Source organism: Anastrepha ludens, chromosome X (genome assembly GCF_028408465.1).
Source record: "Anastrepha ludens isolate Willacy chromosome X, idAnaLude1.1, whole genome shotgun sequence".
Lineage (NCBI taxonomy): Eukaryota > Metazoa > Arthropoda > Insecta > Diptera > Tephritidae > Anastrepha > Anastrepha ludens.
Window position 1 is genome coordinate 2,928,260 of NC_071503.1, and position 279,001 is coordinate 3,207,260.

General features: G+C 40.0%; 5 protein-coding genes and 1 long non-coding RNA gene across 12 annotated transcripts; 2 read left to right on the forward strand and 4 right to left on the reverse strand.

Moving 5' to 3' along the window:
- Positions 1 to 8,842: 8,842 nt before the first annotated feature.
- Positions 8,843 to 158,576, forward strand: LOC128869257 (adapter molecule Crk). Of its 7 annotated transcripts, XM_054111791.1 has the most exons (9): positions 8,843 to 9,101; positions 68,956 to 69,034; positions 69,086 to 69,475; positions 97,598 to 97,671; positions 156,531 to 156,653; positions 156,958 to 157,174; positions 157,236 to 157,364; positions 157,460 to 157,657; positions 157,726 to 158,576. In XM_054111791.1, exons 4-9 carry the CDS (start codon positions 97,640 to 97,642, stop codon positions 157,993 to 157,995), a joined length of 969 nt encoding a protein of 322 aa, XP_053967766.1. In that variant the 5' UTR covers positions 8,843 to 9,101; positions 68,956 to 69,034; positions 69,086 to 69,475; positions 97,598 to 97,639; the 3' UTR covers positions 157,996 to 158,576. The 7 variants fall into 7 exon arrangements, with proteins under 7 accessions (XP_053967766.1, XP_053967768.1, XP_053967765.1 ...); XM_054111793.1 differs by lacking the exons at positions 68,956 to 69,034; positions 69,086 to 69,475 and adding an exon at positions 67,461 to 67,617; XM_054111790.1 differs by lacking the exons at positions 68,956 to 69,034; positions 69,086 to 69,475.
- LOC128869255 (uncharacterized) lies at positions 74,849 to 76,954 on the forward strand. The gene is made up of 2 exons (XM_054111789.1): positions 74,849 to 76,374; positions 76,479 to 76,954. Exons 1-2 carry the CDS (start codon positions 75,242 to 75,244, stop codon positions 76,513 to 76,515), a joined length of 1,170 nt encoding a protein of 389 aa, XP_053967764.1. The 5' UTR covers positions 74,849 to 75,241; the 3' UTR covers positions 76,516 to 76,954.
- Positions 83,038 to 86,450, reverse strand: LOC128869407 (uncharacterized protein K02A2.6-like). Its single transcript, XM_054111958.1, has 3 exons — positions 85,814 to 86,450; positions 83,715 to 85,707; positions 83,038 to 83,623 (listed from the first exon to the last, which is right to left on the reverse strand). The coding sequence occupies exons 1-3, from the start codon at positions 86,448 to 86,450 to the stop codon at positions 83,038 to 83,040; spliced, it is 3,216 nt and encodes a 1,071-aa protein (XP_053967933.1).
- Positions 158,577 to 173,549: 14,973 nt separating the features above from the next.
- On the reverse strand, positions 173,550 to 176,439 carry LOC128869409 (uncharacterized protein K02A2.6-like). Its single transcript, XM_054111959.1, has 2 exons — positions 174,227 to 176,439; positions 173,550 to 174,135 (listed from the first exon to the last, which is right to left on the reverse strand). Exons 1-2 carry the CDS (start codon positions 176,437 to 176,439, stop codon positions 173,550 to 173,552), a joined length of 2,799 nt encoding a protein of 932 aa, XP_053967934.1.
- A 5,603-nt stretch (positions 176,440 to 182,042) lies between these two features.
- LOC128869261 (uncharacterized) lies at positions 182,043 to 183,366 on the reverse strand. Its single transcript, XR_008455247.1, has 4 exons — positions 183,278 to 183,366; positions 183,156 to 183,223; positions 182,447 to 183,095; positions 182,043 to 182,383 (listed from the first exon to the last, which is right to left on the reverse strand). It is a non-coding gene; the product is annotated as an uncharacterized LOC128869261 (long non-coding RNA).
- An 89,486-nt stretch (positions 183,367 to 272,852) lies between these two features.
- LOC128869412 (uncharacterized) lies at positions 272,853 to 273,569 on the reverse strand. Its single transcript, XM_054111963.1, has one exon. The coding sequence runs from the start codon at positions 273,567 to 273,569 to the stop codon at positions 272,853 to 272,855; it is 717 nt and encodes a 238-aa protein (XP_053967938.1).
- Positions 273,570 to 279,001: the final 5,432 nt, after the last annotated feature.

The following is a 279,001-nucleotide window of genomic DNA, read 5'->3' on the forward strand; positions in this document are numbered from 1 at the left end:
CGCTTTTCACTGCCCTTTTCCTGAAGCAGAATCATCGCCTCCGTGTGTATGTGCTTTATGTCTAAGCCTATATTTTTGATGGCGTGGTGCACGTTCAGCTTATCATTCCAGAAAGGTGGTACGTCGAAGGTTTGGCTATGTCAAAAATGCCCATTGAGCTTGCTAGCGCTGCTGCTTTATTCGCTCGACGCTGAGATGCTGCGCTGCTTCGTGGCGTCATTAGCCCTCGATGTATTTTCGGGTGATCGAGTGAGCGTGTTCCCTACCAATAGGTTGCTGATAACCCTTTCTGCTCCATCTCTTGTTATTTTTATTGTTGCTGCTGTAGGTGTTGTTGTTTTCGTTGTATTCATTTTTGCTGTTAGGTCCCCCCTCAGGACCGCTATCTTCATCAATTTTGTGCAGTTACCTATTAGCCACGTGGTTATCTATGCAAAGCAAGGAGGCCACGCTAGGGTTGATGCAGTACCTTATGAGTACACGCATTCAGAGCCAGACCGGTGTTAATCGGGACAAAGTCAACTGAACCTGCACGGTCCGATTAGTAGCGATGAGTGTCGAAAGTATCTTGAGGCTCTGCCAGAGTTTTATCAGGACAGAGGCAACTAAGATGCCAACGAGATGTCACTCTCGCTTACTAAGGTAGCAAAATATCACAGTTGTCAGCCCGGAATCATCATTTCCAAAACATTATATTTGTCGTCGTTTTTTTTCATCACCATAGAATTCAGCCCGTCCCATCCAGAACCGCTAAGCTTGCAATCGCAGACGATTGCATCCTCCCAATTCATGTTGGAAGTCGGTTCCCCCTCGGTCACTGCCTTTATCGTCGATTCCGCCCCTTAAGACCGCCCCTTAAGACTTCGACCCTTGTTGCTGTCTCCCCCGGGGCAGAATTTTGTGAGAAGACGATTTCGCTCTTCCTGCCTTAAGAGTGGTGGTCTTGGGGCTCGGTTCCGAATTCCCGCTGCCACCTGAAATTTTTTGTGTTGTGTGTATTTTTTCTATTTTGTTGTTGTTGTTATTCAGTTTAGTTATGTAGAATAGGGTCCCCACTCGGAGCCGTTATCAAAGACCGGTAAAGTGTAGTCGTTCCTCGAAGGTCCCATGGTTGTCTATGCCGTGGCAGGGAGGCCATGCGAAGGTTGAAACATGCCTACTTATGAGACATGCATTCAGAGCCCGACCGGACACAAACACGGGAGGTATCTCAACCGCACCTACATCTCCAACCCATTGACGACCGGCTTGGAACGTACACCGAGACCTGCCAGGGTTTTAACGGGATGGAAGTAGCCACGGCATTAGCCCACCTACCATTTCTGCTAAGTTTCACCTCAACACACCCAGATGGCAGAATACTGCAACCACCAGCTCAGGGATCAGAAATCCAATCATTAGGTGAAAGAGTTAATCCAAATTCGATAACAAGGGTACCGTTCAGGTTTCTATAGAGAAGGCCGTTGAGGCTGCAGATCATTTAGTGCTAGCCGGAGTGCACCGCGCGGAGGCGATCTGCCTACGCCCCAAGAGCGGACAGTACTATCCAGCTACAAACAAGCAAGTGGTGTGCGCAGGAGGGGTCTTATCACCTAGTCGCTGACGACCTGATTCACTTGCTGACAAACACCTGAATCCGATGTCAGGAATACTCAAATGACATTGTGATTATAGCGCTAGACAAGTTCGAGAACACTCTTTGCGACATACTGCAAAGACCTTATTCTTAATTGGCGCGAAAACCCCTTACGCGATTTGTGCCGAGTTTAACAAAGCCAATCTTTCTTTCTCCTGCTAACCGGCACCAATTGGACTCAGCAAGTGAAGTAAAGTCCTTCTCCACCTGATCTTTCCAACGCGGAGGAGCCCTTCTTCTTCCTCTGCTACCACCAGCTTGTAGCGTTTGTATCCATTCGGACGACATGACCCAGCCAACGTAGCCGCAGGATCTTCATTCGCTGCGCTATGTCCATGTCGTCGTAAAGCACATACTGCTCATTGTTACATCGTATCCGCTTCCGCGCCATATGCTAGGACGGGCATGATGAGAGCCTTGTAGGGTGTTAGTTTTATTCGTCGAGAAAGGAGTTTACTTCTCAGTTGCCTACTTAATATAAAGTAGTACTTGTTGGCAAGAGAGACTCTACGTTGGATTTCAAGACTCGCACTGTAATCGGTGTTAATGCTGGTTCCTAAATATATGAAGTCTTTTACAACCTCGAAATCATAACTGTCAACACTGACGTGGATGCCGAAACGCGAGTGCGACGACTGTTTGATTGGTGACAGGACTGTTTGATTGTTCTCGTTCACCACCAGACTCATTCGATTTGCCTATTTATCCAGTTTGGAAAAGACAGAACTCACGGTTGTTAAGGCCGATGATATAAATGTCATCGGCGTACGCCAACAATTGTACGCTCTTATAAAAAACTGTGCCTGAGCGATTAAGTTCTGTGGATCACACGATCTTTTCCAACATCAGGTTAAAGAAATCACACGACAGCGAGTAACCTTGTCTGGAACCTCGCGGTGTATCAAATGGCTCGGAGAGGTCGTTCCCAATTCTGGCGGCGCTGCTGGTATTGAGCAATGTCATCTTGCAAATTCAGACATCGCGGCATAGGTAACTCCTTTTCGTATTGTCGAATGCAGCTTTGAAGTCGACGAAAAGATGGTGTGTGTCGATTCTCCTCTCATGGGTCTTTTAAAAGATTTGGCGTTTTGTGAATATTTGGTCGATGGTAGACTTTCCAGGTCTAAAACCACACTGATAAGGTCCAATCATTTGGTTGATGGTGGGCTTGTCTGTTCTGATTGCAAGTTTCGATGTCGAACATTCTTTGCGTAGGTAGCTGTACGTTTTTTGCTGCACCGAGGCATGTGCGCAGTTTGGCTTCAACAAGGTAGTGATCCAAGTCGATGTTGGGTCCTCAGATCGTACTTACATCTAATACACTAGAAACGTGTCTTCCACCTATCGCAACATGATCGATTTGGTTTAGCGTTTTTCGATCAGGAGACAGTCAGGTAGCTTGGCGTATCTTCTTATGCTGGAATCTGGTGCTGCAGAGTACCATGTTTCGAGCCCCGGCGAAGTCGATCAGCCTCTGTCCGTTAACAAATGTTTCGTGGTGCTGGTTTACCGAATATGCACTACTTTACATGACAGCTGTTGTAGACGTCGCAAAGTCCTATGTTTTTCTTGCCTTGCCTCGTCCATCGCATCTCTTGAATTGCAGTGATGTCAGCCTTTACCCCACGAGGACATCACCCAGCCGGGCAGAGGCACCTTCCCCATTAAGAGATCGGACACTCCAGGTAAATGCCTTCAAATCATAGCCCTTAGCTCGTTTGCTGGGGTCGTCATCAGTATAGGAGGTTCTCATCAGAGGTTGTGTTCGTGTTTTCATTAGGGGGACTTATACGGGGCGGGGCCCAAACCTAGCGCACAACCAGCTATCCTAAGATGCTTCGCCTTCTCACGTTGGCTCACTCCCGAACGGGTGTTCAGAAGCTACCCAGAGGATACTTGGGCGAATCCCTGAAGTTGTGTGCTGCTTGAACCATATATAGAAGAATCGTCCTGGCCAATCCCAAGTGAATGGCGATCATCAAATTTCTCCACTTTCGTGGACTTCTACACATGGAACCATCCTCAAAAGAGCTTTAAGTCTGACTAAAAGATTGTATGCCGGGGTGTGTCTGGATATAAACCCGTCCAAAACAGCTATCATTCCTTCCACCAGGAAAAGAGTTTTACCAGGAATGAAGTATCTTGGCCTTGTCCTGGATGCCCAGCTTCACTTGTCTTTGTCGCAACCTTGTCCAAAGCAACGAAGACTCTCATTATCTGCAAACGTCTAGCAGGAAAAGCTTGGGGCTGTAGCCCAAGAACCCTGAGACGGATATACATCATGATAATAAAATCAGTGATAACATATGGAGCGGTCGCTTGGGCATCGAAAGTCCCTCTCTCGATAGTTCGGGCAGCGCTAACAAAGCACTCACCCAGCTACACAGAATACATTCGAAAAGAGGTTCAGAATTAAACTGGACGATTAGTTAAACTGGAGTAAACCTGCATTTGAAAGGAAACTCTAGGAGTGTACTCTGCGCTGGTACGAAGATGGCTAGAAGACCCCAGAAGGCATAGGCGCTGAAAGTTACGGCCCCAGAACCCAGGGCTCTGTGCCGATGGGCAGTTTTTCAAGCGGAAATGTATGCCATTTGTCTATGTGCAGAGATGAACTTAGACAGGAATGTCCGAAATGAACGAATTGCCATTCTGAGTGACAGTCTGGCCCTATCGTCCTGCGAGATTTAGTCCTTACTGGTGTTTGGGTACATCGAGAAACTGAATCTACTAGGAACGCAAAATCGCATTCAACTAAATTGGGTCCCAAGATACAGGGATATAACTGAGAACGAAGAAGCGGATGCACTGCCGAGAGAGGTGCACCCACCATACACGACTACCACAAATTCTATTAAAACCCTCTTTCGCTCCAATAATTTTTTTTTTTCTGCCGGTACTATTTTACGCATTTCTTCGTTTTGGTGGACTAACAGTCGCTGGATATGCCTAGTGCTACATTTTGTGATTGTTTCTTGGATAGTGTCTATGTTTAAGTCACGATGTATGGCTTCATTGGAAATAAACCAACCAGCTTTTGTTATACTTCGTAATATTTTGGATCGTGTTCGCTGTATGAGCTGAAGATTTGTGTTTTTAGGCACTCCCCATATTTCTATTCCGTATTTTCAGATAGGAGTAATAATTGTTTTGTATATAGTCAACTTATTATAAAGTGATAGTTTTGATGCTCGTCCGATTAGCCAATTTAACCCTGCAGTAGTCGCGCGGTCTACATATGTAATCCACCATTGTTAAATTTTAAATTTCTTGAAAATCTTGCATCGATTTCATCGGAGATTTTTGCTACTTGTAACTAACAAATAGAGAGTCACTCTCAGTGTTCCGCTGTTAATTGTCGAATGCAGTTTTATCGCTAGAGGTTCGTGAAATTCATGGTCTACGTATGTATGCCGCGCGACCGATTACGTAAGTATTTTAAATTAGGTTTTATGCTAATAGCTAGTTATACTTTGTAAAGAAAAGTGGACTTTTGGCATACTTTTTCATTTTACAATTTTGTGGAACTTTTCTGATAATATTTGCATATGTATGCTACTCTGCTGAAATGACTTTGGACGAACAACTCTTGTCCTTCAGAGGGTGTTGTTCTTTTCGGCAGTATATTCCAAATAAACCTGCTAAGTATGGACTGAAAGTTTTTGCACTTGTAGATGTTCATTACCCCTACACCTATAACTTAGAAATTTACGCCGGCCAACAACCCGAAGGTCCATTTCGGTTAAGCAACGAGAGATTTGATATCGTGATGAGAATGGTGCAACCTATTTCGAATAGACATATCAATATTACTATGGACAATTGGTTTTCCTCTCTGAAAATAGCAAAGCAATGATTTGATAATGGAATTACAATGGTTGCTACCGTTCGAAAAGATAAAAGCGAAGTTCACCGAGAATTCATAGCTAGAGGCAATCCAATATGCTCCTCAAAATTTGGATTCCACTCTCCATATACTCTGGTTTCTTATGTACTAAAAGCCAAGAAAGTGGTAATAGCCATGTCTACAATGCTCAACGATACAGCGATTGATTCTGACAACGGAGATCAACGAAAGCCGGAAATAATAGCATACTATAATCGCACTAAAAATGGCGTTGATCTGGTTGACAATGTGTGTTCTCTTTATGACGTATCTAGGAATTCGAGAAGGTGGCCGCTGACTAAGTTCTATAATCTTGTAAACCTCAGTGCTCTCAACGCATTATGCATTTACACTGCAAACAGTAACTATGAATCTGTCAAAAGGCGTGATTTTCTCATAGACTTAGCCTTGTCTTGGATGAAACCACTGGCTCACCAAAGATTAACACTTACCACGCTACCTAGAACACTAAAAATTTAAAATAAAAGACTTCCTGGATCTTCCACAAGTTGTAACTCATCAAGGTCCAACGCACAATGACTACGTCGGCCGTTGCCACGATTGTGGAAGGGCCCGTAATAAAAGCACCCGTAAAGTGTGTAACGCTTGCAATAAACGCATTTGCCCTGATCATTCCAAGACTGTATGTTTGTCATGTTTCAAAAACAATTAAAATATCTCAATTATCTTCTGGTTATTTCATATATATTTTATACTTTTGTGAAGTATCTTAATTTTTTGTTAAAAAATGATGTTTTGGTTTTTATTTATTTTATGCAAGAACTGAAAGTTTATTTATGTTATTTTTGATTAATATTAATAAATTAAACAATAAGAAGAATATTTAAAACAAAAGCAATGGAAGGATTAAATATTTATCTTTTGTATTTTTAATTTTAAAATGGATTACATATGTAGACCGCGCGACCAATTACGTCAGTTTCAGGGGCGCGACTACTGTAGGGTTAATTGCCGGTACTTATTCTTAATTTGATTTCTTTTGTTAATGATAAGCTGTTTACATGTTAGTTTTTCGTCAATAGTTATTCCAAGATATTTTTCTGCTGGGCAGACTTTTATTTTGTGGTTTTTGTAAGGTATAGTTTCGTCTTTATTAACTTCTATACCCCGTTCATCAAACCGATTTACTGTATTGTTTATTAATTTTTGAAGTGTAAAGGTCGCCAGTTTTTCGTCATTGTTTGATGCCATTAATACAGTATCATCCGCGAAGATTGCTATCATTGCATTATCTGTTGTCGGAGTTGGCACATCTGCGGTGTATATTAGATATAAAAGAGGACCTAATACACTGCCTTGCGGTACTCCAGCTGCCATTGGTAGAATATCGGAATACTCGTCTTCACATCTTATATAAAATTTTCAATCAGTTATGTAGCTCTTCAAAATTTCGAAGTAGTTTTGGGGAAAGATTCGTTTGAGCTTATGCAAAAGTCTTTATGCCAAACTTTATCAAAGGATTTTGCAATGTCTAAGTATACAGCTACACAATATTTTTTGTCATTCATATCGTTAAGTATTTTGTTAGCAACCCTGTGGATTTGTTGGACTGTTGAGTGTTGCCGTCTAAATCCGAATTGATGGCTTGGTATCACTTTTTTTGATGTCAAAATTGGTTCTAGTCGGTCGAACAATATTTTTTCAAACACCTTTGAAAGTATTAGCTGATGGGTCGATATGAGGCAGTTTTGGTGGCATCTTTTCCTGGTTTGGGTATGGCGGTAATTTGAGTAATTTTCCATAGTCGTGAGAAGTATTTAGTTTCTAACACGCAATTAAATGTATTTCTTATGAATTGAAATGCTATTTCAGGAGCTTTTTTATCGTTTAGCTGTCTTATTTGATTTTTAATTTCGCTTATGGTGGTCTTTCTTGTTTTGATTTGCGGAACGTTTATTATGTTATCAGATTTAATGTTAATGTTTTGATTATCCATTTCACTTGTTAATGTGTCTAAGAAGTGTTTGGCTAGGGTGTCGGCTTTTTTTTGCTTGTTGTTGCCCATGAGCCGGCTTCTGTTTTGATGGGAGGTTTATGTATTACAGCGCCATTGATGTGTTGGTTTTATCTGCTGGATGTCTGGTGGTTTGCCATGTTTTGCGGAGCTTTCTTTTTTCGCCGATTTTCTCTTTAATGTAAGTTGGGACATTTTCTATATTTGTCATTTTCGGTGTTGGTGTAGAGGAAGCAACTGCTTGTATTACGCTATCATTGAAATATACAATAGCGGAGACAATTTCATCTTGAGTTCAGTGATATATTTATTTTGAGTTTTTGTTCTAATATTTGACAAGCATTAGTCCAATTCGTTCTAGAACTATATAGACCCCGAGATAGTTTTATTTCAATAGGTCCAAGTAAGGTTATAATTAATGGTGAATGGTCTGAGGATAGCTCTAAACATGATTTTATTGTCAGACTTTCATACGACATGCACACTAGCATTGCATCCAGTTTTTCTCGTTCTGTTCGTTAAATCGTTATTTTTCATTCACAATAGATATTGTAGCGAATGGGAAACTCCGCGAACCGACTGATAACAATAGCGAGCGAATGAAATGCCAAAACAAAAACATGTGGTTCCCACGACAGTCGGTTCTACGTAACCGGGACGACCCGGATTTATATCCGACCAAGGACTGTCACTTCAGAAGTAATCCTCGTATAAGCACGGGGAATGTTTACGCTGCTACAACAACAACAACACAAAAACATGAATTCGGCTTGATGGCGACAGCAGATGGCGGGACAGACCTCGCTAAAGCTGTCAGATCTTGAAATTACAATAGTTATTAAGCACAGATATATAAGCAAAGGTGCATGGACACAGGGTAGTCAATCGTAAGTAAAGCGTGTAAGCGAGTAAACGATAAGTAATTCAGACGTGACGTGAAAGTATAGATGTAAAGTAAAACTGTTCAGTGTTCAAAAGTTTTGTTGTAGCAAGTGGTGTTGCTTTTAACTTATGATTTTTATTTCGCAAGTCAATGATCGAATTCAGAAGAATTATTGTGAGATACATATATAGATTTTAACATAAGAATATTCGTAACAGTATTAACTGTTAGTTTTCGGCAATGTTGCCTTCGGAAATTCCCGTAACCAGCATAAATTATGAGAATTAAGTCTAGTTGTCAATCCACATTAATTGCATTTAATTCCTGAGATTATTCCGAATTAAGTCGTTGATTCCGATTAACTCCTCCGTCTGTCAAGACTAAAACAATACCAATAATAGTAATCACATAATATAAGAGTGTACCAAATTAACTTAATGAGTACTCGCCATTTATAAGTTCGATATCACTAGAAGAGTTATACAGAATCATCAACAAAAAGTTCTTTTGCAATAATAAATTTTTTGAAAGAAATTGTTACAGTTTTAACTACATATGTAAATTTGTATTAGCGTTACAACTTGAAAGTCTGTCAAATAATTATAATTTTTTTTATTGAAATCTAAGGAGTAATATTAAACAAATAAACAATATATAAGTGTAAAGAAGGTGCAGTGAAAATTTGACAGCTTAGATACATATGTAAATGCTTTTATTTAAGGTAAATATCCACCGATAAAAATCTATTCGTGGTACTAATAATTTGGTATTTATGAGTTCGGGGAAACTTGTCTAAAACTTCTTAAAAGTCACGTAGTTCTAATTCTAAACGTAAAAGTTATTTGTAAAATACCATTTTTTACATAAATTTTTACGAAATGAATCCCATAAATGGTTGACTTGTTATTAAAACAGTAATCTATAACTATATGTGGGAAGATTAACGTGCTCAGTTATGTTTTCGATGCAACTTGGCATTACAAAGGTGGAGGACAATAGCTTTTGCTACTCTATTTGAACATACCAACAAAGTAAACTACAATTGGAAACTAATAATTTGGTGATTATTGAAATGAAGAAGGAGTGTCCAGATCTGGGGAAAATACCCATTTGGTCCCCCGCCTCTTTTAAAAAAAGGGGTATAAGGGGGGGTAGAGGGGGCATTCTACTTTCTAAAAGTGAAAACCTCACCCCCAGGCGGCTTGTAGTTTTTCAGTTATTTGAGTTTAAAAATTGTAAAATTGACCAAGAATCCTCCTATTTTGGTTACTACAACCAGCCGAAGAGCTGCCAGACATCGTATAAATAAACAATTTTAGAAGATAATAAATGAATAGAAATACAAAATTTTACAAATTATTTCTATATTATATACGTCTATTCATATATATATATATATATATAGGTATATTTATGGATATATGTATATATATATTTATATACATATATATATTAATGCTTGATTTTCAGTAACGTATGTTTGATTGTATGCATTTTGAATATATGATATATATATATGATATATATTATATATTTTTAATTCCAAATTTTCACTATATTATGAATATATGATATATATATATACATATATATATTTAAAAAAAAAGACAAAAATAAGCGCCGCAGGCGAAAATTCCAAATTTTCCCTATATTATGAATATATGATATATATATATACATATATATATTTAAAAAAAAAGAAAAAAAAAAAGCGCCGCTGGCGAAAATTTGGAACAAAAAATCGCGCGATTTTTTATTCCAAATTTTCACTATATTATTGTATGAATATATGGTATATATATATACATATATATATTTAAAAAAAAAAAGAAAAAAAAAGCGCCGCAGCCGAAAATTTGGAATAAAAAATCGTCTATGCTGTCCACAGTATTTTTGCGTAAAACTTTCTTCTGCGTAGGCGGCCTTCGGCCGCACTTCAAAAAAATAACCCTCATCAGTCGAACTCCGGCTACGCAATCCACAGTATTTTTGCGTAGTACTCCTTTTCGCGTAGGAATTTTACGTGAAGCTGAACTGTATTTCGAAAATCATATCGATATTGTATTTATATATATTTATGAACTCAATATATACACCTTAGAGGTTGTAAACCCCCATTCCCTCATTCCCTCATTATTCTAACAAAAAAGAGTGTGTGGAAATTATGTTTCTATGTTGCTTCGTTTTCAATCGCATTCTATTTTTTTTATTATTTTTTGCTTCTGGCAGCACTCCATTCAGCCATGCTTTTCAGTTATTGTAAATTTAGCTGGCGCGTCAAGTGTTTGCAAGTTATAAATGCAATTTAAATTGTTAATTTATGGTATATATCAATAAAAAGAGTTAAAAACGTGTGTGTATGTTAATGTAGTTTGAATATTTATTAAAATAAATGTGATAAGTGCACTTATTGGGGAAAATACCCATGACCTGCCCCATGAGTTTTATATATAAAATAAAGTCAACTTGTTGTGTGTGTCCGCTAACCGGCCGTGTCTTTTCACCGAATTAAACCAAACTTACACACACTGTTAAGTAGGTATTGAAGATGGTTTGCGTATAGTTTGGATACCTATTGGTGGATAGGGTCTCGAGATATAGGTCAAAACGTGGACCCGGGTAACCTTTGGATGTGTATGTACAATATGGGTATCAAATGGAAGCTGTTGGTGAATGCTTTAGTTCAGAGTATTTTTCATGCCGCTCCATGACAAGGGTTTCGAGATAGAGACCAAAACGTGGACCCGGGTAACCCTAGAATGTGTTTGTACAATATGGATGTCAAATGGAAGCTGTTGGTGAATGCTTTAGTACAGAGTATTTTTTATGGCTGGAATTTAGAACAAACTATATTGTTGTTTTTAATGAATTTTTGGCAAACTATTAAAGGAGTTCTATGTAAAAATACTGTGGATTGCGTAGCCGGAGTTGGACTGATGAGGGTTATTTTTTTGAAGCGCCGCCGAAGGCCGCCCACGAGAAAAAAAGTACAATACTACGCAAAAATAAGGTGGATTGCGTAGACGGAGTTGGACTGATGAGGGTTATTGTTTTGAAGCGCGGCCAAAGGCCGCCCACGCGATAAGGAGTTCTACGCAAAAATACTGTGTTAATTAATTTAATTTAATTGTAATTACTTTACTATTTTTTGTGATACGCTTAATATCATTGTTTTTAAGTTTAAATGAGTTGTATGTTTTTATTTTCAAAATTATTTCTCAACTTTAAATTACAGCAAAAAATACTGCAGTTTTACAATGAACCTTCTACTGAACATCCCTGCGTGCGAACTTCGTTTTCATTTCAGGTGTATGGCAATACCAACTTTTCGCTAAATTAGAGAACTTTAACATTAAATTACTTAAAAACTATAAGCCTCCGGCATGTTCTGTTTTCAGTTTTAAGATGGGGATACACCCCTCTATCACCCCCTTTTAACCGTTTTTTTAAAGCGATATACATTATACTAAAGTTTTCCCTTTTTTATGCCGCTCCGTGACTGGGGTCTCGAGTTATAGGTCAAAACGTGGACCCGGGTAACCTTTGGTTGTGTATGAACAATATGGGTATCAAATGAAAGCTGTTCATAAGTGCTTTAATACGGGGTAACTTTCATACCTATTTATGACTAGGGTCTCGAAATATATGCCAAAACGTGGACCCGCCGTGTCTTTGCACCGAATTAAACCAAACTTACACACATTGTTAAGTAAGTATTGAAAATGGGTTTCGTAAAGTTTGGTTGTAATTCGGACACAGCCATAATGTCGTTTCCTTTTTTAACGCTTGGGGCGGAACTGAACTGTCAAATTGACAGTGTGAGCTACAATGTGTCAATATTTCTTTCTGATTTGGACGCCATAAGGAGAAGACGTAATTGCAAAGTGTAAAAATTGTTTGTGAATTTTTTTGGAGTGGATTTTGAAACAGTGAATATTTATTATTATTATGTATTATTATTATTATTTAGTGACTGGTATGAATACCAGTACTAAAATTATGTTTGAGCATTGGCTGCAGAGGCCATCAGCTCTGTGTCGTCTGTGGGTGTCTGGATTATTTGTTATATTGTCAGTCAATAATTTCTTACGAAATTTGAGAATGTTCAAATGAAATTATGTGTTCGTAGAAAAAAACATTTTTGTTTTCGTTTTTTTTTTTTTTTTTCAAAAATATAAATGGATAATGGTTATTAAAGCTCCAATGCTTAAAAAAACATTGAAATTGAAACGAAAAATTCATGGATGATCAGGAAAAAAGAAGATTGTTTTTAAATTTCAAATCAAAGCAAATGAATAACTAACAAAAGAAAAAATAAATTTTTCCCGAACACTTAGTGAGTACATGTTTGGTTATTTTTTCAATTGACAATCGCCCACGTGCTTTTGGTTATGTTCAATATGTTCAAGTGTTATCAATATATTTTTCTTATACATTTAGGAATTTTCACGTGGTAAATTGGAATTAATTAATGTAAGTTTTCATCAAATTTAGTGGATTTATTTTTTCGGTTCATATGCGATAAGATAAGATACACCATGAATGAAAAAAATGGTAAAAAAAATGAAAAAACAAAAGAAATTGTTAAAGGATTCAAAAAAAGATCACGAAAAATACCTAACTTTGATGAAAAAATTAATAGTCTTATCATGCAAATTGTCAACAATTTTCAGAAGAAAAGAGATGATTTAAGAAAACCACAACAAAATAAAATAATCCTGACCATGTGGACTTGGGCTTTTAAACACATATGCATCGAAAATATAATCCAAAAATTGCAATCATACCAAGTTGTGTCAACGCTTTATTAGCAATTGACAAACACAGATCCTCTACCAAGAGTAGCACTTCATTGTACATATTTGATATACAATCCAAATTGTGATTTCCAGTTGCAATACGCATTCGGTATAATATATCTTCCGTCATGCTGTTCTTATGGTTATTCCACAACTCACCAGGACTTGCTGGAAAACATGTTGATATGATTATTGCAAATAACGTACGGTTTTTGGAATGGTGTGGATGATGCAGCTGCATCTGTTAAAGTATCGTTCCAATGTGCGCCATCCTCAAGCAAATGCAATTTCATACATGCTTCGCGAAATGTAGTGCAGATTTGACAATTTACTGTACGTATGTTTTGAAATGATGTTGGGCCACGGACATTAATCAATAGTAATCGCAAATAAAAGCATTCTTCATTAGTTGGATGAATTGTATAAATACGGCCTATTGCATCGCTGGCAAAAACATTGTGATGAGTTTCAACCGGTGTTCCTTGCTTCCGTCTTTGAAAACTTTTCGATGCGTGATTCCAAGTGTAGTATCCTGGAGCTTCAGAATATAACAAAGTTCTCGCAAAATCATCTGACCGACATAAATTGAAAAAAGCAGTTAACGTTGTTGCAGGTGGTTGAGTCGATCTTTGCGCTGCATTATTTTCCGTGAAATAAAGGCCATTTTCAAGATGAACGGACAAATGTAAAACCGTTTGGTATCTGTCGTGAATAGGAAATGAAAAAATTCGCTACGCTGCTTCATTGCTACTTATATAGGGTTTTTCAGTAAGAGCGCTTCAACTTTTTTGATTAAAACACAAACGGTTTGACTTTTTTAACTAATTTTTTTTTTATTATCGAGTTTGAACATATGTATACATTTAAGTATGAAATTCGATTTCTTTTGCATGACCACCGCGTGCACGTTTTACGAAGTCCAATCGTTGAACCCAATTTTCGACCACTCTTTTGCATAAATCGGCCGAAATTCCAGCAATTTCGCGTTCAATATTGGCTCTGAGCTCACAAATCGTCGCCGGCTTGTTACTGTAGACCAATGACTTCACATAACCCCAAAACGGGACGGCTTGTTAAATGGACCGTAAAATGGCCGTAATGTTCTTAAAGTAGCAGCAGCATAACGATTATTTTCATAAAAAATTCGCACGATTTGCAATCGTTGCTCAAGTGTGTAGCGTTCCATGAGGAAATGTATACTAATGAAGTTTACAAATGACAAGCGAAAAATAAAAAAATATTGCGTCGTTCGCCCTTCCTATCGGGAAAAAGTTGAAGCGCACCTATTGAATAACCCTATATACATACCTGCCCATTTGGTATTTATGAATATACTATGAAGTACATATTTATGAATGTACTTGCAAATATATTTGATCGATTTAACGGAATTACAATATTCAACGTTTATGTGGGCTTTATAAGTTTTCGGTAATATAGGCGAATAAGGCACGATCCATCCGTTGTCAATTTCGATTTCTTCACCTCTAAGTCTGAGCTTTGTTGTAAATCCGTTATCATCTTTTGAACGTCGTCGGTACAATGGATTTCCGTCATTGCCTGTTATCGTTTCAGCAGTCAAATTCCTTGGATAACTTTTGGAGCATTTACCATCAATCATGCATGGTGCGGCAGTATTCAAATTGCCACATGGCCCATGTATCATATTCTTTATTACAATTTGTGATAATTTCGGATCAACTCTTGGGTCAGGTAATTCTGCCGAAATTATATCATCGATTTGGTTACTTCTTATCTTTTCTTCTAACCATATTAATATGTGCGCATGTGGCAGCCCTCGCTTCTGCCACTCAATCGAATACATCCAACAACGTACTGCACCGAAAATTTTATGTTTCGCAATAAAATCCAAAATTATTTCAGTTTTTGCCGAAACACACGTGCTGTTATATCATGACGATCGTGTGATGATCATTCCACTGCGGATTACATGTAAATGTAATGAAGAAATCGGGACGACCATAACGGCGCATATATGTCATTCCATCTTGTGCATATTCATGCGTGTGTCTCGGGCTACCTATATAAGACGAAGGTAATATAACCGCTTGTCCAACGTTATTAGCGCTACCATCATTTTGAATGGCATCACGCAGATGAATGTATTCTTCAGAACGCAATTTACTTTGATTGAATCTGAAATAATTTAATCGTTCTGTCTCGATTTTGGCATACATGTCTACCAAGTACTGATGTAATAGTTGTCGACATTTCAAAATCGTATTCTCATCGTCGTCACGGACCATTAAACGATACGAATAAAAACTCATTGCGATGACTTTTTTAGTTGTTTCTTGACCTGTTAAACGAACGAAATATGTAATATTAGCTAAAGTCAATGAAAAAAATATTAAAATCGCTCGCCAGTTGATGGATTTAACATTCTGTAGTTGAAATGATAACCGTCATCACCATATGGGAACATTAATGGGTATTGTAAAGCATCATACGATCTATGGGTTTCAGAAACTGATTGCAATTGATTGTTTCTTCGATGAAGAATGATATCACGCGGTTGAGTCCGATCGCCAACAATGATTACAGCTACTTCATCGATGGTAGGTGCATTATATCTTCTTTGATGTTGACCTGTAGGTGTTTTGTCCGCTTGAATTTTTATTATATGATTGTCGCTAGACATACGTTCGATTGCAGTCGTAAATAATTGAATTAATGCATTATTTTGGTGCAACATCAGTTCTAACTCCCAAACCAAATTCCGATTCAAACTTCTTTCGCCAGCTACAGATATTCGGTGCTCAGCAGTATCACCACCCATAAAATATATTTGCAAAAATTGACATTTATCATCATTGAATGGTATTAGAGAGCCAATTTTATGGTAAACTTGGCCTTGTATCTGTTTGGTAAAAAGTCATCAAAATGATTGTCATTGATCAAAAAGTCATTGATATCAAATGATGAATTTACCTTAAAAGTTGGCATAAAATTATCTCTAATAATCTTCGTTGCCCCAAATGAAGTCATATGGAAACATGTATTTCCTAAGTTTTTTCAGGAAATGTTGAGATTGTGCTGTTTTTCCCGATAATAATGTAAACAATGGCTCAGGTGGTACATTTAACGCTCGCAATTTTACTTTGCCGCTCAAACAATACATTCCAACAGTTTCGTTTTTAAATTTCTTAGCATGGCAATGTTGACACATTTGATTCATTGGACCAATTTGAACAAAGTTATGGTCAATGTAGTTAACTGTGTGATCGTATGCAAAAGCAGCTCTGTTCAAATTGATGTATCTTGGTCGATTTGATCTGGACCGTGCCATTCGTTGCCGATTTGCTTCATTTTGGTCTTGACGTTCTTCTGATGTCGCGTTATTCAGAGCATTTCTCATGCGCCTATTATTATTTGTCGAACGACCAATATGATTACGTGATTGTCTTGGCATTTGTACTGTACTAAACATGACTGTAATTATGATATTCTGAGATTTTAAAACATGTTTCTTTTAAATTTTGTGGATTATATTTTCGATGCATATGTGTTTAAAAGCCCAAGTCCACATGGTCAGGATTATTTTATTTTGTTGTGATTTTCTTAAATCATCTCTTTTCTTTTGAAAATTGTTGGCAATTTGCATGATAATACTATTAATTTTTTCATCAAAGTTAGGCATTTTTCGTGCTCTTCTTTTGCATCTTTTAACAATTTCTTTTGCTTTTTCATTTTTTTTCCATTTTTTTTCACTCATGGTGTATCGCAGCTTATTGCATATGAACCGAAAAAATAAATCCACTAAATTTGATGAAAACTTACATTAATTAATTCCAATTTACTACGTGAAAGTGCCTAAATGTATAAGAAAAATATATTGATAACACTTGAACATATTGAACATAACCAAAAGCACGTGGGCGATTGTCAATTGAAAAAATAACCAAACATGTATTCACTAAGTGTTCGGGAAAAATTTCTTTTTTCTTTCTTTTTTGAAAAATATAAATGGATAAAGGTTATAAAAGCTCCAATGCTTAATAAAACATTGAAAATGAAACGAAAAATTCATGGATGATCAGGAAAAAAAAGGTTGTTTTTAAATTTCAATTCAACGCAAATGAATAACTAAGAAACAATCGTCTTTTTTCCTGATCATCCATGAATTTTTATTTATATTTATATTATTTTTATTTCAAAAAATTCTGTATAAGTATCAATACTAGTGCCGTAATCAATATAATCACTTATATTCCATAAACATTCAAAAGTATCTTTTTTATAATGACAGCATTTAATAATCTTTGTTTCATTTTGCATTTCTTTGTAATTGTTGACTAGAATACTAATAGTTTCGTGATCAGATGTCTTATTATCTTTATCTACTTCCACAAAATTATTTAGTAGTCCTTGTATATTCAAGTATTTGCACCGGATGAAGGGGGCTGGTTGCTAATATAATTTCTCTTTTTCAATATTGATCTTTCTTTTAAAGAGTTCACAACTATGGTCAAAAGCGCTATGATTTTCACTTAAATTTAAGCCGTATTTTTGGTTGGCCGAGGAACAGTTGATGCATTTCGGTATATCATTCAATTTCGAACACCCGCTGGATTTATGCTTGAAGTTGAAGCCCAAGCAATTGTAGCATCTTCTTACAAAGAATGATTCTAGTACTTTATATTTTCCCCAATCAACTCTTAATGTACCCAATTCCAATATTTTTTTATATGCGTTTACTTGCACTTCAAAAATTGCATTGTATTTCACTATCTTATTTTTATCTTTAGTTTCGTATATCACCTTAAAAGAAATTACCTCATTTTCTAAAAAGCTATTCTTATCTTTTATTTTTTGCATTAAGCTTTCGCCACTGAGTTTTTTTGGTAGACCAAAAATTTTGAGTCTAAAATTTCTCTCTTTGTGAAGTTGAACTTCATATTTTTCACTAATTTCTCTTTCTATATTGGCTTTTAATTTCGACACCGATGCATTATCTTCACAAGCTACCACAACACAACCGTTTCTCTGCATTTTAATTTTCGAAACTTGTATCCCTTCCGGGTTGATCTTTTCTATCATTTCATTCTTAGTTATTAAAGCATCCTGCCCTTTTTTTGGTTTTAAGATTATCTTCGGTTCTGCCTTTTTAATTTCCTTTAATTTTTCTGCAAAAGTTGGCATACGCTCTTTTATCAAATTATGCACACATCTATTTTGTTCTTTTTTTGTGCCTATCTGCTCTAACACTTCTTTAATTTCATTAATTGTTGCACTTTGGACTTTTAATTCCATATCCATTCCTTTCACACTTTCTCTAACTGTCTTTATATTTTCATTTAACGACTTGAGTGCATTTTTACATTCTCCACATAACACACACACAAGCTCGTTAGTCTCAATAGATTTGAGTAGATAATCCGCACCAATACATTTTGGATGATACAAACTCCCGCAAGATCCACTGCAAGCAACTGTACCACCAACTCTAACAGATTTATTGCGCTTTTTGCAATCAAAATTCATTTTAAATACTTTTAATTTATTTATTTTTTACGACAGCGTCTGTTGCACTTCAATATTTACAAAATTCAATTCTCCACACTTTTTTTTTTTTTTTTTTTTTTTTTTTGTGCTTATTTGTGCTTTATTTAAGTTTTATTTATTTACGAGCACTTAAACACGAACCAACGTCCGTACACGCGCACGGTTAAAGCAATATATGTTAATGTAATATAGTTTGAATAATTATTAAAATAAATGTGATAAGGGCACTTATTGTATTAAAATTTGGTGAAGCTAATAGACAAATTTTATTAACAAATAACTTAAAAACTATTATTAACTGTTGGGGCTAGTTTTCGGAAAATAAGCACGAAATCAACATCTCCTGTGAATTTCATTGGAAAATTCGTAATATTTCTCTCAAAACAAGTGAGGGGGCAGTGCAGGGAGTCCTAGCCTACTTTCACATGCCGGACATGTGTTTGGTATGTCGGGGTCGATTTTGGATATGTAGGAGTTTAACCTGCTACAGTATCCAGAACGTAGTTGTGCGAGTTTTACACGAGTCTCACGGGGAAGCTGGAGCTCTTCGTCCGCAATAGGTGGTGGTTGGACTCCGATTACGGCATTCGCAGAGCGGGAGTTCATGAAGGTGGTGACGGTCTCCCGGTGGATGTCGTTTATTGACTGTCTAAATACTGTCCGGTCCAGTAAGTTGCGGTCAGTTTTGTCCTGGATTTCTCCTGGGCTCAAGCGGGTGTCTGCAGGGGTGAAACCTGCGGTAACATCCAAGCAGGAACTGCTTGCTGAGCAGTTTGTTGTGCTCCACTACTGGGAGCATTTCTTCCTCGTTATGTAGGTGTTGAATGGGAGACATCAGGAGGCACCCGGTCGCTGTGCGAATGGCGGTATTTTGACATGACTGTAGCTTTGTCCACTGCGTATCACTAGTTCCAGGCGACCAGACAGGCGCAGCATAGTTTAGAATCGGCCGACCAATTGCCTTAAATGTCGAAAGCAACAGTTCTTTGACTTTGCCCCAAGTGCTGCCGGCCAGCGATGTGAGGACCTTGTTGCGATTTTGGATTTTAGTCGCAATTGCGGTTGTGTGCGCAGAGAAGGAGAGCAAGATGTCAAAGGTTACACTAAAAATTGTGGGGTTATTTATCGTCGGAATTGGTGTGTCGTCGACTTTTACCTTAAGGGGTTATACGCATTTATGACTTTCAAAAAAATCGATTTTCTTTTATTGCATTTTTGTAATGTACATATATTCAAAAGTATACGCACGAAATTTGAAGTAGATCTAAGCAATATTTTCGGAGTTATACCTAAATATGTAGAGATGCCTCGGCCCGTTTTAACCCTTTCGGTACATCTTTTTATTGCGCCATCCAAAAAATCCAAATTTTTGTCTGAGTATTTATTTTAGGACCAATAACAATACAAATAATTTTTTTTTTTTTTGTTAAGTGATTTTTTTTTAATGTTGTCATATGGCAACAAATGTTGTGTATTCGTTTCAATCGCAAATAAACTTCTGCAATATAATGCAAGTTAACACCTTACGAGAAATTTGTTGCCATATGGCAACAAGCTTAGTTTTAAAAATTAGCACAGCTTTTAAAGCTGCTAGCAAAAAAATATTTATATGCCAAATGACAGATTGAACATTTTTCTATATACTTTATTCAAAAATTGTTGAAAACATTTGCCCAAAATGCCTCAAAACTCTAAAAATGCAAAATACAAATTTCAGAGTGAAGTGCTATATGCCAGAAGGCTTTCTTTAAAAATGTTGTATTACCGATATATAATGGGCGGTTATTATTTATTTTATTTCTGTTTAACCATTAAACTTCAATTTTTGAAAATATGTAACAAAAAAGTTGATATTTTTTACAAGAGAGTGTTGACGGCCTTTTAAAGTTTACTGTTGCCATATGGCAACAATATCGCGAAAGGGTTAAGGTAGGTATTGAAACTTTAAACGTGTTTTTTTCAAAACGGCATTTTTCAAGTCGGTGTACACGATATCTCGAAAACGGCTTGTTTGATCGGTCAACCGTTTTAACTCAATCTTTAAAGATACATTTTCTAGTAATTAATCGTTCCTTTTGTAAATCTGATACTTATTTTCCACTTGTTTGATCGGTCAACCGTTTTAACTCAATCTTTAAAGATACATTTTCTAGTAATTAATCGTTCCTTTTGTAAATCTGATACTTATTTTCCATTTTATAATCAATTTACGGCCAAATTTTAACGTAAAAATCGATATCATTTCTTTTAAAAGCTGCCATTTTGTGAAAATTCACTATTTTGATTAGCCGAACGATTAATTACTAGATAATCTAATATATTAACAAAATTTGTTTGGTTTTTTGATTTCAGATAATCCAATCCTGAGTTACGATGTACACCGTAAATCGTCTTTTTTTAAAGGAGGTTCCAGAAATCGCCTGCAGCGCGCTCTATAATCAACATTTTCATAAATAAAAAATTTTGTTACGTTCTTGAAGGATGCTTTTATAACCGCCAAAAATTTTCAAATTAAAATATTCTGAAGTTTCTTCAGGATAAATCCTTGACAACCCGTCTTTTATTTGCTTCATAACTGCGTATAACCCCTTAAGGGACAGCTTGACCTCCTTTGTCCAGGTGGTAAAGAGGGTCGCCGTGGACTTGGTGGGGGAAAGTTGGAGATTCCTCGCAGTGAAAAAGCGAGAAAGGTCGGTGAGGTAGTTGTTCACTTTGGAATTATATTTTGTGGGGCTATGTTAAAGCTCATGGTCTATTCAGACAAGATTGGAAGACAACATTAAAGCATTTATATGTGAAATACCGGCCGAAACATTGGAAAGAGTATGCCAAAATTGGACTAAGCGGATGGACCATTTGAAGCGCAGTCGTGGTGAACATTTGCATGAAATAATCTTTAAACATTAAATTATATGGACTGTACTATCGATTTAAATAAAAATTTCATACATTTTTCTGAATTTTGCGTGTGTTTTTCTGAAAAACTTTCCTATAGCTCTTGAAAAATCACCCTATAGTATAATGCAGCACGTTTTGAAAAAAAGGATGTAAACGAAGGCATAGAAGTGTGCATCCCCGTCTTAAAACTAAAAACCGCAGCCTCCGGAGGCTTATAGTTTTTAAATAATTGATTGGGTCGTACTTGTATTCAAAATATTTATTTATTTATTATTAAAGTCAAAAACATACAACCATAGTTTATTTTTACAATGATTGACCTTAAGAATAGTTTACATAAAAGATTAACAGTAAAATCAAAATTAAAATTAAAATTACAGATAGTAGTAAAGAAGTATAAGTTGGAGAAAGTATTAAAAGGAAAGTAAGGTAAAAATAGTAGTAGTAGGAGTAGGGATTAATAGGAAGATATTTAAAGTACATTCAGCAATTTTCGGCAAGATAGCGAAGCAATTTATTTTTGAAACACGGGCTTTCTTTTATACGTTTAATTTTGTAAGGTAAGGTATTCCAAAGACGGACAGAGAACACAAAGTATTGACGTTCAGTCACCAAACAACTGTATTTCATCGGGACTAAGTTTAACGAACGGCAGGACTTTGAAGGCATAAGTCGATCTTTGAGGTATCTGGGTTTCTAAGTGTTAATGATCTTGTGGAGTAAAACTAAACATTTAAACCTAAGCAAGTCGTAAAAGGATACGGAAGCAATGTTTTTCGCAAACACTGAAATATGGTCATAACGTTTTTTACAGTACACGTATCTTGCAATGTTGTTATTCAAAACATTAAGCTTACTACGACACACACTATCACAAGGAGTATATAACTCACAACCATACAGTAACGTTGGTAACAAATACGTTTTAGCTAGTAGCAGTCGAGTGTTTACTGGTGTAAAATATTGAGTTGTCCATAAATTTCGGAGCATACCATAAACTTTGCTTATGACAGTAAAGATGTGGTTGCTCCATGTCAAAGTTCTATTAAATGTTACCCCTAGATTTTTAACATTGTCCACATATTTAATCACAGCGCCATTTTGTTTGACTTGTGTATAGCCATCGAGCTTGATATATTTTTTGTAAATAACGATGCATTGGGACTTATCAGGATTAAGAATTAACCCATTTTCAGAAGCCCACTTGCTTGTGAGGCTCAAGTCAGAATTCATATTACTTATGCAAATATCAATGCAGCTAATGGGACAACTAACATATAATTGAACGTCATCAGCATATACATGGACATCACTATATTTAATCACACCGAACAAATGTACAAGACAAATAAAAGAGGGCCAAGGATAGAGCCTTGAGGTACACCTCTGGTTACAGGAAGAAAGTTTGACATGGTATTATCACTACATACGGCTTGTAATCGGTCACTAAGATACGTTTCTATAAGAGTCAAGGCCGACGTTGAAAAGCTAAATAAGTTTTTAAGCTTCAGAATTAAGAGCTTATGGTCTACGGAGTCAAATGCCTTTGAATGGTCAAGTAGAGTTACAAAGGGCACATGCTTTTTGTCAATGTTGAGCGTTATGTCATCAGACACTTTTAGGAGTGCTGTGGTGCAGCTCCTACTACATCTAAACCCCGGCTGCAATGTGTTCACCAAAGCGTTGCTATTCAGAAACGTGTTTATTTGGCGATGCATAACACGCTCAAGAAATTTATATAAGAACGGCAGTATTGTAATCGGGCGGTAGTCTCCATTCGCTTTCTTAATAGGTATGATTTTGGCTTTCTTCCAAGAGTTGGGAAAGATTGACGTGGTTAAGACGGTATTCAGAGCATAGGTAAGATATTTTAAGATCTTTGGCAACAGGCATTTTATAAATTTTGGATGAATTCCATCCAGACCGGCCGCATTCGACTTGACACTAAGTATGGACTGTACTACCTCACAATCATCGACACATTCAAAACAAAAACTGGACATCACAACGTTAAGATTAGAATTGTAATTGTCATAACATATATTATTAACAGAGCCGGGCACGCACACAAAATTCTCATTTAGTACATTTACATTAACGTCACATAAATCTAGCATAGGTTGATTTTTGTTCCCAATCCCGATCGCACGAATTTTGTTCCACGTCTGCTTCGAACCCACAGCAGTACTAAACTGCTGCTCATAGTATTTTAGTTTACTCAATCTAATTGATTTGTTAACATCTCGTCTGCAAGCCTTAAAGATGTTATACGTTTCCGAGGTTCTGAAGCTCTTCCATTTGCGATACGCTTTGTTGCGTTTGCAAACCAAGTGTTTAATATGGTTGCTGAACCATGGCCGGTTTTTATCAATTACTGGTTTGTGTACAAATGGTACAAAGCGGTGAAAGAGCGAGCTACTGTTTTCTTCAATGAAGCTAATTTGCTCATTACTAGATATTAAGTTATGAATACATTCCCAGTCAATTTCCTCCACAGCCCCTTCAAGAAGCTCATAATCTATGCGTAGAAAATCACGGTATGAATAGTATTTAGTGTCATGGGTCAGTTGGAAATTAAATGTCATGAAAATTAGATCGTGGTTAGAAAAACCTGGCACAGAAAGCTGGTCAAATAGGAGAATTTTTGCGGTATCGTTAACAAAAAATATATCTAGCAAAGAGCGTGAAATGTGTAGGCATAGAGCCGTTAACGAGGAACAAACCCAAGCTCCGCATGGCTAACACGAACTCATTTTCACATAGCAGGTCGCTGTTAAAATCTCCTGCTACAACGATATTATTATAATTAAGAGACAAATTTTCGATGAAATCAACAAATGATGCGTAGGCGATGTATTTGTTAGGTCTATATACACAGCCAATGAGGAGTTTGTCATACTTAGTTTTAATTTCAAGGAAAATATATTCTATTAGGTTCGTATTTTCCGAGATGCACTTGAGGGAGCAATACAGACTATTTTTAACAAACACTGCAACACCGCCACCACGCTTGGCTCTATCTAAACGGAAAGATTTATAGCCATTAACACAAAACGAATCGTCATTATGCCACGTAGAGAACCATGTTTCAGATACACACACAACATCTACATCAAATGACTCAAAAATATATCGAAATTCATCAATTTTAGATGGCAAACTCTGAGCGTTGAGATGACATATTTTCAGTCCAGACTTTAGCCTACTTAGTACGCGAATCATATTAAAAGTGGTATCTCTGCCCGTGTGAAACCTATCATTGGCGAGGGAAGTAAAGAAGAGAAACATGCATATAAGACCCTTTGAAACCCGAATATTACCGAATATGACAGGAAGTATAGTTAAAACAGGAGTTAGGAGAAAGTTTAAGTAGCGGAAATAGAGAATATGAGAGGAAGAGATAAATAAAAGGAGAAGGACACAATTTATTTTTATTGAACTAAGTAATAAGATGTTATTATAAGAACTGCACAGTTGCTTTGGTTGCTAATAGCTAATATTCTTTCGCCTTATTTCAACTTTGTTGAGGTATACCGGGCATCTCTTGCCTGAGTTGGATGATTTACGTCTACGCCAAGATGTAACTTCTCATTAGCTCGTATGCAGTTTATACATTTCTGAATACTAGCTTTATTACAATCCTTTGATCTGTGTTGCTCGAGGCACTTATAACATACTTCTTTGTTTTTGCAATCGACAGCTTTATGGTTATACCCCTGACATTTAAAGCATCTCAAGATTTCTACGCCATCAAATACCTTACAGCGCTCCCATCCAATATTAACTTTTTCGTAGTTTAAAACATAGGGGAAAGTCTCGGGATCAATTTCCAAAATAGCGTTGTAAAGAAGTCTACTCTCCTTTCTAACTTCATATATTTTTACTAATTTGATTTCACTATTTTCTAGAACTTTGTTTTGCTTCTTTAGATTCTCTACTAATGACTTTTCATCATGCTTATACCCCATTAGTGATACCATAAATCTTGGTCTTACTGATTTCGGTATTTGAATATCGTAGCTTTCACCAATGTTTTCTTCAATCGTTTTTTAATTTTTTCCCTTTCGTTTGCATTTTCAGCTCCAATCACTATAACTCCGTTTCATCTGGATTCAATATTTGAGATTTTCAAGTTTCCTGGATCAACTTTTGCAGTCAAGTCTAATTTTGTTTTTTCACTTTTTTTGCTTCGATTTCGGTTTAATCACTAATAGTGCATCTTTCTTTAAGTCTGGCATCACTGTTTTGAGAGCAATGTTGTTTTTAACACTGCTGCATACGGTACTTGGCCGTTATCATTTGCTATGTTTGCCTTTTTCGATTCTTTGATTTCGTTGTATATCTTCGAATTTTCCTCTCTGGTTTTCTGCAGTTCCTTGCATATTTTTCCACTTTGTTCATTGAAGCTTGCAGTTATTTCGCGAATTTTATGCATTTCACGCACACCTCGTTCGCATACTTCTTGCGCTTTTTGCATACCACTTATTCTTTCGCTGAACTTTTCCTCTATAACCTCAAGTAAGCTTTTTATTTCTTTTTCGTGAGTTTTAAGTGCACTTTCAAATTCATACTTGTAATCAAGCAATCGGGAACCGTTCTTCTCGACTACATTCTGAACCTCCTTAATTGCAAGGTCAACATTGCTGATATACACCACACATTCATCACACATGTAGCGAAGTTTGGGAAATTCGTCTAATTTTCCTAATGTATATTGGTCTATTCCCGAGCATTTCGATTGCGAATGATACGTTTTGCCACATACACCCGCACACCTTATTCCCGTCTCTCCACGTATTTGTAGTTTGCACCTTTTGCAATCCATGGATTGCGTATATTGTTTGGATACAGTTAATATTTAAAACTTTTATTTTAACTCTTCCTTATGGAAAATGGGAGAGAAAAAGGCAGAAAACTTCAAAAATCCACTTCACCACTGACATAGAGTCACTGTCTCAATACGAACATCAATTGTGTCCTGATTTGAATTTTTGAAAACAATTTTTGAAGAGCGTTCCAAAACACGTCCGCTACGCTTGCCAATTTACCACTAAAGATATATATTTCTATGAAAATTAAATGCAAATGCATTTATCAATATCATCACTTTCCAATTTTAAACGAGAATAAAAATTCATTTGAACTAACAACACTATTGTGTTGACGGACGCCTGCAAATTAAAATAAAAATGTGAACAAAAATGTTGTTGTTGTAGCCGTATACTTAACCCTGTTAATGTAGTATAGATCACCGGTCGTATACGTCTAGTTCATCTAAGGGAGACCCAGGAAACTTGCAGCTTTGACAGGTTTGGTCCAAATGGAGAGGGGGGTTAGATAAGTGGGTTTGAATGGGAATGTGAAAGCGTGTAGTGTGCGTGCTGTCTTCACGTGCTGCAAATATGTTCAGTATGTCGAGGTCAATTCTGGATAAGTAGGAGTTTAACGTGCTACAATATTCAGAACGTAGTTGTGCCAAGTTACGCGGGTCTCTTGAGGTAGCTAGAACTGTTGTTGTTGTTGTTGTAGCAGTATCTTCGCCTTGTCAGTGTAGTATAATTACCGGTCGTCTTCGTCTAGCTCATCTCACGGTAGGCCCAGGAAACTGGCTGTTTCGACGGGTTGGGTCCAGAGGGAGAGGGGTGTTAGATGAGTGGGTTTGTTGGGGCATGTGAAAAGGTGGTTAGTGTCGTGCGGGGTGCCTTCACATGCTGGACATATGTTTAGTATGTCGGGGTCGATTCTGGATAGGTAGGAGTTTAACCTGCTACAGTATCCAGAACGTTATTGTGCCAAGATTACGCGGGACTCTCGGGGAAGCTGGAGCTCTTCGTCTGCGATGGGTGGTGGTTGGACTCCGATAACGCCATTCGGGGGTCGGGAGCTTAAGAAGGTAGTAAGGGTCTCCCGATGGATGTCGTTAATGGCCTGTCTGTATACTGTCTGATCCTGGAGTGGTCTGTCTGTTTTGTCCAGGATCTCGTCCACGTAGTTGAGGAAGTGTCTCCTGATGTGCCTGGGAGGTGGCTCGGGCTCGAGCAGGTGTCTGCATGGGTGAGGCCTACGGTGACACCCTAGCAGAAACTGCTTGCCGAGCATTTTGTTGTGCTCCTTAACAGGGAGCATGTTAGCCTCGTCGTGTAAGTGTTGAATTGGGGACATCAGGAGACCTCCTGTCGCGGTCCTAATGGCAGTATTCTGGCAGGTCTGGAGCTTCGTCCACTGCGTATCACTGGTTCCAGGCGACCAGACAGGCGCGGCATAGTTTAGAACCGGTCGGCCTATTGCTTTGAAAGTCGACAGGAACATCTCTTTGTCTGTGCCCCAAGTGCTGCCGGCGAGCGACTTTAGGACCTTGTTGCGATTCTGTACTCTCGTTGCAATAGCGGTTGTGTGCGCTGAGAAGGAGAGCAAGCTGTCAAAGGTGACTCCCAAAATTCTGGGGTTATTAACCGTCGGTATTGGGGTATCATCTGAAGTTGCAGCTTGACCTCCTTTGTCCAGGTGGTAAAAAGTGTCGCCGTGGATTTAGTGGAAGAAAGTTTTAAGTTTCTCGCAGTGAAGAAGCGAGAAAGGCGGGCGAGGTAGTCGTTTACCTTGGAGCATAGGCCACCAATGTCATTGCCCGACGCCATTATCGTGCAGTCGTCGGCGAATGAGACCAGTGAGACTCCCTCTGGTGGCTGGGGGAGTTTCGAAATATAGAAATTAAAAAGCAAGGGTGAAAGGACACCACCCTGCGGTACTCCTTGCTTTATTTTTCTCTGTTTGGAGGTTTGGTCTCGAAATATCACCGGCGAGTGACGACCACTCAGATAGTTCGCGGTCCACCTCTTCAGCCCTGGCGGGAGTGTCGACTGTAAAATGTCATCTAGTAGCGTGGCGTGGCTGAATGTATCGAAAGTCTTTTGTAAGTCCAACGCTACTAGGACAGTCCTCTCGCAGGGGCGGTTTTGGTTTAGTCCGCGGTTTACCTGGGTGTTTATGACGGTGAGTGCCATGGTGGTGCTGTGCACTCTACGGAAACCATGCTGGTGTGGGGCTGGAGTCAGGTGTTGTGTGAGGAGTGGGAGTAGAAGGGCTTCAAGTGTCTTCACTACTGGGGAAAGGAGAGTTATCGGACGATAAGACTCCCCTTGGTTGGCGGGTTTCCCAGGTTTCAGTAGTGGGACCACTCTCCCTAATTTCCACTTATCAGGAATGATGAGAGTGGCTATGGACAGGTTGAAGACCTTAGTGAGGAATTCTACTCCCAATGGACCCAGTTTTTTCAACATCGGCATGTTTAGTCCGTCGGGGCCAATGGCTTTTGATGGTTTCATATGTTTTATGGCCCCCTGAACCTCGTCGCTGGTGAAAGTAAGCCGTGCAACCGTCTGGTGGCACAACGTTTGGATCTGTCGACCGGAGGATGCAGTATAAATTGCCGGCTAAAATAGCTCGCGCATCTCTTCGGGTCCGACGAAGTACGACCGTTGAAGGTGATATCCACCTTGTCGTTGTGCCTCTTCGAGTTCGACAGGGACCTTACGGTGGACCAGAGCTTGCTCACACCAGAGGTGAAGTTACAGGACTTCAGATGCTCTACCCATTTGGTCCGCTTATGTTGGGTGACCAGTTGCCGGATCTCCGAATTGAAATCCTTTATTCGAGGGTCCCCGGGATCGGCCTGGCGTAGACGGTCACGCTCGTTTGCCATAACGGCTGCTTCGGCTGGGAAATTGGGACGTAATTCCCGGATCCGTCCAGCAGGTCTGACGCGAGCCGCGGCGACTGTGATCGCCTTGCGGAATGCGCGCTCGCCTGCGCGCACATCGGTGGGAGTGGGTAGGGCTGCGAAGATGTCCTCAGTAAATTCCGCGAATCTGGTCCCATCAGCTTTGTTAAAGTTGACGTATGACCGGTGATCCGCGGAAACGAAGTCGGCAAGTCTCTCGATCGAGATGATAATGGGCAAGTGGTCTGATGCAAGCGATAGCATAGGTCGCCAGGTTATGATATTTATCAGACCAGCGCTAGCAATTGTTATGTCAGGCGAGCTGCTGCAATTGCCCACTACCCTAGTGGGGGCGTCGTCGTTTACAGTGCTGAACGTCGAATCGTCTATCTGCTCTGTCAATAGCTGTCCCCTACGATCATTTGGCAGGCTTGAATGCCAAAGATCGTGATGCGCGTTAAAGTCACCTACTACCAATTGGGTTTCTCCCCTGATGGGCGCACCAATATCGGGGAGATATCCTGCTGGGCAGCAGGTGACAGGGGGTATGTAAATATTGAAAATTTCGAGCTCGGCATCGCCTGACCGGACTGCTATACCTTGACGTTCTAAAGTGCTGTCCCTGCGGTCGATGCCTTCATCAATAAGACGATACTGCACTGAATGGTGTACTATGAACGCTAGGCCACCACCGTTGTCTCGCTCGCGGTCCTTTCGGTGCACATTGTAGCCGTCCCTGGTAATCAAGGGGGAGCTAGCGTGCAGTTTTGTCTCCTGGACCGCAGCTATCTTGATTCCGAACCGACTCATTAAGTCGACTCTCGTCAGTCTTGCTCGTGAGTCCGCTGCAGTTTAGTTGCAAAAGTTTGAAGCTTCGCGGGAGTGTCGTCGTAATTCGGGGGGTGAGGGATGCGTGATGTTGTCTGCGTTGGTCCTGCTGTGCGTTCCGCAAAATAGGTAGTGGCCTGATGTTATCTGATGGCCGCGCCACTGGGGCCGGTTGCGGGTGCAGAGCTCTGCAGCAGGGGGCAACGTAGTCGCGTGTCCACTCACGGGTGGTGTGCAGGCCCGAGCACCTCCGAAAATGGCACCAGCCACTGCAGGAATTGCATTGGACAGTTGTCAAGTTCCGAGGAACTACGGTCTGACACACGGAGCAGACTGTGCGGGGGACCAAGAGCTGCTGGTTTGTCCCCGCACTGGGGTAGGAGCAGGAGGGTTGTGGGTTGGTGAGGGAGTTGTGTTGCTCTTGGGGGCTCCTTACCGTTGAGGTGTTGTTGGTGGCGGCAGTGTGATGTGCCGGCACTGAGGGCAGTGTAGCCGTAGAGGCGGGGGCCGCCTGTGAGCGGGAGCAACACGTGGCCACATACCTTGTGGACCACTCCCTGTGTGTCTTAAGGCCTGAGCAGGTCTTAAGATGGCACCACCCGTTGCACTGGTTACACCTAACCGAGGTGGAGTTCGGGTGGAGCCGTTTGTGGCAGATGCAGCAGTAGAATACTTCAGGTCCGGGGTTGGGTTCGACGCCAGCCCGGAAGAGTAATGTTTGGAGCAAACTGGCTGCAATGAGTTGCTCCTGTGACGAAATATTTGGTGTAAAATACGGTACACTAGACAGGGCTAGTATACTGGGGCGGCAACCCTTGGTCGGGAAAGAAAACCCGAGTCATTCCGGTAACGTAGAACCGGCTGCCATGGAAATGTGTAGCTAGAACTCTTCATCTGCTGTGGGTGGTGGTTGGACTCCGATTACGGCATCGGGGGTCGGGACCTTAAGAAGGTGGTAAGGCTCTCCGATGAATGTCGTTTATTGTCTGTCCAAACACTCTCCGGTCCAGTAGTTGTCGATTCGTTTTGTGCTGGTTCTCGTTGGCTTAGTTGAAGAGGTGCCTTCTGACGTGCCTGGCAGCCAGTTCTACGTTACCGAAATGACTCGGGGTTTTTCCCGACCAAGGGCTGCCGCCCCAGTAAACTAGCCCAGTAAAGTAGCCCTGTAAACAGTATATCACCCCACTCCTTATGTGACAGGAGCAACTCCTCGCAGCAACCTTGCTCCAAATACTTCTCCTCAGGGCTGGAGTTGAATACACCGGCATCACCCAGAAGCTTTAAGCTTCTTCAATTTAACTGTAACGGACTCACGAGCAAGGTCGACGAGATAGTTGACTTCATGAGCCGGCACAGTATGAAGATAGCTGCGGTCCAGGAAACCAAGCTGCACGCTAGGTCCTCTGATCGCGAGCGAGACAATGGTGGTGGCCTAGCGTTTATAGTCCACCACACAGTGCAGTAGCGTCTCATTGGTGAAGGAATCGACCGCAGGGACAGCACCTTAGAATGGCAAGGCATAGCTGTCCGGACAGGCGATTCCGAGCTCGAAATTTTTAACATTTACATACTCCCTGTCACCTGCTGCCCGGCAGGATATCACCCTGATATAGGTGCGCTCATCAGAGGTGAAAACCGATTGGTTGTAGGTGACTTTAATGCGCATCACGATCTTTGGCATTCAAGATTGCCAAATTATCGTAGGGGACAGCAATTGGTAGAGCAAATAGACGATTCGACATTAACACTGTGAACGACGACGCCCCCACCAGGGTAGTGGGCAATTGCAGCAGCTCGCCTGACATAACAATTGCTAGCGCTGGTCTGATAAATATCATAACCTGGCGACCTATGCTATCGCTTGCATCAGACCACTTGCCCATTATCATCTCGATCGAGAGACCTGCCGACTTTGTTGCCGCGAACCACCGTTCCTATTTTAACTTTAAAAAAGCTAATTGGCCCGGCTTCACGGAATTTACTGAGGACACCTTCGCCGCTCTTTCCATCCCCACCGTTGTGCGCGCAGGCGAACGCGCATTCCGGAGGTGCTCACAACTGCTGCGGCTCGCTTCATTCCAGCTGGAAGTTTTAAGGGCATCCGTCCTCATTTCCCAGCCGAAGCAGCCAACTTGACAAACGAGCGTGACCACCTACTCCAAGCCGATCCCGGGGATCCCCGCATAGGGGATTTCAATTTGGAGATCCAGCAACTGGTAGACCAACAGAAGCGGACTAAATGGTTTGAGCACTTGACGACGTGTAACCTCACCTCTGGTGTGAGTAAGCTCTGGTCCACCGTTAGGTCCCTGTCGAACCCGGCGAAGCACAACGACAAGGTGGCCATCACCTTCAACGGTTGTACTTCGTCGGACCCGAAGAGATGCGCGAGCTATTTTAGCCGGCTTTTTATACTGCATGCATCCTCCTCCAACTGACGAACGACAGTGCGCCACTTACTTTCTCCGTTGATGAGGGTCAGGGGGCCATCAACAAATCGAAAATATCCAAACCCATTGGCCCTGACGGTGATCTGTGCCTCGTTATGTAAGTGTTGTAGAGGGGACATCAAGAGGCAACCCGTCGCTGTCCGAATAGCAGTGTTATGGCATGTCTGCAGCTTTGTCCACTGCGTGTCACTAGTTCCAGGCAACCAGACAGGCGCAGCGTAATTTAGAACTGGCTGGCCAATTGACTTAAATGCCGACAGCAACATTTCTTTGTCTTTGCCTCAAGTACTGCCGGCTAGCGATTTGAGAACCTTGTTGCGATTTTGGACTTAAATGGCAATTGTAGTTGTGCGCGCAGAGAAGGAGCGCAAACTTTCGAAGGTAACTCCCAATATTTTGGGGTTGTTAACAGTCGGCATTGGTGTGCCGTCGAGTTTAAGTAGCAGTTTGATCTCCTTGGTCCAGGTGGAGAAGAGGGTCGCCGTGGACTTCCTGTGGAAAATTTGTAGGTTCATCGTAGTGAAGAAGCGAGAAAGGCAGGTTAAGTAATTGTTGTTGTAGTTGTAGCAGTAAATTTCCCCTGTCAGTGTAGTGTAATCACCGGTCGTCTTCTTCTGGCTAATCTAACGGTAGGCCCAGGAAACTAACGGTTTCGGCGGTTTGGGGCCAGAAGGAAAGGGGTGTTGGATGCGTGGGTTTGATGGGGCATGTGAAACGTTGGTTAGTGTTGTTGTTGTAGCAGTACCTTTGCCCTGTCAGTGTAGCATAATCACCGGTCGTCTTCGTCTAGCTCATCTAAGGGTAGGCCCAGGAAACTAGCTGTTTCGACGGGTTGGGTCCAGAGGGAGAGGGGTGTTAAATGAGTGGGTTTAATGGGGCATGTGAAAAGGTGGTTAGTGTCGTACGGGGTGCCTTCACATGCTGGACATATGTTGAATATGTCGGGGTGGATTCTGGATAAGGAGGAGTTTAATCTGCTACAAAATAGAACGTAATTGTGCCTGCGATAACACCCTAGCAGAAACTGCTTACTGAGCAATTTGTAATGCTCTTTAATATGCAGCATAAGGGACTCATCATGTAGATGTTGTATAGATGACATCAAAAGCTTGGAAGCTTCGTCCACTGCGAATCATTGGTTCCAGGCGACTAGACAGGCGCAGCATAGTTTAGAACCGGTCGGCCAATTGCTTTTAAAGTCGACAGGAACATTACCTTGTCTTTGCCCTAGCTGCTGCCGGCGAGCGACTTGAGAACCTTGTTGCGATTCTGTACTTTAGTTGCAATAGCGGTTGTATGCGCTGGGAAGGAGAGCAAGCTGTCAAAGGTGACTCCCAAAATTCTGGGGTTGTTAACCGTCGGAATTTGTGTATCATCGACTTTCACCTTAAGTTGTAGCTTGACCTCTTTTGTCCAGGTGGGGAAAAGGGTCGCCGTGGACTTAGTGGGGGAGAGTTGTAAACTCCTCGCAGTGAAGAAGCGAGAAGGCTGGCGAGGTAGTCGTTTACCTTGGAGCATAGGCCATCAACGTCATTGACCGACGCCATTATCGTGCAGTCGTAGGCGTATGAGACCAGGGACACTCCCTCTGGTGGCCGGGGGAGTTTCGAGATATAGAAGTTGAAAAGCAAGGGTGAAAGGACACCACCCTACGATACGCCTTGCTTTATTTTCCTCTGTTTAGATGTTTGGTCTCGAAATATCACCGACGAATGACAACCACTCAGGTAGTTCGCGGTCCACCTCTTCAGCCCTGGCGGGAGTGTCCACTGTAAAATGTCATCTAGTAGTGTGTCGTGGCTGACTGTGTCGAAAGCCTTATTTAGACCCAACGCTACTAGGACAGTCCTCTCGCAGGGGCGGTTTTGGTTGAGGCCGCGGTACACCTGGGTGTTAATGACGGTGAGTGCTTTTCAACATCAGCATGTTTAGTCCCTTTGGGCCAATGGCTTTGGATGGTTTCATGTGTTTGATGGCCCCCTGAACCTCATCGCTGGAGAAAGCAAGTGGCGCACTGTTGTATGTCAGTTTGTGCAGCTGTCTGGGGGCACTACGTTTTGATCTGTCGGCCGGAGGATGCAGAATAAATTGCCGGCTAAAATAGCACGCGCATCTCTTCGGATCCGACGAAACACGACAGTTGAAGGTGATATCCACCTTGTCATTGTGCTTCATTGGGCTCGAGAGGGACCTTACGATGGACCAGAGCTTGCTCACACCAGAGGTAAAGTTAGAGGCCTTCAAATGCTCTTCGCATTTGTTCCGTTTGTGTTGAGTTACCAGTTGCCGTATCTCGGAATTGAGGTCCTTTATCCGGGGATCCCCTGGATCGGCCTGGCGTAGGCGATCACGCTCGTTTGCCAGAACAGCTGCTTCAGCTGGGAAATTGGGACGTATGTCCCTGATCCTTCCAGTGGGTATGAAGCGAGCAGCGGCAGCTGTGATCGCCTTGCGGATTGCGCGTTCGCCTGCCCGCACAGCGGTGGGAATGGGGAGAACGGCGAAGATGTCTTCAGTAAATTCCGCGAATCTGGTCCAATCAGCTTTGTTGAAGTTGATGTATGGCCGGTGATCCGCGGATACAAAGTCGCCAGGTTTCTCGATCGAGATGATAATGGGCAAGTGGTTTGATGCAAGCGATAGCATAGGTCGCCAGGTTATGCTATTTATCAGACCAGCGCTAGCAATTGTTATGTCAGGCGAGCTGCTGCAATTGCCCACTACCCTAGTGGGGGCGTCGTCGTTTGCAGTGCTGAACGTCGAATCGTCTATCTGCTCTGTCAATAGCTGTCCCCTACGATCATTTGGTAGGCTTGAGGGCCAAAGATCGTGATGCGTATCAAAGTCACCTATTACTAATCGGTTTTCACCTCTGATGAGCGCACAAATATCAGGGTGATATCCTCCCGGGCAGCAAGTGACAGGGGTTATGTATATATTATAAATTTCGAGCTTGGCATCGCCTGACCGGAAAGCTATCCCTTGACATTCTAAGGTGCTGTCCCTGCGGTCGATTCCTTCATTAATGAGACGATACTGCACTGTATGGTGGACTATGAACGCTAAGCCTCCACCGTTGTCTCGCTCGCGATCCTTTCTGTGCACATTGTAGCCGTCCCTGGTGATCAGGGGGAGCTAGCGTGCAGTTTTGTCTCTTGGACCGCAGCTATCTTGATTCCATGTCAGCTCATAAAGTCGACTATCTCGTCAATTTTACTCGTAAGTTCGTTGCAGTTCAGTTGTAAGAGTTTAAAACTCCTCGGAAATGTGGTCGTAGCTCGGGGGTGAGGGACGCGTGGACGGTTATATCCAATTTGGAACAATAGACAAATCTCGCAGAAAACTCAAACAAGAGTATTGAACTCATGCGTAAAATCCACACTTTTATATGGCAGTGAAACGAAGCTGGGGTCGAGAAGCATTACGCAGAATCTACAAAGCTGCACAAATAAACTTTTTTTTTTTATTGGCGCGTACACCCTTCTTTCTGCGTGTTTGGCCGATCTCCTCCTCCTATTTGTGGTTTGCGTCTTGATGTTGTTCCACAAATGGAGGGACCTACAGTTTCAAGCCGACTCCGAAAGGCAGATATGAGGAGGCAGATTTTATGAGGAGCTTTTCCATGTCTGAGGCCTCCAGACTTCGTAAGATTTTAGCGGGAAGCCCTCAAAATTGGGAACTGCTACAGAAAAGTGTTGGTACTTTCACTACAACCAGTAAAGAGTCTCTAGAACTTTTACTCGACACTCATTTTCCAGGCTGCTCAGACATTACTGGGCATGACATGGAAGATACAGCACACTGTCGTGAAGTCAGAATAGATGCTATATCTGAGGATCGGCTCTTATGGGCGATTGAAAGTTTTAAATCACCGGGCCCAGATGGCATATACCCGGTGGAACTGCACAAGGCCGCCGGATATCTAGCACACGGGCTACTAGCAATCTTCAAAGGTTGCTTTCTCTACGGTCATATACCTCTTAAGTGGAGACAAGTCAAAATTGTTTTCATTCCAAAAGCTGGTAGAAACTCACATACCCATCCAAAAGACTTAAGACCGATATCTCTCTCCTCCTTCCTATTGAAAACTTTGGAGAGGTTGATAGAATTTCACTTAAGCCTAACTATAGATAGAAATCTTATCTCTACGTCACAACATGCCTACACGAAAGGGAAATCGGTAGAGACAGCTCTACATAACCTTATTTACACGGCAGAGAGTTCACTGCACAAACAGGAATTTACTTTAGCCGCTTTCCTTGATATTGAAGGGGCCTTTAACAATGTTGAAGGGGGGAGCAATTACTGCAGCACTCACTGATCTTAGGGTAGAACCGGGCTTGGTAGGCTTCATTGGCAAAGTGCTAAATAGCAGAATCATTGAAGCGGAACTAGGAGAATCGGTACTCAGGAGATTGGTAAGTAGAGGTACACCGCAAGGTGGAGTCCTCTCACCGTTTTTATGGAACGCAGTTGTAAATAAACTTCTGTTAATACTGGAATCGGTGGGCTGTAAGGTGATAGCTTACGCCGGCGATGTTGTTATTGCTGTCTCTGGTAAATTTGTATCTACATTAAGAGACCTAATACAAAATGCTCTAGATATACTTTCTAGGTGGGCAGGAAAGTGTGGTTTAGGAGTCAACCCAGACAAAACACAACTCATATTGTTCACTAGGAAACACAGAATCCCTCAGCTAAGTCCAATTACGCTCAAAGGGGAAGCTCTTGTGATTTCGGAAGAAACCAAGTACTTGGGACTAAACATAGATAGGAAACTGACTTGGAAGTCAAACACCTTAGAAAGGGTCAGGAAAGCGAACCTACCTTTTTATGCCTGTAAGAGAGCTTTAGGGAAGACCTGGGGAATTAAACTTAAGGTTGCTCATTGGCTCTACACTGCTGTCGTCAGACCCATTCTTCTATATGGAAATGTTGTCTGGTGGTGTGCTATGCAGAAAAAAACCTATTCTAATTTATTGAATAAGGTGCAGAGATCAGCGGAACTAGCAATATGTGGCGCCATGAAAACCACGCCATCCATGGCTTTGGACATCATGCTACATCTGCCACCCCTAGATCTCTTCTGCAAATACTCGGCGGCCTGCGCCGCTTTAAGGCTCAAAGCGAGCTCACAATGGAGAACTGTCACACATGGACATTCAACCATTTTAGACTCCTACACGGATATACCCAGTGACTGTGATTATCACCCTCCCATTCTTTGCTTCGAAAGGAATTTCCTAATGAAAATCCCTTCTAGACTGGAATGGCTTCAAGAAGATCCAACACCCAACACACCCGTTAAGATTTACACGGACGGATCCAAAATGGACACCGGTGTAGGATCAGGGTTATTTTGCGAAGAGCTTTCTATTAGTGAATCCTTTAAATTACCGGATCACTGTAGCGTTTTTCAAGCGGAAATAAACGCTATTCATGAAGCCTTAAAATGGTTAAAGATAAACAGAATATCATCATTAAAATCCTACTTCTTAACGAATATAGATATCAACAACCTTTTACGCTTTGTCAAAAGCTCAGGATGGTTCAATATGGAAAGGGAAATGTAGCCCAGCCCCCGCGGCTCACAACGGACCCATTCCGTGGTCTAAGTGGCATCGTTGTCTCTATGTACGATGCGGCTGCCAAACCTACCTACCTTTTCAAGGGCAGAAATACAGTCGGAGGTTTGCCATTGCCTGCCGAGGGGCGACAGCTATTAGAAAAACTTTTTCTTAATTTTTGATCTTTCACCGAGATTCGAACCGACGATCTCTCTCTGAATTCCGAATGGTAGTCACGCACCAACCCATTCGGCCACGGCGGCCGCACAAATAAAAGCCTTCGGATAATACGTAAAGTTTTTCGGCCGCACACTATCCGAAATACGGACTTATGGCAGATCACAGAGCAAAATCCAATCCAAAAGGTGATAAGTGGTCGTAAATGTCGATGGATCGGGCACACTCTCAGAGAGGACAGGGAAAGCATTTGCAGAACAGCATTGGAATGGAACCCACAAAGACACAGACGACCCGTCGACGAAATACTTGGAGGCGTTCTAACCTTCACAGTTAACCAAACGTGGGATGTCGTAAAGAAATAAATACTAACAGAATAAGATTTAAATGTTTTGTTGAATAATAGAGGAATAAAAAAAGGTAATTATCTAGTTTACAGCTCTGGTGCCAAAATTTATCAAAAATAGTCAATATATAGTTTTGAGTCCAATATTGATATTCCAAGAACGGAGCGTAATTTTTTAAGCCGTCAAAAGTTTTCAACAAAAAAAAATTCCGTAAAATTGATTGTTGCTGTTGTAATGCTGCGAAGTGACAGTCCTTGGTCGGATATAAATTCGGGTCGTTCTGGTAATGTGGAACCGAATGCCGTGGGAACGCCAGACATTATGTGCCAAAATTTATTTTCGAACCTCATTTTGTGCTTACATATTCGTTACTGAAAAATTAGCAGTATTTAGTCAAATACACTTCACACAAAAATAAAGGGAGCAGTAAAATTTCCTAAATATCTTAGTGATTTTTGAAAAGCTGTATCTCGGTGAAAAATGGGCGCACGGAGTTGCGACAAAAGTCATTTAGAAGCTTGAAACTTCTAGTTTTAAGATCTTTAAGCTAATTTTTTTTTTTATTTAACGGTTATTTTGTATAGGGCGACGAAAAATTTTTTGAAGTTTTTTCCTTTTTTTTTTGATTGCACGGGGTTGGTCAAATTTGTCCGACTAAAACTAGCCATACAGTCAACTAGCTTGATTATTTAGCTTCAATTTGCTTTTCTTTGAATTCTCGATACGATCATTTCTCTCTGAGATATCCGTATTTTACGAAAAGAGACAATTTTATCTTTGATCGTGGATACCTCAACAACTAATAACCCCACAATAAATCAAACAATAGTTTTGGAAAGTGGAATAAATTTCCTGTTAGATCCTAATTTAATTTTTTGAGAAAAAATTTTTTTTTACCCTTAACGTTGGTTTGAAGTGAACACAAAAAAACGCCTTTTAAGGGTTTTTCAGAAAATCTATCGCTCACTTACAAATATTAATGCGGGAACTCATGTTTCCAGGGATTTTTACAGTTTAATATTCCACTAATAACCCTGTCATTTTTTAAATCGATCCATCAAGCCGTTTTCCGGACCGATTGATCAAAATTTTACAAAAGGATTATAGGAACAACGGCATTGTTTTTAAACATTAGCTAAACATTATTACATAATTTTCAAATTTTCAAATGTTTTTTGAAAAATGTTCAAATTTTTTTTTTTTTAATTTGCAAAAAAAATTGTGTTCACTTATTGAGACTATTTAACCGCTGCGTACCCTAATTTTACTAATGTTTATTTTTTTCAATTGATACCCCCAAGACATTATTCCGTACTCGATCTACGGAATTCGTGCAATAAATTTACATATTAAATTTTCTACTGACTGAATATACGTCCAAGCAACGGTTTTTTTCAAAACTAATCTTTTATCAAGATAAAATTATTCAAAATTTTTGTTTTTGTTTTTTTTTGTATTATTTAATAAGATACTAATGCAAAAAAGCGAAAAAAGTTGAAAAAAAATTTTTTTTTCAATTTTATGTAATAATGTTTAGCCAATGTTTAAAATCAATGCCGTTGTTCCTATAATCCTTTTGTAAAATTTCGATCAATCGGTCCGGAAAAACGGCTTGATGGATCGATGACTCCATTGTAGCTGTCCAGAGACCAAACCACTTGAAGGCGGTGCGAAGGCAATTTAATAAAGCCGAACCCACCGGGACGAATACGCTACCCTTCTAAACGCATATAGTAGAGAAATTAGAAAAGCAAAAAGAAGTAATTTCAGAAAGTTCTGCAAGGAAATCGCCTCAACCCCACTTGCAGCTAGGCTCCATAAAGCTATGGTTAAGGAGAGAGTGGATATCAAACTAGGTATTAAAAAAAAAGATGGAACATATACATGCGATGAGGTTGAAAGAGAAAGCGTCTAGCTGGCTACACATTTTCTGGGAACCGTAACTCAGACCCTATACGTTGTTTTCGCGGCCGGCCCCTTTCGGACTGGAAACTGGCCAAACAAATGTTTACCTCATGCTGCTCCCGCCACCAGGCGTCTCATGCCTCAACGGCGACCAAATCCCCTGATAGGCTGGCACTACCAACCGTCACCACAAACAATACCTCTACCGTAAAGAGCTTATCGGCGCAACACAACTCCCCCCCAATAGCCCATCCCCATGCCTCTTGCTCCAGCCCCAGTGCGGGGACAAACCAGCAGCTCTTGGTCCTCCGCACATTCTGTTCCGAACGTCAGACCAGAATACCTCTGAACCTGGCATCGGTCAAATGCAATTTTTGCAATGGCTGATGCCACTTTCGGAGATGCGCACCGCCGTGAGTGGACAATTAACTACGTTACCCCATGCTGCAGAGCTCTTCACCCGCAACCGCCCCCTGTGGCGCGGCCACCCACCACCATCAAGCCGCAACTACAACAGCGGACCCAACGTACACAACCACACGCGTCCCTAAACCCCGAGTTACAGCAGTCCCACCAAAAAGCTTCAAGCTTCTGTAATTCAACTGTAACGGACTAACGAGCAAGATAGATGAGATCGTCGACTTTATGAGCCGACACGGAATCCCAATAGCTGCGGTACAAGAAACCAAGCAGCACGTTGGCTCTTCCCTGATAACCAGGGATGGCTAAAACGTGCACAGAGAAGATCGCGAGTGAGACAACGGTGGTGTGGTGGCATAGCGTTCATAGTCCACCCCACAGTGTAGTATCGTCTGATCGTCGAAGGCACCAACCGCAGGGACAGCACCTTAGAATGTCAAAGGATAGGTGTCCAGTCAGGCGTTGCCGAGCTCGAAATTATTAAAATATACATACTTCTTGTCACCCGCTGCCCGGCTGGATATCACCCTGATATTTGTGCGCTCATCAGAGGTGAAAACCGGTTAGTAATAGGTGACTTTGATACGCATCACTATCTTTGGCACTCAAGCCTACCAAACGATCGTAGGGGACATCAGTTGGCAGAGCAGATAGACGATTCGACATTCAGCACAGTGAATTTCGGAGCCCTCACCAGGGTAGTGGGCAATTGTAGCAGCTAGCCTGACAACAATTGCTAGCGCTGGTCTGATAAAAAGCATAACCTGGCGACCTATGCTATCGCTTGCCTTAGACCACTTGCCCATTACCGTCTCGATTGAGAGCACTGCCGACTTTTTGTTTCCGCGAATCCCCGGTCATATATTAAGTTCAACAATTCACTGAGGAAACCTTCGCCGCTCTTCCCATCCCCACCGACGAACGCGCTTTCCGCAAGGTGCTCAAAGTTGCTGCGGCTCGCTTCACTCCTGCTAGAATGATCCGGGACGTACATCTGAATTTCCCAACTGAAGCTTTAGCAAACGAGAGGGACCACCTACGCCAGGTCGCTCCCGGAGATCCTCGCATAAAGGACCTAAATTTAGGCTGTAAGCGGTGTGAGTAAGCTCAGGTCCACCGTTAGGTCCCTGTCGAACACGACGAAGCACAACGTCAAGATGGCAATCAGCTTCAACGGTTGTACTTCGGCGGCCCCGAAGAGCGGCGCGAGCTACTTGAGTCGGCAATTCATATTGCATCCTTCGCCCGACAGATTCATGCGTCATGCCACCAGACGGTGCACAAACTTCCGCGCAACAGTGCACCGCTGGCTTTCACCAATAATGAGTTTCAAGGGGCCATCAACAAAATGGAAACCATTTGCCCTGTAGGACTTAACATGCTGATGCTGCAAAACCTGGGTTCATTGGGAGTAGCGTACCTCACAACGGTTCTCAATATGTCCATAGCCACTCTTATAATTCCTGACAAGTGGAAAACAGGTAGAGTGGTCCAACTACCGAAACCTGGGAAACCCGCCAAACAAGGGATATCGTATGAGCCGATAACTTTCCTTTCGCCAGCAGTGAAGACTCTTGAAGCCCTCCTACTCCCACTCTACACGAAACATCTGTCCTCAGCCCCATGCCAGTATGGCTTTCGAAGAGTCCACAGTACCCCCACAGCACTTACCGTCAGAAATACCCAATACCGCCTCGCGAGAGGACAGTCCTAGTAGCGCTGGACCTAAAGAAGGCTTTCGACACTGTTAGCCACTCCACGCTACTAGATGACATTTTACAGTCGAAAGTCCCACCAGGGCTGGTGAGGTTGTTTGCAAACTATCTGAGTGGTCGACATTCGCCGGTGATATTTCGAGACCAAATCTATAAACAGCGGAAGATAAAGCAAGGTGCTCGGCAGGGTGGTGTCCTTTCATCCTTGCTGTTCAACTTCCACATCTCGAAACTGCCCTAGCCACCAGAGGGAGTCTCACTGGTCTCCTACGCCGACGACTCTTTGATAATGGCGCCGGGCAATGACATTAATGCCCTGTGCGCTAAAGTATCGACTACCTTACCGATCTTTCTCGCTTATTCACTGGGAGGAACCTATTTTTCCCCAATGAGTCCTCGGCGACCCTCTTTACCACCTGGACGCAGGTCAAACTGTAGTTCAAGGTGAAACTTGACGATATCCCTCCTACTCCTACTCTACACGAAACATCTGGCCCCAGCCCCACATCAGTATGGTTTCCGACGAGTGCACAGTATCACCACAGCGCTCACAAAAACCGCCCCTGCGAGAGGGCGGTCCTAATAGCAGTCAGCCGTTCCACGCTACTAGATATATTATACAGTCGACACTCCCATCAGGGCGGAACTGGTGGTCAGTAATCATTCAAGACTAAGTCTCTAAACAGGAATATAAAGTAAGGTGTTTCGCAGGGTGGTGTCCTTTAACCTTTTCTTTCCAACGTTTATATAGCGAAGCTGCGCCATCCACTAGAGGGAGTCTCTCTGGTCTCCTACGCTGACGACTGTATGGTAATGGCGTCGGGCAATGACATTAATGGCCTGTGCGCCAAAGTAAACAATTACATCACCAACCTTTATCGCTTTTTCACTACGAGGTATCTATAACTTTCCCCCACTAAGTCCACGGCGACCCTCTTTACCACCTGGACAAAGGTCAAACTGCAGCTCAACTAGACTGTAAACAACCCCAAAATTTTGGGAGTTACCTTTGACAGTTTGCTCTTCTTCTCTGCGCACATAACCGCAATTGCCACTAAAGTCCAAAATCGCAACCAGATCCTCAAATCACTGGCCGGCAGTACTTGGAGCAAAGACAATGAAATGTTGCTATCTACATTTACGGTAAATGGCTGACCGGAGACACTTGCAAGAGCCAGAGCCGTCTCCCAGGCACGTCAGGAGACTCCTCTTCAGCTAAGCCAACGAGTACCAGGACAAAACTAACCGACAACTACAGGACACAATTTAGACAAACAACAACGACATTCATCGGAAGACCGTCACCACCTTCCTAAGCTCCCGACCACCGAATGTGGTAATCGGAGTCCAACCACCACCCACATCAGATAAAGAGCTCCAGCTACCCCGTGAGACCAGCGTAGTCTTGGCACAATTACGTTCTGGATATTACAGCAGAACTGACCCCGACATACCAAACATATGCGCATCATGGGAAGGCACCCCGCCCGATACTAACCACTCTTTCACATGCCCCATCAAACCCACTCATCTAACACCCCTCGCCCGTGGACCCAACCCGTCGAAACAGCATGTTTCCAGGGCCCACCATTAGATGAGTTAAACGATGACGATCGGTTTGGCTACACCGCACTGGCAGGGCTTAATGAATTATTATAACAATAACAAGGACCTTGCAGAATGCGCGTTCGCCTACGCGCACAGCGGTGGGAACGGTTAGAACGCCGACGTTTCCACGACAGTCGGTTCTACGTTACCGAAACGACCCGGATTGTTATCCGGCCAAGGACTGTCACTCCAGCAGCATTCCCCGTATGTAGGTAGGGGGAATGTTTATGCTCCTACAACAACAACAGAACGCCGAAGGTATCCTCAGTGAATTTCGTGAAGCCTACTCAATAACATTTTTTAAATTTAATAGTAGTAGTAGTATTCTTTTATTCATATAGAAGATTTCGGCATTTCTCCAATGTCGAATGCGACATTCGTACGCATTCAAAATGAAAAAAAACATATACCAAAACATTATTTTATTTTGACAAAAGGCGAAAGGCACTTGATTAGCACTATGATTGGTGCTAAGGTTGATTTTGGGAAATTGTTCGTTTTCGAGATAATTACAAAAAATCAAGCCATTCGCATGCGACAAAAACAGAAGTCGCTTTCAAAGCAAAAAAATCAAACACTTTTTTCAGCGAAACCTGAAGAAATATATTAATGCGACTAATTTTTAAATGTTATGCATTGATGTATCTTAATAATGCTTTTTATTTTATTCAAAAGCATTAAGTAGTCTATCTTTTATTTAATTTTAATCACTGTCGCACGCGACATGTCGCTTGTCGCATTTTATTCCATCATACTTTTTATGTTTATTTTTTTACTTTTTATGTAATTAGACATGCAAAAGATGATTATAAATGATTTTTAATATATTCAATATATTTATTTTCACAACCAAAATTATAAACTTAGCAAAATATCTTCAATAAAGAAAAACAAAAATAAGTATATAAATCTTATATACTATGTAAAAACAAAGAACGGAAACTAACTTAACAGAGAATAGTATTACTAATGTCAAATAAAGTTCTTTTAATGGAATATGCAGTCCTAGCTGCTTCTAACTGTTGGCCATCGCAACAAAACGAATGCAACTGGGATATACCTGGAATATTTTTCACTTCCTTCCATTTTTCGTCCAACTTATAATGAAGAGACAAATTTTCAATTTGAGCAGATGGCATAAAATACATTTTAATTCCATTTGTGTTGTTTTGTGCACATTGATAAAACGATAGTGCATCTGGTAAAACAACGTTTTTAGATTTTGTTATTTGCCACACTTTTCTTTTAATGACGGCTCCAACTCCATCAACGGCTCCCTTTCCGTGAGAACTGGCATTACTAGTCATTAACATAAAGCGCTTAGCTACTAATTTGTCTTCAATTATAATGGCGTCTTTCTTTCCCGAAGCTTGCACACTAATATTATCATTCTGATAAAAAGCATTGATGGCATTAATTAGGCTTTCTGGCACGATTCTGCTGGATTGGTTAACATTTTTCTTTTCTTCAAACTGCTTATATTTTTTTACCAGGACTTCAAGAACTTTTAGCCTTCTGTGCATGGCTTTTGGCATCGCTTTCTTGAATTATATCTTCTTTGCCTTCAGTCAGTGCTCTCCACGTCTTCTTAATTTATAGTTTTGTAATTTTGTTTCATCATCCTTTAACCTTTCTCTCCACCGTTTACAGTTCGTCTTATTTTTCTCGCCGCCGTTTTTACTCATCTACATTCAAAAATTTTATATTTTGTATTTACATATACTAATAAAGATATTTTCGAACGAAAATTTATTTTGAATCTGTACATTTTACACTTACGATGTCGCACGCTACAAGCTTTAAATAAGTAAAAAGAGCAAAGTGCTGATTATTTTCCAGCAAAGTTTTGTTTATTTAATTAGCAATAAAAATATCTATTTGTTACTAATATTTGATGCAAATTGTACAAATACCTTCGACTCACTGATAACAAATGTTCTTTTTCAATGTCGCACGCGACATTGAGTTATACGGTAAATCAAAGAAAAAATTTACAGTAATTGGCAATCGCATCGTTCCTTTTAGATTTTTCTTACATTCTTTACATATAAACCGAGATTTAAAAAAGCAAATGTCACGGCATAATATATCTCATCAAGATCATTAATCAAAACAAAACATGCAACAGAAATGTTTAAAACGGAACTTTTGCACTGGTTCGACTTTGCATTCGAATATTTCAAAATGTGGTTTGTACAAATGTAAAATTTGTTTACATTAGTTACATTTGATAGATTCCCTATAAAAATATGTTAAAACAACATAATTTTATAGACTTTGAATTTTTTGGCTTCGGTTGACATTTCTGTGGAAATGCCCATATAAAAAAAATAACATTTCGAAAAAATAAAGATACAAAGAGTTTTCCATTATCAACTATACAAAAAATTTTCGACAATTATAATCTTGACATTCTTTAAAAATTAAATTCTACAATGAGTAATTTCATTTTCCCCCGGGCCCGGAGTTTTCAGAGGGGCCCGGACTCGAGGCTCACTATAACATAATACGCATTTTGATAAATAAAAAAAATTTGAAGGGGCCTGCATCTCTCAAGTTTCCCCCGGGGCCCGAATACTCTCTCCACGGCCCTGCATATGTGCGCCGTTATGGCCGTCCCGATTGCTGCTGAAACGATAACAGGCAATGACGGATATCCATTGTACCGACGACGTTCAAAAGATGATAACGGATTTACAACAAAGCTCAGACTTAGAGGTGAAGAAATCGAAATTGACAACCGATGGATCGTGCCTTATTCGCCTATATTATCGAAAACTTATAAAGCCCACATAAACGTTTAATATTGTAATTCCGTTAAATCGATCAAATATATTTGCAAGTGCATTCATATGGCAGTTTTTGGAGCGGTAGCTGAAAACAGTAATGATGAAATTACACAATACGTTGTTGGATGTATTCGATTGAGTGGCAGAAACGAGGGCTGCCACATGCGGAGCGGTAGCTGAAAACAGCAATGATGAAATTACACAATAACAAATGGGCAGGTATATAAGTAGCAATGAAGCAGCATTTCCTATTCACGACAGATACCAAACGGTTTTACATTTGTCCGTTCATCTTGAAAATGGCCAACGCGTTTATTTCACAGAAAATAATGCAGCGCAAAGAGCGACTCAACCACCTGCAACAACGTTAACTGCTTTTTTCAATTTATGTCTGTCGGATGATTTTGCGAGAACTTTGTTATATTCTGAAGCTCCAAAATACTACACTTGGAATCACGCATCGAAAAGTTTTCAAAGACGGAAGCAAGGAACACCGGTTGAAACTCATCACAATGTTTTTGCCAGCGATGCAATAGGCCGTATTTATACAATTCATCCAACTAATGAAGAATGCTTTTATTTGCGATTACTATTGATTAATGTCCGTGGCCCAACATCATTTCAAAACATACGTACAGTAAATGGTCAAATCTGCACTACATTTCGCGAAGCATGTATGAAATTGCATTTGCTTGAGGATGACACACATTGGAATGATACCTTAACAGATGCAGCTGCATCATCCACACCATTCCAAATTCGTACGATATTTGCAATAATCATATCAACATGTTTTCCAGCAAGTCCTGGTGAGTTGTGGAATAACCATAAGAACAGCATGACGGAAGATATATTATACCGAATGCGTATTGCAACTGGAAATCATAATTTGGATTATACATCAAATATGTACAATGAAGTGCTAATCTTGGTAGAGGATCTTTGTTTGTCAATTGCTAATATAGCGTTGACACAACTTGGTATGATTGCACCAAATCGAAATATTCACGACATTTTCCACATAGAGTTGGAACGAGAACAACAATACGACAGAAATGCATTGAGCGCATCCTACAAGCAAATGAACCATTTTTAAATACTGAACAAAAGCGTGTATACGACACAATCATGCATGCCGTTAACACTGGAAGTGGTGGCTTTTATTTTCTTGATGCTCCCGGTGGAACTGGCAAGACATTTGTTATGTCATTGAATTTGGCCAATATACGAGCAAACGGATTTATTGCATTAGCCATTGCTTCATCAGGTATTGCAGCTATATTACATTATTAGAAGGTGGACGTACCGCACATTCCGCGCTCAAATTACCGTTAAACTAACAAGTTAATGAAGAACCAACATGCAATATTTCCAAAAGAATTGGAATGGCAAGGGTACTCCAACAATGTAAAATCATCATTTGGGATGAGTGTACAATGGCGCACAAAAAATCGTTAGAGGCACTTAATTGTACATTGAAAGACTTGCGCGAAAATCAACGTTTATTTGGAAATGCATTGATTTTATTAACTGGTGATTTTAGACAAACGTTACCCGTTATTCCGCGATCAACCCCAGCTGATGAATTGAATGCGTGCTTGAAAGCATCTAATTTGTGGCGATATGTGGGGAAATTAACACTAAACACAAATGTTAGCGTTCAACTCCAAAATGATTCAAGTGCTGAAGTTTTTTCAGAGCAATTGTTACAAATTGGCAATGGACGAATTCCTATTGATAATAATGGCTTATTTAAATTTCCAGATCATTTTTGTCAAATAGCAGAATCGAAGGCCGATTTGGTGCAAAAGGTTTTTCCCCGACATAACACAAAATTACAAGAATCACAATTGGCTAAGTGAACGAGCTATATTAGCTGGTACGAATAAATATGTTAACGAGATAAATGCAGATATCTTGGATAAAATACCTGGTGATACTGTTGTATACCGGTCTGTTGACACAATTATCGACCAAGATCAAGTAGTTAACTATCCAACCGAATTTTTGAATTTGCAATTAAAAGTTGGTGCAACCATTATTATGCTTCGGAATATTAATCATCCAAAATTATGTAACGGAACTACACTTGTAGTCAAACGATTGATGAATAATGTTATCGAAGCAACTATTTTAATTGGCAAATTCAAGAATGAAGACGTTCTAATACAGAAAATTCCAATTATTCCACCTGAATTGCCATTTGAATTCAAGCGTTTGCAACTGCCCATTCGTTTAGCATTTGCAATAACTATCAATAAATCACAAGGGCACACTTTAGAAATATGCGGAATGAATTTAGAAGAACCAGTATTCACCCATGGTCAACTATACGTTGGCTGTTCACGTGTTGGGAAGCCAACAACATTATGTATTTACTCAAAAACAAATAGAAAAACAAAAAATATTGTTTATGCCAAAGCGCTTGAATAAAGAATAAAGAAATAAATAATATGAAAACCATATCTTTTCTGCTCTAAACCATATCTATTCTATTTTAGTGTGCCCAGCGAAGCGGGCCGGGTTTGCTAGTTTGTTTATAAAAAAATGTAATTTTTTGGTTTTCACTTCATATTTTCATTTTTCTTTTTTTTTCATTAAAAATAAGGAAATGCAAAGCGAAATACCATAACTTATTTTAAAGAAAAATTGTTTTTTGGTTGATTTCAGTTGATTACAAGAGGCTGTACATTTCACGGCGCAAATTAAAGGAGCCACGTGTGAGCAGCTGTAGCGCCGCCATTTTTTTTTTTTTTTTTTTTTTTTTTTTTTTTTTTTTCAAAAATGTTTGTACATTAATTTAAGCATGAGTACTAGTATGTAATTTATTTTAAGATAATAAATACCATCAGTTTTTCGCAAAAATGATTGAAAAACTCGTTGCCTGGAGCACCTTCCTTAAAGTTTCTCGGAATGCGGGTCGCTTTTTGGGGTGTGAGAGACGCGTGAGGTTGTCTGTTTCGGCTCTGATGTACATGCCGTTGCTGTTGTTCTAGCCTGATGGTGGAAGGCAGCCAAGCCAAACAGGATGATATTGATTTTAATGAGTTGGCCGTTTTACATTTTTTGTTGCTTTCCATAGAGAATTGTCAGTGGCAGAGGTTTTATCAAGTTTGCTGAGATAGCTCTGAAGCTGAGAGTGTGCCCTTTTTTAAGGAGCTGTTTGAGTTCATGAGTAAGTGAGTTAAGTTTTTTTTTGTCCTTGAAAACCAAGCTCCCAAGATTGTTAACAGAGAAAATCAAACAGGGTATATTCGTCGGTTCACAGATAAAGAAATTGTTTACGGACACAGAATTTCAACAATGCCTTGACAGTCCGAAGCTAAAGCTTGGAAAGCTTTCCAAAAAGTTGTTCATGGATTCTTGGAAAACAACAGGAGCAACAACGACCGTCAATTGATTCATACAATGATGAAATACTTTAAAACTATTGGTTAGTATTGTAAAACGTACTCCAAAATATATAATATTTATCATATAAAGTGATTGGAAAATTTACAATTAACTTTGTTTTTGTTAACATGTGCTCGCATGTCGTTAAAAATGCACCTACTTCACAGTCATTTGGATTTTTTTCCTCCGAATTTGGGGGCTGAAAGTGATGAACAAGGCGAGCGATTTCCTCAAGATATTGCTGCGATTGAAAAGCGTTATGAGGGCTTTTGGGGTCAAGGAATGATGAGCGACTACTGCTGGATGCAACTTCGTGAAGATTCCGTGCAACATAAAAGAAGAAGTTTGAGAGTAAAAGTGTATTTTTGACCTCAAACATAGCCAAGTCAATAGCTGCAAAATCCCACGTGTTGACTTTATGGATCATAACTTCTACAATTTTTCGTCGATTCAGACAAATTTAGCCCTAAAATGTAGGTGACAAAATTGTCTTTCAGAAAACTAGTCCTATGTCGATGTAAAAAATTTTTTGTTCCAGAAAAAAGTTAATAAACTTTGATAATTTAGTAAAAAACGTCAAAAATGCCTTTTTTTATAACTTTCAACAGCTGTTTTGCGAAAACTACGACTTTCATTGACACGAATTATGTATTGCCATGTAGGTTATATGTGTGCCTTTCGAAATTTATGCACTTCAAAGAAAAGGCGCGCACTGTTTTCGAGATTGCAGGTAATAACTGCACTATTGCCCAAAAAACAGGTTTTTTGAGAATATCTCGGAAACCGTTCTTTGAAAAAAAAAAAAATAAAATTAATTTTTGGTTTCAGCGACCTCAAATTAGTTTAAAAAACGCCTTTTGGTCGAGGACCAGTTTTGGTGTAAACTAGTGTAATACCACACTGCTAAGCAGCTTCCTAGAAGCCTGCTTAGGTCCTCTCGTATTCATCATAATATATGCCAATGCAGTTACTGCTTTCGCTGCTTAATGCTGGCGTATGTTAGAGGCCGTTTAAAACTCAACCTTTGGTCAATAACTACTCCGAGATATTTGATGTACAGCTTCGACTCGAGTGCGTGGTCACCTGAGATTTGCTGTCTCAACTATTTTCCTGCTACTGATGAGAACTGCGTCGGCCGCCGTAGTGAGTGGGTTGGTCCGTGATTACCATTCGGAATTCACACAGAGAACGTTGGTTCAAATCTCGGTGAAAGCAAAATTAATAAAAACATTTTTCTAATAGCGGTCGCCCCTCGGCAGGCAATGGCAAACCTCCGAGTGTATTTCTGCCATGAAAAAGCTCCTCATAAAAATATCTGCCGTTCGGAGTCGGCTTGAAAAGGGTGCCGCGCCAATTATATATATATATATATATATATATATATATATATATACATATATGATAACTGCTTCTGTTTTATGGTTTGCAAGGCTTAAACCACTATTGCGCAGCCAATCTTTGGTGATTTCGATCGCCTGGTTGCAGGACGCTTCAGCCTGATTAAGGAATTTTGCAACGACTACGATTGCAATGTCATCAGCAAATCCTATGATTTGGGATCCTGGAGGTATTTTGAGACGCAAGATTACATCGTACGTTATATTCCAGAGAAGTGGGCCCAGCACTGAGCCTGTTACTCTGTACCTTTTGATTCCTTAATCGGTTTTATATTGCAGCACTGTATTAGATAAGTAGCTTGCAAATATTTTCCGAATGTAAACTGGGGCTCGGAATGTCTCCAGCGCATTAAAGATTTTGTCTCAGTTAGCTGTATTAAATGCATTTTTTACGTCCAACGCTGTGACTAGGCAATACTCTTTATTTCCGTAGAGCCAGCGAGATCCTTCGATCGCTTTGTGAGCGATGCGCTTAACCGCTATAACAGTATCTATAGTAGAGCGTGTTTTACGGAAACCATATTGGTGCGGCGGTAACCCTCCGGCACTATCGATAGCAGATTTCAGGCTATGCACAATTAACCTTTCTTATATTTTGCCTGCCGTGACTTGCTGGTCACTTGCTTAGTCGACGGTAGAATGAGGGATCTTCCACCGGCTTAGACCCTTTGGGTATTAGCACTAGTTTTTGCAGTATAACCGGATACATCGTGAAAAGCGGTTGGAAGGCTTTTGTTTTTCTCATCACTAGCTGGTATTCAAATCCCCTCGGACTCCTGTCAGCATCCGCACGTAGTTTTTGAAAGCACCGGCGTTTTCTACTCTCAATTGCATTTTTTAATGTTTTCCTTTTTTATTTCAAGAGGAGTCTGTCTGTTCCTTTCAAAACTGGTCCTACCTCTCGACCGCTGATATGTTCGTCTTGCTCTATTGCATTCTTCGCGTGCTGCAGAGATTTCTTCCGTCCACCAGTAAACGGGCTCTCTGTGCTTTTTATTACGCCTTGTTTTACTCATAGCTGCGTCACATGCTTTAGTCCTGTGCTTGTGTGTCATTCAGTACTTGTGTTTTGCTGTGACTGTGAAATAATAGAGAACTCATCTGCTTCAGTGAATATTCTTTTGAAGCCCAACCCAAACAAGGCCGTATTGACCGAGTCAAAGGGGTATAACCTTGACAGCACTTTAAGCTAAGATGTTGAGGTACCCGTGCCGAGAGCTGCATGACTAGTAGTGCGTAAATAACGGCCCCCTCCGATGCCAGTCAAGATCGGTTGTAGCAAGTGTCTTACCGCGGTATGTTGGCTCTGCCGCGGCGGACTATTTCCTTCCGAGAATACTCGTGGGACCAAAATTAGATATGGAAAACAAAACAAAAACCAAAAAGAAAATAAAGAAACTGAGAGTGTGCTGGGCACACGCGATCAAAACTGGCGATCTCCACTCACACGAAATCCCTCGGGAGCAGTCAGGGGCTTAGAGTAACCGATCACAAGATGTGAGCGGGCGTGCTGCTAAGAAAATAAAATTTCTCGACTCAAGGCGATGAGGGCCCTACAACAAATGCGGTGGTTGTGGTTGCGAGGATTGCTCATAGTGAGGTGGCCAGGGATCACCTCCAAGTTGCCCTCGTAGACGGCAAATCCCATAGAGAGAGAGAGGGGCAGGCCCTTTGGGGTGCAATTGAGGGACGGCAGTCAGAAATGATAGTCGAATACCTCATGGCAAACAAGGGACAGGCACCTCTTTTCTACTCGAGAGATATCTGCCGCGAATGTAGGGTGATCAAGTGTACCGATGAGTTCACCAAGAGTTTTCTGGAAAAGTGCGTTGCTAAGGTCAGCTATACCTGAAAGGAGCTCTCCCTTAAGCTCATCTCTGCCTCGGAGATCCCTAGGAGACCCAGAGCCCTCATTTGGCTACCGAAGGCAAAGCTGGAGGGTCCGAAGATCCTCCACTGACTCAAGCTTCAAAACACTGAGGTTGCTATGGACAACTGATATGTGATCAAGTTGAAGGAGCCTAAGAAAAACAGCTCCACTGCACTGCTGCTTATTTCTGAAGAGTCCCTGAAGATACTCGAGGAAAAGAAGCGCAAACTCCGTTTTGGCCTCAGGATGACCAAAGTTAAAAAAAAGCTATTAAATATGCGAAACGCAACTCCTGCAAGGAGTCTTGCGAGTCCATTGAATCCGTGAAGGATTCTGTCAGACTAAGCAAAATCCTTTCGAGGAACTACTCCTGCAGAGCTCTTGTAAAAAGGGGAGATGCGGATTGAGCTGAATCTGCCGAAAATCGTTGACTATTAGGGTAAGAAATTATTTTCCTCAAAATTATTTTATCCCACGTGACACTGTCGACAAGAGTCAACAGGTAGGGCTACTCGATGTTTCCCTGAAATCTATCCTGTCGGCTGACAGAGTCACGTGGGCAATCAATAGTTTCTCTCCCTTAAAATCTCCTGGCTTTGATGATATTTTGCCTGTTATGCTTCAGAAAACAGGTACCTGGTCTCTGCCCTGCAACAAATTTACATTAAAAGCGATAATCCCGTCCCTGATAACTGGTAGAAAACGAGGGTTGTTTTCATATTCAAGACAGGGAGGACGGCTCACTTCTCGGCCAAGGCCTTCAGGTCAATAAGTCTTGCCTCATTTAATCTAAAGATGTTTGAAAGATTGATTGATTATCATATGCGAGAGCACATTGTATCCAGCTCAACATGTTTACGTGAAACGGAAATCCACGGAATCAGCCTTGAACCAGGTGATAGGTACAGTAGAAAAAACTTTGGAGGGCAAAAAATTCACTTTGCCGGCCTTCATAGATACAGAGAGTTAATAATAATAATTCATAGATACAGAGAGTTTTTAATAACATTCGGATGGAGTCAATTGTTACGTTTCCCTCGGTCATGTCTGAGATTTTAGAATGATCTCTGGCTGTACTCAGTCGCTGAGCTGCCAGTTGCGGCCTCCGAGTCAACTTTGACAAAACGGAGCTAGTGCTCTGTAAGAGAAAATATAAACCTTCACCCTTTATATATATGTATATATATATACATAATTGGCGCGTACACCCTATTTGGGTGTTTGGCCGAGCTCCTCTTCCTATTTGTTGGACCTACAGTTTCAAGCCGACTCCGAACGGCAGATATTTTTATGAGGAGCTTTTTCATGGCACAAATACACTTGGAGGTTTGCCATTGCCTGCCGAGGGGTGACTGCTTTTAGAAAAATGTTTTTCTTAATTTTGGTGTTTCACCGAGATTCGAACCTATGTTCTCTCTGTGAATTCCGAATGGTAGTCACGCATCAACCCATTCGGCTACGGCGGTGACCTCCACCCTTTACACTTCCTAAATTAAACAAGCACGTTCTCCCACTTTCATGGGAAGTTAGGTATCTTCAAGTGATACTTGACTCCAAACTCCATTGGAAGCTACACATTGAAAATCGGTTAAAGAAGGCCAGTATAGCCTTGCAAATTTATGTCCGGTATAAAATAGGGGCTCAAGTCACAGGTCGTGCTGTGGTTGTACAACGTACTGGTTCTTCCAATCTTATCTTATGGATGCCTGGCTTGGTGGGAACCTCTTCGGAACGGCTATTATATCACTAAACTGAGGTGGGTGCAAAGGACTGCATGTATTGGCATCACCGGAGCATGTAAATCATGCCCCAGTACTTGAATGTCGTTTTGCACTTACTTCCAATCGACTTTTACGTTCTTTCCAACGCAGCTCAACGTCCAATGAGGTTAAAGGAGGAGACAATATGGAGACAATCTCTCAAAGGACATGGTAGCATTTTTGCCAACCGTTTTCACCAAATTTGGCCTCCTGCGACTTTTTCCTGTTCCCAAGATTAAAGAGACCCATGAAAGGACGGCGTTTTGCCACGATTGAGGAGATAAAAATCGAATCGCTGAGAGAGCTCAAGGACATACCAAACAGAGCAATGCAGAACTGCATCGAGGATTGGAAAACACTCTGGCACAATTGTATTATATCTGAGGGGGACTACTTTGAAGGATATAAAATAGAAATTGATGAATAAATAAATATTTTTTGAGAAAAATTCACCTTATTCTTTGAGCACACCTTGTACACTCCCCTCGCTTTTAACACTATTTTGAAATAACACGGTTACCTAATAATTTTTGTTGCAATCATTTTTCGTTCTTCCACAAATTTAAAAACAAGAAAGGGTTTTCTAAACAAAGCGTAATTCCTAACAAAAAGAGAATGGCTTATTAACTCCAAATTTACGTATATATGTATACATATTTTTCTTCTAAAATGGTGAAATAAGTAACTTTTAGAAATAAATAATTCGCGCCTTAAAATTTACGCGTGATCCTAAACCAGCGTATAGCTGGATAGCAAGAATTTTTCAATTTCGCGCAAAATTAACCAAGGGCAAAAACCTGCTTATTTGCCATATTTTTCTTGCTCGTCGTCTTCATTTCAATTTTTCTTTTACCTCTCTTGCTTTGTGAGACAGGCTGTTCAGTTCGATACTGCATGTTGGACACAATTATTTAAATGCTTACCAGTATTTTTAATGTCTTCATTGCTTTTGGGTGGGTGTTTTAAGTTAATGGTTGAAGTATCAAGGGTTCGGAAATAATATACATTCAGTCGGTTTTACTGTTGTGGAGACAGCAGTCTGCAAGTGATTCAGCTGAATCTTTTTTAATGTGAAAAACACAGGGGAGTGATCGGAGGACAGTTCGTAACATGAACTTTAGCTTATTTCACTAGCCGGAACACCTTTTTGCTACACAAAAGTAGATGAGATCTGGTATTTTATTTGTGTCAGTGGGCCAATACGTTGGAGAGCCTGAGGAGGCTGTGGTGAGGTTAAATTTCGCGATGGTTGCCAATAGTTGGCAACCTTTTGAAGTGGAGAGACGGGATCCACAATGAGTATGTTTGGCGTTATGTTGTTGTTGGTGTTGTAGCAGTGTACCTAAGCTTGTCAGTGTAGTGTTGATCACCGGCCGTCTTGCGTAGTTCATCTGACGGGTTGCCTAGGAAACTTACTGTTTCGACAGGTTGGGTGCAGAGATAGAGGGGTTTTAGATGAGTGGGTTTGATGGGGCATGTGAAAAGGTGGTTAGTCGGGGTCAATTCTGTATTAGTAGGAGTTAAACATGCTACAATACCCAGCTAGGTTTTTAAAAAATTTTTCACACTCCTCTCCTTTGATAGCATGCTTGGGAGGGGTATACATTGGATATTCGAACTCTTCGCAACTATACTGGTGGCTTGAATAGCTTCTGTGAAAAAATAGTTCATTCTGTAATGCTTCATATTATTTTATGAGAATAGCAGAGCCAGCATATTTATTTTTTCGGGGTCCATTGTGTGATATAGCTTGTAATATGGAATTCGAAAGTAGCCTTTATTGGTAAAGTGAGTTTCAGAGGGAGTAACGAGCAGATTTGTCAACAAATATTGGTGGAAGCTTGGGTTTTTTTCTTGGGGCTTAGAGTAGGCTTGGGGCTCTTTTTCGTGAACTTCCAAAGAGAAAAATCTGTGTTGAGAGGGCTCAGCGCTCACTAACGTGAGACGCGATAACGCCAAACAAGAGATAAATCGGCTTCGTCAACTTTCGGTATACACACCTATATTTTTGACGTAAACGGCATACTGGGGCAAGTTTCACCCCGATCCATAAACCTTTTCCACAAAAAGAGTTAAAGGTTTATTCATCAGATAAAATAATATCAAGTTAGCAGATAATATTATCAGGTCAGTCCATAAGTTCGTGCGTTTTTTAAGGGTGGTTTTAAAATTAATAAAAAAGATGTTTAAAGTATTTATTAATTAATAAGATATTTTCCTTCATTATTTATAAAGTATTCCCAACTTTTTAATTCCCTGCTCAAAAAATGGTTTTCCTTGGAGCCAAAATACGCTTCGATATCCCTTTTTATAGCTTCTTTTGAGGAGTATTTCTTGTTACTCATATGGGACGGAAAAGGTGATTTGTTATTGTGCAATATCCGGAGAGTATGGTGGGTGCGGCATTAGCTCCCATCCGCGCTTGTTCAGCTTGCCTAATGTTTGCCTTGCGTTATGAGGTCTTCCATTGTCGTGGTGAATCAAAACTTTCCGACTATTCACTAAAGACGGTCAATTTTTTTTAAGTGCTTCATTCAGGTTTGATAGCTGATGGGAATAATAATCAGCAGTTATCGTCTGGTTTGGATCCAGAAGTTCATAATAAACAATACCGGCCATATGCCACCAAGAAGAATATTCTTGGGGTGAAGGCCATCTCTAGGGGTCGGTTGTGGTGTTTCATCTTTATCTAACCATTGGCGTTTGCGAACAAGATTATTGTAAAGTACCTATTTTTTATCACCAGTAACGATACGGTTCAAAAAACTTTAATTTTCAAGTCGTTGCAGCAGCTGAGAACACACATTCACTCTCTGCTGAAGGTTGGCGACGGAAAGTCTATGCGGAACCCATTTTCCCAGCTTTGAAACCTTTCCCAACTGAACCAGGTGCCTGTAAACTGTTCCATGCAAAGAATTTAACCTCTGAGCTATCATATCGACTGTCAAATTTGGCTCAGCTTCCACGAGTTCGAGCAAGGCGTCGGAGTTGAAGACTTCAAGACGACCAGCGCGCGGGGCATCCTCCACGTCCCAGTTACCACTTCGGAATTTTGAAAACCACTTTTGCGCAGTCCTTACACTCACGGTATCCTCTCCGTGAACAGTGTTTATTTCTGCAGTAGCAGTTGTTGCATTTTTACCACCTTTTCATTTTATTTTTTAACAACACGTGCTTCTATCCGCTATTAAAATCACTTGTTGAATGCACAATGTATCAAAGGAAATTAAAATAGTTCCGTAATGTTCCGCCAATAATTTTTTGTATGCAAAAATCGTACAAAAAAGAAATTATAAGTAAAATACGGACGAACTTATGGACTGATCTCATATAACATTTTTTTTTTTTTTTTGTTTTTATTATTCCTACTTTAATCATACATCTGTCATACTGACATCTATATTATATATATTTCATCATGGCCAGTGCCAAGACGAATACAGCTATTACTTTTTAGGAAAAGAATTACATTTTATATATACAGTTATTTTAGTATACGAGAATTAATATTTAATTTAATAGGTCAATTGGTCGGTTTCTCTTCAGACGTCGTAAAGTTCTTCTTTCAAGTTGTGAGAGTGTATTGACTTCTCTATTTTTGTGCTGGTTTATTTCGTTGAAGTACCTTGTTGATACCGCTTTTATTTCTTCGTCGATTAATGGTATATTGAACGTAGTATGGATGTCATCATTTTTTGTGTACCTGTCGGACATAGTTATTATACGTAAGATTTTTGATTGTTGTCGCTGTACTTTGTTTATGTGAGTTCTTTTTGCAGTTCAACACACTTGAAGTCCGTAGGTCCAGATTGGTTTAATGACCGCCTTGTATACTAAAAGTTTGTTGGAAATATTGAGCTTAGAATTTCTGCCTATTAGCCAATGCAATTGTCGAAGTTTTTCCTTTATTTGTTTTATTTTCTTTTTGATATGATCTTTCCAATTTAGTTTTGAGTCCAGATGGATTCCAAGATATTTTGCAGATGTTTCAATTTGTATATTTTTATTGTTGAGCTTAATCGGCATAGCAGCAATCTCTGTTCTTGTCGTAAATATTACTTGTACAGATTTGTCCTCATTTACTTTTAAACTCCATTTGTCAAACCACTTCTTTACATTGTTGGTGTACATCTGTAATTTTGTTGTTGCGGTTGAGAGGTTTTTGTCAGATGACAATAAAATAGTGTCGTCTGCGAATGTTGCTATAGTAGAATTAGTTTCGTCTGGTAGTGGTATGTCAGAGGTGAATAATACATATAACAGTGGTCCTAGAACGCTGCCTTGGGGAACTCCTGCTGTTATTGGATGTATATGTGAGTATTTGTCATTGTATTTAATGTACAAGCATCGGTCAGTAAGGTAGCTCTTGATAATTAAATAATAGTCGAGTGGTAATATTCTCCTAATTTTATGCAAGAGGCCTTTGTGCCAAACTTTGTTAAAAGCTTTTGCGACGTCCAAAAATACAGCAACGCAGTATCGTTTATTTTCCATGTATGTAATTATTTTTTGTGTAACTCGATGTATTTGTTGGATAGTTGAGTGTTTTTTTCGAAAACCGAATTGATGATTTGGAATGATGTTTTTCGTGTCAAGTATTGGGGTAATTCTGTCATGTAAAAGTTTTTCTGCAATTTTAGATATAGTCGGAAGTAGGCTTATAGGTCGATAGGAAGTTTAAGCTGTTGGGTTTTTACCCGGCTTTGGTAGCGCAATGATTTCTGCGACTTTCCATACTTTTGGGAAGTATTGTAAGCGAAACATTGCATTAAATACGTTTCTAAGAAATAGGTAAGCCTCAATTGGTAGTTCCGTAAGTGCTTTGCCTGTCAGCATATCATATCCGGGTGCTTTTTTATGTTTAATTCGAGTTTTGATGCATACTATCATTTCTTGTGTGCTTGTTTTTCTTATTTTTGTGATGGTATCAGTATTAACATTACTAATCGTGACAATTTGTTTATGTTCATCGTTCGATAGGACATTTTCAAAATAATTTCCCAATGTCGCTGCTTTTTCATCATTTGTAAAAGCCCATGTGTTGTCATCTTTTCTTAGTGGGGGTTGATGCTTTATCTGGTTTTTGAGTTTTTTTTGTACACTTCCACAAGGAATAATTTGTGTCAAGTGTAGGAGTTAAATTTTTTAGATATTTTTCAATTTCCTTATTTTGTATGTCACATAAACAAGCCTTCAAATTTTTGGTAGCTAAGTTTAACCTCTGTTTGTCTGCAGGAGATCTGGTTGTTTGCCATCTTTTTCTCAATTTTCTTTTTTCCTTGATTTGCTTCTTAATAGAAATGTCATTTGAAGTGTTTTGTGCGCTATATTTTTGCTGCGGTGTGAATCTGTATCCTGCGTCAATAACTATGTCATTAAAATGTATGATGCTACGCTCAATGTCAAGTTGTGTTTTCAAAGGTGTACTTGGAATGAGTTGTTGGGAGATGTGTTTTCGATACTCATCCCAGTCAGTCCTCTTTGTAAATATTTGGGATGTTATCTCTATAGGGTCAATTTTTGATGTATAGTTAAGTATTATCGGCGAGTGGTCAGAAGATAGTTCATAACTTGGTTCAAGCTTCAGTTGGTTATGGTTAATATTTTTTGTTATACAGAAGTCAATTAAATCTGGAATTTTTTTAACATCCGTAGGCCAGTAAGTTGGTTCATCCGTACTTATAAACCTGCAATTTTTTTTATGGATTGCGTTAATTAAATATATACCTTTTTTATTAGTCAACCTTGAACCCCAGTCAGTATGCTTTGCGTTTAAGTCTCCTCCAGCAATGAATCTGTTGTCTAATGTCCTAAAATAATCATCATATTGATCCGTCTTTATCAAGTGTCGTGGTGGACAGTAGATAGAAGATATTGATATGGGTCCATTGTTGTCAACAATTTGTATAGACGTTGCTTGGATGTGAGGTGACACATAGGGCAGTCGTTCAGTATGCTTTATGTTTGTTTTGATGATAATGGCTGTTCCTCCATGAGCTTTTCCGTCGGGATGATTAGTTGCATATAATTTATATCCGGGAAATGTTAAATAACTTTTGTCTGTGAAATGTGTTTCTGCAATTAACGCAATATCAATTTTTCTGTCAATTAAAAACCGCTTCAGCTCTAAATATTGCCGAGTTAGTCCATTTGCATTCCAGATAAGAATTTTTGTGTTATCACTTTCGTCCATTCGAGTTATTTATTAACATTGTAATTGTGTTCATCATATTAGTCATTTGGGTGATTAAAGTTTTTATCATGTCTTTGAGTTCATCAATATCTTTGTTGTTTTGAGGTTTAATAGTTAGTTCTGGTTCTATTACCTGTGGATTTGATGAGGCTATTGCATCAGCATAACTTATACCTGGTATTACTGTTGATTTTGTGATGTTTGTGTTTTGGTTTGTTATGACTTCCTTTTTGCGTAAAGGTGGGAATCGTTGAATTTTTATGGCTTTATATATTTCGCAGCCTTTGTAATTGGCGGTATGATTACCTTCACATAGTGCGCATTTCACTTGAATGGTTGGATTGTTGCATTCGCTTGTTAAATGTTTTCCTGCACATTTTACACATACTGAGTCTCTTGTGCATTAATTCTTTGTATGCCCATACTTCTGACATTTCGTGCATTGTGCAATTATCCGTTTATGATGTGGCGCCTCAAACGATACGATGCAGTGCATTGTCTTTGTTATTAGTATTTGTTTCCAGTTCAATAAAAAATAGTGGTAATGGTTTTTTTGTTGTTCTTTGTGTTATATTAAATATATTTGTGACTTTATGACCTTTTTCTCTTAATTCACTCTTTATTTCTTCCTGGTCCACAGAAGGATGCATGTTGCGTAATACTACTTTAAACCCCCTCTCGTTTTTTGGTTTGAAAGTATGCAGTTTTGTTCCTTTTTGTTTTAGCATTTGATGTATTTGAGTATACGTCCCTAAGTCATTTGCTTGTACTCGTACTTCATTATTCCTTAGGATTTTTAGGACAAAATTGCTATTTGCTATTGCACTTAGAGCATTTTTTAGTGTCTTGATGCATTCCACACCTTGCACATATATTGGTGGTGGTTTATTATTAATATTTTTATTTTTATCACTATTTAAATTTTGAGCATTAGTAACAGAGTTCTGCCCACTGTTCGCTTGTGTATTTGTTTCGTTGTTTTCATTTTCGTCCTCAATAGCAAGAGATGCAAATTTGTTTGTGGACTTTGTATCGCCGCTTAGCCAGTAGTTTGGCAATTTGCTTTGGCTTAAGTTCGTTGTTATTTTTTGTTTTTTGTTGGTGGTTGACAAAGTTGAGGACTTTATAGGTGAGTTTCGTGATCTCTTTATGGGAGGCTGCTCATTTAAAGCGTGAGGTTGTACATAAGAAGGTGGGGAGATGGCAAGCAATGGTTTGTTTGATACGGTTGTTGTTGCAGTACTAGTGTACATAATTGATGTCGTTGTTGATGATGAGTTGGTTGTGGTTGTTGTTGGCATTCCGTTTGTGCTCACGCACGTTGTTAAACTGCCATTAAGGGGTTATACGCAGTTTTGAAGCAAATAAAAGACGGGTTGTCAAGGATTTATCCTGAAGAAACTTCAGAATACTTTAATGTGAAAATTTTTGGCGGTTATAAAAGCATCCTTCAAGAACGTAACAAAATTTTTTATTTATGAAAATGTTGATTATAGAGCGCGCTGCAGGCGATTTCTGGAACCTCCTTTAAAAAAAGACGATTTACGGTGTACATCGTAACTCAGGATTGGATTATCTGAAATCAAAAAACCAAACAAATTTTGTTAATATATTAGATTATCTAGTAATTAATCGTTCGGCTAATCAAAATAGTGAATTTTCACAAAATGGCAGCTTTTAAAAGAAATGATTTCGTATCAGAGTATCAGATTTACAAAAGGAACGATTAATTACTAGAAAATGTATATTTAAAGCTTGAGTTAAAACGGTTGACCGATCAAACAAGTGGAAAATAAGTATCAAATTTACAAAAGGAACGATTAATTACTAGAAAATGTATCTTTAAAGATTGAGATAAAACGGTTGACCGATCAAACAAGCCGTTTTCGAGATATCGTGTACACCGACCTGAAAAATGCCGTTTTGAAAAAAACACGTTTAAAGTTTCAATACCTACCTTAAAACGTGCCGAGGCATCTCTACATATTTAGGTATAACTCCGAAAGTATTGCTTAGATCTACTTCAAATTTCGTGCGTATACTTTTGAATATATGTACATTACAAAAATGCAATAAAAAAAATCGATTTTTTTGAAAGTCATAACTGCGTATAACCCCTTAAACGGCTGAGCTTGAAGGTTGACGCTCCCTACGCTTTGCGGTAATCCTGCAGAGTTAATAGAGAGGGCTGTCTCTATTTCGTTTGTTTTCTTTTGCATTGAGTTCGCGCGCGTAATTGCCGGAGTACTCACAGTATCAAAAGTTATTGTTTTTATTACAGGCTCACTCGCGGGTTGCTTTCCTCTCCGAGTGGGAGAGTGCCGCACACTCATCTTGCCTTCTGATAATTTGCTTGTACACTTTGTTTTTTTTTTTTTTTTTTTTATTTCTTAGTTTGTTTGTAGAAAGAAATTGTTTGTAGTTATGTTTGTAACACTTGCAATTGCTATGGGTGAGTCTCTGTCTCTTTTAAGCAGTATTGCATACAAAACACAGTAGAAAAGCTATTATTAATACGGATCGAAATTAAAACACTTCCGAATCAACGCACAGCACATTTTTTTATTTCATATAACATGGCTGGATTTTATTCACATAAAGAAAACAATTTATTAAAAAAAAGTAATTAATAAATAGTCAAAACTTATCAATATATGGTGTATCCTTTCCTTTGACGCCGACACTATGTGCGTACATAAGTATATTTAGCTTAGTTTTATCAAAGGTGCATTTGTATCTATTTTAATTCCTATATAAGAAGTAATTTTCTTTTAGAGCAATAATGGCATGGTGGTGGAATAAAGCGAGGTGGAATTTGTTTGTATCTGATTTGGATGATGAAATAATTGATCTTGATAACAATGATAGTTTTTTAGACTTGTTCTCTACTAAGGACTTGCTGCACGAATTCGAAGAATAAAATCGGAAACTAGAAACAAACAAACCACAACCCATCAAACATTTTGTGGGGTGACTCACACTCCAGTGTGTCTACCGAAGGTTAAGATGACTTGTCAAACATTTCACCCTACTTCCTCGGTTTAGTGGTAGTAGAAACATGTTAAGCAATTATTTCTGCATTAAAGCCATTCTCTGGTTTTTTCCGCTCGTTTTTTAGACACTCAATTAACTGCACTATTAAATTCTGGCTCAAGCTCATTTTTTTCCGCCGATGTGCGTTTTTGTTTTCAATGTAGTTTTTGCGCGAGCAGCTCGTTGAAAGTCAAAAAAATTGGCTAGCTGATTGTAAATTATGCTGCGCCTGTCTGGTTGGCGGCACCAGTGATACGCAGCGAAAAAAGCTACAGACCTGTCAAAATACTGCAATGAGGACAGCCACAGGGTGCCTCTTGATGCCCCCCTTGCAACACCTTCACAATGCTCCCATGCTCCCGATTAAAGAGCACAGCAAAATGCTCAGCAAGCAATTTCTACTCTGATGCTACTGAAGGTATCACCCCTGCAGATATTTGCTAGAGCCTGAGCCACCTCCCAGGCATGTCAGGAGGCATCTTTGCAAATACACTGGCGAGATCCAGGACAAAACACAACTGCAACTACTGGAGCGGATAGTATATATATGTATATATAATTGGCGCTTACACCCTTTTTGGGTGTTTTGGGTCTCCTCAAATTTATGGTGTGCGTCTTGATATTTTTCCATAACTGAAGGGACCTACAGTTTTAAGCTGACTCCGGATGGCAGATATTTTTTATGAGGAGCTTTTTCAAGGCAGGAATACACTCGGAGGTTTGCCATTGTTTGCCGAAGAGTGGCAGCTATTGGGGAAAAAACTTTTCCTTCATTTTGGCGTTTCACAGAGATTCGAACTAACGTTCTCCGAATTCCGAATGGTAGTCACGCACCCGGCTATTCGGCTACGGCGGCCGCGGACAGTATATAGGCAGACATTAAACAACATCCATCGGGAGACTCTTACCACCTTCTTAAGCTCCCGACCCCCGAATGGCGTAGTCGGAGTCCAAACACCACCCACAGCAGATGAAGAGCTCCTGCTACCCTGAGAGACCCGCTTAACCTTTGCTCAATTACGTTCTGGACATTGCAGTAGGGTTAACTCCTACTTATCCAGAATCGGCCCCGATATACTCAATATATGTCCCGCATGTGAAGGCTCATCGCACGGCCCTCTCAAACCTACTCACTGATCACTCCTTTTCGTGTAGCCCCAACCTGTCGAAACAGCACGTTCCTTGGGCCTACCGATATTGAGTTAGACAGTGACGATCGGTGACCACACCGCACTGGCAAGACTTGGTAAATTACTACAACAACAACAATAAAAGAGCTTCATTCCTTCTAGCTAGGCTGGTGTCTAAAAAAGCTTCAGAACCAGTACGAAAAATCGAAGCAGGCAGCCCAATTATGGGCCCAATACAGTACCGTACAGCAGGTTTTGCTGGGATGCTGCTACGGGAAGTGTAGCAGGTTCAACTTCTACTTATCTAGAATTGAATTTGACACACCCAACGAATGTCCGCCATGTGACGGTACTCGGAATGATACCAACCACCCCGTCACATGTTTTCCTAAACTTGCTCATTTAACACCCTTCTCTCTTGTTTCCTCGGCTTACCGATAGTTGATATAGACGATGATAGGTAATGGTTTCGTTACTAATCTAAACAGGTATTTGTGAGCTGCTAACATCATTGGGTGAATATCAAGCACATTCTTTCTTACTTTTTCTTACTTTCATCTGAAACCTTAATAAGCGCTGTAGTGCAGCACTGACTCACCAAAGTTTTTTTTTTTTGGCTAGAAAAGTAATATTGCGATAGATGTACAATATAATCTCCATTTAATTTCTTAATTGGAATAACCTTAGCCACCTTCCAGCAATTGGGAAAGATAAATGTGGTCAAAATGGTATTTAAAGTATATACATTTCAGGAATTTAGGATGAATGCCATCCATACCCGTAGCATTAGATTTCACATTGAGTATGGACTTAACAATTTTACAATCAGTACAACACTGGTCAAAAACGGTAGTTGAATGCCACATATTATTATGCGAAGTATCGGAATATTTTAAAATAAATTTGATCTGGGTGCAACGCCATAGAAATATTGCAAACCAGATGCGCTTGAAGAAAAGGTACAACACGAAATATTCACACAGATATTGTACTAATACCGATTCCTTTATCATAGACATTATTTCTAGGTTGACCAATAAGATTTACGGTTTGATAAGGAAAACACAATTTTATGGTTTGAAATATAATTTACTATTCAGTATAGTCTCTCTGAACATCAGTACACTTGTTCCAACAAGATTGCAATTTATGAATTCCATCCCTGAAGTGAGAATCTCGAAGGTCTACAAAATACGCTTCCACAGCTGTTATGACCTCATCACTTGATGAAAAACGCATTTCACGCATTATTTTTTAGGTCTGGAAACAGATGGTAGTCGCTAAGAGCCAAATCTGATGAATACGGTGGGTGTTTTAACAATTCGAACTTTAATTTTCGGATTTTAGCCATTGTCAAAATGCTCTTTGCTTTTAAACCTTTCAAAAATAAAAACTCAATCACTGCAAGATACTTGAATTTTTCCATTGTAGAAAATACTGTGACGTCGATACTAAATGGCTTGTAAAGAAAAAATGAATATAAGCTAGTAGTAATATCGAATAATATAGTATGTACTCAATAGAATTTGTATGATCCGAGGTACATTTAATTTTACAGACAAACACGAGACTAACATTGCAACACCGCCACCATGCCCCATTCTATCCCAACGATAGACCGTACATCCATCAACACAAAACAACGTATCATTTTACTACGCAGAGAACAAAGTATCAGATACACACACAACATCAATACCAGAAGATTCAAAAAGGTATCTAAACTCGTCTATTACAGCTGGAAGATTTTACGCGTTCAGATGGCATATTTTTAAACCAACCCCTTGCTTACCTATTATGCGTATCATGTTATACGTGCCGTCATTATCTTTGAAGCGAAAGTGGCGCTTAAAATTCATAACAATAATAATAATGAATACACCGCACTTTAACAGAATAAAACAAAATAATTAGTGGTTTCCACATTGCAATAAAAGCAGGAAAAGATAAAATAATAATGGAGAAAAAAGACAGATTGGTTGAATGGGAAAATAAGAAAACCAGGTACGAATACATGTTGAAAACAAGGTATAAAGGCATGGGACATTACCCGCACTTTGGCAAGCTCTCAAGCATGTATATGTTACCATAGCCGGGAAAATGAATATCGGAAAGTGCGAGCAATCCCTTACGGGATTTGCAGTAGGCGCATCCTCTTGTTTGTTTTGCTTTTGCCAATCGAAACGTATCACGTAGTGTTTCGTGCTACGCTGCATACCTTTTTGAAAATGTCAAGGAAGTTTTCGTCGATCGCTTGGGAGATATCGTTGATTATGACGTCGGTATTGACAATATAAATATCATCGGCATACGCCAACAATTGTCCGCTCTTATAAAACATTATGATATCAAACGGCTCGGAGAGTTTTTTCCCAATTCTGTCGACGCTACTGGTATTGAGCAACGTCATACTGTTCACTGGACAGGGCTAGTTTACTGGGGTTACAGCCCTTGGTCAGGAAAACTCCGAGTCATTTCGATAACGTAGAACCGGCTACCTCCTGAATTTTGGAACAGAGCAACGTCATCTTTCATAGCTGTCATCAGACATCGCGGCATATGGGTAACTTTTCGTACTGTCGAATGCAGCTTTGAAGTCGACGAAAAGATGGTGTGTGTCTGATTCTCCTGTCATGGGTATTTTCTAAGATTTGGCGTATTGTGAATATCTTGGTCGATGGTGGATTTTCCAATCAGGCTCAATCAGTTGGTTGATAGTGGGCTTCAGACTTTCACACAATACGCTCGCTAGAACCTTATAGGCGATATTTAGAAGACTAATCCTGCGATAATTGGCACAGAATACAGGATCATCCTTCTTATGGATTGGGCAGAGCATACTTAAATTCCAATCGGCAGCCATGAATTCATCCGATCATATTTTGCATAGAAGCTGATGCATGCACCTTACTAGCTCCTCGCCGCATTGTTTGAATAGCTCAGCCGGCAGTACGTAGGTTCCCGCGGCTTTGTTTTTCTCTAGTTGTTATCCGCACAATGACGTTTACATTCATTCTACTTATGATATTATTAATTATGCCTTGTTTTTGCAGGTTTATGGTTAGGATGATCGCAACAAAGCCAATTGATTGCAACTACGTTAATTGCAATGGATTTTTCTACTTACACTGAGTAAATGTTTCTTTAGTTGATTTAGATTTTCTGTAACCAATTTTCTAACAGCACTTTTTCTAAAAACTGTGCGGCTATTCATCGAAAGCCCATCGCCCCCCGTCGACCAGTGGGATGGAGAGCTCAGCTAGTTTGCCTAATCCATCCACACTGAGTGAAAATCCCTCGACGTCTCTCATTTCACAATGGTGTGACGTTGGCCATACATTTTGGATTTTCTCCATCGTGCTTCGACTAACGACTTACAAGTTATACTTGAAGCAATTAAAACGCCCAAGTCGGAGCATGTTCGTCCCATTGCCCTGAAAAACTACATTCAAGCGAATAAACAGTTGCTCATAACCAAAATTTAATAAATGCAATGTGAATTGAAGCAAAATGAAGATAAAGCAGGAATGCTTGCGGTTTCTACAACAAACTCAACCGATCAGTAACCAATGAGTAAGTAATAACATAGAGTCACAATCTTGAACAAAATTTGTGTTTGGAGTGGCAGTATTTATTGATGTATTTTGATAAAAAATGTTTCCTTAGTGGGCTAGACTAAGCTAAGTCCTTGATATTTGGGTTTGTTTTTTTGATTGTTCATAGTTTTTATATTTTCGATGAAATTAAGTCTAAAATGACGGTTAAATTTTTTTCCCGTAGCATTTCAATAAGCCAAATACGTTTATATTTCGGAGAACAAATTTTTTTATTTGTACCTAGTGAAAAGACACTGTGCAACGCAATCAAGCAAGTTCCCTAAAAATGCTCTAATTCCTTGTTATAAGCAAAATGATAGATACATTAGCAAAAAAAAAGCGTAATCTGGTGTCAAAGTAAATTTCTAACTTCACGGCTAAATTACTTATTTCGTACATTTTTTTATTAATTGGATAATCCCATACGTGAAGATATCATTTTAATCACGAATTTATCTTCTAGAAGAGAACAAAAAGGAATGGATTTGAAATTTGCAGTAGTGCGAAATGTCGAAGGCATATCATTTTTTTAAGCTAATAGCAGCTTTTGCTTACATCATTAGTGTATGCTTCTGCGGGCACTTGACAGACAGCAGCTCAAACAATCACCATTCGCTTCGACATTCCCATGGCAGCCGGTTCTACGTTACCGGAATGACTCGGGTTTTTCCCGACCAAGGGCTGCCGCCCCAGTAAACTAGCCCTGTCTAGTGTACCGTATCCTACCCCCAATCTTTCGTCACAGGAGCAACTCATTGCAGCTAGTTTGCTCCAAATACTTCTCTTCCCGGCTGGCTTCGAACCCAACCCCGGACCAGAGGTATTCTACTGCTGCATTTGCCACAAACGGCTCCACCCGAACTCCACACAGGGAGTGGTCCACAAGGTTGTGGCCACGTGTTGCTCCCGCTTACAGGCGGCCCCTACCTCTACGGCTGCACTGCCCTCAGTGCCGGCACATCACACTGCCGCCACCAACAACACCTCAACGGTAAGGAGCCCCCACGAGCAACACAACTCCCTCTCTAACCCACAACCCTCCTGCTCCTACCCCAGTGCGGGGACAAACCAGCAGCTCTTGGTCCCCCGCACAGTCTGCTCCGTGTGTCAGACCGTAGTTCCTCGGAACTTGACAACTGTCCAATGCAATTCCTGCAGTGGCTGGTGCCATTTTCGGAGGTGCTCTGGCCAGCACACCACCCGTGAGTGGACACGCGACTACGTTGCTGCCCCCTGCTGCAGAGCTCTGCACCCGCAACCGCCCCCAGTGGCGCGGCCATCAGTCAACATTGCAGGCCAAAACCCATTTTGCGGAACGCACAGCAGGACCAACGCAGACAACATCACGCATCCCTCACCTCCCGAGTTACGACAATACTCCCGCGAAGCTTCAAGCTTTTACAACTAAACTGCAACGGACTCACGAGCAAGATTGACGAAATAGTCGACTTCATGAGCCGGCTTGGAATCAAGATAGCTGCGGTCCAGGAGACAAAACTGCACGCTAGCTCCGCCTGATTACCAGGGACGGCTACAAAGTGCACAGAAAGGACCGCGAGCGAGACAACGGTGGTGGCCTAGCGTTCATAGTATACCATTCAGTGCAGTATCGTCTTATCGATGAAGCCATCAACCGCAGGGACAGTACCTTAGAATGTGAAGGTATAGCTATCCGGTCAGGCGATGCCGAGCTCGAAATATTTAATATTTACATACCCCCTGTCACCTGCTGCCCGGCAGGATATCTCCCTGATGTTGGTGCGCTCATCAGGGGAGAAACCGATTGGTAGTAGGTGACTTTAACGCGCATCACCATCTTTGGCATTCAAGCCTGCCAAATGATCGTAGGGGACAGCTATTGACAGAGCAGATAGACGATTCGACGTTCAGCACTGTAAACGACGACGCCCCCACTAGGGTAGTGGGCAATTGCAGCAGCTCGCCTGACATAACAATTGCTAGCGCTGGTCTGATAAATAGCATAACCTGGCGACCTATGCTATCGCTTGCATCAGACCACTTGCCCATTATCATCTCGATCGAGAAACTTGCCGACTTCGTTTCCGCGGATCACCGGTCATACGTCAACTTTAACAAAGCTGATGGGACCAGATTCGCGGAATTTACTGAGGACATCTTCGCAGCCCTACCCACTCCCACCGATGTGCGCGCAGGCGAACGCTCATTCCGCAAGGCGATCACAGTCGCCGCGGCTCGCTTCAGACCTGCTGGACGGATCCGGGAATTACGTCCCGATTTCCCAGCCGAAGCAGCCGTTATGGCAAACGAGCGTGACCGTCTACGCCAGGCCGATCCCGGGAACCCTCGAATAAAGGATCTCAATTCGGAGATCCGGCAACTGGTCACCCAACATAAGCGGACCAAATGGGTAGAGCATCTGAAGTCCTGTAACTTCACCTCTGGTGTGAGCAAGCTCTGGTCCACCGTAAGGTGCCTGTCGAACCCGACGAAGCACAACGACAAGGTGGATATCACCTTCAACGGTCGTACTTCGTCGGACCCGAAGAGATGCGCGAGCTATTTTAGCCGGCAATTTATACTGCATCCCCCGGTCGACAGATCCAAACGTTGTGCCACCAGACGGTTGCACAAACTGCCCTACAACAGTGCACCGCTTACTTTCACCAGCGACGAGGTTCAGGGGGCCATCAAACACATGAAACCATCAAAAGCCATTGGCCCCGACGGACTAAACATGCCGATGTTGAAAAAACTGGGTCCATTGTGAGTAGAATTCCTCACTAAGGTCTTCAACCTGTCCATGGCCACTCTCATCATTCCTGATAAGTGGAAATTAGGGAGAGTGGTCCCACTACTGAAGCCTGGGAAACCCGCCAACCAAGGGGAGTCTTATCGTCCGATAACTCTCCTTTCCCCAGTAGTGAAGACTCTTGAAGTCTTTCTACTCCCACTCCTCACAGAACACTTGACTCCAGCCCCACGCCAGCATGGTTTCCGTAGAGTGCACAGCACCACCATGGCACTCACCGTCATGAACACCCAGGTAAACCGCGGACTAAACCAAAACCGCCCCTGCAAGAGGACTGTCCTAGTAGCGTTGGACCTACAAAAGGCTTTCGATACATTCAGCCATTCCACGCTACTAGATGACATTTTACAGTCGACACTCCCGCCAGGGCTGAAGAGGTGGACCGCGAACTACCTGAGTGGTCTTCACTCGTCGGTGATATTTCGAGACCAAACTTCAGAACAGAGAAAAATAAAGCAAGGAGTACCGCAGGGTGGTGTCCTTTCACCCTTGCTTTTTAATTTCTATATTTCGAAACTCCCCCAGCCACCAGAGGGAGTCTCACTGGTCTCATACGCCGACGACTGCACGATAATGGCGTCAGGCAATGACATTGATGGCCTATGTACCAAAGTAAACGACTACCTCGCCCGCCTTTCTCGCTTCTTCACTACGAGAAACTTAAAACTTTTTCCCACTAAATCCACGGCGACCCTTTTTACCACCTGGACAAAAGAGGTCAAGCTGCAACTTCAGGTGCACGTCTATGATACCCCAATACCGACGGTAAATAACCCCAGAATTTTGGGAGTCACCTTTGACAGCTAGCTCTCCTTCTCAGCGCACACAACCGCTATTGCAACGAGAGTACAGAATCGCAACAAGGTCCTCAAGTCGCTCGCCGGCAGCACTAGGGGCAAAGACAAAGAAATGTTGCTGTCGACTTTCAAAGCAATAGGCCGACCGGTTCTCAACTATGCCGCGCCTGTCTGGTCGCCTGGAACCAGTGATACGCAGTGGACGAAGCTCCAGACCTGCCAAAATACTGCCATTAGGACCGCGACAGGATGTCTCCTGATGTCCCCAATTCAAGACCTGCATGATGAGGCTCACGTGCTCCCTGTTAAGGAGCACAACAAAATGCTCGGCAAGCAGTTTCTGCTAGGGTGTCACCGTAGGCCTCACCCAAGCAGACACCTGCTCGAGCCTGAGCCACCTCCCAGGCACATCAGGAGACACTTCCTCAACTACGTGGACGAGATCCAGGACAAAACAGACCGACAATTGCTGGATCAGACAGTTTACAGACAGCTCATTAACGACATTCATCGGGAGACCCTTACCACACGAAAAAAGCTCTTCATTTCACGAATAAATCGACTTAGGCGGATAGCCTTTGCAAAGGAGCACTTAAATAAGTCTCCTGAATTTTGGAACAGAGTTATTTTCTCAAATGATAGTAAATTCTGCATTTTTAGGATAAAAGGTCGCAAGATTGTATGGAGGAAACTCGGAACAGCAATCGATAGGCAAAACCCAGTACCTACGGTAAAGCACGGTGGTGGAGGTGCCATGATGTGGGAGTGCATGGCAAGCTTAGTAAAATGCACTTTATAGAATCGACCATGAGCAAACATGATTATCTTATTTTAAAAACTAATTTATGAGAGAGTGCAACCAAACTGGGACTAGGTGCAAGATTTATTGTTCAGCAGGACAATGACCCGAAGGACACGGCTGAGATTGTTAAGCTGTGGTTGCTTTATAATTTTCCAAAACAACTGCATACCCCACCGCAATCATCAAACCTAAACCCCTTAGAGCACTTATGGGACGTACTCGATAAGAAAATCCGGCAGCGTACTCTACCCAGCAAAGAAGTGCTAAATGGCTATGTCCAGAAATAACTGAAAATTTAGTTGGGTTAATGAAAAATCGCCTACGAGAGGTCATAAAAAGGCGTGGCTATCCGACTAACTATCATGAATTTATTAAATCGTATTACTTTTCTTTTAATTGTTCTTGAAGTGAGCGGAGACTTTTTATGTTCAATTCGAATTCTCTTTTTATTTAATGTGATATTATTACAAATTTAATTAAGGTATTGATACTGAATTTCGTGTAAGAGTTATTTCTTAATAAATAAATACAAAACTGTTAAAAGCAACCTAATGAATAATTGAATCATAAATTAATAATAACACTGTGGAACAAATTCAGGTTAGCAAAAATTAGGTCCATTCTGAGAGGGGCGGGTGAAAATAGAGGCGAAATTAGAAGACCCGTATCGCGCCGTTTGTTTATGTTAGTTCGAATTTTTTTTTGATCGGCCTTCGAAGTTTGCAGTCAAATGCCGATTTTCTGTATATTGTTTATATGGTTTTTTGGCTATAACTCGTCGTCTAATTGATATTTTTTCAATCTGTAAAAGCCAAATTATTGCTAGAGACCTGTGCAACAATTACAATTTTTGAAAAAATTGATTTCGAAAATTTTTGTGGTACTTATGAAGCAAAATGTTGGAAAAATTATTTTTTTTTATGCATTTTGTGTGGTCTATAATATGCTTCTCAGTTTCTTTAATAAATGTAATTTGAAAAGAAAATTACGGGATTAAATACTTTGGCAGCTACTTAGACGAAAGTCACAAAATGTTCGAAAAATTAACGTTTTCCTTATTATTTCTTAATATCTGGCAAGCAACTCATTGTTTTTCGCTTTTTTCTTATCTAAAATATAGTTTTCAATCCATCACATAAATATCATGGAAAAAAATATAGTATCAGTCGAAAATTTGTGCGATATACACACATTCATTACATAAAACTAATGTAAAAAACCCAAAATAAAACTTATCTAGCAGTGTCAAGTGTCCAATTACCATTACCGCACTCAGAATTCGTTCCAGTACCAACATCCCGAAGTACTGATCTTCAAACAGGTATCAGTACAACAACCACCGCTGCTACACCCATGGATTTCTCCTCAGAATTCAACCCTGGTGAAGGTACATCCTATAAAACATCAAAGGACCCAATCCTAATAACACAAAACCAATTGGATGGAATTGTTGCAAATTTGTGTTTGACTCAGAAAAAATCAGAACGACTGGCTTCATTTTTGAAAGGAAATAATTTGCTGACGAAAGGTACAAAAGTAACAGCATATCGAAAACGCCAAAAAGAGTTACAAAATGTCAATGATGCAAAAAATTTCGCTTATTGCAACGATATTGAAAAGTTAATGGAGGCGATAGGGTTAACCTATAAAAAAGATGATTGGCGTCTCTTTATCGATAGTTCACTAATCAGCTTAAAAGTTGTGCTTTTGCACAAGACAAATAGAATGCCTTCTGTTCCGATTGCGTATAGCACTGACACTAGTGAAACTTTCGATAAATTGAAAGATATTCTGGAAGTAGTCAAATATAACGAACACCAATGGCGCATTTGCTGCGACCTCAAAGTAGTTTCCTTGATTTCAGTCTTAACAGCATCTGGCCGTCCAAAATATTCGTGTTTTTTGTGCGATTGGGATTCACGATACGGAGAAGGTATTAAAGGAAGAAACCAGTACAAACAACATAACTGGAGTAGTCGAATTGGGCGAAAATGGCCTAATGACAATAGGCTACACGAAAGTCTTGTTCCTGAAATGAAAATTTTGTTGCCGTTGCTCCACATTAAACTTGGCATTGCTAAAAATTTTTTGAAATGTATCGCAAACAGACCAGCAGTATTCAACCGCTTGAAAGACATTTTCCCAAGACTAAGTAAGGCCAAAATTCAGGAAGGGGTTGTTAATGGTCCCGACATACGGAAACTAATGAGTCGTCAAGATTTTGAGCAAGTTCTGACAGACCGAGAATTAAATGCATGGCTCGCATTGAAAATAGTCATCAAAGGACTTTTGGGTAAAGAACGCGAAGAAAACTACAGGCAATCTGTTGCAAACATGTTGGCAGCTTTCGCTGAAATTGGCGTTAATATGTCATACAAAATTCATCTCTTGCATCAGCATCTTGAAAAACTCGCTCAACAGTTGCCAACTGAATCTGATGAGCAAGGCGAACGTCATCACCAAACTGCGCTTCCATTTGAAATAAGGTAACTATAGAGTGTGCATATTTTGAATTCCTAGATTTTTCTAATATCTTGGTCAGAGTGCACAATTTAGACATGTTAACGATTGAAAACTATTTTCGTTTCAGGTACAGAGGAAAGAAATCTCGATGCGATACTCGCTGAAATTTGTTGGTGGTATTAAAACACCTTTGAAGAAGAGGAAGACGAGGAAACAGAGGAAGAAGGGGAAGACACAGATGAAAATCCAATATATCTGTTGGTCGAAATAATCGATCTCTCTGATGATGATGACGATGACCAAGACATTAGAGAGAGCAGTGATGTTGATCCACAGTCGCCTGCTAAACGGCAGCTGGCCAAATTATTAATTTAATTTATTTTATTTTTCTACTTAAAACTTTTCATTATTAACATTTCAAAATTATATTGTTTTCCATATTTTTATATTTTCTTTTTCTATGTTTCTTCAAAACCAACACTGAACAAAATTGGTAAATAAAAAATGAGAAAAAAATTAATATTAAGCTCAAAAAACGCAAGTTTTGTATTATGACTGTATGCCTAAAGCGCAAATTATTGACTAAGACAATTTTTTTTTCAAATGAAATTCAATAAAGAAACTGAGAAGCGTATTATAGACCACAAAAAAAGTAAAAAACACTTAGTTTTGTGGAAAATATTTTCAAAAAACATGAAAAAAAAAATTATTTTTCCAACATATTGCCTCATAAGTACCATACAAATTTTCGAAATCAATTTTTTCAAAAATTGTAATTGTTGCACAGGTCTCTAGCAATAATTTGGCTTTTACAGATTGAAAAAATATTAATTAGTCGACGAGTTATAGAAAAAAAACCATATAAACAATATACTGAAAATCGGCATTTGACTGCAAACTTCGAAGGCCGATTAAAAAAAAATTCGAACTAACATAAACAAACGGCGCGATACGTGTCCTTTAATTTCGCCTCTATTTTCACTCGACACTCTCAGAATGGACCTAATTTTTGCTAACCTGAATTTGTTCCACAGTGCAATAAAATAAATTAAACTTTTCACACTGCAAATAAATTCGAATTGGGTGAATGCAGACTTTTTATGTCATGAGTATCTTCGCCGTTTCACCGGAGTTTTTCCGACTACTTCAGGCCCAGCATTAGATGTTCTGGTTAGTCTACCACCACGTGATGTTTTCATCCAAGGAGAGGCCTTGAAGGCAATATGCAGGCTGAAACACAATGGGAATTGGACGGACCCTGTCCGGCATTGGACCCTTGACTCCATGCCATCAAGAGTCGTTCTTGTAAAAAGATACAGTGTGGTGCTGCCAGAAACTCAGTTATGGCCAAACTCTGAAAGTGATCCCGGCCAACACGGTTTTCGCATTTTCACTGATGGTTCCAGTACCGAGATCGGTTCCGGCTCTAATGTCTATGTGGAGTCCAGCGGGACAATGCCTCAAACCTAAATACATTTTCAAACGTGTTCTTATGTTGCCAAATCCGATGCATATTATGTACATGGGACTGTAGTTCCCATGGCAGTCGGTTCTACGTTACCGGAACCACCCGGCCAAGGACTGTCACTCCAGCAGCATTCCCCGTCCATGTATGGGACGTGTTTTACCGCGCATAAAGCCCTGCAAAATATAAGCTCAGATCCCATGAAAATCACGGACTTAAAAGATAGAAATCTTTTGTTAATGGTAAAAAACTGCAGTATTGCTAAGAGATTTCTGGCAAACAAACATTTAAACGGAAATTTTAAAATTAATATTGATGTTTTCCATTTCAATTCGATAAAATTTAAATTTATTTTTCTACTGTAACTAAAGATTATCTTATATCTTCTCCGCTCCCTTACTTCAGTCTCTAACAATATTCCAAATAACCAACAACAAAATTACAAAAAAACTTCTTCACCACCTTTCTCAACACGCAACCAACAACAAAGTAATACAAACCTGCTTTCAACATCTCTTTCCTCAGTTATAAACAATAAAAAAAGGAATCAACTAAACTTCAACACAGCCACATTTCAAGCCTTAATACAGAAAGCAATAGCCACACTAATAAAAGCATTAACCTCTCAAATCAAACTACATCACCAATAAACTCAGTCGATGACTTAAAAAAGATCGAATTCTTTTCATAAAAATTTTCTACATTAAGTACAATATCCCAATCCGATTATTTATCCGACAATATATCAGATTAAGCAATGACAATTTTGCAATGGAATCTAATATGTCTACTAAACAACTATCCAGACCTTAACATTTTTATAAATGAATTTTCTCCCTGTTATTGCTTTGCAAAAGACACACCTCCCACACAACAAAACAGCTTTTCCCCCCAAACAAGTACAATAAATTTTCCACCACCTCCCTCAAAATTCTTCATGCAAACAAGGTATTGGACCTTTTTGTAAAAAAATCTTTCGACAATAAAGCTATCTCCATTTCATCCAATATCTCCGCTTTAGCAGTTGAAATAGACATTGGCTTTAAATTTTCAATTATAACCTGCTATATTCCGCCCAGGGAACTGTAAAATATCCTAATCATTTTTCGCCTTTCCTACATCTTTCTCGGTTATTTCAATGCCTGGAGCCCACTTTAGGGCACTCCATCATTAAGGGGTTATACGCAGTTATGACTTTCAAAAAAATCGATTTTTTTATTGCATTTTTGTAATGTACATATATTCAAAAGTATACGCACGAAATTTGAAATAGATCTAAGCAATACTTTCGGAGTTATACCTAAATATGTAGAGATGCCTCGGCACGTTTTAAGGTAGGTATTGAAACTTTAAACGTGTTTTTTTCAAAACGGCATTTTTCAAGTCGGTGTACACGATATCTCGAAAACGGCTTGTTTGATCGGTCAACCGTTTTAACTCAATCTTTAAATATACATTTTCTAGTAATTAATCGTTCCTTTTGTAAATCTGATACTTATTTTCCATTTTATAATCAATTTACGGCCAAATTTTAACGTAAAAATCGAAATCATTTCTTTTAAAAGCTGCCATTTTGTGAAAATTCACTATTTTGATTAGCCGAACGATTAATTACTAGATAATCTAATATATTAACAAAATTTGTTTGGTTTTTTGATTTCAGATAATCCAATACTGAGTTACGATGTACACCGTAAATCGTCTTTTTTTAAAGGAGGTTCCAGAAATCGCCTGCAGCGCGCTCTATAATCAACATTTTCATAAATAAAAAATTTTGTTACGTTCTTGAAGGATGCTTTTATAACCGCCAAAAATTTTCAAATTAAAATATTCTGAAGTTTCTTCAGGATAAATCCTTGACAACCCGTCTTTTATTTGCTTCATAACTGCGTATAACCCCTTAAGGGGGGAAACCAGTTTAGACTGATAAAAAAGTCGAGTTTTTTTTATTGCATAAGTTGTTAGTATAACTACACAAGAAAATGTAAAAATTTTAAAGCGAAATTCGAATTATACCCGATTCTATGCTCACTTAAATGACCGCCCGTTGGTGCGGCACCGTAGCGCTTACAATGCGATGCTTTATTTCAAACGCGTTTTTGTCGAAGCGCCTTTTTTTCAACTAGTGGGCACTCTAGCTCAAAAATTTATCTACCAATCGTTATGAAGATTTTTTGGAGTATTCTTTATTCAATTCTCATTCATATGAACTTAATTTTGGGATTATACTATCATTAAAAATATTTAGCAAAATGGATGAAGAAATATGGTGGGAAAAAATGGCATTGTGTTCAAGCATCACTACAAAAACATGCAATTTTCAATATTATTTTATCACAATTAGGTTCATATTCTAAGGAAACATGTGGTTAAAAAAACATAACAGAGAAAAATTGCAACTTCAGATATGCCCACCAACAAGATACTTGGATGGTGATCGCCCATGGACAGCAAGCTCTAACGTCACTATTCCCAGCGGAAATGGCTTGAAAAAATTTAAAAGTCTACTTAAAAATATAAATGAAATACCCTTCAAGTTTAAGCAATTTCTGATTATTCCTTCCTTGTTAAAAAAATTCTCGAAAATCATCAAAATTTCGACAGGTTGGATCCAGAGAGAGAGGGGTGTTAGATGAGTAAGTTTGAAAGGGCCACTGTGGGCCAGTTATAAACAAAGTAGAACATTAGACAACCTTGTAAGATTTAAAAAAGTGAACGCAGTATTTAAGAGAGAGTTAAAGTTAGCAAAAAGGAAAGCATTAAAAACACTAACGGCCAAAATCACTCTGGCATATTTGGACAGAAATGAAATCTTTTACAGGATCAGCCCAACGCAACTACATATGTAAAATTCGTCCACTCCCAAAGAGGTCCGATCTACTGTGCATAAGATATTTCCGCGGAGTTTTCAGCCACCTGGAGGGATTACACAGGCCGACAGCATCTCAGACCCAGAAACCGGAGTATATATTTTCGAAGGATTTTGATGCGCTGAATCCAAATCTGGCCTCAGAATTGCTCTATCAGCTCTGGTTTTCGAGATATATTAACCTAAAAGTGCAAAAACACCGTTTTTGCCCATATTTGAGGTTATGTAGCCTTGCAGATGTTTTTTTTCTCCAAAATTAGAGGATGGCATCTTTAAATACAAGCCCCCTAGAAACAACCCCTATCATAGGTTAGGGCTGTGTGTGACTCGGTACCCAAAGGTTAGATAGTGTAGGGGTGTGGTGAGTCAGCACACTTATGGTGTGAGACCAATTTTTAAGAAAAATAAGACTCAATTCAAGAAAATTTGTAATCGACTATATCATGTCTATGTTATCTCAATCGATTTTCAGGTGTAGGAAAATTTAGAAACATGAAAATTTCAAAATGCGATATCTCAGTGAAAAAAATGATATTTGAGCAAACTCAACGCCATTTGAAAAAAGAAGGCTTGTATTCAAAGATGCCATCCTTTAAAGAAAGAAAGAAAAGATCTGCAAGGCTACATAACCTCAAATATGGGCAAAAACGGTGTTTTTTGCACTTTTAGGTTAGGAAATGTCGAAAACCAGAGCTGATAGAGCAATTCTGAGGCCAGATTTGGATGCAGCGCGTCATAAACCTTCGGAAATATATAGTCTGGTTTCTGGGTCTGAATGTTGGTTAAATTTTGTCGGCCTGTGTTATTTACATTCATCTAATTTCCATACAAATTTCAATACCCTAAAGAAACAAATCCTATCTGAACCCTACAACAACTCTTCACCCTGTCCCAAAGTCATCATTTCTGATTTACCGATTACGCTAGAAGGTTTTAAGACTACTATTTGCTCAATGACCGGCAAAACGCCGGAGCGGACAAAATCCCTTATTCCCCCTCAAAACTCTCCCATACAGTCTTAGAAACAAACTCGTAAATCTCTATAACAACATTTTCAACCACGGTATTTACCCGCAGGCCCAGGAAACTGCAAAGATTATTCCTACCCTTTAACCTAATGAACCCAATATCATTATTTCCAACTATTGAGCTATATCCTTACTCCTCTGCATGTCTGAAGCTTTCGAAAAAATAATTTCAAATCGGTTACTGTGTTACGCTATACAAAAAGGTTTCATATCTGACAATCTATTTGCGTTTCAAAGGGGTATTAGTGTGATTGACCCACTTCTATATTTTAAACACTTTGCCTCTACCGCTCTATCCTCTCTAAAACACGTTTCAGTTCTTAACGTAGACTTTGAAAAAGCTTTCGATAGGTTAGGACCTCATATTGTTCTTCGGCAATTTAAACGCTGGAAAGTAGGCAACGAAATTTACCATACCATTAAGTCTATTTTACTGAACCGTAAATTTTTTGTTAGTATCAACAACTACAATTCTAATATTTTAAATTTACACAATGGCATACCACAAGTTTCCCCTCTTTCAGTAATATTGTTCATCATAGCTTTCAAGGAAAGTACTTCATTAATTTCCCCACTCCCATCTATTAGTCATTTTGTTTATCCTGATGATCCGGTAATTTTCTCTGACTTAAACGACATTTCCCAGATAAAAACTGATTTTTTTAAATATATCAAGTCAGATCTCTTTCCATTCTAACACTGTAATCGCCCACATTAACACTCTAGAGATACTTGGCGTTGGTTTCGACGAAAAACTTACATTTAAAGACCATTGTAAATATATTAGGATAAGCTTATTATCTCGATTTAATATTTTAAAATACTTTTCGTCTAAACACTTTTTATTTTTCACTTTAACCCTAATAAGTATTACGAAAGCCTTAATATAATCAAACATCCGTTTTGCCCTGCCTATATACGGTCACTGCCCCAAAAATCATGTAGCGCTACTGAAAGCACCATATCACAAAGCCGCTAGAAGATGCACCGGGCTTTCCCCACATCCCCAACCAAAGCTATCTTAATGGAAGCAGGACTACCAGATATCGCATCCGGAGTACACTGAGCAATATATATATATATATGTTGTGATGCGTGGTATAATCCGCCTATTATACTCTCTAAACGTTTATTACTTCAAAATAGTTACAAATACAATTCAAATTAGTTACAAATACAATTCAAAAAAAAGTGGTTTATTAATTCGACTTATTACGATCGACCTCAGCAACGCGCCAGGCTGTCTTCTCCAATATATTCCTTTTTGACATTTTACATCAGGGTTGCCATATCCCTATTTCGCATTCCTCAACACCTCTCTTTGTTAGGAAGTATCATACTCATTCAAATATGCTGGTGGTCTACGAATCCTGCGACTCGTTGATGTTCCTCTATTTGTTTCTGTATGTGCATTAGAACCAGATGAGGTGGTTTCCACTAGGGGAGCCACTTCAACAGTTTCTGGCTGTAGTACGGGTTGATTTTCTTCATTGAACCGTGGTAGTTCTGTGAGATCAAAAACGTCGCATAAATATTTAGTCACATCGCGATTGCCAGTATGGTTTCCATACCGTTTTACCATTTTATTTGCATGTGATCTAATCAGTTTTGAGTTGCCCTTTACTTCAATTCTGACATTGTAGTTCACTGAACCAATCCGTTCTATGATAACGCCAGGAACCCAAAACGTATCATTGCCTTGATGCCATTTAACGTTTACAAGGCTTCCATTCGAAAATTCTCTAGATTTTGCTCCGTGTTTGACAATAAACTGCTTTTCTTGTTTTAAATTTCGTTGTTTGATTTCCGTTGTTTGTGGCTTAGTTAAGTCTAACGTTGTTTTGATTTTCCGGTTAAGGAAGGCTTCTGCCGGAGATTTACGTTCTACCACATTCGGATTTGGTGTGGATCTATACGTTTGCAAAAATGTTTGCAAGTTTTCTGAATCCGTTCCTTCCATTTTTAATTTTTTTTAATGCTCTTTTCAGTGTATCTACGAACCGTTCCGCGTGTCCATTGGACTGGGGATGATAAGGCGATGTCCTTATGTGTTGAATACCCCGCGATGTTACGAATTGTTCGAACGCTCCGCTCGTAAACTGTGTGCCGTTATCGGAGACCAGTGTGTCACAATCTCCGTAACGTGAAAGCGTTTCATTTAGCTTGCTAATGATTGTTTGCGTTGTGATATTCTCTATTTGAAAAATTTCAGGCCATTTTGAGAATGCATCTACGATTACGAAGTAATAAAACCCATTGCATGGTCCTGCTATATCAATGTGTAACCGTTCCATTGGTTTTGTTGCTAACGGCCATGATCGTAGTGTATGTTTTACAGGCATTTTTGCTGTTGATGCACAAAGTTGACAATTTCGTGAATACGAGACTATATCTTCGTCCACACCAGGCCAATACACGTAACTCCTTGCTAACAATTTCATGCGTTCTCTACCTGGATGTCCTCTGTGTAGTTGACGTAGAATTCGTGGTTGTAATTTCTTCGGAATCACTATGCGTTCATGAAACATTAGGCACTCTTGAATCACGCTGAGTGCATCTTTCCGTGCATAAAATGGCTGTAATTCTGGTATTATTTCTTGCTTCCATCCATTTGATAATGCGTTTATGACAGCTTGGGCCGTTGAACATTGCTTTGTAGCTTTTCTTATCATTTCAAAACTCACCGGAAGTTTTTCACATTGGTCTTCAATAATCGTGTTCATTTCTTCTTCCATTTGCGTACAAGCTATCACCATGTCTTCGTCTTGCTTTGTGTGATTGGCTATAAGGCGCGAAAGCATGTCTACACATCCAAATTCTGTTGTTTTAATGTATTGGATATTGAAGTCGTACATCATCAATATTAGTGCCCATCGCTGAAGCCTATTTGCTGCGTACGTTGGGATGCCCTTATTTTTACCAAATATTGCGATTAGCGGCTTATGATCCGTGCACAATGTGAACTTACGTCCAAAAATAAATCTGTGGAACTTCTTTAGCGCAAAAACTAATGCTAAAGCTTCCTTTTCAATTTGCGAGTACTTTTGCTCTGCATCCGTTAAAACTTTTGAGGCGTGTTGTATAACCTTCTCTGATCCGTCCGGAAAAACGTGACAAATAAACGCACCGATTCCTCTATTGGAGGCGTCTGCTGCCACTTTCAATGGTAAATTGGGGTTATAATGCGTAAGCATTGAATCTGAATTTAAAATGCGTTTGAATTGCTGGAAGGCTTTTTGGCAATCAGCGTTCCAATTAAACTTTTCATTTTTATGAAGCAATTTGTCCAAAGGTGCTCTGACGTTGGACATTTCTGCGATGAATTTTCCATAATAGTTTACACTGCCCAGAAATGCTCGGACTTCTGACACATTTTTTGGTTCTGGTAGTGCTAGAATCTGGCTTATTTTGGTGGGGTCAGGTTTTATACCTGTTTTGCTTAAAATGTTCCCCAAATATTTTACCTGTGCAGCAAAAAATTTGCATTTGTCGAACTGGACCCGAAATTTATACTTCTGTAGCTGTTGCGCCACTTTATGAAGGTTTTCGACATGTTTCTCAAAGGTTGCACCGCCTATAATGATGTCATCTATGTAAGCGACGGTGTCATCTATGCCTGCCAATGTGGTGTCCATGATTTGTTGGAACGCTCCTGGAGCGCTTTTGATACCTGGTGCGAGTCGATTGAACGTAAACAGACCCATATGCGTGTTAATGGTGAGCAGCTTGGCTGACTCTGCTGTGACGGGTATCTGTAGATACGCGTCTGATGGGTCTATTACGGTAAAGCAATGACTTCCCGCGACCTTTGCGTAAATTTCTTCTGGCGTGTGCAGCGGATATTGATGCGGCTCTAACCATGCGTTTAGCCCTGATGAATAATCGCCACAGATCCGAACCTTGCCAGACGGTTTCTTCACTGCTACGATAGGCGCTGCCCATTCAGAAAATTCTACAGGGGTGATAACCCCTAATTGATGTAATCTATTTAGTTCTTTTTTCAATGTACGGTAGCATGGAATATGCTACTGGCCTTTTTGCGCGAAAAATTGGTTTAACATCCGGCTTTAGATGCAATGCTGATGTAACTGTGCTACAACTTTCCAGATCTGGCTTGAATATGTCCGCATAGTCTTGCTGTATATGCTTCAAAATAGTAGATTGTTGATCTTGAACCGATATGATGTTGTTACAAATGAGATTGAGAGGCTTTTCCCAAATATGGAAAATGTCACACCAGTCAACTCCTAAGATGTTCAAAGAATCAATATTTGTTACGAATAAATTACAGTATTGTACTTCCCCGTTTAGCCTAGCTTCACAAGAAAATTCGGCTAGTAGTTGAATCTTATCTTTTGATGCGCTGGTAACGTATTTGTTCTCCAACCGTATTCCCGGTTGACCCATTTGTATCCATGTGGACTTTCCGATTAGCGAGACGTCCGAGGCGGTGTCCACCTGCATTCTGACATCACACGACGGAAACGATGATGTTGCGGTTTCTATCGGCTTTATGCTTACTGTTGTGTATTTGCGTCGATTAACAAGCGTTATTGAATTTACTTGTAAGCAACTGTTGTGACCTTTGTTGCTCGTTTGTTGTTGCTTGTGTCGCTGAGGTTTTGTGCTTTTGCTTTTACTGGCGCTGTATGAATTACAGTACCCCTCCTTATGACCGTATTTGTTGCACTTGTTACACTTTTGATTGTGATATGTACAATATTTTGCATAGTGCATGTCTCCGCAATTCCAACAGGGTGTTTTTGGAATCTTCGCTTTATTTGTTTTGCTATTTCTTCTTGCTTTAGCGTGTATTTGCATGTATTGCGTTGGTTATTACGGCTTTTGTCTCTTCCACCATTGCTGTATCTTTCTTAAGATTGATGAATTTTTTCGCATGGCTCACCAGAGAGTTTAATGTTTGCTGTGAATCTTCTTCTAGCTTTGCCAATATTTTTATACGAATGTCGGCTTCTGTGTGCGCTTGCAACCCAAATACATAGATGAGGCATTTGAATTGATCTGCCGAAAGTTCCGACAGTCTAAATTTTTCACATTGAGCATTGACCCTGGCTGCATACGATACCAGGTCTTCCTGTTGATTCTTACTAATTTGCAAACATTTGTATCTTATACTGAAGAGCGATTCATTTGCACCGAACATTTCTCCCAGCTTGGAGATTGTTTCTTCGAATGTGAAATCTCGTTGATTTTTTGGTAAAATATATGTTCCATACTTGTTATACGCAATTGGATTTAGCTTCCTCATTAAGAGGCGAACACGTGATGCTTCGTCCAAATCTTTGCCATCGACCAAGAAAACGTCTTCGTGACGTGCATACCACGTGTCGAATGTGAGTGCGTTTGTGGCATCATAGCAAAATTCTGCTATGCTTTTTGCCAATGACTCCATCAACTGTTCCTTTGAATTTTCTACTGGCTGCTTTGATCTTTGAGTCAATTGCTCCAGTAATTTGCTTTGCATCTGCAACAGTTTCATAAGTTCCTCTTGTTCTGCCATTTTCGCTACTTTGCAGTTTTGTAGGTTATGAGACCAATTTCCTCGTCGCCACCTGTTGTGATGCGTGGTATAATCCGCCTATTATACTCTCTAAACGTTTATTACTTCAAAATAGTAACAAATACAATTCAAATTAGTTACAAATACAATTAAAAAAAAAGTGGTTTATTAATTCGACTTATTACGATCGACCTCAGCAACGCGCCAGGCTGTCTTCTCCAATATATTCCTTTTTGACATTTTACATCAGGGTTGCCATATCCCTATTTCGCATTCCTCAACAATATATAATTGGCGCTTGCACCCTTTTTGGGTGTAAAATGGAGGGACCTACAGTTTTAAGCCGACTCCGAGCGGCAGATATTTTTTTTTATGAGGAGCTTTTTCATGGCAGAAATACACTTGGAGGTTTGCCATTGCCTGCCGAGGGGCGACCGCTATTAGAAAAATGTTTTTTCTTAATTTTGGTGTTTCACCGAGATTCGAACCAACGTTCTCTTTGTGAATTCCGAATGGTAATCACGCACGATATTAATTCCAAGAATTATGCACTGCAAGAGCAAACTTCTGTTCAACATAGTCGAAAGATCGTTACGGCTTACAATGCAAACCAAAAAGCCTTCGGTCCTATCGCGGTGCGTCATACTCGCTAAAGAATTGAAATCATATCTACTCCGATTCTTATGAGAATACCAACACACCCTCAGTGGGTTTCCCTTAAATCTTTTTTCTATAATAAATTATTCTGCCTTAGAAAAATTGAAACACGTGTGCTGTATGTGTACAGCGAAGCTACTCAACCTTTTCGAGCGGAATGGGATTTTATATTCACTGATGGATCCAAATCGGACGCCAGCACAACATTTGCTGTGACAAATAGCGACGGTGCCTCACTTTCTGTCGCTGCCCTGCCTACATACTGCTCAGCTTTCATAGCAGAAGCAGCTGCACTGCATGAAGCAGTAATGTTTGCTTCCCAAACCAGCAAAAAACATGTCACATGCAGCGACAGAAAATCCGTTACTGAAGCCTTGCAGAACCCAAAAAACGATCTGTTACTCATCAATATGATACGATATATTATATATGCAAAAAAATACCCAATAAAAATTGTGTGTGTTACTGGTCATGCTGGTATCAATGGTAATGAAGTCGCTGATGAACGTGCAAATAAAGCACGGAGCCATTGAATTTTTTTAACCACCTCACTCCTAAATATCTACAGATGTATGCGTCAAACTACTTAGCCGAAAAAATCACGCATGACTAGGCCACCTATCGACATTACTCGTACTACAAATTACAAAGCACGGAACCATTAAATTTTTTTAACCACCTCACTCCTAAATATCTACAGATGTATGCGTCAAACTACTTAGCCGGAAAACTTACGCATGACTAGGCCACCTATCGACACTACTACATACAAATTACATAATCCCCATGGAACTAAACTGATTTTCCCATCTGACTCTCCTTCCAGGGGTATCAGAACCTTTTTGCGTCTAAGAATTGGACATTAAATTCCCACTCATAGTCATTTACTAAATGGAGACTTGAAGCCACCATGCTCATACTGCAATATACCAGATTTGTCGGTGCATCATATCCTGGAAGAAATGCCCTGACCTAAGCCAGATCAGAACAACAGTTTTTGACAACGTAGACAACACCACGCGTCCCTCACCCCCCGAATTACACTAACCTCACCGAGAAGCTTCAAGCTTCTCCAATTCAACTGCAACGGACTTACGAGTAAGGTCGACGAGATAGTTGACTTTATGAGCCGGCACAGTATTAAAATAGCTGCGGTCCAAGAAACAAAGCTGCACGCCAGGTCATCTCTGATCACCAGGGAGGGCTATAACGTGCACAGACACGATCGCGAGCGAGACAACGGTGGTGGCCTAGCGTTCATAGTATACCATTCAGTGCAGTATCGTCTTATCGATGAAGGCATCGACCGCAGGGACAGTACCTTAGAATGTGAAGGTATAGCTATCCGGTCAGGCGATGCCGAGCTCGAAATATTTAATATTTACATACCCCTGTCACCTGCTGCCCGGCAGGATATCACCCTGATATAGGTGCGCTCATCAGAGGTGAAAACCGATTGGTTGTAGGTGACTTTAATGCGCATCACGATCTTTGGCATTCAAGCCTGCCAAATGATCGTAGGGGACAGCAACTGGCAGAGCAGATAGACGACTCGACATTCAGCACAGTGAACGACGACGCCCCCACCAGGGTAGTGGGTAATTGCAGCAGCTCGCCTGACATAACAATTGCTAGCGCTGCTCTGATAAATAGCATAACCTGGCGACCTATGCTATCGCTTGCATCAAACCACTTGCCCATTATCGTCTCGATTAAGAGACCTGCCGACTTCGTTTCCGCGAATCACCGGTCCTATGTTAACTTTGAAAAAGCTAATTGGGCCGGCTTCACGGATTTCACCGAGGACACCTTCGCCGCTCTTCCCATCCCCACTGATGTGCGCGTAGGCGAGCGCGCATTCCGCAAGGTGCTCACAGCTGCTGCGGCTCGCTTCATTCCAGCTGGAAGTTATAAAGACATTCGTCCTCATTTCCCAGCCGAAGCAGCCAGTTTAGCAAACGAGCGTGACCACCTACGCCAGGCCGATCCCGGGGATCCCCGCATAAGGGATCTCAATTTGGAGATCCGGCAACTGGTAAATCAGCATAAGCGGACTAAATGGGTTGAGCACCTGAAGACCTGCAACCTCACCTCTGGGGTGAGTAAGCTCTGGTCCACCGTAAGGTCCCTGTCGAACTCGACGAAGCACAACGACAAGGTGGCTATCACCTTCAACGGTTGCACTTCGTCGGACCCGAAGAGATGCGCGAGCTATTTTAGCCGGCTTTACATATTGCATCCTCCGGGCGACAGAACCAAACGTCGTGCTACCAGAAGGCTGCACAAACTGACGAACGACAGTGCGCCACTTACTTTCTCCGATGATGAGATTCAGGGGGCCATCAACAAGTCGAAATCATCGAAAGCCATTGGCCCTGATAGATTAAACGCGCTGATGCTGAAGCATCTTAGACCCCTGGGAGTAGGATTCCTCACAAGGGTTTTCAATCTGTCCATGGCCACTCTCATCATCCCTGACAAGTGGAAAGCAGGGAGAGTGGTCCCACTACTGAAACCTGGGAAACCCGCCAACCAAGGGGAGTCTTATCGGCCGATAACTCTCCTTTCCCCAGTAGTGAAGACACTTAAAGCCCTCCTACTCCCACTCTACACGAAACACCTGGCCCCAGCTCCACATCAGCACGGATTCCGACGAGTGCACAGCACCACCACTGCACTCACCGTCATAAACGCCCAGATAAATCGCGGGCTTAACCAAAACCGCCCCTGCGAGAGGACTGTCCTAGTAACGTTGGACTTGAAAAAGGCTTTAGATATAGTCAGCCATTCCACGCTACTAGATGACATTTATCAGTCGACACTCCCGCCAGGACTGAAGAGGTGGTCCGCGAACTATCTGAGCGGTCGGCACACGTCAGTGATATTTCGAGATCAAACTTCAAAGCAGAGAAAGATTAAGCAAGGCGTACCACAGGGTGGTGTCCTTTCTCCCTTGCTGTTCAATTTCTACATCTCGAAGCTCTCCCAACCACCAGCGGAAGTTTCCCTGATCTCATACGCTGGCGACTGCACGATCATGGCGTCGGGCAATGACATCGATGGCCTGTGTTCCAAAGTGAACAACTACCTCACCGACCTTTCTCGCTTTTTCACTGCGAGGAATCTCCAACTTTCCCCCACCAAGTCCACGGCGACCCTCTTCACCACCTGGACAAAGGAGGTCAAGCTGTCCCTTAAGGTAAAAGTCGATGATACACCAATTCCGACGGTAAATAACCCCAAAATTTTGGGTGTAACCTTTGACAGCTTGCTCTCCTTCTCTGCGCATACAACCGCAATTGCCACAAAAGTCCAAAATCGCAACAAGGTCTTCAAATCGCTGGCCGGCAGCACTTGGGGCAAAGACAAAGAACTGTTGCTTTCGACATTTAAGGCAATTGGCCGGCCGGTTCTTAACTATGCTGCGCCTGTCTGGTCGCCTGGAACTAGTGATTCGCAGTGGACAAAGCTACAGACTTGTCAAAATACCGCCATTCGCACAGCGACCGGGTGCCTCCTGATGTCACCCATCCAACACCTTCATAATGAGGCACAAATGCTCCCAGTTGTGGAGCACAACAAATTGCTCAGCAAGCAGTTCCTGCTCGGATGTTACCGTAGGGCTCATCCCTGCAGACACCTGCTTGAGCCCGAGCCGCCTCCCAGGCACGTCAGGAGACACCTCCTAGACTACGCTGGCGAAATCCAGGACAAGACTGACCGTAATCTACTGGACCGGACAGTATTTAGACAGTCTATAAACGACATTCACCGGGAGACCGTTACCACCTTCATGAACTCCCGTCCTGTGAATGCCCTAATCGGAGTCCAACCACCACCTATTGCAGACGAAGAGCTCCAGCTTCCTCGTGAGACCCGTGTAACACTGGCACAACTACGTTCTGGATACTGTAGCAGGTTAAACTCCTACATATCCAGAATCGACCCCGACATACCAAACACATGTCCGGCATGTGAAGGTACCCCGCACGACACTAACCACCTCTTCACATGCCCCCTCAAACCGACTCATCTAACCCCCCTCTCCCTCTGGACCCAACCTGTCGAAACAGCATGTTTCCTGGGCCTACCCCTAGATGAGCTAGACGAAGACGACCGATGATATGCCTACACTGACAAGGCTACCTATGCTGTTAACAACAACAACAACAGTTTTTGACAGTAACAAACCCTCTGACCATCTGGAATTAGCAAACTCAGATATTATTAATGCTTTCCTCGAATTTCAAATCTTAGCTAAACTAAATATATAAAACTAATGTTACTTTCATCCGATCTTTTTTCAATACTTAATGTAAATTATCTCTGAAACTGCCTTATAAGTAAAAATCTCGAGCCGAAGGCTTTAGTGGCCAGCGTTCCTGTTAAATAGTGTATTGGTTATTTATAACTATTACTCTTACATATGAATAAAATAAAAATAAATAATTATTCTCTTCTGTTTTTAATTATGCAATACTTTCGACTTGTTCGACTTGATTACGACAATAATTGTCAGCATAACTGATTAATACATTACGCTAATGTATGTGTGAAAGTAGAAGAAAAATATTCGTCACGCGTGTCTATGAATTGGCTAGCTTTGGTTTAAAGCGTAAATTTACAACTTGCGACAGAAATTACCCTGTTACCATTTACTAAGCTTTGTCTAGATTTCCGGCTCATTAAACGTTTGTTTTTTCATAACAGCGTAAAACCGTTCCACAATTTTTTTGGGTCAGAAAAAGAAACAAATATTTGATGCATTCGGTTAAGTAAATATGTGAAGAGAGGTTTAGTGTTGTGATGGGATTTTTTACATCCTCGACAAAAGTTTTGTGTGTGGGAATCCGGTCTGGATAAGTAGGGATTGCTACTGCAGGGATATTCCTTGCTGTCCGTAATCGCACAGCCAATCCTAGTGGGAACGATTATGGATGTGTTCTTTCCCTCTGGTGGTTGGGGTAGTTTCGATATATAAAAGTGGAAAAGCAACTCTGCGGAGCACCTTGCTTTACCTTCCTCTGTTTAGAGATTTGGTGCCTATAGATCACTGACATAATGTCATCTAGTAGCTGACTGTGTCGAAAACCTTCTTCAAGTTCAACGCTACTAGGAAAGTCCTCTCGCAGGGATTATTTTGGTTAAGCCCGCGGTTTATCTGGGTGTTTATGGTGGTGAATGCACTCTTCGGAAGCCATGCTGGTGTGAGCCTGGGATCAGATGTCTCGTAAAGAGTGGGAGTAGAAGGGCTTCAAGAGTCTTCACTACTGGAGAAAGGAGAGTTATCGGACGATAAGACTCCCCTTGGTTGGCGGGTTTCCCAGGTTTCAGTAGTGGTACCACTCTCCCTGATTTCCACTCGTCAGGAATAATGGGAGTGGCCATAGACAGATTGAAAGCCCTTGTGAGATATCCACCTATTCGTCTACGGCGGCCGAAGTTACAAAACCAAGAAATAAATAGCAAGAATCCTTACTTCAACATTCACATAACGGCAAGTACAAATTGCAACAACATGTAAATATAGCAACCAGAAAGTCGCCATACAGTTTTTTTGATAATAGCGTTACTTTATTAGGATTTTTTCGTTTTTGCACACTTCTCATTATTTGTCATTATAATTGATCGGTTGGCGAACTCAGTAGCACATTTTATTTAAAAGTGGTAATAATGGAAAGCAAAGGAAAAGAAATTAGTGCATCAGAAAGATAAATAATTATATAATTGTGGAAAGATGGAAATAGTTTCCGAAATATTGGGAAATCTCTGTTCATTGCGTAGTAATCACTTACAAGAAACCCGGGATTTTAACATCTAAGCCCAAGGTGTGGACGTCCAAGAATACCATCGGTCCAAGAAGAGCGCAGTATATTCAGTATGGTAAAAGTTAAGCCCAGAATTAATCATCAAAAATTGTTGAAAACGTAAACCAAAAATTAAAAAAAAAAAAAACTGTTGGAAACTGCTAGAAAAGTTTTACATAACATAGTAGAGTCGCCTGAAGAAAGCCGTTTATTTCACTTATGAACAGACGAAAGCTCGTTCAATTTGCTAAAAATTATATAAATAAGCCTCAACACTTTCGGAAGCATGTAATGTTTTCAGACGAAGGTAATTTTGTATTTTTGGGGTAAGAGGTCGTCAAATCGTCTGGCGCAAATCAGGCACTGCTCTTGAGAAAAAAAGTCTTGTTGGTATAGTTGCTGTTGTTGTAGCAGCAATATTAACGCCGCCAGTGTAATGTAAATCACCGCTCGTCTTCGTCTAGCTCATGAAACGGCAGGCCCAGGAAACTTGCTGTTTCGACAGGTTGGGTGGGGCTGATGAGCATGTGAAAATGTGGTTAGTATCGGGCACGGTGCCTTCACCTGCCGGACATATGTTTGGTTTGTCGGGGTCAATTCTGGATAAGTGGGAGTTTAACCTGCTACAATATCCAGAACATAGCTCTGCAGAGGTTAGGCGGGTATCTCGGGGTAGCAGTATACTTTGCCCTCTCAGTGTAGTGTACATCACCGGTCGTCTTCGTCTAACTCATCTAACGGTAGGCCCAGAAAACTTGTAGTTTCGACAAGTAGGGTCCAGAGGGAGAGGGGTGTCAGATAAGTGGGTTTGATGGAGCATGTGAAAAGGTGCTTAGTATCGGGCTGGGTGCCTTCACATGCCGGACATGTGTTTGGTATGTCGGGGTCAATTCTGGATAAGTAGGAATTTAACCTGTTACAGTATCCAAAACGTAAATGTGCCAATGTTACGCGCGTCTCACGGGGAAGTTGGAGCTCTTCAACTGCTGAAGGTGGTGGTTGGACTCCGATTACGGCATTAGGGGATCGGGAATATAAGAAGGTGGTAAGGGTCTCCCGATGAATGCCGTTAATTTTTTGTCTGTAAACTGTCCGATCCAGTAATTGTCGGTCTGTTTTGTCCTGGATCTCGTCGGCGTAAGTGCTGCCGACAAGCGATTTGAGGACCTTGTTACGATTTAGAACTTTAGTGGCAATAGCGGATAGCTGGAGCTCCTAATCTGCTTTGGGTGATGGTTGGACTCCGATTACGGGATTCGGGGGTCGGGAACATAAGAAAGTGGTAAAGGTCTGCCGATGAATGCTGTTTATTGTCTGTCCAAACTCTGTCTGGTACAGTAGTTGTCGGTTCACTTTGTCCTGGATCTCGTCAGCGTAGTTGAGGAGGTGCCTCCTGACGTGCCTGGGAAGCGGCACAGGCTCAAGTGGGTGGCTACATGTGTGAAACTTACGATAGCACCCAATCAGAAACTCTTTGCTGAGTACTTTGTTGTGCTCCTTCAATGGGAGCATCTGTGCCTCGTTCTGAAGTTGGTGAAGAGATGACATCAGGAGGCAACCGGTCGCTGTCCGAATAGCAGTTTTGGTAAGTCTGAAGCTTTCTCCGCTGCGTGTCACTAGTTCCAGGCGACCAGACAGGCGCAGCGTAATTTAGAACCGGCCGGCCAATTGCCTTAATTGTCGATAGCAACATTTTTTTGGGGGTTGCTTGCAATCGTAATTGTTGTGTCATCGATTCTGACCTTGAGTTGCTGTTTGACCAACTTTGTCCAGGTGGAGAAGAGGGTCGCCGTGGACTTCCTGGAAAACGTTGTAGATTTCTCGCAATGAAAAAGCGAGAAACATTGGTAATGTAATCGTTTATTTTGGCGCACAGGCCATTAATATCGTATCGCACGCCATTACCGTGCAGTCGTCAGCGTGGGAGACCAGTAAGTCTCCCTCTGGTGGCTGGGGTAGCTTCTATATATAGAAGTTGAAAAGCAAAGGTGAAAGGGTAGCACTCTGCGGAACACCTTGCTTTATCTTCCCCTGTTTAGAGATTTGGTGCCTAAAGATCAGTGAAATAATGTCATCTAGTAGCTGACTGATTTTGGTTAAGCCCGCGGTTTATCTGGGTGTTTATGGTGGTGAATGCACTCTTCGGAAGCCATGCTCGTGTGAGGCTGGGGTCAGATGTTTCGTAAAGAATGGGAGTAGAAGGGCTTCACTTCTGGGGAAAGGAGAGTTATCGGGCGATAAGAGTCCCCTTGGTTGGCGGGTTTCCCAGGTTTCAGTAGTGGTACCACTCTCCCTGATTTCCACTTGTGAGGAATAATGGGAGTGGCCATAGACAGATTAAAACCTTTGTGAGATACCATACTCCCAATGGGCCCAAGTTTTTCAGCATCAACATGGTAAGTCCCTCAGCGCTAATGGCTTTTGATGTTTTTGTTTTGTTGATGACCCCCGAAAGTGGCGCATTGTCATTTGGCGGAACGACGCTGGGATCTTTCGGCCGGAGGATGCAGTATGAATTGCCGGCTAAAACAGCTCGCGCATCTGTTCGGGTTCTAAAAAGTGCAATCGTTGAAGGTGATATCAACCTTATCGTTGTGCTTCGTCGGGTTCGACAGGCACCTTCCCATGACAGCTGGTTTTACGTTACCTGAATGACTCGAGTTTTTCCCGACCAGGGGCTGCGACCCCAGTAAACTAGCCCTGTCTAGTGCACCGTATCTTGTTACAGTCGAACACTGCGGTGGGGGAGTTATCGTGTGGGGATGATTGGGGGCAAGTGGTATGGGTCAATTGGAATTTATTGAATCAACAATGGATGAATGGGGGTATTTGAACATATTAAAAAGAAATTTGAAACAGAGTGGAAAAAATCTTGGCTTATCAAGAACGTTTTGGTTCAAATAAGATAGCGGTACTAAGCACACAGCCGAGATCTTGTACAACGCTTCAAAACACCCCCACAATCTCCCGATCCCTATCCAATTGAGCATCTGTGCGATCTTCTAGAGAATCGAATTCAACAGCATGTAGTAACAAGTAATGAGGCTTTGCAAAGTGTTATGCAGGCAGAACAGTACAACACACGAAACAAAGAAGTTAGCAAACTCAATGCCAAATTGATTGAGTGAAGTCCTAAAAGGTCGTGGTTATCCACCAAATTAAATTTTTTTTTCTATATTATTTATAAAGCATTTTCCAATTATTTTAGAACTGTACGCAGACTTCTTGGTTGCTATATTTACATGTTGCTGCAATTACTTGCGGTTATGTAAATAAATTAAATATGTTTTCAATAACAAATGTGTATTATGTTTTTAATCAATTTAAATATATTTGTCATGGACCTTATGGGTTATGTGTATGTATTGTTATTTCTTATTACTCGTGCTATTTATCTGTTCTGTATGTGAAATTTGCGAACAAAAAAAGAAACAAAATGAGTAATTCCCAAGAATATTCGGTAAATATATTTATTTAGTTTTAAATAAAATCGGCGGTAAATATATTGTTCAAATACAAAAATAATAAAATATGAGTACCTATTGTATAGTATGTTTTTGCCTTCCACGTAATTCACCAAGCTACCTAGCGTTGCTTTGCCTGCCACTTGTAAAAGAATAGAGCGAGTCACGGTAACGCTCGCCATTTACTGTAAGCGCGGAAGAAGAAGAAGACTCACCACTTTGGAAATAGGTTTTCAATATTTCCCAAATTTGTTAAAGCGTATAGCGTTCCATTTCGTAAATGTCAAACCTTTAAGTAAATTATGAACCCATTTGACATGTCATTTGTGTTACCATTCTCAAAAAAATAGGTGGTTCAAAAAGCAAACGCTATATGGCCCACCCTGTACTATCTACAAAGTAATAAGCCTAATACTATTTATTATTATATTGCAGTAATACATACAGTAATTAAAGTGCCACCGAGATAAATCAATAATGGATACGTTCGATGTATCGAATCGAAACAGGTAAGGTAATACAGAAACTAATACTATTAACCTAATAATAAATTACTTATTCTGAATGCAAATATATGTATATAGCTTATTAAAAATTTTACTGACCATATAGATTTTTGCGCACCCTCCCTTGCGAAATTTTTCTAAAATTATTGAAATTTACTGCAGAGGCAATACTTTTACTTTGCCATAATAATTGCGGTCATAACTACACTTGTGCGCGGATGTATTATAATTTTGTTCACTTCATGGTTGTATGTAACAGCATAAAGAGATCGAAATAGATGTAATCATTTACATATCAAAATGCGCTGTCTGTCCGTGCACACGGTGACTTGAGAAAATTCAATCTATTTCAATGAATCTTGCTTCACATATTACTCTATGTCCAATTTCTATTAAAATTTCGGAAAGTGGATAGTGCCCATGACCGGGCAAAAGCACGGATCTCGATAGCGACGTAGTAAAACTTAAGGATACGCAGATGAGGTTGTAATTATATTTAGAGACAAGTTTAAAAACACCCTTTGCGACATAATGCAAAGAGCTTGAAACTTGACGAATATATGATGCAATGAAGGCTCTCATGGTTTGCAAACGTTTGGTGGGAAAATCATGGTGTTGTAGAACAAGAATCTTGAGATGCATCACAATTAGGCCAATGATAACATATCGAGCATAATTTGAGACGAAGTTCAGGATTGGACTGGATGACAAAGTGAACTGGAGTAGACTTGTACTTGAAAGGAAACTCAAAGAGTGTACTCTGCACTGATATAAAGATGGCTCGAAGGCACTAGAAGAAACAGGCGCTAGAATATATGGATCCAAAACAAAGTGGTTGTTGTTGTTGTTGTTGTAGTTTTAACAGCATGGAACTAGTGATCCGCATTGGACAAAGCTTCGGACATGTCAAAATACCGCCATTCGGACAGCGACCGGGTGCCTCCTGATGTCACCCATCCAACATCTACACAACGAGGCACAAATGCTCCCAGTTGCGGAGCACAACAAATTGCTCAGCAAGCAGTTCCTGCTGGGGTGTTACCGTAGGTTTCACCCCTGCAGACACCTGCTTGAGCCTGAGCCGCCTCCCAGGCACGTCAGGAGACACCTCCTTGACTACGCTGACGAACTACAGGACAAAACTGACCGAAACCTACTGGACCGGACAGTATTTAGACAGTCAATAAACGACATTCACCGGGAGACCGTTACCACCTTCATGAACTCCCGTCCCGTGAATGCCGTAATCGGAGTCCAACCACCACCTACTGCAGATGAAGAGCTCCAGCTTCCCCGTGAGACTCGTGTAACATTGGCACAATTACGTTCTGGATATTGTAGCAGGTTAAACTCCTACTTATCCAGAATTGACCCCGACATACCAAACACATGTCCGGCATGTGAAGGTACCCCGCACGACACTAACCACCTCTTCACATGCCCCCTCAAACCGACTCATCTAACCCCCCTCTCCCTCTGGACCCAACCTGTCGAAACAGCATGTTTCCTGGGCCTACCCTTAGATGAGCTAGACGAAGACGACCGATGATATACTTACACTGACAGGGCTAACTATGCTGTTAAAAAAAACCAAGTGGTCTGTGCCGATGGGTAATTTTACCAGCATTTTCTAGGCGGAAGTGTAGGTTACCTTTTTATGGGAAGAAATCAACTTATACAAAACGCTCCGGAATGAGTGACTGTAGACTTCAATACACCTTCCTCTCGAATGTGACGCTATAACTCATCATTCCGTTTCATCAAACGAAAGAAACGCCCATACAATCATCCCAACCCTGCTCTATCTTAGGTTCATTGAGGAAACTAGGTTTGGATGAGGTAGATGAGTAGAGCGCAAAAAAGACCATAAGATCGAAATGAAAGATCGTTCATTCACAGCACTGTGGCCTGAAAGATCTATTGTGTCCCCTTAATGGCTTCATAGTATTTCTCTTAATAAATTTTAGTATTCGCCGTATTTTATTGAGTTTTATTTCCTCCTCTGGCAAAATAGGTTTATGTTTGTCCGGCTTATATATCACTGCGGGGCTCGATGGGAGCTCATTGCTGGCCGTTTCATAAATCTGCCTTGAGAGTCTGCAAGTTCCAATGGTGTATATTCCCAGGTTAGTAAGATGATGACTCAATCTACAATGCTCTTTTAGATATTTTTATCTAATACCACACAACCTTTAATTCGGCTATGTTATGTAGCTGTCATTGGTTTTGACTGCGATAAGCCCGGTAGATTGTCCCAGTATGGTCTTCTTTGCTTTTTCTCTACTTTCTGAATAAAAGAGAAGAAGTTCCCCTTTCCGAGGCCACGAAATGGCTTTGGGCCTATATACGGGGAAGCCGCCCATTTCTTGGCCAACTTATTTCCCATTTTGTTCCCAGTAATTCTTATGTGCCGTGGAACCCATGGGATACCTTCCTGATTGTGCTGGCCTGAGATATTCATCTTATCAAGACATTCCACCACCAATTTTGATGTAATCTGGAAAGAGAGAAAGAGCCCTGCTGCTTGAATATCATTCTTCCAAGTACAAAGGTTAGGGACAGGTTTATGAATTTTTGGAGTAGTGCCGCAAAGATGGCATCAGGTGGTGTCGTACATATTTCATTGGCAATAATCTATTCATTTCTGTTAACTCTTCACAGGGTTTCAGAATGTTCTATTCCTACCGTCATAGTGGAGCCTGCAAATTGTATCTCAAGAATTAGTCTAACTTTGCCATCTACACTTGTGGTGTATTCGGACTTGTCTCCGATTCTGTTTCAATAATGGAACAAGAATGTAATGAACGAATAAATAAATTAAATGGGTTTTCCGATATACATATATGATATTTATATTGTGTTATTAACCAATTTAAAATTATTTGTGAAGTGTTCGCAGACTTCATGGGCGTGTTCCTAAAAATTAGATATTTACTAATAAAAAAGAGATATCTACTACGTTTTCGCAGAATGTGCATTATATATAATATATAAATGTAAGACTGAAACTATTTATTTATTTATTATTATTTAGCCAAATGAACAAATGAAAATTTTACTGACTAAAAAACAAAACATATTAATACTAACGGCTATTATCTTTTTAAAAAGTTGGTTTAAACAGCTGACGCACGTTTCGTGTTTTGTTTCACTGTCAAACATCTTCAGTTTGGTCTATAATTTAACCACGAATTGTCTTACAAACGAACAACGTTTGGATATCATTGAATTTTATTATAAATATGCGTGTTCTGTTAAGAAAGTTTATCGCGCGCTTCTTCCATTTTATGGTCAGCTTAATCGACGCACTGAAGCGGCTATTTGAGCTATTGTGACAAAATTTAGAACCAAATTTATATTATTGAACATCAAACCACCAACACGCTTACGTAGAGTGCGAACAGAAGAAAATATCGCAGCTGTATCGGCCAGTGTTAATAATGACCGTCAATTATCGATTCGTCGCCGTTCGCAGCAATTGGGTCTCTGTTACTCAACAACGTGGAACATTTTGCGAAATATTGAGGTGTGAAGCCTTTCAAAATACAGCTGGTGTAAGAATTGAAGCCGAACAACCTACCGCAACGCAGAATTTTTGGTGATCCACTTTTTTATCGAAAAATTGTGTTCAGCGACGAAGCTCATTTTTGGATTAATGGGTACGTAAATAAGCAGAATTGTCGATTTTGGAGTGAAGATCAGCCAGAAGAATTGCAAGGGTTTCCAATGTATCCAGAAAAGATCACAATTTTGGTGCGGTTTATGGGCTGGAGGTTTCGTGGGACCGTACTTCCTACCGTTGCAATTAAGCTTCCTACATATATGAAGGATATATGCTTTCTCTAAAGAAAGCGAAGCACTAGACCCTAGCGACCATGATTCAACTTCAGCAAGTACATTGTTAAATATAGATAGACAGATTTAACGTCAGAAACTTTTCTGTATACTATAACATCATCCTCATAGATCTGGTGTTCCATTTCTTTATATTTTGTTCGCATTCGGCTAATAAAGGGTGATTTTTTAAGAGCAATAGGAAAGTTTTTCCAAACAACACACGTAAGATTCAGAAAAATGCATGAAATTTGTATTTAAATCGATAGTACAGTCCATATAATTTAATGTTTGAAGATTATTTCATGTAAATATTGACCGCGACTGCGCTTCAAATGGTCAATCCGCTTAGTCCAATTTTGACATACTCTTTCCAATGTTTCGGCTGGTATCTCTCATATAAATGCTTTAATGTTGTCTTCCAATTCGTTAATTGAAGCAGGCTTGTCTGAATAGACATGAGCTTTAACATGGCCCCACAAAAAATAATCTAAAGGCGTTATATCGCACGATCTGGGTGGCCAATTGACAGGTCCCGAACGTGAAATAAAATGTTCACCGAACTTGCCTCTCAACAAGTCCATTGTTACGCGTGCTGTGTGACATGTGGCACCGTCTTGCTGAAACCCCATGTCATGCAAGTCAAGCTCTTGCATTTTGGGCAAAAAAAAATTGGATATCATTTCACGGTAGCGCTCAACATTCACAGTTACGTTACAATTCGCAGCATCTTTGAAGAAGTACGGTCCAATGATACCTCCAGCCCATAAACTGCACCAAACTGTGACCTTTTCTGGATACATTGATAGCTCTTGCAATTATTTTGGCTGATCTTCACTCCAAAATCGACAATTCTGCTTATTTACGTACCTATTGGTCCAAAAATGAGCTAGATAATAGCTAAAAAATAACCCGTTATAATCAAATACAATGATAAAGTGGCTGAAAGGGTGAGCCTTGCGGCATGTCATTAGAGAGTTTTAATTGAAAGTTATCATTTTCTGGCCGATTTTCCATTTCCTAAGCTGTCGAGTAATAATATGAGCTCCAATTCTGTGGAAAGCTCTGTGAATGTCAAGGGATAGTACTGAAACGTGGTTTTTACAAGACAAAGCATTACATACGAAATCGTCGAATTGGATTAAAGCGTCTTACTGGCCTCGTCCTCTTTTGTAGGCGACTTGATTCGATGATATGCATTTGTTTCGCTGAGCGTACCACATCAAGCGACTGGCAACGATCTTTTCTAAAATTTTTCCTATATACACGCAAGGAGGGAAATCGGTCTGTAGTTAGCCTTTTCATCGAAGATTTGTGTGGTTTAAGAATAAGTATGACACAAGACGCTTTCCAAAATTAGGGTATACCTATACCAGTATCGAATATTTTATTGTAGAGCTTGACCAACCGAAGCTTAAGACTTTTAGGCGTGTGTTTGATAATACGGTAAGAAATTTATCTTGACCCGGTTATTTGCCTTTAACGATGGATTCAACGAACTCGAATTCAGTGAGTGAGTAGCTGGTTTCTACTTGCCTAGCGAAAATGAAAGGTGGTGAATATAGTGAGAACTATAGGATAGTGTGGAAGTTTTAGTAGTTTGAAACTGTGCGTTGAATGAATTGTCTGAGCTTGATTCCGAATAGTACTTTGTAAATAACTCGGCAATTTCGGATGGATTAGTTATCAGTGGTGTATTCCAAGGTCCTAAGCTGGAACAAAGGGCAACAAGGTTTCTCGATTCGGGTCGGTTATGTGTAAAAGCTTTCACTTCACTCCAGCTCAAGTTGTTCGAGCGGATTTACAATTCTAGAAGTCGTCTCCTGTTAGTTGCTGATCTACCTCGTCTACGACCATCATAAGGTTTGGAGTCAATGGCAGTTCTTGTTTAGTTCCTGCATCCTGTGCGGAGACCTCCAACTCCTTTTCGTATGCCAACGAGCATGGTTGTTTGTTGAGTGTTGTTTCATAAATTCGCGTTTGAGACAACGTTCGGCCAGATTATTTTCAATATTCTCCTCAGACAACAATTTATGAAGACATGCAGTGCATTACTGTCAGGAGTTCAGACACTCTCGGACGAAGATTTTCAAATTCGTGCATTTTGAAATATGTATATGAAGCATTTCAGACTGGCTTAAGCGAACCAAATGCCGCTGATGCTTTTTTGATGCGATTTTGTATTTCTTCACCTAAACCGTCTAATGCCGCCGTAATATTAATACGCATATCTTTGGTTTTTGAGATTTTAAGCTCTTAGCCAGCTTTCGCTGCTACCTCTTGCACTGTTTGCAGTTTGGATGCCGTATCTTCGTAAGCATGACTGAGATTTCGTCCGCGTAGTCAAGGTCCGTTAATCGGCGCTGCAGACTCCAGGTGATTCCTCCTCCAAAATTAGTGGTGGCTCGTCTGGGGCCTTACATTCGGCACTTTGACGCTTAGCTTCAGGTTCGTCTTTCCTCGCCTTTTTAATGAGGTCTTTCAAATGTTGAATTCTAAGAAATTTTTGGTCCTCAATTAACGTTTGCGGAATGAAACGAGCACATACCTTTCGTAAGGCCAGAAGATAAGATGAAAAGCAATAAATCGATGTTTTGGAGGTATATTTAACTCCAATAACTTTAACGCCATAAACTTTTTTCATCAATTCAAATGTTTTGGTAAACGTTCTACACCGATTTTGAAAGAAAATTTGATATTAGCTCTTTGTTCGAAACTCATTTTTGTACCGATGACACAAACATACTGACACTTTAGACGCAATAACTTCGCTTCCACCGAATGTCTCCAAGCTTTCACTGGAAGTCAGCTAGGGACGTAACTTCCAACGCTTTACCTCAGTAAAAGGATGGCGCCACCAAAAACATTTTTATGACGCCAGTCTTGTTTATTTTGGACTTCACCTTCTATATACAATATAATGGGCGCTTACTATCTTTTTAGGCATTTGACCTCCTCCTATTGTGCAATGCATGCAAATCCAACACAAACACGCTGTAAAATGTGGATGTGACATGGGTTTGGTGATTGCGCTTAAACACGCTAGCGGCAAACACCAAAGAACTAAGTTGCAATGTAGACGTTATATTAATGTGTTATTGAGAGAAATCGTCTTAGTGTGTTATCAGTACAAAATCTAATTTGCTCTTAACGACATTATTTTGATAATACTTAATTACGTACCTTCGAACGACTATGTAAGTAATAATGCATACTGTAACTTTTATTATTATTATTATACTAGCAAACCCGGCCCGCTTCGCTGGGCACACTAAAATAGAATAGATATGGTTTAGAACAGAAAAGATATGGTTTTCATATTATTTATTTCTTTATTCTCATACTATTTATTTATTTATTCAATACCACGTTTTGGTCTCTATCTCGAGACCCTAGTCACGGAGCGGCATGAAAAATACTCTGAACTAAAGCATTCACCAACAGCTTCCATTTGATACCCATATTGAACATACACATCCGAAGGTTACCTGAGTCCACGTTTTGACCTATATCTCGAGACCCCTGTCACGGAGCGGCATGAAAAATACTCTGAACTAAAGCATTCACCAACAGCTTCAATTTGATATCCATATTGTACAAACACATTCTAGGCTCCATGTTTTGGTCTCTATCTCGAGACCCTAGTCACGGAGCGGCATGAAAAATACTCTGAACTAAAGCATTCACTAACAGCTTCCATTTGATACCCATATTGTACATACACATCCGAAGGTTACCCGGGTCCACGTTTTGACCTATATCTCGAGACCCTAGTCACGGAGCGGCATGAAAAATACACTGCACTAAAGCATTCACCAACAGCTTCCAATTGATATCCATATTGTACAAACACATTCTAAGGTCCACGTGTTGGTCTCTATCTCGAGGCCCTAGTCACGGAGCGGCATGAAAACTGCTCTGTACTAAAGCTTTCACCAACTGCTTCCATTTGATACCCATATTGTATATACACATCCGAAGGTTACCCGGGTCCACGTGTTGGTCTCTATCTCGAGGCCCTAGACACGGAGCGGCATGAAGACTACTCTGTACTAAAGCTTTCACCAACAGCTTCCATTTGATACCCATATTGTACATACACATCCGAAGGTTACCCGGGTCCACGTTTTGACCTATCTCTCGAGACCCTAGTCACGGAGCGGCATGAAAAATACTCTGTACTAAAGCATTCACCAACAGCTTCGAATTGATATCCATATTGTACAAACACATTCTAGGGTACACGTGTTGGTCTCTATCTCGAGGCCCTAGTCACGGAGCGGCATGAAAAATACTCTGAACTAAAGCATTCACCAACAGCTTCCAATTGATATCCATATTGTACAAACACATTCTAGGGTCCAAGTGTTGGTCTCTATCTCGAGGCCCTAGTCACGGAGCGGCATGAAAAATACTCTGAACTAAAGCATTCACCAACAGCTTCCAATTGATATCCATATTGTACAAACACATTCTAGGGTCCACGTGTTGGTCTCTATCTCGAGGCCCTAGTCACGGAGCGGCATGGAAAATACTCTGAACTAAAGCATTCACCAACAGCTTCAATTTGATATCCATATTGTACAAACACATTCTAGGCTCCACGTTTTGGTCTCTATCTCGAGGCCCTAGTCACGGAGCGGCATGAAAAATACTGTGAACTAAAGCATTCACTAACAGCTTCCATTTGATACCCATATTGTACAAACACATTCTAGGCTCCACGTTTTGGTCTCTATCTCGAGGCCCTAGTCACGGAACGGTATGAAAAATACTCTATACTATAGAAATCATCAACAGCTTCCATTTGCTACCCATACTGTACATATACGTCCGAAGGTTACCCGGGTCCACGTTTTTACCTATATCTCGAGACCCTATCTACCAATAGGTATTCAAACTATACGGAAACCATCTTCAATACCTACTTAACAATGTGTGTAAGTTTGGTTTAATTCGGTTTAAAGACACGGCGGGTCCACGTTTTGGCATATATTTCGAGACCCTAGTCATCAATAGGTATGAAAATTACCCCACATTAAAGCACTTATCGACAGCTTTCATTTGATGCCCATATTGCACATCCACAACCAAAGGTTACCCGGGCCCACGTTTTGAGCTATATCTCGAGACCCCAGTCACGGAGCGGCATGAGAAATACTCTGTACTAAAGCATTCACCAACAGCTTTCAATTGATATCCATATTGTACAAACACATTCTAGGGTCCACGTGTTGGTCTCTATCTCGGGACCCTAGTCACGGAGCGGCATGGAAAATACTCTGAACTAAAGCATTCACCAACAGCTTCCATTTGATACCCATATTGTATATACACATCCGAAGGTTACCCGGGTCCACGTTTTGACCTATATCTCGAGACCCCAGTCACGGAGCGGCATGAGAAATACTCTGTACTAAAGCATTCACCAACAGCTTCCAATTGATATCCATATTGTACAAACACATTCTAGGGTCCACGTGTGGGTCTCTATCTCGGGACCCTAGTCACGGAGCCGCATGAAAAATACTCGGAACTAAAGCATTCACCAACAGCTTCCATTTGATACCCATATTGTATATACACATCCGAAGGTTACCCGGGCCCACGTTTTGACCTATATCTCGAGACCCCAGTCTCGGAGCGGCATGAAAAATACTCTGTACTAAAGCATTCACCAACAGCTTCAATTTGATATTCATATTGTACAAACACATTCTAGGGTCCACGTTTTGGTCTCTATCTCGAGACCCTAGTCACGGAGCGGCATGAAAAATACTCTGTACTAAAGCATTCACCAACAGCTTTCAATTGATATCCATATTGTACAAACACATTCTAGGGTCCACGTGTTGGTCTCTATCTCGGGACCCTAGTCACGGAGCCGCATGAAAAATACTCGGAACTAAAGCATTCACCAACAGCTTCCATTTGATACCCATATTGTATATACACATCCGAAGGTTACCTGAGTCCACGTTTTGACCTATATCTCGAGACCCCTGTCACGGAGCGGCATGAAAAATACTCTGAACTAAAGCATTCACCAACAGCTTCAATTTGATATCCATATTGTACAAACACATTCTAGGCTCCATGTTTTGGTCTCTATCTCGAGACCCTAGTCACGGAGCGGCATGAAAAATACTCTGTACTAAAGCATTCACCAACAGCTTTCAATTGATATCCATATTGTACAAACACATTCTAGGGTCCACGTGTTGGTCTCTATCTCGGGACCCTAGTCACGGAGCGGCATGGAAAATACTCTGAACTAAAGCATTCACCAACAGCTTCCAATTGATATCCATATTGTACAAACACATTCTAGGGTCCACGTGTGGGTCTCTATTTCGGGACCCTAGTCACGGAGCCGCATGAAAAATACTCGGAACTAAAGCATTCACCAACAGCTTCCATTTGATACCCATATTGTATATACACATCCGAAGGTTACCCGGGCCCACGTTCTGACCTATATCTCGAGACCCCAGTCTCGGAGCGGCATGAAAAATACTCTGTACTAAAGCATTCACCAACAGCTTCAATTTGATATTCATATTGTACAAACACATTCTAGGGTCCACGTGTTGGTCTCTATCTCGGGACCCTAGTCACGGAGCGGCATGGAAAATACTCTGAACTAAAGCATTCACCAACAGCTTCCATTTGATACCCATATTGTATATACACATCCGAAGGTTACCCGGGTCCACGTTTTGACCTATATCTCGAGACCCCAGTCACGGAGCGGCATGAGAAATACTCTGTACTAAAGCATTCACCAACAGCTTCCAATTGATATCCATATTGTACAAACACATTCTAGGGTCCACGTGTGGGTCTCTATCTCGGGACCCTAGTCACGGAGCCGCATGAAAAATACTCGGAACTAAAGCATTCACCAACAGCTTCCATTTGATACCCATATTGTATATACACATCCGAAGGTTACCCGGGCCCACGTTTTGACCTATATCTCGAGACCCCAGTCTCGGAGCGGCATGAAAAATACTCTGTACTAAAGCATTCACCAACAGCTTCAATTTGATATTCATATTGTACAAACACATTCTAGGGTCCACGTTTTGGTCTCTATCTCGAGACCCTAGTCACGGAGCGGCATGAAAAATACTCTGAACTAAAGCATTCACCAACAGCTTTCATTTGATACCCATATTGTATATACACATCCGAAGGTTACCCGGGTCCACGTTTTGACCATTTTCCCCGGCAATTATTCGAATTTTTCTCACCTTTTAAACCTTCCCTAGACCTCCACGAATAATTCAAGACCAAGATAAGATAAATCCGTTCAGCCATTCTCGAGTTATAAGCGAACATAGGGACAGATTTTCACATTTATATATATAGATATTGTATATGTTTGAACTAATATGAAATAGTAATTGTACAAATATTTGGAGGCTTTACGATAGATTATAACCTTATCACCATGTATTCGACTATGGAGCAAACTCCCAATATACAGTCCTCACATCGTATTTGATAAATGTAGAATTTTTTTGTAAAGTCGATTTTACGAAAATGGAAAAACAGAGTATGCAGATATCTTATTTTTTTTCATTTCAATTCATAACATAAAATACAAAAAAGTGTTCACTCATTTCATTGTAATGCTAATAAAAAAAATTAAATGATACAGTTAAATGTACCGCTATTCTCGGCGTAAGTTCCATGACACGAAATTTTATTTTTAGTATTCGAGAGTTTGTAGAGTGAGTTTCACATGGAGCAATATTAAATTTTATGCACGCTTGCTTTTTTTAACAATGAGACCGCATACTTCGATAGAAAGCTTGAGTTAGTTTTGAAGCATTCAAAAACGGAATGTTGTATCTTAAAATAGCTTAAATTGTACATTTAAGTTAGTCAACAGTTCAGAACATTATTGAACGCTTAATGCATGAAAATTGTGTAGTAAATAAGGGACGACAGGCTTCGAATAAAACTTTTACAGAGAGAGAGTGTCAGTAGTTAGAATTTTGACCGCTAGAGACGGTAGGGCCAAAGAAAGTGCTGTGGCCAGAACTAGTGGCAGTAAATGACCAAAAATTACGTTAACTGATCCAACGAAAGGTTCACCAAAATGCGCCGACTGAACAAGAACTCGCGAAGGGACTACGTGAGTCTATAGAATGGGCAAAGGCTATCTTGCCCGATTTTCACCCAGACCACGTACGCATTCCGCCTACGAAGAGACCGAGATCTAGCAAAGAATCAAAGTCGATAGCTAAGAGGTGAGAACAAGGTGTCACTCCGAAGAGATCTTTCGCCGAAGTCGCAAGAGTACGCGATGTAATTCTGTAATGTTCTCGATGAGGGTAATCCCGAAGGAAAATATCCAAGAAGCCAATGGTAATGGGATCGCCAGCGTCTTTCCGAAAGTGATGGTGAACAATCCTGTCTCTTGTATAAAGCTGCTATCTGCGAAGTAAGTGAGGTGTATACTGGCGCCCAACTGAAAGTCGTTGATAGAAATCATATGCCTTTACAACCGAGGGCGAGGTTTTGGATTCCGTCTACACAAGCCTGCCTAAACTCTCCTTGAATGAATCCAAGTTCATAAAAATTGAAGGAGCAGATGATAATGCGGAAAGGAGACATTCCACCATGCAAGTCCCTCCTCTTTTGTCTAAGTAATCACTAGAGCCATTGGCGAAGGTCGATGGCCTCCTAAATTGTGGTTTTGGGAGGGTGAAAATAAAAACCTTTAAAACCGGCACTGAAGCTGCCGACTTTATGCATTGGCAGCTGAATCCGAAATTGGAGGCGATAGAGGTAATGAGATAGATGCAATTAGTGAAGCTGATATCGAAAGCAGCGAGGGGTGTAGGTCCGTGGGCTCAGAAATTTGCAGAATCCTGATTAAGCTATACACCGAAATGGAGCTATTAAGCGAATCCCAAAAAGATGCGAGCATCACAAATAAACTGTAAAGAAGCCTCCGATGCACTGCTGACATATCTGGCAAACAAATTCGCTTTCGTCCTCATTCAGGAGCCGTAGGTGAATGGAGGGAGAGTTTGCGAATTGAGGACTCCTAGTTGTAAGATATACGTCGCTTATGGTAACGCTAAGACCAGAGCATGTATAATGGCCAAATCTCATTATAATGTTTTCTAAATGCATAATTACAGCAACGAAGACTTCACAGTGGTCATCTGGGAAAGAACAAAAAACTCCTACCGGCTGGTCTCAATGTACCTAGCCTTTGATGACCCTCGGCCAATATCACCGCAGCCAATACGAGAGTTGGTGACGAACATCGAAGTCTCCGACGTTCGAGTTATAATAGGTGGTAATGCGAATGCTCACCGCGCAATATGGGGTACCTCAGATATCAACTAACGTGGTGAGCTACTTTTTGATTATATTATTAGTAGCAATGAAGGAGACGAATCTACTTGTCTTATACGCAATCGTCAGGATGTTCTTGACATTACATTAGTCTCTGACTTTCTATTCGAGAAAATGGTGCAATAGAGGGTTCTTTCACAGCCTTCATTCTCCGGGCATCGTTACATTGAAGTAACCTTTTAGAAGGACACGCATTTGCCAGTAATTTTTAGGAAAAATACGAAAACTGACTTGCAGATTTATAATCGTGAGTTAGTAAGAAGTCTTCCTCTGTAACTGCTAATTACCCTTAACAATGCCAATTCTCTAGATAATCGTGTTAGAATGTTTACCAGATCGTGCGCAAAAGCGGTTAGTAAGGCTTGCCCAAACTAAAAGAAAGAACCAATCCCCTTGGGTGTCCCCAGAGCTAAATAAGTTTAAAGTATATTCTAGTGTTCAGTTTAATTTAGTCAAGCAGTTACGCACTGCTAGCAAATGGAACTGTTACCAAACGAAAAAATTGTCCTATGAAAATGACTTGCAACTTCGAGGCAGGAACAAAAATTTTAAACATCATAACAAAGGCCAGCATAACTTGTGCCGCAAAGTCGTTTAACCTATATAAATCGCCGGGCCAAATAGTTGAATTGGTTAAAAACCATTTTCAAAAGTATGTTAAATCTTAATAAAATCTAAATCAAGTTAAAATGGTTTCTATCCCGAAGGCAGGGAAAAACTAACAACTTCATATTTCCTTTCATTCACCTTTACCTTTCATCTTTTCCACTAAAAATTCGAGAAAGACTGCTAGCAACATATATAAGAGATAAAACAATACGATCTCTGCTAGCCACTTCCCAGCAAGCTTATTGTAAAGATACATCTACTCTAGTGACTGAAATTGAGAGTTTAATCGTGCTTTCAACAATGTTCTTCCCATGACAGTAGCGAGTGCCTTAACGGATTCTCGTATTCCCGGGGGTCTGATAAATTTAATCAAATAAATCCTTTTATACAGGTTTGTTCTAAATTAGGAGCCTCGGAGATGCGACAAGGGGTCAGCAGAAGCACTCCTCAATGCGGCGTACAGTCTCCACTCTTCTGGGTATACTGGTTGTATTCAGCGGTATTAAAGCCATTTGTTCTCTATGGTCGGTACTTAAATAAAATATTATTGTGAAAAGATTGGCTCGCATTCAAAGAGCAGCAACACCGGATTTACACACGGAGACATCTGGAAGGGAGATACTGGAAATTCTCTTTTCATGTCTCATTCGCGGCCACACGGGCAAAATTGTTTTCGGCAACATTTTGACGTTTACTACTTTAGCATCTTCTGATTCGAATATATTCTACGACCCGCTAACATGTAAAGCGGAAAACATTCGTCAATAATTTCTTAAATATATGAATGAAAAATGCAAACTGGTTAAATAATAAATAATTTGTTGATTTTTTAATTAAATATATTTATAAATTGTTGTACTTGAATAAAAAATATTAAATTAAAAATACTTCATATATAAATAATTAACTTAAAATTAACTTGAGTATATAGAAATGCGGGGAAAAATTAGAATTATATAAACATGTCCCATAACTATTTTAAATTATACCTACTTTACTAGAAAAAATGCATTTCCCAAGTAGCGTTCGGATGTTTGTCGTCGTTGTTATCTTCCGTTTGATTGAAAACCAACACATAACTCAGAACTTTCTCCCACAAAAGAAGAAAACAAATGAAGCAACTGTCAAAAATTGCTTTTAGATAAGAAATTCGAACAAGAAACACAAAGCGTGTCGCCAGTACAGGAGACAAATTCCCTTCTCTCTTCCGCGGCCGTCCTTCACCCCCGAACAAAATGTTTCCCTTCCAAAAGTTTCCCTGTGTAAATGGGCTTATATATAAGTGAAGTTCTTAAAACCACTCCCACAGCAGCACAGAACGTAATTTTATACTTGTTGCCAATTGACTTATATGGTAAGCAACTAGCTGCGAAGTCAGCATTGATGCTCAGGGAACTTGCCCTCCTAAAAATATTCAATAAAGGACATACGACGAACATAGGTATATTAAACAGGTTTTTCACTACTCCAGCTACAACAGATTTTTTAACAGAGCTCTATTTACTTACCACAATATTCCCTTCTAAAGAGGACCGGGACAAAGGTATGACAGATAATGAAAACAGAGGCAGTGTGCAAGCTTGATGAACAGGTATGTGGAGGAGTTTATTTTGAAAGGCTGAGCATCAGTGCGCCCTTTCGCTTGCCTAATCACTATAGTGTCTTTCAGGAAGAAATTATCGCCATAAGACCCCTAACTACGAGGGAAGTATAGACATATACTCGGATAGTCAGGCAGTTCTTAATTTGTTAGTCAGTAAAACACTTGTCGAAAACGGTAGTTGAGTACCACAAAAATATTATGCAAATTATCGCAATATTTTAAAATATACTTGATCTGGGTCCATGGGCATTGAAATATAAAAGGTAATTGCAAAGCCGATGAGCTTTCAATATTAATGATGTTAATGCCCGATGCAATCACCTTTTTGTCCAAACAAACTAGACAAACTTGGCCCGAATAGAACCACGGCCGCACAAAATTCGCACTGAATCTAAGGAGACAGGATATGAGAAATACGATAGGGGTACTTACGAGACATTGTCTAATTGGGAAGCATGCAGATAGACTGGGGGTACCACATAATAAATTTTGTCGAAGCTGTCAAGGTATTGAAGAAGGAGAAACCGGGGAAAACCTCCGGTGTAAATGCATTGCTCTATACAGAGAAAGGTTTTCCACGCTCGCATGATAAAAAAATGAAGAGAAAAAAAATCATTAATTCAACAAGTCGGTTCAGAGAAGATTCAGGAATGCTAAAGACGAGATCCAGTGGTATCACAGTGGGCCTATTCGGCTTATGTGTGCCGGATGGCATCCACTCAACCTAACCTAGTGCGCCAAGTGAAGAAAAATCCAGCAACAGGTGCTCCAAAGTTAACTGAAATTGCCAAAAAAGATTTGGGTAAGACTTGCAATCCAGAAACTGCTCGAAGAGTACTGAGGAAAGCAAATTTAAATGGCAGAATAGCCCGTAATAAACCTTTTTTAACACACTTTTATTAGCTCGGGTTGTATGTATGTATGTATGTATGTATGTAACGGAATCTTTGAGCTTAATTTTCACTGGCTTCTCAAAATCTGATCCACTTGGAATTTTGCACACCTATCAAGGACCGATGACAATGCAATAATTTGATAAAAGTTTTCCATTATCCTTATTAGGATTGCCAGGATTAATATTTTCTTTTTTTACCTGTGGGCAAAAAGTAAGGTGAATTTGGTTGTAAAATGAAAAATCTTTATTTATTCTTGTAAATCATTTTCATCCCCTTCAAAATAATCCCCTCTCGATGAAATACACTTATGCCAACGATTTTTCCAATCCCTGAAACATGCCAAATAGTCCAGTATAGACAATTGTGTGGTACCGTTGGCCTGCCTACCAAGCATGTCAACCATGTGTTGCTATGCAGAGGGTGGTTAGTTGGGCCAGACAACAATTGTTGTGTTTTGGTCTGCCTGCCTAACATGCTGTTGCCAAGCCAAGCGCAAGCAGTGATGACTGTTTGTTGTTATGCAGTGGGTTGTTTTGTGAGGCCAGGCGAGAGTCTTTCTATGTGCGCTGCCTGCCCAGCATGCTGTTGCTAAGATAAGCGCAGGTAGTGATCATCATGTTTGTTGGTGAAGAGCATTGATGTTAATATGCTGTGATAATTTGTTGTTATTATAAAAGGCAACAATATCACAATGAATTTTGTTAGGCAGGTATCGAGCATATTGGGGCTGTTGGCAATGGGGTTTTTGTAGAAAAGTGATCACATCATACTAGTCTGTTGTCAGGCTGCATCGACTGAGCTTAGATGTCAGCACTGGGCTGACAGAAAAAGCGGTAGGGTATGTGAGGTATGTGCAACGAAATGCTGTTGCTATATTAGGTTTCGGTATCATGCCTTAACTTATACAAATTTACATAAACCAACACACAGTTTTCAATACAATTACATTATGTACATAAGACTAATTAAAAGTGGTAGTCGAAAAGGATATAACGAGCTTTGGATTCTACAAACTCACTTCAATTCTAATTATTACATTTCAATTGAATTAATTTTCAGACAAATAATTATAAACATTTCAACACGTCATTTCTCCATTAAGCAAAAAGGAACTGTTTTCATCAGTTATTTTTGGCGCGTTTCTTCTGGCAATCTGCCATTTCGCCCATCACCTGTTCAAAATCCCATAATGTGTGAGTGCTGCCAAGTTTTGAAACGCCCTCATGGGCTCTCTCTCTGTTTAAAAATGAAAGAGTTTCACATTTTATTATCTATGACACACAATACAGCATAGATGACTAGATGTGAAACTCATTTTCTCGTGAGAGCGCTGAAAAATGTGCATTTTTTATAACATTCGCCAATATTGCCACACCGGTAGAAACATGAATTGGGTATTTTTTAAACAAAGATCTGGAATTTTTAGTTTCCACACCATTATATGTAAATGAAATTATTTAAAACTGATATACATAAGTAATTTAATAATAATAAACTTATGAACCCGAAAAACATAAGTTATAATTAAAAACATGACTTATTGCGATTTTTTAATGTAACACAGAAAGTGGGTAACAAAAAAAAAAAAAAATTCTCAAACAACGAACAGAATATGTTAAAGCAGATTACCTTTAATTTTTGTAAAATATCTCAAACACAAATTCAGTTCCCTTACCTGCGCTTTTCAACCATAGAATATTTACGTATATACAAATTTACATAAACCAACACACAGTTTTCAATACAATTACATTATGTACATAAGACTAATTAAAAGTAGAAGTCGAAAAGGATATAACGAGCTTTGGATTCTACAAACTCACTTCAATTCAAATTATTACATTTCAATTGAATTAATTGTAAGACGAATAATTATAAACATTTCAACACATCATTTCTCCATTAAGCAAAAACGAACTGTTTTCGTCAGTTATTTTTGGCGCGTTTCTTCTGGCGGCCTGCCATTTCGCCTATCAGCTGTTCAAAATCTCATAATGTGTGAGTGCTGCCAAGTTTTGAAACGTCTTCATGGGCGCGCTCTCTCTCAAAATGTAAGAGTTTCACTTCTTATTATCTATGCAATACAGATTTCACGTGATATTCGAGCTTTTGCGCTTAACGACTCAACAACTATTCGTGGGAATAAAAATGACGCTTGAAACTACAACACAAAATAAGAGGAGATTGGCGGAAAAAAGAACACTTGAAACTGCAACACAAAGAAAGAGGAGATTAGCGAAAAAGAGACAAAAATTGAAAGAAAAATGTTCAGGATGGACTAATGACGAAATCGTCGGGAGGAAAACCAAAAGGCGACTATATATGAAACAATATAGAGCCTCACAGTCAGAAGAGGACAGAGTTGCCCGATTATAGCAAATGAGGCAACATAGCGCTGAACTACGAACCTCACAGTCTGAAGAGGACAGAGCGGCTCGACTACAGCACATGCGGCAATATAGCGCTGAATTACGAGCCTCACAGTCTGAAGAGGACAGAGCGGCTCGACTACAGCGCATGCGGCAACATAGCGCTGAATATCGAGCCTGACAGTCTGAAGAGGACAGAGCGGCTCGACTACAGCACATGCGGCAACATAGCGCTGAATTACGAGCCTCACAGTCTGAATAGGACAGAGCGGCTCGACTACAGCACATGCGGCAACATAGCGCTGAATTACGAGCCTCACAGTCTGAAGAGGACAGAGCGGCTCGACTACAGCACATGCGGCAACATAGCGCTGAACTACGAGCCTCACTGTCTGAAGAGGACAGAGCAGCTCGACTACAGCACATGCGGCAATAAAGCGCTGAATTACGAGCCTCACAGTCTGAAGAGGACAGAGCGGCTCGACTACAGCACATGCGGCAACATAGCGCTGAATATCGAGCCTCACAGTCTGAAGAGGGCAGAGCGGCTAGACTACAGCACATGCGGCAACATAGCGCTGAATATCGAGCCTCACAGTCAGAAAGAGACAGATTAATTCGTTTGCTGCAAATGCGTCAACGAAACGCAGAGGCGAGGAGATTAAATAGAGCCAGCATAACCGGCTTCATGCAGTCAATTAACACGTTTTGTGACAAGATCTGTGAGATTTGCACTAAACGGTGCTATCAAAATCAGATCTCTAAGTGGATTGTAGACACCAAATTAGCACCATATTTGCCTAGCGAATTAAAACAAACAAATTGCTTGATGGTTTGTAAACGGTGTAAGACTCATTTGAGTTCAAAGAAAAATTTTGCACCGTCCAGATCTTATTGGAACAATTTGGACCCAGGATCCGTTCCAAATGTAATAGCGGAATTATCACACGCCGAACAACGGCTGATTTCACGCATTATTCCATTTGTAAAAATTATCAAGCTAAGTGGCGTATTCGGGCAATATAGTTTTCGTGGTCAAGCGGTATTGTTCGCACAAGATGTTTTTGAGGTTACCGAAAACCTTGCAAACATGTTACCCAGAGCCGCAAATAATGCTGGGATAGTCGTCATTACTGAGCGTTTCGAGAATATTAACATAACACGACAGTTTTCGATATCTAAACAAAAAGTATACGATGCACTCAATTGGCCAATTTTGAACAATCTACTTTACAAAGATGTTACAGTCGATCAGAACGTCGTAATTGAAGAAAATGATATTATAAGAGTAGAAAATGCACCTGCCGAGATTGCTGTAGAGACCAATGATGAACCTACTGAGGATGCTAGTGCTTACATGAAAATTAGTGACTCTTCGAGAATTGTACGTGCATCATGGCATCAAAGCAACGATCTCATATTCACATCAGGATTCGCAGAAGTTCAATGTTGTGCGATGGCATTAGCTAACATTCTCCGGGCTGGCATTCTTTCACCACAACATTGGTCTACAAACATTCTTAATTTAAATATGATAACAGGTGACCAAATCTATAGCAATATAAGATTTCAAACGGAGAGAAAATTTGCGGCGCATCCTATAGAAAATGATGGCTACCTATTAGTAAGAAACTTCACAGTCATCCAAGATGACTTGTTCGCATTCGGCAAAAGATTTCAGATCACTTTTGACGAAGAACCAGGTATATTTGGAAGCTTGAATGACAAATTAAATGAAAGAAATCTTGGAAGTACTCTTCGCCAAGCTTTGGAGGATATGTTTATGGTATATAACGCAGGCATACTAATAACAGAGGGTTATTCATTTGGAGTAATGCGTTATAATAACAAATATTACTTCAGCAACTCACATTCTTGTGGCCAAAAGAGAGCTAAAGCAAAGGGCAATAATGGAAAAGCTTGCGTTATTGAATGTGATAATTTGGACGAGTTCGTGAGGATATGAAAACGCACAACAGGCAGCAAAAATGTACAGTTTACTCTTGATTACATCAATGTTGAAGTCTTGGATATACATGATGATTCTAAAGAGGTGGAAACTCGTGAGAGTAGTGAGATGGTAGCAGCAGTATCCGTAATAATCACTTTTCAACAGAATTTAACTGATCAAACTATTCCACTGCAGGCATCAATGATGGCACCGATTGATGTAATGCCTCCTAATGTCGAAGATGAGATACAGGTCTCACGAAACCTTAATGAAATTACCCGCAAGACGAAAGATAACATCGTCAATGGGAGCCATGAACTTAAAGCAGAATAATTTGCCTGGTACTTTTTGTTTCCCTATGGGAAGAATGGTTTCGCAGAACAGAGTCTAGAATTTTGGGAAGTGACACAAGATTCCAACGTAACGATTATCTTTTTTACGCTTTATCGTTCTTTGAATATTATCGAATCAAAAGCAATCAAGAAGGTGCTGTTGAAGATGCCCACCTTTATCTCAAAAATTTGAGAGGTTCTGCAGCCTATTGGAGATCAGCTTTAAATGAACTATTGGCCCAAATTAGATGTATAGGAGCCCCAACCTATTTTGTGACATTTAGCTCAAATAATCTCCACTGGTTAGACCAACGAAAGGCTTTATTAATAGCTGACGGTAGACTTGATGTTGATCCAAGTACAATTGACATTTATGAGACCCAACGTCTTATCGAAAAGTACCCAGTGATTTTGAGTCGACATTTTATGATCAGAGTCAATGCTCTAATGAAATTCATTCAAAATAATGATGAAGTATTTGGAGGAAAAGTAAAAGACTTCTGGTGGCGTATTGAGTTTCAGAATCGTGGTAGTCCTCACCTTCATATGGTAGTTTGGATTGAGAATCATCCAGCATTTGATACAGAAGAAGGAATACTTCTACTTGATCGTAACTGCTGGGGTAAAATTCCAACAGAAGAAGAAGATCCAGAGCTCTTCGAGCTTGTGAAAAAATGTCAAATTCATCGACATACACAAACTTGTACAAAGAATATTACCTCTGTAAGATGTCGATTCAATTTTCCACGTCAAGAATGTCATGAGACACGAATAATATCACATTCTTCAGACGATTTTCTCCGCAATGGGGGCAGAATTTCCTTACTTAAGCGTCGTAAGGAAGATGCTTGGGTAAATAATTACCACCCAGAGTTATTGAGACTGTGGACAGGTAATATGGATATTCAACCGTGCGGATCGAACGAAGCGATAGCATACTATATTGCAAAGTATCTGTCGAAAGCAGAACCAGAGGGTGTCGATGCTGGAATTGCACAGGCAATACAACAAATCCAACGCGAAGAGACTGACCTTTCACGCAAACTCTTCAAGATATGTATGAAGATTCTTCGTGAACGACAAGTATCAGCTGCCGAATGTGCATATCGGCTTTGTCATATCCCATTACGAAACAGTTCGCGACATTGTGTCTTCCTAAACACAAGAAAGCCAGAACAGCGTTACAGAGTATTGCAATTAATTGCTGCGTAATTCAATGGTGTTAGACGTGTTTTATTTCACTCCGTTTTACTTCAATTTATTTTGCTATAATTGTAATAATGCAAATGCTATTAAACAACCAGTGAAAATAAAAGTTTATTATAACTAATTTGCAAAGGTGCAAATTTAATTTTCTGAGACAGTGACTCTTTTTAATTCGTTTAATCCAAAAAGTTGAATAATGCCGTGTGTGTGTGGTAATAAGGTTGACCGCGCGCAACCAAAAGTTCAATGTGCGAAGTGCAATAATTTCTTCCACACCGTGTGTGTTGACATACTCCCATCAGACTTGGAGTTCATGCTTAGTGAAAACAAAAATTTTTTCTGTAAACTCTGCACTACTGCTCGTCGGAATTCAATCCGCTCACCTCCCCCATCTGCTGCTGTGGAGAATGTGTATCCAGTAGAATTTGTGACCACTGCTAAGCCAACTTCTTTGAGTACAAAATCGCCTACTATTGTGAAGCCTACTGCAACTACATCTCATGACAGCAAAAAACAGGACTTTTCTTTGGAATCTATGTGTGTCTCGATTGATTCCCTTCGTGCTGAGAATTCCCGCTTTTTAAATTTGCTATCCACCTTGCATGGTGATAACTTAAACCTGCAGAAAAAAATGGATACTATGTATGAAGCTGTTATCACTTTACAACAAAGCCTCATCAAAAAAGATGAAGCGATTGCGCTTCTCTCTGCGGAGGTCAAAGACCTACATACCGTGGTCAAATCATCATTAGACAAATCGAGTAATGATAACCTACGCACAAAAAAATTAAGTGCAGCTACTCGCCTGTCAACGTCGCATACAACGGATGCCGCTCTTTTTTCATCTGTCGTCACTTCCCATCTTCCTCATTCTTCTCCCACCTTGAGTTCGGGCAATGCTACTGCTGCCTCTATTGTTTCGAACTGCTCGAATACTCAAGCTGCTGCTGCTATGTCAAGAGAGGCTAAAATACCGGCAGAGCCTCTGAGAAGATCATCACCTAGCATAACAACGCCGACTTCTGCTCCCACTGCCTCTATCAGCTTTGCTACTGCTGCCGCTGCTAACATCAACACGTCGACTGCGCCCATTCTCTTTGCTGATGCTGCTGCTTCTCACATGTCGACTGAGGAAGTTAATTTAAGCTCTGTTCCAATACTACATGATAGTACAAATAATCAAAATACGTGGACAACTATCCAAGGGCGTAGGCGTTTAAATAGTAAAAGATCTCGGAAGGTCGTTTTTGGTCTTAATGCGACTACCGAGTTAGATGTAGTAGCTACGAATAAGTGGTTACATCTAGCGTCCTTTAAACCATCTGTTACTGAGGACAATATTATCACCTATGTTGCTAAAAATTCTAACATTGATAGAAATCTTATCTTATGTTTCAAACTTGTAAAAAAGGATACTGATATCCATAGTTTAAAAAAAATTAATTTTAAGCTAGGGGTTCCTCCATCATTATATGATCAAATTCTCAAACCGTCGGTTTGGCCTGCTGATGTTAAGGTCCGTCCTTTTAAATTTTTTCAAAGGGACGAGCCTACAGACAAGAAAATTTAGCCACTTTTAGAAGAACAACTTCTGCAGCTAACTCCATCGCTAGTAATAAGTTATTAAAATTGTATTTTCAAAATATATCTGGACTTCGGACTAAATGTTCCACGGTATATATGAAAAGTTCTTTCTTAGATTTTGATATTTTTGTATTCGTTGAATCTTGGCTGAATGAAAATTTCTTCGATTGTGAAATTTTTGATCTCAATTTGTACGATGTTTTCCGTAAAGACCGTGACCCTGTCAAATCTGGATGTTCCAGAGGAGGTGGTGTTCTCATTGCTGTTCGGAGAAAATTTCGGGCATCATTGGTTACTCTTACCAATTCTGACACACTCATTGATCAGCTTTGTGTACGTGTTTATGGCTCATCTGGATCAGTTTATGTGTGTGCATCCTACATTCCGCCGAATAGTCCGGATTGTTTATATTTTGCACATGCTGATAATGTTGTGTCATTAGCATCAAGCATAGCTAGTGACAGTCATCTTTGTGTCCTTGGTGATTTTAATTTATGTCGTCTGAGTTGGTCCCCACTTAGAAACTCGGCTGCTTTTATGGCTTCTAATGTAAATTCTTCAGCCGAAATTCATGTCATTGATAGCTTTTTAAGCATTGATTTATCACAAATTAATGGTTTTTATAACAGCCTTAATAGAATCCTAGATCTAGTGTTCATTTCAAATAACATCAACTACACGTTGTCGGAAGGCATTGCTCCCATATCTTTAACTGATAAACATCATGTTCCTCTCTCTCTTGAGTTGGAATTTTATGAGTTTTCTGAGGTATCCGATGAGCCTAACATCAAATTCAACTACAACTTATGTGACTTCTCAATTTTAAACGAAATTTTATTAAGTATTGACTGGGATAATGCCTTCCACGACAATGATGTTACCTCTTGTTTTCATTTTTTTAAGACTAAGGTTTCTGAGCTGTGTCTGAAGCACATTCCTGTTTATCGTAAGAAAGTATATAAGTCACCTTGGCATACCAAACGGCTTAGGCATCTAAAGAATCTAAAAAACAAATTTTCTAAACTGTATAAAAGGTCTGGAAACCCAATGCACTTCTCAAAATTTCAATGCCATTTAAAAGAGTTTAACTGTTTGAACAAGTTCTTATATAGAAATTACATCTTGAATTTCGAAAACACTATTATTTCGGATTCGAAGGCCTTTTGGCAATTCATCAAATCAAAAAAGTCTTGCTCAATGGTGCCAAACAATGTTTTTTATAATGGTAAATATGCAAATTCTGCCATAGAATCTGCCAATTTATTTGCTGACTTTTTCTGCTCTAATTTTGAACCCGACTTAGACTCCGATTCTAGTTTACCCTCTAATAGTTTTTCACCTCTCAATTTTGGGACTTTGTGCCTATCTGTTACTGATGTCGTCAAGGGTATTATGAAGCTTAAGTCTACAACGAAAACTGACTCGGATGGCCTTTCGGGCATTTTGCTGAAGAATTGCTTGTGTCTTGCTGAGCCTCTCACAATTATATTCAATAAATCGTTGTCCTCTGGTATCTTTGTTGACGACTGGAAATTTACTTCCGTTACGCCTATATTTAAGAGTGGAAATAAAAACGATGTTAGCAACTACAGACCGATTTCGAAGCTTTCGTCTGTCTCAAAACTTTTTGAGATAACAGTGAATGAAAAGTTATATTTTGCTGTCAAAGGCCTAATATCTACCAACCAGCATGGTTTCGTTGCAAGTCGCTCCACTGTCACTAACTTGTCTATTTTCAATGATTACTGCATTTCAGCCTTCCAGAACAGATCTCAAGTTGATGCAATTTACACAGACTTCTCTAAAGCGTTTGACAAAGTATCGCACCGGATACTCTTGTCGAAGCTTGCATCATTGGGTATACACTCCACGTTTTTGTCATGGATCAAATCATATTTGACCAACAGGCATTGCGTTGTAGCCGTTGATAATACGACATCCCGTGCATTTATTGCATCCTCTGGTGTCCCACAGGGAAGTATTCTAGGACCCCTCCTCTTTATACTTTTTATTAACGATATTGGTTCTTGCTTTTCGTTTGCAGACCACTTGTTGTATGCTGATGATCTTAAAATATTTGCGGTGATTAACAGTGTTAGGGACTCTGAAAAGTTGCAAACCGACTTGCACAATGTTCGGAACTGGTGCTATTTAAACCGTTTGTCACTAAATATTAGCAAATGCTTTCACGTAAAATATGCTAAATCAAACAATACTTTGCATACTTCGTATAGTATTGCTGGCTTACCTTTGCAATCCGTTGAGGAAATTAAAGACTTAGGCGTTATTTTCGACTCTAAGCTGAATTTCACCAGCCATGTTAACCACGTCATAAGACGATCATATGCGATGCTAGCATTCGTTCGCCGTAATTGTTCTGCATTTACCAACCCACACACTCTCAAAACATTGTATTGTGCTTTTGTTAGATCAAGATTAGAGTATGCCGCTATTATTTGGAGACCGTACCAAATAGGTCTGTCTAATCGGATTGAGAGAGTTCAGAAAGTCTTTCTTCGTTTTGCGCTCCGATCTTTAAACTTTTCTGAACCTGTTCCATCGTACCGCTCTCGATGTTTATTAATTGACTTAAAACCACTTGATAGCAGACGATCTATTCTATCGTGCTCATTTATTATTCGCATCATTTCTGGATCTATTGATTGTCCTTCCCTTTTAAGTAAAATTCAATTTAATATACCCAGTATGAGGCTCCGACAGTATGAAACCTTTAAAATTGGCTTCTCGAGAACCAACTATGGGGTGAATGCTCCGATTCCTAGGACATGTGCAGATTTAAATATGTTTTTCAATTCTTCTGGTGCTGATTTTACATGGCCGTATGGCATCTTAGTCAATCATCTTAAATCGTTCTTTTCTTAGTATACTACTAAACTATTGTACATTAGCTTAATATAGTCTGTAAGAATGTATCCATTCAAAGACAATAAATAAATAAATAAATAAATTCGATAGAAGCGGACACGCAATTGGTTACTACAACAATATCTTTGAAAGATATGAAAAACGTCCATTACAACAACCTGACTACTATTTTGTGAACATGAGCCTTATAGAGTTTGCTATGTTGTTTGAACCATACTTTCCGAAAAAGTTAAGCGATACCGAGGAAAGCGTAGACAACATGCGTCGCCCACTCATCACTCTGTTGGATAAAAGCAAAATGGTTGTGAGAAATGTTCCTGCAGTTGTCAGAGTGCCATATTTTATAGCAGCTTCGGATCCAGAAAACTTTTCCTACAGCTTACTTCTTCAATATATGCCTTATCGTTCGGAAACTGAAATACTTGAAGGCTTCGATAATGCCAAAGAAGCTTTTGTAGCTCGAGAGAGTCGTTTAAGGGAAACAAGTAGACATATGTGCCAACATCGAGAGCGGGACCAACAGCTTGAAAATGCATTCAATCAGATACATGCTTTTGAAATTTTGGAGCAGCCAGAGATTATAAATCCTGAACTTGAAGAGGAAGAGTTACCAGAGAAAGAAATGAGCAATGATCAATTCCAAAGAGCGCAAAATGCGATGAATGTTGATCAAAGACAATTAGTTGTTCTTGTCACAGAGAGTATTAAGAAGCAACTCAATGGTGATATGAAACGGGAGAAAATTTTCGTAACTGGTGGAGCAGGCACCGGGAAAACATTCCTCTTTAATCTATTGAAAAACCATGTCAACCGATGTTATGGAAAACCGGTGGTAAAAGTCGGTGCTCTCACTGGAGTTGCAGCACGGTTAATCGGTGGTACAACGCTTCACCGGCTGTTAAAACTACCAGTACAAAAAGATGGAGTAATTGTAAGCATGCCACTTCTTCTTCTTCTTAATTAGCGCGATAACCGCCTACGCGATTTTGGCCGAGCTTAACAAAGCGCGCCAGTCGTTTCTTTCTCGTGCTATCCGGCGCCAATTGGACACACCAAGTGAAGCCAAGTCCCTCTCCACCTGATCTTTCCAACGCAGAGGGGGCCTTCCTCTTCCTCTGCTACCACCAGCTGGTACCGCATCGAATACTTTCAAAGCCGGAGCGTTTGTATCCATTCGAACGACATGACCCAGCCAACGAAGCCGCTGGATATTTATTCGCTGCGCTATGTCTATGTCGCCGTAAAGCTCATACAGCTCATCGTTCCATCGCCTGCGATATTCGCCGTTGCCAGCGTGCAAAGGTCCAAAAATCTTACGCAGAATCTTTCTCTCGAACACTCCAAGCGTCGCTTCATCGGATGTTGTCATCGCCCAAGCTTCTGCGCCATACGTTAGGACGGGCATGATTGTAGAGTGTTAGTTTTGTTCGTCGAGAGAGGACTTTACTGCTCAGTTGCCTACTTAGTCCAAAGTAGCACTTGTTAGCAAGAGAGATTCTACGTTGGATTTCAAGGCTGACATTGTTATCGGTGTTAATGCTGGTTCCTAAATAAACGAAGTCTTTTACAACCTCGAAATTATAACTGTCAACAGTGACGTGGGTGCCGAGACGCGAATGCGCCGACTGTTTGTTTGAAGACAGGAGGTACTTCGTTTTGTCCTCGTTCACCACCAAACCCATTCGCTTTGCCTCTTTATCCAGTTTGGAGAAGGCAGAACTAACATCGCGGTTGTTAAGGCCGATGATATCAATATCATCGGCATACGCCAACAATTGTACGCTCTTATAAAATATTGTGCCTGAGCGATTAAGTTCTGCTGCTCGTACGATGCTCTCCAACATCAGGTTAAAGAAGTCACACGACAGCGAGTCACCCTGTCTGAAACCTCGTTTGGTATCAAACGGCTCGGAGAGGTCCTTCCCAATTCTGACGGCGCTGCTGGTGTTGAGCAACGTCATCTTACATAGCCGTATTAGTTTTGCGGGGATACCAAATTCAGACATCGCGGCATACAGGTAACTCCTTTCCGTACTGTCGAATGCAGCTTTGAAGTCGACGAAAAGATGGTGTGTGTCGATTCTCCTTTCATGGGTCTTTTCCAAGATTTTTCGTATTGTGAATATTTGGTCGATGGTAGACTTTCCAGGTCTGAAGCCACACTGATAAGGTCCAATCAGTTGGTTGACGGTGGCACAATACGCTCGCTAGAACCTTATAGGCGATATTTAGAAGACTAATCCCGCGGTAATTGGCACAAATTGCAGGATCGACCTTCTTATGGATTGGGCAGAGCACACTTAAATTCCAATCGGCAGGCATGCTTTCATCCGACCATATTTTGCATAGGAGCTGATGCATGCACCTTACCAGCTCCTCGCCACCATGTTTGATTAGCTCAGCCGTCAGTCCATCGGCGCCCGCGGCTTTGTTGTTCTTTAGCCGCGTTATCGCTATTCTCACCTCGTCATGGTCGGGTAACGGAACGACAATTCCGTTGTCAACGATTGGGGTATCGGGATCTTCACATTCTCTATGACATGCGCAGCTGTCACCGTTTAACAGGTTCGAGAAGTGTTCCCTCCATAATTTAAGATTGTTCTGTACGTCAGTCACCAGATCGCCGTCTTTGTTCTTACAGGAAAACGCCCCGGTCTTAAAACCTTCTGTAAGCCGCCGAACTTTCTGGTAGAATTTTCGGGCGTTGTTTCTATTGGCCAGCATCTCAAGCTCTTCGCACTCACGTGTTTCGGCCTCTCGTTTCTTCTTTCGAATAATACGTCTCTCTTCCTTTCTTAGCTCTCTGTAGCGATCCCACATGGCTCGCGTTGCGCCCGATCGCAGCGTGGCTCTATAGGCGGCATCTTTTCTTTCGGCGGCAGCATGACATTCCTCGTCGTACCAATTGTTTTTTCGGGCTCGCCGGAATCCGATTTCTTCTTCGGCGGCGGTACGTAGGGAACGAGAAATGTTGCTCCATTGCTCGCGCATGCCGGTGTGTTGGGCAGTGCTCTCCGAGAGCAGGAGTGAGAGTCGAGTGGCGAATCTTCTGGCTGTCTGTTGTGATTGCAGCTTTTCGATGTCGAACATTCTTTGCGTAGGTAGATGTACGTTTTTTGCTGCACAGAGGCGTGTGCGCAGTTTGGCTGCAACAAGGTAATGATCCGAGTCGATGTTGGGTCCTCGGATCGTACGTACATCTAATACACTAGAAGCGTGTCTTCCATCTATCACAACATGATCGATCTGGTTTCGCGTTTTTCGATCAGGAGACAGCCAGGTAGCTTGGTGTGCCACTTCTTACCGGTAATTATTTGAGAGGAATGCGTCAATTATGGCAAAATATTGAGTTTCTGTTCATAGATGAAATTTCTATGATACCCTATGAAATGCTTTGTATGATCGACTCTCGTTTGCGACAACTGAAAATCCCAGACGCTTGTTTTGGTGGCATAAACGTGATACTCTTTGGTGATCTAATGCAGTTACCACCTGTTAGAGTACATCAAGTTTTTCAACAACCAGATCATATGAAGCCAGCTACACATTTGTGGCGACAGTTCGGTCTGGTTGAACTTAAACAAAACATGCGTCAACAAGGAGTTTGAGAAATGACGTCTAGACAACTTGAAATCCTTCTTGAAAAAGTTTCAACGGATGCGACTAATGAATTTTCGATTGAGAAAGCATTAAGAATTTACCCAACGAATGATCAAGTTGCTAGACACAATGAAAAAGTTCTCCAGAGTTTTGAGAATAAAGGGACAGTTATTTATACAATAAAAGCACAAGACCAACTTATTGATGCCACTCGTAATTTAGGTAACAAGGACTTAAATTCTGTGATACCTAATGATATTAATAAAACAGGAGGTCTTCCGAAAGTACTGAAAATATTCGTAGGGGCTAAAGTGATGTTGAGGTCGAACATTGACGAGTCAAAAGGTTTAGTGAACGGCAATATGGGTTTTATCATTGAAATTATCTGGCCAAATTTTCGCAGAGACCAACTATACGCGGAAGACATCCCGTCAGTCCGTATCGACTTCGGTTCTGATGGTGTGCATATGATTAAACCGATATCGATTCAGTTCCCAGCGAAATATAGCTATGGAACTGCTGAGAGACGGATGTTGCCCTTAATCCTGAGTTGGGCTTCGACCGTTCACAAGATGCAAGGTTGTACAGTTGATCATGCAGTCATTTATCTAGGCTCGCGACTGTTTGCTGCTGGACAGGCCTATGTAGCACTTAGTCGTGTAAGATCTTTAGACGGTATGCGGATCGAAGAACTTGATTGCTCTAAGCTAACTGGAAAAACTCCATGCAACAGTGAGGCTTTCAATGAAATGATTAGATTACGAAATGATTCGTAAGACATTTCAATACCACATGTCCACCATAAGACGGATTGATAAATCAAACTAAATACATAATAGTGTAAAAAAACTAAAAAAGCGCGTTGTTACTGCTAATCAAACTAAAAAATTAGAAAATAAAAAATAGTTAAAAAAAAAACTAAAAAACACGCTTTTATTGCTAATCGAACTAAAAAGTAGAAAATAAAAAATAGTTTAAAAAAACTAAAAAACACGCTTTTATTGTTAATCGAACTAAAAAGTAGAAAATAAATTTTAATGACAAAAAATTAAGATACAAATAGAGTAATTCAAATTAGAGTTAAAAGCGTGGGATGCTTGATATAGTAAATATTACAATCATTCTATTGGGAACTACCTATGTACAGAGAGTTATGAAAGTGAAGCAAAATGCATCCCACGCTTTTAACTCTAATTTGAATTACTCTATTTGTATCTTAATTTTTGTTATAATTCTGTTCTGAGGTAGTTGACTATGACTGATCGTTCGATTTGCTATTATTTCATTATAGGTCCCTTTGTCATTAAAATTTATTTTCTACTTTTTAGTTCGATTAGCAATAAAAGCGTGTTTTTTATTTTTTTTAAACTATTTTTTTTAAGTGTAAGGAACAGAAGTAAGAGATTGCAGTTTGCGCGTGGCCATCTAAATAAGACCACAGAATTTTGGAGGATCGTACTTTTTGCAACTTAAAAGTAACCTTTTTTTTGGACCATATGACAAGCCTTTTATATGGCGCGAAGTCAATACAGAGCTCAAACCCCAAATTACGGCGGTGGCAACGTTATGGTTTGGGCATGCACGTCATCAAATGGAGATGTAAATTTGATCTTTATCGAAGAAACAATTAACAAATATGGTATGTTTATTTAAAACTTCTACAAGAAAATTTGGCTCAAGCGCTATCAAATTACAAATTAATGGGTTTTTTGTTTTTATCAAGATAAGGACCCTAACCACACGTAACAAATAATATAAATTATGGTTAATATATTGTATAAATGTCCCAACAATGTTGGAATACAAATATATGAAAATATTACATCCATAACAAACCTGATCTAAAAAAGGCGATACTTCAAGGGTGGAACCAAATTAGTCCAGAATACATAAAAAATTGGTGAACTCCATGCCACATGACTTTAAGCTATAATTGATAATTAAGGAAAAACACACTCTGTTTTTCCATTTTTCCAAAATATTATGTGTTGAGAATGTATATCAAAATGTAAATTCTAACATCATCCAGTACTAAATATTTGTATTAAAACTATTGATGTAGTTATCAAATCTGGCAACCTTTCATGTACTTGTCAAAACCTGAAATAAAGTTTAAGTCATTCGTTGTAAATCCATCCACGCGTGCTTTTCTTTCTTAATAGGTTATGGGCTACGAGTAAAAGTAAAATCTAATAAAAAGTGGTATTTATATCGTGCAAGCCAGAGCAATAGTAAAATATATTATAATAAAAAGTCGTGTTAATAGTGGTATTTATAATATATCGTGCAAGCCAGAAAAATGAGTTCCAGTTATCATACAAATGTGCCAAAGCTGAAAGGGCGCGAAAATTTCGAGGATTGGGCGTTCGCTGTAGAAAATTTATTAGTTTTGGAAGGCGCTGACAAATTCATCAAAGAAGAAGGAACGGAGGCGGCAGCGGTTGCGGCAGATACAAAAGCACGAGCTAAGCTGATTTTGACGATTGATTCATCTTTATATGTGCATATAAAGGAAACTAAGACTACGAAAGAGTTGTGGGAAAAGCTGCGTGCTTTGTTCGACGATTCAGGTTTTTCGAGGAGAATTAGTTTGCTTCGTCATCTTATATCCATAAGGTTAGAAAACAGTGAAAATATGACGAATTATGTGACACAAATAGTGGAAACGTCTCAACGTTTAAGAGCAACAGGATTCGCCATTAGTGACGAATGGATCGGTTCTTTGTTGCTAGCCGGTTTACCTGAGCGATTTATGCCTATGATTATGGCCGTAGAACATTCGGGCATTCAAATAACTACCGACACCATCAAAACTAAATTACTTGATATGGAATCAGTTGATGTGAGTGAAACAGAGCGCAATTCCGCATTTATCGTTAAAGGCTGGCAGAAGAAATGTAAAAATAGCAACAATACTTTAACCTCAAATGTAAATAAAACAAGGAACACAAAAACAGTTACTTGTTACCATTGTAAAAATACTGGTCATTACAGGAATCAGTGTCCATTATTAAAGGATAAATGGGCCAAAGGGTCGGACAAAAACAAAAGTCAAAGTAATGCCTTTAGTGTTGTATTTCTGAGCGGCGAATTCAGTAGAACTGATTTTTACATTGATTCAGGTGCGAGTGCGCACATGACCGCGAATGAAAGTTGGTTGATAAATCCCCAGTATTCATCTTCATTTCATGAAATTATAATTGCAAATAAGATGAAGGTGCCTGTTTTATGTTCCGGTGACGTAGAATAACAAAAAATTACGATTTTGATATAACAGTAAAGAATGTGTTGTGTGTGCCAAGTCTTACAACAAATCTGTTATCAGTCAGTGAGTTAATAAAAAATGGAAACAGTGTCGTCTTTGAAACGAATAAATCCTTAATTAAAAATAATAAAGGCGAATTGGTTGCTGAAGCGAACTTAACTAATGGTGTTTACAAATTGAATCTAAAAACACAGAATTGTTTATTATCATCGTCACCTACCATAGTGAATGGTGAAACGTGGTACAGGCGTCTTGGTCATATAAATAGCAATGATATGAACAAAATGAAGCGTTGCGGATTAGTGAATGGGCTGGATTATCCTGACACGTTCACAATAAGCAAATTAGATTGTGAGATATGTTGTGAAGGCAAACAGTCAAGATTGCCATTCAGTACTGGATCCCGAGCAACAGATGTACTAGAAATTGTTCATTCTGATATTTGTGGGCCAATGGAGACCAAATCGATTGGCGGTGCAAGATATTTTCTATTATTAATTGATGACTATACCAGAATGACCTTTATTTATTTTCTGAAAACAAAAAATGAAGTATTACACTATTTCAAAGAGTTTAAGTGCGTGGTGGAGAATTTTCATAATAAAAATATAAAAATCTTGAGAACGGATAATGGTTGGGAGTATTGCAGTAATGATTTTGAGAATTATTTGAAATCAGAAGGCATCATACATCAAAAAACAAATCCTTATACGCCCGAACAGAATGGGCTAAGTGAGAGATCAAATAGAACCATTGTAGAGAGAGCAAGATGTCTTCTCTTCGATGCTGGTTTGGACAAAACATTTTGGGCAGAAGCTGCGAACACAGCTGTCTATTTAAAAAACCGGTCAGTAGCTTCAGGCATTGAAAAGACACCATATGAAGCGTGGACTGGAATTAAACCAAACTTAGAACATATACGTATATTTGGAAGCACTGTGATGGCTCACATACCAAAAGAAAAAAGAACGAAATGGGATACAAAATCAAAGAAACATATACTAGTTGGTTTCAGTGAGAATGTAAAAGGATATAGAATTTATGATCCAATCAAAAGACAAATTACTACCAGTAGAGATGTTGTGATTAAGGAAAAACCAAAGAAAGAAGAAATAGTTACAGTTTCTATAGAGAACACAGATTCAGTGGGGGATTCAATGGTTGAATCTGTGGTGAAATTAGATTATCACAGTGAATCAAGCTCTAGTGACTTAGAATTTCGGGATGCAGAGAGTGTAGAATATAATAATGACTTGCAAAAAATCGATAATACACCTGAAAAAACAAATGATTCGCAATCCAATAATACACAACAAGCCCCTCAACTAGTTGATGAAATAAAAGAGAAAAGACAGAGGAAAAAGCCTTCATATTTGTACTAGATCCACAGGGGAGGACGAGCCGACATATGAAGATGCTATCAGTGGTCCAGAGAAGCAGCAGTGGTTGCAGGCGGTGGCAGAGGAGTTGGAGTCGTTCGAAGACAACCAAGTATGGGAGATTGTTGATGCTCCAGAAAATGCTAGTGTAGTGCAGTGTAAGTGGGTCCTAAAAAGAAAATATGATTGCGATGGTAATGTGAGGTATCGGGCACGGTTAGTGGCCAAAGGTTATACGCAGAAAGCTGGTGTGGACTACCAAGAGACATTCTCGCCGGTCATTAGACATTCAACCTTGCGCTTATTATTTGCATTAAGCGTTCAGTTCAATATGGACATTACTCACTTAGACGTTACAACAGCTTTTCTTAACGGATATTTAAAAGAAAGTATGTATATGCATTTACCTGACGGTTTTCCTGTTAAAGATTCCAGTAAAGTGTTAAAATTAAAAAAGGCTGTGTATGGTTTAAGGGGTTAGGGGTAGTCAGAATTTTCAAAAAATCGATTTTTTTTTTTTTGCATTTTCTTAAAGTATAATGTTTTAAAAATATTGTGTAAAAATTTGAAGTGAATCCGACAAATACTTTTCAAGTTATTCAACAATTAACAAAGGGCGCTCGGCCGCTCCGGAGCCGATAGCAAAACTTTAAATGCGTTTTTCTCAAAACTATGTTTTTCAAACTGGTGAACACTGTAACTTAAAAACCGCTACGTAGATTTCAATAAAATTTATACAGCTTTTGAAAAACATAAAAAACTTGTGCCTGATCGAAGGATTTTTTTTTTTTCAAAAATTTCGATTTTTTTTTAACAATTAACTGTTGGTTTTTTCCCGAAAATCTGAAAAATATTTCCTGAGGCCGCCATTTTGTTCATTTTGAAAAAAAAAACAAGCTTCGATCCGGCTCGAGATTATCTATCAATAAAAATAATTTTTCTCATCCGATTGGTTTTAGATGAATCTGCAAGGACTTGTGATGTTCACCGCAAGGGACTTCTGGAGAAACGGGCTTCACACAAACAGCGATAACTTTTGCAATTATTAATTTTTTTTTTTGAAATTTTGGTGAAGTCAAGTTAAAACATGATGTTTTTATGCTATGTTTTTATTTTTGTTAAATAAATTAATTAAGTAGCAAAAAAAAATTCGTGAAAATCATCATTTTTTCGGGCCTCTGACTACCCCTAACCCCTTAAAACAATCTGCACTGCCCTGGTATCAGAGAGTCGAAGAAACATTGTATAATTTAGAATTTAGCAAAAGTAAATTAGAACCTTGTGTGTTTATAAAAAATCATAGTAATGGTAAGAAAACTTTTGTTGGAATTTATGTTGATGATTTCATAATATTTTCAAATGATAAGTCAGAAACTGATATTTTAATTGAAGCCTTGGAACAAAAATTTGAGATTAAAAATTTAGGTCAGGTAAAGCAATATTTAGGTATGAGGATTAATATTGATAAACATGTAAATGTAATTACAGTGGACCAGGAGCAATATATTGAGCAATTGATTAAAAAGTTTAACATGTCTGAATGTAATACAGTTAGTACTCCGATAGAGACTAAATTAAATATTGAGAAATCTGATATTTGTGAAGATCATTTGCCATATCAAAAACTTATAGGTAGTTTGATGTATCTGGCAGTTTTGACACGACCAGACATTGCCTATTCAGTCAGTTACCTAAGTCAATTTAATAATTGTTATTCACATGTTCACTGGAATTATGCTAAGAGAATTTTAAAATATTTGTTAAAAACAAAGCATTATTGTTTAAGATATTCTAAAGAGAGAACAGATCTAGAGGGGTATGCAGATGCAGACTGGGCTAGTGATAGCATTGATAGACGTTCTTATACTGGCATCTGTTTTACTAAATCTGGATCTGCCATCTCTTGGGAGAGCAAAAAACAAAGGACTGTTGCTCTCAGTAGCTGTGAAGCAGAGTATATGGCTTTATCAGAGGCTTGTCGAGAGGCCATTTATTTAAGAAATTTAGAATATGAATTAACAGGTTGTTTCAACATGATAATATTGTATAATGACAGCCAAAGTGCATTAAAACTGGCAAATAACCATCAATCTCATAAACGATCAAAACATATTGATGTAAGGTATAATTTTATCAGAGATGTAATTAATAGCGGTCTAGTTGAAACTAAATATTTGCCAACTGCTAACATGCCTGCAGACTTATTAACTAAGGGATTGTCAGAAATAAAACACTATAAATTTATGCAAATTCTTGGTATTGTTCCATATTGATTTCTTTTTAACAGTATTTGTATTGTTTGGAATTTTGATATAGTGGGGGTGTTGAGAATGTATATCAAAATGTAAATTCTAACATCATCCAGTACTAAATATTTGTATTAAAACTATTGATGTAATTATCAAATCTGGCAACCTTTCATGTACTTGTCAAAACCTGAAATAAAGTTTAAGTCATTTGTTGTAAATCCATCCACGCGTGCTTTTCTTTCTTAATATTATGAAATATAGAACACTACTAAACAACTGTGTCTTCATCAAGTAAGGTGTGAGTGACCTGTATGTGTTGCTATTTTATGTTGAACAAAGAGGAGATATGGTCGATGAACTAACTGAATATCTTGAATGTATGTAGGTATAAAGCCGATGTGCGAGAATGCGCTTTAGATGCTGTAGAAAAATTCCAATAATATAACTCAAAGCAATTTACCAAAGAAGCAGGTGAGTCATACGGAACGTTGATAATGTCACCGGCACTAATAAAAAATTGGTACCGAAGTACCTATATACCTACGTAGCATTATTATGTAAATAATGAGGTTGAAAATTTCATACATTGTACATACATTTCTTGGCGTAGCAGCATGAAAGCTGGGTGGCTGTACTGATCGAAAATCCTTAAATTAATATAGCAACTTAGTTTCTCTAATTGTTCAATAAGCGAGCTTGTAGTAAAACATCGCTCCTAAAGCAAGTTTTTTACGAATGTTTGCAACTAGCCCGAAGAACACACTCGAGCTTGACTTGTTTACAGTAGCACAGAAAACAACCTATGTGACATATCACGCTGAAATTTGCCATGTAAGCTTATAACAGTCCTACCAAAAAACAAAAAATTTATTTTTGCCATATGTCATCCGCGGACCGTTTTATTGATAACGTCACGTTCATATTTGAGCAGAAGGTATATACACGGATTTATCGAACAGTAAGCGGCCGGCGTAGCTGAATGGGTTGGTGCGTGATTACCATTTGAAATTCACAGAGAGAACGTAGGTTCGAATCTCGGTGAAACACCAAAATTAAGAAAAACGTATTGTATTGTTTGTCTGTGCTCGTCATTTGCACCAATCTTTTTCAAAATTTCCGTTATGCGGGAGGTGGCATGGTTACTGACCGTTTTTGCCCATTTCCAATACTTGGTGAAGAGTAATATGTGTACTTCATCACATTGATTAATATTAATTTTTGATCAAATTATTGTGCGTACGGACGGACAGATACGACTTAACTTCCTCCTCTCGTCATTCTGAGCATTTTGGTGAATATGTCAATATCTCGATTCGTTTATGCTATTGCCTTCAACCGTAACCGTTTGTGAAGCATATTAGGACGCACGGGTATAAAAACGGATTATCTAATAAAATATTTGATAAAAGAAATATTTGGGATCGGCACCTATCTAAAAATCTATTAAGCCAAGTGAACAGTTCTTTTAGTTTGTTCGCTTTATTTAGTTTTATTTTATTTAGTATTATCTTTTTTGGATCGAATTTCCGCCGTTACTTTTCTGCGTTTTAGATTCCATTGTATAATTGCGCGATTGAAGAAGTCCCCGTTTTTTCTGGTATAGAATTTGATTAGCTCATTTCCTCTTAAAGTCAGCTTCGTATCAAGAAAATTGTGCAAATTTTTCAAAAGATGATATTTTCTTTTTGCCAGGTTTGGACTACATACAATACTCGTACTATCGGAGTTCCTGGTGTCTTGTTAAAGATTAGTGCGGCCTGGTGGTGTTGTGATGAAACACAACATACTTCCTATACTTCTGGTCGATCTCCTCCTTAGTTGTCGATAATAGAGGCTCGTTCGGCGTAATGAATATTTCTCTTTCAATCTCAGAAATTATACAGCAAACCGTCCGTTTGAGCCTATTTAATTCCATACAAAGGCTCATATGCATTAATTCATGTGGTATATCTATACAAATGGTTCCAAATGATTTTCTAGTTAATCTTTAGTTGCAGGGCAATAGAATAAGTGGCCAAATGGCGGCCCAATAATAGCACTCCATGATTTTGGTGACATTTCCAATGATTGGCCTACCAGAGCATGTAGAGCATGTCTCATCTTCGACATCCATTACACAAGAACGAAATACTTGAAATGAAAGTATCCCTCTGCCAAAAGAAACTAAAAAGTTCGACCCAAATTGGGGTACATCAGAATTCGTTTTAGAGGTATGGTTCCTTCGGCAAAGTTTCTTATTTTGATCCCTAGAATATGATTTTCACAGAGCAATGGGCGATTTTTTTGCCTCCCCACAAAAGACACTAAAAGTTCGACCCAAATTGGGGGACATCAGAACTCGTTTTAGAGGTATGGTTCCTTCGGCAAAGTTGCTTATTTTGATCCCTAGAATATGATTTTCACAGAGCAATGGGCGATTTTTTTGCCTCCCCACAAATTCTGTGGCAAACTTTACCGTATGCATAAATGCACAAATTCGCAGAAAAGAGTTTCGTTATTTTTGCTTTTGTTCGTATGCATTGTCTACTCATAAATTATACTCAGTTTCGTGGCAAATTTTGCTTGTTAACAATGGAGTGGGGAGCTAAGAAAAATTGCATTGCCTGACTGCATTATATATATATATATACATGCCCCACAAAGTCTGCGTTTACCCGAATAGCCTTCTTAAATTTATTAAAAACAAAATAGAATATTATGATTAAATTGAAATCTTTAAAATTTGTTTATTCACTACATTCCCAGCTGTTAAGGGCAAAAAAAAAAAAAAAAGATTCCTCACTTCACTTTTTAGATAACGGGAAAATAATTTCAGCAGCATGTAAATGTGGCACCAAAAAGTCTGCGTTCAGCCTGTTTATTTTAATGATACCGTTAATTTTAAGATATTTTTCCTTGTTTATATTAATTTTTGATTGCGCATTACTTCGATTGAATGTTAACAAAGCTTAGTTGAACATTTTATTTATAACTGGAGATAATTAAAGAACATGGAAGGAAAGGGGAAAGAAATAAGGGTTTCTGAGAGGAAAATAATTATAAAAATGTGGAAAGACGGAAAAAGTTTCGGAAATATTGGAAAATCTTTTGGGAGAACTTATTCCTCTATTCAGCGAGTTGTAACAAATTTTCGGCAAACTGGAATTTTTACATCTAAGCCCAGGTCAGGGCGTCCGAAAAAATTATCGACCCGAGAAAAGCGTTCTATAATCAACTTGACAAAGGTTAACGCCCTGATTACATCCTCAAAATTAGTTGAAAACATAAATCAAACATTTAAAAAAAGTATTTGCGCTGAAACTGCCAGAAAAGTTCTACGTCAAGCTGGATACCATGGTAGAGTCGCCCGAAGAAAGCCTTTCATTTCTCTTGTGAACAGACGTAAACGCATTCAGTTTGCTAATAAGTACATAAACAAGCCTCCCGAGTTCTGGAAAAAAGTAATATTTTCAGACGAAAGTAAATTTTGCATATTCGGAATAAAAGGCCGTTAAATTGTTTGGCGAAAACCTGGAACTGCTCTTGAAAAGCAAAATCTTGTTGGCACGGTTAAGCACGGCAAATGGGGTGGGTCAGTTAGAATTTATTGATTCGACGATGGATAAATGGGGATACTTGAACATACTAAAACGGAATTTAAAGCAAAGTGCAAAAAATCTCGGCTTATCAAGAACATTTTGGTTTCAACAAGATAACGACCCGAAGCACACAGTCGAGATCGTTAAGCTTTGGCTCTTGTACAACGCCCCAAAACGGCTTAAAACACCGCCACAATACCCAGATCTTAACCCCATCGAGCATCTGTAGGATCTATTGGAAAAAAGAATTCGTCAGCAAGTGATTACAAGTAAAGAGGTTTTACGGAGTGTCATGCAGGCAGAATGGAGGAAGATAACATCAGAGGAAACAGACAAACTAGTAAGTTCAATGCCAAATAGGCTGTGTGAAGTCCTGAAGCAACGTGGATATCCAACTAAATATTAGATTTAATTTTTGCATATAGCATATGATGTTTTTGTATTTGACTTTAAGACTGAACGCAAACTTTATGGTCGCTTTATTTACTTGTTACAGCCATTATTCACCGTTATCTAAAAACTTATGTGAGGAATCTTGAAATTTATTTTTGTTTTTGTAACTTAAACATATAATAAACATATAAATATATACAAATTTATAAAAATTATAAAAGCACGTTATGTGTTTCATTCACTAAAAAGTTTTTTTTAGGGTGAACGCAGACTATGTGGGGCATGTGTATATATAATACACCCGCGCGTACACCCTTTTTAGGTGTTGGGCCGAGCTCCTACTCCTATTTGTGGTGTGCTTCTTGATGTTGTTCCATAAATGGAATGGAATGCATTACTGTCTGTCAAAAAAGTACGGGGAATTGTTCAGTAAAGCGCAAAATAATTGTTTAATCATCAAAACTTGTTTTGTCGCCTTCAAAATAGGCTCCATTCGAAGTAATACACATATACCAACGATTAGTCCAGTCATCAAAGTTCCTTTTACACGCGTTTGAAGATATCTTCTTCACCTCCTTCAGCGAATTCTCCTTAATGGCCTCTATCCATTCAAAGCGGATTCCTCGGAGTGGCATTTTATGTTTTGGGAAAAGGAAAAAATCACAGGGTTAAATCCGGTGAATACGATGGTTGTTCCATAGTATCAGTTCAGTTCAGACAGTTCAGTCCATAAGTTCGTGCGTATTTTACGCATAATTTCACTTGTGTACGATTTTTGCATGCAAAAAATTATTTGCGGAATAAAACGGAACTATTTATATCATTTTTGATATATTGTGCATTCAATAAGTGATTTTAATCGCGGATAGAATCACGTGTTGTTAAAAAAGAAAATGCAATCTTCGAACGCGTATAAGAGGCATATTTTGTATTTTTTTTATAAATGTGGTAAAAATACGACAACTGCTGCTGCAGAAATAAACACTGTTCACCGTGAGTGTAAGGACTGCGCAAAAGTGGTTTTCAAAATTCCGAAGTGGTAACTGCGACGGGGAGGATGCCCCGCGCGCTGGTCGTCCTGAAGTCTTTAACTCCGACGCCTTGCTCGAACTCGTAGAAGCTGAGCCAAATTTGACAATCGATATGATAGCTCAGAGGTTAAATTCATGTTGTTGTAGTAGCATAAACATTCCCCATACTTACATACGGGGAATGCTGCTGGAGTGACAGTCCTTGGCCGGATATAAATCCGGATCGTTTTGGTAACGTAGAACCGACTGTCATGGAAACGAGGTTAAATTCATCGCATGGAGCAGTTCATAGGCACCTGGTTCAGTTGGGAAAGGTTTCAAGGCTGGGAAAATGGGTTCCGCATAGACTTTCCTTCGCCAACCTTCAGCAGAGAGTGAATGTGTGTTCTCTGCTGCTGCAACGGCTTGAAAATGAAAGTTTTTTGAACCGTATCGTTACTGGTGATGAAAAATAGGACCTTTACAATAACCCTGTTCGCAAAAGCCAATGGGTAGATAAAGATGGAACACCAGAACCCACCAGTAGAGATGGCCTTAAACCCAAGAAGATTCTCCTGTCTATTTGGTGGGATATGGTCGGTATTCTTTATTATAAACTTCTGGAATCAAATCAGACGATAACTGCTGATTATTATTCCCATCAGCTATCAAACCTGAATGAGGCACTTAAAAAAAATCGACCGTCTTTAGTAAATAGACGCAAAGTTTTGTTTCACCACGACAACGCAAGACCTTATACCACAAGGCAAACATTAGGCAAGCTGAACGAGCTCGGATTGGAGCTAATGCCGCATCCACCATACTCTCCGGATATTGCACCTTGTGATTATCACCTTTTCCGTGGACTTCAATCCCATATGAGGAAAAAGAACTATTCCGCAAAAGAAGCTATAAAAAGGGATATTTTGGCTCCAAGGACAAACAATTTTTTGAGCAGGGAATTAAAAATTTGCCTAAACGTTGAGAAGACATTGTAAATAATGAAGGAAAATATATTATTGTAATAAAATAAAAATAAAATGTAAAATAAACATATTTTTTATTAATTTTAAAACCACCTTTAAAAAACGCATGAACTTATGGACTGACCTGATATTTGCCGAGTTTTTGGTCAAAAAAGTGTTTACAATTTGAGCCTTGTGAGACGGTGTGTTATCATGGTGCAAGATCCATGAGTTTCTTTCCACAAACGTCGCATATGTAACTTGCGAATAATTTTTTATTTACCGTAGAACCATTTGGAACGAATTCCGAGTGCACAATACCATGATCCAGACCAGAATGAAAGAGAACGAGTAGCACGACTTTCACTTTTGACGAACTTTGACGTGGTTTTTTGTGTTTCAGCTCATATCGATAGCGCCATTCAGCCGCCTGTTGACTGCTTTGCATGTACCTTTCGCAAGTACTTCTCCAGTGTGCGGTTCAATCTTTCGACCATTCCATCTGATTGGGGATGCAAGGATCTTGTACGTGTTTTCTTAATCTCCAACAAGCAACACATTTCTTTGAATACTGCGGATTCGAAGTTCCTTCCTTGGTCTGAATGCAACTCGATGGGTACTAGCAACCGAGGCATCCAATTCTGCACAAAAACCTCAGCTCAGGCCTCCTGGTTTGGTAGAACGTACACTTTTGGCCACTTACGGAATCACTTGTTGGAAACGGGCATGCAACATCCATGGTCACTCGCTCAAATGGTGAACCTGCGTTGTATTGCTGTAATCCTCCTTCTCCTACTTTGGGTCTTTCACTGCCAAACACTCCGAGCAATTTCAAATTCATTCTGCTACGGATTCTGTGCAATTTATTCAGTAACACCGCTGCCTAATCTGATCCAGCGTTTTAGTGATACCCAGATGACACAGATCACGGGAATGGTTTCCATCTTCACCTTGACATAAGCGAGGCAGAGCTTCTTCTTCTTCTTAATTGGCGCTATAACCGCTTACGCGATTTTGGCCGAGTTTAACAAAGCGCGCCAGTCGTTTCTTTCTCGTGCTAACCGGCGCCAGCTGGACACACCAAGTGAAGCCAAGTCCTTCTCCACCTGATCTTTCCAACGCAGAGGAGGCCGCCCTCTTCCTCTACTACCACCAGCTGGTACCGCATCGAATACTTTCAAAGCCGGAGCGTTTGTATCCATTCGGACGACATGACCCAGCCAACGTAGCCGCTGGATCTTTATTCGCTGCGCTATGTCTATGTCGTCGTAAAGCTCATACTGCTCATCGTTCCATCGTCTGCGATATTCGCTGTTGCCAACGTGCAAAGGTCCAAAAATCTTACGCAGAATCTTTCTCTCGAACACTCCAAGCGTCGCTTCATCGGATGTTGTCATCGTCCAAGCTTCTGCGCCATACGTTAGGACGGGCATGATGAGAGTCTTGTAGAGTGTTAGTTTTGTTCGTCGAGAGAGGACTTTACTACTCAATTGCCTACTTAGTCCAAAGTAGCACTTGTTGGCAAGAGAGATTCTACGTTGGATTTCAAGGCTGACATTGTTATCGGTGTTAATGCTGGTTCCTAAATAGACGAAGTCTTTTACAACCTCAAAATTATAACTGTCAACAGTGACGTGGGTGCCGATACGCGAGTGCGCCGACTGTTTGTTTGAAGACAGGAGGTACTTCGTTTTGTGCGAGGCAGAGCTCCATCAATTATTTTAAGACTAGTCCACTGTACCCAATACACCTTAGCCACACGGCTTTCTTTCGATACTTCACTTTTATATGGTCTCTCTCCAGCGCCTTTCGCTTCCATAATATTTCTCAGGTTAGCATCATTCAATTGACTTCTTATTACACTTGGTTCCCACTCATCATCTGGTTGCAACTGCATTAGTCTGATATCAACTATACTCTACAGCCCAAGGTCGCCGAGGTAGTGCATCAAAGTTCTTCTTTTCGATGCTCGATCTCAAAGTCGTAATTTTGCAGCCTTTCGAACTACCGTGAAATTTGTCCTTCCGGATATTGGAGCAACCATCTCAGTGCTGCATGTTCGGTTGTTAAATGGAATCGTTAACCATACAAGCATTTTTTAAAATGTTTTACGCACTCAACCACCGCTAACAGTTCTCGTCTGGCCACACAGTAATTTATCTGCGGCTTCCCAAGGACTCTGCTATTGTATGCGATCACTTTTTCTTCCTCATTGATGATCTGTGACAGTACTCCACCAATTCCGTATGCGCAGTATAAAGAATCTCTCTCAATTGCTGGAACGCTTCCGCCTGTGCTTTGTACCACACAAATGCGCAATTCTTCTCAGAGAGATTTTGGAGACTCCGGGCAATATTTGCGGACCCTGGAACAAAGCTACGGTAATAAGGGCACGGTCCTAGGAAACTTCGCACTTCGTGCACATTTCTTGGTCGTGGCTAATCTTTTATTGCTTTTATTTATTCCTCGTCCATTTTGATATTGGCACCTTATGTCCAAGATACGTGACTTCGGTTTTAAACAAGGCACACTTCTTCGGATTAAATCGCAATCCCGCGGAGGCAATGCGCTAAAGGACTTCCTCCAAATTTTTCAGATGATCGCTAAAATGTTTACCCTTGATGAAGATGTCACGATTGCAATCCTCGATTTCCACCTGCTAGTAACCACTTTTAAATCAAGCGTGGACAACCGGTTAGCTCCATGGGCTTATTTATGGCTCAATAATTCGACTTTACTGCATATTTTCGATTATCTGATTTTCTTCTTCGCGCTTTGCTAGCGGAACTCGACATGCACCTCAGCGAATTGACGTTGCTTCTCCGGTATCTATTCGATGTTTCACGATGGCAGACTTCCCAAAATCGCTGTTGATAGGTAGCCGTATTTTTTAGCAATTTCTTAGCTTTCGTTCTTTTACTGCTCTCGGCTACTCTTTCTTCTTGCAATCAAGTCCTTATAAAATTGCAGGTTTTTCTGCCTGTTTTCTGGAATTCTTCTCTTATAGCTTCTACAGCCCGATATTTCTCAATTACAGCTCATTTATCCAAAATAACTAGTGACTTGAAATTATGTACGGCCTCTCTTGTCTTTTTCCGTCTCCATTAGTGCCCTTCCCACGATTATGTTTGGAGTCTCCTTAGCTGCTTTTATGACCCACACTTGGCCTGTTCTACAGCCTGGTTCCACATATGACTACTTCAGATTTTGGCAGAATCCGTTGACGGGGACCTTTCTGGACTGTACACTTGCTAATAACCGGGGCTCAGCGGTATCTCCATATTCTGACACGAAAGAACTCTTTTACCCAAATCCAACATAAATCCGTGCAGCAGCTTGAAATTTACGCCAATTATTACTTCATCTGTGATTTCAGCCAGTAAAAATGGGTGCATTACTAAGAAACCTCCAATAACGACTTCGCAAACTAGCTCTCCAGAAATCAAAGCTTTTTCTCCTGTAGCTGTCTGGAGCTTGTAGCCAACCAATGGTTCCACATTACCATTAACCAAATCTGACCTGATGGTCGAGTTCGTTGCACCACCATTTACAGTTCTCCTTATCGTCAAGTTGTTGCTTGTCCGTCCAATTACGAGACAGAGACTGCAGGGCACTCAGAGTTGGGAACCAGCTCTCGCCCCTTAGAGCTCGTTTTTTATAGTTTAATGACTGCTGTGCATCGGGAGCGCCATTGTCAGTTTCAGTGTTTCGCTTCCTTCCTCCTGGGATCGTTTTCGGTGGGCTTCGTGGTATACTGGAATTGCCGGCCATATGTCCGGTCTTACCGCAGTTGTAACACTTTAAGTCCGAGCTTCTTCGTGTTAACTGAAGGAAGTCCTTGCCCTTATAAATTTCCTCCACCGAGGTAGGCCCTTCAACATCAATCGGATGGACTTTATGCTCTGGTTTGCTAGAGAGAGCTGCTGTTTACTGTGTCCGCGCAAACGACACTGTTTCAGCAAAGGTCCCCTTCGGTGTTGAGGATGCTGCCCGTTTCGGATCTCACTTCATCTTCTCAGCGAAGTGTGCAGTTTGCCAAATGTACCAACCGCTCAATCTCTGTCGCGTATTCCTGCAAGCTTTCATTTGTTTTCTGATAGCGATTCGTCAGTTCCATCTGGAACAGTTGTTGCCTGTGGTCACTCCCGTAACGTCTTTCTATTGCTGCCATCAGACTTTCATAGTTGTCCCAATGCAGCAACCTTGTCTGCAGTAATCCAGTGACTTGTTGCTGTTGTTGCTTGGAACTGGAGCTTAAATATCGGGAATGTTACAGTGCTGTCAAATAATGGTGATTTTACGTTCGGGCCATTGATTAACATATTCGGACGATTCAGTCGTAGTTCACAGAGGCGAGTCTTCACTGCATCTACCGCAGTCTTAATCGTTTCTAGTTGCGACGTCTGAGTCTTCTCTGCTTCCAATTTGAATATACGCGTATCCTGTTTCTCCAGCTGTGCATTTTTGACCACAACTCCACTGACATTTGAGACAAGCCACGCTGTTCCGATTCCTTCTGGCGTAGCAGCAGCTTACTACTCAGCTGTCGTCGGGTTAAGATTTGCCAAATTTTTTATGCTGCGCTTTTCTCTGACCGATAGTGTTCTTTGACGCCCAGATCTGGGCTTATATGTTACAATCCCGGTTTGCTTGCATTTCAGATACCCTAATTTCTTTTCCTTTGCTTTCCATTATTACTATTTTTAAATAAAATGTGCGACTGATTTCGCCAGCCGATCAATTATAATGACAAATAAAGAAAAGTGCTTAAACACGAAAAAAAAAATCCTAATAAAGTAACGCTATTATTAAAAGAAACAAACTGTATGCGGGCTTTCTGGTTGCTATATTTACATATTTTTGCATTTACTTATCGTTATATAAACGTTGAAGTAAGGATTCTTCCTATTCATTTTTTGGTTTTGTAACTTCGGCCGCCGTTGCCGAATATGTGGATGCGTGACTGCCATTCGGAGTAATAGGTTTGAATCTCCTTCGAGCTTCGTCAAACACCCAAAAAGGGTGTAAGCGCCAATTAATATAAATAGCTAAAGAATGTAATCAAAGAGTAAATAAAAAAATATGTTTTTAACTATAAATTTATATTGTGTTTTTAATCAGTTTAAAAAAATTTGTAAAGTGTACGCAGACTTTATGAGCTATGTGTAGGTAAATTTTAAGCGAATTTCAATGCAGCTAATGTCGATTAAAAACTAGGTGATTAGTCTCGAAACTGATTTTCGAAAGTTATTTCGGTGAGATTTAAAATGGTATTAACATGCGTGTATCAGAAGTTATGATATTTAGTAGAGTACTGACACTTTCAAACAGCGCTAAGGTAAACTTTTGAAAGCATTATTAGCATCAGCTGCGACGATGTTTGGAAGAACTATTGTAGCTAACCGTGGATTTTGCAAGAAGACACCGATCTCAAGCATCGAAAAAGAATATGGGAAACCCGTTATGACTATACCTTTTCTTGATGTGACTATAAATTTTCTTAAATATATTGTGTAAAATAAATATTATAAGTCCATGCAATGCAGTTTATTATAATCGAATTGCTCAAATATTGTAGTTAATAAGTTAAAGTACACTTTTTGAACCTATGAATACTGTTCTGAATAGTAACATAGGGTAAATAAAGCTAATGTACATATATTTAGTGAGCAGAAAGACTTATTGGATATAAAATGTAAAGAATGCTGTGTGCTTCTGATTATTTTGATCCTTTGTTATAGAGGGTCCCAAAGACGGGCAACAAGGGCAAAGAACTGACTTTCTGTTTCTAGGCAACTAGTTCATACTATAGGGTGGGTCAAATAAGACCTACTATTGTTAAACACAAATAACTTTTGCAATAATCATTTATTTTGGTTAATTGTTTTTATACATTGAATATATTTTATATGTATGAAATATTACATCAGACCAATGTCCACCATTTTTCTCGATACAAAGATTGGCTCTTTTTAACGCGTTTTCCATTACAGCCACAATTCTCAGGATCAGTATTTCTCTTCGTCTGCAATAGGTGGTGGTTGGACTCCGATTACGGCATTCACAGGACGGGAGTTCATGAAGGTGGTAACGGTCTCCCGGTGGATGTCGTTAATTGACTGTCTAAATACTGTCCGGTCCAGTAGGTTTCGGTCAGTTTTGTCCTGGATTTCGTCAGCGTAGTCTAAGAGGTGTCTCCTGACGTGCCTGGGAGGCGGCTCAGGCTCAAGCAGGTGTCTGCAGGGGTGAAACCTGCGGTAACATCCCAGCAGGAACTGCTTGCTGAGCAGTTTGTTGTGCTCCGCTACTGGGAGCATTTGTGCCTCGTTGTGTAGATGTTGGATGGGAGACATCAGGAGGCACCCGGTCGCTGTCCGAATGGCGTTATTTTGACATGTCTGTAGCTTTGTCCACTGCGAATCACTAGTTCCAGGCGACCAGACAGGCGCAGCATAGTTTAGAACCGGCCGGCCAATTGCCTTAAATGTCGAAAGCAACAGTTCTTTGTCTTTGCCCCAAGTGCTGATGGCCAGCGATTTGAGGACCTTGTTGCGATTTTGGACTTTTGTGGCAATTGCGGTTGCATGCGCAGAGAAGGAGAGCAAGCACCAAGTCCACGGCGACCCTTTTCCCCACCTGGACAAAGGAGAATTCAACATTCCCAGGGCAGCCGGTTCTACGTTACCGGAATGACTCGGGTTTTTCCCGACCAAGTGCTGCCGCCCCAGTATACTAGCCCTGTCTAGTGTATTGCATATCACCCTCAGCGTATTGTAGTCGTTGTTGGTGGTTCCATAATAAATTTTCAACAATTCAGTTATAACCTACAAAAAGAGAAAAATAAATATGTCAAAAAATAAAAAAGTTATTTGTGCTTAACATTAGCAGGTCTTATTTGGCCCACCCTGTATATAAGAGATCGATACGATTGAGTAAATTAATATCGGTCCATAAATTATTTGGGCTCCTGAGAAACAATGATCTTGTAAAGAAGTACTAAAAATTTTAACTTCAGCAAGTCATTAAAACGTATGGAAAATATTAGCTTAAAAAACACGGATATTGGCACTTGGCTTTCTAGAAACAATTTCGGAATCAGTGGTCAAAGCATAAGTTGTGAACTTCTGGGGCCTACACCATAAGCGCTGCCATTTGCATCATTATCTATACTCGCTTTATTTATTTATCTAAAATATGTGGGTATTACCTTTTTAAGTCTTTTATAATACATCTACAGAATGGAAGTTACAAAAATTTAAAAAACTTTATTCTAGCACAATAGAATGTAAACTTAAAACTAAAATCTAACAATAGGATATACAGGGTCTGGCGCTTCAAGTGTAACCAATTAAAAAGGCCATAAATTTAAGAGATAAAAATCCTTGTGCAAAGTATCTTGGTTTAACTATAGATGAAAAAATAAATTAGAAACGACATATAGAAAATAAACGAAATGTAATCAAAACCAAGTTCTAGGTGTTGGCTAGAAATGCAAAACCAAGCCCTAACAACAAAGTAGTGCTATATAATTAAATAATCTCAGCCATTTGAAAATATAGAATAGAAATCTAAAATATGTACTTCGAAAAATAACAAAAACAGGCTGGTATATACCAAATGACGTCAATATCAACGTCACAGGGACCTCAATATCGACACCATAAATGACACAATTAGAAAATATTGTATACAGGATCCGGCACTCGAAGTTTAACCAATTAAAAAGTCCATACCTTTAGTCTTTTTAATAGGTTACACTTCTGTATACTGTATTTTTTTTAAAAGGCCATGCATTTAGCGTTTCCGCGACAGTCGGTTCTACATTACCGATACGACCCGGATTTATATCCGGCAAAGGACTGTCACTCCGGCAGCATTCACCGTATGTAAGTATTGGGAATGTTTATGCTGCTACAACAACAACAACCATACATTTAGTTTGGAAAATTACTTTTATTCAATTCAAAGTGAAAAATGTGTGAAAATAATACAAAATTAAGATTAAATTTACTTTTGCTCGAAATGACCACATTTTGCCTTGACCATGACCATGAGACGATCCAGCAACGAATCACAAGCTACCCGAAGGTAATTTGCAGGCATTTTGGCCCACTCGCGGGCAATGGCCTTCTTCAGCGCCTCGAGACTGGTGAATATTTTAGTTCGGACCTTGCTCTCCAAAATGGACCAAAGAGAATAATCCCGGACTCGCGTCTGGTGAATTTGAGAGCCATTGTGTGGACGTTATGAAATTCGGAACCTTGTTGTTTAGCGATTATTGATTCATTCGAGCTTTGTGAGACGGTGCCGAGTCCTGTTAAATCGTCCATGGTCTGCCACCGAACTTTTTGTCTGCCCACGGCTTCAAAGCAACTTTCAGAATACTTTCCCGATAATATTTCGCATTTAACTTGACGCCAGGCTTAATTAAAATTATTGGAGCACCCATCTGCGGTTATAACGGCCCAAGCCATTACCTGTGGCGGACGCTGCCTCCTGGTGGCCAATCGATGACTCAAATTCTTGTATGAACGGTCGGTCAAATAAACGATAGGGGTTTGTGAGTTTACGAATTGCTCAATTTTAAAAGTTTTCTCGTCAGAAAACACAATGTTCGGAGATTGACCGCTTTCCCGCAAGCGAAGCAACTCTTTGCTCTCTCAAGTCTGACTTGTTGCTGCTTTGGTGTGAGATCATGCGCCTTTTGGATCTTGTACGGCTTGACTTAAAGATCATTTTTCAGTATGCGGCGGATGGTACGGTCAGATATTTTCAGTTTTTTCGCCATTTGATTGGCATTTCGTCGGGGATTTCGCTCAAGTCGCTTCTTCACTCCATGACGTTTCGCAATGCTACCAGTATCATTGTAACGAGTAATGATGCAATAAACAAAAACTTTATTTACTTGAAGGTGCTCGAGCTCACGAACAATCGCTGGTTGTGATTTTCCAGTCAAATATAATGCAATCACACTAATACGTTTGAAATCCATTACTGGGTTTTTTCGCGTTTATTCTCGGCAAAATGCTTCCGCGCGCTTGTAAACAATACTCTGGACTGTCATTTAGTCAACTAACAGACAGGGGGTGCTCCTGCATCAAATACGCGAGTGGTCTGAAGTTGGTTACATTTCGAGTGCCGGACCCCGTATACTGGTAGTAAGTCTAAATATAGTTTATTATAATTACTTTTAAGATTTGAAGATATGTGTAGAAGAGCAAGGATCTTAAAGATTGATACAAATACGAGCAAAAGTTTATTTACTTAAATAAAATAAATCGAGAAAAGAAGTTAACCGCAATCACATTCAATTTGCAGAAAAAAAATTCTGAATTATCTTTTTGTGGTTACGTCTATTCATAGCAGACTTGATAGATTCTGAAATGGAATTTCAGAGCCTCACAGCACTAATGAACAAAAGCCCTGATGAGGACAAGGAAGAATATTTGGCGAAAATCAGTGTTTGGTGCGTCTTAGATTTCATCAATCTTCATTTTTCGTAAAGGAATTTGGGAGCTTTAAACTCAATTAGCTTATACATAAATATACGATTTATAGTCTCCAGATATGGATGGAGGATGATTCCATGTGTAGAAGTCCACACAAGTGAGGAAAGTCACGGATTACCATTCACTTTGGAGTGGCCAATACGATTCTTCTACATACGGTCCAAGCAGCTCACAACTTCTCGGCTTAGCACAAGCATCATCTGGGCAGCTTCCGAACACACGTTAGAGAACGAGCTAATGTGAGAATGCGAAAAAACCCAGAATAGCTGGTTGTACGCTGGGTTTGGGACCCGCCAGGTAAAAATCCTCACAAAGAAAACATGTACAAAGCATCGGATATGAACATTTTTTACCTGCAAATGAACTAATGACTATGATTTGAGAGCATACACCTGGAATGTCCGCTCCCTCAATGGGGAAGGTGCCTCTGCCCGGCTGGTTGATGCCCTCGTGAGAGTAAAGGCCGACAGCACTGCCATTCCAGAGATGCGATGGACGGAGCAAGGCAAGAAAAAGTAGGACCTTGCGACGTGTTGGATATTTTGTGTGAGAGAGACTTCGTCGCAAAGAAATGTTGTTGTAGCAGTATACTTATCCTTGTCAGTGTTATATAGATCACCGAAAATCTTCGTCTAGCTCATCTATCGGTAGACCCAGGAAACTTGCTGTTTCAACAGGTTGGGTGCATGGGTTTGATGGGGCATGTGAAAAGGTTGTTAGTGTTGTGCAAAGTACCTTCACATCCTGGACATATGTTTAGTAAGTCGGGGTCAATACTGGATAAGAAGTGGTTTAACCTGCTACAGTATCCAAAACGTAATTGCGCCAATGTTAGGCGGGACTCTCGAGGTATCTGGAGCTCCTTGTTGTTGTTTTAACAGCATAGGTAGACTTGTCAGTGTAGGCATATCATCGGTCATCTTCGTCTAGCTCATCTAGGGGTAGGCCCAGGAAACATGCTGTTTCGACAGGTTGGGTCCAGAGGAAGAGGGGGGTTAGATGAGTCGGTTTAAGGGGGCATGTGAAGAGGTGGTTAGTGTCGTGCGGGGTACCTTCACATGCCGGACATGTGATGGGTATGTCGGGGTCGATTCTGGATATGTAGGAGTTTAACCTGCTACAGTATCCAGAACGTAGTTGTGCCAGTGTGACACGGGTCTCACGGGGAAGCTGGAGCTCTTCGTCTGGAATAGGTGGTGGTTGGACTCCGATTACGCCATTCACAGGACGGGAGTTCATGAAGGTGGCAACGGTCTCCCGGTGGCGACCAGACAGGCGCATCATAGTTTAGAACCGGCCGGCCAATTGCCTTAAATGTCGAAAGCAACAGTTCTTTGTCTTTGCCCCAAGTGCTGCCGGCCAGCGATTTGAGGACCTTGTTGCGATTTTGGACTTTAGTGGCAATCGCGGTTGTGTGCGCAGAGAAGGAGAGCAAGCTGTCAACGGTTACACCCAAAATTTTGGGGTTATTTACCGTCGGAATTTGGTGTCATCGACTTTTACCTTAAGGGACAGCTTGCCCTCCTTTGTCCAGGTGGTAAAGAGGGTCGCCGTGGACTTGGCGGGAGAAAGTTTTAGATTCCTCGCAGTGTAAAAGCGAGAAAGGTCGGTGAGGTAGTTGTTCACTTTGGAACACAGGCCATCGATGTCATTGCCCGACGCCATTATCGTCCAGTCGTCAGCGTATGAGATCAGGGAAACTCCCGCTGGTGGTTGGGGGAGCTTCGAGATGTAGAAGTTGAACAGCAAGGGAGAAAGGACACCACCCTGCGGACCACCTTGCTTAATCTTTCTCTGCTTTGATGTTTGATCTCGAAAAATCACTGACGAGTGTCGACCGCTCAGGTAGTTTGCGAACCACCTCTTCAGCCCTGGCGGGAGTGTCGACTGTAAAATGTCATCTAGTAGCGTGGAATGGCTGACTGTATCGAAAGCCTTCTTCAGGTCCAACGCTACTAGGACAGTCCTCTCGCAGGGGCGGTTTTGGTTAAGCCAGTGATTTATCTGGGCGTTTATGACGGTGAGTGCTGTGGTAGTGCTATGCACTCGTCGGAATCCGTGCTGATGTGGGGCTGGGGCCAGGTGTTTCGTGTAGGTTATCGGCCGATAAGACTCCCCTTGGTTGGCAAGTTTCCCAGGTTTCAGTAGTGGGACCACTCTCCCTGCTTTCCACTTGTCAGGGATGATGAGAGTGGCCATGGACAGATTGAAGACACTTGTGAGGAATCCTACTCCCAGGGGTCACAGATGCTTCAGCATCAGCGCGTTTAATCCGTCAGGGCCAATGGCTTTCGACGATTTCGATTTGTTGATGGCCCCCTGAACCTCATCACCGGAGAAAGTAAGTGGCGCACTGTCGTTCGTCAGTTTGTGCAGCCTTCTGGTAGCACGACGTTTGGTTCTGTCGCCCGGAGGATGCAGTATGAAAAGACGGCTAAAATAGCTCGCGCATCTCTTCGGGTCCGACGAAGTGCAACCGTTGAAGGTGATAGCCACCTTGTCGTTGTGCTTCGTCGGGTTCGACAGGGAGGTAACGGTGGACCAGAGCTTACTCACCCCAGAGGTGAGGTTGCATGTCTTCAGAGGCTCAACCCATTTGGTCCGCTTATGTTGATTTACCAGTTGCCGGATCGCCAAATTGAGATCCCTTATGCGGGGATCCCCGGGATCGGCCTGGCGTAGGTGGTCACGCTCGTTTGCTAAACTGGCTGCTTCGGCTGGGAAATGAAAACGAATGTCCTTAATTTCCAGCTGGAATGAAGCGAGCCGCAGCAGCTGTGAGCACCTTGTGGAATGCGCCTTCGCCTACGCGCCCATCAGTGGGGATGGAAAGAGCGACTAAGGTGTCCTCGGTGAATTCCGTGAAGCCGGCCCAATCAGCTTTTTTAAAGTTAAAGTAGGACCGGTGATTCGTGGAAACAAAGTCGGCAGGTCTCTCAATCGAGACGATAATGGGCAAGTGGTCTGATGCAAGCGATAGCATAGGTCCCCAGGTTATGGTATTTATCAGACCTGCGCTAGCAATTGTGATATCAGGCGAGCTGCAGCAATTGCCCACTCCCCTGGTGGGACGTCGTCGTTTACAGTGCTGAATGTCTAGTCGTCTATCTGCTCTGCCAATAGCTGTCCCCTACGATAATTCGGCAGGTTTGAACGCCAAAGATTGTGATGCGCATTAAAGTCTCCTACTACCAATCGGGTTACACCCCTGATGAGCGCACCAACCTCAGGGTGATATCCTCCCGGGCAGCAGGTGACCCGACCGCACAGCAGGTGACCCGACCGCACAGCGATCCCTTGACATTCTAAGGTGCTGTCCCTGCGGTCGATTCCTTCATCGATAAGACGATACTGCACTGTGTGGTGGACTATTAACGCTAAGCCTCCACCGTGGTCTCGCTCGCGATCCTTTCTGTGCACATTGTAGCCGTCCCTGGTAATTAAGGGGTAGCTAGCGTGCAGTTTTGTCTCTTGGACCGCAGCTATCTTGATACCATGTCGGCTCATAAAGTCGACGTTGGAGTTTAGTTGTAGGAGTTTAAAACTCCTCGGGAGTGTGATCGTAACTCGGGAGGTGAGGGACGTTGTGGCCTGACGTTGACAGACGGCCACGCCACAGAGGTCGGTTGCGGGTGCAGAGCTCTGTAGCAGGGGGCAACGAAGTCGCGTGTCCACTCACAGGTGTGCGCAAGCCAGACCACCTCCGAAAGTAGCACCAGCCATTGCAACAATTGCATTGGACTGTTGTCAGGCTCCGAGGGACCCTGGTCTGACACACGGAGCAGACTGTGTGGGGGACCAAGAGCTGCTGGTTTGTGCCCGCACTGGGGTAGGAGCAGGAGGGTTGTGGGTCGTGGGGGGAGTTGTGTTGCTCTTGGGGCTCCTTACCGTTGAGGTGTTGTTGGTGGCGGCAGTGTGATGTGCCGGCACTGAGGGCAGTGTAGCCGTAGAGGCAGGGGCTGCCTGATGGCGGGAGCAACACGTGGCCACATACCTTGTGGACCACTCCCTGTGGGTCTTAAGGCCTGAGCAGGTCTTACGATGGCAACACCCGTTGCACTGATTACACCTAAACGAGGTGGAGTTCGGGTGGAGCCGTTTGTGGCAAATGCAGCAGTAGAATACCTCTGGTCCGGGGTTGGGTTCGACGCCAGCCGGGAAGAGAAGTATTTGGAGCAAACTAGCTGCAATGAGTTGCTCCTGTGACGAAAGATTAGGGGAAGGATACGGTACACTAGACAGGGCTAGTTTACTGGGGCGGCAGCCCTTGGTCGGGAAAAACCCGAGTCATTCCGGTAACGTAGAACCTGCTGCCATGGGAATGGCTGTTCCAGACTCTCGAACAGCGGTTTACCCAGGGTTTCCTTTTTCTCCTGTTGTTTACAACTGTGACAGTATGTGTTGTGAGGGATGCCCATTTTGGCTGCTTGTTCTCCCACAGACCAAAAGCCAGTTATGGCTGCCGTTAGTCTCCAGGCGTCCCGTCGTTTCATGTTTATCAATGTTGACGATTGCTTAAGGTTGTAGATGGGCCATAACTTTCTGCTTATTTTTCAACTCGTCTGGTCTCTCCATCTAAAATCTGCGATTCGGAGGTAGTTTAGGGAAATTGCACTCTTGACTGCACCTAGTGGTACGAGTACCGATTCTGCAAGAGCGATATTCATGGCAGATCACCTTCTTGCCAGTTCATCTGTTTTTTCATTACTTTCAATGCTCCTATGTCCCGGGACCCAGATTTAGGTAACTTTATGGTTTTCGCTCAAGGGGGTAAGGCTAGTCCTGCTTTATTCCACCACCTTAGAGGTTGTTGTAACCGAACCAAGTGCCTGGATTGCAGCTTGGCTATCCAAAATAATAGCGATATTGCGCTTAACAGAGGGAGCTGCGATTAGTATCCTACAGGCTTCCCAAATTGCCAGTACTTCCGCCTGAAAGGCACTGCAAGCATTAGGGAGACGCACAGATCTTTAAATTTTAAGTCTATGAGAATATATACCACCTCCAACACCACAATCCATTTTACTGCCATCTGTATAGACTGTAGTGTCGAAGTGGATTAGTGAGAATCCCTTATTCCATTCTTTCCTAGATGGAAAGAGAGTGACAAAATTTCTACTGAATGTTACCGTCGGGACGATGTAGCCAGTCCTCTTTCGAGGTTTATTGGGTTTGTCGCAGTAATAGACTAGCATGGCCGTAAGCTTTTTCCTTCCCGCGACGCGCTTCATTTAACCTAAATGCATTCATTGTTGCCATCTTCTTGATATGTAGATCTACCGGAATAACATGTGTCAGAGCGTTTAGGGCCTCCTATGACATGTTCTGATTGCACCTACTGTTATTGCACAGACTGATCTTTATTTTCTGCCAAATAATTTAATGTTGTATTTTCTTTCTAGAGCTTTCCACCAAACTATAAAATTGGTCGTATAACCGCCTTATACAACCGTAATGTATACTTTTGTTGAAGACCCCATCTTCTTCCAAGCATACTTTTACAGGCATATAAAGCGATTTCTGCTTTCTTTACCCGTTCTTCAATGTTTAATTTCCAGCTAAGTTTGGAGTTCAGAATTACCCCTAAGTACTTTGCACTGGTTGAAAGAGAGAGGGTTTGTCCGTTAATATTTGGTAGAGTAAAAATTGGTACCTTATATCTGGTCGTAAATAGCATCAGTTCTGTTTAATGCGCGTTTAAACTTAGGCCACAGCCTGTAGCCCAAGAGCTAAGCTCGCCTAACACCTTTTGAATGATCCCACTGATCATATTGGGACATAGTCCTGATGCCATTAACACCACATCATCAGCGTACGCGACCACTTTTACCCCACCTCCATTAAGTTTTATTAAGATTTTACTAATAACATATAACCAGAGGAGTCGATAGCACGTGTATTCTGCGCTATATACCTTTCATTCCAATTGGCGCTTACTACCTTTGGGTGTTTTGGCCGAGTTCCTCCTCCTATTTGCAGTGTGCGTCTTCATGTTTTCCACAATAGGAGAGACCTTCAGTTTTATGCCTCCTTCGACCGGCAGATGGTTTTTATGAGGAGCTTTTTCATGACAAAAATAAACCGAGATGACAATACGAAAAAGAAATTGTTGATTGAACTGGAAGATATTGAATATTGATAAAATTTTGAATAATGAAAAAATTTGAATAATTGAAATAGTGAATGTCTAAATAATTGCCTTAAACTTAAACAAATTCTTACAACTAAAAATACTCCATATTGTAAGTATTAATCTCTTTCAGCTGGTATTTCGGCACAATGTCTCGCCTGGATGCTACCGAAGTGTTAATGAATGAACGTGATCGTGGTGTGTTTCTAGTACGTGATAGTAACTCCATCGCAGGTGATTATGTGTTATGTGTAAGGTGCGTGCTTTATTATTAATTTAGTTCTTTGTTCTGAAAATATGTGTATACCCTACAACGGCTTAGATTTCAGTTGAATCTGCATTTTCGCACTTTCGATAATACATATAGATAAAATCGGTATTTAAATTCTGATTTTCAGAAACCGGAAAACATTATTAAATTTATGAATTAAAATATATATTAGAAATAAAACCTTGCTTGTTAGATCAACATTTCATTGTGATGTAGGGTATAACGGCTTTCCAACATTATATAGTATTTTACCAACTTATGTTCGAGCTTGTGGTTTTATTATTTGTAGAGAGGACACTAAGGTTAGCAACTATATTATAAACAAGATACAACAACAGGATCAAATTTTCTATAGAATAGGTGATCAGCTATTCGAAAATTTACCAAAACTTTTAACTTTTTATACGTTACATTACCTTGACACGACGCCACTTCGACGCCCTGCTTCAAAGAAGCCAGAAAAGGTTATTGGCAAATTCGACTTTGACGGCAGTGTAAGCAGAAACGTTTGTTTAATATGAATTTCTTATTTATTCAAATTATATAAAATATCTTATTTTTAATAAGGACCAAGACGATCTACCATTCAGACGTGGTGAGATCTTGACTGTTATCCGTAAAGACGAGGATCAGTGGTGGACAGCAAAAAATCAGCAAGGGCAAATTGGTCAAATACCTGTACCTTATGTTCAAAGAGTGAGTTTTGCTAATTTTTATACAAAAATACCTTATAACTACGAATGAATTCTACTTTAATACCATTTCTTAATTTATTCTTTATATTAAATTAGTGCGAGGAAAATACAGATGATAATTGCATTGATCGACCCCTGTCGAGTATAAGTAACTGTGGTAACCCTTTGGGGCCTAGTAATAGTCTTCGTTCTCCACTTCTGGCGAATGTCACCTGCAAAAGTGATGCCACAGAATCTTTAATTACTGCAAATTGCCACCAGTTAAGCAATTCTCTTAAAAAATCCGACCTACATGTATGTATTTTACAATTAACAGTAATAGTTTCTTGATTTTACATAATCTCTTTTCATAAATTTTAAAGCGAAAGCTACCAGCCTATGCTCGCGTGAAACAGGCACGTGTACCCAACGCTTATGACAAAACAGCATTAAAACTGGAGATTGACGACGTAATTAAAGTAACCAAAACTAACATAAATGGTCAATGGGAGGGGGAGCTAAAGGGCAAAAAGGGGCATTTTCCATTCACACACGTTGAATTCATTGATGATTGCGATCCACTACATAGTCCCGAAAGTAATACGACGGAGGCACATTCTGTGCAAAGCACAAAAAATGATTGGGGGGAATAAGTTATTTGAGGAATTTCATTTCGCATGTTTTCCTGCGATGTTTCTCCTTAATAAATCAGAACACAAAAATGCAAAATAATGAATATGAAATTTGTTAGTTATACTAAAGATAAAACTAGAATACCATTAACAATGAGACATGATTATTTTTTGGAATAAACATGAAAACGATAAAAAAAAATTTGAATGTGGAACGTATTTCTACGAAAGGATTAATCTAATTAAAAAAAAAATAAATAATTGGCGCGTACACTTCTGTTAGGTGTTTGGCCGAGCTCCTCCTCCTATTTGTGGTGTGCGTTTTGATGTTGTTCCACAAATGGAGGGACCTACAGTTTCAAGCCGACTCCGAATGGCAAATATTTTTATGAGGAGCTTTTTCATGGCTGGAATACACTCGGAGGTTTGCCATTGCCTGCCGAGGGATTAATCTAATTACAATAAAAAACTAATATAAATTTGAAAAACACTAATACAACGGCGACCGCCGCACCGAATGGGTTGGTGCGTGACTACCATTCGCAATTCACAGAGAGAACGTCGGTTCGAATCTCGGTGAAATACCAAAATTAAGAAAAACAGTTTTCTAATAGCGGTCGCCCTTCGGCAGGCAATGGCAAACCTCCGAGTGTATTTCTCCCATGAAAAAGCTCCTCATAAAAATATCTGCCGTTCGGAGTCGGCTTAAAACTGTACGCCCCTCCATTTTGTGGAACAACATCAAGACGCACACCACAAGTAGGAGGTGGAGTTCGGCCAAACACCCAAAAAGGGTGTACATATATATATAATACAACAATTTATTGCTACAATATAACACAGTATATCTGTAAGATTAGAGTAAGAAATATGTGTCGACGACAAATTAAAAGGAATTAAGGAGTTGACACTTAGGTTCATATTTTTATATACATACATTTAAATATTTCATGAAAGCGACTTATTTTATAAAATACATATTATATTTAAGTTGATCTGATCTGTTATTTAATGGCATGAATTTATGTCTGTAAAAAATAAATAAACAATAACAGTTGCTATTGTGAAAAAACTTTTGAGAAATAAATAATAAAAGATGCTATATTATTATTACGATGTTGTTGTAAAATCATAAAAGTATCCTAAAAGCTTCGAAGAAGGCTGTTGACAGCAGCCCTTGGCCAAGTACAAATGCACGTATTTTACTCATTGTTCGCTATAGGGCATCCATGGTACAAAATCGGAAACAGAAATATTTAGTGTTTAGCAACATACTAATTTTTTCGTCAATATAAACGTTTAAATCATTAACGCACAAGCTCGAATCTATTGAAGTCCAAACAATTGAACTGCAGATATAGTATCATCGCTGTAAGTGAACTCGATGACAATGGACAAATCATGTATTTTCATAACGTTAAGAGGAGTTTGATGTTGCTACGTCCGTTGTTGTTGTTGTTCTTGTAGCAGTAATACGTCCGTCTAAATTCCAACTGCAGGTCGGTGTTATACGAGTACAATTATTAGCATATTAATAGCTATTCAATTGACCGAATTTTTTGTACGAGATTGTTGTCGGTCTACGCCAACATACTGGTGGCGTTAGAGACACTCGGACCACATAATATGCTCGGAAGGGTAACAAAAATTGGCTTAGATAAATAACTTTAAGTATAAAAAAATGGACATATGACCGAAGTCGAGTTTGATTCGAATGGTAAGAGAAATACATATGTAGGTCCTGAAATTATTTCCTTGGATATCTCGATTGTGACTCCTTCTAGCTCAGGCAAAACGAGTCCATCAAGCTTCCTCCTTCTGGTGAAGAGGACAGTACCAGTCTTGGTGGGACTTGCCGATAGCCCATTCGCACAACACCAAGTGTCAATCAGATCCAGAGTTTTCTGCACTCTCCTGCAGATATTCATAAGCGATAGCAGGCCCACCAAACAAGGAATATCGTCTGCATATGCTTGTGCGTAAACTCCCGAGTCGTTTAAGGTGGTAAGAAGAGGATCGATTACCATGCACCAAAGCAATGGAGACAGCACACTGTGTTCGGGGCAACCTCTATTAACCCCGGATGACACCAGCAGGTCTTCCTCTGCTCGTACCGAGACGATTCTTTGGGCCAGCATCGAACGAATCCAAGTAATAGCACCCGGTCTACGCCGTGCCTATTACATATAAAATTATATATGCAAATTTACAACGAAATGTACTTAGAATTAGATAATATAAATTTATTTTAAAATAGTCAAAACCTGTAAAAATTCCTTGACATCATTTATTTTTTCGATACTATATATGAGCATATATTGAAATAATTTCAGATTTCTGGTTAGGGGAACGTCATTTAGGTTCTCTGACTTTTAGTATTCGGAAAAGGAAAAACCACGGTTACATAATTATATTTGTCACATGTTCTGCTGTTTAGTTGAAACTGTTCAATATATGTACTTATACATATGCCACATCCTACAAAAGAGGATTTAAAAAATATTGCAAATCATTTTAATAGGCTATGTCAGTTTCCAATGTGCAACCATCCATTCATCGATCGATGCGCGTTGTCAAAAGCTGACCAGTTGAGTGACGGAAGGTTTTCATGTTGAAATCATCTCTGAATGGTCTTGACATGTATCTGGTTCATACATTCATTTCACTGAACATGATTATCTGCTTTCGCAGAGAATTTCTGCAAACTCTTTCTCGAACAGCTTTTATTGCTGCACTGGACGATTAAGTCTTTTTCTGTCTGTCATTGCACACGTTTGGGAAAAACGATTGATCGTGCGGTAAACAAACATACTCTAAATACTAAGTTTTTCCACCAATTTATAAATCTCACTTACACTTTTACCAGACTTTTGTAACGCAAGCATTGCAATACGATTCTCCTTAGCTCCCCATTCCACTATTAACAAGCGAAATTTGCCACGAAACTGAGTATAGTTTATGAGTAAACAATACATACGAACAAAAGCAAAAATAACGGAACTTTTTTCTACGAATTTGTTCTCGCCGTATGCATTGTATTATGTGTCAAAGAAATTTTTCAAGACAGGGGAACGGCTCCCAGATATGGAAAGTAGGGGAGTAGGTCTCCCGCGAACCACACAGGACAAAGATGTAAACTTCGTTAAAAGCTCCCTCAACCCAAGGTGTAACGCGACCCGTGCCTATTAGGTGGGTTTGGCAGCCGTGGGATAAAATCAGGCTGTCTCTTAACGGAGCTCTCCTGATATCAGGCCACCTCAGGTTGTAACGATGGCCTTACCATGGTATGGGGTGCTGCCATGGCGGACCGTTTATTTCCCCTATATCCTCATTGGTCACCGCACATGGAAGGGCAGGTGACCGTAAGAAACAGAAAAATGAACAAACAACAAAAAACAAAAAATTCGGATAACGTTACCCAGAAGACGGACAAACGGACGGACACAAACCTAAAACGTACGAACAAGCGGACGCACCCATTGACACAGCAGATGGACAAATGGACAACACGGACCGACACTAACGAACTGAGGAAGAGCCGGTTGATGGCAAAGCTGTGGGCCACAGCACGCAATCAATCTTAAGTCAACCATCTACATCCGCTGATGCCAAGGGGCAAAAGCGTCAAAACGTTAAAACAGGTCCGTCCAGGTATAAGCTTTACCAGAGGTCTCTATTCTCGGCAGAATAAGCGAAAATGGGGCCGAAGGGAAAACTCATCCAAAGGACGCGGCCGATAAGACAAGGTACCAAAAGGTGGTCGATGTGTTCCTGGCGTTCCAGGCCACCCAGAAGGCAGAAACCATGAAACGCAATCGTTCGCAGGACGAAAGCGATAAACCTACGAAGAAGCACAAAGTGTCGGTTCATAACGCTTCAATACCAAAGACAGCCAAACCCGCACTTGATGAGGTGGCACGGGATTACCTGCAAATAGCGTTGGTTGATGAAATAACTAACCGCGGTAAACCTGTATCGGAGAAGTGGTTCGAAATTGAGGAATGAAGTTAAGGGAAGTAGCCAGATCAAATTTTAATCTCAGGTACTCAACAGGTAATTGGCAACTGTACAGTGAAAGTCGGAGACAGTACAGAAAGATAACTAGGGCCGCCAAGAAGGAGAGATAGAGAGATTTTTGTTCTGCGATCGAATTTACCAGAGATTCTGCGAGGTTCAGCCATATGGCATTGTACTTCTACGGCACAAGAGTCTCTAAAACTTCTCTTAAATACTCATTTTCCGGAATGTAGCCCTCACGATAGCGATGTTGGGAGAATTCGGCTGAGCCGCTATGTAATGGATGTAATAGTCACAAAAGAGATGGTTGCATGGGCAATCAAATCGTTTTCACCTTTCAAATCTCCAGGACCTGACGGGATTTTTCCCATGAAGTTACAAGAAATTTTCAAAGCGTGTCTAAACCTAGTTATATTCCAGATAGCTGGAAACCTGTTAGAGTCATCTTCATACCAAAGGTAGGGCATGAATCAGCGAAGGACTTTAGACCAATTAGTCTGTCGTCCTTCCTTTTAAAAACATTTTAACGGCTTTTAGACATACACATTAGAAGCTCGCTGGAGAGCTCTAGTATATCAATTGCACAACATGCGGTAATCCGAACAATAGAGGAGTCTCTAGCAAGCAAACAGTACACCATGGTAGCTTTTCTTGACATAGAAGGCGCATTTAATAACTTTAGCACTGATGCTATCCAACGGGCGTTAATAGGCGTAGGGGTGGAAAATTGTATCAGCAATTGTATCATCTCTATGCTAGAAACCAGGATAATTAGAGCTAATATGGGTAATATCAACATAACAAAAAGAGTCCACAGGGGGGAGTTTTATCTCGACTCCTCTGGTTATGTGTTATTAGTAAAATCTTAATAAAACTTAATGGAGGTGGGGTAAAAGTGGTCTCGTACGCTGATGATGTGGTGTTAATGGCATCAGGACTGTGTCCCAATATGATCAGTGGGAGCATTCAAAGGGTGTTAGGCGAGCTTAGCTCTTGGGCTACAGGCTGTAGCCTAAGTTTAAACGCGCGTAAAACCGAACTCATGCTATTTACGACCAGATATAAGGTACCAAATTTTACTCAGTTACATACATTAACGGACAAACCCTCTCTCTCTCAACCAGTGCAAAGTACTTAGGGGTAATTCTGAACTCCAAAATTAGCTGGAAATTAGACATTGAAGAACGGGTAAAGAAAGCAGAAATCGCTTTCTTTTTTTCTTTTTTTTTTTTTTGTCTGGACAACGAGCAAGTGCAGCACTCAGACATTAATTGAGTCCATTGTACTACACTTGTTGTCAATAGAGCAAACATTCAAATGTTTCATGAACGTTGAAATGGCTGATATAATTATGCGCCACACAAATAAGTCAGCAAAAGAAACTTATAATGCTTACAACAATGCGCATCCAAACACAACTCCTAAGTCATGGACGCCTGTATCAATAACAGAGCTGTATGCATTTTTTGGCATACTTATTATGACTGATGCGAACCATAGCAATGGAGAACATGTTCGAGATTTATGGAGCGTCAAAAACTATCCTTTATATCGCGCCACAATGGGAGTCAACCGTTTCTGTTCGATATTGCGGTTCCTAAGATTTGACAATAAAAACACTCGTGCAACACGCTTACTAACTGATAAAGCAGCATCGATCAGTCAGTTGTGGACGATGATGAACAATAATCTTGCTGCACATTACAAGCGCAGCTCATGCTTGACGATTGATGAACAATTATTTCCTTACCGTGGACGCACACGGTTTACGCAGTACATACCGTCAAAACCTGCTAAATATGGTGTCAAGGTTTGGTGGATTTGCGATGCCACAAATGCATATCCACTGCATGGACAAATATATACTGGCCAAGCAGAAACTGGTAGGGAAATGAACCAAGGCGAACGAGTGGTGAAGGATTTGTCTGCCAAATACCAAGGAAGTGGCCGAAACATTACAATGGACAATTTTTTTACGACGTTGCCAGTTGCAGAACTGCTTCTCACCTGGAAACTCACGATCGTTGGAACTTTGCGCAAAAACAAATCATATATTCCTCAAGAAATGAAGCAGAACAAAAACAGGTCAATTGGTTCAACGACATTTGGCTTCAAAAATAATGTCACATTGTCACATTGTTCCCAAAAAAATAAAGCAGTAATTTTGCTTTCGACCATGCATAATGATGCTGAAATAACTGACAGTGGGAAACCTGAAATAATTGAATATTATAATCGTACCAAAGGTGGTGTTGATCGAATGGACCAAATGTTTGCGGAATATCCAACACAAAGACAAACAAAACGATGGCCACTAGCGATGTTCTTCAACATGTTGGACATTACAGCTCTTGCAGCCTACATTGTCTACGATTTGAATAACCCTATGTTGCCTTGGAGAACAAACAACAAGCGTAAGCAGATCCTGCGCAGCTTGGCTGAAGCATTGTGTATGCCCATTATTGAAGCCAGAGCCATAAATCGTCAAGTGACGCGTAATTTTTCGACTAAAATTGCTATTGAAACATGTTTCAACCGACCGCTGGAATCAATGGTGTCAACAGCAGCACCAACATCTGCCGCAGCGCGCACGCCAAAACCTGTGTCCGGATCTTGCTATTTATGTTACGCACAAGAGGAAAACGCCGTAGAAAAACCAGAAAGCTGTGCGCCAAATGTAAGAAGCCAATGTGTCTTGAACATTCGGTCACATCAACAAATTGCTCTATTTGCCATGATTTTCCTTAGACATAAGATGCATTTTTATAATTTTTATAATAAAAGTCAATAATATAATGTGTGAAATGAATATTTTTAATTTTTCAAATAAAAAAATAATATAAAAAATGTTTTTTTTTGATTATTATGAGGATTTTTACTATTGGGGTACAAACGTATCCCGGGTGTGTGTTTACGTATATAATGTGTTTGGAAGGCTGTAGCTCCTGAACCAATGGTCCGATCTGGTTCAAATTTTGAATTTGAACTCAAAAGTAAATAATCTTCCTAGATCCGAAGCTAGCGGTATAGAGGTATAGCGGTTCAAAAGTTACAACACTTCAAAGTTGAAGTGGATACATTTGTACCCGGGTGTGTGTTCTAGGGTTAATTTTCTTTAAATCTACCCGATCTCCGAAGAAATCTGAGTAGATCTTGTGGTGCCAAGGAGCCAGATAGTCGCTTCTTAACACATCAGTGCCAAAGACCTCAAACCTGATTCGAGCGAAGGCGGGGCAGACAGACAGGAAGAGGTCTGCCGTCTCATCCTCCTCTTCACAAGCTGGGCAGAGTACACTGTCTGAGATGCCCAACCTTTCCATGTGCTTTGCCCACAGAAGGTGGCCCGTCATCAGTCCAACCAGCCGTCTACACTCCCCTCTGCCTAATGACAGAAGGGTTTGCGACAGTCGATCGGACATGACAGGTAACATCAGTTTTGTCCATCTGCAGCCTCTCTCAGCCTGCCAAGCTCACTTGTGGGTGGTAGTTACCCATTTGCTAACCGTGGCCGTGATGGCCGCAGAGCGGAGTGGCAAAGCGGGCTCTGGGCCAAAGAAGTTGGCCTCAGAGCCCATCTTAGCTAAGGAGTCAGAGGTCTCGTTACCCGCGATACCCACGTGTCCCGGGACCCATGTTAGCATCAGGCTATTAAGACATAGTTCAGCCTGGACTTACAGGACTTCACTACCCCTGATGTGGTTGGAGGGCTGTCTAAGGCCATAAGCGCAGCTTGGCTGTCGCTGCAGACGCATATAGATCTGCCTCTCCATCGTTTTTCCACAACAAAGTTCATCGCTTCTTGAACTGCATACACCTCCGCTTGAAACACAGATGCATGCATTCCAAGAGCGTGCATTGTTTCAACGTGTGATTTCCATAGGAGCTTACTATCGAAGATTACTCCAAGATATTTAATTTCCTTTGATAGCTGGATTGTGACTCCTTTTAGCTTTGGCAGAACGAGTCCATCAAGCTTCCTCTTTCTGGTAAAGAGGACAATACCAGTCTTGGCGGGATTTGCCGATAGCCCATTCGCACAGCACCAAGTGTCAATCCGATCCAGAGTTTTCTGCACTTTCCTGCAGATGTTCATAAGCGAAGGGCCTGTTACCAAACAAGCAACATCGTCCGCATATGCTTGTGCGTAGACTCTCGAATCGTTTAAGGTGGTGAGTAGAGGATCGATTACCATGCACCAGAGCAATGGAGACAGCACACCGCCTTGGGAGCATCCTCTATTAACCCCAGATGACACCAGCAGATCTTCCTCTGCTCGCACCGAAACGATTCTTTGGGCCGGCATCGAACGAATCCAATTTACTAGCACCCGGTCTACGCCGTGCCTACTAGCAGAGTTACACATACTATCAAAAGTGGCATTATCAAACGCCCCCTCTATGTCTAAAAAGATGCCCATAGCGTAGTCCCTCCTGTCGATGGCCAGCTCTACCCTACAACAAGGTTTTGCAGTGCCGACTTGCAGGATTTTCCACTTTGATAGGCATGCTGAAATAGAGACAGAGGGTGAGCCTTCAGCGACTTCTGACGTATGCGCAATTCCACCAGTCGTTCGAGACTTTTCAGCATGAAAGAGGTCATGCTGATGGGTCTAAAGCTTTTGGGGCTGGTGTAGTCGTCTTTTCCAACCTTTGGGATGAAAGCGACCCTCACCATCCTCCAAGAGCGTGGCATGTAAGCCAGTGCCAGGCATGCCGAGAAGATTTTCTTCAGGGCTGCTGTCACGAACTCTGCACCCTCCTTCAGCATGGCAGGATATATGCCATCTGGTCCGCGCGACTTGTAGCCGCCAAAAGATTTGATGGCAAATCGAGCAAATCGAACCAGTCATGTCGAGAAGGTGTAACAGATCTGACAACTGCCTTTATCAATAAGGGCTGTTGCCGGCTGATGCTTATCTGATTACCAGGAAAGTGAGATTCCATCAGCAACCTGAGTGTCTCACTTTTCCGCTCTGTGAAGGAGCCATTAGATTTCCTAACTGACCCCAGCTTTGCAGTTGGGTCCCTTTTCAGGATCCTAACCAATTTCGCCGTGTCAATCAGAGATTCAATACCGCTGCAGAATTCCCTAAATGAGGCTCTTTTCGATTCCCAAATAAGCCTCTTGATGTTCTTCTGAACATCACGGTATCGCTCCCAGTCCTCTGCAAGGTTAGTCTTGAGGGCCCGGTTTAGAAATTTTCTCGACTCACGCCTCAACGTTTGGAGCTCTCGATTCCACCAAGGAACGGGAGTCCGATCCAGGAGAGCTCGAATTGAACAGGCTGACTCAAAACATTCGGTTAGGGCAGCGTTGAGTTTCTCAACAGCCGCCTCAATGACCTGTTCTTTTCGAAGTCTTGGTGGCGCAACGTCAAGGTCCCGCAACGCCTCCCTAAACCTCTGTCAGTCTGTTTTTCTTGGGTTTCTAGAAGGCAGTGGCATTTGTGTCTCCTCGCCACACCGAAACTCAATGTACCTGTGGTCCGAGCACGAATCTTCGGCAAGGACTCTCCAGTTCTTGATTGACCACCCAAGTTTTGAGTTTGATAGGGTTAGATCAATCACCTCCTGCCTTCTAGACGTTACAAACGTTGGCTGTGAGCCCTTGTTATGTATGTCTAGGCAGGAGGACGCGATAAATTCGAATAGTCGAGAGCCCCGTCCATTGCACTTGCTGCTGCCCCAGATTGTATGCTGGGCATTAGCATCGCAACATAGGATGAGGCCCAGACTGCGCCGCTCACAGAACCTCACGAGACTAGTGGCCTTCCCGGGTGGTGGCCCTTCCAGAGCATCGTAAGGAAAATAAGCAGATGCAATCACAAACTTCGACCATCCGCGTCTACCTCTGTAACCCACCTCAGCCGCTACCAGGTCTTGGCAACAAAATTGCTCAAGACCCGTCACAGTGAGATGGGATGATACTATAAGACCGGTCCTAGGTCTACTAGAACTCCTATCATATAATATCGTGGCCCCTTTCAGCGCACTTAAGCCACAGAGACGGCCCCTAAAGACCCAGGGTTCTTGCACTGCTGTTATGTGGGGTAATGTGTGCAGCTGGGAAAGCCTTCTACTTAGTAGTGCAGTAGCGGCTTTGGAATGCTGCAAGTTGATTTGCGTCACCGTCAAGGGACGGTAGTTACAGGAATCGTCCGAGCCAATCATTTGGGAAAGACATGGAAACTGACCGTCCCAAAGAAGAGACTCAGACGGTTCCCCTACCGTGAGTCCATGACATCAACACTGGCCTCGTCCACTCGCACCACAAGAGCAGCCCCTTCCTTCCCTTCCCGGTTTTTGCTCTTGGTGTACGAGACGACTCGCCAAAGCCTCGTGTTGATGCCCGGATTCTCGGCACGTAGACAGGATAGGACATCCGCCGTAGACAGGTCTGGATCCGGAATCCAGCAGATGGCCTTCCTGAGGGGTACACTCTCCTCGCTCTAGACTGCGAAGCGAGTGGTCCCCATGGGGAGCACTTTATTGACCGCGGTCCTGATCCACTCGAAGTTGGCCAGAGACGCGCACGTCACCTTTATGGTGCCGTCCTTTGTCTCATAGCCCTTCGCGTTGGCTTCCGGACCGGAGGCAATAACCTGACGCATCAGTTGACTTTTGCAGTATTTGATTTCTGCATCCGTCAGCTGATGTCAGACCCCAGTTTTCCAATCACAGCCACAGGTCGTGGGCCAGCAGCCTCCTCGCTATAGGATGGCTTGGCCGCACCCTTGGATGTGCTTGGGCGAAGATCCAGCTCCCGATCCTCCACTGACGAAGATTTCGCCGGGCAGACAACTGTGCTGAACATTTTGTCGAGGCGCCGATAGGGGCGTGGCTCAGCAGAACCTTTTCCCGCCACATTGACTGGCGCCAAGACCGCGCTCGTACCTTGGGGGGTCGTGGCTCGGCCATTGACGGCAACCGCAGGGCAGGGAGGTGTGCTGCTTTCAGCCACCGTCTTTCTCCGCTTACCTCGAGAGCGAGACATCTTGGGAATGCCTGTGTTCACCGAGGATTCGGTAGCTTCCGTGGGTGTCACTTCCGCTGACCGAGGTCTTTTGGAAGACACAGACGCAGAAGGGCCGGCAGAGCCACATGAGGATTTCTCCCGCATGAGCCTTGCCCGCCGCTTTCTTCTCTTCCTCCTTGCCACGCTTTTCGATTTCCCTGCTTCTTTGGGAGGTCGTGCAGCCACCGAAGAGACCTCACAACTCAGGCCCTCCGAAGCAGGGAAACGTTTCTCAGACTCTGAAGGAGAGGAGATTGCGATAGCAACCCCCGTCTCCTCCAGGATGCGCTCTCGCTCGTAGAGCTGAGAGGCTTGGGTAATGGTTGGGGCCTCCAGAACCCATGCCCCTGCCGCCGAAGCGGGTGGATTGCCACTTGTGTGGATTCCACCTGGAGTAATAAAACCATTGTTTTCCATTACCTTTTGGTTTTTTTCGGGACTCCTCCCTAGCTAGTTTGGTTCGCGGATGGCACCCTGATTCTATGCCAACTTTGAGTCATCACACGAGTGTTGAACCCACCCCATCGCTTAATATGCCTGTAAGAGTATGCTTGGAAGAAGATGGGGTCTTCAACAAAAGTATACATTACGGTTGTATAAGGCGGTTATTCGACCAATTTTATAGTTTGGTGGAAAGCTCTAGAGAGAAAATACAACATTAAATTACTTGGCAGAATATAAAGATCAGTCTGTGCAATAACAGTAGGTGCAATCAGAACATGTCATAGGAGGCCCTAAACGCTCTGACACATGTTATTCCGGTAGATCTACATATCAAGAAGATGGCAACAATGAATGCATTTAGGTTAAATGAAGCGCGTCGCGGGAAGGAAAAAGCTCATGGCCATGCTAGTCTATTACTGCGACAATCCCAATAAACCTCGAAGAGGACTGGCTACATCGTCCCGACGGTAACATTCAGAATAAATTTTGTCACTCTCTTTCCATCTAAGAAAGAATGGAATAAGGGATTCTCACTAATCCACTTCGACACTACAGTCTATACAGATGGCAGTAAGATGGATTGTGGTGTTGGAGGTGGTATATGTTCTCATAGGCTTAAAATTTAAAAATCTGTGCGTCTCCCTAATGCTTGCAGTTCCTTTCAGGCGAAAGTACTGGCAATTTGGGAAGCTTGTAGGATACTAATCGCAGATCCCTCTTTTAAGGGCAATATCGCTATTCTTTCGGATAGGTAAGCTGCAATCCAGGCACTAGGTTCGGTTACAACAACCTCTAAGGTGGTGGAATAAAGCAGGACTAGCCTTACCACCTTGAGCGAAAACCATAAAGTTACCTTAATTTGGGTCCCGGGACATAGGAGCATCGAAGGTAATGAAAAAGAAAATGAATTGGCAAGAAGGGTGTCTGCCATGAATAACGCTCTTGCAGAATCGGTATTCGTACCACTAGGTGCAGTCAAGAGTGCAATTTCCCTAAAATACCTCTAAATCGCAGATTTTAGATGGAGAGACCAGACGAGTTGCAAAATAAGCAGAAAGTTATGGCCCATCTACAACCTTAAGCAATCGTCAACATTGATAAACATGAAACGACGAGACGCCTGGAGACTAACGGCAGTCATAACTGGCTTTTGGCCTGTGGGAGAACAAGCAGCCAAAATGGGCATCCCTCACAACACATACTGTCACAGTTGTAAACAACCAGAGAAAAAGGAAACAATCTTCCATTTCCTCTGCGAATGTCCTGCCCCATGGACAGAATGTTAACCCTGGGTAAACTGCTGTTCGAGAGTCTGGAACAGCTGTCTGGCTTAGATTTCAACAACCCTGCACAGACTGGGTATAGTCATGCTGTAAACAACTGGTAAACAAGTTGGTAACGAGGATGTGGCTACAAAATGGTGCGGAAGCACTAGTTGGATTCTGGAAGAATCACCATTTAAACCAACCAACCAACCAGCACGATACTTGATATGTTCCATTGTAGAAAATACTGTGACCCGCCGATAACAAATGGCTTGTAAACAAAGAATAAATTTGACAGATTGAAGTGAAATTTCCCAGAGGTATGAAGGTATGACGAAGAGTGAACCAACTAAACAAAAAAAATGTAGGCTACTTGCAATGCCCTCTCTTATCGAACCGCAAATCTTATTGAACAACCTAGTAAATGGACCATAGCTGACAACAAAAGAAGTTCCAGATCCCCCGGCTGCAGTCCATTTTGCCCCAAGTTTAGCGGTACTTGGAATAGTTACACCTACAACACCAACTATAACAGCATCATCAACAACCAAACTCCAGCAACATTATGACCTACACCATCGCTACCAATATCTACACCATCAATAATAATTCCATTAAACACAACAATAATGAAGACAACTATTGGCAATACGATTCTCCTTAGCTCCCCATTCCACTATTAACAAGCGAAATTTGCCACAAAATAGGATATATAATAGTTTATGAGTAGACAATACATACATACGAACAAAAGCAAAAATAACGGAACGTTTTTCCGCTAATTTGTTCTCGCCGTATGCATTGTATTATATGTCGAAGAATTTTTTCACGACAGGAATAGAGTTCTGGAGAAATTTAGCTAACAGTTTGTATCCTCAGCTCAAAAAATTTTCTTTTAAGATATCAGTTTGTGCTTTGTGATTCTAAAATCGACTGCCCATTTTCTGTTCCTCTACCTCGCACCGAACCACAATCGACGACAGCGCTACAACGCTGTAGTCGCGCTATAACGGTCCTTCTTCAAGTGACAAAATGCAAATAACCAATCACAGCACAATTAGCGGCTGATGCAATATTACTAATGTGATGATATTATAACTCTGGTGAAATACCCAAAACAGAATACTCATACGCTCACACATACAGTACGCAGCAACACGCGCATGCAGTGCGTGCATACAGCACGCTCCGACACGGCCATTCTGACATTTACACGTCCTCGTGTACTCAACATTTGATAAAATATTCAATTCAACATTTCTTTCCTAAAAACTTTAACATTTATTCTTATTGTTAACATAATCATATTAACGTAATCAATCATATTTCAATATTTCACTTATTCAACTTTAAATAATAATCTTTCGTCAATCAATTTTTCATTTCTTCTGACCAAAAGTTCAAACTTAATTCATTATTCCAATCATCGTCTCGCTTGGACGGTTCACTTTCAATCTCCTCTTGACCCTTTGATGAGCTTGAATCTTCTCTGTCAATGTCTAACTCTTGAGGAACACTTCCTCCTGGAAGTTTTCTAATATCTTCATGACAATATTTATATATTCACTTGCTTGATAACAACTTTAACCTGTATCTGTCACCATCCAAAACCTCTATTACCAAAAATGGTCATTTAAATTTTGGTGTCTTACAACGGCTGCCTTGGATTTGTCGAATCGATTTTTATCGTAAGAAGCCAAATATTTCATGGTGCTACTGGCTCTAGCTCGAATAGAGTCTAAGACCACTTCCAGCTCTGTGTCCAATGGATTAACCAATCCGAGAGGTCGAGCTTCTTTCCCTATCAACATTCTTGAACAAAAATAATGTTAATATCGTTCTGCAAGCACCGTATTTGCCTGATATGGCACCATGTGACTTTTTCCTGTTTCCCAAGCTCAAGTTGCCGCTCCGTGGAAAACATTTTGAGAGAATTGAAGTCATAAAAGAGAATTCGAAGAACACACTCGAGCTTGACTTGTTTACAGTAGCACAGAAAACAAACTATGTGACATATCGCGCTGAAATTTGCCATGTAAGCTTATAACAGTCCTACCAAAAAACAAAAAAATTATTTTTGCCATATGTCATCCGCGGACCGTTTTATTGATAACGTCTCGTTCATATTTGAGCAGAAGGTAAATCCAGCTCCTGTGAGAATGTCTAGCACTATTTTTAGCCTTTCTAAGCCTAACTCATTTGTGGGCGACACAATCATAATATCGTCTACGTAAACAATCACATACGAATAGGCCAAGGCAGCAGTGCATTATTTTTTTTTTTTTTTTTGCATTTCGTCTGTGGCGTGTCATCCTGCGGGCTTAAGAATATCCCATACATACACTCCCACACACATAGGTAAATCCCATGCATACACTCACACACACCCTGCATGGAAGTTGAAGTGTTAACAAAAGGACGTACGGAGTTTCGCTCCGATTTTACTCGACCCAGAATCGAAATCTTCACAGTGAATAACAATAAACAGTGAGATATCACACCCCCTAAACGTATCATCTGTCGATCACAGGCTAAAAGCTAGTGTATTCGGAAGTCGTGAGTGTTAAACTGTTGTGATGTGTGGTATGATCCACCTGTTATACTCTCTGGTGTGTGCCAACTTACCGACACCACACTTATATGTTTACTTCAGAACGTTTATTACTTCTAATTAGTTAACAATATTAAATGCTATACCAAATACAATTCAATTAAAGTGTTTAATTAATTCAGCTTATTACGATCGACTGTCTGTCATCTCAATTATAGTGCTTTTTGACATTTTAGATCAGGGTTGCCATATTACTATTTCGCATTCCTCAACACCTCCCTTTGTTAGGAAGTATCATACTCATTCAAATATGCTGGTGGTCTACGAATCCTGCGACTCGTTGATGTTACTCTATTCGTTCCTGCATGTGCATTAGAACCAGATGAGGTGGTTTCCACTAGGGGAGCCACTTCAACAGTTTCTGGCTGTAGTACGGGTTGATTTTCTTCATTGAACCGTGGTAGTTCTGTGAGATCAAAAACGTCGCATAAATATTTAGTCACATCGCGATTGCCAGTATGGTTTCCATACCGTTTTACCATTTTATTTGCATGTGATCTAATCAGTTTTGAGTTGCCCTTTACTTCAATTCTGACATTGTAGTTCACTGAACCAATCCGTTCTATGATAACGCCAGGAACCCAAAACGTATCATTGCCTTGATGCCATTTAACGTTTACAAGGTCTCCATTCGAAAGTTCTCTAGATTTTGCTCCGTGTTTGACAATAAACTGCTTTTCTTGTTTTAAATTTCGTTGTTTGATTTCCGTTGTTTGTGGCTTAGTTAAGTCTAACGTTGTTTTGATTTTCCGGTTAAGGAAGGCTTCTGCCGGAGATTTACGTTCTACCACATTCGGATTTGGTGTGGATCTATACGTTTGCAAAAATGTTTGCAAGTTTTCTGAATCCGTTCCTTCCATTTTTAATTTTTTTTAATGCTCTTTTCAGTGTATCTACGAACCGTTCCGCGTGTCCATTGGACTGGGGATGATAAGGCGATGTCCTTATGTGTTGAATACCCCGCGATGTTACGAATTGTTCGAACGCTCCGCTCGTAAACTGTGTGCCGTTATCGGAGACCAGTGTGTCACAATCTCCGTAACGTGAAAGCGTTTCATTTAGCTTGCTAATGATTGTTTGCGTTGTGATATTCTCTATTTGAAAAATTTCAGGCCATTTTGAGAATGCATCTACGATTACGAAGTAATAAAACCCATTGCATGGTCCTGCTATATCAATGTGTAACCGTTCCATTGGTTTTGTTGCTAACGGCCATGATCGTAGTGTATGTTTTACAGGCATTTTTGCTGTTGATGCACAAAGTTGACAATTTCGTGAATACGAGACTATATCTTCGTCCACACCAGGCCAATACACGTAACTCCTTGCTAACAATTTCATGCGTTCTCTACCTGGATGTCCTCTGTGTAGTTGACGTAGAATTCGTGGTTGTAATTTCTTCGGAATCACTATGCGTTCATGAAACATTAGGCACTCTTGAATCACGCTGAGTGCATCTTTCCGTGCATAAAATGGCTGTAATTCTGGTATTATTTCTTGCTTCCATCCATTTGATAATGCGTTTATGACAGCTTGGGCCGTTGAACATTGCTTTGTAGCTTTTCTTATCATTTCAAAACTCACCGGAAGTTTTTCACATTGGTCTTCAATAATCGTGTTCATTTCTTCTTCCATTTGCGTACAAGCTATCACCATGTCTTCGTCTTGCTTTGTGTGATTGGCTATAAGGCGCGAAAGCATGTCTACACATCCAAATTCTGTTGTTTTAATGTATTGGATATTGAAGTCGTACATCATCAATATTAGTGCCCATCGCTGAAGCCTATTTGCTGCGTACGTTGGGATGCCCTTATTTTTACCAAATATTGCGATTAGCGGCTTATGATCCGTGCACAATGTGAACTTACGTCCAAAAATAAATCTGTGGAACTTCTTTAGCGCAAAAACTAATGCTAAAGCTTCCTTTTCAATTTGCGAGTACTTTTGCTCTGCATCCGTTAAAACTTTTGAGGCGTGTTGTATAACCTTCTCTGATCCGTCCGGAAAAACGTGACAAATAAACGCACCGATTCCTCTATTGGAGGCGTCTGCTGCCACTTTCAATGGTAAATTGGGGTTATAATGCGTAAGCATTGAATCTGAATTTAAAATGCGTTTGAATTGCTGGAAGGCTTTTTGGCAATCAGCGTTCCAATTAAACTTTTCATTTTTATGAAGCAATTTGTCCAAAGGTGCTCTGATTTTGGACTTTTCTGCGATGAATTTTCCATAATAGTTTACACTGCCCAGAAATGCTCGGACTTCTGACATATTTTTGGGTTCTCGTAGTGCTAGAATCTGGCTTATTTTGGTGGGGTCAGGTTTTATACCTGTTTTGCTTAAAATGTTTCCCAAATATTTTACCTGTGCAGCAAAAAATTTGCATTTGTCGAACTGGACCCGAAATTTATACTTCTGTAGCTGTTGCGCCACTTTATGAAGGTTTTCGACATGTTTCTCAAAGGTCGCACCGCCTATAATGATGTCATCTATGTAAGCGACGGTGTCATCTATGCCTGCCAATATGGTGTCCATGATTTGTTGGAACGCTCCTGGAGCGCTTTTGATACCTGGTGCGAGTCTATTGAACGTAAACAGACCCATATGCGTGATAATGGTGAGCAGCTTGGCTGACTCTGCTGTGACGGGTATCTGTGGATACGCGTCTGACAGGTCTATTACGGTAAAACAATGACTTCCCGCGACCTTTGCGTAAATTTCTTCTGGCGTGTGCAGCGGATATTGATGCGGCTCTAACCATGCGTTTAGCCCTGATGAATAATCGCCACAGATCCGAACCTTGCCAGACGGTTTCTTCACTTGAACCGATATGATGTTGTTACAAATGAGATTGAGAGGCTTTTCCCAAATATGGAAAATGTCACACCAGTCAACTTCTAAGATGTTCAAAGAATCAATATTTGTTACGAATAAATTACAGTATTGTACTTCCCCGTTTAGCCTAGCTTCACAAGAAAATTCGGCTAGTAGTTGAATCTTATCTTTTGATGCGCTGGTAACGTATTTGTTCTCCAACCGTATTCCCGGTTGACCCATTTGTATCCATGTGGACTTTCCGATTAGCGAGACGTCCGAGGCGGTGTCCACCTGCATTCTGACATCACACGACGGAAACGATGAAGTTGCGGTTTCTATCGGCTTTATGCTTACTGTTGTGTATTTGCGTCGATTAACATGCGTTATTGAATTTACTTGTAAGCAACTGTTGTGACCTTTGTTGCTCGTTTGTTGTTGCTTGTGTCGCTGAGGTTTTGTGCTTTTGCTTTTACTGGCGCTGTATGAATTACAGTACCCCTCTTATGACCGTATTTGTTGCACTTGTTACACTTTTGATTGCGATATGTACAATATTCTGCATAGTGCATGTCTCCGCAATTCCAACAGGGTGTTTTTGGAATCTTCGCTTTATTTGTTTTGCTATTTTTAGTTGCATCGTTCTTGCTTTGGCGTGTATTTGGATGTATTGCGTTGGTTATTACGGTTTTTGTCTCTTCCACCATTGCTGTATCTTTCTTTAGATTGATGAATTTTTGCGCATGGCTCACCAGAGAGTTTAATGTTTGCTGTGAATCTTCTACTAGTTCTGCCAATATTTTTATACGAATGTCGGCTTCTGTGTGTGCTTGCAACCCAAATACATAGATGAGGCATTTGAATTGATCTGCCGAAAGTTCCGACAGTCTAAATTTTTCACATTGAGCATTGACCCTGGCTGCATACGATACCAGGTCTTCCTGTTGATTCTTACTAATTTGCAAACATTTGTATCTTATACTGAAGAGCGATTCATTTGCACCGAACATTTCTCCCAGCTTGGAGACTGTTTCTTCGAATGTGAAATCTCGTTGATTTTTTGTTAAAATATATGTTGCATACTTGTTATCCGCAATTGGATTTAGCTTCCTCATTAAGAGGCGAACACGTGATGCTTCGTCCAAATCTTTGCCATCGACCAAGAAAACGTCTTCGTGACGTGCATACCACGTGTCGAATGTGAGTGCGTTTGTGACATCATAGCAAAATTCTGCTATGCTTTTTGCCAATGACTCCATCAACTGTTCCTTTGAATTTTCTACTGGCTGCTTTGATCTTTGAGTCAATTGCTCCAGTAATTTGCTTTGCATCTGCAACAGTTTCATAAGTTCCTCTTGTTCTGCCATTTTCGCTACTTTGCAGTTTTGTAGGTTATGAGACCAATTTCCTCGTCGCCACCTGTTGTGATGTGTGGTATGATCCACCTGTTATACTCTCTGGTGTGTGCCAACTTACCGACACCACACTTATATGTTTACTTCAGAACGTTTATTACTTCTAATTAGTTAACAATATTAAATGCTATACCAAATACAATTCAATTAAAGTGTTTAATTAATTCAGCTTATTACGATCGACTGTCTGTCATCTCAATTATAGTGCTTTTTGACATTTTAGATCAGGGTTGCCATATTACTATTTCGCATTCCTCAACATAAACTTTCTTGCTTTTTTCTTGAGCTATTTAGCGTGCTCAAGTGAGCTACTTTGCAAATAGCAATAATTTCAAAGAAAAGACAAAATTTAGCACAGAGAGTATAAAATTGAGAGAGAAGTGGAGTAACAGCAATTTCCAACAAAGTCCACAATTCAGCTTAGCTGGTCGTGTTGGTGAGAATCAGTGTTGAGTACAGACAACAACAATATTGCCAGTTTTCTTCCTTTGTTTCATACATTTATTGAGATTGCGAACCTCTCACTCGATGTGGTGAATTTGTGTAAGATCCGCGCCATGAACAGTAAGATAATTGGCTTACGGTCTGCCACTCATGCACAGGAACAACGCCAATTGTCCTCATCCCCATTGGCTTCCGCGTGCCCTTTTGGAAAAAGTGCACTCACTCCACGATCCCCGGTGCACGGCCAACCAAACCCTGGCAACGGTCAACCGACTACTGCCAATGAGATCGACACTAATGATGAAGCCGCGTACTATAGCGAAGTGAAAGCGGTGGAGTTACCGGCATCATATAGAGAAGTTTTGAGCACAACACCCACTCATACTAACCAATCGGCAGAAATCTATTCTATCGGCTACAATGAAGCACTCAAAACCATGGGTAGAAAGCTCGGAGAGCTAAAAAAGATTTTGAACGGAAAACGGCATGTCAATCAGCAAATGAAAAGCATGCTCTCAGATATATGTAGACTCCCCAAGACAGTTGAGGGCAAATATACAACAACGAACGACACCAAAACAACGGTGACCAAAGCTACACAAACAACAGCACCGAGCGTTGCGAATGATAAGGCGAAAAGAGCTAGGTCGCTAACTGAGAGCGATCGAGCTACAAACACGATCACTGAGCCAACAGGAAAAAGTTCACGAATTTTTTCACCACCCGCCAAATCAATTGTGAAGGATAACATGCTATTGGCTTTAGAGAAGAACAAAAATACTGTCCTTAAAAAGAATAGCAATGCTGAGCTAGCATATGTTAAAGGCCCGGCGCCCAATCAGGAAGGAGAATGGAGAAAAGTCGTGAAGCAGAAACGTGCGAAAAGCAAGCCTACACGGCCCGGCGTCATAGTAGTTAAGAAATCAGGAGATATTTCCTATGCAGATATTCTCAAAATTGTGAAAAAAGAAGAGACTCTAAAAGGCATGAGTTCAATGGTACGAAAAATCCAAAAAACGGCTCAGGGAGATCTGCTATTTCAACTTAGCGAGTCCTCTATGGGAAATACCTCTAAACTTCAAGCTGCAGTGGGGCAAGTATTACGTAGAAAAGCAGAGGTGAAAAAACTCACAGATATCACACAGTTGGACATCCGTGACATTGATGTGACATAAAGTGTTTAGCAACTTATTTAATAGTTGCCTTTCGGAGGGCACCTTTCCGTCAACTTGGAAACGCCAAAATTAAATTTTGCTTACAAAACCAGGTACATCAACGGAGGAGCCGTCGAGCTACAGACCAATATGTCTAACCGACTCTGCGAGTAAGGTTCTCGAACGAATTTTATTCGATCGACTAGACGCGGAAGTCAGATCAAAGAGAGGCCTGTCCGAAAATCAATTCGGATTTAGAGAGGGGAAGCCAACGATAGATGCAGTATCTTCAGCAATCCAGCTTGCAACGAAAGCAATCAGCGGCACCCGATGGCTTAATGGCACCAAAGAGTACTGCCTGATTATCACCCTAGACGTAAGAAATGCATTCAACTCTGCAAACTGGGCGAAAACCTTAGACGCCCTAGAGCGAATTGGGGTCTCCATGTATCTGAGGAGAATAGTGCGCAGTTACTTCGATGGCCGAATTCTATGGTACAATACATCAAAGAAACGGAAAAAAGTTAAAATAACAATTAGCGCTCCACAAGGATCGATTCTCGGGCCATTGCTGTGGAATATAATGTACGACGGTGTTCTCCGTGTCAGGATTCCAGAAAGAACCAAGATAATTGGCTTTGCCGACGACATTGCCGTTGTGGTAACGGCTAAAAATCTAGGCGATATCCGCAACAATGCAATCCATGCGGTTTTCAGCGTGCAATCTTGGGTAGCCCAAAATAAGCTAGACCTAGCGCAACAAAAGACCGAAGCAATCCTTATATGCAACAGAAAAAAACCAGAAGAGATCTCTTTTAGAATCGGAGACTTCAACAAAACGACCACTCCCGCAATCAAATACTTGGGAATAATGATAGACAAAAGGTTGTCTTTCAAAGCACACTTCGAGTACGCCAACAAAAAAGCATCCACCACCACGACGGCGCTGTCGAGGCTGATGTTAAAAGTACGAGGACCAAAACAAAATCGTCGTCAACTTCTGGCTAATGTCGTGAAAAGCCAAATTTTGTATGGTGCTCCAATCTGGGCAAATAAAACGGAACATGTATCATACTTTCGAGGTCTACGGTCTACCTACCGGTTGTGCGCACTACGCGTATGTAGCGCATTTAAAACGGTGTCCGACGATGCAGCCTTAGTAATATCTGGCATGTACCCGCTAGGCATATTAGCAATGGAAACTGCCCGAATAGCGAGAGCACAGCGACCTATAAGTCCGTCTACTCGGGCCGCGTTACGAGATAATTGCATCGACGAGTGGCATACTAGGTGGGAAAACTCGGCCAAAGGATGCTTCAAAGCATATCTGTTAAGCCAGATTCTGGCAAACTATTATAATAGAATAATGTAACGTAAATTAGAATAGAATAAATCAAATAATATTGAATTTAAAAATTGAAATTGTATTAAAGCTTAATATTAAGTTATTTTATATTGTTTATTTATAAGTAGGTATATAGTATACTTTACTGTTTCTCGCTGTCGCTATTTCTTTACCTGTTTCTATTTACTTCCGAGCATTGACTTTATTTCTACAGCTATACCTACTTTCCGTTCTTCCTATTTCTATTTACTTAACTGCAAACTCTCTCTAACTCTCCACATACTGTTCTTCCATTTCGGCTATTTCTCGTATCTTAGTTTTAGGCCTAATATAAGGACAGTACATGTGTAATAAACTCCACTTTTGGAATTGTACTCGGACGAGTGCGGTGTTCCTTTTTTAATTACGCGGCGTTACAGGCAATATTCGTTTTATTTCGCGCTTCCACCCTAAGTAAAGTGTTTTTTTTTTAAATTTAATATAATACAATACCTAGTATATCTTCTCAAACCAGTGAAGAATTTTCATGGCGCCCGAGCAGGGACTTTTAGGAGCTGAAATATTCTTTGATCTGTTATCGGTGGGTCAGATCAGAACCAGCCCAAGGCAGCCAACGCTGCAAAAAACTGTGTTAGGCTGGATAATTTCAGGCAAGTATGCCACAAATAATAGCTCTAGTGCCCAAGTAAGTAGCACATTATGTCAATTTGAAGAAAGCGTTGCTAGCATTGATACTACAATCCGAAAATTCTGGGAATTGTAAGAAATACCTGCACAAGTAAATTCCACACGACTGACTCCAGAGCAGGCAAAATGTGAGGAATTTTTTTCGAAAACCACACAGGATTTACCATGTGGAAGGCTTCAAGTCAGACTGCCTTTCAAAACCGACCGTAAATTACTCGGTCATTCGTATGAAACCGCAGCTCGGCGGTTTCAGGCGCTGGAGAGAAGGACGCTGAAAGATCCAGTACTTCGTAAAATGTACCTGGACTTCATGCAAGAGTATCTCGAATTGGGGCATATGAGTCCAACAAATAATCGACTCCCGAGTGAGCCGCACTATTTCATTCCGCACCAGTGTGTGTTAAGACCGCAGAGCACAACTACCAAGTTGCGCGTAGTTTTTGATGCTTCGAGTCGCACATCAACACAAGTTGCGTTGAATGAAACCTTGATGGTCGGGCCGATCGTTCAAGTGGAGCTTTTTTCGACCCTCCTTCGCTTCCGATTGCACAAATATGCCATGACTGCCGACATCACGAAGATGTATCGTCAAATATTGGTGCACGAAGACGACAGGAACTTCCAGCTCATAGTGTGGACATGATTCAATTATAGAAGGTTAGGTAAGTAGTGACAAGGGCGCTTTGACACTCCCTTATTTTAGGGCTGCATTTACGAAGGATGGGAAAAAGGGAAAAATGTTTTCCCCTTCTTGCCTAAAGGTAGTAAAAAAGTACGTAAAGTAACTAATTAGTCCTGTACTAAGAGAAAAACAAGTATATTGGTTATTTAATCTACATTAAAACAAAACGACAGAAAAATTATAGTTTTTTCTTTAAACAAATGTAATATTTATTTAGAATATTTTCGATGTTTATCTAACACAAGAGCACGCAGAACTATGTGATGTTACTTATGTATGTGTTTTTTTTTTCTGCCGTTCGGAGTCGGCTTGAAACTGTAGGTCCCTCCATTTGTGGAATAACATCAAGACGCACGCCACAAATAGGAGGAAGAGCTCGGCCAAACACCCAAAAAGGGTGTACGCGCCAATTATATATAATATATATATATATAACAATATGCATAACAATACATGTAGATACATGTAGTATGTTACCGTAAAGACATTGCGAAAGCAGAAGTTCAGTCGATCATTTCTAAATATAAGAAAAAAATTGAAAATTACAAATTTACTAGTTTATAGTTTAAAATTTGTCTACCTTAATATACTTTGCGTCCCTAATATTAATAGGAAAATGTATTAATATAGACTAAAACTAATACATCGAAAAATTTTACATATTGGTAATATAATCCACTTTTAGTAATTGTGATGGTTTGTAAATTTACGTATATCAATACCACGTGTCTCAGTAATGAATCGGAGTGGAAATATGAGGAATGTGGGTGCACTTGCTCGTATAGGTGTTGGAACGCTGCACTTACTTCAGGCAGAAATCAAAAACCTGTAAACCAAAAACTTAAAAATAACTCACAAATATATCATTACAACTTATCTGTAATTGTAGACTTAAAGCGCGAGGACTTGCTCGTGTAGGTGTTGCGCATACATCTACGTACAGCATATTGTTCTAGACGGGGTAAGGTATCGACGTGGACAGCCAGTTCGGAAGTCAAATTGATTTCAGAGGTAGCAGTACTAGGCACATAATGACCGTCATATGTTAAACAGGTATTTGCACCATCATACACAACACGCTCCATGTCTCCTATGAAATTGTCCGTAACACCACATGAGACAATGGTAGAAATACGCGCATACGTGCTTTCGTTTCTAAAAACCACAATAGTTGGGCCACCTAGCTCTTCAACACACACCTTCCGCAGCAATTGCTCGTCTGTGAAGTCCTACAAATAAAAACTTTTTATTTATTACAATTTATTAGCAAATATTCTAAAAGAACTTACTAACTGTAGTTTATGTATTGTATGTAAGGTGGTCTCTGTTATATTTGCAAAAACGCTGCTATAAAAACCTATGAATGAAAAAGTTTAATAAGAATTTTTACAAATGTCTGATCTGGACTTACATGTATGAAAATTCACAAACCGGTGGTTTTCTGCAGCAGAAAGCCGACTCCAAGTAATCGACTATCACCATATGTAAGACATAATCGACCTAAATAGTGAAAAATGACATTAATTTACAAAATAATTAGCTTTTATTATTATACTTACTTGAATGTTTACAAACAGATAAAAGATTTTCAACGAATAATAACAAAGCAAAGCGTCAAAGTGAAAACGGTGTTGCCGACCAAATAATTTGCACCAAAAGTTTAGTTTTTACTACAATTCAAAAATTTTTTTGTGAAATAGGTACTTTTTTTTGTAAAGAAGCAACACGTTTTCAAATAAGGGAGCCGATATGTCAAGAGGGAGCGAGAAAGCTGTTTACTTACCTAACCTTCTATAATTGAATCATGAGTGTGGAGACAGGATCCATCGGAGCATTTGCAAATTTTTCGATTAAACACCGTAACATACGGCACAGCGCCTGCACTATTTCTCGCCACACGGTGTCTGCAAATGCTAAGCGACAAAAATAAAGCCAAATATCCACTCGGTTCCAAAGTCATTCGGAATGAATTTTACGTCGACGACCTATTAACAGGATCCGACAGCATAGAAAGCCTCACCCAGATACAACAGGAAGTAAATACAATTTTAGAATCGGCAGGCCTGAAATTAGCAAAGTGGTTTTCCAATCATACAAGCTCATCGAATAGTGAGAGTCTCCAAAAATTATTGCAGCTCAGCGATACCGACTCCACCAAAACGCTGGGAATCCACTGGCAGCCGAAAGATGACATTTTTCGCTTCATTCTGGAAGATAATTTTAGCGAGCTGCGAGCAACTAAACGTAATATTTTATCAGTTTCCGCTCGCCTCTTTGACCCTCTTGGTTTATTAGCCCCGCTAGTTACCAAAGCTAAAATCTTATTACAAGAGCTTTGGATTCAAAAGCTAGACTGGGATGAGTCGATTCCATTGCGGCTTGACACTAGCTGGCAAAATTTTTAAGCCAATTTGTTGCAGCTTCCATCAATTAGCATTCCTCGGTATGTAAATACAGAGTCGAGTGCCAGCTGCCAAATTCATGGCTTTTCCGACGCTTCAATAAGAGCGTATGGCTGCTGCGTATATATACGTAGCCAATCCGCTAGTGGTACGAAATGCACGCTGCTTACTTCAAAGTCTAGAGTAGCTCCGCTGAAGACTAAATCTCTTCCGCGTTTAGAGCTCTCGGCAGCCCATCTTCTTGCCAAATTATGGTCAAGAATTTCACCAATGTTGAGTCGACCAATAGAACAAACAGTTTTCTGGACAGACTCCGAAATAGTTCTGCATTGGATTAAAACGCATCCATCGTCGTTGCAAACTTTCGTCGCAAATAGAGTGTCCGAGATCCAAGAGTGGACCCAGAATTTGTCGTGGCGTCATGTGCCCACAAAAAATGTCAACTTCAGTTTCTCTCCAGAACAAGAAGCCCTCGAGAAGAAGAAGAACGCAATTACGTTGACCACAATCAATTCCACAACAAATCCACTTCTCGAAATAATTGACAGGTTCTCATCTCACAGAAAAGTGCTTCGGATTTTCGGATTTCCGAAAAGCAGAATCTGAAATAATACCCACGGCAAAGGAATTACAATTGAGTTTCCTTAAAATTGTCGAAATAATTCAACATTTTGAATTTAGCGATGAAATAAATAAATTATCGAAAAATAACGTACTTCCCTCAAGTTTGCAGAAATTAACTCCATTTCTGCATGAACACTCGGAATCATCATTATCGTTTAAATTGATTCGAGTAGGTGGCCGTTTATTAAACGCGCCAATCCCCTATGATGCTAAGTTCCCTTTGCTATTACGCAAAGACTCGCGCTTTGTGAAAGCATACATCCGGTTCCTACATTTTCGTAATCACCATGCCGGTCCAAAGGCATTGGTAGCGCTTCTGCGAGAAAAAATATGGCTGATAAATGCTCGAGAAGCCTGTAGTCGAACTGTAAGAAAATGCATTCACTGTTTTCGTTATAAGCCAAAATTACAAGGTCAGATCATGGGCAATCTACCCGCCGATCGATTACGCGCCCAACGGCCCTTCACAATATGTGGGGTAGATTACTGCGGGCCCATTCAAATAACCTTAAAAATTCGCGGTCGCCCTCCCGTGAAAATTTTCGTTGTTTCGCTTCAAAGGTAGTTCATCTAGAACTTGTTACTGATTTAACTGCTGATAAATTTATTTTCGCTCTCAAAAGGTTCATTGGGCGCCGAGGGATGCCAGCCAAAATATATTGCGACAACGCGACGAACTTTGTGGGAGCAGAGAGGAAGCTGAGGGAGCTCCGGGAAGCCTTTCTGGCACAGAAAGAGGAGATTCTCCAATACGCCGCCGACGAAGGATTCATCTTCGCCTTCATACCTTCGAGGGCACCCCACTTCGGCCAAACATCTGCTGGTGCGCGCCTTAGGCAACGCGCTGTTAACCGCAGAAGAAACCGCAACGCTTCTCGCCGAAGTAGAAGCGGTACAGAACTCCCGACCGCTCGCACCACTCAGCAACGACCCCAACGACGGCGAGGCGCTAACGCCGGCGCATCTACTAATCGGTTGCCCCTTGCGAGCTTTGCCACCGGAGAAGGTACCCGTCAACCTCAGCCGCTGCTTAGAGAGATGGCAGCTTGTTTGCTCTCTCAAGCAACAATTTTGGCGCGCGTGGTCGAAGAGCTACCTTCTGGAGCTTCAGCAGCGCAACAAATGGGTGCACCCGCAGCACAACGTCCAACCAGGCCAACTCCTCGTAGTCCACGAAGACAACGTGCCACCGCAGCATTGGGTGCTCGGTCGAGTAGCCGCAACCATTCCCGGAGCGGACGGCAAAATTCGAGTCGCAGACATCACCACTAGGTCGGGTGAAGTACGACGCCCTATTCACAAACTCGCCGTGCTGCCGGTGAAAAACAAGAATTGAAGGCTGTTGGATTCCTTCAAGGTGGTCGGTGTTAAGCCAGATTCTGGCAAACTTTTATAATAGAATAATGTAACGTAAATTAGAATAGAATAAATCAAATAATATTGAATTTAAAAATTGAAATTGTATTAAAGCGTAATATTAAGTTATTTTATATTGTTTATTTATAAGTAGGTATATAGTATACTTTACTGTTTCTCGCTGTCGCTATTTCTTTACCTGTTTCTATTTACTTCCGAGCACTGACTTTATTTCTACAGCTATACCTACTTTCCGTTCTTCCTATTTCTATTTACTTAACTGCAAACTCTCTCTAACTCTCCACATACTGTTCTTCCATTTCGGCTATTTCTCGTATCTTAGTTTTAGGTCTAATATAAGGACAGTACATGTGTAATAAACTCCACTTTTGGAATTGTAATCGGACGAGTGCGGTGTTCCTTTTTTAATTACGCGGCGTTACAGGCAATATTCGTTTTATTTCGCGCTTCCACCCTAAGTAAAGTGTTTTTTTTTTTAATTTAATATAATACAATACCTAGTATATCTTCTCAAACCAGTGAAGAATTTTCAATATCTATACAGGTTTAACCACGACGACAATCCTGCGATGGAAGTACTTTAGAGGACGTTCACCACATATTCTTCACATGCTCGCGCTTTCGTTCTGAAAACTCTCTGAAAACTCTCTCTCTGCGCTCGAAGGAAAAGTGGAATGCGGCATGAGACTTAGTGGCCAAGATTATAAAAGAGATGAGGCGATCTGTCCCATTTTTCTTTTTGACGAGCAGCATGGGACTTGCAAAGGAGAACAACTGGTTCGAATGATATTACATATTAGTAGCTCACTCAACTTTTCTCTAACAATATCTCTTTCTTCAGGCCTAAGTCTATAGGGCCGGCATTATACAGTTTTGCTATGGTCAACCAATCGGATTTTCATTTCACCTGTGAAACTGAAATTTGAAAAGGTCGAGCCAAGGAGCAGCAAGAGATTTGGTGGCTCCTAAAACACTCAGGCTAAAAAGCCCATTGTATTTAGAGCTCTCAAAAGAGGGTAGATAGTCAAGGAGGGAAGGAGAAAAGTATCAGAGAAAGAGATAGGAAGGAATAGAGACAGAGATAGAGATATTTTGTGTTGTGAGAATTTTCCAGATTCTTTGGCAAATCTGTAAATATCCTCCAGTTTTAGAGAACGAATATTACTCATTCTCATGACATCGGAACCCAAAACTCGTAGCCGTGCTCAAGCAAAGGCAGGACACTCACTGAGAAAGTGCTCAGTGCTACCCGCTTCCTCTAAGCATGACAGGCACACTGGGTCTTCAATGATTCCAATGGTGGTCATATGCTGACCCCATGGGTTGTGTCCTGTAATGATACCGACCATCAACCGAATGTCTTTCCTTCTAAGTTTTAGTAGAAATTTGACAGTTTTCTGTTCGGACTTGTCACAAAACACTTTGCAGTTCTGCAGCGTTCTAGACCGGACCATCGTTCTTTATGCAGATTGCCTACATAATCGCTGATCCAATTCATGATTCCCGCGGAACTGATTCCGATTATTGGCTCTGGCCCCTGGGGGGGCACCGCTGATCCACGGTTGGCCAATTCGTCGGCGATCTCATTTCCTTTGAACACCGGAGTGTCGCGGAACTAACATAAGTACAAGCCTGTTTTGGCTTGCGACAGAATTGAGCTTCTTCTTACATTCTTGAACAATCTTTGAGGTTTGCTTCGCGTTCTCCAGGGCCTTCAGTGCAGCTTGACTGTCACTGAAAACTCCATGTTTCTCGCTCCATCTCCTCTCGATTATATATTCGGCTACTTTCAGGATGGCAAAAACTTCCGTTTGGAAAACAGTTGCCATTCCCCCCATAGCATAGTGATACCTATTGCTATCGTTTAAGTACCATCCGGCTCTAGACCCTTTTTCAGTCTTGGACCCATCGGTAAACAAAATATCCGTCAAACCTCCCTGCATGCATTCTGGATTGCACCATTGTTCACGCAGTGGAAATCTGACATCAAATTTCCTTCCAAATGAAACTTTGGGTATCAGGTCGTCTTTAGGTGCCAAAAAGGGAGGATACTGCTCAGATAGCAACCTAAAGATTTCTCTGAGCCCCGAAGTTCCGTTTTCGTGCCAGAAACCATATTTATGGAGTATACACATTGGTTTTAATGCTTCCTGTTGTATCTTAAGACCCAGGGGGAGCAAATCAAGCATAGTATTTAGGTTGTACTCATTGCACCCGTGATGCATAAACATACACTTCTTTGTAGGCTGTACAGTTCCCGGATTGTGGACTTAACCATGCTCCGTCGCCACCATACCACAGAAGCGTAAGTGATGATTGGTCTGATAAGTGCTGTGTTTATCTATAGGACCACAGCAGGTTTCAGACCCCAGGTTTTATCAAAGGCTATACGGCATTGCTGAAAAATCCTCAATGCGCGATTCACCTTCCGTGAAACGTGTGTCTCCCAAGTCAGCTTCTTAATCAATATTACTCCTCGATATTTAACTTCATCGGAAAGACAAAGTGTCACACCTTTCAGTGTTGGAAGACTGAGTCCATCCAATCTCCATTTTCTCGTAAACAAGACTATGGTTGTTTTGTTCGGATTAACGGAAAGACCTTGTCTCATGCACCAGTCATCGATTTTGTCAAGAATCCTCTGCACTTTCGTGCAAAGCCTTCTTAGGGATTTGTCCGATGTAGCGCACAGCTAGGCGGTCGCCGTAGCCGAATGGGTTGGTGCGTGACTACCATTCGGAATTCACAGAGAGAACGTAGGTTCAAGTCTCAGTGAAACACCAAAATTAAGAAAAACATTTTTCTAATAGCGGCCGCCCCTCGGCAGGCAATGGCAGGTGTATTTCTGCCATGAAAAAGCTCCTCATAAAAAATATCTGCCCTTCGGAATCGGCTTAAAACTGTAGGTCCCTCCATTTGTGGAACAACATCAAGACGCACACCACTAATAGGAGGAGGGTGCACGCGCCAATTATAAAGGGTCCGCCATATAACTTTACGGAATTAAAAATGCTATAAAAAAGAAACTACTCAATATTTTTCCAAACTTTTTTTTTTATTTTGAAGTACAATCCTTCCGGTTAATGATATAACACAACTTCATTCCAATTGGACTTGGTACGGCGTCATACCAAGGTCTTTACGCAAAATTCGTCTGAGTGATGTCTCCGAAATGTCCAATTGTTGAGAACGACGGTGAACTGATGTTCCTGGTGATTCACGAACACTCGGCCACAGCAGCAATATTTTCGGGTGTATGCACGGTTTTTGGTCGGTCACGCGTTGGTTTGTCAATAAGCAACCCAGTTTCTCTTACTTTTTTCGCAAAGCAACGCACATACGCTTCATTCGGTGCTTTTCTTCTTCCCATTGCCGTACATAATTTTCGTACACATTCTGCAACATTACCATGATTTTCAAAGTAATGTTGCAATATTTCCCAGCGTTCTTTGAGCGTATACACAACCATTTTCGTTCAGCGGAAGAATACAACTAATTTTCTGTCAAATCAGATGACAGCTAAGTGTTACCATTCTTCAAATAATACCTAGTTCAAATCCGTAACGATAGATGGCGGGCCCTGTATATATATATATATAGTGCACAGACGCGGACGATGCATATGCATACTGAACAAATATTTACGGATTTGGCTTTTACAATTTCGAACTTGTTTGGAGATATAATAACATTGAATCTTGATTAATGATTTCACGACCAATAACAATGTTGCTTTTGAAATGTTTATCTTGCACAAAATGAAACAATATTTGAAGTGAGTTTTCGTTTACAGTAACCTGACTTAAAATCTGTAATGTGCTATATATACACCAGTATCACCAACGCCTTTTAACATAATAGTGTTATTAAACCCCTTTTCGCACAACTTACTGCTAATTTTCTCTTTTATAAGTGAACATTCTGCACCTGTTGGCTCTTGCACGTAACACTGGTTCACGGTCTCCTGTTGAAAAAGTCCCTCTTTTCTTGTTGATGCATCTTTTGAACATTGATTTGCAAAGTGTTCAGGCTGGCCGCACTTAAAGCAGATAACTAGCGGCTTATCCCGCTGAGGTGTCGCATCGGCTTTTTGTTGTATTTCCTTTCTGCACTGAGCAATTTTGTGTCTGGTTTTCCACAGAAATGACACACTATTTCCATTCTCCTCTTCATGATGTCAGGTCCAGAATCGTCATCACGGTCAACATTACGGTGCTTTTGAAATGTGAATGCACCAAGTTCAGATTGTAGCTCGCTTCTAGTTTGCAACTTTGATGTAGAAGCAATTCGCTGCAAGCGGTTGTCCACAATTGCCAAATGAGCGAGCACAACTGAAACAGCTTTTTCCCCTATATTTTTGTTTTTCCAATTAGCAGTGAGAGTTGTCACCAAACGACTAGCGTAAACCGCGAGGCATTCGCCGTTAGTTGGGCGGCTGTTCAGCAAATTTAAAAACATTGCCGACGACGTCTCGTTGTTTTATAGCGGTAGAGAAATAATTCCTTGAATTCATTAAACTTAATGCCGGGATATGAAATTTGGGTTAACCACTGGGTCAAGCACTGCCCACCATAGCCTCACTTAACGCCATGATCAGCTTGCTTCCTTCTATGGGCTGCTCCGTTAATAGTATGTCTGCGGTAATACACCATTTCGAAGCATCGGCGTCTGCGTTATCGGAAAAAAAATTTTGACAAAGTGACGCCACGTGTTTGCTGCTGTTCGCGTGTTGATGCTTGCTTGGTTTTTACAAGCTCCAACAGGTTTTGATTTCGCATCTGTAGGATAATGCGCCTTTGATCCTCTGAGAATACAGAAGGTGGTGTCGATCCCACTTCTGATGTCAAGGAACGCTCGCTTTCCATTTTTTTAAAAGCGTAGTGAGTTTCGGTGCGTAGGCTTTGCGATTCCAAATTTGACTGCCCTTTTTCTGTTTCTCTACCTCGCACCGAACCACACTCGACGACAGCGCTACAACGCTGTAGTCGCGCTATAACGGTCCTTCTTCAAGCGACAAAATGCAAATAATCAATCACAGCACAATTAGCGGCTGATGTAATATTACTAATGTGATGAAATTATGATTCTGGTGAAATACCCAAAACAAAATACTCATACACTCACACATACAGTACGCTGTAACACGCGCATATAGTGCGTGCATACAGCACGCTCCGACATATACATACGTACTTTTAACCAGAAATAGTGCTAAAAGTACAAGTATAAATATTAATTTTAAATAAACTACGCTTTGAAATATGTGGTTTCTTTGTTGTCAATTTAATTTCTTTTAAAATGTACTAGTATTAAGTACAATACAAAGGCTATGAAGTAATTTAGTTGCTTATTTTTTTATTCATGTTTGTTCCAGAATCGGCGTTTCTTATTTTATTATACAAATATATAAATTATAATTTTATACGTATATATTATATATCGTAGTGGAGAACACACAGTATTAATCCTTCATTGTCGATACATTTGGTCATTCAATTTTACTCTATTCACTTTTTTACATCACTGTACAGGCTATTACCCTATGCTCACGAACATACTCGCAAAACAAATTTTGCTGACCTCTAATATATATGTTTATATGAATCGAAATGTGAAATTCTTTCTAGGATTTACTAGGTTGTTCAACAAGTTTTGCGGTTCGATAAGAAAAAAAACAATTTTATGGTTTGAAATACACTTCATTATTCAAAATAGTCTCCCAGAACATCAATACACTTGTTCCAACGAGATTCGAATTTATGAATTCCAGCCCAGTGAGAATCGGAAGGGCTTGCACAGCTGTTATAACGTCTTCAAGGCTTGTACGACCACATTCTGTACTAATTGATAACGATAAGTCCTTATACACTTTCAGCATGCGTTCATAAATAGCCTTTGCTTTTAAACCTTCCGAAAATAAAAATTCAATCACTGCACGATACATTTTTTCCATTGTAGATGGATAATAAATGGCTTGTAAACAAAGAATGAATTTGACAGATTGAAATGTAACTTCACAAACGTATGAACGTGTTCTTCGAGAAGTAATAATACCCATTTTTAGCTTAATGGCCACGTCAATAAGCAAAACTTCCACACTTGGGCTGAAGAGCAACATGAAGCCATTCAAGGATAGCTATTACATCAATTTAAAACAGCCGTTTGAGCGGCCTATGACAAACGACGTTTTGATGCCGGAAATTGAAGTCTGTGAAAGTCTAAATGCTTTATGGATAAACCAGCTTCGGTTGAGCTATTGGAAGGGTAACAAAAAAATTGGCTTAGATAAATCGCTTTAAGTATAACAGAAATGGACATATGACCGAAGTAGAGTTTGATTCGAATGGTAAGAGAAATACATATGTAGGGCCTGAAAACATAATAGATAGTTCTAAACTTAAAATTTTGTTCGTGTTAGAATAATGTTTTCCGCAGCAGCATGTTTGCTTCATAAAGTAGGTCATATTAAACTGAGTTACGTTCATCAAGTATTTTGTATCTTTATGTATAGAATTTCAAAACGATTTGTAAGATGATAACTTTTGCTAACGGTACAGCTAAGAGATACAATTTTTAAAGCTTTACTTTAGCTAAAAAGATATACAGGGTGGACCATATAGCGTTTGCTTTTTGAACCACCTATTGTTTTGAGAATGATAACACAAATGACATGTCAAATGTGTTCATAATTTACTTAAAGGTTTGACATTTACGAAATAAGACGCTGTACGCTTGAACAAAATTGGGAAATATTGTCTTTTACTCAAACTGTGAGAAATTTGAAAAAAAAAATTCCAAAAAAAAGATTTGCCAACAAGACAGTTTGTGGATCAATTTGTTAATCGTGCTCGTGAAAGTGGATCGTTAATGGATAAAACAACACGTGAACGTGCTCCTACAGTGCGTATACTCGAAAACTTTGCTGCTGTAGCCGAAAATGTGCGTGAACATCCAACAACCTCAACTCGACATCGTTCGCAAGAATTGAACATTTCACGCACTTCTTTGAGGAGAATTTTGCATAAAGACCTCAGTATGAAGGCGTACAAAGTTCAATTGGTGTAAGAACTGAAGCCTAATGACCATCCAATGTGTTTTCGGTGCGCTCAATGGGCAGAAAATCGTTTGACCGAATATGAGCATTTTTACCGAAAATTCATCTTTTCTGATGAAGCTCATTTTCACATCGGTGGCTACGTCAATAAGCAAAATTGTCGGATTTGGGGCTCAGAAAATTCACACGTTACTGTAGAGAAGCAAATGCATCCACAACGAGTCACTGTTTGGTGCGGTTTTTGGGGTGGCGGCATCATCGGGCCATTTTTTTTTTCGAAAATGAGCAAGGGGGCGCGGTTACAGTAAATGGCGAGCGTTACCGTGACATGCTCAACGAGTTTTTGTTTCCAAAAATTGAAGAGGATGACAAGGACGACATTTGGTTTCCACAGGACGGTGCAACTTGTCACACTGCCAAAGCTACACTCGAACTTTTGGCAACCGTTTTTGAAAACGGAATAATCAGCCGAAATTCCGATATCAATTGGCCGCTTCGGAGCTGTGATTTAAGCCCGTTGGACTATTTTTTTTGTGGGGAGCCGTTAAGCACAAATGCTATGCAAACCATCCAAAGACGACTGATGCTTTAAAACACGAAACCGAAGTTGCGATTCATGAAATTGGAGCCCAAACAATCGAAAATGTGCTTAAAAATTGGCCTGATCGAATGGCCTACTGTAAAGCCAGTCGTGGCAGTCATTTGAACGATGTTATTTTTCATTCAAAAATGACAATGTTTAATCTTCAATATAAAAAAAAATTGAGAAAATATTGATACGTTTTTTTTTATAGTCGCTTCAAAAAGCAAATTTTACATGGCCCACCCTTTACTAGTATTTGAATAATAAATATTGCAGTTTTAGTACAAAATTCTTAAACGGTCTGAATATAGCTCCGAATATCGTTCTGCGGAGCGTGTAGCGGGCCTAGCGATATGTGGCCTCAATAGACAAACAGTGTTCAATCCTGGCAGTCGCAATAAATTCTAGCAATTTGTCGTGCAAATATTTGTTTGGAAGACAATTATTTTCTTAAATTAGACAAAGAAACCCGGCTGAAGACTTTTTACTTTATATGAAACTGTCAGAGTGAACGAAGATTAATTATAAGGATATACGAGAATTTCTATATTAAATTTGACTTCATATTACAAATATTACAAAATATTTATATATATAAGTTAACAAATAACACTTAATATAGGATATTTCATAAGTTTATAATCAACCCTCGCTATTGCGTGCTTCATAAGTTAAGAAGAGTACCTCCACTTCACTTTCAAACTTCTTTCGAATTCTTTAAATATATTTTTAATACTCAAACTCAAATTATGTAAACCATTTTAATTCACTCTACTCTTCAATTTCAATGACATAATTCTTTTCATTTCAACTTGCTCTACTTTAATGACATAATTCTTTTCATTTCAATTTCAATGACAAAAATTCTTTTCCTTTTTTTGAAACCCGAAACATAAGTAAACACATGGCACACACCAAATATATTTTTTTGTCATATGATACCCCACTCCAAGTAAGTTAACCTGAACAAAATTTAAGTCAACCTAAGCAGAATTTCATTTGTATAGTATTTTTAAGTGTTTACAATTTTGTTATTGATTTTTACTTGTAACAATGTTTGATTGTAATCTATATATATAAAAAGAAGTTACATTTCCTTGGTAATCTTATAACTCAAGAACGGGATCACCTATCCAAACCAAATTTTTAGGCTTTGTTTGGACTATTCAGTAGATGGTTTGTGTTTTAAAATTTTAAGAATCGGATACCAGGGTCTCGAGAAATAGGCCAAAACGTGAACCCGGGTAACCCTAGGATGTGTTTGTACAATATGGGTAGCAAATGGAAGCTGTTGATGATTCTTTAGTATAGAGTATTTTTGATGCCGCTCCGTGACTAGGGTCTCGAGATATCGGACAAAATGTGGACCCCGATAACTTAAGGATGTGTTCGTACAATATGGGTTGCAAATGGAAGCTGTTGATGATTCTATAGTATAGAGTATTTTTGATGCCGCTCCGTGACTAGGGTCTCGAGATATCGCCCAAAATGTGGACCCCGATAACTTAAGGATGTGTTCGTACAATATGGGTAGCAAATGGGAGCTGTTGATGATTTCTATAGTATAGAGTATTTTTCATACCGTTCCGTTACTAGGGTCTCGAGATATAATCCAAAACGTGGACCCGGGTAACCCTAGGATGTGTTTGTACAATATGGGTAGCAAATGGAAGCTGCTGATGATTCTATAGTATAGAGTATTTTTGATGCCGCTCCGTGACTAGGGTCTCGAGATATCGCCCAAAATGTGGACACCGATAACTTAAAGATGTGTTCGTACAATATGAGTAGCAAATGGGAGCTGTTGATGATTTCTATAGTATAGAGTATTTTTCATACCGTTCCGTTACTAGGGTCTCGAGATATAATCCAAAACGTGGACCCGGGTAACCCTAGGATGTGTTTGTACAATATGGGTAGCAAATGGAAGCTGCTGATGATTCTATAGTATAGAGTATTTTTAATGCCCCTCCGTAACTAGGGTCTCGAGATATAGACCAAAACGTGGACCTGGATATCCCTAGGATGTGTTTGAACCACATGAGTATCCATTTCGGCAAAAATGTAAAGCACTTATGGATTTAATTGTGAAATTATATGTATTTGGGGAGGTGCGTTGCCATATGTACTCCATCGAATGGCAGAAAAGGGGATTGCCGCACGCACATATACTAATTTGGCTGGTACATAAAATAACTCCGGATCAAATCGATAGCCTTATATCAGCTGAAATTCCTAACCACACTGCTGATCCTGGGTTATTTCAAGTTGTCGTTATATATTACATTTCCTTGGTAATCTTATAACTCAAGAACCGCCGAACCGATTGACACAAAAATTTTAGAGGACTTTGTCAGGGATATTGTAAGGACTTTGTCAGGCATATTAGTACATATTATAGTAAAACTACTCGCGATTCACTGGGGAATAAATTTCTTCCGTCCATACCTAATGGGTAGAAAATTCACCGTGGTAACGGACCACAGACCTCTTATCTCCCTATTTTCACACAAAAATCCTTCATCCAAGATGACAAGGATTAGACTTGATTTGTCAGACTATGATTTCGAAATAGTCTACAAGCAAGGCAAAATGAATACAAATGCCGATGCATTATCACAAATAAAGATAGACTCAGACATACTAAAAAAATGATACCAACGAATTGTGATGACAATAATAAAATGTTTGTAATAACAAGGGGAATGTCTGCCAAAAATAACACCAGGGTAGACAAGGAGAACTACAACTCTCATTCGAAGTCAGGCCAACTTCACATTTGGAAATGTACGTCCACATAAGAAATATAAAAAGATTAAAATTCGTATACGAAGAAAAAATGAAAGGATCCGAAATACAGATAAATAAAAAAGGGGATATAATAGTCCGATATAGTGAGGAGCCTCTGAAATACGTATCAATCATGGCGAAACTATCATCAATAGCGACTAAAAGAAATATAGAAAAGCTAGCGCTAGCAAAAGATAATTTATTAAGAGAAATGAATATTGAAAATTTTAAGAATGCATTCAACAAGTTACAAAGTGAAAAATTAGAACAAAAATTAAGACCCTTAAGAATAATTTTATATAAAGCCCCAAAACAAATTAATGACGAAGAAATTATAAAAAATTTAATCTTTGAGTATCACAATTCAGCACTAGGAGGACATCTGGGTATAAGAAAAACTATCTCAAAATTAAAACAAAAATACATATGGAAGAACATGAGAAAAATGATAAAACGATATGTAAACAGTTGTAAAGAATGTACTCGAAACAAACAGACAAAGTACATAAAAGAAAAAAATGACAATAACGGACACACCTAGTACAAGCTTTGAAAATTTAAGCATAGATACAGTAGGACCATTGATTATATCAAATGGTTTCCGATATATTTTAACGGTACAATGCGAACTGACAAAATACGTAATCTTATTCCCAATGAAAACTAAAGAAGCAACTTCTATCGCAAAGACACTAGTAGAACAGGTAATACTAAAATACGGACTTTTTAAAACATTAAAATCTGATCGAGGTACAGAGTTTGCAAATGAATTAATGAAAAATATATGCGAAATACTAAATATAAAGCAGACCTTTTCAGCACCGTATCACCATCAGACAATAACAGTACCTCCACTTCACTTTCAAACTTCTTTCGAATTCTTTAAATATATTTTTAATACTCAAACTCAAATTATGTAAACCATTTCAATTCACTCTACTCTTCAATTTCAATGACATAATTCTTTTCATTTCAATTTACTCTACTCTTTAATTTCAATGACAAAAATTCTTTTCCTTTTTTTTGAAACCCGAAACATAAGTAAACACATGGCACACACCAAATACATTTTTTTGTCATATGATACCCCACTCCAAAGCAAAGCCATAGCCACTGTGAAGTAAGTTAACCTGAACAAAATTTAAGTCAACCTAAGCAGAATTTCATTTGTATAGTATTTTTAAGTGTTTACAATTTTGTTATTGATTTTTACTTGTAACAATGTTTGATTGTAATTATGTATATTTTATTGATGACAAGGCAAAAAGAAAGTATAAAAATAAAGCCATTCTATCAGAAGGTAGCTCAGTCAGCTCAGTCTCAACCTGATAGTTGGAAGGCAGTTATTTGCCCTTACTGAAAAAAAGAATCTTTTATTTACAAAGGAATCTTTAGTCGGCAGGTTTGCCCTAAAGCTCTTCCAAAAAAATAATAGCACCTATACATTGACGATCCTGCTTCACATTACATGGTTCACTTTACATGGCGATCCTGCGGACGATCCTAAACGCTAAATAAATCATTAGTGCGGACGATCCTAAACGCTAAATAAATCATTAGTGCGGACGATCCTAAACGCTAAATAAATTATTAGTACGGACAATCCTTAAATTTTGAAAAACGTTAAATTTTAACAACTTCATGGAAGGTCCAAAGAAGCTTTCTATACACCAGTACAGAAATAGAATTGAAGACAACAAAGATACCCATCGTGTGGCTATCCCCAAGGAAAATTTGAAGCTTAAAACCCGAGGAGGATATAAAAAGCGCCTTAGAGTGGAAAAAGCTAAACTTCTTGATATAAAAAGAAGATCAGTGAACCAAGAAGCAAGCAATAACTTCTCAAGAACGTTAGCAGCTGAGCATGCTCTAGAACACGTAAACAAAGAACTTAAGGCAAAACTACAACAGAGGAAAAATAAAATTTGGGAAATCATAGAATATACAAAAAGCTACGTTTATGGGGAACTGGTGGTCAACAGAAGAGAAGGAGGAAATCATCCTCAACCAAACAGCAGCCAACAACGGCAGCTTTTTAGAGAATAAGATAATAACACTCGATGTAATTATTTTATTCACTATCTTTATAATAATTTTATACATTGTACACAGAATTAACAAATATTATAAAACATACTTACACAAACACTTGAATAGAAGTAGGCAGATAGTTTAAGACAAAAAAAAAAAATGAAACAAAAATGTTAAGCATTAATAAAATAAAATAAAAATATATATATATCATACAATAAAATGAAATCTATAATCACATTTTAAATGGAAAATATTGAAGAAATTGTAAAGACTTTGTCAGGGATATTAGAGAACATAAAAAAACAGGGAGCAAAAAAAATATAAAGTAGAAACTTTATCACAAAAATTAAAAGACATAGAGAATTTGAAAATTGAATTTGAAAAACTTGAAACTAACCCTGACATAGATTACAAAGAACTCACGATCTTAAAAACAAATTTTCAGAAATTGTACACTGAGACAAAAGGACGATTAATAGAACAGAAAAACTATCAAGACAAATTAGAACAGAGCGGCTCAAATAATATTTCAACACAAAACATGTCAGAATTCGATATAAATACATCGTTAAAAGTAGTCCCAGAATTTACTGGAAACTACAGGGACTTACCATCATTTTTAAAAATCACAGAGTTGATCTACAAGACACTAAATGAACAGAGTAAAAAACATTTATAGAATTTATTAGGGAAGTAAAATTGAACAACAAAGTAAGGACAGCAATTGGAATTCTAGACCCAATTGACAATTTTGATAAATTACAAATTGAACTAACAAAGCTGTACAAGAATCCATTAACCATTCCAGAAATGTACTCAAAACTCAATTGCTATACGCAGAGAAATCAAAATGTGGCTACATTCAGTGACCATATTCTGTAACTTATTTCTGAATTGAATACATTACACATCGCAGAGATGGAAGGAACTGTAACGAACGAAAGAAAAGACGACGTCATTAGAAATAACCAAAAATATGGCTTAACCATTTTCAAAAATAATCTAAACGACAACCTAAGACAAGCGATATGCTTAACCCAAACAAAAACACTACAAGAAGCCATAAACTTGGCAAAAGACCTAAAAAGAACTACCAGTACGTCTGGACAAATTATGTTTTTTAATCAAAACAATGTCAGAGGACGAAACAATTACAGAGGACATACTAACACAAATAAACAAGGACGTAATACCTTTAACCAAAACTTTGTTGGACAAAATCCACACCGTGGAAATAATTACAGAGGAAATCATGGACACCGTGGGCAAAATCATAATGCAAATAACTATTTTGGAGCTAATAATAACAATTATAATAGAAATAATTATAACAATAATTATAGATCCAATAATAATTTTGGAAATCAGTACAATCGTGGGCAAAACAGGGGACAAAACAATAACCGTGGAAACACTTATGTGTCCGTTATTGTCATTTTTTTCTTTTATGTACTTTGTCTGTTTGTTTCGAGTACATTCTTTACAACTGTTTACATATCGTTTTATCATTTTTCTCATGTTCTTCCATATGTATTTTTGTTTTAATTTTGAGATAGTTTTTCTTATACCCAGATGTCCTCCTAGTGCTGAATTGTGATACTCAAAGATTAAATTTTTTATAATTTCTTCGTCATTAATTTGTTTTGGGGCTTTATATAAAATTATTCTTAAGGGTCTTAATTTTTGTTCTAATTTTTCACTTTGTAACTTGTTGAATGCATTCTTAAAATTTTCAATATTCATTTCTCTTAATAAATTATCTTTTGCTAGCGCTAGCTTTTCTATATTTCTTTTAGTCGCTATTGATGATAGTTTCGCCATGATTGAAACGTATTTCAGAGGCTCCTCACTATATCGGACTATTATATCCCCTTTTTTATTTATCTGTATTTCGGATCCTTTCATTTTTTCTTCGTATACGAATTTTAATCTTTTTATATTTCTTATGTGGACGTACATTTCCAAATGTGAAGTTGGCCTGACTTCGAATGAGAGTTGTAGTTCGCCTTGTCTACCCTGGTGTTATTTTTGGCAGACATTCCCCTTGTTATTACAAACATTTTATTATTGTCATCACAATTCGTTGGTATCATTTTTTTAGTATGTCTGAGTCTATCTTTATTTGTGATAATGCATCGGCATTTGTATTCATTTTGCCTTGCCTGTAGACTATTTCGAAATCATAGTCTGACAAATCAAGTCTAATCCTTGTCATCTTGGATGAAGGATTTTTGTGTGAAAATAGGGAGATAAGAGGTCTGTGGTCCGTTACCACGGTGAATTTTCTACCCATTAGGTATGGACGGAAGAAATTTATTCCCCAGTGAATCGCGAGTAGTTTTACTATAATATGTACTAATATGCCTGACAAAGTCCTTACAATATCCCTGACAAAGTCCTCTAAAATTTTTGTGTCAATCGGTTCGGCGGATCTTGAGTTATAAGATTACCAAGGAAATGTAATATATAACGACAACTTGAAATAACCCAGGATCAGCAGTGTGGTTAGGAATTTCAGCTGATATAAGGCTATCGATTTGATCCGGAGTTATTTTATGTACCAGCCAAATTAGTATATGTGCGTGCGGCAATCCCCTTTTCTGCCATTCGATGGAGTACATATGGCAACGCACCTCCCCAAATACATATAATTTCACAATTAAATCCATAAGTGCTTTACATTTTTGCCGAAATGGATACTCATGTGGTTCAAACACATCCTAGGGATATCCAGGTCCACGTTTTGGTCTATATCTCGAGACCCTAGTTACGGAGGGGCATTAAAAATACTCTATACTATAGAATCATCAGCAGCTTCCATTTGCTACCCATATTGTACAAACACATCCTAGGGTTACCCGGGTCCACGTTTTGGATTATATCTCGAGACCCTAGTAACGGAACGGTATGAAAAATACTCTATACTATAGAAATCATCAACAGCTGCCATTTGCTACCCATATTGTACGAACACATCCTTAAGTTATCGGGGTCCACATTTTGGGCGATATCTCGAGACTCTAGTTACGGAGCGGCATCAAAAATACTCTATACTATAGAATCATCAGCAGCTTCCATTTGCTACCTATATTGTACGAACACATCCTTAAGTTATCGGGGTCCACATTTTGGGCGATATCTCGAGACCCTAGTCACGGAGCGGCATCAAAAATACTCTATACTATAGAATCATCAACAGCTTCCATTTGCAACCCATATTGTACGAACACATCCTTAAGTTATCGGGGTCCACATTTTGTCCGATATCTCGAGACCCTAGTCACGGAGCGGCATCAAAAATACTCTATACTAAAGAATCATCAACAGCTTCCATTTGCTACCCATATTGTACAAACACATCCTAGGGTTACCCGGGTTCACGTTTTGGCCTATTTCTCGAGACCCTGGTATCCGATTCTTAAAATTTTAAAACACAAACCATCTACTGAATAGTCCAAACAAAGCCTAAAAAGTTGGTTTGGATAGGTGATCCCGTTCTTGAGTTATAAGATTACCAAGGAAATGTAACTTCTTTTAAGCATAGATACAGTAGGACCATTGATTATATCAAATGGTTTCCGATATATTTTAACGGTACAATGCGAACTGACAAAATACGTAATCTTATTCCCAATGAAAACTAAAGAAGCAACTTCTATCGCAAAGACACTAGTAGAACAGGTAATACTAAAATACGGACTTTTTAAAACATTAAAATCTGATCGAGGTACAGAGTTTGCAAATGAATTAATGAAAAATATATGCGAAATACTAAATATAAAGCAGACCTTTTCAGCACCGTATCACCATCAGACAATAACAGTACCTCCACTTCACTTTCAAACTTCTTTCGAATTCTTTAAATATATTTTTAATACTCAAACTCAAATTATGTAAACCATTTCAATTCACTCTACTCTTCAATTTCAATGACATAATTCTTTTCATTTCAATTTACTCTACTCTTTAATTTCAATGACAAAAATTCTTTTCCTTTTTTTTGAAACCCGAAACATAAGTAAACACATGGCACACACCAAATACATTTTTTTGTCATATGATACCCCACTCCAAAGCAAAGCCATAGCCACTGTGAAGTAAGTTAACCTGAACAAAATTTAAGTCAACCTAAGCAGAATTTCATTTGTATAGTATTTTTAAGTGTTTACAATTTTGTTATTGATTTTTACTTGTAACAATGTTTGATTGTAATTATGTATATTTTATTGATGACAAGGCAAAAAGAAAGTATAAAAATAAAGCCATTCTATCAGAAGGTAGCTCAGTCAGCTCAGTCTCAACCTGATAGTTGGAAGGCAGTTATTTGCCCTTACTGAAAAAAAGAATCTTTTATTTACAAAGGAATCTTTAGTCGGCAGGTTTGCCCTAAAGCTCTTCCAAAAAAATAATAGCACCTATGCATTGACGATCCTGCTTCACATTACATGGTTCACCTTACATGGCGATCCTGCGGACGATCCTAAACGCTAAATAAATCATTACTGCGGACGATCCTAAACGCTAAATAAATCATTAGTGCGGACGATCCTAAACGCTAAATAAATTATTAGTACGGACAATCCTTAAATTTTGAAAAACGTTAAATTTTAACAACTTCATGGAAGGTCCAAAGAAGCTTTCTATACACCAGTACAGAAATAGAATTGAAGACAACAAAGATACCCATCGTGTGGCTATCCCCAAGGAAAATTTGAAGCTTAAAACCCGAGGAGGATATAAAAAGCGCCTTAGAGTGGAAAAAGCTAAACTTCTTGATATAAAAAGAAGATCAGTGAACCAAGAAGCAAGCAATAACTTCTCAAGAACGTTAGCAGCTGAGCATGCTCTAGAACACGTAAACAAAGAACTTAAGGCAAAACTACAACAGAGGAAAAATAAAATTTGGGAAATCATAGAATATACAAAAAGCTACGTTTATGGGGAACTGGTGGTCAACAGAAGAGAAGGAGGAAATCATCCTCAACCAAACAGCAGCCAACAACGGCAGCTTTTTAGAGAATAAGATAATAACACTCGATGTAATTATTTTATTCACTATCTTTATAATAATTTTATACATTGTACACAGAATTAACAAATATTATAAAACATACTTACACAAACACTTGAATAGAAGTAGGCAGATAGTTTAAGACAAAAAAAAAAAATGAAACAAAAATGTTAAGCATTAATAAAATAAAATAAAAATATATATATATCATACAATAAAATGAAATCTATAATCACATTTTAAATGGAAAATATTGAAGAAATTGTAAAGACTTTGTCAGGGATATTAGAGAACATAAAAAAACAGGGAGCAAAAAAAATATAAAGTAGAAACTTTATCACAAAAATTAAAAGACATAGAGAATTTGAAAATTGAATTTGAAAAACTTGAAACTAACCCTGACATAGATTACAAAGAACTCACGATCTTAAAAACAAATTTTCAGAAATTGTACACTGAGACAAAAGGACGATTAATAGAACAGAAAAACTATCAAGACAAATTAGAACAGAGCGGCTCAAATAATATTTCAACACAAAACATGTCAGAATTCGATATAAATACATCGTTAAAAGTAGTCCCAGAATTTACTGGAAACTACAGGGACTTACCATCATTTTTAAAAATCACAGAGTTGATCTACAAGACACTAAATGAACAGAGTAAAAAACATTTATAGAATTTATTAGGGAAGTAAAATTGAACAACAAAGTAAGGACAGCAATTGGAATTCTAGACCCAATTGACAATTTTGATAAATTACAAATTGTACTAACAAAGCTGTACAAGAATCCATTAACCATTCCAGAAATGTACTCAAAACTCAATTGCTATACGCAGAGAAATCAAAATGTGGCTACATTCAGTGACCATATTCTGTAACTTATTTCTGAATTGAATACATTACACATCGCAGAGATGGAAGGAACTGTAACGAACGAAAGAAAAGACGACGTCATTAGAAATAACCAAAAATATGGCTTAACCATTTTCAAAAATAATCTAAACGACAACCTAAGACAAGCGATATGCTTAACCCAAACAAAAACACTACAAGAAGCCATAAACTTGGCAAAAGACCTAGAAAGAACTACCAGTACGTCTGGACAAATTATGTTTTTTAATCAAAACAATGTCAGAGGACGAAACAATTACAGAGGACATACTAACACAAATAAACAAGGACGTAATACCTTTAACCAAAACTTTGTTGGACAAAATCCACACCGTGGAAATAATTACAGAGGAAATCATGGACACCGTGGGCAAAATCATAATGCAAATAACTATTTTGGAGCTAATAATAACAATTATAATAGAAATAATTATAACAATAATTATAGATCCAATAATAATTTTGGAAATCAGTACAATCGTGGGCAAAACAGGGGACAAAACAATAACCGTGGAAACACTTACAACCGCGGAAACTTTAATAATAATAACAACAGAATTAGAGTAATGCAACAGGGAAACGAGTTTGCCCCGGAGGAAGGACAAACGAACAAGAGTCAATCCCCGGGTACCCAAAATTAAATATTTTTAGAATTTCAAATAATGTTACGAATTTAATTTCTTTAAGATGTGCAGACTCAAATACAAATCTAACTTTCATAATAGACACGGGAGCAGACGTATCTATCATAAAGCCAAAAAATCTAAATGGCGACTTATTTTTCAATGACCAAGATAAATGTAAATTAACAGGGATATCAAACGAAATTATTTACTCAAAAGGAGTAACAGACATAAAATTAGATTTTGGAGAGAAATCGCATATCCAAAACTTCAATATAGTAGACGACAAATTTCCTATACAAACTGACGGAATATTGGGACAGGATTTTCTGAAAGATTGCCTTTGCAAAATCGATTTAGAAACATATACTATAACACTCGTTGTTGATGATGAAGAGATCATTTTACCCATTCATTCAGATTTATCTGAAGTTTCGGATATAATTATTCCTGCAAGATCGGAAATAATTCACCGAGTAAAATTAGATCTAACTGAAGACAGCGTCGTGTTCAATAAAGAAATTCAAAAAGGCGTATTTCTAGAAAACTCCATAGTACCCAAGGAAGGATTTGCTCACATAAAACTACTTAACGTCAACGACAGTGAAATTCGTATAAAAAATCTAAATCTTGAAACAGAACCCTTAATTAACTATTACGTAATTAACCGGAAAAATAAAGATAATTTTGACAAAACACGTTTTCAAAAATTAATAGAAATTTTAAATTTAGATTCAGACGACAAAACTGCAAGGGATTCATTATATAAAATTTAAAAATTAATTTAAAAATACCAAAGAAAAGTAGCGGAGACAAAAAAAGATGGAGGCTTGTAGTAGACAACTAAACAAAAAGATTACACAGTCCTGCGAGGGTGAGTTTCTAGAATGGCTGTACTTGTTTCTTGTAGTTTTTTATGCGCTGAAAACGAATCTGATCTTCAAAATGCTCCATCACGTCAGGATTTTTGGTAAATGAAGCCTAAAAGGTCAAAAAATGGCCATTTTAGCCATTTTTGATAATTTTTTTTGGGATAGAAATTTTTTTTTTTCAATTTTCGACGAAAAGGTCGCATAGTACAACTCTTTAGCTTTAAAACCCATTTTTTTAAATTATTGTACGATTTAAAAAAAAAAAGTTATGACATTTTGAAATTAACAGTTTCAGTTACGTATACGTTGGGTATAACGTCTATTGGCGTAACTGAAACTGTTAATTTCAAAATGTCATAACTTTTTTTTAAAAAATCGTACAATAATTTTAAAAAATGGGTTTTAAAGCAAAAGAGTTGTACTATGCGACCTTTTCGTCGAAAATTGAAAAAAAACGTCTATTGGCGTAACTGAAACTGTTAATTTCAAAATGTCATAACTTTTTTTTAAAAAATCGTACAATAATTTAAAAAAATGGGTTTTAAAGCTAAAGAGTTGTACTATGCGACCTTTTCGTCGAAAATTGAAAAAAAAAAATTTCTATCCCAAAAAAAATTATCAAAAATGGCTAAAATGGCCATTTTTTGACCTTTTAGGCTTCATTTACCAAAAATCCTGACGTGATGGAGCATTTTGAAGGTCAGATTCGTTTTCAGCGCATAAAAAACTACAAGAAACAAGTACAGCCATTCTAGAAACTGAAAAAAGTTAAATTTCGCAGGCCTGTGTTATTAATGATAAATTCCCGTTAACAAGAATAGAAGACGTACTAGACAAACTGGGTCGCGCAAAATATTTTTCAACGCTCGACATGACAAGCTCATTTCACCAGATAACGCTAGACAAACACTCAAGACACCTGACTGCATTCTCCACAAGACAAGGTCATTACCAATTTAAACGCTTACCATTTGGACTCAAAATATCTAGCAATAGCTAGCAATAGAGTACCTCCACTTCACTTTCAAACTTCTTTCGAATTCTTTAAATATATTTTTAATACTCAAACTCAAATTATGTAAACCATTTCAATTCACTCTACTCTTCAATTTCAATGACATAATTCTTTTCATTTCAACTTGCTCTACTTTAATGACATAATTCTTTTCATTTCAATTTCAATGACAAAAATTCTTTTCCTTTTTTTGAAACCCGAAACATAAGTAAACACATGGCACACACCAAATACATTTTTTTGTCATATGATACCCCACTCCAAAGCAAAGCCATAGCTCACTGTGAAGTAAGTTAACCTGAACAAAATTTAAGTCAACCTAAGCAGAATTTCATTTGTATAGTATTTTTAAGTGTTTACAATTTTGTTATTGATTTTTACTTGTAACAATGTTTGATTGTAATTATGTATATTTTATTGATGACAAGGCAAAAAGAAAGTATAAAAATAAAGCCATTCTATCAGAAGGTAGCTCAGTCAGCTCAGTCTCTACCTGATAGTTGGAAGGCAGTTATTTGTCCTAACTAAAAAAAATAAATCCTTTATTTACAAAGGAATCTTTAGTCGGCAGGTTTGCCCTAAAGCTCCTCCATGAAATAATAGCACCTACACATTGACGATCCTGCTTCGCATTACACAGCCCTCGCAATTGCGACATTACATAAGTTCTATCAGCGCGCTATAGCTGCAATGGGCAGCGTCGGTAACCGGACACTTTTGTTTTCCTGCAAGAGTTTCCGTTATCGCCAAAGATTTTGCTGAGTCGGCTTGCCGACCATGACATTGTGGCGTGATGCGAGTTTTGGCTTAGCTTAAGTGAAATATTCTATGTATTAAGAAGTTAGTTTTAGAATACAGCGCTCTTCCAATAAGTCGCTTAAATAAATATTCACTCCGGCACTTAGCCGTTAAATAATTTGTTTTATTGTCTGAACCCGAGGTCAGCAATAAGAGGCACAGTTCGCCTCTCAACCTAATCTTCACCCGCAACAGGACTGGAGAATACTAATTGGCGCCCAACTAGTGGTCGGACTCCATAACCAATAACAACTAAAACAGCAGCACAGGAGCTGCAACAACCAACATCAATTAAGACAGCAGCGCGGGAGCTGCGAGTGACCAACCTTATAAAGAAATTTTTTTTGTGTTAGTTGAATCATGTAAGTGGATACTCTAGCCAAAATTTTTCTTCAAATACAAAAGTTTTAATTTTTTATAAAAATTAGTTAGTACTTGTGAGTATTTTATATTGCAACAGATCATAATTAATAACAATAATCAGAACCAGGTTTCTGAAACACGTGAGAGTGACTGCTTTGAGAATTTTAGTTGAAACAATTTATCATCCAGATCGTTAATAAAATTACTTTGTGTTACTTTCTATGTGTCTAAAATTGTGCTATAACAATACATACAGTTCTCGTGGTTCAGAGCCACGACGTAATTCGATCCATCTTTTGACGGCCCGTTTTACTTTTCGCGGCCACTGGCCTGCGCATGTCACAGTTCAGCCAATATAGAAAACCTCGCAAGCAGTCTAGCGACTCAGATTCCGACTGTGACATTCGCATCAGAGTCCCGGCTACAAGACTTCTCCCTGCAGTTTCCCCACCATTAGGTAAAATGGATCCAGATCAGCTTAGGGAAATAATAAGGTCGGCTGTCAGCAATGCTTTAGCTGAACAGGCCGCTACAAACGAGCAGAAGGAGCGAGCATTGACTCAAAGAATTAATGAATTGGCTCAACAAATAGCAGCAGCAAACGTTGCCGCCCCACAAGTAGTAGCATATGCTGCTATAGGAATTAGAAACGACATTCGCTGTGACGAGCCGCTAGATGCCGTCAAATGTTTACCTGAGTTTGCAGGAGTACAGGAAGCTTATGTATCTTGGAGGCAGGCAGCATTAGCCGCTTACGAGATCTTCAGACTACATAATGGCAGTTCTCGTCATTACCAGGCTGTTATCATTATAAGAAGCAAGATCAGGGGCCCCGCAGACGCGGTGCTGGCCTCATTTGGTACTGTATTGAATTTTGATGCGATAATAAATCGCCTAGATTTCACATACAGTGACAAGAGACCAATTCATGTCATTGAACAGGAATTAGGTACCTTGAGGCAAGGTGGCCTGTCCCTGCTTCAATATTACGATGAGGTAGAGAAGAAACTCACTCTTCTCACTAACAAAGTTAACATGTCATATGAGCCGGCTTTAGCAAAGGGCCTATGTGAAAAATTCCGCGACGATGCGTTGCGTGTATTCATATCGGGTCTCAAGCGCAGTCTTACAGATGTGCTCTTTGCAGCAAAGCCCAGAGACTTGCCTTCAGCGCTAGCTCTCGCGCAAGAAGTTGAGTCAAATCATGAAAGGTACACATTCGCGGCTAATTTCGCAAGAAGTCTAGAGGACAAAGAGCGCAAGCCGCATGCAAAAGCGCAGGGTCACCAACAGGAGAGGCATTCGCAACAAGCCGAAACACAAGCTAGCGGTACCGAGAATCCACACTTTAGCAAGCAAAGCAAGGCCCCAGTGCAGACTGACCAACGAAGCAGCAGGCAGCACAATAATAATGGCGCACGCGGGACAGGGAGCAGAGGCGTACGCTGATGCCGCCTCTAGCGCAGCGGCACAAATCAATGACGATGCTAGTTATGACTCTGATGCCCTCAATTTTTTAGGAGTAAATCCTCAGACGATGCTCAGAGCTAGGGAGAACGCAAATCGGCAGAATAGGGTCTTCGACGTTGGTGACAAAGTTTTGGTCAAGTCCAACCGACGACTCGGAAACAAACTCACACCTTTATGTGATGAGAAGGCCGTGGAAGCAGACCTGGGGACCGAGGTCCCCATTAGAGGGAGGGTGGTCCACAAGGACAACCTAAGGTGACTCCCTTGTTTTTTTTAAGCCACTAGGCAAACTCGTATAAGTGGCATAGTTTTTATAAAACTTTCTTGGTGGTGGGCCTTAAAAAGAAAAACAAAAAAATTGCTAAAAAAGAAGAAAACAACCTCTTTTCACAGGTTTGGATCCATATTACCCCTTTCCTTATCCCTGGCTTCGGCACATGTCATCGACTACTCGCGTGCCAGGTACATTCCCATCGTCGACGGCGAAATCTTGGTATGGGAGAAATACGCCTATGTCAGGCACTCGGCAAACCTCTCAGAGTATGCGCGAATGGTGGAAGAAACAGTCAAATTAATTGACATGTTCCCGCTATCCCACATGAAAAAACTTCTAAGTGTGGACACGGCACATCTACAAGACCTATTGGAGGCGTTAGGCACACACCATAGAGTCGCCAGGAGCTTAGATTTCCTAGGATCCATACTGAAGGTTGTGGCGGGTACACCCGATGCCGATGATTTAGAGCAGACTAGGTTTACTGAAATGCAATTAATAAATGCCAATAATAGACAAATAGAAATAAACACTAGAGTTCAGGACCAGCTTAACCAGTTAACAATCACTGTCAACAAAATTCTCAAGATAGCCAAAAACTCACAAGTTGACACTAGCCATTTATTTGAAACACTACTGTCTAGAAACAGAATGCTAATGATGGAGTTGCAAAATTTAATGCTTGCTATTACTCTTGCAAAGGCTAACATTGTTAGCCCAAACATTTTGGACCACTCTGATTTGAAATCAATTTGGCTAGAGGAACCCACCAACACTCCCATAGGAGATCTTATGTCCGTTGCGTCCGTAAAAGTTCTTCAATCCATTAACACCATACACTTTATAATCAAATTCCCCAGAATTCCTGAATTTCCTGAAATGACCTCAATTAACCAATCTTTTCTTTTCCCACGTATCTGTAGCCTTTGTTTAATCGTTGAAATTGTTAGTATTAGTGCCACTTTCATTTTCTCTATCAGGTTAAGCTTTTCCTTTCTATCTCTCCTTGACACTTTTCCGTTCTTTTGCGGACCTTGTGTTGACGAAGAGCACGTTGGTGAGGGCTAAGGTATCGGTGACATCGTTTCGGAGTCAAAATCAAAAATAATTTGATTGTGTAAATCCAAAACCAGTTGGTTGTTTTCGGTTTCTCATATGTCATTCAAATTGCCTGTAGAAGATGCTAATTAATTTTGTCCCTCACAAATGACATCCGATTTAGTCCCGCATCTGTAGACAGCTTTTTTCAGTTCTTTTCTGTATTGATCTTTCAAATATTTCCAGGGCTTTTTTGAACTATCTTTGGGAACAAAATAATAATAATTACATATAAAATTATACATGCAAATTTACAACGAAATGTACTTAGAATTAGATAATATAAATTTATTTTAAAATAGTCAAAACTTGCGAAAATTCCTTGACATCATTTATTTTTTCGATACTATTGTATATATGAATATATATTGAAATAATTTCAGATTTCTGGTTAATGGAACGTCATTTAGGTTCTCTGAGTTTTAAGTTTTCGGAAGAGGAAAAACCACGGTTACAAATATTATATTTGTCACATGTTCTGCTGTTTGGTTGAAACTGTTCAATATATGTACTTATAACAGGTGGCGCTAAAGTAATCCTCCTATTAGTTCATGTCAGTTCTGTTTTGACATTTGTGTAGTAAACACATGCGAAATACACGTTAACAAACAATGTTACGTTACACTGCTCCAGAACGCGGAATATCGCTGACTACTTATTTGATCAATAATCGGTCGGTGACTTTGGCACAACGTGAATTTCGTCGCAGATTTCCTCGCCGTCCAACGCTTACTGGTGAAACACTGCGACGTTTAGCCGCTCGCCTCGAAGAGACTGGCACAACACGTGATGCTGCCAGGCGTGGCAGACCCCGGAGTAGCCGTTCTGCAGAGAATATTGCTGCTGTAGCCGAGGATGTCATGGAAGCGCCGTCGACATCGACCAGACGACGTGCCACGCAAATGGGTATCAGTCGACGGTCTTTACAGCGAATTTTGGTACAAGATTTGAAGATGTTTCCGTACAAAGTCCAGACGGTGCATCAGCTGTTAGCTGCTGACCGCCAATCGTGTCTAACATACGCTCAAGCCATCCTTAATCACCACCAAGAGGAAGATGATTTTTCATCGAAAATAATCATGAGTGATGAGGCTCATTTCCATCTTAGCGGGTACGTAAATAAGTAAAATTTACGCTTCTGGGGCACTGAAAATCCACGTGTAACCCACGAAGAGCCATTACACCCGCTCAAAGTCACTGCATGGTGTGCTGCTTTCGCTGGAGGAGTCATCGGACCTTTTTTCTTGCTGTGAATGGTGAGCGCTACAGAGCAATGATCAACGAGCTCTTTTTGCCGCAACTTGATGAATTGGGATTGGAAAACATTTGGTTCCAACAGGACGGTGCAACGGCACACACTGTACGTGCCACAACCGATATGCTGAAGGATGCATTTCCCGGGCACCTAATCTCCCGTTTTGGCGATTTGCACTGACCAGCAAAATCGCCTGATTTGACCGCTCCAGACTTCTTTTTGTGGGGCTTTTTGAAGTCGCGGGTTTATGTCAACAAGCCTCAGACTTTTGCAGCTCTTAAAGACAATATCCGTCAAGAATGTGAGGACCTATCGCCGGATGTTTTGGCCAAAGAGATGGAAAATGCCATAAAAAGGGCTCAAATGGCAATCAACTGTGGCGGCGGCTATTTACATGACATCATATTCTCGACTCGATGTAAAACAAATTAAAAGACCAAATAAAAATAATCCACAAGAAGAATCAAAGTTTTTCATTTTTTCTTTTAATTATAGCCAAAAAACATCGCAAGGTTACTTTTGCGCCACCTTGTACATATGCCACATCCTACAAAAAAGGATTTAAGAAATAGGCTATGTCAGTTTCCAATGTGCATCCATCCATCCATCGATCGATACGCGTTGTCAAAAGCTGACCAGTTGAATGACGGAAGGTTTTCATGTTGAAATCATCTCTGAATAGTCTTGACATGTACCTGGTCCATACATTTATTTCACTGAATATGATTATCTGCTTTCTAAGAGAATTTCTGCAACAGCTTTTATTGCTGCACTGGACGATCACTTCTTTCACGATTGATCGTTCGGTAAACAAACATTCTCTAAATACTAAGTTTTTTCACCAATTTATAAATCTCCCTTACACTTTTACCAGACTTTGGAATGCAATCATTGCAATACAATTCTCCTTAGCTCCCCATTCCACTATTAACAAGCGAAATTTGCCACGAAAGTGAGTATAGTTTATGAGTAGACAATACATACGAACAAAAGCAAAAATAACGGAACGTTTTTCTACGAATTTGTTCTCGCCGTATGCATTGTATTATTTGTCAAAGAATTTTTTCAAGACAGGAATTGAGTTCTGGAGAAAATTATATAACAGTTTGTATCGTCAACTCAAAGAATTTTCTTTTAAAATATCATTTCTTCCTTTCACGTACTTTTGCGTACAATTTACAATTTCTGATTTAAAGTTTATTTATTCCAAATTAAATACAAGTCTTTGATAAAGTATATATACATACCAGAAACAGTTCCAAAAGTACAAGTAATAATAATTTTAAATAAACTTCGCTTTGAAATATATGGTTTCTTTGTTCTCAACTTAATTTCTTTTAAAATGTGCTAGTATTAAGTGCAATACAAAGGGTATGAAGTAATTTTATTGATGTTTGTTACAGAAGCGACGTTTCTTATTTTATTATATAAATACGTAAATTATAATTTTATATATTGTTAGTTTTAAAGGTGACACACAGATGGCGCTATTTATCACTTTATCGCGTTGGCAATACTGAATATATATTCATGACAAAGCCTCATCCCGAGGCTTTGTTTATCAGTATCTGTCATTTCGCTGAAGTATAAACAACGCAGTGTTTTCGTGCTCCGAGTATGTCAACTTTCGTGCCGTCGAAACGCAATTTGCGGGAAGCTTTGCTTTTCTGCTTCAATTTGAAAAAAAATACAGCCCAAGCCCGTGAATTGCTGCAGGAGGCCTACCCAGACCATACTCCGTCGATTTCAACATGTGAGTACTGGTTTCGACGATTCAAAAGTGGTGATTTTCACACCGAAGACAAGGAGCGTCTTGGCCAGCCCAAAAAGTTCGAGGACGCGGAATTGGGGGAATTGGCAAACGAGGACTCGTGCCAAACCCAAGAAGACCTTGCTGAATCATTGGGCGTTGATAAATCAACCGTTTGCAAGCGTCTAAAAGCGATGGGAATGATCCAAAAGCAAGGACATTGGGTCCCGTACGAGTTGAAGCTGCGCGACGTCGAACGGCGACTTTTTACGTGCGAATTGCTGATCGAGCGACAAAATCGGAAGGGTTTTTTGCATCGGGTGGTGACTGGCGACGAAAAATGGATCCACTACGATAACCCAAAACGCAAAAAATCATGGGGTTTGCCCGGCCACGCATCAACGTCGACGGCCAAGCAGAATATTCACGGCAAGAAAATCATGCTCTGCATTTGGTGGGATCAGGTCGGCGTCGTATATTTTGAGCTGCTCCAACCGGGCGAAACAATCACGGGGGATCGTTACCGACTGCAATTGATGCGTTTAAGCCGGGCATTGAAAGAAAAACGGCCGGAAACGGTAAAAAGGCACGACAAGGTTATTTTGCAACATGACAACGCTCGGCCGCATGTTGCTCAACCTGTCAAAAAATACCTTGGAACGCTTGGCTGGGAAGTGTTACCCCACCCGCCGTATAGTCCAGACATAGCTCCCTCCGATTATCATTTGTTCCGGCATATGAGTCTCGATTTGGCGGACCAGCGGTTCTCCTCGTACGAGGCTACCAAAATATGGGTTGAGTCATGGATAGCCAAGCAGCGGCCAGAATTTTGGAGAAACGGCATCCGGAAATTGCCCGAAAGATGGGCGAAAGTTGTAGCTAGCGATGGCCAATACTTCGAATAAAATATTTTGTACCGTTTTTTCACAATAAAGCCCCAAATCTTCGAAAAAAACCTTTAAAACTAATTCAACCTCCCATATATATACGTATTATATATCTTAGTGGAGAACAAACAGTATTAATTCTTCATTGTTGACATAGGTACATATGAATCGAAATGTGAAATTCTTTCTAGGATTTACTAGGTTGTTCAACAAGTTTTGCGGTTCGATAAGATAAAAACAATTTTATGGTTTGAAATACACTCCATTATTCAAAATAGTCTCCCAGAACATCAATACACTTGTTCCAACGAGATTCGAATTTATGAATTCCATCCCAGTGAGAATCGGAAGGGCTTGCACAGCTGTTATAACGTCTTCAAGGCTTGTACGACCACATTCTGTACTAATTGATAACGATAAGTCCTTATACACTTTCAGCATGCGTTCATAAATATCCTTTGCTTTTAAACCTGCCAAAAATAAAAATTCAATCACTGCCTTTCGGGGAACCTGTTATCCCTGCAGGGCGCGTCTCCAGGGGATAGGGGAACGCCTTCCAGATATGGAAGATAGGAGAGTAGGTAAAATGCTCCCTCAACCCAAGGTGTAACGCGACCCGTGCCTATTAGGTGGGTTTGGCAGCCGCGGGATAAAATCAGGCTGTCTCTTAACGGAGCTCTCCTGATATCAGGCCACCTCAGGTTGTAACGATGGCCTTACCATGGTATGGGGCGCTGCCATGGCGGACCGTTTATTTCCCCTATATCCTCATTGGTCACCGCACATGGAAGGGCAGGTGACCGTAAGAAACAGAAAAATGAACAAACAACAAAAAACAAAAAATTCGGATAACGTTACCCAGAAGACGGACAAGCGGACGGACACAAACCTAAAACGTACGAACAAGCGGACGCACCCATTGACACAGCAGATGGACAAATGGACAACACGGACCGACACTAACGAACTGAGGAAGAGCCGGTTGATGGCAAAGCTGCGGGCCACAGCACGCTATCACTCTTAAGTCAACCATCTACATCCGCTGATGCCAAGGGGCAAAAGCGTCAAAACGTTAAAACAGGCCCGTCCAGGTATAAGCTTTACCAGAGGTCTCTATTCTCGGCAGAATAAGCGAAAATGGGGCCGAAGGGAAAACTCATCCAAAGGACGCGGCCGATAAGACAAGGTACCAAAAGGTGGTCGATGTGTTCCTGGCGTTCCAGGCCACCCAGAAGGCAGAAACCATGAAACGCAATCGTTCGCAGGACGAAAGCGACAAACCTACGAAGAAGCACAAAGTGTCGGTTCATAACGCTTCAATACCAAAGACAGCCAAACCCACATTTGATGAGGTATCGGAGAAGTGGTTCGAAATTGAGGAATGAAGTTAAGGGAAGTAGCCAGATCAAATTTTAATCTCAGCTACTCAACAGGTAATTGGCAACTGTACAGTGAAAGTCGGAGACAGTACAGAAAGACAACTAAGCCGCCAAGAAGGAGAGCTAGAGAGATTTTTTTTCTGCGATCGAATTTACCAGAGATTCTGCGAGGTTCAGCCGTATTTTGTCCAACAATCATAAAATGGGTTCTTGGGTTAAAACGTACGGACAAGCGGACGCACCCATTGACACAACAGATGGACAAATGGACAACACGGACCGACACTAACGAACTGAGGAACGAACTGAGGAAGTCCCCTCCAGTCAAGAGACGCTTGATGGCAAAGCTGTGGGCCACAGCACGCCATCAACCTTAAATCAAGAATTTACATCCGCTGATGCCAAGGGGCAAAAGCGTCAGGTATAAGCTTCCCAGAGGTCTCTGGCTGTTCTCGGCAGAATAAGCAAAAATGAGGCCGAAGGGAAAACTCGTCCAAAGGACGCGGCCGATAAGGCAAGCTGCCAAAAGGTGGTCTATTAGTACCTGGCGTTCCAGGCCACCCAGAAGGCAGAAGCCGTGAAACGCAATCGTTCGCAGGACGAAAGCGACAAACCTACGACGAAGCACAAAGTGTCAGTTCACACCGCTTCAATGCCGAATACCGCCAAACACACATTTAATAAGGTGGCACGGGATTACCTGCAAATAGCGTCGATTGATGAAATAACTAACCGCGGTAAACCTGTATCGAAGAAGTGGTCCGAAATTGAGGCACGACTGTCTCGCATTGTCGTCGATCACGCCATGGCAAACCCGGAGTGTCAAGTGCCAGGATTTGGCTCAATGGAGGTGGTCTGCGCATACCAACCCAACTTCAACGCCAGGGTGGGCAAGGATGGAGTTTTTGGTCCCACAGTCGGAAAACTCAGCCTGCACAACGAAGCATCCGGTAACAGACAGAGGCTGTTTGACTTCGACAACATTTCTCGCTCTCTCCGTGCCGCCACCGAAGAACAAATCGGAATCGAGCGAAAGAAAGAAAAGATGTGGGATCGCTACCGAAAGCTAAAAAAGGAAGAGAGACGTATTGTCCGAAAAAATAAACGAGAAGCCGAAATACGTGAGTGCGAAGAGCTTGAGATGCTGGCCAATAGGAACAACGCCCAAAAATTCTACCAGAAAGTTCGGCGGCTTACAGAAGGTTTCAAGACAGAGGCGTTTTCCTGTAAGAACAAAGACGGCGATCTGGTGACTGACATCCAGAGTAATCTTAAATTATGGAGGGAACACTCTTCGAACCGTTTAAACAGTGATAGCTGCGCTTGTCACAGAGAATGTGAGAATCCCGATACTCCAATCGTTGACGATGGAACCGTAGTTCCGCTACCCGACCATGACGAGGTGAGAATAGCGATAACGCGGCTAAAGAACAACAAAGCCGCGGGTGCCGACGGACTGCCGGCTGAGCTATTCTAACATGGCGGCGAGGAACTGGTAAGGTGCATGCATCAGCTTATATGCAAAATATGGTCGGATGAAAGCATGCCTACCGATTGGAACTTAAGTGTGCTTTGCCCAATCCATAAGAAGGGTGATCTTGCAGTTTGTACCAATCACCTTGGGTCTTCTAAATATCGCCTTTAAGGTTATAGCGAGCGTATTGTGTGAAAGGCTGAAGCCCACCATCAAACAACTGATTGGACCTTATCAGTGTGGCTTTAGACTTGAAAAGTCTACCATCGACCAAATATTCACAATCTTGGAAAAGACTATGAAAGGAGAATCGACACACACCATCGTTTCGTCGACTTCAAAGCTGCAATCGGCAGTACGAAAAAAGTTATCTGTATGCCGCAATGTTTGAATTTGGTATCCCCGTAAAACTGATACGGCTATGCAAGATGACATTGCTCAACACCAGCAGCGCCGGCAGAATTGGGAAGGACCTCTCCGAGCCGTTTGATACCAAACGAGGTCTCAGGCAGGGTGACTCGCTGTGATGTGTCTTCTTTAACTTGATGTTGGAAAGCATCGTATTAGCCGCAGAACTTAATCGCTCAGGCAGAATATTTTATAAGAGCGTACAATTGTTGGCGTATGCCGATGACATTGACATCATCGGCCTTAACAACCACGCTGTTAGTTCTGCCCTCTCCGAACTGGATAAAAAGGCAAAGCGAATGGGTCTGGTGGTGAATGAGGACAAAACGAAGTACCTCTTCTCATCAAACAAACAGTCGGCGCGGGGCGCTCGCATATCGGCACCCACGTCACTGTTAACAGTTATGGTTTCGAGGTTGTAAAGCATTTCGTATATTATGAACCAGCATTAACACCGATAACAATGACAGCCTTGAAATCCAACGTAGAATTTCTCTTGCCAACAAGTGTTACTTTGGACTAAGTAGGCAACTAAGCAGTAAAGTCCTCTCTCGACGAACAAAACTAACACTACAAGGCTCTCATTATGCCGGTCCTAACGTATGGCGCAGAAGCGTGGACAATGACAACATCCGATGAAGCGACGCTTCGAGTGTTAGAGAGAAAGATTCTGCGCAAGATTTTTATACCTTTGGACGTTGGCAACGGCAAATATCGCAGTCGATGGAACGAAGAGCTGTATGAGCTTTAACGCGACATAGAGATCCAGCGGCTACGTTGGCTGGGTCATGTCGTCCGAATGGATACAAACGATCCGGCTCTGAAAGTATTCGAGGCGCTACCAGCTGGTGGTAGCAGAGGAAGAAGAAGGCCTCCTTTGCGTTGGAAAGATCTGGTGGAAAAGGACTTGACTTCACTTGGTGTGTCCAACTGGCGCCGGTTAGCACGAGAAAGAAACGACTGGCGCGCTTTATTAAGCTCGGCCAAAATCGCGTAAGTAGTTATCGCGAAAATTTAGAAGAAGAAGAGCCAACCTACTGGCCAACACATACGAAAAAACAACCGGACTTAATTGACTTCTGCATCAATAAAAATATATCGTAAGGAAGTCTGAAAATAAAACAATGATTAGAGGTACCATTCACGACTAATTACACTGCGTTACAAAAACGAAATTTTTTCTGTCCTATGAACTACTAGGTATGAATATACTTTTTCGGAAATGGGAGAAAAAATAAAAATACGCGTGTATCGGCGATTTTCATGTAAACGTCAGATTTTTTTTTTGTATAAAATATAGAGCTCGTAGTCCGCCTGTGTGAAAAACTTTAGATCAATTTTTAACCCTTTTTCCGTGATCCAATCGCGCTGAATTTCTGCAGGCAGTCTCGTGGAAATGATTTTATTATGTAAAATTAAAAAGAAAAAAATTATCAATTCTCAGATTTTCTTGAATTTTTTTTTTTTCTAAAAAAATTTATTTTCAAACTTTCGGCATAACTTGAAGGGACTCCAAATTTTTAAACAACTTATTAACCTTTAATTTATTTTTTCATACAACACACTCTGTGCCGTTTGTGTGTTTCTCCAGTTCCGGAAGTTCCGATCATATGACAGTTGCGCTACTAGGAGACGTATACTTTGACAATTGTTTTAAGTTCTGTTGCGCGAAAACGTCTTTCTATATATTTCATCTTACGAAAAATGCAGTGCCCGACTCGAAATAACTTTTGTTACGTTTGTGGCCAAGTAAAAATTTTAAAAATATTACGAAAACAGTGGTTAATTCGTTTCAGAAAATATTCAAGACTGCTTATGTTCCTTACTTGTGGTATACTCCGGAAGTCGTGTGCGACTATTGCTATAGAAATTTATGCAAGTTTACTGATGGAAGGTCAACAATAAAGTACTCTGTACCAACAATTTGGCTACCACGTACGGAGCACTGCAGTGAACTGTGCTACTTTTGCGTAACTTTTACTCAAACTAAAGGGTACCAATACTTTCGCCGCAACAAAATTCGCTACGCTAATGTAGAATCGGTTATTCCAGCGGTTCTGTACTCACCAGAAGAACGTATAGCGGCTTCAATGGAGATTTTTGATGATGTTCCCGAATTAAGGGATGGAGAACAAACAATAGCACCAACAATGCTATCAACATTTCTTGCATCGAATGCGAGGAGCGGGGAACCAGAAGTATCGGAATTTGTACCAACACCCAGTGAACTTGGGACTGCAGTGCCGCATTTAGTAACGCAAGCCGACTTCAATGACCTTTTACGAGAAGGAAATTTGTCAAAGAGAACAGCCGAACTCTTTGCATCACGCTTTAAGCAGTGGAATATAGTGGCGACTGATTTTAAAATAACAGCCGCTCGTGATCGACGTAGCAGTATTCCATATGACGAATTTCTCAAATTGCACGAAGATCGGGGAAAAAACCTGGCTTATTATTGTGATATTGATTCGATGTTTGAAAAAATTGGTTACCCTCATATTTCAGAGGAGTAGCGACTTTTCATCGATGCATCGGTCAACAGCCTTAAAGTAGTGCTGCTTCATATCGGTAACAAACATCCAGCGCATATGCCACCAACCTCCAAAAAACATACGAAGGCATGGAATTAGTATTACAGCTGATAAACTACCAAGAGCATAATTGGAAAATATGCTGCGATCTAAAACTGGTCGGATTACTCATGGGTGTTAAGCGTGGATTTCCAACCCACCAGTGCTTTTTGTGTACATGGGAAGGTCGCAAAAGAAATCAGCATTACACTGAATTTAAGTGGAAGCCGCGAACATGCTACAAAGTAGGCGTAGAATGTATAGAAAATCTACCATTAGTGCAGCCATCTCAAATCATTTTGCCATCACTACACATTAAGCTCGGTGTCGTATCAAATTTTGTTAAAAAACTGGATCGTGAGGGCGAGGCGATTGCAAGTTTGCGCAATATTTTTCCGAAACTGAGCGGCGCAAAGATTCATGCAGGTATTTTTTTACGAAGGCTTTTAGTAACTTTATTTTTTTAATGATGTGTATAATTTAAGATGTTTTCAGTGGTCCGCAGATAAAAAAAATAGTTGCAAGTTATGAATTTTTATCAAAGTTTAACGCTATCGAACAACGTGTATGGAAAGGCACAGTTGCCGTTATTGAGCAGTTTCTTGGCAACAAACGAGCTGACAATTATAAAAATATTGTTGCAGAAATGATTTCGCATATGGCGAAATGGGCATATTAATGTCGCTAAAGATCCATTTCCTTCACAATCATTTAGATTGTTTCCCTGGTGATTTAGGAGCTTGTAGCGATGAACGTGGCGAAAGGTTCCATCAGGACATTGCGGCTATTGAAAAGCGCTTTAAAGGACAAGACATTACGCATATGCTTGGAGAAGTTTCTTTAAAAGTATTAAAATTTTTACTGTAACAATTTTTAATTTTACTATAATAAAATTAATAAAAAAAATCGGGGTTTTATATCCCTATTGTAATGCGGAGGGAAATACCTTTCTTTTGATACCCACATCGGCATATCTCATGCAATTTTTTTTTTAATTTCGAACAGGTATCAACCCTGTGAAACATTGTCAGTGGCAACACCTAGGTGAAAAGTCTAAAAATGTGATACACTATCTGTGTGCTCAATTTCATCCAAATCCGTTAAGCTAATCCTGAGATCGTGTGGCTATACAGATATGCATACAAGAATTGCCCGTTTAAAGTTATAAAATACAAAAAAAAAAAAAAAAAAAATTGTGACGTGTACATGAAAATCGCCGATACACGTGATTTTTATTTTTTATCCCCTTTCCGATAAAGTATATTTGGTTCATAGGACAGAATGTGTGTAACGCGGTGTTATGACCTTACTTGGACCTATTGCAGTAAAACAGTCTCTGGGCTTATATATAGGGTTGTCCAATAACAGGTGTTATTTAAATATATAAAAGGCTATCGAGAGATGATTAACAATTTTTTATGGCCGGAATCGGATGGTATTGATCTGGACGTTTATTATTAACAAGACGGCGCTACGTGCCACTCCAGCAACGAAACCATTGATCTTTTACGGAAAAAGTTTCCGGACCATGTAATCTCTCGAAGAGGTGATCACAATTGGCCACCGAGCTCTTGTGATTTAACACCTTGTGGCTATTTTCTTTGAGGCCCAGGGTCGATTCAAGACCTCAAAAATGGAGTTCGTGAGGCTATCGAGGACATAGGGCAGCCAATTTGCAATTCGGTTATGGCAAATTTCATTAAGAGGATATTGTCCTGCAAGCGTGGTCGTGGTGGTCATTTGCCTGATGTTATTTTCCACTATTAACGGGATACCTTCCTCTTTACAATGAAATAAACATCCGATCATTTATATTATATTAAAAAACTAGCATCACCCAGTGGGCTTCGCACCACCATACATAAAATGTTTTTTTTATATCGCAAGAAATTTTTCATATTAAGTTTTCTTTATAGAACTCGTAAAATGTTTAAACAGTTGAATTAGTTGATTTTTTTCATTCAACATACTTTCTAAAGATGTCACAATAGCCTTTTCTGTACTTTTTTAAAATTTGATTGTGGTGGTCACCTATATACAGGTAAGGTGAAAGAGCCGATAAAAACTTGTAATTAAATTTTGATTCTTTAATTTCCATTTCAATATTTTACGCTAAAATAAATAAAGTTAAAAATGTTTTTCCAGTTCCTTGAATGCTCCAGTTTGTATTATATTTTCGCCCAAAATTAATATTAACATAATACACTTACAACCACAACAGTACAACAGAAACGCTCATAAGCGGCTGTGTATTTGTTATTGTTTTTCCCATACAGGCATTTCGTATGAGAGGAAACCATTACTCACATAAAATGTCATAACTCAGGAACGGCTGCACCGATTTCAATCAAACTTCACACAAACCACCTCCTCAAATATAGAAAATAACTCTAAAATTTTTGTGTCAATCGGTTCGGCGGTTCTTGAGTTATAAGATTACCAAGGAAATGTAATATATAACGACAACTTGAAATAACCCAGGATCAGCAGTGTGGTTAGGAATTTCAGCTGATATAAGGCTATCGATTTGATCCGGAGTTATTTTATGTACCAGCCAAATTAGTATATGTGCGTGCGGCAATCCCCTTTTCTGCCATTCGATGGAGTACATATGGCAACGCACCTCCCCAAATACATATAATTTGACAATTAAATCCATAAGTGCTTTACATTTTTCCCGAAATGGATACTCATGTGGTTCAAACACACCCTAGGGTTATCCAGGTCCATGTTTTGGATTATATCTCGAGACCCTAGTTACGGAGGGGCATTAAAAATACTCTATACTATAGCAATCATCAACAGCTCCCATTTGCTACCCATATTGTACGAACACATCCTTAAGTTATCGGGGTCCACATTTTGGGCGATATCTCGAGATCCTAGTCACGGAGCGGCATCAAAAATACTCTATACTAAAGAATCATCAGCAGCTTCCATTTGCTACCCATATTGTATAAACACATCCTAGGGTTACCCGGGTCCACGTTTTGGATTATGTCTCGAGACCCTAGTCACGGAACAGTATGAAAAATACTCTATACTATAGAAATCATCAACAGCTTTCATTTGCTACCCATATTGTACAAACACATCCTAGGGTTACCCGGATTCACGTTTTGGCCTATTTCTCGAGACCCTGGTATCCGATTCTTAAAATTTTAAAACACAAACCATCTACTGAATAGTCCAAACAAAGCCTAAAAATTTGGTTTGGATAGGTGATCCCGTTCTTGAGTTATAAGATTACCAAGGAAATGTAACTTCTTTTTATATATATAGATAGCATTTTTTTTATTGGAGAACCCTTTATTTTGTTTTATACATTTTTACATATAACATTTTAAATCTATGTATCATACTAATTCATTAGGCATACATTTTTTAATCTTCGTGCAGTAAAGTTGTTATTAAAAAGGTTAATTGCTCGAGGATTTGAATGAGTGGCAGGTCCACTGCTGTCTGTTGACTGATTCTGTTGATTTCTTCGTAAATTGCCGTAACATTTAGATCTCGATGCAATGCTTCGTTTTGTACCAACCATGGCGCGTTGGCACACATGCTTAACTCTTTTGATTGGAATCTCTGGAGTATTTCCCAAGTTGTTTTCTCTTTAAAAATATATGCGATCGCCACGTGAGACGCCTGTCTAGCAGAATACCTAAATATCTGGCATTATCTGTCTGAGGTATTAGAACGTTGTTTAGATATACAGAAGGATATGAGCCGTAGCGGAGCGTGAAAGTAATCTGCATAGATTTGGTTTCGTTAGATTTAATAGGCCAGGTTTTCAACCAAAAACTAGCACTGTTGATTGTAAGTAGTAAGAAGCAATTGAGGCATGGTTACTTTTGGACATTATAACCGTATAATCAGCATAATTGGCTGTATATGTGCGCTTCGTTAACGGTAGGTCGGCTGTGAACAAAGTGTACAAAACGAGTCCTAGCACGCTTCCTTGTGGTACACCTGCTTTAATTTCGTAAAGATTGGTAGGCTCATCGTTTTATTTGACAAGAAAATGTCTACTATTACGATTCAGAAGCATAAAGTAATTATGCGCTAGGCTCATATTAAGTTTCTATAGCAGGCCTTCGTGCCATACCTTATCAAAGTCTTGCGTAATATCTACTGCAGTACAGTTGTCATCTTTTTCGAGAGTTTTTCTAGCGAATTTGTCCACACAACTAAACTTTAACCAATTAAAGTTAGAATCAGGGGCGGGGGGTCTGATGAGAGCTCGGGGCATGTATATATGATGACTCTATTTTTGGATACACCTTTGCTTATGCAGAAATCAATGACGTCTGGTATTATATATAATTCGCTATACCAGTAGATAGGGCCCCTGAAGGGAAATGATGCAATTTATTCGCCTGCATGGCTCTGAAAAGTTCGCGACCTCTTGGAGTTATTAGGCGTGAGTCCTATTGGACCAGTTTTGCATTATAGTTGCCGCCTGCTATAAATTGGGATCCTGGCGTTTTAAAATAAGTTTGAAATTCTTCGCTTTTAATTGAGTGATTTGGAGGGAAATACATGGGTGCAATGACAAGAAAACCCATTTGATCTGTAACCGTGCGGGATGATTTGTTTGATATATTTTATATTTTAACTAGCAAACCCGGCCCCCTTCGCTGGGCACACTAAAATAGAATAGATATGGTTTAGAACAGAAAATATATGATTTTCATATTATTTATTTCTTTATTCTTTATTCAAGCGCTTTGGCATAAACAATATTTTTTGTTTTTCTATTTGTTTTTGAGTAAATATAAAATATAAATTGAAAATCAGGAAAAAAGAAGATTGTTTTTAAATTTCAAATCTTCGCATATGAATAAACAATCGTCTTTTTTCCTGATCATCCATGAATTTTTCGTTTCAATTTATATGTTTTATTAAGCATTGGAGCTTTTTTAACCATTATCCATTTATATTTTTCAAAAAAAAAAAAACGAAAAAAAATACGAAACCCATTTTCAATACTTACTTAACAATGTGCGTAAGTTTGGTTTAATTCGGTGCAAAGACACGGCGGGTCCACGTTTTGGCATATATTTCGAGACCCTAGTCATCAATAGGTATGAAAATTACCCCGTATTAAAGCACTTATCAACAGCTTCCATTTGATACCCATATTGTACATACACGTCCGAAGGTTACCCGAGTCCACGTTTTGACCTATATCTCGAGACCCTATCTACCAATAGGTATTCAAACTATACGGAAATCATCTTCAATACCTACTTAACAATGTGTGTAAGTTTGGTTTAATTCGGTTCAAAGACACGGCGGGTCCACGTTTTGGCATATATTTCGAGACCCTAGTCATCAATAGGTATGAAAATTACCCCGTATTAAAGCACTTATCAACAGCTTTCATTTGATATCCATATTGTACAAACACATTCTAGGGTCCACGTTTTGGTCTCTATCTCGAGACCCTTGTCACGGAGCGGATGGAAATACTCTGAACTAAAGCATTCACCAACAGCTTCCATTTGTCCACGTTTTGACCTATATCTCGAGACCCTATCTACCAATAGGTATCCAAACTATACGGTAACCATCTTCAATACCTCCTTAACAATGTGTGTAAGTTTGGTTTAATTCGGTGCAAAGACACGGCGGGTCCACGTTTTGGCATATATTTCCAGACCCTAGTCATCAATAGGTATGTAAATTACCCCGTATTAAAGCACTTATCAACAGCTTTCATTTGATATCCATATTGTACAAACACATTCTAGGGTCCACGTTTTGGTTTCTATCTCGAGACCCTAGTCACGGAGCGGATGGAAATACTCTGAACTAAAGCATTCACCAACAGCTTCCATTTGATACCCATATTGTACATACACAACCAAAGGTTACCCGGGTCCACGTTTTGACCTATATCTCGAGACCCCAGTCACGGAGCGGCACGAAAAATACTCTGTACTAAAGCATTCACCAACAGCTTCAATTTGATATCCATATTGTACAAACACATTCTAGGGTCCACGTTTTGGTCTCTATCTCGAGACGCTAGTCACGGAGCGGCTTGAAGAATACGCTGGACTAAAGCATTCACCAACAGCTTCCATTTGATACCGATATTGTACATACACATCCGAAGGTTACCCGGGTCCACGTTTTGACCTATATCTCGAGCCCTATTTCCAAAATAAAATATAATCCGTGTTGCTCGTGGATGATGTAGCTTTCGAATGGTGAAAGAATTTTTAAAATCGGTCCAGTAGTTTTTGAGCCTATTCATTACAAACAAACAAACAAACAAACAAAGTTTTCCTCTTTATAATATTAGTATAGATAATAATTAAAAAAAACGGATGTAGGGTATTTCTACCTGAAACACATATGGTCCATGAGCGTAGAGGGACATTTTTGCTTCTGCACGTTCATGAAACACATGTGGTTTATATACCCCCTGACGCACATATGGCTCAGGAACGTATCAGTGCTTATCAGGCGCACGTTTCCTGAACCATATGTGGCTCAGCAGACAGGGAACGTGTTAATTATGTGGGAATTACTAATATAGAACGTGAAAATAGCGTTTTATTTCGCTGTAAAATTGTATGTGCATATAATTACATGGAATTCAGTACATACATAGATACATATGTACATACGTCCGAAATGAAATAATGCGAGCGATTCGTAAATACATACATACATACGTCACCATACGATGTAATTCAACATTAATGAGGTGTGGTGAGATTATCGCTTAACGCCTGTTGCTTCATTCGGTTGACAGCGAACAAACACACAAACAGCTTTTTTTGGAAAAAGAGCTGCTTTTGTTTAAACAATTTTGGTTAAATAACAAATATATCAATTTTTATTTTGATGCAGAACGAAAGTAAATATTTCAAAGTTAAACTCTAAGAAAGTTTCATTTTAATTGGTTGATTCGTTTATGATTTATGGCCGTGAAAACAAAAAAATTATGTTTTTTTGCCACATTTTGACCGATTGCCACGCCCCCTTTATATATTTCTTCACATTATATAGATATAAACCTTCCTCTTCAATCAATCTATCTTTAAAAAAAAAACCGCATCAACATCCGTTGCGTAGTTTTAAAGATTTAAGCGTATAAGGGGACATAGGGACAGAAAAAGCGACTTTGTTTTATAATATGTAGTGATGTAACATTTGTCTGTTAGATGGGTTTCAGATATTAACATTACATATATATTCTGCTACCACTTCGTAGCTGTGCTGGATGAGCCAATTGGCGTTCCGAATCGCAAGTAGCAGCGGCTTATTCATTATGGTACATTTGGAGCAATGCAGGTAACAGGTTAAGTACAAAACCCATCTGCTCGACTAAAGTGCTTACTATTCTTTTAAGTTCTTCAATAGCACTATTACTTACTTTATCAACAGTTGGTTGTGGTTGTTCCTGTGTCGGTAAGCTATTTTTTAGGGCTCCCGCGTTAGACATCGAATTGTTAACCATTGTTGGTTGTGAGACGATGTTTCCAAGCTCTTTTTTTCGCAGAGTGGGATACGCTTACCGTTGCAGGCCTTTGTAAACAATACAGCCCTTGTAATTGGCGGGATGGTTGCCTTTACATAATACGCATTTTACTTCTTTTGAAAGCAGTCAGTAGTTAAGTGATTGCCCACGCATTTTACACATCTTGCGCTACGGTTGCAAAAGTGCTTAGTACGTCCATAACGTTGACATCAGGTGGTTCAAATTTAATTTTTGTGTAAAGTATGTAATCACAATCTTATCATGTCGGTCTCCTTGCCGCGGGGATGAGGCTTAAGTGGTGATTTAACCCCATGTTATGGAGATTAACTTACCAAGAACTAAGAGGGCAGCTCCATATAGGAATTGGGTACCCACCCATCCGCGGAACGGTGGAATTGGTGGCCACCCAATTACTATGGATGGGCGGGATGTATCATATAAAATGCATTTCATACAATGTGGAGGTTAAACAAGGATCTCTCTGCACGAGTAACCCACTTTCGGGAAATCCTCCCGTCGAGCAATCGGCGGCTCGAAACTGACACCCAGGGCTCCAGAAAAAGCGCACTACTAGTGGTGAAACATGGCACATTGACTATGCCAGTGGAAAGCCGAGTGAGTGTGAGCGATACACCGTCGTCGAAACGATCCGAAGCAACTGAACAAGTTGTGCAGGATGTGGGCATGGTGGACAATCTCTCAGGCTACTCAGATGGATCTCTGGTACCGAGTAAATCTTTGACAATGGTCAAACCTGGTGCGACTCAGTTAAGTACGTGTAAAAAGACTGAAGTTATTGGAGACTCGAACGCACGTGCTGGTCTATCCGCAAGGCAGATCAAACGAAGAAAACAGAGAGCGAAGAAAGCCGAAGCATTAGCTGAGGCAAGTACTCAAGCTCCGTCAACTTCGACATCTGTAATGGAGACGGGAAAGCGCGGCAGAACAAAGGATTTCTCTGTAACGTTGCACTCTTCCGAGAACGAAACGGGGTCTGAGCCTACGACCGGGAAGAGGAGAAAGGCAAAGAAGAGGAAAGTCGAGAGACGGGAGTCGGAAATGCGTGCATCCTCGACCCAATCCAAGGCAGACAAACCTTTACCTGACAAGGCAAAGGCTAAGGGACCTCAAATGTCGAATGACACTCTTCGTCAATGTCTGGCGAATCATTCGCGAGAATGGCAGCAAAGGCAATGAAGGTAGAGATACATATCGACAAACAAGATGGTCTGCTTATGGGCTGAGGCTAAACATACCCATATGCCCGAGGAAGTTCGCACCCACAGACGCGGCGCACTACGTACTGCATGGGCTTATAGAACGGTATCAGACGACGCAATATGCGTTCTTGCTAGAAAGATACCAGTGGATATTCATGCGATGGAGCTGTATCGTTTCTATGGAATAAAAGGAGTGAAACCGACGATAGCAGAAAAGGCGGTAGAAAGAACGCGATCGATGGTCGAATTGCAAAGAAAATGGGATGAGTCAACCAAAGGCCGGTGTACTTACAAACTCATACCGAACCTTGAAGGGTGGGTGAATAGGAAGCATGGCGATATTGACTACTACCTAACTCAGATACTCACCGAACACGACTGCTTCCTTGAATATCTACAGCGTTTCCAGCTCGCCGACAGCCTTTTGTGCCCGAGTTGCTCGAATACAGTCGAGAGCGCAGAACATGTGGCCTTTCACTGCAGACGTTTCAGTGAAGAACGAGCAATGCTGGCGAAGGCATTCGAACACCCGCCATCCCACGCAAGATTCGTCCAGGATATGTGCTCGACCATCACTAAATGGGACGCCGCAAAAACGTACGCGGCTACAGTCTTGACGAGGCTCAACCGCATTGACTGGGAAAGGAAAGCCCAGAAACGTCAGCAGCAATTGCTACTGCAGCAATAACAGCGGCCACAGCAGTAGACGCAGAAAGATAGACTAAGTATTCAATACTGTTAAGATACTAAATTAAATAGGTAGCAAGATCAACTAGATTATTTTTTATGCAACGTGCTTAATGCAGCCAAGTCATAACTCGACAGTTATTTGGAGAAAAGGAAGGGGGAAAAATACCAAACAATCTTATAAATATAAAGCCTATTCGTTGATTACAAAGTTTTTGGTACCTTTGCTAGCAGGTGGACAGTGGAGATGAACTGTTTTAGACAAACCGACGACAGACACAGACGCTTGAGCCAAACACTCACAACAGTACCCAACTGAAGACAAGACAATAGTTTGTGAGTATCGGACTATTGCATTTTCTCCGTTGTTTAACTCCCCCCATAACCGCTTTTGAAGCCAGTGGGAAAAGTGAATACTATCGATGGCGTAAAATCTCCATACGCCCACAGGAGCGGAACCTGGACGCAGGAACCTGTTGTGTCAATAGACATAAACGCGGTTCTACCTTGAAGAAATGCTAACGCGGTTCCAGGGTGGAAATGAGCCGAGGAGGAGTAATGTTATAGTGTTAGTGGGAGCATGCCCCACATACCATTTATGTGACGGCACCTTTGTTGATGTTTCAGACATTTTGAGTTACACCTCCTGACTAAAAAAAAAAAAAAACAAAAGATGGTCTACTGTCCAAAAGGCAACAAAACTATCTTGGCAGAGATCTTTGAAGAGCTATCGGAGAGTCGAAAGACGCCCCGTAAAGGTGCACTGTTCCAATGCTTTTTCCCGAGAATGGCTGGAAAAAGAGATAGCGAAAATTCCAACCTACGAAAACACCAAGTTTATTCTTGTTGAGAGTAGCAAAGAAAGACTGGTACGAGCGAGTGCCTGGATTCCGGCTCCTTCCTGTAGTTCAGCAGAACTCCTCACACGCAGCCGTGTTCAAACCAAAGATCTTGACACGACTTTCTGGAGAGTATACTCGTGCACTAGGCAGAAATCCGCTACCACTTCGGAGGCGGGTTCCCACCTGGTACTGGGTATCTATCTTGGGTCTCTCAAATGTGCTGAAGTCGAAGTACGGGTGCCGTCCACACCTACATCTGGGGCAAATCCATTTCCGTGTCAAGGATCGGGTGGAGGACAAAGCGTAAATATACCCAGTCTCATGACTGAAGTAATATTTACACAGATAAATGTGCAGCATAGCAAAGCCTCTAAGGCTCTCCTGTGCCGTAGGCATGCAAAACTGCAAACAAACCCACACATAATACTAATACAAGAACCATAGGTATGTCACAAGCGTATCTGTGGTGTTGATGCTATGTTGTGGGGACAAATACTTCATTGTGGAGGGAATGTGAGACCGCGAGCATGTTTTATCATGCCGGGGTTGATCGAACACACGATGTTAAAAGAGCTATGCTCCGGAGATATCGTTGTTGCAAAAACAAAGTACTAGAAGAGTGGGAACAGTGTCGAAGCTATCATAGTTTCGGTCTACCTACCCTACGACTCTTTACAGCCACCTCCTTCGAGGGAGCTCAGAGAAGTAGTTAAATATGCAGAATCCAATAATATGGGGCTAACAGTGGGCTGTGATGCAAATTCACAGAGCATTGTATGGGGAAGCACGTTACTGGATTTTATCCTGTCATCTGATTTGGTCATTCAAAACACTGGTAACAAACCAACTTTTGTGACCAAAAGGAGACAAGAGGTGATTGATTTAACACATACCAATAGGTCAGTTGCTTTGAAAAAAAAAGGTTAAAAGGGGGGGATAGAAGGGTGTCCCCATCTTAAAACTGAAAACTGGACCCTTCGGAGGCTTATAGTTTTTAAGTAATTTAATGTTAAAATTCTGTAATTTAGCGAAAAGTTGGTGTTGCCATACACCTGAAATAAAAACGAAGTTCGTATGCAGAGACGTTCAGTGGAGGGTTGATTGTAAAACTGCAGTATTTGTTGCTGTCATTTAAAATTGAGAAATATTTTTGAAAATAAAAACTTACAACTCATCGAAGCTTAATCAATGATATTAAGCGCATCACAAAAAATAATAAAGTAATTAAAAGCCAATAAATACGGTTTATAAGTGTATTGTATTGCTTCGATCAGTTTTACAAACGGGTCCTCATGCCTTTTATAAACAGATTTTCTTCACAAAAATTCGATTATCATGTCTGCAAAACAAATAGGGTGGTCGTAGTTGTCTTTATTAAAAAGCTCATTTCCTTTCAAAAAATAACCCTCATCAGTCCAACTCCGGCTACGCAATCCACAGTATTTTTGCGTAGAACTCCTTTCCGCGTGGGCGGACTTCGGCCGCGCTTAAAAAAAATATCCCTCATTAGTCCAACTCCGGCTACGCAATCCACAGTATTTTTGCGTAGAACTCCTTTCCGTGTTAAAACCATTAAAACCATCATATGCGTGTGTGTAGTAAGGAGGCACAATAACCCCCATCATGATCATTAACACTAAACTAAAATACTTCATTTTTGTTCATATTTTTGTTTTCATTTGCAGACATCCGGCAACACCATACTATTGTCATTCCTATCTTCTTCTTATTCGCGTTTAAAAATTGGAAAATGATTGTAGGGACTAAAAATATATAGTGTAATGTGCCAAATTACAGTGAAGTTCCCGAGGGCACTTTGAAGGTAAATAATTACGAATATATTATTTCCCAAATAATTTGGAGTTATGAAGATTGTTCCCTAACACCTCCCCAACATCTCCACCAAGTTTCGTTAATAATGACCATAGTGGCAAATCATGTGAATCAGCCTTACACGATCTTGTTAGCAAGATTGAAGCCGGGCTGGAAGGTGACGAATACACAATGGACGTGTTCGTGGACATTGAGTCTTGTCTACGACAAAACGGAAATTGGATGGACTCAGTCTTCCAACACTGAAAGGTGTGACACTTGGTCTTTCCGATGAAGTTAAATATCTAGAAGTAATCTTTGGTAAGAAGCTGCCACCCTGTCTTTCCGATGAAGTTAAATATCTAGGAGTAATCTTGGATAAGAAGCTGACTTGGGAGACGCATGTTTCACTGAAGGTGAATCGTGAATTAGGGATTTTTCAGCAATGCCGCAGAGCCTTTGGTAAATCCTGGGGTCCTACTGTGGTCCTATATTATACACAGCACTTATTAGACCAATCATCACGCCCCTGTGGTCTGGTGGCGACGCAGCATGGTTATCTAGAATGCATGCAGGGAGGTTTGACAGATATTTTGTTTACTGATGGGTCCAAGAATGAAATAGGGTCTGGAGCCGGATGGTACTTAAACGATAGTAATAAGTATCAGTATGCTATAGGGGAAATGTCAACTGTCTTCCAAACGAAAATTTTTGCCATTCTGAAAGTAGCCGAATGTATAATCGAGATTGGACAATGTATAAACAGATTGGAGTCTTCAGTACAGTCAGGCTGCTCTGAAGACCCTGGAGAACGCGACGCAAACTTTAAAGATTGTTCAAGAATGTAAGAAGAAGCTTTATTCTGTCGCAAGACAGAACAGGCGTGTACTTCTATGGGTTCCAGGACACTCCGGTGTACAAGGAAACGAAATTGCCGATGAATTGGCCAACCGTGGATCAGCGGTGCCCCACAGGGGCCAGAGCCAATCATGAATTGGATCAGCGATTTTGTATACAATGTACATAAAGAGCGATGTTCCGGTCTAGAACGCTGCAGAACTGCAAAGTGGTTTGTGAAAAGTCCGAACAGAAAACTGTCAAACTTTCTACTAAAACTTAGAAGGAAAGACGTTCGGTTGATGGTCGGTATTATTACAGGACACAACCCATGGGATCAGCATATGACCAGCATTCAAATCATTGAGGACCCAATGTGGCTGTCGTGCTTGGAGGAGGCGGATATCACTGAGCACTTTCTCTGTGAGTGTCCTGCCTCTGCTAGAGCACGGTTACGAGTTTTGGGTTCCGATGTCGTGAGAATGAGTAATATTCGTTATGACAAGACTAAAAGTCTTTATTTTTGCTGTCTGCTTTGAGACTAACGTAAAACAAAGGAAGAGGTTTTTTAATTTTTTTCTTTCACGTAAACTGCAAATATTTGTAACCTGATGACCTAGGTTTTCAATGGCTTTTCGAATACCTTTTACAGATGTTGAAGCTTGCAATCCCTTAAGAGCTATATTGAAGCTTCTTTCTTGTTTTAATTTATATGTATGAAATTCTGTTTTCTGTTCTGCTAATGCCTTGGTTATAGTATATTTTTCAGCTGACAAGGGTGGACTTTGACATCACTTCCACTAATAATTCTTCATTTAAAGTCGGTTACAAATATATTTAAGAGCAGTTCGTTTAATGGCTGGATCTTACTCACACCTCATGCAAAAATCGGGATGACCTTGGTTCCTTGCGCGTTTGTGGTGGAGAATCATGAGGGGTTTCCTTTTCATTCAGAATGGCAACACGATTTAAATTGTCTGACGAAGGTGATGCGAGCCAATAGTAGTCAAGGTTTGACTGTTTTGTTTTATTAATATAGGTGGAAAGCTACCTGGACTAGACCTTTCTCGCTTCGCTGATATAGCGTAGTTTTGAGTTTGTGTGTTACATTTGGGTGATGGTGACTTATCGATAAATGTTGGTGTCGTACTCTGTGTACTCCATGATGCCTCGTTAGTGTTGCGTAGTTGATCGGTTGCTTGCTGACATTTGTTTGGCGACGGCATTGTGTTAATGCCTTAAGTGACTTTAAGTAGCTTGTGAAATTAATGTTCGCTTTACAACACAGTTCAGAGAGAAAAAGTGAAGTGAAGCATTTAAATAAAGTGGTTTAACTTGCGACCACCGTGGGGCGCCTTAAAAATATATTGGGGAAAAAAAGAGTTCAAATTGACTTTAAATGGTGAAATTTCACCATAGTTATAAGAATAACTAAACAAAACTTTCTTGAAATTTAAGAAAAATTAACGCAAAGACAAATTTCAACCTTTAAAAAGTGTAGATTAAAAAAAAATGAGAAAATTACGAAAATAACAACAAAATATTAGAGTGGAAGTAAAAAATTAATTCATATTAGTGTAAAACATATCAAGTGAAAATGCAAAAAACGTTATGAGTTTTATTAGTTTTAAAAATAATGAACAGAAATTGACATAAAAAGTCCTTCAGAAGCGATAGTTAATATGAAGGAGTGAAATCTGAAAATTCGATTTAAAATTTAATTCCTTACGAAAAAGGAAGTTTGTGAATACTGAAATAAAAACTGAAGCGGTGCGAAAAACATTATTATATGGAGCTGTATAATAGCAACCGCAGAATACCGAGTCAAAGGGAAACAGGATCAAGAAAGAGAACAAGAACGGATGAAGAAAATGAAATATAGACTAAGCAAATTTATGTTAAAATGTTAATAATGACACACTGTTAAACTTAAAAACAAACACATTGTAAAAATTTATAAATGTCTCAAATTGGTCTATGAAATTCATATAATTTGAGGTAGAAACAGTTGGATATTCTTAACTAAAAAATTGCGATATTGTTATTATATTGATAACAAAAGTCATATAGTATTGGCCTAAATTGTACTTTATTTGTGGTATTTATGCTACACTTAATGAGAGGCTAGATAAAAGGTATTATTATCGATATTGTCTCTTCGTTGTCTAAATTTACTAGAAGTTTCAAATACTTTCTGTTATTTTAAAATGGATCACGACGCAGTTCTAAACTTAGTAGAAGTTGTAGTAATCGTAACCCAAAGCCAGTTAGGGAAATAATTGCAAAGGTTTGCTGAAACAATTCACAGCCTACTCCTAATAAAGCAGATGTTTACAATCCTGTTACGATATTTCCCAGAGCTCATAGCACACACACACAATCTTATAAAGTCATTACCAGAGTTTGAAGACAATATTAGGAATATCCGGCATGGAGAAAAGCGTCGAAATTCGCAGTAAACTACTATGTTGAAGGGTCTGAAAAATATTACATTGCTATTAGAATTCTTCATAACAAAATAAGTCATCCAATTGCACGCAGACAAAGAGCTCCTTCCTATTTTAGAGAGTGGACTTTACATACTACACCGAGGACGATTAACTATATACGATACTACACAACAGTAAATAAACAACTAGCAAACGTATTATTGCACATAGCGGTAAATAGATATTGACTTCAGCATTTAACGAGCGAGCAAGGTAAAGCAAGCTTAGAGTGTTTATCTCCGGCTTAAGGTTTCAATTTCGTGACACCTTAGATGACACTAGTTTTATTGCATTCACTTCTTTTTAAGTTAATACTAACCTTAAAAAGACAGATGATATTATATTCATTAGTTCTTGAGTTATTGTGAAAAGAGTGACGCTTTTTTTTATTATTTTCAAAAGAGAGTTTCGTGTTTTAAATGTACATTGCTTCTTGGGGAAAAATGACGGTTATCTATTACAAAAAAGTCTATCAAAAAAACGAAATAATGAACGGAGTTTAATCAGTTATTCCAAAGCTAAAAGTAATAGTGATAAACAAACCAAGAAAACAACCATAAGAAAGAGCATATAGTATTAAAAATTGTTTCTTACAATATTTAATTAACGACTTTTTTGATTATATACTATTGCTACAAACTCATGCAGAAGTTGACAACTTTGGAAGATACCAAAAATATTTTAAAGGGTTTTCACTCTCAAAATCATTAAACATCGGGGCTCAAAAGTAATGGTTGTGGACGTGTCTCATACTGTGGCGCAGGCCTATGTACAAAATTTATGGCATAATGGCAATATCTTATGTGGAAATAATGTAAAATATAATGTTGCAGAGGAAATGCCAATGTAATTATCGCAAAAACACGAGTCGAGAAGCCAAGAATTTCTCGAAAATTAAATTGGGATTATGGAATGGCCAGTTCAGTCCCCCGACCTCAATCCTATAGAAAATCTGTGGGAGGACTCAAAATGAGCTGTATACACTACCAAACCGACTAATAACCAACCACTTTGGGAAATTGTTAAAGATTAGAAAGCAGCGAGCAATTAATGGACTCAATGCCCGCCGTTGTGCTGATGTAATAAAAAATTGTGAAATTTAACTACTTGTATATTAATTTCAACTTTGTATCTGCAAACTTTGTCGTTCCAGTTTTTCGGACAATCTACTAATAACTGAACTTTCTTAATGTTCAATTAGGCCGTGGTACTTAAATGCGTACAGACAACCCTAGCTTGTAAGATTTATAGCGGAGGTTTTTCATAGTAGTTTTTTCCTTCGAAAAAAAGAAAAAATCGTTTAAAAAACCAAACCTGTGATAAATATACAAATATAATGATGTAGAATTAAGATTTATATCATATTCTGTAAATTGTGCGATAACATAAATATTGTAACGTTTTCTACTTAATAAACTCTTATCTTATCTTATCTTTGTCACGGCTTTTGTAATGTTAACCCTGAATTTGTATGTTGAATTATAACAATTTTTGGTTTTCGTTATAGAACTGATTTAAGTATGTGTTCAGTTAAATAATATAATATATATAGAACATTTACTTGGGAAAATAAGTACGGAGTACGGCAACCTTAAACCTCGAGCAACTTAATTATTTAAGCAAATAATTATATTTTAAAATCACTGTGTCTAAAGTGAAAATTTCAGAAAGTTTGTGCAAATCCGAATGGGGAAAAAACTCTCAATCGGTGGTGCGTGAAATTGGGCAAAAATGGCAAATGAACAAGTTTTTTTTCTATTTTAATCATTTGACGCTCAAAGAGAAGCAGACACAACAACAACCAAATAATAAAATCAGCAAAGAAAGCAAATGAGTCACCAAACGCAGTTACTTTCTGAATTCAGCCAGCTTAATAAGCTTGGCCTAAAAATATGCAAGTGTTTTGTAAACTCCTGCATATTATTGTTAATTAGAGTTGCCGGATAAAAGTATTAAACTAAAATATTAGAAACAAATATCTTCAAATAAATACAAAAATGGGTATTGATCGATCTCCACCTATCCGGGGTCACAGTCACAAAAACATCAGCCGCAACAACAACAACAGTCACTACAACTACTACAGAAACAGAAGCGAGATTTGCAGCAGCAAAACCAACCACACCAACAATTACAAAAACAACAAAAAAATCCGTATTTTCTTCCTGGAGGTCTCAACGCATCAGCAGAAGAAGAAGAAGAGACTAAGAGAAAGCCTAGCTTAAAAAATCTCTACAACATGCCAAAATTGACCAATATTGGCTAGGAAGCGCAAAACGCTTACCTAATAGATTTTCTGCACTGGAAATAGAAGCCAATGATCCCAAATTATTTCTAAGCTGCCACCAATATTTATTGATAGGGTTACAAATTATTAAATTGTTAATAGAATCAGCCCCAGACTTGTTCGACCTAAAACTTGTACGTAATGAACAATTAGCATATAAAACGATTGCCGCCCAGCTCGAATTCAAAAATTATGATTTCTTTACTTACATGCCGAAGTCTGCTTGGGGAGCCGAAGCGGGGACTTAAAGTTGTCTTAAAAAACATGCACTCGTCAATAGATACAAAAGAAATAACGTGCGCCCACAAAGAACATGGCCACATCATAACGAATATTTGAATATAATATTAAACAACGAAGCACTAAAAAACCCTTGCCAGTGCCTAGCTTAAAACAAGCCCTAATAATAAAAATATTTACAAGATACAATATCTGCTCCATACTAGAGTTATTCTCGAGCCCCCATGCCCGGCTCGTGATATTTCTCAATGCGCAAATTGCCCACAGTACAGCACGGAGATAGTAAATCATACTGCCCCAGGAAACCAGTGCGTAATTCGCTGGGACCCATGCCTCTGCAAACTTATCGCACAAGATCAGATGACGTAAAATGCGCATTATATGAAGGAAATCACCCAGCAAATTATAAGGGCTGTGGGTTTTACAAAAAGGAAAAACCAACCCCTGAAAAAAAAGAACTCAATCCAGCGCCTATCTCCTAACAGCAGGAATTCACTTTTTGCCTCAATCTAGCAACTCAACTACCGAATCACAATACACTCATATGCACAAGCTGTAAGAAGCACGACAAATATCCCAAGCGCTAATAACCCAACTCCATACCATTAAGAAAACACATCTGAAGCTCCAAATTGCAAATCTACCACAGATTGCACCCCGACAAAAAAGCAAATGTTGGATCAGCCATTCTAATTAAAAATATCATTAAACACAATTTAAGTAACTCCTACTGCACAGAAGCTATTCAAGCCACTTAAAGACTGGAAAGGCACAATTATAATCTCAGCAATATATGTATAGTCCACCCAAGCATGCAATTAAATCAGAAGAGTACGCAAAGTTTTTCTCAACCCTAGAAATCAGATTTCTAGCTAGAGGTGACTATAACGCAAAACACATAAACTGGGGCTCCCGCCCTACAACCCATAAAGGCCGGCAACTTTATGCAGCTATTAACAAATTAAATTTAATACCCATATCATCGGGTTCCTAAGTGTATTGGCTATCGAAAAAAAAATCCTGACTTGACCGTAAAAGGCATCACACCTCGTGATATCAAGTGCAGCAGCTGCTTTGAGCTCCCCCCGACCATTCTCCCGTAAAGATTGACACACCCGCCCAATGTTACCCACATAATAACAAAACTGAGTGGAATCACTTTCGATATCTAGTATCTTCAACGATAATTTTAAAACTCCCACTAAAAACGGAAATTGATATTGCTGAAGCTCTTGAGCATTTACGCTGTTGCTTACAACAAGCTGCTTGGAATTCGACCCCGTTTATCTCTTTCCCAAAAAAGGCACTATAAATTTCTCCCAGTATTAAAAGAAAATTACGAGAAAAACGGATTGCAAGAAAAAAAGTGGCAGCAAACTAGACACCCGGCAGATACAAAAAAACTTAAATGCACTCACAAGGCAACTTAAAGAAGCTCTTGTTAATGAACGAAGCACACAACTTATCGCTATCTCAGTAGCCTTAATGCAACAGCAGATTCTGAGTATTTGCTCTGGAAGGCTGTTAGGAATATAAAAAGACTTATACTCGAGCCACCTGCCCTTCGAATGGAAAATAATAAATGGGCTAAAAGCGACTCCGAAAGGTCAGCGACATTCGCCCGGTACTTAAAAAGAGTATTTACCCCACACTCAATGTCCTTTTCACCCGGTAGCCTACATATACATACAAACATACATATGTCTTACACTATGTATAGTTATAAGCACATTTGCTGATGATACTGCTTTACTAGCTAGTGACACCTTTCCTCGACGAAATCGCTAAAAAAATGGATAATAATGTACAATGAAACTGAAGCAATACAAGTCACATTCACACGACCCCCGCGGGTTAGGGGTCAGAATTTGCCCGAGGCAACGGATGCCTGTCGTAAGAGGCGAGTAAAAACCACACCTCAGTCTGTTATTTATGAATTAACTCAACGATAATAGGGCAGACAAAAACGGCTTGGTGACGATGGGAACACTGTCGTCATTGAAGCGTTCAACTACCTAACAGTGCTTGTGTGTCATTCCGCATTGGGGGTTTGGTCCCACGTGCAAGTGGTTGTAACATAACAGAGACTCAATCTGCGTGTATGCATATTCTTTTGGAGCCCAACTAAAACAAGGCTCTGTCAATCGAGTCAAGGTGGGATAACCTTGTCAGCACTTTAAGCTAAGGTGTTGAGGTAGCCGTGCCGAAAGCTGACTGACTGGTAGTGCCTAAATAACCAGTCGTTAATGGTCCTCGCCGATGACCAGGCAAGATCGGTTTTAGCAAGTGCCTTACCGCGGTATGCCGGACCATTTCCTTCCGTGTATACTCGTGGGACCAAAATTTGGATAAATGGGAAACAAAAAAAAAACAAAAACGTAACAAAAAACTTTACGGAAGTAATAAAAACTGAGAGTGTGCTGGGCCAGCCGTCTAAAGCTAATAACTCAACAAATGCAATCCTCTTCTCCGGCGACCTGTGGTAGGGACTCCAAAAAGAATAATAAAAAATCCTCTGGGTCGCTGCTCAAAGCGCGCTATCTGAGAGCCAAATTCATTCTGGCTAAGATAGCTAAGAATGAATTGGCCAGCAGACCAGATGATCGCGATGCAGGGGACAGGTTCAGATATGACGACGTAGTTTCGGAGTGCGAGCAAGGAAACCTACGGACCTCCAATCACATTCAAATACTCGGAACCAACAAACGGCTAAGCGTACCTCATGGCCAATCAAGGACTAGTACCTTTTTTCGACTCGGGAGATATCTGTCGTGGCTGTAGGGTGATCAAGTGTGCCGATGAGTTCTCCAGGGGTTTTCTGGAGAAGTGCGTTGCTGAAGTCAGCAATGCCTGGAAGAGGGTCTCGCTTAAGATAATCCCAGCATCGAAGATCCCTAGAAGACCTAAAGTATTTGGCTACCGAAGGTGAATCTGGAGGGCCCAAATATCCTCCACGGCCTCAAGTTTTAAATCCCTGAGGTTCCCATGGACAATTCGTCTATGATCAAATTGAAGGAACTTCAGAAAAGCAGCTCCACGGCACTGCTGCTTATTTCTGAATAGTCCCTGAAGATACTCGGGGAAGAGAAGCACAAACTCCGTTTTGGCCTCAGGATCGCCAAACTTAAGATGTTGCCCGAGTCTGGTGCTCCGGATGGCGACCTGGACGGAATAGGGGAAGTAGCTAATCAGATCGACGTACTACGGCCGTCTGCGTCGGACGCGGTACCCGAAGCCAAGAGGTCCATGAAATCCTCGGAGCTTGGGAAGTCCATAGAAAAGGCTAAGGTGAGCATCCTTTAATAAAGTAATGTTAAGGGTAGCTCAGATTAATCCTCGCCACGCTAGTTTAGCCACCGATAACCTCTGTGTCATCCTCAGGAAGGAAGATATAGATGTCTGCCTGATACAAGAACCCTGGGCTCGGCAGTCTAAGATCATGGGGCTCCAGAGCAGACACTTTGATCTTTTTTATGTCCAGTCGGAAGGTAAGCCTAGGGCTTGTATCCTCGTTAGGAATACTATTAACGCCTCTATGACTTCTCATTTCAGCTCAGCAGACTTGATAGTAGCCCGTGTAGAAGCATCTAGTGGCCGCTGCTATTTGGTTTGGTTTCTGCACCTTCATTTAAAAAAGAGGCCTTTCTCACCGGCGTTGACTCCGATGCTGCAATCTCCTTTTTTGGAACAAGGGCAACACCCCCTTGTATTTCCAGTACTGGTAACATCAAACGGTTGGGACGAGGTTCGCACGGAAAACCATATCTCCCCACAGGAACCCTAAAAGAACCGTCTGGTCTCTGTTCAACAGGGTTTTCAATTATAAATTGAACAAGCGACCTTTTTCCTACTCATCCAATCAGAGGGCCTTCGAAGTGCCTTGTCTAGTATTTTTTAGCAAGAAAGACTTTCCTCTCTGGTGGATCAAGACGCTATTTAATAAAGCGAAATAAAATATATATTAAACAAAGAACAATTATTAACTATTTATTATGCCCTATTTGAGTCAGTCACCTTTTACGGTATCGTAGCTTGGGGAGGTGCGTACAAATCTGAACTAAATAGGATTGAATTAGTACAAAATAAAATATTAAAAATAATATTTAAGAGTAAACAAAATTCAATAACAGATAATTCCTTAAAGATTAGCAACATTCTTTCGATAAAAAAGTTGTTCTACTTTACAGCTTTAATACAAAATTACAATAACTTAAAGAATTCTTTTCTATCAAGGATAATAAATACTAATAAAGATATAAAAATCTGGTTTACAAAAACTAGTTTAAACCTATGATATGTGTTAATATCGCGTTGTTTCATTGTAAAAAATAAAAAAAATTTATTTTATGTTCTTCATAGAACCGCTAGATATAAGTATGTTGTAACATAAAGTTAAATGTAGTTTCGTATGTTCCATATAAAACTTATTTTGTTAAATGTCATATTAAGTTTGTAAGATTGTTATTATAAATGCTACTAGCCTACGAACAGACTTTTAATAGTCTCTGTAGGACTTACAGTTTATTGTAAATTATAATGTATTATTATATTAGCAATAAATAAATTCAAATTCAAAATTAGTCGAGGTTGCATCAGTTGAGGATGATTTAGTTGAAGATGCGTCAACTCGGGCTGCATAAGTTGAGCATGGTTTAGTTGAGTGCTTTTGATTAAGGGTTTTGAATTTATGATGGTTCGAACCTCTTTTTTTTGTTTTGAGTTTGAGTTCTTTTGAGTTTTGATTCCGATTTTAGGGTTGCGATCGATTTTGATTTTGTGATTGAGTTATAATTTGAGTTTGAGTTCGAGTTTAATATGTCTTGGGTTTTAGTTTGATTATGCGTTTGAGTTTGAGTTCAGGATTGGATTTGAGTTGACCGTTTCTCCTGAGTTTTAGTTTTAGTTTGAATTTAAATGTTTCTTAAAATTTGTTTTGGTTTTTGTAATTAAGATTAATTTTTCAATTAAATTACACTTAGAAATACAAATCTTTCGTCGCTGCTCCCTCGTTTGCTTTCTGAAATTGTTCCGTTACTTCAATCGTAACTTCCTCTACGGCTACTTCTTATTATGTTATACCTCTTTTTTTATTGTTTATGTTTTTAGGTATGATTAAGTGAGTGTTTTCATTCCACACAGCTTTTATTTTATTGCTTTCGAAATATTTTAGTATTTTTTGTTATTGTTAACTACTGGGAAGCCTTAATCCACTTTTGGCGCATTGATATGATAAAAATAGATTAGGTTGACCTGGCTGGCTGAAAGACATGGCCAATTGGTCCTTAGTGTTACGAGATGGAGCTAGACCTTTACGTTTCTTTGTAATAGACATCTTGTAATACGTATTGTATATGTATTGTACTTCCATGATAGTTTCCTATCAAAACTTACTCCAAGGAACTTTGTGTCGTCTTTGACAGTCAGTTCCACGTCATTTAACTTCGAAGGTACCAATAGGGAATATTGTACCTTCTAGTAAAAAGTATAATATCCGGTTTATCAGCATTTATCCCCATTCATGCACTGTTGCGAGTGTTTTATTCATTATATCACTCAAGATGTCTAGGTATTCGTCTGTCACTACTGTCTTCATTGTATGCTACTAGTTTCGATGCCGTACCTTAAAATTTCTTTAATGACTCATTAACTGCGCGTAGCCAGAGAAGGAGGGATAGAACACCACCTCGTGGCGTACCCTCGCATGCTAGTTTAGTGAGTTTAACTTTGTTCCATACCGCCCTTATTATTCTACGGACAAACAAGTATAATATCCGGTTTATCAGCATTTATCCCCATTCATGCACTGTTGCGAGTGTTTTATTCATTATATCACTCAAGATGTCTAGGTATTCGTCTGTCACTACTGTCTTCATTGTATGCTACTAGTTTCGATGCCGTACCTTAAAATTTCTTTAATGACTCATTAACTGCGCGTAGCCAGAGAAGGAGGGATAGAACACCACCTCGTGGCGTACCCTCGCATGCTAGTTTAGTGAGTTTAACTTTGTTCCATTCCGCCCTTATTATTCTACGGACAAACAGGCTCTTTATCCCTGAATAAACCGCAGGCCCGATGAAACAATATTGGAGTTACAGAGCCGCCAGATGCCGAGAACAACAAATTCGGTCACCAGCGGGAAAGTGTTAAGCCCCTTAAAATCGCTTCTCTCGACACATGAATGCTCCACTAATGTCTAAAGCATATTCCTTGTACTCTAGAGCTTTCTCTGTGAGCGTAACGCAGTCTTCGTGGATTTGCCTTTAGTGTGTGCGTTGTGCCTTAGACATAAAGTTTGACATCCTCTTTCCTCTGATGTAAGCGTCAAGGATTTTCTCAAGCGTTTTCAGAAGAAATGAGGTCAAGCTAATGGGCTTATATTCCTTTGAGAGTATCGGGTTTTTCTTGCCTGCTTTCGATATAATCACAATCCTTGCCTCTCTCTAGATAACAGGTACATAGCTAAACCTCAGACATCCTGTGTATATCGCTTTTAGCCATGGTACCAACAAATTGCTCATCTTTTGGAGCATGGTTGGAAAAATTCCATATATTTATATTAAATGGGTCAAGAGTTTTTATTGCCTTCACAACTATAAATCCCGTCTCCGTAAGATTTTCGTATTAAGTTGGTCGTGGTGGGGTGTTACGACTACAGTTTCCTAAGCCGAGCCGCTTCATTTGAAGGCCCTTTGCTGCCACAGAAGTTTTGGTTCGTCGTACCTCTTTCTTGTATGTTCTTTTTTTTGAGATCGGTATATTTTTCCAGCAGGATTCATTGTCGGCTACCCGGGACAACTTATAAAATTATAAAACGTCCTTTTAATCCCACCTCCTTGTTCCACCAAGGGGGCTTTGATCTGAGTTTCAAACGTAGGGAAGTGCATGCTGTATGGTATGCTTTACTATGTAAGTACCCCTGTTAATATTCTACCAGGTCCCAATGGTTTTTGCAATAGCACTTTCCTAAATAAATCCCCGTTTTTATTTCTACGATTCCTAAAGGTATTGTTATTTTGCTTGGGCGTGAATGTATTGCAATCTGCATTGCAATAGCTATCACTTTTCTTCTTTCCATTATTCCAATATTAAATTGTACGGATAAGTATACATGCCATTATTTTAATGCATAAAGTAGTCGCCATCTTACTTTTTAACCACGCGTTTTATATATCTGTTCAATAGGTTATGGGCCTTTGCATATTTTTCAAAATAGTAACCGGTGTATTAAATTTTCCATTTGAGCGACTACGTGGCCGAGAAAATTTCGACTTGTGAAAGAGGCACGCGAAATCGTACCTGTTGCTCAAAAACGGTTGAAAGGAGACAGAGTCTGGTGTACAAGACGTTAAGGAAAAGGATACCCATGAACGATCGCTGGCGGAGATTACACTAATGGTCGAACCATGCAATTGCGCGCACATAGCAAATGCTACTAGCGCAAAAAAAGGTTTGGGATTAATTGATGACGGCGTATGAAAAAAAGGGCCTTTCCCATAAAGTTGAGCTACTTAGAAAACTAGAGCAGACCAAATGGGAATGCTTTTCTTCTATGTAAGACTACGTCAATGAATTGGTGATGACATCTATTAAAGTGCTTAATGCTGGCTTGAGCATTGATCATGAGTTCATTGTATTTTTAATGCTTGCGGGATGGTCGAGCGATTACCAGACACTAGTAACGGCTGTAGAAAATTCCAAAACCAAATTAACTGTCGACTTCGTTAAGAGCTTGACAAATGATCAGCGATGGATTTCGAAAGAAGAGCGGTAGAGCATAGTGAAGTAATTTTGCCAAATAAGCCACGAGTGACTGTCTAAAGTAAACAAGAAACAAATTTTAAACAATATTCGAAACTCAGAGTATGTTCCTAGTCTTTGCGCTAATCTTTTGTTAGTGCGGCAAATGACAAAACAAAGTAAAAAGGTGGGTGTTCGAAGGCAATGCAGAAATTGTTAATGTATAGAGATGTCTCACGGGCTACGAATAGTGTGAATTGTCAAAAATGAAGTTTAACCACCGCCTGGGTGTGGTGAAACTTTTAACAGAGCTGATTGCAGTGAATTCTCTCTTTTCAATATTGGCTCTGCACAGTTTGTTTGCCAGAGAACGGTAATGTACCTTTGTATATACAACGTTCTCTGATTTTGCTTCTGTAGAAAATCAAATTGACTAATGGCCGACTGCAAGGCTTTTGACAGGCATTCTTTGAGAAACGAAATTTACTGAAAATTATATTGTATTTTTATATATTATTATTTTTTTATACAAATTTCATGAGGCGAGATTCAGAGAACCTGCCACTGTTAAATTAATTTTTAAATTTGTGGATATAAATGTAAGAAGTGTATTGTGAATGTATGTGGGTAAAAAATAAAATTGTTTTGCGCCTTTTTGCGCCCATATATATATATATACATGCGTATGTTTCCAAAGCCAAAATTATAAGCATAGCGACTACAAGAACAAAATACATTCATAGGCGCAGCCGTAGCGGTCATGAGTTTTATCGTCGCAACGGCGCTGAAAAGTCCAAAATATTCTATAACACTAACAAAAATAAATTCATGGATAAGTTCGACCTCATATTTCTACGAGCAAAGCACTTTCATTCATAAAACAAGCCGCCTATATACCAATTTTCTCGTCAATTCGGAAATAGTCAATATTGGAATGTTTCTTGTAGAATTATTTGCCAATTTTGGTAAATATTGAATTTTTGTCGAGCGGCCGCGGCTCCGTACATATGTATGCATCAATATATGCACATATGTAAATATTATATGTCTTCTAAATTCTTGGCAGCCAAAGCAAATCGTACTAATATATTTTTTCTGTGGCAAGTGTTCGCAGCCTCATATGTATATTATGTAAGTTCAAATATCTGTATGTCTATGGAAATTTGTATGCATGGAATTATGTACATATATATTACGTGTGTTTGCTTTTGCACGTCCATTTGATTTAGCTGAACGAATGTATTGATTTCGTAACGAAATCCTGTCGACCTATATTATTGATATACATATGCATGCTTATTTAAGTTCCTCTTACCAAATAAATATTATTATCCTTAAGGAAATTGAAACACTAGTTTTTTAATTTTCATTTTTTTAAACAAGTAAGTTAATTAGTCATATACAATATATACGAGGGGTGCCTTTTATATTTCGGGATTAGAGAACAAAAACAAATTTTAATCATCGAAAATCACTTTATTGTTTTTCAAAATATTCTCCATGAAGATCTATACACTTTTGCATGCGTTTGAACCAATTGTCGAAGCACTTTTGCCACTCTGAATGAGGTACCTCCAAGACATGCATTCTGAAAGCCGCAACCGCTTCTTCAGGTGTCGAAAAACGTTCACCTCTCAGTTTGTTTTTTACGTACGGGAATAAAAAGAAGTCATTCGGTGCCAAGTCAGGACTATACGGCGGATGACCCATTAATTCGAAGTTTTGGGTCCTCAAAAATGCAGTTGTTTGAGCCGATGTGTGAGAGCTCGCATTGTCCTGGTGAAGAGTGATTCGTCTTTGGCGATTGGTTTTCCTAATTTCTTGGAAGACAACTGGGAAACAAATGGTTGTGTACCACTCAGAATTTACTGTTCTGCGTTGTTCTAGTGGTACGGTTGCGACATGTCCAGTTTTTCCGAAAAAACAGGCGACCATTTGCTTGGAAGTGCTTCGTGCGCGAACAACTTTTGTTGGATTTGGCTCATCTTGAAACACCCATACAGTCGATTGCTGTTTACTTTCGGACTCATACGCGTAAATCCATGATTCATCACCTGTCCCGATGTCATAGACGTGTTTCGAAGTCCCTCGATCGTATTTTTTGAGCATCTTCTTCGACCAATCGACACGAGCTCTTTTTTGAGCGATTGACAAATTGTGTGGGATCCAACGCGAACAAATTTTTTTGACAGTCAAATGTTTATGCAATATTGAGTGTATGCTGGTCCCACTAATGCCTAAGATTGTCTCAATCTCACGATAGGTCACATGACGATCTTGAAATATCAGTTCGCACACAGCATCAATGGTTTTCGGAACAACAACTGATTTTGGACGACCTTCACGAAATCCGTCTGGGAGTGAACTGCGACCACGATTGAATTCACCATACCATCGATAAACACTGGTCCTTGATGGAGCTGTCGGTTGCCAGATTACAACACCAGGGTTGCCAAATCCCGAAATATAAAAGGCACCCCTCGTAGATTGAAGAATCAATAACCGTGATAGTCGCTTAAGCGTCAGTAGGATACACCAAGCGAATTAAAATCCTTCTCAACCTGATCTTTAGCACGTACAAGAAGCCTGTCTATTCCTAACCTACCCGCAGCGAGTACTCCATCGAATAATTTCAAAGCTTGATCATTCTCATGCATTCGAATTACCTGACCTAGCCAGCGCATCCGCTGGATCTTTCTTCATTGCACTATGATTATGTCGTCGTAAAGCTCACACAGCTCCTTGTTCCGACGTCTGCGATTTTCGCTATCGCCAACTTACAGAAGATCCAAAAGTTTTCCATTGAGTCATTATCTCGAACATTACATGGGATAGCTCATCGGATGTCGCCATCACTGTCCTATACAATAGGACGGACATAATGAGAGACTTATAGACTGTGATTTTTGTTCATCGAGAGAGGACTTTACTACTCAGTCAGTTGTAGCACTTGTCGGCAAGAGAGACTCTCTGTTGGAGGCTTTACTTGTGTTTTTATTGCGGGTTCCGTCTTGATGCTTTTCAACAAATGGAGAAAATGGTTTGGTTCATGTAAAGAACTGTTATAATATCAATGGGGAACTTATACTTAACCCTTCGTTAGGCACGTGCATTTTTGTAACGTGGTTAGGCACGTGGTCTACAATCGTAGACCATTTTAATATTATGACTAAAAGTGTTATTCATTTGAGTTTCTCAATAATACTTCATAAGTATATTCTGTGATTTAATGTGAGGAATATAAACTAATATTTTCACTAAAATATTTGTGTATCTTCTGTAAATTCAATAAAAACGTGAATGTATGTGTTTTTTAACATTTATTGCAATTCATAAAAGTTTTTTCTTATAACTAATGGACGATTTACAAAAGAGTTTTTATTATTCGTAAAACTTAAAATAAAAATATGTAAAATTCAATTCTTTAAATAAAAAAATAAAAGTTCAGTACAAAACTTATATGTTATGGTTTCTGAAAACTGCTTATATTTCCTCACTGAGACATTCCGTGCAACTTTCCCTCATATGATTTTTGCAAGGAAATCTGCCGCATTTAGTACACGACTTTCGGGATGATTTGTTCATATTGCGAGGGCAAATATGACAACGTCCGACATAGTTACTTGGTGATTGAGTGGGTTGTGGTGCAATGCTTAGGATGCCAAGAAGGTTGTGGGCTCGCTGCCTCATTTCCATGGGTAGTCGAGGATTCTTTGATCTAACTTCAATTTGTGGTCGAATGAGCTCCCAAGCGCATTTTTCAAGAAAATCACTTGGTTTTTTTCATCATTTGTTTGCTCATCTATTGCGTTATCATGGTGCATAGATGATATCAGGATCACTGACCGGTTTTATTGGGCAGTACGACACTAGTATACAATTATCTTGGAAACCAAAAATACTTGACTTTTCTTTACGATTCTTCCTGGGAAAGAATTCTTTGGGAACTTCGCGTTTATTTTTTCTCACAGTTCCCAAATATGTAAGCTTTTTCTTTAGCATCCATAGCACTTTCTTCACTACTTGATAGTTCGGAGAGCGGATTTTTGCTGCTTTCCAATCGTTTTTTTTTTTTAATCAGACATAATATTATCCGAAACTAATTAAATTAGCACACTCTTGTAAAAAAATATAAGCAAAACTTAACTGAACTTAATTCAAATATTTAATATATCAAGTAATATTGCCGCAAGAAAAAGTAACGTCGTTAGTCACGTGGTCTACATATGTAGACCAGCACTGTTCAGACCTTGATAAAATTTACAACTGTACGTCAAACGCGCACTGAATGCACTAATTGGATAAAGAGATTAATTATAAACAGCTATTAAAAAGCTTAGGTAATTGTAGACCACGTGCCTAATGAAGGGTTAAAGAAGGCATATATGATTCACAAAATGTTGCCGTAACTGTTGACACCTGCCATCACTGCTCTGCTGTGATAAAACGAAACCCTCAAGATTATTGGCCTGTAACCTACGAAAATTACTATATTTATGATGAAAAATTAGACAAGGATTTCCCAAGGGAACCACCCTCCAATTATCCAATCAGAATGGACCACATGAACTCTGAGGAACGCGAAGAATTCTGCAAATTAATAAAAAAATACGTGGAATTATTCTAATATATGATTCCAATTCTAAATTAACATTTACAATCGTTATTAAACATCGAATAAACACAGTCGATGATAAACCTATCTTTACAAAATCATATCGCCACCCCCATATGCACAAACAAGAGGTAAAGAACCAAATCCAAGAGATGCTGGATAATGATATAATCCGACATTCTACTTCACCATACTCAGCCCCTATTTGGATCGTACCAAAAAAGGACGATGCAAGTGGCGAGAAGAAATGGCGTGTCATAATCGACTACCATAAAATAAATGACAAAACTATTGACGACAAATATCCCACCCCTAACTTGGTCGGAGTATGTATTTCACAACTCTTGACCTTGCTAAAGGCTTCCACCAAGTTAAAATAGACGATAGAGATATGCATAAAACAGCATTCTCTGTGGAAGAAGGCCACTATGAATTTTTAAGAATGTCTTTCGGCTTAAAAACAGCACCAGCGCTTGATGGACGTAGTGCTGGGTTAGGAAAAGTTTGTTTGATCTACCTAGATGACGTTATAGTTTACTCTACGTCACTTGAAGAACATCTGAATTCAATCAAATTGGTATTAAACCGTATCAAGGAAGCCAACCAGATAAGAATGAGTTCTTGATAAGGGAAACAGAATTACTCGGTCATTAAGTAGCCCGAGATGGGGTAAGACCAAATGACAGAAAGGGGAATGCGTAGCTAACTACCCATTACCAAAACCCCCAAGCCAAAAGAAATTAAACAAGCGGGTATTACAGGAAGTTTATAAAGGACTACGCAATGATAGCATAACCGATGACTAAATACCTTAAAAAGGACGTCAAATAGAATGTAGACGACCCTGAATACTTAAAAAGTTTTAATGCACCAAAATCTATGCTCACTAGTAATCCGATCTTGATTTATCCAGATTTAAAAAAACAATTCGTAGTAAATACTGATGCAAGTAATTTCGCATTGGGAGCTGTCCTGTCACAAGATAACCACCCAATCTGCCATCCGAGCAGAACGCTCGGGAATGCCGATGCATTATCTCGAATTACAGACAAGAATCCTCAAATTAATATAATAGAAACCCTTAAAGAAATTAGAGAAGTTGCAGCACCAATAAATTTCTATAAAAATCAAATTATCATATCCAAAATTACATCTGGGTCTACCAGAATACGCATTAAAAAAGTATTCCGAAATACCAGAAGAACCTTTCACTTTAAAGAACTTGACAATGCAACAATAATAACTTTAAATAAAACACATATTAATCCAACACAATTAAATGCAGTAATTATAGTTGAATCCTTTTTGGATCCATTCAGACACACATACAATGAAACTGCGGACTGCAATACCCTAAGAATAATAAGGTGCAAGACATTGCTGGAAGACATGAAAGACAATATCAAATTAACAGAAATTATTAAGACCGAATACCTCCACAATAACAGGGGAATTTAGGCAGTCTATGAAGAACTTAAACTAAAATTGTATAACCCCAACTTCAAATTGGAAATAACTAAGAGAAAATACGACCGTAACCCACCAAAACTCCCATATAGGGTTACCGAAACTCCAAATAAACCAAGATAATTGATTCATATTGACGTTTTTTATACTTTAGAGAAAAAGCAATTTCTAACAATGATAGATAAGTTCTCTAAGTACGTTTTAGCTTTTCCGATAAACGGAAGAAGTTGAATTTAAAATTAGAATATTACATGTTATAAGTATCAAGTATGTTCGGAAAAATCGAAAAGATAACAGTAGACAACGAACTTTGATTTGAAGCTACAGATGTGCAGACATTCTTAGAAAGGGAAAATATTTGTGTACATTTCACCTCAAACGGGAATCACACGTCTAAGGCAAATATAGAAAGATTGCATAATGCTATAAATGAACATATACGCCTCTTGAGACATGATGAAAGGAATAAGGATGAAACAATAGAAAAAAAAAATTTTTTTGATAGTTTTATTTTGAAATCGTTGAATTATGTTAATATTATTTTGAATGGCACAGCCCCAAATTTGAGCGCCATAAGACCACGCGGGTTTGATAATTTGATTGTATATCATTATTTTGTTATATATGGAGAGTTTTGAATTCCGTCCAATGAGCTAGTTCATTTTTAATATTTTCAAATAGAAAAAAAATGATAAGAATTATAGGGTTCTATAGTAATACAATTCATAGTACCACTAATATTAGGCCAATCGATTTTGTAAATGGTAAAATAAATGAAGAAAAGTATAAGGAAATACATGATTTAATTTTAGCAAAGAAACAACAATTTATTAGTAAACTTAACAAAGATAGGTCAGATATAGAATTAGAAGAAGGGACCAATTATGTTAAAGAAGTGAAATACAGGAAAATTAACGCCGATAAGATAGACGATGACCATTTACAAGCTAAACGGACCAGACACAAGTACTACTACTCTGAATGCAATTTACAAAAGCCAGAAAACTCTAACTGAAAAAACGGACAGCCTAATATATTTCAATCATATGATGACCACTCAAATGAAAAATATTACAAAAAATATAAACAAAAATCAATTTCTATCTAAATAACTTTCAGAACTCCCTACAGAATAGATTAGCGACTTTAGAAATAGAAGTCACATTTTTATCACATATCTACCAAATAAACAATTATATATCACTTTTAAGAGACCACATCGATAATATTGGACAAATTATATTTTCCAGTAAACTTGGAATTATTCCTTCAGATATAATGACACAAACTGAGATCTAATTAATGACTTCAGCAGCTACGTAAATATAAAAGTAGCCGTAGCTTTGCAGGATTCTAACATCCTAATTATTCTCCTTTTACCACAATATTCGAAAATTATTCTTTCAAAAGTCGTATTCGAACCGATTCCAAATACTGATAATAACTCAGTGGCATTAGAAAATAAAGAAGTGCTTGTGGATTAACAAAATAATATCTTTAATATAAATGTAAAAGATAATATGAAGAAGAATTTAATTAAATTAAACGATACTTGTTTTACAAAAATAATAAACTTTAAAGAAGCATTTTGCAAAATGGAAAAACTGGAAGAAACAATTTTAACTGAGATCACACCTGGCGTTCTTATATTCAAAAACTTTTTCAATAAATTTTCACACAATTGTAACAAATATAATATTAAGTATCACAGGAAATTTCTTGTTGAAATTTGACAACTGTGAAGTAAACGCACTAAATACAACATTTCTAAGTAAAAATTAATGTTTACGATAAATTTATATTACCCAACATAATTAAAAAAATTAATAAGAAACCTAATATTAACGCCAATTTAACCACCCTATTTTCTTTTTATAAATAAATACCTAACTTTCCGCACACGCGCAAACATATTTTTTGTTTAGTTCGCCCGCAAAATTCATTACGTTTCGCTTTTATAATTTTTACTTAATTGGTAAACAGTTCTGCGGAATTATGCAAGTGCATTAACTCATTCTTTGCGAGTTAGTTTTTTTCCGTTTTCTGTTTACCAAATTGCAAGTGCATTTTTAGATATCCTGTTTACCAAATAATTTAAAAAAAAGGTAAACAAATCGCTGGAATTGTTTACCAAAATGGTTAATTACGAAAACGCTAAGATGACATATTTTCTCAATAAAAATACTTGAATTGATGAAAATTCAAGTTAGTTTTTAGTCAGTCTTTTTCCAGTCTTCTTGCAGACTTCTTGTAACGTATATTAGTAGTTAATAATTAGTTGTTAAGGTGTTTAAAAAAAAATAAATATATTTTTACATAAATCTAATCTAAAGAAAGGAACAGCTGCATCTAAAACTTTAAATCTAGACACTTGCTCTGGACTAAAGTGGCGCTTAGAAACATATAGCCTATCTGTGTCCGCTGGTTGTACGTTGTAAGCCAGGGCCCAACTTTTTCGAGCTTGTCCGCCTCGAGGAAAGCCGTACAATATGTGACCCTTTTCTGCGAAACAGCCTCCCACGCAAAAGCTCCGTTGCTTCTTTGGGATTACGCAACTGCACACAGGGTCATCATCATGTCTTATTTAAATATTAAATTTTATTCAGCCCTATCATAGAATCCGTCGTAGACTGTTTTTCGTAGAAACTAAAAAATTGTAATCATACAATTCGAATAGCTCCGAACGCACATTCGAAATTCGTAGAGTAGCATTCACTGAATACACTCGTAACGTCAAATCTTACCGTTTCGTACAATTTTTCTACGACAACGTTAGACTAACGGACAAAAATTAGAAGTAGTAATAAAAAGAAAATTTAAAAGGAGAAAAAAAAAGAAAGCTGTAAAATGTAAGTTCTATATTAACTAAACTATAAACAAAAAGGAATTTTTTAAGTATATGTACTTTTATTTGATTTTTACAGGTACAAAGTTGTAACAACACGTCAGCAGTATGCCAGTTTGTTGGAGCTAATAAGGGAGAAGCCCTAAATTGCTCAGGGGTTCTCCAAATGCTAGAAGGAAGAGGTAGCCGAGTTTTGGCAAAATGTTGCGAAGCAGCTTAACAGTATAGGCCCACCAACCAAAGATGTATCAAGCTGGAAAAAGGTAAAAAAGGGCTGTATAAAAGTACATTCACCGTTTGCACAACATATTTTTATTTCAGGTGTGAATAGATTGGAAGGCTTATATAAAGCGAAAATTGTCCGAAAACAAGAGGGAGCAAACAACAACTGGCGGTGGCCGATATAAGCAGCACCATTTCAATGAGGTGGAAGAAGAAGTCATCAGACGGACCGCTTTAGAGACCAGCACGCACGGTATCACATTCACAGTAAGTGTGGGACTACCTGCTACTGTCGAGGCAGAGAATAGTGGACCCGATCCGGGCATATCCATGCTGTCGGATAACAGCAGTCCTTCTTTCACGAGACGCGCACCAACTGTCCAAAAGCGAGTCGGTACAAGTACTGCAGATCTTATTAAAGAGCAGCTAGCGCTTCAAAAGGACTTCCAAGCAAAGAGTCTGCAGCATTTTGAACAGCAAGATATGAAGCTAGACAATCTCGCTTCGACTATGCAGATAATGTGTTCGGCACTGGAAAAAATGTGCAACCTGAAAGCAGCCGACCTGGAAGAAACGCGTAGGCACCATAGAAACATGGAGTGCTTGAATGCGGCTAAAAATCAAATAAAACAAAAAATGTTAGAAGTAGAAAATAAGAGCCTCGAAGCGTTGTCAAAAAAAAAAAAAATTTATTACACATTTTTTATTGAAAACTATAAATGTTTACTCTGCCTTACTTGTGTGTATATGTATGTATATATATCGTATTTACTAGGTATGGCTAGACTAGAAGGCGTATATTAAAAGGAAGCTAGCGGAAAACAAAAAAGAACAGACATACATATAATACATAATACATAAAAGTCTTGCTATTTTTTAATTTAATATTATAGTCGTGTTAATGTTGAAGATATAGATTCCCTTATCCGAATAGCTGCATCAGTATACTATATGTTGAAGAAGAAGGTTCATACGTTTGATTAAATGGGTTTTCTTCAACATTTTCTGAAAAATCATCAACCACGCGATATGGGATACAAATATTGTGCAATGCTGCAGCAAGAGTGTGTAACACGTCTTTTAATACGCTACAAAATGTGGATTGAGCCATGGGAATGTGAAAGTTCTTTCCCACTCCATGCTGGTACCCACCCTCCGCAAAAAAACGTAATACGGAAGACAAACGCTGGAGCGAAGAGATGGAGCACGACCTTATTGAGCGTGCATTTCCATCTAGGACACTTAAGACGTACAAAAACGCCGCCTTATTCAAGCGGTAATTTTTAGTAAACTTGTTTCATAAAATAAAGTTAACCCTCTAGTGCATAGAAAAGATTTTTTATAATAAAATTATATTTTGTACTAATTAGAGGCCATAAAACACAAATATAATATTATTTTTATTTGTACGACCCGAATTCGCTCTGTGGACCTGGAAATTAGCACCCCGCCTCTGGACGGTCTTATGCAGGTAGCTTAAAAAAAAATTACTAAAAATATAATACCACTTAAACAAAAATTCCTTAAAACATGATTTTTTGACAGACATGCAAAGTGGTATGTTGCATTTTTCGCAATAAACTTGAGTCTCCGATTTACATGGCTTGTTACGACATTGACGTTTACTACTTTTATCGCAGAAATTTGGCCAATGATTGAGACAATCATACCTTATATTGGGTGGTGGTAGGTACAGCAACTTGCTTCCCTTTGGTACTTTTTTCGTTTCTGATATGAGCAGGAGAGTTTCGGCGATTTCTTCCCGAAATCGTGGAAGCTCGACACGCTGATGTTTTTCACGATTGATGCGATGGTACAAAACGTAAACATTCACTATTGCCAAGTCGAGAACATGGTGAAATATACGAGATGGCCATTTACCAGTCTTCATGCGAATTTTGTAGCGACCAATTAGACTGTCCATCAAGTCCACTCCGCCCATGTGCCGGTTGTATTCTTTGACAATGTTTGGACAGCTCACATATTCATACTGTTTTCTATTGCGGTTATAGCGACGGGACAATGTGTTTCGGTCGCTCGGATTATTCGAGTTAAATGGCTGCACACCTGCATACGTTGACGCTAAACGAACTGGTTTGCTGTCCTTTCAAACAACAGTAGAAATATCTACTTCAAATGCGGTGGCAACGAATTCCTCCGAATATCCACGAGGAGCTTTTTTCACCACCAGCTGTTCATCGGTAAATAGTTTACAGTTTTTCACACGGTTGGCTCGAAAAGTTCCAAGCGAAGAAATTCCACGACTTCGAAGGTAAACCAATAGTCCAAGCGATGTAAAGTAATTATCGAAATACACTATGTGGTTTGAAAAGTCTGGTATGTTTCTTGACAAACGGACAACAATATTTGAAGCGGCTCCCAAATCAGGCATTCCTTCTTCACGGACGTTATCGGCAGCGCCTGTAAACAATTCAAAACTATAAGAATTTATTTTCTTCTGACGAGCATAGAGATTGGTTTCGTCACAAATCAGTTCCAATAGCTTTGTATTAAAAAAATATGCGAAGCAGTCATAGGGTGTTTTTAAGTGAAAAAACTCTTCAAGATTCGGGTTATGAAACGTCAACTCTTCAACATTTATTTGAAGATGATTTTTACGCCACATTAAGTTTTGAAACTCTTTCATATTGTTTCGAAGATTACCAACATCGCATTCAAAGTGCGCTGAAGAAGTTGATATACCCCTTCCCGAAAATTCGTCTGTTCTTGTAATTTCAATTTCTCCTTGTGAAACCGGTACAGACATGTTTTTTAGATTTTCTTGTGGACCAGTTGGTACAGCAAGGGAAAGAGAAAGATCAGATACAGAAAAGTTGTTTGCTGTTTCTTGTAGAAAGGAATCATTTTGATTGAGGACCACAAAATCTGGGTCATTCACGTCGTTGTCACTATCGAAATCATCGCCTTCAATTTCCTCATCACTGTTTTCGCAAAAGTCCATAAAGTCGTTGAACTCCTCATCTGACATCTTCGACAAGTCGTATTTGCGTTTGCGTCCCCACCGCGACATTTTTCTAGTGATAAAAAATATAAATCAGCATAATATGTGAACTTGAAGTTCAAAATAACTGAACATTTTTTTTGAACGCACTGCATACGGCCTCCTGTAGACGGTTGCAGCGTGAAGCACACACTGGCACAATGTACATAAAAAAAAACTTGGAGAGCACTTTATCTCACTCTACACTTCTCAATCTACTTACCAAATATTTTTTTAACTCAATATTCCAATAGGGCACTTCTTAGGAAGTCTCACAAAAACACCTTCACAGAAAAATACTTTTTTCGGTTATTTGATCACTTCTTTTAATTCCACTTGCAAAATTTTTGTAATATGAGCACATGGAGCTTTCACGATCAAGGGTAAACTGAAGAATATGAATCGTGTAAGCTGCATGACAAACAAAAAAGCACTTCGTATTTTTAGTTAATTTTTTTTTTGCTTTTAAGTGTTGCCCGCCTGTAGGCGGTTATATGCACTAGAGAGTTAACATTTGAAGTTATGAAGTTATTCCTATACTTACATTGTGTCCTCGACATCGAGCGGATTGCTTGCGTCCCTTAATGTTTTTCGTTGAATTTTCATATTCGATCTATTTCTTTCACCTTCCGCCTCCACCAACATTATAGAAAATATCATCGAAGAATCCATAACACTTAAAAGCTTTGTTTTCCCCATATATATTTCAGTCTAATTAAATTTATTTACGCTTTTATTTATTGAAATTGCAATTTATTGCAAAACATTTGATTTCGAAACGTCAAAATTTAAAATATGCGTATGGCAACAACTTTTTCGAATTCACATGGGTTGCATGATAAAAAATTGCTCTGATTCGGAGCGGACATTTACATTCGGAGATTTGCTACGATCGATTGTGTGATAGGGCAGATTACTACTTTGTACGAATCTATATTTTAAAGGTGAATGTCTGTATGTTGTCCGCGCATCACTACGAAACGACAACACCAAATGTCGTAAAAATTTTTATACATTCATATTTTCACTCAATGAAGGTTATAGGCATATTTTTATGATGGAACTCCCTTCCCACAACCCCCAGGCCGCGCCACCACTCTCATTCGACACTAATAATCGAATATTTGCTTAAATTTAATCAAAAAAATCTTACTTCTTCCTATTTCCCACTATTTATAGCACACTCTAGACTTCATAATCCGCATAAGGTGTTCAACTATGACCCAAATGCAAAGTTCAAAAACGGTTTGAGATAGAAACTTAATAAAAAAAATTTTGCTTGATATTTTTCTGATTGGTTGTTTTGATTTTATTCAACGAGGCATAGCAACGGATGCCGGGTAGAAGCATTTAAAATTACATTCGAAATTCAGTTCCAGAGACAGGAAGGTGAATTATTTACTATTTCAGTCTTGGCGTGCTAAAAATAAATAAATTAAAATAATACCTGAAAGAAGCATTCGTGTCAACCAAATAACCGGAATGAAAATATATATATATATAGATAAATGAATGTAATGCAGATTCAAGACCCAACTACTCACGCTATTCCGTATCGTACACTCTTAAAAATGGATCAAAGATAAATGTAAATTGCCTCATTTCTACAAAAGTTTTCAAAATATGAGACTTTTATTTACTCCATTCTTTATGCAGATTCGTTTCATGAGATCACAATATGCCTACAAGAAGAAAATCTACATTATCAAGACAATCCACTGGGTCAAAAAGAAAGAAAGATGCAAGATCAAACGAGAGTGAACAACAACACGAAAACAGACTTTCATGCTTGAGAGAAAGAAAAAGAGACATGGAGAACGCTGAAACAAAAACAGATCGTGAAAATACGTTAGAAGAAACTATAGAGCGTGTACATGTCCTAAGAAATCGTGAAACTACATGACAGCGCCATACTCGGATAAAACAAGATCGTATGGCACATTTAACATCACGCAGAGATTTTAATTTTGGTATGCATAATGCAGCTTTTCATTACGACCCAACATTGGACTAAAGTTCACATCCAAATATTACTATTGGTCTAATGGATGTGATTTGCTCACATTGTAATGCAAGAAAATTTCTAAATGAACCTCCAGGAATGTGTTGCTGCAACAGAAAGGTGTCGCTACCATCACTCGACATCCAGCTGAGCCATTATTAAGTTTGACGTCAGGAATGTCTGACGAGTGTAAACGTTACCAGATTTTAGGTTTTTCTAATTTATACGGCGCTTCCAGATTCTAATTGCTGCCGTTTCTAATCGCTCCTACACCGACTCTACGTTCTTGCACTTTTCTCACCCTTCAACTCCATCTCGAAGCAACTTAAACAGCCATTGATATATTGCGACCAATCTATGCGGCGCGGAACTTTTATTTTAGTTTCAATTGTTTGTTTAATTCAAAACAAAAATACTAAAGCAACGTATACACGCTGCTTTTGTTGTATCAACAATCCTTACGCCCAGCACACACGCTGCGATTGTTGTATCAACGCGTTGTACAGTGCGTACATGCAATTGCCCCACATCTCTCCCCCACCAGTGGAGTCTTTTTTCATGTCTGGCCAGAAAAAGCGATCTGTGATAAGCTTGCTGGTAGCATGTTTGCCGGGATGACAAACATTGTGTACCAGATTGAAAATTTGTTTTCGTAAAGCTTGTGAAATGAAAGGGCGAACCCTCTCCTGGGAAATGTCGCAAAATAGGGGTAAATCAAAATCTTGAATCGTGATTTTGTGAAGCTTGATATGAGTGTTGGAATCTGGACTCAACAATGATGTCAGCTCCTCATCATTGCTTTGCAACTGAGCGATATCACGATGGCCAATTTCGCTTTTGGAAATGGATTCGATTCTTGATAGAGCGCCTGCTACAACGTTATCTTTGCCCGATATGTATCGGATGTCTGTGCAATATTGGCCAATCAAGTCAAGATGCCTTAACTGTCTGGTTTTTGCTTGAAAGCAAACGTAATGGGCTTGTGGTCGGTGAGATTGATGCATTCACGACCCTCGATCATGTATTTATTATGCTTGACAGCCAAGTAGATTGCCAATAATTCACGATCGTAGGTACGGTATTTCTTTTGGGTATCAGACATTCGTTTGGAAAAAAACCTTAGGGGTTCTAAATCATTACCCACTCGCTGTTGTCAATCTGTACCAACCGAAAAAGTGCTGGCATCAACATTTAAAATCAGTTGGGCATTCGGCAAAGGCCAGATCAGACTTGCATTGTTCAAACGCCTGGGACGCCTCTTCAGTCCAGATCAATGGCGTTCTGTCTTTTTTTGTATTTCCGACAATGAGAGATTGTAGTTTACCCTGCCTGTAAGCAGCATTAGCGAAAAAACGACGATAATAATTGAGGAGTGCCAAGAATCGGCGCAACTCATCGAAATCCAAATTCATAAACAGCTTGTTCATAAACCTTTGGAATGTTTGAGAAGCATTTCTGAGACCGAATGTCAAGACGTTAAATCCATATAGGCCAAATGGTGTGATTATGGCCGTTTTTTCCTTGTCAGACCTATCAATTGGAATTTGGTTGTAAGCACTAACCAAATCGATGATCGAGAAAATTTTGCATCCAGCAAACTTTTGTGTAAAGTCATGGATATGAGGCAAGGGATAGCGATCTGGTACTGTAATGGAATTGAGACGCCGATAGTCACCACAGAATCGCCAGCGCGCATCTTTTTTGGGAACCATGTGTAATGGACTTGCCCATGCACTTTTGCTTGGACTGCAGATGCCAGCATTGAGCATGGCTTCGAATTCTGTTTTGGCAATTTTAAGTCGCTCCGGGTTGAGACGACGTGCTGCCGAAAATATGGGCTGACCCGTGGTAATGATTTGATGAGTAATGTCATGAGTTGGGACTGAATCCGTATTGCTAAAAATCGGTGGAAGCGTCAGAGCCTTGAATTCGCTAATGAGATCAGCCACATTGTTATTCCCGACATTGATGGTGGATACACGTTTATATGGAGTCATAGTGGAATTGCATTTAACCACCAGTTGGGGTTTTTCGTCAATAATTTTGCGCTTTTTAACATCAATAATGAGACCGTAGTAATTTAAAAAATCTATGCCGATGATTGGCTTATCTACATCGGCAATTATGAATGGCCACGTGAAATTTCGCCTGAGGCCAATGTTCAGGCTAAGCTGATGTTGGCCGAAAGTCTTAATGGGAGTGCCGTTTCCGGCAAATAAACGATATGAGGACGGGCCGGCCGATTTGTTACCGAAAATACGCGGTAGAATTGAGATATCGGAGCTGGTGTCAATGAGAAAATTCCTGCAGGTGTTTTTGTCCGTAATGAACAATCGACGACAGGTCATGACTTCCGCTTCGTCTGTCGTCAATTTGCACGGGAGAACACATTTGAGTGCTGCGCCACCGAACTTGTAGTGGTATCGGCAAAACGGTTTGGCATTACCGTTGTCGCCGGAGCTTGGACGTGCATTCTGGTTGTTGCCACTTCGTGATCGTGACCGTGAATGATCACCGGGGGTGGTCAACTGGGTTGCCAAATTCGTAACTGCCTGTGTCAAAGCTTTAATATTGTTAAGGATTTCCTCAAATTGTTCATTTTTATGTGGTGTACTGGCACCAGCTTTCACTGCCATGACTTGTGAGGATGTGGATCCAACAAATTCCATGATCGTATCGGCGCGTTTGGCGCATATCTATAAATCTTCATCACCAATTATCAAGCAAGCTCGAAGTGTAACCGACAATCTTTCAATCCACCAGCTTTTTAAAATTGTTTCCGAAACTGAGCTTCTGGCCAGGTCACGCATGTGGCGCAAAAGCTGAGATGGTTTACGGTCACCAAGCTCAACGTCATTAAGTAACTTTCGAATTTTTTTCGATTCGGAGTCCGCGAATTCCGCGATAATTCTATTTTTGAGACACTCGTATTTGTCCGTTTCGGGAGGATTGCGGAGAAAATCACTGACCAGTTCGAGAATTTGCGCGTGCAATGCGCCGACCACGTGGTCATATTTTGTATCATCGCGAGAAATGTTAGCGCGTCGAAAAGACGTCTCCATTTGAATGAAAAATATAAGAGGGCTACTTTTCAAGAAAACGGGTGATTTAACCGCAATATGACTACTTTGTAAAGGCTTATCGGTGAAGGTACTCACATTTTCGCGAAATTCTTGTTGTAGTTGCCGTTGAGAGGCTCCTTATGACGTTCCAGGTGTGCAGTCTCCTTGGATCATTCTGGTAAATATTGATTGTAGGTTCCGTTGAATGGCTTCCAAAACCTCGATTGGTATTTGCTCTCTTGGTTGTAGATAAGGCTTCTCGTTGTTTGATGATATTCTCATTCGAAAAAATATTGCATCCAAAATGTTGTATTTGCACGTTGAATTACGTTTAAAGTTGCATTAATAGTACAATTGTTTGTATGGTTGCATAGAATTGTGAGTTAAATGCGTAAGGTAATTCTTACCAACCGCGTTGTATCAATAAAAACCCCTTTCAAATGTTTGTGTTAAATTTCACCGTTAAGTTCCGAACTTTGGTGTAGTACCACAAGCGTTGGTTACACGTGGTGGAATGTGCGGTAATGTTAGTATGCAGGTGCAGGTGAAATTTAGGTTATGGTCGATGCACGCTCGCCGTATAAGAAATGTCCACAATTTTCTCGGAAAAAACTTTTTTATAAAAATGTTCTTTGTTCGGGGTCACCAATTTGGGTTTTTCTAATTTATACGGTGCTTCCAGATTCTAATTGCTGCCGTTTGTAATCGCTCCTACACCGACTCTACGTTCTTGCACTTTTCTCACCCTTCAACTCCAACTCGAAGCAACTTAAACAGCCATTGATATATTGCGATCAATCTATGCGGCGCGGCACTTTTATTTTAGTTTCAATTGTTTTCCTCTTATTTTTTGTTATCAGTTATTGAAAACATTCGTTGCGAAAAAAGAAGCTCTTATCAAGACCCAAACCGAAAAAGTAATAATTCAAAACAAAAATACTAAAGCAACGTATACACGCTGCTTTTGTTGTATCAACAATCCTTACGCCCAGCACAAACGCTGCGATTGTTGTGTCAACGCGTTGTACAGTGCGTACATGCAATTGCAGGCAATGCCCCACATCACTCCCCCACCAGTGATCAACCGATCACGATACAAAAGAAACGAAGCGCTGTGGTCTTACAATCTGTCTGCCAGCGCGAGTGGTTTTGGTGGCCATTGTATGTGTGGCATCCCCATTCTTATTACTAATAGGTTGTTTTTTGTAACTTTAATCTAATGGCTGTACATTTTGCTTAGGAGTAATTGTTGGTTGAGCCTCTTGATTTCTATTAATACTAGGAGGTAAATTTTGGTTAACAAAATTTGAGTCTAAGCACGCAGCCTTGAGTCTATCTGTGGTTACCGTCACCGATCTGCCTCGAATGTCAATGTCAAGGGTCTTATCCCCACGTTTAATGATTTTGTAAGGTCCGTCATAGAGACGTTTTAACGATTTGCGAACTGAGTCGTCGAGTAAGAAAACATGAGTGCAGTTGGCAAGCCCACTCTGAATGTAGCTTTTAATATTGGCGTGGTTGGACGACGCGATCGGACGTAACTGCTCAATGGTACTCCTCAACCCGCTCATGAATTCGGTCGAATACTCAGGTTGTTTGGAATACTCAAAAAAATCACCGGGACGACGCAAGGTTGTACCGTAAACGAGCTCGGCCGGCGAGGCATAATGAGAGGAAGTGAATTGGACCAAGTGGTATCGTTTTTGCACTTGATCGCAGCTTTAAGCGTGCGGGGAAAACGTTCGATCATGCCATTCCCTTGTGAATGATACGCAGTCAAGTGATTGTGTTTGAATCCAAGAATTTTTGATAATTCCATGAACAAAGCGGAGTCAAAGTGCCTACCTTGATCCGTTGTGATAACGCGTGGAACAAAGTAGTGAGAGATCCATCCGTTTAAGAGAGCATTTGCGACAGCCTCCGCCGACATATCCTGCAGTGGAATGGCCGTGGGCCATCGGAAGAATCTGTCAATGCAAGTGAGTCAATAACGGAAACCATTCGAGACCGGCAGAGGACCAATCAAATCGATGTTGACATGGTGAAATCTACCGTCAGGAATTTTAAACTCAGCAAGAGTTGCTCGATTATGTCGAGAAATCATACTTTTTTGGCAATCGAGGCATTGACTTGTTCAATGCGTGGCGTCTTTTTTCATGTCTGGCCAGAAATAGTGTTCTGTGATAAGCTTGCTGGTAGCATGTTTGCCGGGATGACAAACATTGTGTACCAGATTGAAAATTTTTTTTCGTAAAGCTTGTGGAATGAAAGGGCGAACCCTCTCCTGGGAAATGTCGCAAAATAGGGGTAAATCAAAATCTTGAATCGTGATTTTGTGAAGCTTGATATGAGTGTTGGAATCTGGACTCAACAATGATGTCAGCTCCTTATCATTGCTTTGCAACTGAGCGATATCACGATGGCCAACTTCGCTTTAGGAAATGGATTCGATTCTTGATAGAGCGTCTGCCACAACGTTATCTTTGCCCGATATGTACCGGATGTCTGTGCAATATTGGCCAATCAAGTCAAGATGCCTTAACTGTCTGGGCGAAGCTTTTTCCGGTTTTTGCTTGAAAGCAAACGTAATGGGCTTGTGGTCGGTGAGAATGATGCATTCACGACCCTCGATCATGTATTTATTATGCTTGACAGCCAAGTAGATTGCCAATAATTCACGATCGTAGGTACTGTATTTCTTTTGGGTATCAGACACTCGTTTGGAAAAAAACTTAGGGGTTGTAAATCATTACCCACTCGCTGTTGTCAAACTGCACCAACCGAAAAATTGCGGGCATCAACATTTAAAATCAGTTGGGCATTCGGCAAAGGTTGTGCCAGCAGTGTGGCCTTAGCCAGATCAGACTTGCATTGTTCAAACGCCTGGGAGGCCTCTTCAGTCCAGATCAATGGCGTTCTGTCTTTTTTTGAATTTCCGACAATGAGAGATTGTAATTTACCCTGCGTGTAAGCAGCATTAGCGAAAAAACGACGATAATAATTGAGGAGTGCCAAGAATCGGCGCAACTCATGAGCTACTGTCGGCTTTTTGAACTGACAAATGACCTCGGTTTCGGCCTTATGAGGCGCGACGTCATCTGCCGTAATCGTGTGGCCGAGGGTGCATTTGGTGAGATTAATCTTCAAATTGTAAGCGCTTAATCCCTCGAACACTATGCGAAGATGCTTCCGGTGTTCGGTTTCGTAAACCGAAGCCACGCAAATATCGTCTATGTAGACGAAAACGAAATCCAAATTCATGAACAGCTTGTTCATGAACCTTTGGAATGTTTGAGAAGCATTTCTGAGACCGAATGTCAAGACGTTAAATTCATATAGGCCAAATGGGGTGATTATGGCCGTTTTTTCCTTGTCAGACCTATTAATTGGAATTCGGTTGTAAGCACTAATCAAATCGATGTTCGAGAAAATTTTGCATCCAGCAAACTTTTGTGTAAAGTCATGGATATGAGGCAAGGGATAGCGATCTGGTACTGTAATAGCATTAAGACGCCGATAGTCACCGCAGAATCTTTTTTGGGAACCATGTGTAATGGACTTGCCCATGCACTTTTGCTTAGACTGCAGATGTCAGCATTGAGCATGGCTTCGAATTTTGGTTTGGCAATTTTAAGTCGCTCCGGGTTGAGACGACGTGCTGCCGAAAATATAGGCTGACCCGTGGTAATGATTTGATGAGTAATGTCATGAGATGGGACTGAATCCGTATTGCTAAAAATCGGTGGAAGCGTCAGAGCCTTGAATTCGCTAATGAGATCAGCCATATTGTTATTCCCGACATTGATGGTGGATAAACGTTCATATGGAGTCATAGTGGAATTGCATTTAACCACCAGTTGGGGTTTTTCGTCAATAATTTTGCGCTTTTTAACATCAATAATGAGACCGTAGTAATTTAAAAAATCTATGCCGATGATTGGCTTATCTACATCGGCAATTATGAATGGCCACGTGAAATTTCGCCTGAGGCCAATGTTCAGGCTAAGCTGATGTTGGCCGAAAGTCTTAATGGGAGTGCCGTTTGCGGCAAATAAACGATATGAGGACGGGCCGGCCGATTTGTTACCGAAAATACGCGGTAGAATTGAGATATCGGAGCCGGTGTCAATGAGAAAATTTCTGCAGATCATGACTTCCGCTTCGTCTGTCGTCCCTAAGGAAGCGGCTTTTAGTTTTCCGGTCTTTTATCATTAAATTTGCACGGGAGAACACATTTGAGTGCTGCGCCACCGAACTTGTAGTGGTATCGGCAAAACGGTTTGGCATTACCGTTGTCGCCGGAGCTTGAACGTGCATTCTGGTTGTTGCCACTTCGTGATCGTGACCGTGAATGATCACCGGGGGTGGTCAACTGGGTTGCCAAATTCGCAACTGCCTGTGTCAAAGCTTTAATATTGTTAAGGATTTCCTCAAATTGTTCATTCTTATGTGGTGTACTGGCACCAGCTTTCACTGCCATGACTTGTGAGGATGTGGATCCAACAAATTCCATGATCGTATCGGCGCGTTTGGCGCATATCTCTAAATCTTCATCACCAATTATCAAGCAAGCTCGAGGTGTAACATGCAATCTTTCAATCCACCAGCTTTTTAAAATTATTTCCGAAACTGAGCTTCCGGCCAGGTCACGCATGTGGCGCAAAAGCTGAGATGGTTTACGGTCACCAAGCTAAACGTCATTAAGTAACTTTCGAATTTTTTTCGATTCGGAGTCCGCGAATTCCGCGATAATTCTATTTTTGAGACACTCGTATTTGTCCGTTTCGGGAGGACTGCGGAGAAAATCACTGACCAGTTCGAGAATTTGCGCGTCCAATGCGCCGACCACGTGGTCATATTTTGTATCATCGCGAGAAATATTAGCGCGTCGAAAAGACGTCTCCATTTGAATGGAAAATATATGAGGGCTACTTTTCAAGAAAACGGGTGATTTAACCGCAATATGACTACTTTGTAAAGGCTTATCGGTGAAGGTACTCACATTTTCGCGAAATTCTTGTTGTAGTTGCCGTTGAGAGGCTCCTTATGAGGTTCCAGGTGTGCAGTCTCCTTGGATCATTCTGGTAAATATTGATTGTAGGTTCCGTTGAATGGCTTCCAAAACCTCGATTGGTATTTGCTCTCTTGGTCGTAGATAAGGCTTCTCGTTGTTTGATGATATTCTCATTCGAAAAAATATTGCATCCACAATGTTGTATTTGCACGTTGAATTACGTTTAAAGTTGCATTAATAGTACAATTGTTTGTATGGTTGCATAGAATTGTGAGTTAAATGCGTAACGTAATTCTTACCAACCGCGTTGCTTCAATAAAAACCCCTTTCAAATGTTTGTGTTAAATTTCGCCGTTAAGTTCCGAACTTTGGTGTAGTACCACAAGCGTTGGTTACACGTGGTGGAATGTGCGGTAATGTTAGTATGCAGGTGCAGGTGAAATTTAGGTTATGGTCGATGCACGCTCGCCGTATTAGAAATGTCCACAATTTTCTCTGAAAACACTTTTTTATGAAAATGTTCTTTGTTCGGGGTCACCAATTTGGGTTTTTCTAATTTATACGGCGCTTCCAGATTCTAATTGCTGCCGTTTGTAATCGCTCCTACACCGACTCTACGTTCTTGCACTTTTCTCACCCTTCAACTCCAACTCGAAGCAACTTAAACAGCCATTGATATATTGCGATCAATCTATGCGGCGCGGCACTTTTATTTTAGTTTCAATTGTTTTCCTCTTATTTTTTGTTATCAGTTATTAAAAACATTCGTTGCGAAAAAAGAAGCTCTTATCAAGACCCAAACCAAAAAAGTAATAATTCAAAACAAAAATACTAAAGCAACGTATACACGCTGCTTTTGTTGTATCAACAATTCTTACGCCCAGCACAAACGCTGCGATTGTTGTGTCAACGCGTTGTACAGTGCGTACATGCAATTGCAGGCAATGCCCCACATCACTCCCCCACCAGTGATCAACCGATCACGATACAAAAGAAACGAAGCGCTGTGGTCTTACAATCTGTCTGCCAGCGCGAGTGGTTTTGGTGGCCATTGTATGAGTGGCATCCCCATTCTTATTACTAATAGGTTGTTTTTTGTAACTTTAATCTAATGGCTGTACATTTTGCTTAGGAGTAATTGTTGGTTGAGCCTCTTGATTTCTATTAATACTAGGAGGTAAATTTTGGTTAACAAAATTTGAGTCTAAGCACGCAGCCTTGAGTCTATCTGTGGTTACCGTCACCGATCTGCCTCGAATGTCAATGTCAAGGGTCTTATCCCCACGTTTAATGATTTTGTAAGGTCCGTCATAGAGACGTTTTAACGATTTGCGAACTGAGTCGTCGCGTAAGAAAACATGAGTGCAGTTGGCAAGCCCACTCTGAATGTAGCTTTTAATATTGGCGTGGTTGGACGACGCGATCGGACGTAACTGCTCAATGGTACTCCTCAACCCGCTCATGAATTCGGTCGAATACTCAGGTTGTTTGGAATACTCAAAAAAATCACCGGGACGACGCAAGATTGTACCGTAAACGAGCTCGGCCGGCGAGGCATAATGAGAGGAAGTGAATTGGACCAAGTGGTATCGTTTTTGCACCTGATCGCAGCTTTAAGCGTGCGGGGAAAACGTTCGATCATGCCATTCCCTTGTGAATGATACGCAGTCAAGTGATTGTGTTTGAATCCAAGAATTTTTGATAATTCCATGAACAAAGCGGAGTCAAAGTGCCTACCTTGATCCGTTGTGATAACGCGTGGAACAAAGTAGTGAGAGATCCATCCGTTTAAGAGAGCATTTGCGACAGCCTCCGCCGACATATCCTGCAGTGGAATGGCCGTGGGCCATCGGAAGAATCTGTCAATGCAAGTGAGTCAATAACGGAAACCATTCGAGACCGGCAGAGGACCAATCAAATCGATGTTGACATGGTGAAATCTACCGTCAGGAATTTTAAACTCAGCAAGAGTTGCTCGATTATGTCGAGAAATCATACTTGTTTGGCAATCGAGGCATTGTCTTGTTCAATGCGTGGCGTCTTTTTTCATGTCTGGCCAGAAATAGTGTTCTGTGATAAGCTTGCTGGTAGCATGTTTGCCGGGATGACAAACATTGTGTACCAGATTGAAAATTTGTTTTCGTAAAGCTTGTGGAATGAAAGGGCGAACCCTCTCCTGGGAAATGTCGCAAAATAGGGGTAAATCAAAATCTTGAATCGTGATTTTGTGAAGCTTGATATGAGTGTTGGAATCTGGACTCAACAATGATGTCAGCTCCTCATCATTGCTTTGCAACTGAGCGATATCACGATGGCCAACTTCGCTTTAGGAAATGGATTCGATTCTTGATAGAGCGTCTGCCACAACGTTATCTTTGCCCGATATGTATCGGATGTCTGTGCAATATTGGCCAATCAAGTCAAGATGCCTTAACTGTCTGGGCGAAGCTTTTCCCGGTTTTTGCTTGAAAGCAAACGTAATGGGCTTGTGGTCGGTGAGAATGATGCATTCACGACCCTCGATCATGTATTTATTATGCTTGACAGCCAAGTAGATTGCCAATAATTCACGATCGTAGGTATTGTATTTCTTTTGGGTATCAGACACTCGTTTGGAAAAAAACTTAGGGGTTGTAAATCATTACCCACTCGCTGTTGTCAAACTGCACCAACCGAAAAATTGCGGGCATCAACATTTAAAATCAGTTGGGCATTCGGCAAAGGTTGTGCCAGCAGTGTGGCCTTAGCCAGATCAGACTTGCATTGTTCAAACGCCTGGGAGGCCTCTTCAGTCCAGATCAATGGCGTTCTGTCTTTTTTTGAATTTCCGACAATGAGAGATTGTAATTTACCCTGCGTGTAAGCAGCATTAGCGAAAAAACGACGATAATAATTGAGGAGTGCCAAGAATCGGCGCAACTCATGAGCTACTGTCGGCTTTTTGAACTGACAAATGACCTCGGTTTCGGCCTTATGAGGCGCGACGTCATCTGCCGTAATCGTGTGGCCGAGAAAAATTATTTCGGGCTGGCCGAGGGTGCATTTGGTGAGATTAATCTTCAAATTGTAAGCGCTTAATCCCTCGAACACTATGCGAAGATGCTTCCGGTGTTCGGTTTCGTAAACCGAAGCCACGCAAATATCGTCTATGTAGACGAAAACGAAATCCAAATTCATGAACAGCTTGTTCATGAACCTTTGGAATGTTTGAGAAGCATTTCTGAGACCGAATGTCAAGACGTTAAATTCATATAGGCCAAATGGGGTGATTATGGCCGTTTTTTCCTTGTCAGACCTATTAATTGGAATTCGGTTGTAAGCACTAATCAAATCGATGTTCGAGAAAATTTTGCATCCAGCAAACTTTTGTGTAAAGTCATGGATATGAGGCAAGGGATAGCGATCTGGTACTGTAATAGCATTAAGACGCCGATAGTCACCGCAGAATCTTTTTTGGGAACCATGTGTAATGGACTTGCCCATGCACTTTTGCTTAGACTGCAGATGTCAGCATTGAGCATGGCTTCGAATTTTGTTTTGGCAATTTTAAGTCGCTCCGGGTTGAGACGACGTGCTGCCGAAAATATGGGTTGACCCGTGGTAATGATTTGATGAGTAATGTCATGAGATGGGACTGAATCCGTATTGCTAAAAATCGGTGGAAGCGTCAGAGCCTTGAATTCGCTAATGAGATCAGCCATATTGTTATTCCCGACATTGATGGTGGATAAACGTTCATATGGAGTCATAGTGGAATTGCATTTAACCCCCAGTTGGGGTTCTTCGTCAATAATTTTGCGCTTTTTAACATCAATAATGAGACCGTAGTAATTTAAAAAATCTATGCCGATGATTGGCTTATCTACATCGGCAATTATGAATGGCCACGTGAAATTTCGAATGAGGCCAATGTTCAGGCTAAGCTGATGTTGGCCGAAAGTCTTAATGGGAGTGCCGTTTGCGGCAAATAAACGATATGAGGACGGGCCGGCCGATTTGTTACCGAAAATACGCGGTAGAATTGAGATATCGGAGCCAGTGTCAATGAGAAAATTCCTGCAGATCATGACTTCCGCTTCGTCTGTCGTCCCTAAGGAAGCGGCTTTTAGTTTTCCGGTCTTTTATCATTAAATTTGCACGGGAGAACACATTTGAGTGCTGCGCCACCGAACTTGTAGTGGTATCGGCAAAACGGTTTGGCATTACCGTTGTCGCCGGAGCTTGAACGTGCATTCTGGTTGTTGCCACTTCGTGATCGTGACCGTGAATGATCACCGGGGGTGGTCAACTGGGTTGCCAAATTCGCAACTGCCTGTGTCAAAGCTTTAATATTGTTAAGGATTTCCTCAAATTGTTCATTCTTATGTGGTGTACTGGCACCAGCTTTCACTGCCATGACTTGTGAGGATGTGGATCCAACAAATTCCATGATCGTATCGGCGCGTTTGGCGCATATCTCTAAATCTTCATCACCAATTATCAAGCAAGCTCGAGGTGTAACATGCAATCTTTCAATCCACCAGCTTTTTAAAATTATTTCCGAAACTGAGCTTCCGGCAAGGTCACGCATGTGGCGCAAAAGCTGAGATGGTTTACGGTCACCTAGCTCAACGTCATTAAGTAACTTTCGAATTTTTTTCGATTTGGAGTCCGCGAATTCCGCGATAATTCTGTTTTTGAGACACTCGTATTTGTCCGTTTCGGGAGGACTGCGGAGAAAATCACTGACCACTTCGAGAATTTGCGCGTCCAATGCGCCGACCACGTGGTCATATTTTGTATCATCGCGAGAAATATTAGCGCGTCGAAAAGACGTCTCCATTTGAATGGAAAATATATGAGGGCTACTTTTCAAGAAAACGGGTGATTTAACCGCAATATGACTACTTTGTAAAGGCTTATCGGTGAAGGTACTCACATTTTCGCGAAATTCTTGTTGTAGTTGCCGTTGAGAGGCTCCTTATGACGTTCCAGGTGTGCAGTCTCCTTGGACCATTCTGGTAAATATTGATTGTAGGTTCCGTTGAATGGCTTCCAAAACCTCGATTGGTATTTGCTCTCTTGGTTGTAGATAAGGCTTCTCGTTGTTTGATGATATTCTCATTCGAAAAAATATTGCATCCAAAATGTTGTATTTGCACGTTGAATTACGTTTAAAGTTGCATTAATAGTACAATTGTTTGTATGGTTGCATAGAATTGTGAGTTAAATGCGTAAGGTAATTCTTACCAACCGCGTTGTATCAATAAAAACCCCTTTCAAATGTTTGTGTTAAATTTCGCCGTTAAGTTCCGAACTTTGGTGTAGTACCACAAGCGTTGGTTACACGTGGTGGAATGTGCGGTAATGTTAGTATGCAGGTGCAGGTGAAATTTAGGTTATGGTCGATGCACGCTCGCCGTATAAGAAATGTCCACAATTTTCTCGGAAAAAACTTTTTTATAAAAATGTTCTTTGTTCGGGGTCACCAATTTGGGTTTTTCTAATTTATACGGCGCTTCCAGATTCTAATTGCTGCCGTTTGTAATCGCTCCTACACCGACTCTACGTTCTTGCACTTTTCTCACCCTTCAACTCCAACTCGAAGCAACTTAAACAGCCATTGATATATTGCGATCAATCTATGCGGCGCGGCACTTTTATTTTAGTTTCAATTGTTTTCCTCTTATTTTTTGTTATCAGTTATTAAAAACATTCGTTGCGAAAAAAGAAGCTCTTATCAAGACCCAAACCGAAAAAGTAATAATTCAAAACAAAAATACTAAAGCAACGTATACACGCTGCTTTTGTTGTATCAACAATCCTTACGCCCAGCACAAACGCTGCGATTGTTGTGTCAACGCGTTGTACAGTGCGTACATGCAATTGCAGGCAATGCCCCACATCACTCCCCCACCAGTGATCAACCGATCACGATACAAAAGAAACGAAGCGCTGTGGTCTTACAATCTGTCTGCCAGCGCGAGTGGTTTTGGTGGCCATTGTATGTGTGGCATCCCCATTCTTATTACTAATAGGTTGTTTTTTGTAACTTTAATCTAATGGCTGTACATTTTGCTTAGGAGTAATTGTTGGTTGAGCCTCTTGATTTCTATTAATACTAGGAGGTAAATTTTGGTTAACAAAATTTGAGTCTAAGCACGCAGCCTTGAGTCTATCTATGGTTACCGTCACCGATCTGCCTCGAATGTCAATGTCAAGGGTCTTATCCCCACGTTTAATGATTTTGTAAGGTCCGCCATAGAGACGTTTTAACGATTTGCGAACTGAGTCGTCCAGTAAGGAAACATGAGTGCAGTTGGCAAGCCCACTCTGAATGTAGCTTTTAATATTGGCGTGGTTGGACGACGCGATCGGACGTAACTGCTCAATGGTACTCCTCAACCCGCTCATGAATTCGGTCGAATACTCAGGTTGTTTGGAATACTCAAAAAAATCACCGGGACGACGCAAGGTTGTACCGTAAACGAGCTCGGCCGGCGAGGCATAATGAGAGGAAGTGAATTGGACCAAGTGGTATCGTTTTTGCACCTGATCGCAGCTTTAAGCGTGCGGGGAAAACGTTCGATCATGCCATTCCCTTGTGAATGATACGCAGTCAAGTGATTGTGTTTGAATCCAAGCATTTTTGATAATTCCATGAACAAAGCGGAGTCAAAGTGCCTACCTTGATCCGTTGTGATAACGCGTGGAACAAAGTAGTGAGAGATCCATCCGTTTAAGAGAGCATTTGCGACAGCCTCCGCCGACATATCCTGCAGTGGAATGGCCGTGGGCCATCGGAAGAATCTGTCAATGCAAGTGAGTCAATAACGGAAACCATTCGAGACCGGCAGAGGACCAATCAAATCGATGTTGACATGGTGAAATCTACCGTCAGGAATTTTAAACTCAGCAAGAGTATCTCGATTATGTCGAGAAATCATACTTTTTTGGCAATCGAGGCATTGACTTGTTCAATGCGTGGCGTCTTTTTTCATGTCTGGCCAGAAATAGCGTTCTGTGATAAGCTTGCTGGTAGCATGTTTGCCGGGATGACAAACATTGTGTACCAGATTGAAAATTTGTTTTCGTAAAGCTTGTGGAATGAAAGGGCGAACCCTCTCCTGGGAAATGTCGCAAAATAGGGGTAAATCAAAATCTTGAATCGTGATTTTGTGAAGCTTGATATGAGTGTTGGAATCTTGACTCAACAATGATGTCAGCTCCTCATCATTGCTTTGCAACTGAGCGATATCACGATGGCCAACTTCGCTTTAGGAAATGGATTCGATTCTTGATAGAGCGTCTGCCACAACGTTATCTTTGCCCGATATGTACCGGATGTCTGTGCAATATTGGCCAATCAAGTCAAGATGCCTTAACTGTCTGGGCGAAGCTTTTTCCGGTTTTTGCTTGAAAGCAAACGTAATGGGCTTGTGGTCGGTGAGAATGATGCATTCACGACCCTCGATCATGTATTTATTATGCTTGACAGCCAAGTAGATTGCCAATAATTCACGATCGTAGGTACTGTATTTCTTTTGGGTATCAGACACTCGTTTGGAAAAAAACTTAGGGGTTGTAAATCATTACCCACTCGCTGTTGTCAAACTGCACCAACCGAAAAATTGCTGGCATCAACATTTAAAATCAGTTGGGCATTCGGCAAAGGTTGTGCCAGCAGTGTGGCCTTAGCCAGATCAGACTTGCATTGTTCAAACGCCTGGGAGGCCTCTTCAGTCCAGATCAATGGCGTTCTGTCTTTTTTTGAATTTCCGACAATGAGAGATTGTAATTTACCCTGCGTGTAAGCAGCATTAGCGAAAAAACGACGATAATAATTGAGGAGTGCCAAGAATCGGCGCAACTCATGAGCTACTGTCGGCTTTTTGAACTGACAAATGACCTCGGTTTCGGCCTTATGAGGCGCGACGTCATCTGCCGTAATCGTGTGGCCGAGAAAAATTATTTCGGGCTGGCCGAGGGTGCATTTGGTGAGATTAATCTTCAAATTGTAAGCGCTTAATCCCTCGAACACTATGCGAAGATGCTTCCGGTGTTCGGTTTCGTAAACCGAAGCCACGCAAATATCGTCTATGTAGACGAAAACGAAATCCAAATTCATGAACAGCTTGTTCTTGAACCTTTGGAATGTTTGAGAAGCATTTCTGAGACCGAATGTCAAGACGTTAAATTCATATAGGCCAAATGGGGTGATCATGACTTCCGCTTCGTCTGTCGTCCCTAAGGAAGCGGCTTTTAGTTTTCCGGTCTTTTATCATTAAATTTGCACGGGAGAACACATTTGAGTGCTGCGCCACCGAACTTGTAGTGGTATCGGCAAAACGGTTTGGCATTACCGTTGTCGCCGGAGCTTGAACGTGCATTCTGGTTGTTGCCACTTCGTGATCGTGACCGTGAATGATCACCGGGGGTGGTCAACTGGGTTGCCAAATTCGCAACTGCCTGTGTCAAAGCTTTAATATTGTTAAGGATTTCCTCAAATTGTTCATTCTTATGTGGTGTACTGGCACCAGCTTTCACTGCCATGACTTGTGAGGATGTGGATCCAACAAATTCCATGATCGTATCGGCGCGTTTGGCGCATATCTCTAAATCTTCATCACCAATTATCAAGCAAGCTCGAGGTGTAACATGCAATCTTTCAATCCACCAGCTTTTTAAAATTATTTCCGAAACTGAGATTCCGGCCAGGTCACGCATGTGGCGCAAAAGCTGAGATGGTTTACGGTCACCAAGCTAAACGTCATTAAGTAACTTTCGAATTTTTTTCGATTCGGAGTCCGCGAATTCCGCGATAATTCTGTTTTTGAGACACTCGTATTTGTCCGTTTCGGGAGGACTGCGGAGAAAATCACTGACCAGTTCGAGAATTTGCGCGTCCAATGCGCCGACCACGTGGTCATATTTTGTATCATCGCGAGAAATATTAGCGCGTCGAAAAGACGTCTCCATTTGAATGGAAAATATATGAGGGCTACTTTTCAAGAAAACGGGTGATTTAACCGCAATATGACTACTTTGTAAAGGCTTATCGGTGAAGGTACTCACATTTTCGCGAAATTCTTGTTGTACTTGCCGTTGAGAGGCTCCTTATGACGTTCCAGGTGTGCAGTCTCCTTGGATCATTCTGGTAAATATTGATTGTAGGCTCCGTTGAATGGCTTCCAAAACCTCGATTGGTATTTGCTCTCTTGGTTGTAGATAAGGGTTCTCGTTGTTTGATGATATTCTCATTCGAAAAAATATTGCATCCAAAATGTTGTATTTGCACGTTGAATTACGTTTAAAGTTGCATTAATAGTACAATTGTTTGTATGGTTGCATAGAATTGTGAGTTAAATGCGTAAGGTAATTCTTACCAACCGCGTTGTATCAATAAAAACCCCTTTCAAATGTTTGTGTTAAATTTCGCCGTTAAGTTCCGAACTTTGGTGTAGTACCACAAGCGTTGGTTACACGTGGTGGAATGTGCGGTAATGTTAGTATGCAGGTGCAGGTGAAATTTAGGTTATGGTCGATGCACGCTCGCCGTATAAGAAATGTCCATAATTTTCTCGGAAAAAACTTTTTTATAAAAATGTTCTTTGTTCGGGGTCACCAATTTGGGTTTTTCTAATTTATACGGCGCTTCCAGATTCTAATTGCTGCCGTTTGTAATCGCTCCTACACCGACTCTACGTTCTTGCACTTTTCTCACCCTTCAACTCCAACTCGAAGCAACTTAAACAGCCATTGATATATTGCGATCAATCTATGCGGCGCGGCACTTTTATTTTAGTTTCAATTGTTTTCCTCTTATTTTTTGTTATCAGTTATTAAAAACATTCGTTGCGAAAAAAGAAGCTCTTATCAAGACCCAAACCGAAAAAGTAATAATTCAAAACAAAAATACTAAAGCAACGTATACACGCTGCTTTTGTTGTATCAACAATCCTTACGCCCAGCACAAACGCTGCGATTGTTGTGTCAACGCGTTGTACAGTGCGTACATGCAATTGCAGGCAATGCCCCACATCACTCCCCCACCAGTGATCAACCGATCACGATACAAAAGAAACGAAGCGCTGTGGTCTTACAATCTGTCTGCCAGCGCGAGTGGTTTTGGTGGCCATTGTATGTGTGGCATCCCCATTCTTATTACTAATAGGTTGTTTTTTGTAACTTTAATCTAATGGCTGTACATTTTGCTTAGGAGTAATTGTTGGTTGAGCCTCTTGATTTCTATTAATACTAGGAGGTAAATTTTGG

Bases quoted from the DNA above. Each gene is read 5' to 3' on its own strand.
- LOC128869257 (XM_054111793.1), top strand. From the start codon at position 97,640: ATGGATACGTTCGATGTATCGAATCGAAACAG. The intron at 156,654-156,957 runs GTGCGTGCTTTA...TATTATTTGTAG, and splicing joins GATTATGTGTTATGTGTAAG to AGAGGACACTAAGGTTAGCA. The intron at 157,658-157,725 runs GTATGTATTTTA...TAAATTTTAAAG, and splicing joins TTAAAAAATCCGACCTACAT to CGAAAGCTACCAGCCTATGC.
- LOC128869255 (XM_054111789.1), top strand. From the start codon at position 75,242: ATGGATTTCTCCTCAGAATTCAACCCTGGTGAAGGTACATCCTATAAA. The intron at 76,375-76,478 runs GTAACTATAGAG...TTTTCGTTTCAG, and splicing joins GCGCTTCCATTTGAAATAAG to GTACAGAGGAAAGAAATCTC.
- LOC128869407 (XM_054111958.1), bottom strand. From the start codon at position 86,450: ATGCACTATGCAAAATATTGTACATATCACAATCAAAAGTGTAACAAG. The intron at 85,708-85,813 runs GTTGTAGCACAG...CATTGAAAAAAG, and splicing joins ATTCAAGCCAGATCTGGAAA to AACTAAATAGATTACATCAA. The intron at 83,624-83,714 runs GTTCGTAGATAC...GCAAACGTATAG, and splicing joins TCCAATGGACACGCGGAACG to ATCCACACCAAATCCGAATG.
- LOC128869412 (XM_054111963.1), bottom strand. From the start codon at position 273,569: ATGGAGACGTCTTTTCGACGCGCTAATATTTCTCGCGATGATACAAAA.
- LOC128869409 (XM_054111959.1), bottom strand. From the start codon at position 176,439: ATGCAGGTGGACACCGCCTCGGACGTCTCGCTAATCGGAAAGTCCACA. The intron at 174,136-174,226 runs GTTCGTAGATAC...GCAAACGTATAG, and splicing joins TCCAATGGACACGCGGAACG to ATCCACACCAAATCCGAATG.